This window comes from Hemicordylus capensis, chromosome 4 (assembly GCF_027244095.1).
Source record: "Hemicordylus capensis ecotype Gifberg chromosome 4, rHemCap1.1.pri, whole genome shotgun sequence".
Classification (NCBI taxonomy): domain Eukaryota; kingdom Metazoa; phylum Chordata; class Lepidosauria; order Squamata; family Cordylidae; genus Hemicordylus; species Hemicordylus capensis.
The window spans coordinates 64583472-64857820 of record NC_069660.1 but is presented as its reverse complement, the minus strand read 5'-3'; the positions used below and the strand labels follow the sequence as shown (position 1 = coordinate 64857820).

Below are 274349 nucleotides of genomic sequence, written 5' to 3'. Positions count from 1 at the left end.
GCACCTTCAAGTTTGCTATATTATAAATGTCACTTGTTAGGTAGCACAATCAATGTACAGGATAAATGAAATGTTCAATTCTGTCATGATAGATCAACATTGGCTACTAAGTGTGGCAAAGCATTGAGTCACACAGCATGTTCCCCTGAAATTAATGGAACAGTATGTGTTAGATGGCAATATCCACAGATTACGAATGAAACCAGAGACACTGGCCAAGATCCAGAGCAATGAACTGCTTGTGGAAAGATGTGGAGACTAATGTGGATCTATCACAAGTATGCTTGTGCAACCATTTGTTTTAATAGGGCCCTCTGGGCAAGAGCGTCATAGTGCAATACTGCAAATCCTCTTCTTTTTTTTAGTGCAGCTAACCTGACTTGCACTAGTGCAAAATTTCTCACTCCACCAGTGGTTCATTGCTCTAGATGTCAGCTACTGATTACCACATTTTTCCTGTAGCAATGTTTTTATTTATTTATAGTATTTGCTGAGCAGTTTTCTATTTTAACACAGACAGAATAAAACATAAAATAAGACATACCTGTTAAGTCAGTCTTTCAGTTAATTATTTAAACCCTGATTTTAAATTTATCTGTGTTAGCTGTTGTACATGTATAGATCTTTTTATTACTGTGGCAGGAAGTGCCTAAAGTTAAGCTGTTTTGAGCACTGCACCAAAGTACTAGCCTTTTAGGATGCATATAATGTGCAATAACTGTGAATCATCAGGAGCAAAGCTGAATAAGTCACTGACTGAATAAACGGCACATTCTGACACCATCCTGACATCACTGTAAGTGGCTCCCTAGTATGAGCTCCATCCACCAGCCTAAGTGTTGCAAAGCTGTGTTAAATCTCTGTTTGGAAAGCTCCCGGAGACCCATTTATAAGTGGGATAAAAATGTACAAAATAGATGTATAATACAATAGCTTAGGGTTAGCTCCACAGACTTAGGTTGTGTTGCTTGCTGACTGCACGCCAAATAAATGACCATACACTTGTTCCCAAATGGGTCTGTGCCTGGGAAAGCCGAGGTAAGACATGACTTCCACTTGGGTGTAGTGGTAAGTGGAAATGACAAGCAAGCATTTGTGGACAAAGAGCAGTAGGTAGCAATCATCAAGAGCCCAGATTAAATGATGGGGCTGGGCCATTCACTCCATATCTGTTATTCCACGGTGGACTAGCATCTGAATGTGATAGTCTTTGTTTTATTACCAAAGCACTACAAATGGCAATAATATTAAGTGCAATACAAGCTTTGTATTAAGGAGCAGTTCTTCCTCCGCCCCCCACCTTTGTGTGTGTGTGTGTACGCATTTTAATAAGTAGAAGCATGCCTTTTTGACATCAGAGCTTTTTACTTGTGGAGGAATAGAAAAGTGTGTTTGCTTATATCACTTGCTCAATGGAATATGTCATATTTCAATGTGGAACATTAAAAAAAGAGTGAGCATAGATGGGTGTGTAAAATGTGCTTTAGTAGTCAGTTCACATCAAGAATTTGCACATTCCTTTTTGAAGTAATTCTGTATTTGGTAAAATGTTCTGTGCCAGCTAGCACCTCTCTCCTGTTGATTTTCAGGAGTGTTGATGATCTATAATCCTAACTTGCTAGATATTTGAACAAATGCTTACGATTGCGGAAATATAATAAAGCATTTCATCATCAAAATTTAATTTTGCTTCCTTCTCATTACATTCCTACCACTGATTGCAAAACTAAATGTTATATAAGCAGTGTTTTATTACACCGATATTTACAGAAGGGATTAAAAATACACTTCCTGGCTATGACCAGTCCAGATAGAGAGCCATGGATAGTTCAAGAAATTCAAGCAGTTGGGCCACTCAATGAATTCAGTCCTTGCTCTCCCTTCTCTTCTGTGCTGTATCTTCTGATTGCTCAGGCACTCACATACTGTATCAGGCTTGAGTCTCAGTTCTTTTAAGAGTTTGTTTGTTATACCTTTATATAAATACTAGTATTTTTAAGCCCATTATAATAACGGGCGCTAGCTCCCCCCCCTTTTTTTCTCTATTCTTTCTGTATTGGGTGTGTTTTGGGGGGCTGTTGGGTTTGTTTTTTTTGTCTTATCCTTTTTCTCTTTTTCTATCTTTTGTTTTTCTCCCTTTGTTCTTCACTTTTTTCTCGGTTTGTCCCACTTTCTTTTGCTCTTTCATCTCCCTTATTTAGTTCTTACATACTTATGAGGCTATTTTCTTCGTGGCCGGACAAAGCAGCAAACATGGCTGCCTGGTGCCCTGGAGCCACCGCCGCTTGTGGCCCTGTTTTCCCTCTGACCCAGTCACCGGCCGGGCGGTCTCCGGCCAGGCCGCTGGCGGCTTCCACGGCCGGGCCGGGCCCTTCGCAGTCACATCCCTGCCGCCGCCGGCCTCCGCTCTGCCCCCGGTCTCTGTCTCCCTGGCCTGGTCTCTGTCTCCTCTGGCCAAGGCGGCGGCAGCCGCCGCCTCGGCCAATTTCCCCCGCCGCCTCTTCCACGGCTTCGCAGCAGCCGCTTCTGGCCTTTCTGCGGCTGGGCGAAGCAACCAAGATGGCTGCCTGGTGCCTGTGTCCGTTTTTGCCTCGGCCGTCCTGCGCATGTGCTCCGCGCATGCCCAGAGCGGTCGAGGGAGGCACGGACACACGCCTGGGTGTCCATGGATGGACACAGGCATCTTATTATAGAGGATACCTATATAAAAGTATACCTGTTATACCTCTCATATTTAGCAAGGGGAGAGCAACTGGCCCTATCCAGATCCAGCACAGCATCCCTCCAGTGACTGTTGTTGGTGTCTACCTTATGTTTCTTTTTAGATTGTGAACCTTGTGGGACAGGGAATCATCATATTTATTATTTATTTTTCTATGTAAACCACTTCGCAAACTTTTGCTGGAAAGTGGTATATAAATCGTAGGTTTAACAAAAAACACCCCAATTTTCCAACAAAACTTGGCTCTCAAAGTGGCTCACAGCAATTAATACTCAATGGAAATAACAAAAATGCTATGAACTATATTTATCCACCCAGACTTGCAAGACAACCTTGTGCTGGATGCATATCCAGCAGAAGACTGCTTTCCCCTCCAGCCTCACAATTTAATTGAATTACTGATGTCATCACCCTTTGCTACCTGCAGCCTCACTGATCCTGCGATCCTCACTGTAGCTGTTGGTGGTCAGCTGGCCTTATGATGAGGAATGGAACAGGCCCTCTCTTTGTATTTGGGTGTGTGTGTGTGTGTGTGTGTGTGTGTGTGTGTGTGTAAGAGAGAGAGAGAGAGAGAGAGAGAGAGAGAGACCCTGAATTCAGACATAACACAGAACTGAAAGTCCAGGTTATGCTTTCCCCATCCTCCTGGTGTTTATTTGTCTGAATTCAGACATAACAGCTGGCCTCTGAAGTCTGCAAGACTACAGACAGCAGTGGGAGCTGGCTGCCAGGCTTCCTCCTTTGATTGATGGGCAGCCGTGGCAGCCAATCAGGATGGAGAGAGGGAGGAGCTTCCTTCCCTCAACTCTGGTTCCAGGGAAGGCTGCCTCCAGTTCTGCATTCAGATATAACGGAGGTAGGCTGCACACTAGAGGCCTAAGCAGTGAACCTCACTTCAAACTGAGGGTTCAAATTGGAGTTTGGTAACTAAAACCTCAGTTTGTGTTAGGGTCCAACTTGTGATTTCATGCATTCAGACATGCAGTTACATGAGCCCCAAACACATGTAATTCCAGTTTTGTGCGATGTCTGAATGTGGCCAGAGAGTGTGTGTTAAAAGTTGGTCAATGTGTTGTATAACTGTACCATAGCGTCGGTTCAGATGAAACACAGAACTGCGGGTCCAGAGGGGAGAGCAGGGGGAGGTGACTTGCAGTTCCCCACCCCTCCCCCTGCTCTCCCCTTTGCAGAGGCATATCTTGCAAGTTCATTTTTTAATTAATTTTAACAATAGCAATATTGTCATTCATTACAAATACACACATAAAAGGTGGACTTCCCGCTCACATTTCTTCATGAATCATCAACTATAAAATTTACCCTTGCTATAATAATAATTCAAAACATAAGTTCAAGCCCTTACAAACATAATTAAACTAACCAACCTGCGATTTATACTAAATTTCAAACCCTGCTGTCAAGTCCATAGTAGGGAAATAATTTTTTAAATACAACAAAAATGGTTTCCAATCTTCTTTAAAACATTCCAAGTTTTGATCTCTTAATAGTGCTGTAAGTTTTGCCATCTCCGCATATTCCAAAATTTTTATCAGCCAGTCTTCTTTTGAAGGCAGTTCACTAGACTTCCATTTCTGTGCATATATAATTCTAGCTGCCGTAGAGGCATACATAAAAAATGTTAAATTGGTTGTAGAGATAGCTCCTTGTGTTATTCCCAGCAGGAAGGATTCTGGTTTCTTATGAAATGTCATTTTAAATATTTTCTTTAGTTCATTATATATCATATCCCAATAGGCTTTAGCCTTCCCACAGGTCCACCACATGTGAAAAAATGTGCCTTCAGAATGTCCACACTTCCAACATTTGTTTGAAACATTTTTATACATTAAAGCCAGTTTTTTTGGTGTCAGATACCGTCTATACATCATTTTATAATAGTTTTCTTTGATAGCATAACATGCAGTAAATTTTAAATCCTTTTTCCATAACTTTTCCCAGGCTGCCATTTCTATATTACGCCCCGCATCTTGAGCCCATTTTATCATAGTCGTTTTAACCACTTCTTCTCTTGTCTACTCCAAAAGCAACAGTTTTTACATTTTAGAAACAAATTTTTCATCATTTTGACATAATTCCTTCTCAAAATTTGAAGTCTGGTCCTCAAATCCGACTTTAAGGTCCTTCTTATACATCTCATTTAACTGATGATACTGAAACCAATCTCTAACTATATCTTGTATTTCAATTAAACTTTTTAACTTACAATCCTTTCCGTGAAAATGTATCAAATCCCTATAGGTACCCCAACCCGTTTGCATATTTACTTCTTTACGTGATAAAGCTTCAATCGGAGATACCCATAACGGAGTTTTAGGTTCAAACCAATTTTTATATTTTAACCACACCCTCATTAAACTCCTTCTCACATAATGGTTCAAAAAATCTTTATGTATTTTACTTTTTTCATACCATAAATACGCATGCCAACCAAACCTTCTGTCAAATCCTTCTAAATCAAGAATTCTAGGGTTTCTTAGCGTTATCCATTCTTTTATCCATGTCAAACAAACAGCATCAAAGTACAACCTTAAGTCTGGCAAGGTAAGACCGCCCCTTTCCTTTGCATCTGTTAGATTCTTAAAATTAATTCTTGGTCTTTTCCCCTGCCAAACAAACTTAGTTATGTCCTTCTGCCATTGCTTGAAACAAGTTAAAGTGTTAATTATGGGAATAGTCTGAAAGAGAAACAACATTTTAGGCAAAACATTCATTTTCACCACTGAAATTCTTCCCATTAAAGAGAGATTCATTTTGGACCATCTTTCTAGATCAGTTTTCACTGAATTCCATATTTTGACATAGTTATTTATAAACAACAGGGAGTTGTTATTTGATAACCAAACCCCCAGATATTTAACTTTCTTCTCCACTTTCAGCTCACTTATTTGAGAAAATCTGTCTTTAGTTTTCTGGTCCATATTTTTAGTTAAAACCTTAGTCTTGGTCTTATTTATATAAAATCCAGCCAGTTGACCAAATTGTTGTATTTTATCCAAGAGTCTTTCGATCTTATCCATTGGATTTTCTAGAAACAGCACAACATCATCTGCAAAAGCTCTCAGCTTATAATCCTGTTTCCCAATTTTGGGACCATGTAATCTGTCATCTTCTCTGATAGTTCTGCAGAGCACTTCTAGAACCAATATAAAAAGCAATGGGGAAAGTGGACATCCTTGTCTTGTCCCTTTTTGTATTACACAATTGTCTGATAATTCCCCATTTACAATAATTTTAGCATATTGCAGAGGCATATCTAGGGAAAATAGTGCCTAGGGCAAGCACTGAAATTGCGCCCCCTGTCCAAACATCTGACACTCATCTTTCAGATAACTTTACCATAATATCAGCTGAAAAATACAAGTCATGCTCGTTAATCTTTTAATCTTTCAAAAACTATTTAGCAGTGGATGTAGCCAGACCAAAAAATGCTGGGAAACTACAAATTTCAGTATGCTGGGGCTCATGAAATACCCAAATACTATGTGGAGGTGTACTTGGAAAACTAAACAGAAGTGCCTGTCTAATTCTCTACTATGCATTGTAGCATTACTATTACATAAGTTTTAAAAAACAAATGGAGAATTTGACTTTTCCCAGATACTCTGAAAATAATTAAAGGACATGCAGAGTAAACTGTGTCACTGCTTGGAATATATTCTAGTATTTAAGACAGTTAAAATGAGAGAAAGAGAGCAAGAAACTCCCAGTGGCCTTTAATACTAAGGATTTCACACTGATTCAAAGACAAACTCACCATTAATAGCCATATTATTAAGACATCACATTTAACTCACTTATCACAAGAAGCAAAGAAAGAGCAAACAAATACAATCCTAGCTCATAAGCTTCAGCTCAGTATTCACAAGTCCTGATTGTCTGTACATAGTGCCAAACTAAATATCTGTACAGTGACTTATATTAATTTTTTTTTTAAAAAAAATAAAAATTACCTGTAGCCCCTTCAAGGGGCTTTCTAAAGGCTGGGGGGGGGGGTCTGCAAAGGTTCCCCCTTCCCCACTGGCCTCTAGGGCCTCGCAGGGACCATTTGAGCATGTGTGGTGGCCATTTTTAAATTCTTTTTAATGGCCTCTGAAAATGAAATGGCTGCCATGCATGCTCAAATGGCCTCTGCGAGGTCTGGCATGGCCTAGGACTTCACAGAGGCCATTTGAGCATGTGTGGTGGCCATTTTGTTTTCAGCAGCCATTTTTTAAAAATTTAATTTTAAAAAATGGCACACACCCCCTTCAAGTGGCACCTGGAGCACGTGCCCTGCCTGCCCAACCCTAGATACGCCCCTGCCCCTTTGCGTTCAGACCTGTTGCATTCTCATTTGACCTGCAGTCAGTGAGACTGCAGAGAGGTGTGGGAGCTTGCTGTGTGGGCTTCTTTCTTTCCTGAAGGACAGCCGGAGTGAGGGAGGAGCTTCCTCTCTCAACTCCAGTTGAAGGCAAAGGCAAACTGCACTACTGAATCAGACATAATGAAGGAGTTGCTGAAATGTAGTTATCGACAGAATAACTCACTAAAACCCAAAGGTAACAAATGGAGTTGGGGGGACGAAAAGCACGGGTCCACTTTTCCTTTTAACTACAGTTCCTCAGGTTCAGATATACAGCTAGCAAAACCGGAGGTGAATGGACTTCCAGTTTCATGTTTAATCTGAATCCAACCATTAAGTTTATTGGGAGTATAAACTAGTTGGAGGCAGTATATAAAAAAAGAAGCAGGAAGTAACAATGGATTAACTTTGGCTTAAGTTGAGTTGCTCTACTGGGTTGCTGAAGTTACTTGGAACCTTGCTCTCAATAACATGTTTGTATTTTATCTTTTGCCTTCTTTTGCATACAGTAGTCGATTTCAATCAACGATTAAAAATCCTGCCAAGAAAACAGAAAGCTAAAGTTAGGCAAAAGAGAATCCAAGAGGAAATATGATGGGCTAAAGGTTGAAAGTCAGGGCCAGAGAACAGGTCAACGATCTAGAGAGAGAGAAAGTGTAATTGCTGAACAAGAGGCTGCTGGAGAAGAGAAGGTGTTTTATAACCATTTCCCTCATAAACACAAAGCAATCTTATATAGATTTAACTAAGACTTTATTCAGAAAACAACTCAATTTTCTCTTTCTCCTTTGCCTCCCTTTTCTTTCTGACTCCACTCCGCCCACCCCACCCTGCCCACTGGGACAAAGTTCTAATTAACAAAACCAAAGTTCGCTAGATAAAATACAACAGACGGCCAGCACTATAAGATCTTGGTTCAGTTAGGTTTCGTAACTAAAATAAGGAACCAGCTTTAGACAATTGAAGATGGAAGTGTTTGTCACTTGTTTTTACAACATATTGCTCAAATGAGGAGGGGCGCTTTGTGTGTGCGTAAGAGGAATTTTTATGGCAGAATTCAGACATAGCAAAGAACCGAGGACCCAATAGACCTCCATTTCCTCCACCACCACCACCACCCTTATATGTCTGGATTTGGACATAAGAGCTGGTTTTCTCTCTTGCAGTCTGCAAGACTGCAGAAAAGAGGGGGACTGCAGAAAAGAAGGGGAAGTGGCTGCCAGGCTTTCTCCTTTGACTGATGGACAGCCACAGCAGCCAATCAGGACATGGAGAGGAGGAGCTTCCTTCCCTCAACGCAGGTTCCAGGGAAGGCTGCCTCTAGTTCAGCATTTGGACATAACAGAGGCAGTTGCAAACCAGTGGCCCAAGCAGTGAACCTCACTTCAAAAAGAGGTTCACATTGGAGACTGGTGAGTGAACCCACAGTTTGAGTTAAGGTCCAAACTGTGATGTGTGGGGTGGCCATTGGCAGTAATTTGGCATTTTTCAAAATTCAATGGAGGGGAGTTTAAGAGCTGTTTTGGGTATGGTATGCTCTAAGTGATTTGCAAGTGCGGGGGGGGGGGGTGTTGTTGCAGCAGATTGGTGCTACTCTGTGGAGGGAGTCCAGAAAAGGAGAGAGAGGAAGAAATTCCTGAGCTAAATGCAAGCACAATGCTAAATGTGTGTCTTCCTATGTTTTACATAGGCTTTAGATATGCAGAATGAATGTAACCTGAGCCCTAGTAACTCACAGGCAGTAACTCACAAAGGCAAGGGTTAAGGGTCCTGCTGTTTGATCCAGCTGGTCATGCCGTTCTTTCACTCATAGCTGTCAAACTAAAAAAAAATTAAACAACTTGTGTATCTGCTGTGAAGCAGATTTGCTCTTCAGATACCCTGAAGCATGAAGCCATGTGTGAATAACTCCCAGGAGGCAACAACAGAAAGGATGGAAGTTAGAAAGATGGCTCTACTCATCTCCTCTGCCACTCATGGGGACACTACAAGCTGGCACCAGAATGTGACAGCCTGACTTGGCTTCTTAGAGACCACCATTCCCCACTGGTGCCTACTATTAGGTGATAGGCCACTGGGAAGCACGGAGGGACCTGTTGGCGAGGGATGGCAAATCACATAATCTGTATACCCTGTGTATTTTTAGAATAGCTCATTGGGCTAACACTTCATATGTACCAACTGAACATAACTAGCATGTTCATGATTTGTTGGCTTGCTTTCAGACCAACAGACAATACAACCAAGTTCTTGTAAGCTTTTTATCACTTTCATTAAATAACTACTAGAAGTCAAACCATTCCAATATCTCCTTGGACAGAAATTAATAGTCTCTCATTTTACATAAAGGTTTGTCAGACAATTGTGTCTACTTAAGGGAAGAGTTAATAATTTAACCCAAATCTATGGTATTCTTAAAGGTCTCTGACCTGAAAACCATGTTTGTCTTTATTTGTTATCTGTTTTGCTATGGTCCCAACTGCTTTTTTAAAATAAGACTATCAGTGGAAGAGACTATAACAACAACATTTGGGGTCCTGTCTCTCAGAACAGCTAGGGAAGCTGCAAACACTACAATGCAATGATCTGTGAACAATGTTATCTTGATTCTCCATCAGAGGTGCTCTTTCCCCTGGACTTTGGGGCTGAAGTCCAGGGCCTCTTTACCCCTTGAGGCCCCCCAAATCCTTTTTAGTCTGTCCTGCGTGGTGTGGTCTCTGTGCTGCATCACCAACCTGTGCTGCACCGGGCAACCAAGTGTGATTGTGACCTTGTGACCTGCACTGGGTGCTTTAGAGACATAGGGGAGACTGTGGGGAAAGAAATATGTGGGATGCAATTCCAGAGAAAAAAGGTTGCGATTCCAGAGAAAAAGGAAGTATGCTAAGTTGGGTTAGAAACACTGGAATGTTTCTGCTAATGCATGTTTGCATAAATATAGCTGTTTTATATTCTTACATTCTTGTGAGTTCAGTTGCTGTTTGTCTCTTCAAGAACCCACATGTTAAAAATACTGTGTGTGTGCATGCAGAGGGATGATGCTTAACTAGCAGTGGGCAGGGAAGCGGGGCTCAAACAACTTTTAGGTCCAGGCTCCAAAATTACCTAGGTGCACCTCTGTTCTCCATTATGAAGAAGTGTGTACAAAAGATTGAAATTCCAGAGAAAAAGGAAGTGATGTGCACCAAAGGTTGCAGTCCCAGAGAAAAGGGCTACTGTGGATGGAAACAATCAGCCTAGCTGCTCTTAAGTCTAATAAAAACTAAAAATATATCCTTAGAAAGATAGTGATGAAGTCTCTTGACTGGGATGATGGCGCTACTCATGTTTCAGTTTCCATTTAAGAAATGCCTGTCCTGCCTGATCTTCTGAAGACTTTGGGTGTCCCTTTTTGCTACCGCCATGGTGCTTCATCATCATCAATAATATATAGTAACTATTTATTGTTTGCCCCATAACAATTGTTCTCTGAGCATCTCACAAGGAGCCGCCTTTGTTGTTATGATGGTCTCTTGACATTGGCTCTCCTGCTGCTGATATCCAAATATACTGAAACAGGTCCAGCCTGCTAATGAGGGCAGGTCACCTCAGGTGGTGGATTGATGGCATTCTTCCACCTCCATCAGCCTCCCCGCCCCAATCCCCCCACCCACTAAGCAGCAGTACAGAGCTGCTGCTGCTCTTCTTCTTCCTCCTTCCACAGGGAGGGCATGAAAGAAAGTGTGGAGGAGAGGAGAGTGCTGGGCTAGAGCAGAGACATGTTTGCATCATACATCTGATGAAGTCTGCTCTGCAAAGGCCTATTTTGCTATAAAATGTGTTACTCTCCATGGTAAATAAGAAAAACAGGGAAGGTACCAAAGAAGAAGAAACAATGAAGAGGGAAATTCTCAAAATACCTCCTCCCCCACAAAAAAAACCACACACAACCCCCTTATTATGCTCATATAACAAATTATTTGTCAAGGGCTCTTACTAATATTTGCACCAAACCTGGCTAAGGCGAGAGAGAGGGGAAAGAGGAGGGAGAGAGAGATTTGGTGAAAATATTGGAGCTCTTGACAAAGATTTTGCTATCTGAAATAAAGGAGTAATAAAGGGTTTTTCAGGGACTTTGAGGAGTTTCCTTTGGAGTGGTTTCTTCTTTGCAGTGCAACAAGCAACAGCGTAGGGAGGCTGGCAGCGGCCCGTATGCAGCCGCTCTCGCGGCCCCCTGGCCCTGCACCCCGTGTCTGACATCAGATGCAGGGGCCCAGCTAGCCACGCCCCCACATCTGACATCAGATGTGAGGGATGTGGTCTCCCTTCCAAACGGGGCCGTGCTGCCCCTTTGGGAAGGGAGAGCATCCCACACTGTGTTTGGCAGCATGGGCCGAAGCAGCTCTCCCTGCCTTAAAGGCAGGGAGAGCTGTTCCAGCCACACAGTCAATGGGGTGATCTCTCTCCTAAATGGGGTGGTGTGGCCCCATTTGGGAGGGAGATCGATCAGCCCTGCTGCATTGGCAGCAAGACCAGGAGCAGCTCTCCCTGCCGTTAAAGCAGGAAAAGGCATTCTGGCCATGCTGCCAATGCAGCAAGGGCTGATTTTGGCTCCAAACGAGGCTGCGCAGCCCCGTTTGGGGCCAAAATAATGCCCCCCGCATCTGATGTCAGATGCGGGGGCCACATCTAGGTCCTTTGAACCCGTTCACTCTATGGTGGCTCCGCTCCTGGCAACAAGACCCTGTTGCAGCAAAAGCAAACATTGTTATTCCTCTGGAGTTGGTTGGCCAAAATAAGCAGGAAACCTGATCTGCAAACAAAAGGAGTGTCAGTCTAGAAATGTTTTGGGAGATTTATAGCTCTTAACAGCTTAAAAAGCTAATGCCTATTGACAAGGGAATGTGGTGATTTCTCTTCCCATTAGGTTCTCTCATCCCACCCTTTATCTGTTTTTAGGCAGAAGGCCAGAAGAAGTGCTTGCTGCCCTATTCTGCCTGCTCTTGTGAAGGTTCCAGGTGTTACTTTTTGCTGCTGCAATGGTGCCTCTTCCTTGCTGCCACATTGGACCCTTTATGATGATAACGCTGCTGCTGCTCTTCTTATCCAAAGCTGAAGGTGAGTAAGGAGCACCAGTGTAGCACTTCTAGGGACTTTGTCTTGCCTAGAAGTCATGCCATTGGGCAGTGGGCACTTTCAGTATGGTTTGTGGGTTACCCAATGCAATGGGAAAGGCACTCGGCAGAGGAATTGCCTCTTTAATATTGGTTCAAAAATCCCATGGTGGAGTCCAGGCATTAAGTGCAGACTCCTGCCCGATTGGTGATTGTGAAGAGAGTACTGTGATTTGGGGGAGAGGGGCTTGTTGGGAGATCTTGCTGGGGGTCATCTGTGTCTCCTTGTTCCTTTATCTTATATTTATTTATTTATTGTTAAATGTATATACCGCCTTTCATTAACATGATCCCAAGGCAGTTTACAGTAAAATTTAAAAACAAGATGGTAAGAAAGACAATTAAATATTAAGTGAAAAATATTAAACAAATCTGATTAAAAATTTAAAACAAAAGCATAAAAGCAATACAGAGTACAAAGAGCAGCAGCAGAGAATCACATAAATGCCTGGGCAAAAAGCCAAGATTTTATACTCTTTCTAAAAGCTGTGATGGAGACCGAGGAGCGAATAGCCACCGGGAGAGCATTCCAGAGTCTGGGGGCAGCAACAGAGAAGGCTAGGGATGTGCGGTTCGGTTCGGATCCGGACCGGTTCGTCCGAACCGGTCCGGATCCGGCGGCTCGATCCCGGACCGAATCGGGCCCTCCCGGGGACCGAGCCGGACCGAATTCGAGCCGGTTCGGTACCGAACCGGCTCGGGTTTCCCGAACCGGTTCGGGAATGAAATTGAGTCTCACTCAGTGTCTCTTTAAAGTGTGTCCTCCATTTTGTGTCTCCTTCCCGAAACTTTTGCTCCTCCTTGCATCCATTTTGTGATGCTATTTCCAGGCATTGTATTGGCTGCGCTATTGATCCTTGATTGGCCAGAATGAGTCCTTTGGTCTGGTAGGCTGCTTGGCTGTTGCACTGTTGAGAGCTGGCACCCTGTTGGCCGTGGGGGGAGTGCAAAGGTGGGGGCTCCCAAAGGAGGGAATTTCAAACCTATATAAACCCAAGCCTCTTCTCTGGAAACTTCTCTTGGCTGCAGTTGTGGGATCATCTCTGAGACCTGCTTGCCCTTTGCTGGCTGCTCTGGTGTCTCTGTGAGTCCTGACTGTGTCCTGTGTCTCTCTGTGTGTGCTCTGTCTAATCCTTTGTCCACCTGCCCTTTGTGACTCTCTGTGTGTCTCCTCTCTCTGTCTGTCTCTTGTCTGTATACTGTGTGTTACTTCACTTTACTTTCTTCTTAATTTCCCCCAATTTTCCCTGTTCCTTGTCTGTCTGCTTTTCTCCCCCCTCCCCCCCCCTTTCCCTTCTCATCCTTTGGGCCTACCCTCCCCCTCCCCCACTCCCACCCACTGCATCCTCATTGCTTTAAATCTTCTTCCATTAATTATTGCTCTTTGTCCTGCCTTGTTGTTGTCCAACTTTTTGATTTTCACATTGCATTCCATTGGTTTCAGTTATATATTGCTTGCTGGTTTTGCTTAAATTGTACCATTTTGTTTGTTTCTGCTGACTGCTGCTGCCCTGCGAGTTGGTTCCCTGAATCCCTCCCCCCCACCCCCAGAGGATTCTGTTGTTGTTTCTTGTTGTCCCATATAATCAGTTTTGGTTCCCTGCTCCAAACTTGCCCCTCCAAGTCCAACCACACCCCACCCCAACCCCACCCCATCCAGCCTTCTCCCAAGTTTGCTGCTGCCAAACCGAGTCCAGTTTTCTTTGCTTGGTTCCAATTATTCATTTGCTATTATTAATTTGCAGCAATTGTGGTTTCATTGTCTCTGTTCACTTAGTGGCCCCCCTCAGAGTCTGTGTTTGGTTCCCCCTCCCCACACCCCCACCCCCAAGTTTTTTCTGCTGGTTATAGTCTTTCTTTTAATTTTTTTTTTAAACTTCTGGCTTGTGTTCTCTTGATATATATTGCTTTATATATTTTGCTACCCTCCTCCTCCTCCTCCCCCCCCTGCCTGCCCCCCCCACCCTCCCTCCTCCCAGACCCTACCCTAGCCCAGGCCCAGCTCCTCCCCCAACCACCCCATCCAGCCTAATCGCTGCTGCTGCCCGAGTTGTTCCAGTTTCTCCTTTGCTGTTTGTTGTTGCCCCCTCCCCTTCCCCCCAACACCCCTCTGCCACACACTAGCCCCCAACCACACACACCCTCTCTGCTCCCCCCACCCCACCTCTTTTTCTCCTTGCCCCTGACTCTCTCCACTCACCCCAGGCCCCCTGCCACACACTAGCCCCCAACCACACACACCCTCTCTGCTCCCCCCACCCCACCTCTTTTCCTCCTTGCCCCTGACTCTCTCCACTTACCCCAGGCCCCCTGCCACACACTAGCCCCAACCACACACACCCTCTCTGCTCCCCCCACCCCACCTCTTTTTCTCCTTGCCCCCGACTCTCTCCACTTACCCCAGGCCCCCTGCCACACACTAGCCCCCAACCACACACAGCCTCTCTGCTCCCCCCACCCCACCTCTTTTCCTCCTTGCCCCCGACTCTCTCCACTTAACCCAGGCCCCCTGCCACACACTAGCCCCAACCACACACACCCTCTCTGCTCCCCCCACCCCACCTCTTTTTCTCCTTGCCCCCGACTCTCTCCACTTACCCCAGGCCCCCTGCCACACACTAGCCCCCAACCACACACACCCTCTCTGCTCCCCCCACCCCACCTCTTTTTCTCCTTGCCCCCGACTCTCTCCACTTACCCCAGGCCCCCTGCCACACACTAGCCCCCAACCACACACAGCCTCTCTGCTCCCCCCACCCCACCTCTTTTCCTCCTTGCCCCCGACTCTCTCCACTTACCCCAGGCCCCCTGCCACACACTAGCCCCAACCACACACACCCTCTCTGCTCCCCCCACCCCACCTCTTTTTCTCCTTGCCCCCGACTCTCTCCACTTACCCCAGGCCCCCTGCCACACACTAGCCCCCAACCACACACACCCTCTCTGCTCCCCCCACCCCACCTCTTTTTCTCCTTGCCCCCGACTCTCTCCACTTACCCCAGGCCCCCTGCCACACACTAGCCCCCAACCACACACACCCTCTCTGCTCCCCCCACCCCACCTCTTTTCCTCCTTGCCCCCGACTCTCTCCACTTACCCCAGGCCCCCTGCCACACACTAGCCCCCAACCACACACACCCTCTCTGCTCCCCCCACCTCTTTGGACCGCTGCTACTGCTGTGTCCTCCCCCCACACCTGAATCCCCCCTCCCTGCTGCGCTGCGCTTCTCCTCTCTCCTCTTTCTCTCTATCATCTCTCTTTCTCCTCTCTCTCTCTTTCTTTTCTCTCTCTCTCCTCTCTTTCTCTTTGTCCCTGCCCCCCCTCTCTTTTCTCTCTCTCTTAGTCTTTTCTCTCTCTGCTCCCCTTCACTTTCCACCTCCTCTCCCACAGCTGCAGCCGCACACAGTAGCCTACCCACCTGGCGGCTGCCATCGGTTTTTTTTTCTTTTTATAGTTTTTGGTTGATTTTGTCTCTGCTTGGGGGTGAGTTGAGCGACACAAATAGTGTTGTCTCCTCACTTCAGCCCCTCCATCGTTGTTGAACTACCCCGGTTGCCTGTGTGCCTCGTGCGGCCGCCCTGCTGTGTCTCAGCCCAGGGTGGCTGGCTGGCGGCGGCGAATCCGTGACCAGCAGTGAGTGGCAGGAGAAGGACCGGAAGAAGAGGGGTTAGTGCGTGTGCGATTGTGCACCTTTTGTTGCCCCTTTCTCTCCCTAGCTGGCGGTTTTAAATAGGGACACCCCTATTCTGAAATGCATTTGGGTGTGGGGAGGAGGGAGGGAACCTTGGAGAGGAGATGTACTGTTGTAAAACTTGTGTCTTCATGCCCATGCCCAGTAAAGAAATTGCTGCTGTGTGTTGCGTTGCATTGCATGCGTCTTGCAGGTGGTTTTTGAACAGGTGCCTTCCAGAGTGCTTCCTTGCCTCTGGGGCAGTCTGAGTGGGGTCCAGGGTTCTGATGCGATGCTGCCACTACATGCTGGGCCCATGCCATGCCAGAGTGCTTCCTTGCCTCTGGGGCAGTCTGAGTGGGGTCCTGGCTGGGCTCTGATGCTGCCACTACATGCTGGGCCCATGCCATGCCAGAGTGCTTCCTTGCCTCTGGGGCAGTCTGAGTGGGGTCCTGGCTGGGCTCTGATGCTGCCACTACATGCTGGGCCAATACACACGTATGATGATGATCATGATGTTCAATCCATGAGGCTGCCATCAAGTGTTTGCTGCTGCTTGCTTGCCATGGCATTGGGCAGGCAGAGTCACAGAGTGGGTGGGTTCAACCTCTGTGTTGGTGTGACTGGGTTCTGGTTTTGGTTGTGTGCAATTTAGAGTCACTAAATAGGCTGCATTGAGTTTGATGCTCCCCCCACAGGAGCATTACTTGAGAACCACCCCCCAGAACCCACACTTTGTGTTCCAGTTCACTAAATAAGGGTTTCCTCCTTTGATCTGCAGGTTCCCAAGCGTTAACTGCATCCCTCCCCCACCCCCGGTAGGTGCTGTGCCCTCCCCCCATCCACTCTCCCCCCCCAAAAAAGCTAAAAACTTGCCACCCACACCACAACTACTCCACCCAACTGCCCGTGCCACCCTCCCACACCGGGGTTCCACCCTTTAACCCCCTATTTTTCTAAAAAAAACCCCTCCCAGACCCATCTCCCCAATTGGCTTGGTGGTTGACTCCCAAATTCAAAAAGGACACCCTCCCCCTCACTTCGATTGGCTTCCCCCCCCATATCAAAAAGTCTTCCTTTCCCCCCAATTGGCTTCCTTTTTTGAAAACAAACTTCCCCCCCGCCGCCTCCAAATCAGCTGCCTTTTTTTTGGCCCCTAAGCCCCTCCAAATTTTTTTTTTGACCCTGTCTGGCCTTCCTCCTAAAGTCTCCCTCCTTCTGACCTAGCAGCATGTCTGAGCGCCGTGTGGCGGGCAGGGCTCGCTCAAGGCTGGCAGGCAGAGGTGGGAGAGGCCAGGTGCGGGGTGCGCCTGCGGCACGGGGAGGGAGAGGACGCGGGGAGCCTGAGGACACCCCAGTTCTCCCCATTGGAGAATTCTTTGCTCCGGCCCCATCTTTGGTGCGCAGGATTCAGTTCCCCACGCCTGCTGCCACCAATCGCGGCAGAGGCAGAGGCACTGTTAGGGCTGTGGCGGGTCCCTCCTCGCCGGCGGCACCAGGTGCTGCTGAGCTACCGCCAGTTGTTGAGGTGGAGGAGACTGTGGAGTTGGAAGAGCAGGTAGAGGGCGGTGAGGACCGTGCGGCTGGCAGCGATGCAGCCAGGTTCTCCCTCCCTCTGGGGCCCCTTCCCCCTATCCTTTCGCCGCTCAGTGGGGCCCCCCCTCGTGAAGCCCGACAGTCTGGTGGGGAGCGGTCTGGCGAGGTGGTGGAGGAGAGGCCTGCCTCTCCGATGCCAGTTGAGCCGGGCCCTTCCTCCGCTGTGGAGGGCGGAAGGGGCGGGTTGGGTGGCAGCAGTGGGCAGGCAGCGGCGGCCGCCCCCCCCCTAGGACTGCAGCCACCCTGCGAGAAACGGCCTAGGACGGCGCCCAGGGCGCAGGAGGCCAAGGGCAGTGGTGCATGGGTGCATTTTGAGGTCCCTCAAGAAGCCCCATTCCACGCCCGCTGTGTCCACTGCAGGATGCTTGTCAGCCGTGGAAGGGACCCTGCGCACCTGGGTACGACGCCTATGTGGAGACACCTAGAGCGTCACCACCCAGGTCTCAGGGGACAGGCTGGCAGCGCTAGTGCGCCTTGTGCATCTGCCACTAGGGCGGGCAGCGGCAGTGTGCCAGCCAGCAGGCAGGCTACACTGCCCGTCCAGCGGTGGACGCAGTCCTCGGGCAGCCAGCGTATTGTTCGCGTGGACCATCATCACCTCACCCGCCTCATAGGGGAGATGATTTCCACCGATGACCAGCCGTTTCAGGTGGTCGAGAACAACGGCTTCCGCCGTATTCTCCAATACCTGGCTCCCGAATACGTCATCCCCTCAAGGACGACGTTCAGCCGGAACGTGGTCCCCTCCCTGTACCGCCGGTGCAGGGAGCTCGTGTCGGCCGAGCTGCGTGCAGCTCCGGCCGGGACAAGCGTGCATTTCACGACTGACCTCTGGACCAGTGTCAGTGGGATGCACGCTTCTTTCCTGGCCCTCACTGCCCACTGGTGGGGACCGGAGAGTGAGGGGACCTCCGCGGGCGATGCTTCCGGGTCCGGCGCGGCTCCCGATGCACTACGGCACAGGTGGGCCGTCCTGCACGTGGAGACGATGGACACGAGGCACACCGCGGAGGAGGTGGCGGCCGTACTCGACCGCCAGATAGAGGAGTGGATTGGCGGGTGTCCACACCTCTCCCGCGGCTTCATTGTCACCGACAATGGAGCCAACGTTACCGCCGCTGTCGAGACAGTCATGGACTGTGTGAACATACGGTGTATGGCACACACGCTCCATCTGACCGTCAGGGACGCCCTTGGCCTTAAGGAGCTGAGGGCGTCCCAGGAGAAGGGGGCCCGCCCCATCGCAGGTGCTGTTGCTGCCACGGCTACGCTTGTGGATAAGTCCCGCAAGCTGGCCGCCCACTTTCACCGCAGCGAGAAGTCCAGGAGACTGCTTCGCCAGAAGCAGGATGACCTTGGCCTTCCTCGCCATCTCATCCCTACGGATGTGGAGACCCGGTGGAACTCCACCTTCCTCCTGTTCCAGCGCCTGTTGGAGCAGGAGAGAGCCCTTGTCGCCCTGGCGAGGGACGAGTCCTTGGATGTCTGCGACTTCTCGAACGCAGAGTGGAAGCAGATGTCCGAGGCGGTGTCGGCACTCGAGCCCTTCCAGCTTGCCACGAAGGGCTTGTGTGGCGACACCACTCCCTTGAGCCAGGCGCTGCCCACAGCTGTTGGTCTCGAGAAGCTGATGGGTGGACTCCATATCTCTCTGACCACGCCAGAGGGTCGTGCTCTGGCTGGGAGGCTGAGGTCTGGGGTTGACAAGCGGCTCGTTGATGTGCTGGGAGACAGGGAGGAGTATGTCCTCGCTTGTCTCTGTCACCCAGCCCTCAAGGGCAATGCCGTGAGTGCCGACGACTTGCCCAGGTGGAAGGGCATCCTGGTCGAGAAGGTTAGGGAGGAGGAGGCCGCTAGGGCCCGCAGAGACCAGGGTGTTGGTAGTGGTGCGGGGGCAGCCCTCGCGGCCCAACCCGCACCCAGCAGCAGCATGGGCGGCCAGCCGGCGTCAGCTTCCCCTTCCCCTCCCTCTTCCCAGTCCAGCAGCGCGGCATCCCAGGCGGCGCCATCGCAGCAGCCATTTGCTACCGACTCGAGATCCGCCCAGTGGTTTCAGCGGTTCTGCTATGGCGCCATGCCTGGTATGCGGGAGGCTCGACCTGCCAGGCCCCCCTCCAGTGCTGAGCAATGCGTTGCGCAGTACTTGGAGGAGCCTGTGGAGGGAGACGGCGTGGACTGCGCACAGTTCTGGGCGAGCCGCCGCCAAGTCTGGCCGGACCTGGCGGTGGTGGCTGTGCGCCTCCTCTCCTGCCCCCCAACCAGTGTCCAGAGCGAGCGGGTGTTTTCACGTGCCGGGGACGTGGTGACACCCTCTCGCTCCCGCTTGGACCCTGGTCTGGTGGAGCAGCTGGTCTTCCTTAAGGTGAACCTCCCCCTGTTGGGCTACCCCAAGCTGCAGTTTGAGACGGGCGAGTGATTACCGTGGGTTGCCCCATGGTTGGTCACCTGCCTGGCTCGAACTCTGTGCTTATCCCTACCCTCCCCCCTTCCACCTCTAGCTGAGCTGACGTGACAGATGCTGAGCCGTGCCAGCCAGTCGCAGCGTGTAGTGTGCCCACACAGAGATGCAGTTGTAGTAGTAGTTGTAGTGCTGCGACTGGCCAGATGTTTACAATGCCCACGCCCACCTAAAAAGAAACCCAATGCTGACCAGCACAGGCCCTTTATCTATCCACCTGTCAGCATTTGGGGACCTGGCGTGGGCACGGCACACCCCCCCAAAGTAGCACAGCCCACGGAGTACTAGACTTAGCGGCAGCGGCGGGTATACGTTCAAAAATGCAGTGTAGATATGTAAATACTGTATGTAAATAAACATGTAAATAATTTTTTCTTTAAAAACCCCATGTCAAAATCAAGCCTCAAAATTATGCAAAAGAAAGAAAAAAAGGTGACAAAGGGAGAACAAAATGATGAATGCCAAATGAATTGATTTTATTGAAAATGTCACCAGAAATCATGTGTGGGGGGCTTGGTTTACATGGAGAAGATGATTGGGTGATTTTTTGAAATGAAACGAATGAATTATTATCATCTTATGTTCATCTTGATTGTGGTCACTGTTGATGTTGGCTGATGGCAAAAAACCCAAAACCATCAGAATAGCAATGAACTGGCTGCCAACACAACATATTGATTGATAACTGTGCAGGGGGGGAATTGGGTCTGTGTGTGTGTGTGTGGTGCAGGCTCAGTCTGTCTCTTCCTGTTGTGTGTCTGTCTGTCTGTCTGTCTGTGTGAATGGATGCCTAGCACTGTCTCTGTGTGTGGATGCTTTCTGTGTGTAGTGTGGTGTGTGTCTGTCTACATGTTTTTTTTCCTCCCCCCCATGCCTCCCTCCATCCTTCCCCTCTCATCCTCTCCCCTTCCTCTTCACCACCTTCCATCCTCCCTCCCTTCCAGCCCACCACCGCCTCACCTGCCCCCAACCCCGGTCTGGCAGATGATGAGAGTCTGGTCTCTCCCACCGAAGCACACACGTGAGCACGTGTGTGCACAAATATGTGGCTGACCAACTCTGAGCCGGACCCTCCCCCCTTCAATCCCCTCTACATCCCTCTCCCCCTCCCCTTTCCTCCCCCCTGCCTCCCAGCCTCCCTCCCTGCCTCCCTCCCCCCTCCTAGCTAGCAGCGCACACATACACACACAAAACACCTGTGGTGGCAAACACCACCAGCACACATGCACTCACACTGGTGCCACCACCTCTGCCTTGGGCCTCTGTGTCCTTGAGCAGATATGTGGTGGTGGACCAGAGAAGCATTTCTTTCCAGCAAGGCAAAAGGCATGCACTCACTGCACACACACACACACACACACACACGAAGAGGTGAAGACGAGAAGAGGCAACTTCTAGAACCAGCAGCAGCAGGTGAGTGTCGTGTAATTGTGTTGCTTCCCAAGGCCACTGCCCATGCTCAATGCTCAGTCTGCTGAAACTAAAGAACTAGCTACAATCACCCTTCCTCACATGCAGCTCAGCTCAGCTCAGCTCAGCTGCACAGCACACTGACTAACTAGACACTACAGCTGGTGGTAGAAAAAACAGAAGTCTAGATTCTAGAAGATGTCCTGGTGGATTTTAAACTTTCAAATCTGTGCTAGGATTGCCTCGCCCGCCTCCTCCTCCTCCTCCTCCTGCCTGTAATTGTGCCCTCTCCCCTTGCAGTTGCGCCGTCGTGATGGGTTGGTGATGTGCGTGCGCCGTCTACTTGTTAGCTCTCTCCTCCTCATGTTGGCTGGGCTTGCCAGGCACTGGCTGGCAGCAGCTGTTGGCTGTGTGCTAGGCTCAGGCTGTGGCGCGCGTGACTGGACTGGGAATGTTATTGTAGCGGCAACACTGGTTGTGGTGGTAGCAGTAGTAGCTGTTGTTGTTGCTGGGCTGGTGGCTGCTGGCCTGTGCTGACTCTGCGCACTTGGTCTGGTCTGGTCTGGTCATTGGGATGCAGATGTAGGGTGTGTGTGCATCATCCATGGGGAGCATCAGAGCAGAGCAGAGCAGGTTGGCTGGCTTCTGTCTGTCGGGCCTAGTCAGTGGCAGGCACTGAGTGAGGCGGTGGTTCCTTTGGGCATCACGTCACCCATCATGCAGAGCGGCAGGTCTGCTGCTCTGCTGCTCCGCCTCCTGCTTCTTCTCTGTGTGTGCTGCTCTTGTGCTTAGTGTGCTGCTCCGCTGCTGCTGCTGTGCTGGCAGGCAGCACAGCAGTGGCCTTTTTGTTAGATCAGAGAGTGGGTGTTGTCTCTCTGAGTGTCCTCCTCTTACTTGCTTGGATAGGAGTGGTGGTAGTAGGTAGGCATTAAGATGGACTGACTAGGTGTTACGTGTTAGGGCGCCCAGAGAGAGGGGCCAAAAAGATGGGGTGGCAATTGTTGGGTTGCTCCTAGTATTATTGGTGAATTTCTGAAGAAAAAATTTTTTTCCATTGGCTAGAATGGGGGTTCGGGGCTGCCCCAGACCCGCCTCTGTGGGGTGGCAGCACCGCCAAAGTGGGTCCGGGGCCATGGCAAAAATGCCCTCAGTCCCTCCCAGCAATCCCCGTAGAGATAGGAGTGATGGTTCTGTTGTTTTTCTGAGGTGTTCTGAGTGAGTGTGGATTCTGTGATAGCAAAGAGAGTGGATTCATGGTGTCTCATTGGAAATCTCATAAGCTATCATAGAATCTACACTCAGAATACCTCAGAAAAACAACAGAACCATCACTCCTATCTCTACGGGGATTGCTGGGAGGGACTGAGGGCATTTTTGCCATGGCCCCGGACCCACTTTGGGGGTGCTGCCACCCCACAGAGGTGGGTCTGGGGCAGCCCCGAACCCCCATTCTAGCCAATGGGAAAAAAATTTTTCTTCAGAAATTCACCAATAATACTAGGAGCCACCAATTGCCTTGGGATTTTTGGGGTGGAGGACACCCATGGGTGGCTACCACCCACCCCAGCTTTTTTGCCCCTAAGGGCTCCACATTGTGAGTTATGGGCAAAAATTTATTTTTTGAAAAAAAATTGTAAAAAATCAGAGGAAGGTCCAATCGACTTGAAATTTGGGTGGCAGGTAGAACACAATGTCCCCTTCAAAACCAGCCACTTTTTGTGATCCGAACCAGTTCGGTTCGGATCCGAACCGGTTCGAAACCGAACCGGACCGGGGGGGTGGTCTGGCAAAACCAAAACCGAACCACCCCGGTCCGGTCCGGACCCGGTTCGGACCCGAACCGAACCGGGAGAACCGGTTTTATGCACATCCCTAGAGAAGGCCCTGTCCCACGTGCATGACAACTGAGCCTCCCTCATTGTTGGCACCCGGAGCAGAGGTCTCTCAGGTACCCCGGGCCCAAATCGTTAAGGGCTTTAAAGGTCAAAACCAGCACCTTGAATTGGACCCGGAAACAAACTGGTAGCAAGTGCAGCTCTTTCTGAATGGGTGTGATGTGCTCCCACCAGGCAGCTCCAGATAAAACCCTAGCTGCCGCATTTTGCACTAGCTGCAGTTTCCGGATATTCTTCAAGGGCAGCCCCACGTAGAGCGTGTTACAGTAATCCAGCCGTGATGTGACTAAGGCATGGATAACTGTGGCCAGATCTGCCTTCTCGAGAAAGGGACATCTTTTCAAGATGGGAAGAGCATGAAGGCTGGCAGGTTGCTTCCTACATTGTACTGCTCTAAGATCTGTACTCTGCAGAGATGGCCAGTTCAAGTGCCATGCATGATTTATGGACTGAGAGACCACCCCTTTCTCCAGTCCTCCTCATGGTGCTGGTTTTATTATAGCCAGACATGTCCGGAAAAGGGTCTGACTGATGCTTTCTTAGAAATTGGCAATTTGGTGTCTTGTCCAGATGTCCACAAAGGCCTTGTTGTTTCAATTTGCTTTATTCTTAAAATCAACTATATATTTATTTCTAGGATTTTTGTTGGTTACCTTTCTAGTAAGAAGTGGTTAGACAAGCCTGACTCTAGTTTCTTACATTATTCTTTTCTCCTCCTCCTCTCTTCTTCTTATAATTCATGTAAGGGGCTGACAATTTTATTTTGCCTTTATTTTTATTTCCCCTTCCCTAAAGCACTGGATGGGTCTGTTAAATGTTGTACATTTTAAAGCAAGACATGGCAACAGAACCCTTTGCAAATAAGATAGACACTAGCTGTTCTAGACACCGTGGAGTTAAAATTATTGGAGGTGGGTGGAATTTGCTGTTATCCCAGGAGAAGTGGATTTTGCTATATTAACACTTAACATTAATTTTGTGCAGGTGAAGTGTGCCAGGTGAAATGATCCTAGAAGTCATGGCGAGTAGTTAATTGTCTCCTGGCTTCCTTTTCTAAACTCCAGAAAAAATGTCCCTGTAGGAGGAAAGTTTCTCACAATATTCAGGCTTTGTCTCTACTCTCCGGCATCTATGGGAAACCCTGATCTGGGTAGTAGTTGGTGTAGTTGGATAGATGTATTGTGATGCTACCTCCGTTGTTCTACTTAACCATTAATGGAAAGTTCCAGGGGTTGCAGTGTGCCTGGCTGTGACAAAACAGGACTAAGAAAAGACAGCGTTCATTACCCGTCATGGTCTGTATGAATTTAATGTATTGCCATTTGGGCTTCGCAGTGCCCCAGCTACCTTCCAGAGGCTGGTCAATGAGCTACTCAGGCTTGAGTCAGTTTGCCATGGCATATCTGGATGATGTGGCAATATACTTTTCCACCTGGGGGCAGCACCTGGAGGTGGTACTCCAGCGTATCCAGGAGACTGGACTTACGATTAAGCCCAATAAGTGTCAAATTGACCTGAATTGGGTAACCTGTTGGGGCATTCGGTGAGCCAAGGTACCATTTCGCTACTGGAGGCCAAGGTTCAGGCTATCCAGGAATGGCTGGTGCCGGAAAAGAAAGGACAGGTATGATCCTTCCTTGGATTGGCAGGATATTATTGAATGTTTGTCCCAAACTACAGCAGCATCGCCACCCCATTCGCTGACCAAGAAAAACAAACCCAATGTGGTGGTTTGTTCTAGGGAGTGTCAAACTCCTGATGAAAATCAAGCCTCCTGCAATCCTATCTTCCAAGGATCTGCAGAGTCATCCTGTGAGAGCCACAGACTCCATGCTGGATTCTGCCTCTCCGCACTCGCCTCTGACTTCCTCCTTCATCCCAGAAACCCCAGTAACAGTGCTGAAGTCCCATCCACCTGGTGGACTGATTGGTCAAGACCTGGAGGTCACCAGCCTGTCATTCAAGACAGGGGTTCACTTCTGGTTAACCCTGTTGGTGGTGGGGAGGCTGGGTCACCACACTTGCAGTCTGTTATCCTCTGGAAAGAGAATCAATGCAGACTTATGGTGACTTTTTAACATTTGGTTTATGAACACAAATGTACAGGCTGAACATTAGATGAAGTTGGAAATAGCAGAACATTCCTAAAAATCAGCAATAGGCTGTATTGGAGAGCTCAACTTCTGCACCTTAATGCCTCCAATGTCTGCTTGGCTCATGCATCTTCTAGACTCTTAAAATCCTTTCTCAGTCTGGGTCTACTAGAAATTGCCTGCAGTTTCTTTCTAGGGATGTGCACGAATTTATTTTTTTTAAATATGATTTGTACCTGAATAGAATCCTCCCCCCCACCGATTTGTTTTGGGTCCAAATCTGCCCCCCTATCACCCCAGATTTGATTTTCCAAATTTTTCAAATCCAAATCAATTCAGATTTTTTAAAAGGGTCCCAGGGCCAAAAGAGTGGGGTGAGTGGTAATACCCAATGGGTGGAAGCTTGGGCAAAGGGGTGGTTTTTAAATTATTTTTGAAGTTTTTAAAGCTTTCCCCCATAGAGAATAATGGGGATTTCAGCAGCCTTAGTTATAACTCCCCTGGGGGGGCACTAGGGTTGCCCAGAGTGGGTTGTGGTGGGTGGTAGTGCCCAATGGGTGCAGGGAAGCTGCCACCCAGATTTCAAAGGAATTGGGCAAAGGGGTAGTTTTTAAATGATTTTTGTCTTTGGGGCAGAAAAGGGGTTTCAGGGGCAGAAGAGTGGGTCAGGTGGTAGTGCCCTAATGGGTGCTTGCTACCACCCAGATTTCAAAGAAATTGGTGAAAGGGGTGATTTTTAAAGAATTTCTGAAGTTTGTGCTTCTTTAAGCTTTTCCCCATAGGAAATAATGGGGATTTCAGGTGCCCCTTAACTCCACTTGGGGGGCACCAGGGTGGCCTGGAGTGAGATGGGGTGTAGTGCACATAGGGTACAAACCCACCCCCAAAACCACAAGCCCATGGGGCACTTGGTATTGTTGTTTTCAATGTCTGAGATGTTAGATTCTCTGGTAGGAAATGAGAGTAGATTCTCTGGTAGGAAATGAAAGAAGCCACTCTCAGTCATTTCCTACCAGAGAATCTAACACCTCAGTCATTGATTTAGAATTAGCCAATTATAGGCCTGTATCCAATCTTCCATGGTTCAGCAAGGTGGTTCCTTTCCTATCTCTTGGGCACATATCAGATGGTGTCACTTGGAGACTGTTCCTCTGCAAAATGGGAGTTACTGTATGGAGTTCCACAAGGCTCCTTACTGTCTCCTATGCTTTTTAACATCTACATGAAACCGCTGCAAGAGATCATCGGGGGATTTGTTGCAGGGTGTATCAATATGCTGATGACACCCAAATCTATGTCTTCATATCAGCATCATCAAGTAATGGCATAACTTTCCTAAATGCCTGCCTGGAGGTGGTAATGGGCTGGATGAGGGATAACAAACTGAAATTTAATCAAAATATGTCCAGAGGTACTGACTGTGGTGGTGGGGTCAAAACTCAAGAGATGGTTTAGATCTGCTTCATATGGATGGGGTTACACCCCCCTAGAAAGAACAAGTACGTAGCTGGGGAGTGCTCCTGGATCCAAACCTCTTGCTGGTCTCTCAGGTTGAGGCAATGGCCAGAGGCACTTTTTATCAGCTTTTTGATCAGCTTTGGCTTTCAGCTATGCCAAATATGTACAGTGGTACATATGCTGGTAACCTCCAGGCTTAACTGCTGTAATGCACTCTATGTAGAGCTACCTTTGTACGTACTTTGGAAACTACAATTGGTTCCAGAATACAGCAGCCAGTCTGGTCTCCAGGATAACCGAAAGAGGCCATATACCACCGATCTTAAAATAACTGTACTGGCTGCTGATATGTTTCTGTAATAACTAATACAAAGTGCTAGCTATTACCTATAAAGCCCTTAACAGTTTGGCTCCAGGGTATTGAAGAGAGTGTCTCCTTTGTTATGTATCCGCTCGCCTATTAAGTTCATCTGGGGGTGTCCGGTTATTAGCTCATTTGGTGGCTACTCGAGATTTGGCCTTCTTTGTGGCTGCCCTGGGGCTTTGGAATGCACTCCCTGTTAAAATCAGAGTTTCTCCATCTCTGGTTGTTTTTAAAAAGACCTTTAAAAGACCTTTAAGACTCCCCTATTTTCTCAGGCTTTTAATTTATTTTAATTGGTTTTATATCATAATTGTTTTAATTATTTTATCTTGTTTTTATGTTTATTGTATTTTAACTTATGTGCACTGCCTAGGGATGCACATGTCAGGCAGTACAGAAATGTGATACTTAGACAAATAAATAAAAATAAGCTACCTCAAAAGGTTGTTGTGAGGGTAATTGTGGCAGATAATTGAGTGGGTGGGTGAATAACAGAGAAAGTGGTGGAGAGATTGATTGGGGAAAATTCAGAATAAAAATGTTGTAATTCAGGCAATAAATCTGCAGCAGGTTGGGCATCCTTCCCCAAACTGAGGAGGATGACATAAGGCACAGAACAGTTACATTTTCGGTGATCAATTTATTTACCACAGAATTACACGTCTGCATTGGGTATATCCCTTTCTCATGTGTTTCATAATCAGATGTTCCAAATGTATTGTTGCTAGCTGTGCTTATTCTGCCCATGCAGTTGCATCTCCAGGCCTGGAGATTTCACTTTGGATATGCTCAGGAGCTTCACAGTAACATGCGCTCTCCATTTTTGGTACACATGGGGACAGGTAACTTAGTTGGTAATGGGCTAGTCGCCCCTAGATTTGGCTACAAACAAAGCAAAATGGAACAATCAAGATGCACGCCCCCCATGCTATGTGGGAGTCCCAGCTAAGTAGACTCCAGAGTTATCTACAGCGAGTTAACTGGTATCCAAGGCTACTCTGAATGCAGAGTGAACTGCCTTAACTCCCCTCATCCTCTCACAAGAGATGACGCACTAAGGAGCCGATTAAGCAGGAAGAAAAGTAGATAAGGTAGCCGAAGCAATGGCATCCGCATCACAAAGAAGATGAGTCAGTGATGTAGACCTAGAGTTGTATCTTTTGAAATTATTGATAGGAGTACTGGAAAGCCTGTCCAAGCACTGATACTCTTTTGCACACCTGCATACTCTGATTTTCATCACAATCAGCCTTGAACACAGCAGGTGATCCCCATATTGTTACACCCAGGAAAGAGCGATCAGCAACAATGCATTCAATGCAGGTCCATCCTGGCACTTCTAATCAGAAAAGTAGAACTGTAGGAATGTGCCCCCCAAGGCATATTTTGGGATATAAGTATCCCCAGTTACATGACCTAGTGTGCCCCCTTGGGTTTGCTACATGGGACTCTGATAAGTGCTCCCTTGTACTGGCAACTCGGGACTCCGACAAGCAATCTTCATGCTCTCCCATGTCTTTCACTGGAGACTCCCAACAAGGACCTCATGCTCCCTTGTGCCTCTCACTTGGGACTCCATTGGAAAATTTTTGTGCTCATTCGTATGCTATACTTGGGACTCCATTGAGCACTCCTTATGCTCTCCTGCAACCTACAAAGAGCTTGAAATCACTAGCTTCTTGGGCGAGTCACTGTTCACAGGCCACACCAGGCTGTGTCCAGTTTTTTTGTGCCACTTTCCAGATTGGTCCTTCTGCTGATCCATCCAGCTTGCCTAGCCGCCATGGGAAGCTGGCCCCACGGAGATACCCTTCTCATGGGCACCTCTCCCTCTACTAATCCCTACAACCCTCCTGCTTCCACTCACACTGTCTTGGAGGTTGAGTCTCTGCAGGCCTCCTTAGAGTCCTGAGGTCCCCATGTCCAGAACAGGTGGAGGTGGCCATTTGCCTGGCAACTAGGCTCAAACTATCTCTTTCTTCAATCCAAATGACCCCTATCTTTCTCCCAAGACTTTAAGCTAAAATGCCTCATAATAGTAGATTTATCTAGAATTATTGGGTTTTTTTGCTTTAACCACACAATTCTCTTTTCTGTATTCCCCCCTCCCTCTAATAAATATCTTATTTTTATTTTTAAACAAAACCTTGTCTCAATCCGGTCATTCTTTGAGTCCAAACGTTTGCACAAACTTTTAAACGTTTGCACAAACGTCTAAAACTTGTAGAGCTGGCCCTCTTTAAGAGCTAATTTCCCCACAACATCCAAACATTGGGGTGCTGACCAAACACCCCAGGATATTTCCATTAACAGTACTGGACTGGGGAAATCACTCATCTGACCTGGAGCATTTCCAGACAGAGGGCTTAAATGTGGGCTTAAATACGGGAGAGGGGCATCCTAGAGTGAATCTATTAGCCAGCCCCCCGCCCCCTCACCACAAGACACAAAAAGTGGATTGTTTTACCCCAGACATAAATTGGGCTAAGCTCCAATGCACAATGAAAAACCTGAATTGTGTATGGAGAGCTCCCTGATAGCTCACAGCAACTGCAATGTAAATCTAGATGGTATGTGAATGCACACTGCCCTTCCATGGGGAAGGAAAGTAAGGTTGCCATCTGGGAATGCTTCTGGAGAATATTATTTTCTGGATGCTCATGTAAATATGTTCACTACTATTTTAAAGTCACAATAACATAAGTTTTCTAGTTCTAGTTTTCTGCTTTTAAGGAAAGCAGTGTATTCTTCCAGTCTTAAATAACGGTAGTAATGTCCTCTTCTAACCACCGATTTTGTGATCAAATAACCTTTACTTGTTATAAGGGGTGAGTTATAGATCACTGCTGTAATAGCTTGTCTTTGTGTAAAACTGCTGGGCAGGGTTTGTGGTACACGCAGTCCCAAAATGTTAGCCTTAAAATATATATTAAGGACTAGTATTAAAAACCTGGTTCACATTGACTGTGTGGCTTATTATACATGAAGGATTTCCCCCCCCAGGTGTTCTGACTGTAAGGCCTTCCTGTCCACAAATACTTCTGAACACCCTCTTCTTACAGTTTCTGGAAAACTAGATTGTGGATGGTCAGTTTTACCTAGTTTCTGCCATAGGATATTAAGGGTGATACTGACCAGTGTATCATTTCCCTCCCCACCCCCCATTATTTTGGTCAGTCCTAACTCTTTAAAGAAAGTCTCTGGAATGATAATTTGTAGTTTGTAGGATGGTAGATCTTTATCTGGTGGAAGATGGTTCTCTGAACTAATATTAATATTGGCCTTATCTCACACTATATCACACTGACTTCTTAGGCTAATGAGTCTACCCCCACCCCCATCAAACATATAGTATGTTGCCATACTATAGAATTTGTTCAGTATCTGAATGATTGCCTAAAATACAATGGATATGACAAATATTTATATACCGCTTTTCAACAAAGTTCCCCAAACAGTTTTGATTGATTAAGTTATGTCGAGTCGCTGTTGACTCTTAGCAACCACATAGATAGCTTCTTTCCAGGATTGTCTGTCTTCAACTTGGCCTTTTAGGTCTCTAAATGGTGCATTCATTGCTGTTGTAATCAAGTCTACCCACCTTGCTTCTGGTCATCCTCTTCTTTTTCCTTCAACTTTCCCCAGCATTATGGACTTCTCAAGGGAGCTGGGTCTTCACATAATGTGTCCAAGGTATGATAATTTGAGCCTGGTCATTTGGGTCTTGAGTGAAAATTCTGGATTGATTTGTTTATGATTCATTTGTTTGTTTTCCTGGCTGTCAGTGGTATTCTCAAAAGTACTCTCCAGCACCAAAGACATCAATACTTTTTCTGCCCTGCTTCTTCAAAGTCCACCTTTTGCATCCATAGAGTGTCACGGGGAAAACCATTGTCCGAATGATTCTAATTTTTGTAGGTATAGACACATCATGGCATCTAAATATCCTTTCTAAGGCCTTCACTGCAGCCCTACCAAGTGCTAGTCTGCAGCTAATTTCTTGACTCCTGGATTCTTTACTGTTGATGGTTGATCCTAAAAGCTAGAAGCTATCCACCACTTCAGTGTCTTCGTTATCAGTTCTGAGGCTGGTTGCTGTACCTGTTGTCAATAGTTTAGTCTTCTTTATATTTATTTATTTTTATTTATTTATCACATTTGTACATCGCCCCAAACTTTCATCTCTGGGTGGTTAACAATAACATAAAACAAGTTAAAACATACACAGAAATCTTAAAACAATATAAACAATCTAAAAATCAAAACAGATTAAAACTTTAAAATTTCAAAAACGGAAAAAGCTTGGGTGAAGAGGTGGGTTTTCAAGTGCTTTTTAAATATTGTCAGAGATGAGGAGGATCGTATTTCAGTAGGGAGTGCATTCCACAGTCCCAGGGCAGCAATCGAGAAGACCCGTCCCCATGTGGCCACCAGCCGAGCTGGCGGCAACTGGAGACTGATCTCTCCAGATGACCTCAAAGGGCGGTTGGGCTCATAATAAAGATGTTCTCTTAAATACCCAGGGCCTAAGCCATTTAGGGCTTTAAAGGTTATAACCAGCACTTTGTATTTTGCCAGGAAACCTATTGGCAGCCGGTGTAGCTCTATCAGCAAAGGAATAATGTGGTCTCTCCGAGATGACCCAGAGACCCACTTGGTTGCTGCATTCTGTACCAACTGGAGTTTCCAGACTACGTACAAAGGCAGCCCCACATAGACCGAATTTCAGAAGTCCAGTCTGGAGGTTACCAGCATATGTACCACTGTTTTGAGGTTATTCATCTCAAGAAATGGACACAGCTAGCATATCAGCCGAAGCTGATAAAAAGCACCTCTGGCCACTGCCTCAGCCTGGGACACCAGGGAGAGGTTCGGATCCAGAAGCACCCCCAGACTGCATACCTGTTCCTTCTGGGAAAGCGTGACCCCATCCAGAACAGGCAGATCAAAATTGTCTCTGGAGTTCTGACCCTGTACAATAAGTACCTCCGTCTTATCTGGATTCACTCTCAGTTTATTCTCCCTCATCCAGACCATTACTGCTTCTAGGCAGAATTTAGTCATAGTCTCATTTTTTTCACTGTGCTTCTTGAATTTCATTATTAGAGCTTGCAGACCACCTGCATTCTCAGCTATCATAGTGTCATCAGCATAGCACAGGTTGATGTTCCTTCCTCCAACTTTAAAACCGCACTCATCTTCTTCCAATCCAGCTTCCTTCAGTATATGTTCAGCATATAAATTGAATAAATAAGGAGAAAGTATACAGCTTTGTCTTACTGCTTTGCCAGTCTGTTTCACCATGTTTTGTCTGGACTGTGGCTTCCTGTCCTGTGTATAGGTTTCTCATGAGAACAATGAGATGTTCTGGGATGCCCATTTTCCTAAGGATATCCCACAGCTTCACATGGTTGACACAATTGAAGGCTTTTCTGTAGTCAATGAAGCACATATTGACCTCGTTTTGGTATTCTTTGGCATTCTCAATAATCCAGTGTACTTTAATTAATTAATTAATTAATTAATTAATAATATTTTTATACTGCCCAAAACTTGTGTCTCTTGTTGGTTTACAATGAAAATCATTTAAAAGATCAAATCAATTAACATTTAAAACATTAAAAAAAACCTTTATAACCTTTAAAACCCAGTATTGAAATTTTAAAACTGTAAATCTAATTAAAAAGCCTGGGTGAATAAATGTGTCTTCAGCACCTTTTTAATAGTTGCCAGAGATTAGGACACTCTTATTTCAACAGGGACGGGAGCACATTCCAAAGTCCAGGCAGCAACGGAGAAGGCCGATTCCCAAGTAGCCGCCAGATGAGTTGGCAGCAGTTGCAGACAAACCTCTCCAGATGATCTTAACAGGCAGTGGGGCTCATAGCAAAGAAGACGTTCTCTTAAATACCCAGGGCCCAAGCTGTTTAGGACTTTATAGGTAATAACCAGCACTTTGTATATTGCCTGGAAACGTTTCAGCAGCCAGTGTAGTTCTTTCAACACAGGAATAATATGGTCTCTCCTAGATGACCCATAGACCAATCTGGCCACCGCATTCTGGACCAACTGCAGTTTCCAGACTACGTCCAAAGACAGCCCCACATAGAGTGCATTGCAGTAATCCGGCCTAGAGATTGCCAGCATATTCACCACTGTCAGGAGGTCTCAAGAAATGGACTCAGCTGGCATATCAGCCAAAGCCGATAAAAAGCACCTCTGGCCACTAGGAATGTGCACGGACTGGTTCGGAGGCCATTCTACTGGGTGTACCAAACCTCCTGATGACCTTACCCAGTGGTTTCATGTAGATTTTTAAAAGCATTGGTGACAGAATGGAGCCCTGAGGAATTCCATATAACAGCTCCTGTTTTGAGGAGCAACTGTCACCAAGTTCCACCATCTGGAATCTACCCGAGAGATAGGAGCGGAACCACAGCAAAGCAGTGCCTCCTATCTCCAGTTCCCCCAGGTGACCCAGAAGGATACCATGGCAGCTTTTCGATGGTATCGAAAGCTGCCGAGAGATCCAAAAGAACCATCAGAGTCACATTCCCTCTGTCGATTCCCCAGTAAAGGTCATCCATCAGGCCAACCAAGGCTGTCTCAACCCCATAGCCAGCTCTAAAGCCAGTTTGAAATGGCTCTAGATAATCAGTTTCCTCCAAAACTGCCTGGAGCTGGTTGGCCACCACCCTCGCGATCACCTTGCCGAACCAAGGGAGATTGGAGATCGGCCTATAACTATCCATCGCTGAGGGAACCAGGGAAGGTTTTTTAAGAAGGGGTCTAACTTGAGATTGAGATTACTTCTCTCACGTGTGTGTATATGCACACACACACACGGGGGTGGGTGTGAGTGGGAAGAGGAATACAGTGGCTTAAACAAGAGGTTGGTTGCTTAATCTCTCTCTCTCACACACAAACCAAACAGATAAAAGTTGGGGTTTTGTATGTTTTATTTTGCTGGGGGGGAGACAAGCCCAACAGCCAACAACTCCCTTGTCCTTGCGGCAAATTGCAGTACATTCAGAGGCGGGCCAGAGTAGGGGAGGAGCACAAGACCCCAGGAGAACAAATTAGGTTGCTGCTGCATGCTGCTGCTCCCCCTGATGGGAAAGAGCCAGAATAGCACTAGAAAGTGAATTTAACCCTTTTCAGTGAAGCTGCTACTGCCGAGGAACTGCCGATCTTGATCCAAATTCACAGGTGGTGCAACTGCACCCTTGCGTGCACACACCCCGGATCTGCCCCTACACTCCCAGCCCCCTCAGACATTCCAGAAGGATACTATGGCCAATAGAATCGAAAGCTGCCGAGAGGTCCAAAAGGACCAACAGAGTCACACTCCCTCTGTCAATTCCCAATGGAAGATCATCTATCAGGCTGACCAAGGCAGTCTCCACCCCATAGCCCGCCTGAAATCCAGTTTGAAATGGGTCTAGATCAGGGGTCCCCAACCTGCGGTCCTCCAGATGTTGCCAAACTACAATTCTCATCATCCCCAGCTACAACCTCTTGTGGCTGGGATGATGGGAATTGTAGTTCAGCAACATCTGGAGGGCCGCAGGTTGGGGACCCCTGATCTAGATTATCAGTTTCCTCCAAGACCGCCTGGAGCTGGGTGGCCACCACCTTCTCAATCACCTTGCCCAGCCATGGAAGGTTGGAGACAGGCCTGTAATTGCTTAACTCTGAGGGATCCAAGGCTGGCTTCTTCAGAAGCGGTCTAATAATTGCCTCCTTGAGACAAGGAGGCATCCTGTCCTCCCTCAGAGAAGCATTTATGATCTCTACCAGGCCCTCTACAACAGCTTCCCTGCCAAATATTATAAGCCAGGGAAGCCATGTCTGGCAAGGATCAAGGACAGGTAATAGGCTGCACCATTCCAAGCAACTTGTCCACATTCTCAGGGGTCTTGAACTGAAACTGATCCAGGGTTATCACATAAGAGGAGCTACTGGACACCTCGGCATCAGATTCCGTAACAATTGTGGAGTTTGAATCTAAGTGAGCCTGAATACGAGATATCCCCCCCCCCCAAATAATCATTAAAAAGGTCACAGAGAGTAATTGTTGGTTCCAAGTACTGATTCAAGGGAGAAAGGGTTAACATTAGCCCCTTCACAACCCTGAACTACTCCACCAGATGTGGCCTTACTGATGTGATATGGGAGGAAAAGAATTGCTTCTTTGCCGCACATATCACCTGAGCATAGATCTTCAAATGCTCTCTGTATAATATTCTGTCAGATTTGAGCTGAGTCTTTCTCCACTTGCACTCTAGTCATCTACCTCGCTGCTTCAGCCCCCGTAGTTCTTCCGTATACCAAGGGGCCAGTTTCAAAGCGGGTTGGAGAGGAAGCTTAGGAGCGATCGTGTCCACTGCCCTGGTGAGTTGATTATTCCAATTCTTCACCAGAGTGTCGACAGGAACACATCAGGAATGATGTCTCTGAAACCAGCTTGAACATCCAGCAATAAATAAATAAAATGGCTCCCTGTCCTCAAAGAGCATAAGATGGACACCACCAGCAGCCACTAGAGGGATGCTGTGCTGCAGATGGATAGGGCCAGTTGCTCTCCTCCTGCTAAATAAAGAGAATCGCCACTTTAAAAAGGTACCTCTTTGGTCAGTTAGCAGGGGAGAGGAGCTATTAACTCTCTTTAGAGTTGTCCTGTACACTGTGGGAACTCACAGAAAACAAATCTATCAGTGGATACTAGTCTTGTGGACTTTATGCTACCTCAAGGTTCAGAAGCAGTATGCCTCTGAATACCAATTGTAGGGAAGCAACAGCAGGAGAGGGGGCATGCTTTCATCTCCTATGGGCTCCCCAGAATAGGATCAATCAGGGCTCTTATATTCTGATAAATCACTTCACAAGTATTCGTTTACTTGAAGTATTGGTGACTGCCATCTGGGACTAGGGGTGGCAAGGATGCTGGTTGCAAAAACCACACAGTAAAAATTACACATGAGTAAACCCATTGTTGCCCGTGGAACTACTCACAGGCAACAGATGCTGTGTGATTTGAGCCCCTCAGATCTAGCAGCAGCCAGCACCCCTCCCTCACACACCCCAAAATAAAAGAAAGCCCATGGCTAGTAAAAGATAACTTACAGTGTCAAGCCAGCTAGGGGAGAAATGAGGCAGCCCATCTGGAACATAGGAAGCTGCCATATACTGAGTCAGACCATTGGTCTTTTAGCTCAGTATTGTCTACACAGACTGGCAGCAGCTTCTCCAAGATTTCAGTCAGGAATCTCTCTCAGCTCTATCTTGGAGAAGCCAGAGAGGGAACTTGGAACCTTCTGCTCTTCCCAGAGCGGCTCCATCCCCTGAGGGGAATATCTTGCAGTGCTCACATGTGGTCTCCCATTCAAATGCAAACCAGGGCAGACCCTGCTTAGCTAACGGGACAAGTCATGCTTGCTACCACAAGACCAGCTCTTATGTGGTCTCTTTTGCACCTGTCTCTTTTGCCCTTTCATATCTAATCCAGGGAGGTTGTGATGCAGGACGCTTAAAGCAACAAGCTGAGGAAATAGCCTTGATTAGCAGGCTAGTCTGTCTCCAGTAGCAGAGCAGGGAAGGAAGCTGCAGCAGCTGGAGGAGGAAGCAGGAAGTGCCCCGCCCCCTGCAGATCAGCTGCCTCTTTTCTCCCCTGCCTGGCTGGACACTCTTAAGTTAAAAACTCAAAACTCACAGAGTGCTTTGTTTTTTGTTGCTGTCCTTTTGTGTGTGTGGTGGAGGGGGCATAGCCCCTCCCCCTGCCCTTACTGACTGACCGCCACTGTTTACTTGTATGAATTGAATTCAAGTTTCTCTTATACGCTGGCACACGGATTTGGTTCTTATATTTGCTGAACAAATTGGTGCTACAAATTCGGGGTACTCCAAAGCATGAGATAAGACTCCTTCCTTCATCTTAGTGTTTCTATGATTGTGTATGAAGGGCCAAGAGAGAGACTGAATGGGTGTGGATTCTGCATTGCAATGGAAGCTGAGGCTGAGGCCATCAAGTGAATTTGACAGAAGCAAGAGTTTGAATCAGAATCCCCCTGCTTCAGAGATCAGTCTCTTAACCACTGGGCTAACTAGCTCACAAGAGTATCCTGAGCAACTTTCTAATACTGAGTTTGGATATCCTGATCCTGAACAACCTTTCTAATGTTGAGTTTTCCTAGTGCTCTGGAACTTGGTTATACATTGCGCTATCTGCTGAGAGAGTTCTATGCTTCAACTGTGTACTACATAGGCACAAAAATCTTGTTTTTTAATTTGTTAAAAGCTTTTCTTCATCACTTTTCAGACTGTAGACCTCACAAATCGGCTTTCAAAATTCAATTATAAAATGCAACATACCAACAAGAATACAGCTGAATAAAAACAACCTTAAAACATCATTAAAACAGCAGGAAAAAATTATTACAAGCAAGGTCAACAGGGGCCATCCAACACTCTATCACTGTGAGAGAGACCCGATCTCCCCCTGCCTTGCTGTGGATTGTCTCTGCTTCTCATTTTCAAGTGCCAGCATGCTGGCAGGCTGCTCCCTGTGGTGTGCTGCTCAAAGGTATGCACTCTACGGAGGCAGTCTGGGTATGCCCGTTTTATGCTATGTATTATTGACAGACTGGATTGGTGCTTTAAATAATAATAATAATAATAATAATAATACAGTTTTTTGCTATAGAGGTAAAGGATAGCTGTTCACGGGCAGAATGAGGCATTGTGTTTGTTTCCCTTTCTTCACCATAACAACTGCTTTAATCACAATACATGATGATCCACATTCTGTATCTTACCCTGCTCCCCCAACAATGAGACAAGGCTGGCCAGCACCTACAGTGAAGACATTGTGGCATACCTTCTACGTAAACCAGGTGTTATAAAGAAACTGAAAGGAACATTACAAAGTAGCAGCTCTATGAGAACATGTAGTTCTGCCCTTCAGATGCTTCAGACTGCACTGTGGTCAGTGATTAGAGTAAAGGTAAAGTGTGCCGATTTACCGATTTTGACTCCTGGCACCCACAGAGCCCTGTGGTTTTCTTCGGTAGAATGCAGGAGGGGTTTACCATTGCCTCCTCCTGCGCAGTGTGAGATGATGCCTTTCAGCATCTTCCTATATTGCTGCTGCCCGATATAGGTATTTCCCATAGACTGGGAAACATACCAGCGGGGATTCAAACCAGCAACCTTCTGCTTGCTAGTCAAGTATTTCCCCACTGTGCCACTTAAGGTGGCTTAGTGATTATAGTACCTAACAGTCCTAACTGAAAGTTAGGTGAAAGCAAAGGAAGTCAAAGAGGAGGGATGGTGGAGCTATGGGGTCTTGGACAGCTCTACAAGGACTGGCTTGGAGATACTGCCGCCAGTACTGAGCCCACTAGTCAATTTGGATAAGCAACATTCACTGCAATGTTTTGCAGAGAATGAGTTTTAGGTGCATTGATTTGCAGAGCCTGCTGCTTACAAATATTTACCTGGAAATGGACACATGCTGTAGACCTATGCACATTTACCTTGGTATGATGGGATTTGGGTCAATTTACTTCAGGCAAATTACAAATTTTCTTTGGATCCAGAAGCCAGACAGTAGACACTTGAAAAAGTTACAGGACTTAGTGATGGGCATTGTGGAGGGAGCGGGTAAATGGGCTTCTTTTCTTTATCACCTTTAAAAGTAATATATTTAGAAAAGAATCAGGACTGCTCGGGGCAAATAAAGATGTTGTTAAATAACTCTGTTTCTGAATATCGTAGTTTGGGTTCCATCATTCTGTTTCCGCCATGGCTCCCTAGTGCCTTGGATTTGTCAACCCCCCATTTACTTCTAACTAAACCTGTATAAGATTGGATTGTGTGTCTTCACCAAAGAAGGCTTCCTAAAAGAAAATGACTATTGTTACAAACGAGTCTCCAATTCCTAATAGTGTTACTCTGGGTCACTTGGCACTGAATTGGCTAGTCCACCTCTTAAATGTCTCATACTTTTAAACGTTGGTCAGATATTGAAGCCCTTGATTCCTTCAGCAGTTTTCTCTGCATCAACCATTTTCCTTTCCCCCCCTGCACTTGGAAATTATGTTTCTATTACTTTTTTAATGTCAAAAAAATATCATTAGTTGAGTTTATAGGAAAAGTCACACTATGAAGTTGTCTAGAAGAGACCTATGGAAGAGTGCATTTCTCTTTGGGTTAGTTGCACAGACAACCTTAATAAACTGGCACAAGCAATGTACAGCCTGAGCATGGGAGAGAAGTTAAAAACAAAACACCAAACCTCAGTGGACTTTTTGGCATCCTCCATCTCTTGTCACCTGTTGGGTACTAACCTGTTGCCATAGGGATGGTAGAGAAAACCTTGCTCTCAGCCTTGTTTCAGCTGCATCCAGCATACTAACTCCAAGAATGTATAAAACATGCTCATAAAGCCTCAATGAGTACGGTATGAAACTATATGAATTGTCCAGAGTTTGGTGCTATGATGAACCTTTTCTTACTTACACACACAAACCCCAATTTTACATTTCTGTATCTGTTATATCCAGGTGATTGTAACCGCCCAGAACTGATACCACATGCTGAACTAAGGAGTGGGGAACTAAAAGACAGCTATCCTATTGGGACTACTTTGACATACCGTTGCATCCCGGGTTATGAACTTATCCGTGGCATAATACCTCGGATTACCTGTACTGGAACTTCCACGTGGTCACCAGAAGCTCCTCAATTTTGTCAAGGTGAGTACTTTTGTCACAGTTCTGTTTTTGGCAACAGTAACTCTGTAAAATATGTGCAGAGATCCAAAACTGCTGCTACTACTGCAAATGTTTATCACTTTTCTATGAAACTTCTCAAAGGAGTTACACAGAAAGATGGTTCTCTGTCCCACAATCTAAAAAGAAATTGGTAAGATGGGTGCCAGCAACAACCACTGGCGGGATGCTATGCTGGGGTTGGATAGGGCCAGTTGCTCTCCCACTGCTAAATATAAGAAAATCACTTCTTTAAGGGTGCCTCTTGGCGTAGTTAACAGGGGTAGCTCAGTTAGCAAGTTATCAGAAAACTCTAAGAAATGTTTTTCCCCCAATATAATAATATTTTTTTAAAAAAACTTTGTTATCTGCCCTTTAACAAATTGTTCTCTGGGCAGCTCACAACAGCATTAAAGCATCAAGTAAAAACACAACATAAAATAACCACACACAGAAATACAAAACAACTGAAACTTTTTTAAAAATCAAAATTTAAAAGGCATGAGTGAACAAAAAGGACTTTACCTAACCTCTAAATGTACAAAGTGATAAAGCCAGGCGAATGTCCCACCTGGGGCAGCTGTTGCATAAACGAGGTGCAACCACTGAAAAGGCCTTCTCCCTAGCAGCCAACCACCCACTGCACCTCATTGGGAAGGGGCACTCGGAGCAGGGCCTCTGAAGAAAATCTTAAGGTCTGAGTCAGGACATATGGGGCAAGGTGCTCTCTCGGGTAACCCAGTCCCAGGCAATTTAGGGCTTTGAATTGGGCCGGAAACAGACTGGCATCCAGTGCAGCTGATGAAGCACTAGCGTAAAATTGTCAAAACATCCAGTACCAGTTAATAATCTTCCAGTCATATTGTGTACCAGCTGCAGTTTCCAGACCATTCTCAAAGACAGCCCCACGTGCAACGTGGGACATTGCAATAGGTTACCAGAGCATGAGTTACTGTGGACAAGCTTTCTCTGTCCAGGTAAGGTCACAGCTGGTGTATCTGCTGAAGCTGATAAAAGGTGCTCTGAGCCACAGAGGCCACTTGAGCCTCTAGAGACAGTGCTGGATCGATGAGCACCTCCAGACTGCGAACCTGGTCCTTCTGCAAAAAAAATGTTAAAAGCTATTAATGTGCTGTGAAATCAGTAACTTGATTGGTTTAATAATATATAAAACCGTAGAATAACCATACGAGAGACTTTTTGTTATCTCTGTATCGTTCCTCTGAAGCAGATGATTCAAACTTAGGAAAGACCTGGGGAACAACACAATAGTCTGTTTTCTTTTGGTCAGATTCTATCAGCTAAAATTGAGGAGGATGGGTTATCCTGAGCAACCTTTCTAATGCTGAGATTTCCTAGTGATCTGGAATTTGGTTTCACTATTGCCTATTACTCTCACCAATGAGAGAGTTCCATACTTGAACTGTGTACTTTGTGGGAACAAACAACCTTGTGCTTTTTCTATTGTCACAAGGTTTTCTTCATCACCTTTCAGACAGTAGACCTCACAAATCAGCTTTCAAAATACAATGATAAACTGCAACATACCAATAAGAATAAAGTCCAGTAAAAACAACCTCAAAGCAACCTCAAAGAGCAGGAAAATAGTATTACACGCAAGATCAACAGGGGCCAGCCAACACTTTCTGTCAAAATCTTGACAGAATAAAAAAGTATTTACAGTTCTCTTAAAACATGCCAACTAAGGGGTCCCAACGCACCTCCTTATGGAGGACATTCTACAGTTGTGGCACCACCACGAAGAAGGCCTGTCACTGGTCACAGCCAAATGAAGCTGAGACAACTGTGGGCTAGAGATCAGGGCTTGTGAGGCTCATCTGAAAGCCTGGTTAGGTTCATGCGGGCACAGGTGATCCTTAAGATATCCTGGTCCCTTATTAAATTAAAGTTGCTATATGTGATGCTCGTTGGATACCTTTTTAGTCCTACGATTATATGGAATAGTAAGCAGCTGTTTTTTCACTCACTGGCTGACATCCAGATGAATGTTCCGCATGCTGAAAAATATTGCAAGCCTGTAATAGAGAAAAAGTGGTTTTTGCTGACCCATCTTCTTTCTGCAGCCTTCTGTGCCTCTGCAAATGTGTTCCTTGGGATACCACATCCCTTGGGGACATATTTCCAGGAAACACAGAGGGCTATATAAAGAAATTGACAATTGGAGAAAAAAAAGATGCTTCTCCTGCCCCCACATGTGCAAAAGATTTCTCATGCAACTCTAATCTGGATGTCAGCCACTATTTTCCTAATCCATTACATGTATATATTTGATACACACACTTCAATTCATGTTCTCTGTCGGCTTAAATAGTCTTTTTTTGTTTCTGCTCAAATATTCTTTGCAGTTGAGGGTAAAACTTACAAATGCTTCTATAAGGAATAACAAATATGGAGTTTTGGAAATGATGGGCTTGTTTTGAATGACTGTTATCCCAAGTACAACAAATGCATGCTAAAATGCATCTGACTCTGCGTCACTGGCGTACCACTCTTGACATTTCACCAGTTCAGATATCACGTGGCACCAGGTTGAAACCTTGGTTTTACCTCAGAGCCTCAACACTGTTCTCCCCCGCACTTTGCACATGAAGCTTGTAAGGATTCTGGTTCTGAACCCAAGATCAATAAAAATCAGGGTATTGAGTTCAATATCTTGACATTCTCAACTCATATCATAATGCTTAAGTGCTGACTTAAGCCTAGTTTCTGTCCTTACCTCATTGCTGCATTCTGGCCCCCAGGATCTGCCAAATGTTTGAGGGTAGGTGTGTTGGCAGCTTCTCCTGCAAACCTTGTGAGTCCCATGTGGTGGAAAGAGTATCTAGGGAACCTTGGTTCATATACCTGCTCAGGTATGAAGCTTGTGGGGTACATTAGGCAGTTCACCATCTCTTAACCTAACTGACCTCACAGATGATTGTGAGGATACTTTTGTGGTATATTTTCTTAAGTTTCTTAGAAGTGTCAAATAACCAATACAGTACAATCTGCAGCAGGTTGAGTGTCTTTTCCACCTATTAACTCAGGAGGATGAAGTGAGGCCTAGAACAGCTGCATTTTCCATAGTTGACTTCTAAAAAAAGCACAGCATTACACATCTTCCTTGTACACTGTTTATCCCTATTCAAATCACCAGCAGGCCAAATGCATTGGACTTGAGAGGTCACTCATCTGAGCCAGAAGACATTGTTTTCTGGGTGCTCATGAAAAACAGGTTTGCTGCTTAAAAAATAAATAAATCTCAAAAGCATAAGATAATGCTAGTTTTAATCTTATTTTCTTTTTTAAGGAAAGCGGTGTCCTCCTCCAGATTTAGAAAATGGCAGAGTAACAACTTCGACTGACTACCGACTTGGTGCTGAAATAACCTTTACCTGTGATTTTGGGTGAGTTGTAGGTCACTGCTGTAACTGCTTAGTTTTGTGTAAATCTGCTGGACAGAATTTGTGGTGTACACAGCCCCAAAATGCTAACTTCAGAAACATATTAAGAGCTGTAAATCTGAACCACATTGACTGTATGATGTATTACAAACTAAGGATAACTTTTTTCAGGTGTCCTGTGCTATAGAGCGTTGGTGTCTTTAAATGGTTCTGAAAATCCTGGCTTACTTTTTCAGGAAAACTGGATTGTGGTCAGTTTTGCTTGGTTCCAGCCATAGGATACCAAGGCTGATACTGAGTAGTGTAGTTTTTCTTTTGACTTTATTTGGGCCAGTCCTAATTATTTACTGAAGTCATTCAAACAACTGAAAACTGGATAGGACAAGTATCCTACCCAGGTTTGGGAGCTGTGTGTGCTCCCAATTTTCAGTTGTGTGGGAGCAAACAACTAGGTAGGAGGAGGGAGAAATGACTGTGTGAAATCAAGGTAGAAGGAAAAGCTGGGCAGGACTGCTTTTCTTCCTACCTTGGTCAAATGCTGGGTATGAAAGCTGGATACTACAGTGCTGTCCTACCTAGCTTTTCCTCCTACCTCATTTCCACACAATCATTTCTCCTTCCTCCTCTCTAGTTGTTGGCTTCCCGAAACAAAACATTGGTAGAGCACACAACTCCCAAGCCTGGGTAGGGCACTTGTCCTACCCAGGTTTTGGTTGTGTGAATGACCTCAAAGTCTCTGGGATGATATTCTCGGGTGTGTGTGTGCGCCCGCGCGTCATATCTTGTCAAAAACATGGTTGCGTTCTAGTCTAATTTGGCTAACATTGTATTATCACGTACTGTGGGGGATGGTCAGTGGCTTATGACAAGAGCAGAGGTGCTTTTTGTATAAAACATTTTATGCTATACAGATTTTGAGTTAGCTAAAATGAGCTGTGGGATTTCTGTAGAGCTTTCCAGCACATTTTTGTAGAAAACAAGTGCTTTACTGCTAGGAGTGGAATTTAGAGTTTTGTATCTCTTACCATCACGTGGGGATGACTCGTGTACTTGCTGACCAAGCTGGTGCTACAGTAACTGCCACTAATACTGAGTCTCTCCAGATTGTATAGGCTCATTGACTTCTTTGTTCATCTCTGTGGTTATTTCTGAATTTCTGTGGATATGCACTAATGGGCCATTAGAGACTGAATGAGCTTTACACTAGGGATGTGCACCGAATTGCTTCAGTGCACATCCAAGGGTGGCGAGGGGTTCCCTTAAGAGGAGATGGGCAGGTCCTATCTGTACACCCTCCAAGCCTGTGCCACCCTGCTGCGGCGCTGTTCAAAAGGAAATACTTCAGTGCAAGCAGCAGCTTGTACTGCTTGCCTCTTTAAAACGCCACGTCGGCACATGCGAGGGATGCCGGGGGATGCATCCCGTCACTGTGGTGCGGCAGTTTAAAGAGGTAAGCAGCACAAGCTGTCGCTTGCACAGAAGCATTTCCTTTTGAGCAGCCACGGCGCTTGGAGGACGGGCAGGTAGAATCTGCCCACCGCCTCTTAAGGGAACTGCTTGCTGAAATGTTTTGGCTCCAGGGAGTCGAAGCGTTTCAGCGCTTCTCCAAAGAGGCGCCGAAACACTTTGGGCTTATCCCTTACTCTACACTCCATTTGTTATAGCATTGACTGACTGGACTGGAAGCCAGTGGGACTCTCCATTTTTTCCTGCCTGAACTTTCAGCACTTTTTCAAAGCCTGCTATGACCCTTTGTCTTCAGATAAGACTTGCTTAAGTCTGTCTGTTACTTGATATCTCAACACTGATATCTTGATCTGTGATTTTGTTGTTGCTGCTCCTTATAATTGACTCTCTTTCTTTCTCTTTTGCCTCATTTTACTGTATTTTGTAACCACCTAATGGCGCAGCGGGGAAACGGCCTGACTAGCAAGCCAGAGGTTGCCGGTTCAAATCCCTGTTTGTATGTTTCCCATGCTATAGGAAACACCTATATCAGGCAGCAGCGATATAGGAAAGATACTGAAAGGCATCATCTCATACTACGTGGGAGATGGCAATGGGAAACGCTTCCTGTATTGTACAAAAGACAACCACAGGGCTCTGTGGTTGCCAGGAGCTGACACCGACTTGATGGCACACTTTACCTTGACTGTATTATTTTTGTTTATATACTGTATTATTTTTGTTTATATATATACATATAAGAAAGCCTTGCAACCTGTGGCCGGGGGCTATGGCCACCATTAATAAGAGCATTTTTAATGGGGGGGGGGGTGTCCTGGTGTTGAAAAGTAGGAATAGAACAAGATGTTTGCTTGCCTCAAACTGCTATCAAAAATTAATCCAAACTTTTCATATCACACATTAACATTTAAACTTGTATTTCCATTTAGATTCCGATTAATAGGGAGAAACTCTGCCCGTTGTACTTTGGCAGACGGCGTAGTTGCTTGGGATTATCAAGGACCACTTTGCCAACGTAAGATTATTTGTTCATTCAAAGCTGTTAAGGTCTGTGTCTTGGTGTAACTCTTGTGATGCAAATTTTTAGTATAGGATTGGAATAATTACAGATCTCCATCTAGCTCTCTCATCATGCTTTGCGTGCTCTCAAAGCAATCTACAAAGCAAGTATGCGTGCCATAACTTCACTAGCCACTCAGTTGTACCCTCAGCTTCTCCAAGGGCAGGAAAATGTTGTGCTGAGGTGATACAACAGGTACCTAGGTGACTAGGTATGCCAACTGTTTCTGCAAATTCACACACAATTGGAACTGAAATGGTCTGCATCAAATGAAGGGAGGAGTTTGGGATGCTTATGCCAAGAGGCAGGGGGAACATCTTTAAACTTATTGTTTGTTTTGACACTTTCTGAAACCAATACAACGCATAAGCATAACATAAAATGAAATTGTATGTACATAATACAGCGTTGTTTTATTGTAAGAACATCTCTCCAAAACTTATAATGGCCATTTGTAATATGACCGACATCTTGGAGATTATAGGCATAACTGATCAGCGGGAACCAGCAAATGACAAAAGTGTCAGAATGAGACATTCCAGATGTGCTGAATTTTCTATAACGAGAGTGTACAAAACTGGGGAAAATGGTTCTAGGCTATGAGGCCAAAATCATTTAACGAACTCAGTGTTATGTATCCTCAACGTTATGGCTCTTTTAAAATGGACCTTTCTCTGCCATTCTCTGCAACCTAACTTGCTGCCTCTTTCCCTCTTTCTCTACAGTCCCCTCCATCTTTCTCTCCTGTTGATTAATCACCAGGTGTTGATTAATCTGCACAGTGCTTCTGGGACTGGTGGCAGGTGGAAGAGTATATTTCCAACTCCATTCTCATTCTTTTGCTTAGATGAGTGCAGAAAGGAGAGAGCTCCTTACTCATGTGAGCTCTGTGACAGACATCCTCTGAGAGAGGAAAGAATCTATTTATTACAGCATTTCTTTTAATTTTATTCTGGTGGCAGAAAGTATCCCAGGCCCTGTCTTTTCACTGGAAAGAATTGGGCCTGAATACTGCCCAAATAGCTATACTTTTGCTATTTCAGTTGCATTATAATTGGAATGTTGATACCTTTTTTTGCAGGTATTCCTTGTTTCCCTCCTCCAGAGATTGACAATGGTAGCAGTGATTATGATGGTAGTCGAGACTATGACTATGGCCAGGTGGCCACGTACACATGTCAACCCAGTTTCACTCTTATTGGAAGCAAGAATCTTGTGTGTACTACAAAAGATGGTAAAAATGGGGAGTGGGATAAACCTGCACCGGAATGCAAAGGTGAGGGAAGTTCATCTTCAGTGTTTTCCTTCCAGCATGCTAAACTACTCTTATTGTGCACGACTGCTGGAGAAGAAAATGAGCCCTACTTCCTGGATAAGCTTTCAATCCACCAAGTACTGTGCTGCACAGAAGCCTCTGCAGATTTGAGTGGGTCTTGTGCAGCAGGTTCAGTGGAGATAGCAGTGCTGGGAGAGGCTGTCCTGCTAGTTAAAAAATCATTTTGTGGGGTAGTGTATAACTCTGAGCTAAAGTTAGTCATGACTAAATTGTTCTGTTTGTAGTGAGACTTCAGACTAAACATGCATGTGATTGAGCTGTAAGTTTCACTTAGTTCAGTAGATCTAATCGTGATTGGATCACTCTCAGATATGTGTGCATAGAATTGCAGCATAAGTCCTGACTATCTTTAGCTGGTCTTGGGCTACTTCGTTTACTGGACCAAGCACAACAAAAAAAGTGGAGCAGTTTTCTTTCCTATTATGCAGCAAGTGAATCTGCTCCAAAAGCGAGGAGTTTAAACTCTCTGCTTTTGGAGCTGACTTATCCAGGGCCGGACTGGGGGCACTGAGAGGGCAGTGGCATGTATGTAGGGAGGACACTGGGTTTTGAGTAGAATGAATAATTAAGGGTGGGAGTCAGGGCGCAGGGGCACCCCGCAGGTGGGGCACACTGGGAATATGCCCTGTTGCCCTGTGGGCCAGTCCGAGCCTCAACTTATCCCATAATGCACATGGAGGATGGTGTCCTAAGCATCTATATATATAATTCTCCTAGGTGTGCCTTTCGAACGTGCGTCCCGGCAGCCCAGCTGATTGGCTGGGCTGCGGGGGCACCTGATTGGTCCTGGCGCACCCAGGAGAATTAACTGGCTGGGCAGACCCGAGGCGGCGGCGGTGGGCCCGGCCATGCAAGGCGGCGGCTGGCGGGCCCAGCTCGGCCACGGCGGGGGCACTCGGCCCGCTGGCGGCGGCCGCGGCGGGGGCACTTGGCCCCGCCGGAGATGGGGGGTGGAGAGAGAGAGAGAGGTAGCCAGCCCCAAAGAGAGCACAGATGGAGATTGGTGGAAATTGGAGATTGGTGGAAATTCTCCCCCATGTGTCCCTCCGGTTTGGAAGTGCAGCGACTACATATGTGCTTTTCATGCATGCAGCTTTAGTCAGAATGTTGTCAAATATCTGCAAATACTAAACTGTTTGTGCATCTCTCTCAGCCCTTTGGGAGATATTCCTTAGGCCAATATTTCCCAGACAGTGTGCTGCATTGACTCGCTCTGAGTCTGCTCCAAAAGGGAGGAGTTTACTCTCAGCTTTTGGAGCTTACTTACCCCATAATGCACATGGAGGGTGGTCTCTTAAGCATAAATAAAAATTTGTGCAGCGACTTTGCCACGGGATGGGGGTGGGGGGCTGTGTGTGTTGGAGGGGCAGTGTGCTGAAATAAAATTTTAATGTAAGTGTGCAAGACTGGGAAAAACTGTTCTAGGCTATGAGGCCAAAATCATTTAATGAACTCACTGTAATGTATCCTCAACGTTATGGCTCTTTTAAAATGGACCTTTCATTGCCATTCTCTGCAACCTAACTTGCTGCCTCTTTCCCTCTTTCTCTACAGTCCCCTCCATCTTTCTCTCCTGTTGTAACCTACCAGGTGTTGATTAACGTGCACAGTACTTCTGGGACTGGTGGCAGGTGGAAGAGTATATTTCCAACTCCATTCTCATTCTTTTGCTTAGATGAGTGCAGAATTTTTTAAAAAAATTAAATTTAAAAAAAACAAAGGAGATCATTGTGGATTTTAGGAAATGCAATTTGGACATTCAGCCACTCATTATTGAAGGGATTTGTGTGGAACGGGTTTCGGTGTTTAGATTTCTGGGAATGGAGTTGAGAGATGATCTGACATGGGGAGCAAACACCAAAGATTTGGTGAAAAGAGCACAGCGGAGATTATACTTCTTGAGAATTCTCAGGAAGAATAGTCTTTCAAATAATCTACTGCTGATGTTCTACCGCTGTACCATAGAGAGAGTGTTAACCTATAGGATCTGTGTGTGGTTTGGGAGTTGCACAGTCAGGGAAAGAGCACTGCTGTCCAAGGTTGTCAAGACTGCGGAGAGAATAATTGGGTGTACCCTTCCCACTTTAGACCAAATTTATGCCACCAGGAGTTTTAACAAAGCGGTAGAGATAGTGCAGGATCCCACGCACCCTGGAAATGATCTCTTTCAGCTTCTGCCTTCGAGAACGAGGTACAGGGTCATAAAGGCCAGGACCAGCCGCTTGAGAAATAGTTTCTATCCAAAAGTGGTTTTAGCTTTGAATGCAGCAAAATACAGTTTCTGACGGGGGTTTTGTTTTCAGTTTTTCAGAGTTTTTTTAGTGTTTCTTTTTAGAGTTTTTTAGGGCAATGGGTATATGGGGGGGGGGTATATTGGGATATATTTAGCTATTTCTTGTTAGGTCCTGTAGAGGTTGTTGTAGATTCTTTCAATCTCGTTGTTCTGTACAGGACAATGACAATAAAGACTTATCGTAAATAGTAAATCGTAAGGAGAGAGCACCTTACTCATGTGAGCTCTGTGACAGACATCCTCTGAGAGAGGAAAGAATCTACTTATTACAGCATTGCAGAGAGACCACAGGGACTGTTTGACTGGCCCTCAGGTATCCTGCAGCAACACAGGAGCTGGGAACTGCCTTATAGCACCATTCTATGCATGTTTTCTCAGAAATATGCTCCATGGTGTGCCCAGTGAGGTTTGCTCCTATATAAGCATGCCTAAGATTGCAGCCTGAAAGCAACAGCAATTTAGGGAGAGGAGAGGACTTAGAATTTGTTTGGGGCTGGCATGCACTCCAGGGGCCCCACTGATGAGCAGGGACAGGACCCATTTTCTGGCCACTATCCTTGTTTAAAACTATGGGTCGATTGACTGGGGGAATAGATCTACAAGTAACTAATAATATTTTTAATTTGATTGTAGTTTGCTAAAAATTGACCTTGGCCCCTGCACACCAAGTTGTTGATGGTTCCGGCCCACTAGGGCATTTGAGTTGTGCAACCCTGATATAGACCAAGCTGCACTCCATAAAGGAGTTGAGCGTGGGATTTAGCTAAATATAATTTAATCATGGCAGCAACAAAATGGCACCACCAGAAAAAGGACTGGATGGCTAATACAGACTTTTGGGCATTTTGAATATTGAAGATGTGCACTGACCAAGAGAGACATTTTAACATAATTTCTCATGCCTCCAGTGACCAAAAGAGGTTACTGGGATGCTTTAGAATCTCACTTCTAACACTTTTAAAGTCATTGCATTTCCTTTTTCTCTTCTCTCTCTTTTTGACCAGCTCTTCTCACTACTGTGTCTCCAACTGGGGGTGAGAATAATGGGACTCCAGGAGGTGAGTTATGTATTTGGACTGTTAAGAAGGTTTAGGTTTCATGATGTATTTGGCTTTGGTCATATCTGCATCCTCTAATCCTGCAATTTGTCTTTTTTTGTGTTCCATCTAACAAGAAGGCTGGGATAGAAAAAGAGCTACCTTAGGCATGGGTTTAGGGTGCCTAAAAGAATTTTTGACTTTTCCTTCCAACAGCAGATCACTGTGCCATCACAAGTGGCATTTGAAACTCCCCTCTTTTGAAAAATGTATGCAGTGTGACATGGGGAGCTGTTTGAGAAACACAAGTCCAGAGTTCCCATGTAACATAGGAACATAGGAAACTGCCATATACTGAGTCAGACCATTGGTCTATCTAGCTCAGTCTTCTCTTCACAGACTGGCAGCAGCTTCTCCAAGGTTGCAGGCAGGAATCTCTCTCAGCCCTATCTTGGAGAAGCCAGGGAGGGAACTTGAAACCTTCTGCTCTTCCCAGAGCGGCTTCATCCCCTGCGGGGAATATCTTGCAGTGCTCACACATCAAGGCTCCCATTCATATGCAACCAGGGCAGACCCTGCTTAGCTATGGGGACAAGTCATGCTTGCTACCACAAGACCAGCTCTTATGGGAGAGTTTGGGAGAGTTGCATAGTTGCACAGTTCTCTGGAGTCATAATAGTTGCACAATTCTCTGGAGTCAGGTCAGTGACTCCATGTCCTGGATCAATTCTATCATGCCCTGGATGTCAACCAGAGGTGCACCTAGGCAATTTTGGAGCCTGGACCTAAAGGCCTTTGGAGCCCCCGCCCCCTGCTGCAAGTTAAGCATCATTTTTTAACACGTACGTTCTTGAGGGCACAAACTACACCACCCAGGACAGACTAAAGATGATAGGGGGGGAAGGGTGTGTGAAGGCCCTAGACTTCAGCCCTGAAGTCCAGGGGTAAGAGTGCCTCTGATGTCAACTGCTGCACTGCCTAACAAGCTGGGCATACTGCTTCTTTAACAGCCTTGAAGGCAGCAGCAATACACTGGAAGACTGTTCACTCTAACACGGATTCCCAGATGTTGTTCACTGCAACTCCCAGCATTCCCAACTCAGTTGCCTTTGGCTGGGGATTCTGGGAGTTGTAGTCAACAACATCTGGGAATCCCTGTTAGAGGGAACACTGCACTGGAACTCTTAATAGCCCCTTGCAATGCACACTGTGCAGTATCTTCACTCTCAGCAGTGTAGGCTTAGTGGCAGTGTTTTTGTGGTGGGCCAAAGTGTGTCCAGTGTCCCAAGGACCCTAAAGATATGTATATACAAGAAACACACATGGGATGCTATTCCTAACTAAAGCTGTCAGCATGCAGTCAAAAACATGCATGTGCAGCAATAGTATCCCCACATCTGAGATGTGGGAGTTGATGCATGGGGGTGTTGCACGGGGGTGGGGAGACAATGTTTGTCAATGTCTCCTTCCCCTGGAAGTGCTCTGTGCGTCACAAAAATTTTATCTCCTCTGCACTTCAGAAGTGGGGATGTTCTCATACCTTTTTTGACTGGACTTTTGTAGTAAACTAGCCTCTGCTGAGGTGCAAGATGGCGGTGGGGTGGTGGCAGCAGCGTCAGCATGGCAGAGTGCAGAAAGGGCATGTGTTTGTGAGCCTATTTCTCTTCTGTGGTGCAGTAATATCCAATGAGGTGGGCCTGAAAGTCCTCTGGAGATCTTGGCCAAAATGAATTTAATCTTGTTCATTCCAGAAGTCAAAACAAGAGGTGACAAAGTTGTGGACAATAATAGTCAGGCCCATCAGAGTCAGAAATGGGTGCAGCTGGCACACCAACTGTAGCTGGACAAAAACACCCCTGACTACAGCTCACACCTGGACATCCAGGAGTAAGGCTCTCTCATAGTTTCCCCAAGGGCAGCTCTTCAAGGCAGTTCCCTAATAAAGCAACAGAGAAGTGCATTGACAGGGAACTGCATTTTAAAGGGCCCCCCAGGCAAAACAGAGGGAGAGGGAGAAAGTCTACTCCCACAATAGATCCTTGTTATAAGGGGGTTCTACATGGAATGCTCTCCCAGTGGCCATTTGCTCCTCGGACTCCATCACAGCTTTTAGAAAGCTTGTTAAAACTTGGCTTTTTATCCAGGCTTTTACATAATCATTTTTACTGCTGCTTCTGTGTGTTTTTACCTGTTGTATTGTTTTTATGCTTGTATTTTATAGATTTTAAATTTGGTTTGTTTTTATATTTTTTAGCTTAATATTTTTATTGTCTTTTATTGTATGTTTTAACTTTTGTAAACCGCCTTGGTGTTGTGTTTTTTAACGAAAGGCGGCATATAAATGTAACAATTAAAATAAAATAAAATAATGCACCATGCAAGTGTGCTGTGCATTATGCGTATCCCAACAGCGCTGGCTAAAAGCAGTTGGAGCTGCACATGAGCAGAGAAATGGGGTTAAGGGAGTGAGTGCTTCCTTAACCTCATTTAAGACGGTGGCTGCACAGGCGAGTTTGCCACCACGGCTTCACACATGCAGGCAAGAGCGGGCTTGGCTGCCTTAGCCTGCTCTTGGCTGCTCATGTGAACAGCCTCAATATGTGGTCTGCTCTGAAGTAACTGAATGTCATGTTCATTAATTCAGTTTACCTGTGGCAACAGAGTACTATCCTTGATTGTTTAATGGAGAAAAATAAGCAGCCATAGAGAAACCCTTGTCTCTGTCAGCTACTTTTCTATTTGGAGAGCATAGTTTGCTTTGCTGTATAGTGTGGAGCATTCAGCTATGTGTGCAATTACTGTATTGCAAATGCAACTTTGATTCCCCCTTCTCCTGAATTCACAGTCCTATCCCCTCTACCTCAGGCATGCAATAGGCACCAGTTATGCTTTCTTCTGAAACCCACTGCCTATTTGAATGTATTGCCAACCAAACAGAGTTACTGAAGGAGAAGATGTTTGGGATTTTACAAGAGAGGAAGGACACAATAAACACAACGTGTTTCTGTGTGTGTGTGTGTGTGCGTGTGTGTGTGTGTGTGTGTGCGCGCGCGCTTGAGATGCACATCAGATTGTTCTCATCAAGTGCTGTTTCTCTTTCTAACAGTGAACTCACTGAAAGAGCGCCTGGACAGCATTGATAGAAAACTGGACATACTTTTACAAACGATCGCCAAATCCTGCCACCTACAGGCCCAAGAAGAAGAGTCCCAGCAGTGATGCCCAACTATAAATTCACTATTTCTCTCTCTCTTTGCAAGCAATAATTCTTTTCTCAAAATACAAGCTTACAGAAACACACATTACATTATATTAATATAGACAAAGAAAAGGAGTAGCAAAACCATAGTATATAATTTGAATCTCACCAGCTAACATTTATTGATTCACATATCTATCATCTGTATGAGAAACCATGCTCAGAAGGGCTCCTAATACATGATAGACTTCTGGACTCCACATTTCAGAAATTACTTCATAGTTATTGAAGGTTCTTTGAGAAGCTGCCAGCTTGACCAGTTTAAATACTCCAAATTTTGTGGAGCCATATTACTTGTTTAGGCTTCCTTGTAACTTTGTATCTGCATAAGCACATATAATATATATAATGCATGTATAAGAGTAGGATACGTATGCAATCTTAAGGCAACATTAAGTTGATTTTGCTAGCTCACTATTCTTCACTGCACAGCCCCATGGGCCATTCATTGGCAGCCTGCACACACCCCAGTGGTGCCCCCTGGCTAGCCACCATGTATTCTCTCTCTCTCTCTCTCTCTCTCTCTCTCTCTCTCTCTCTCTCTCTCTCTCTCTCTCTCTCGCTCTCTCCTTTCCCCTCCTACCCCACACGCTTTCTCTCTCTGCCACGGCCAATCAACTGGCCCATGCTGTTTCCTTCTTGCTCCACTCCTCCTCCTCCTCATGTTTTCCCCCTCTCTGCCAGAGCTGCTGCAGCCACCACCGCATGCATATGCGCTCTCTCTCTTGCTCCCCTCCTCTTCCTCCTGCCCACCACATGTTGCAGCCAGGGCCACTGCTTCCTATCCTTTCCAGGTGTCAGCATGACCTGTAACAGCAAGATGCTTTTTGGTCAGGGATGTCTGAATGCTCCCTCTCTAAATCTAGTATCATGAGTGGTGTGTTTTTACCTTAAATTCAGAATGCAAAGTATATGTTTTTGTAAGCACGGGCATTTAGTTGTTAATTGTTTACACGCAATACTATGCTGATCTTGGTTCTTTCCAATAGTTACTCCTGCTCAATCCCTGAACAATAAAATAAATTATGGAATGTGTGTTGGATCATAATACACTGTCATTGATAATCATGCAGTCTCAAAATTTAGCAAGTTTCTTGGTGACCTCTGCACCCAAATAAATAGAAACACACTTATATCTTTACATATAAATAAATAAATAAATAAATAAATAAATAAATAAAATGGCTCCCTGTTCCCAAAGGGCTCACAATCTAAAAAAGAAATGTAATACAGATACCAGCAACAGCACTGGAGGGATGCTGTGCTGTGGGTGGATAGGACCAGTTGCTCTCCTGCTGCTAAATAAAGAGAATCACCACTCCCTGCATCTCATGTTGATGCAGGGAGGTGTGGTCAGTATCAGGGGCACCTCCACTCCTTTCCTGATCCTCAGCAGTCAGAGCTCTGTTCAGCGTTGACTTGGAGCTATTTTTCTCTGCCTCTTGGAGGCAGAGAAAAAAACTTCCAGTCAGTGTTGAACAAAGCACTGTCTGCCAATAATGGGGAGAGGGAGAGAGCTGCCTCTCTTCTCAATATTTGTCATGCCTCTCTGCATCTGACGTTGACAAAGGGGTTGTGGTTAGGGGATGAGTGCCAGCATGCACACCCAATTACAATGAGATAGGGGCCCTGGGGCCAGAATGGGAGCTCCAGCTCCCCCTTCCCCCAGAAAAGGTCCTGTGGATGCCCATGATACACACATACATTTTGTCTTAGCTGAAGAGTAGCTTCTTAGCTGACCTTAGAAGGAATAATGAGTATATCATTATATTGTATATCATATTAGAGCTTGGCATCGACCTGAGCTTTCTGATTGGCTCCTGATAGAGCAAGTCCAAGGCTAGACTCTTCTCTGTCAAGGGACAACTGCTAGACTGCATGGATGGAATCCTTTGTTCCTCCTGCTGCAGGAATGAAGATTCCTTCCTATTAAGCAAGGGCCCAGGCATCACCAGCTAGTTGGTTTCTGCTCCACTGTCTTGTGCCTGAGGCCTAATCTATAGGAGCCTTCTCACTTATGTTAGAAGGACAGTGTTCCTTGATGTAGAGAGGGTACTCTGAAAATCCTTTCAAAGCAGACTTAGAAATACATATGACAATATTTATCTATGTAGCACTATATATGATTTGAATGCAGCCAGCTTACATATATACCTTCAACTTGGGTTATGATGTCACTGGTAGGCAACACAACCCAAATGATTGATTAAGTGCCGTCAAGTCGGTGTCAGCTATTAGCAACCACATAGATAGATTCTTTCCAGGATTATCGGTCTTCAACTTGGCCTTTAACATGACAATTCTTCAAGTCTATGCCCCATCAACTGATGCAGAAGAAGAGGAAGCTGATGAGTTTTATGCTCAAGTTCAGACTGAAACTGACAGAACATACAAGCAAGATGTGATGCTGGTGGTTGGAGACTGGAATGCCAAAGTTGGAAAAGGTAAGGAGGAGAACATAGTCAGCCTATATGGCCTAGGAAACAGAAATGAAGCAGGAGAATGACTTATTAGTTTCTGCCAAGCCAATGATCTTTTCATTCCTAACACATTCATCAAACAACCAAAGTGGCGCCTATATACATGGACATCACCAGATGGAATACACATAACCCAAATACAGGATAATAATTGAAATATTCAATTCTGTCATGATTAATCAGCATTGGTAAATAAGAATAAGGCATTAAATAATTCAGGATGTTCCCCTGAAAGTAATGCAACTGTGTTTTAGATAGTGATACTATCATTATTATTAGTTAGCATTTTCCTCTGTGGCAATGTCTTTATTTTATTTTGAGTATCCATAGAGCAATCATCTAGGCCTCTGCAATACTGGATTTTGGACATCATTACCAGAATATCAGAATTAATTCTAACTAGCCGACCCGCACAGAGCATCTGTGTGCTATTTGGGGACGGCTGTTCCCCCCTACCTCCTGCCCCACTCTCCCTCCCCCTCCCTCCCCCTGCCCCACTCTTGCCCCCTCCCCTCCCTCCTGCCCCACTCTCTTGCCTCCTCTCCCCTCCCTCCTGCCCCACTCTCTTGCCCCCTTCCCTCTCCCACCCTCTCTCTCATCTCACCCTCCTCCCTCCTCCTGCCCCACTCTCCTGCCCCCTCCCCCCTCTTGCTCCCCCTCCTGCTCCACTCTCTCTTGCTCCCACCCTCCTGCCCCATTCTCTCTTGCCCCCACCCTCCTGTCCCACTCTCTCTTGCCCCCTCCCTCTCCCACACCTCTCTCTTATCTCACCCTCCTTCGCCCTCCTGCCCCCTTCCCCCCTGCCCCACTGTCTCCTGCCCCCTCCCCCATGCCCCATTCTCTCCTGCCCCCTTCCCCCTTTCTCTCCCTCCCACCCCTCTCTCTCATCTCACCCTCCTTCCCCTCTCCTTCCCCTCTCCCTCCCCCCTGCCACACTCTCTCTTTCCCACTCACCCCCTTTCCAGTCTCTCCACTGCTTCCCCGCCACTTTCTTGTCTCGCGGGCTGGCCAGCCCGCTGCCACCTCCCACCCCCAGTCTGGGCTTTGCTGCCTCTTCTTTACCTGGGATGGCTTGGCCTGCTGTTCCGCTGCTGCCTTCTGCCCCCGGCGGTCAGACTGGGCTTTGCCGCCACCGCTGCCACCTCCCCCTTACCTGGGACAGCCCGGCCTGGCCAGGCCAGGACGTCCCGCTGCCGCCTCCTGTTTTGCAGCCTGCCACCGCCACCATCCTCCACCATTTTTTTGGCCCCGAACTCTCTCACCCCAATGCCAGGAACTCTCACAAGAGTTCCGCTGCCAAATCCTGGGTACGCATGCCGGCTAAGAGAATTAAATATATAGATATATATAATGTGCCCCTATTGTATCTAAATTAAGGATCTGTTATCAGATATAGTCCATAATTCTGGAATGGCAAGGCAGAGAGTCTTGGAAATAGACGACAGAGAGCTGACGTCAAAACATACTCAGGTTTATTTAGGGTAATGGGTACAGAAAGGAAAAATTGATTAATAAGCAACACAATATTAACTGGTAAAACTAATATGACTAACGATACCAATAATACTAGATTGAAGCTAATGAAGAGGTGTTTTAGCTGGAGATCCAAATTAAAATCAACTCAAGGCTGGCCAGAAAAATGGGCCTTTAGAAAATAGCTTAAGACTTTAAAGAGAACAAGGAGAGAGAGAGAGGAGCAAAAGAGTTTGAAGCATAAGTTGGTTAGTATACCTGTATCCTTCTGATGGTGTGTTGGACACTTGTTGCTCATCAGGCACTGAGAGACCTCTCTCCAGGGACAAGCAGTGAAATGGGATGCAAGAGTAGAGACTCATGTGCCACTCGTGAATCCAGAAGCAAGTAAGAGTCTAATGGTGGTCTCATCCCAGGATGAGTCTTTGATGCAGTCAAGCGTGCTGTGCAGACTGGGCCTGGAGACAGGGCCAAACTGGAGGTTAAAAGCAGGATGGGCACAAGGGCCAAGGCACAACCAGATGGAATAGCTGATGCCCAAAAGCACATACACGCAGCGGGTGAATCTGGAGAAGAAGCACACAGCCTGATGGGGTTTCTGGTACAAATAGGCATAAGTCTGCTTCGGGGCCAAATGCTGACCACACCTTTTTGCTGAAAAGGGTGGCATCCATGGTGGACAAAAGAATACATTTTGACCTTTTCAGTCCTAGGTGAGTGTGGTCTAGAGTACAATGAAGTGACAAGCTTTAGGCAACCTGTATGTAAAAACACTGAATAGGCGGACTCAGAGCATATCTCATATCAGGAAGACCTTCTGGCTAGAAGATAAATTATTTCTTTAACATGATAAGCGCTTTCCCTGTGCTTCATGCCAACCATTAATACATATGTTAAAGGGAAGAGCCTGCTGCAATCTTAACCCCTGCTAACTTGGCAAAGAGGCACCTTTTAATGTGGTGATTCTCTTTATTTAGCAGGGGGAGAGTAACTGGCCCAATCCATCCATCCCCAGCACAGGACCTCCAGTGACTGTTGCTGGTGTCTATCTTGTGTTTCTTTTTAGATTGTGAGCCCTTTGGGGACAGGGATCCATCTTATTTATTTATTATTTCTCTGTGTAAACTGCCTTGAACCATTTTTGGAAGGGTGGTATAGAAATTGAATAAATAAATAATAATAATAAATTATCTGCTCTTCCTGTTAAGGTGATTAGCTTAGATGGCTACTCTTTTGTGCCAACACTGAGAAGAGTTTTGGCTCTTCCTTTAGAGAAATAGCTTCTCCTTAACACAGGTCTACTCAGCAAACTCTTCTGTGTATGAACAGAGAGGGAGCATGGGGGAAAGTCCACTTTCCCCAATAGACCAAATGGGAAATAAAGAAAGAACAAGAGCAACACAAGCACCTGGCAAGGGTGGAGCCACCATTGTGCAGACGGATCCAAAGAACCCAGCCACCATTCCCCGCATCCAACCTAGCCATGCCCCCTGCGCCTGACATCCAGCACAGTGAATGTGATGATTTGTGGAAATGGGGCTGAGTGGCCCCGTTCGCAAGGTGCTTCAGCCATCACTGGATTTTCAGTCATGCTGGGAGAGTCTTTCCTTGCCTCGAAAGGCGGAGAGATTCCCGGCCAGACTGGGAACCCAGCACTGGCTGAAGTGCTTGTGAAAGGGGCTGCACAGCCCCATTTCCGCATATGGCCATGCCCCCTTTGCTGGATGTCAGACTCAGGAGGCATGGTTAGGGTGCCTATGGGCTGCTAGCGGCAGGTTGCACACACGCTGCCACTGGCTTCCTATGCACCTGCCACCAAGTTGCAAAAAGTGGGTTTTTTAATCCCGGACATAAATCGGGCTCTACTCCAATGTGCAATGAAAAACCTGAATCGTGTGTGAAGTACTCCTCAATAGCTCGCAGGGACTTTGGGGTGAATCTGGAAAAAAATGTGAATGCACACCCTCCATTTTGGAGGAGAAGTGAGCTAAAAGGCCCGTCTGGAAATGTTCCGGGAGAGGGATATGTCCAGGATGAGGTGCAGCTTCCTCAGTCGCTTACTAGAGATGCCGTGATGAATTTCTGCTTGATGCATCTCCACAGGGCATCTCCCGAACTGGATCAGGGTCCCTGTATGTACTATTTACAATGTGGGAAAGTAAGCATCAGCAAAAAACAAAAAAGATCCCACCACCAAACTGAATGGAGAACAAACACAACTTAGTCCAATAAATCTATTGTGAAAAATATATGCAATCTATAACATGAGAAATGGTAAACAAAACCATGAGAAATCACATTAGAGAAACACATAAAGGCCAATGGTGCAGTTTAAGTCACTACTAGTTTGGTCTTTAGCTGGATAGCTATGACAGTTCTGTTTACTTCTGACTTCTTTTTCCACTGTGGGTGTGCAAATTATTATATCAGAATGAGTGGCTGATTTAATTGAGCATGTTGTTTTTCTGTTTCACAGTTTGGCAGAGATGAGATTCTATTTTCAAAGTGTGTTTCTGTTTGCTTTAATTTTTAACCTACTTTCCAGTAGGCTTATGAGATCACCCGGCATTCCGTATGTGTGTCCATCCGTGTGTGTCCCCATCAACTTCGCAACGCCTAGACCAATTTGAACCAAATAGGGTACAGTTGTAGGGAAACATAGGGAGACCTCAACAGCGTAGTTAGTGATAATATCATCCACCCTGATCCAAGATGGTGGACGCATAAACTTTTGAGGTGCAAGTGGGCTAACTTGTGAACAGTTCAAGTTGGTGGCTGCATGAACATCTGAGGCGCAAGCAGGCTAATTTGTGCACTGTCTAACCAATTTGAACTAAATTGGGTACAGTTGCAGTGAATGACATACACAGACACCTCAGTGACATAGCTTGTGATGATGTCATCCATGCCGATTCAAGATGGTGGACGCATGAACGTTTGAGGTGCAAGTGGGCTAACTTGTGGACTAACTAATTTGAACCAAATTACGTACAGTTCTAGTGAGTGACAACAGGGGCACCTCAATGGTGTAGTTTGTGATGATGTCATCCACCTTGATTCAAGATGGTGGAAGCATAAACCTTTGAGGTGCAAGTGGGCTAACTTGTGAACCACTTAACCAATTTGAACCAAATTTGCTGCAGTTGTAGGGACACATAGGGACACCTCAATGGCAAAGATTGTGATGATGTCATCAACCCCAATTCAAGATGATGGACACATAAACTTTTGAGGCACAAGTGCACTAACATGTGGACAGTCCAACCAATTTGAACCAAATATACTACAGCCGAATGGACACATAGGAATGCCCCAATGGTGTAGTTTGTGGTCATGTCACCCACCCCGATCCAAGATGGTGGATGCATAAACCTTTGAGGTGCACATGCACTAACTTGAGGACTGTCTAACCGATCTGAACCAAATTTGGAACAGCTGTAGTGAGTGACACACAGGGACACCTCAATGGTGCAGTTTGTAATGATGACATCCATCCCAATCCACGATGGTGAACACATGAACATTTGAATTGCAAGAGATCTAATTTGTGGACCTCGATTTGCACCAAATTTAGTCCAGATGTAGAGACAGTGAAAGGAAAGTAGACTGATTAGTTCTTACTAGAACAACTTGTTATTCCTTTGCCAGTTATCTGGCCTGGTTCTCTTCTACAGAGTGACTCCCTCATGAGTTATATCCCTGTTCAGCAAGGGAGTTTTGACATGAGATTAAACTAGCTGTTCTCAATGCTTGGAATGTACACCATGGTGCTATCTGAGGCTTCCAGATGTAGTTGAACTCAGGGCGGAGCTTGTATGCCTACAGCAAGTGGAACTAACTTCTTAATCTTGATCCACAACTGTAAACGCCACACACTTTAATGATAGCATGCAGCATTAAGGGTAAGATTTTCTATAGACTGGCCAGTGTGATCATTTTTACAATTGTAACGGTAATGCCTCAAGGTGGATAAAATTTGTTCCTAGCTTCCAGTTCCTTATTCAAGAGACACAAAGCTGCATGATCACACTGAATAAGGAACAGAAGTTTGTGGGTGTGTGATATGGTATGGCCCAAGGCTTCATCTGATTTGTAAACTCCCGCCACCCCATCCCAATTCCTTATTCCTAAACGTTGCCTGGGGGCATCAAGTATTAAAGCTTGTCAAAGGCAATGCCTTGGGCCCAACTGAATGTTTGTGCATCTCAAAGTGGACAGTCTTCTGATGGTGGAGATGTATGATAAGGAGCGAGGCTACTTTGGGTCTCATGGGGATTAAAATTTCAATTCCTTATTCAGACTGTTCATGAAGCTCTGTGCAGGGAATCAGGAAACAATTTCAGCCTTGTCAGAGATTTGCTACATTAATATGGCAGAGAGGTATTTGAGAGTTCATCTTATCCCAGCAGCATTAGCTCAGACTTCAGAAGGGAGGGATCTCAGTGGTAGGAATGCAGCATTTTCAGTGAGTTTTAAGGGTTATTCTTAGAGCCAAACCAGATGTGAGGAGACAGCTACATTCGTTTATTCATGTGCCTTCATCAAAAGGCTTGTGTGGATGAGATTTTGTTTTTACATTTATATCCCACTGCCTCCTAGGAGCCCAGTGGGATGGTGTACATGGTTATATTTATCCTCACAGTAACCCTGTGAGGTAGGTTAGGCTGAAAGATAAGCAATTGATTGACCCAGAGAGGTTCATAGCTGAATGGAAAGTTGAAATTGGGGTTTCCCAGTCCTAGTCAAACCACTACATCAAAATGGCTGAACCCAGGGTCAGCCATAGGGATGGGTGAGCCAGGCGGTCACCCAGGGCACCTTCCTGAGCTGAGTTTGGTAGTGTGCTGCTTGTTTAATGTACTATAGTAACCATTGGGTGGGTTTACTACAAATGACCTATTTATCCTAGGGTCAGTCCTGGCTGACCCCTCTCTCTCCCAGTGTTCAATTACTTCAGGTACTTTTCTGCAGCCTGGCTCTGTTACTGCATATGAGCTGAGCCCTATGTATACAGTATATTACTTTCCCCACCTTCCTTCGACACATGGAAGGGGAAAGGGAACCATCCTTTCCAGCATTTTATGAGTGAAAACAGGGATGCCTGTGATGCTGTGCACCGCTGGGGTCACCTCTGCACTCTGTGTATGCTCACAAGATATACACTGGAGTGAGAAAGAAACCAGCAACACTGCCACCCTGTGGCTCAAGTTCTTTTGGCAGTCCCCATGAGCAGACTGATGAGAGAGGGAGAGAGAGCACAAGCGAGCACCAGACTCACAACTCAGACCAAGTTCAAAGTTTTGTGAAACAATTGAATCATGATGGGAGTGATTATGTAGTGATAAAAAGCATTTCTAAGCAGTCTATGATATGTGTGGGATGCATGTCAGCTCAGTGTTAATCTAAGCATAAAAAACCAAGTGCAGGAGAGGGGAATGGGGAAAACAAACAAAGAACAATGGGAAGGAGGAAGCAGGCTGCTCAGGCAAGCCATGGCAGTGTGCCGGAGGTAGGAGGCATGGAGACTCCAGGGAGGCAGCAGGAGGCATATTACCAAATCAGGACGTGGATTTGGGGCATGAGCAATGCTGGTGTTCAATGCTGGAGAGCGCAACTTGGCAATCAGACAGGCAGGCTAGCAAGGCAGAATCTCAGAGCTAGCCCGGATAGGGATGCCCAGTGAGAGCTTGTCCTTCATCTAGCTATACAGAGAAATGCACTGACAAGACTCCTTTTGGGGTGGCTTCTGTCTATGCTCAGCAGCTAGACACAGGGGCATAGCCACCGTTGGGCTACTGGGTTCATAGAACCTGAGTCACCACCCCGACATGCCCCCAGTGTCTGACATCAGACACGGGGAGTGCTGGTTTAGATCCTGAAAGGGGCCGTGCAGCACTGGCACTGCATTCACAGCGTGGCCAGGAGCAGCTCTTCCCTGCCTTAAAGGCAGGGAGAGGCACTTCTGGCCGTGCTGCGAATACAGCGCTGGACCAGATCTAACTCCCAAATGGGGCTGTGTGGCCCTGTTCAGTAGTTGGATGGCCAGCGCTGCATTCGCAGTGTGACCAGAAGCAGGTCTCCTTGCCTTTAAGGCAGGGAAGAGCCGCTCCTGGCCACACTGCGAACGCAGCACTGGCTGGGATCCAACTCCAAAATGGACCTGTGCGGCCCCGCTCAGGAGCCAGACCACGCTCCCCGTGTCTGACATCAGTCGCGGGGGCATATGATGTCAGACATAGGGGCTGGGGTGAGCGGGGCCACTGCAGTAGCCGGACATGCCCTCCCCCGTGGTCTGGCTCTGCTAGTGGCTAGACAGACAGGTTGAGCAAGAACTTGCTGAAGCCATGTCTGAAAGCTGCCTTTCTTATAGTCCCCAGATCCTTAGATCTGGACATAAAGTTCTTTGACTCCAGGCAGCATCCGTCATGAATCTCAGCACATGTCAATTGATGTCCCAAAAAGAATCTCTCTCATGAAAGAAACACATTCCTCTTCTCAAGGATAGGTGGTAGCAAGCATGACTTGTCCCCATAGCTAAGCAGGGTCTGCCCTGGTTGCATATGAATGGGAAACTTGATGTGTGAGCACTGCAAGATATTCCCCTCAGGGGATGAAGCCGCTCTGGGAAGAGCAGAAGGTTTCAAGTTCCCTCCCTGGCTTCTCCAAGATAGGGCTGAGAGAAATAACTGCCTGCAACCTTGGAGAAGCCTCTGCCAGTCTGTGTGGACAATACTGAGCAAGATGGACCAATGGTCTGACTCAGTAGAGGCAGCCTCCTATGTTCCTATGACACAGATTGCCCATGTCTCCCACATATGTGAACCTCTTATTAGAGAGGAACAGTCTTGGGGAACTTGTAAATAATCTACATAGCAAGGCCTTGTGGTGTGCAAATTGCTTCCTCACAGGCTTTGCACCTCTTGCCAGGGTCAAGTGTGAAGGGTCAGGAAGGGGAGGGGGAGAAGGAGAACATAAAATGGTATATATAGGAGATAATAGTCAAAGTATGGATGTTCATTCTATCTTGCGTTGCAATTTAAAGCTATTCTACTAATATATATGTGCATCTCAGGAAACCCCTATATAGATAAAGCAAGTAATTTGAGGTTACATTGGAACTGTAAATCAGAGCAGGAAAACCACAGTAATGCAATTATTTATTTATAGCCTATTCTTCCTCCATGCAGCCCAGAATAGTGTACATGGTTTTGTTTATCCTCACAACAACCTTGTGAGGTAGGTCAGGCTGAGAGATGTGTTACTGGCCCAGAGTCACCCAGTGAGTTTCATGGCTGAGTGGGGATTTGAACTCAGCTTCCCCCGGTCCTAGTCCAACACTCTAACCCCTACACTACAGTTCTCAAGGCAATAGCAATTAAATCAAGGAAGGGACCATTTGGTCTTGTTCTCCCAAAGTGGATGATTCATTCAGAGGTCAGCATACTTCTGACCAAAGAATCCCTTACAGGGAAACTTGGGACAGATGCAGGCCTTAGTTTGGCTAAGTGGGCTTTTGGTTCTGCTACAGGGCAGGTCACTTGGACTATAAGAATGAATACATAGGGCATATTGCCAAACAACCTGGGAGGTGTAGCATCAGTTCTGACTCCAAGCATGCAGCAAGTGGAAAACGGGTAATAAAGTGCATGCGGAGCACCTTATTCCAGATCACCATCAGGACACACTTGTAACCACCAATTCTCATATCACTATCCAAGTCTCCCACCCTCTATTACCTACTACTGAAGAGTATTCACATGCAAGCGCATGAGAGAAATGATGCATCCACCCAATCACTGGATGATTTAATTTCTAGACACTCTGGGGAGAGAGCTGAATCCTGAAGAATGACAACTCTAGCAACCCACACGAAAAAGCATGCCCAATCGGCAAAAATAGGGACAATGTTTTACCAGGGACAGATTCCAGAAAATCCCTGGTAAACAGGGACAGTTGGATCCTGTGGAAGCACACTGGGTAATCATGCCCCTCCTACCAACACATCTGCTGGCCATACGGCACCCACCCACCCACCCCCACAACAGGGTGTCTCTGCGTTCAGTGCTTGGCTGCAAAGAGCAGCACTGAATAAGGTTGCAGTCCTGAACACTTAATCATTCTTTAGGAGACACAATTTGAGTTGGAACCCTGAACATCTTACACTATGAAACATACAGAAAGGAGGTGATGGGTAAATTCTCTCTCGCTCTTGCTCTCTCTGTCACACACGCACCCACACCCAAATATGCAGAAGCCCTATTCACCCGATTTGTGTAACACTCATATGAGTATACAGTGTACACAGGTACAGATCTCTACATGGCTACAGTTATTCACACGTTATGCTGAACACAGGCACAACAATACACTGCTATCTGTACCAAGTATTTAGAGGTCTGTACCCAAGTTCACTTTTAAAATGAGCACAGGTACACTCCACACAGAAACGTATGAGTGTACAGACATCTGTACACTCGTACAACATAATTTCTAAACAAGACTACACAGCACATGTGCACACACTTTTATTAGGGTCAAAGTATACAGTTGCAGTACAGTATGAAGTCATTCTGGCAGTCAGCATACAACTTCTTCTACAACCCTCTCCAGTTCAGAGGCCTGGCTATAATAGGGGAGCAGAGACGCTCTTACCTTTGGACTTCTGGGCCAAAGTCCAGGGCCTCCACACCCCCTGGGGGCCCCCAAATACTCTTTAGTCTGTCCTGGGTGGTGTGGTTGCACAGCTGAGCATGATGATGCTTAATTTGCAGGGGAGAGGGGGGCCCTCCAAAGGCCTTTAGGTCCAGGCTCCAAAATTACCTAGGTGCACCTCTGTAGGGGAGGTGGGCGAGGGCATAAATGTCCCTGGGCCCTTGAGAGAGGGGGTTAATGCCTGGGAAACAGACTGCTTTTCACTTCCCCCTCCCACTTCCCTGATTCATTCACAAGCTACTGGCCTCTGATCGGAGTGTGGTGAGTGTGTGATATTATGCAAGAGAAAGGGCATGCTAAGAAAGTTTTTGTTTTTCTCCCTGTATGTAGTTCTTCTGCAGCAAAGATAGGGGATTGGGGAGAAAGAAAAGATGATGACAGGGGTCACTTCTTGACACAAAGAGTACAAGAATTGCTCTATGCCAGGGGTAATCAATCTTGGCTCTCTAGCTTCTTTTGAGCTACAACACCATCCCAAGTCACAATTTATTGTTTGTGGATAATAGGAGTTGTAGTTCAACAGCAGATCAAAAGCCAAGGTTGCCTAACCCTACCCTGAACAGTGTCTCTGGTACTCTATTACCCTTTCATCATTTCCTTTTCTGCTTCCTTCCCTTTTTCATTACTAATTCACCACAAGGGAAATAGGGAGGTGCATGCCCGACCAGGAGGAGTGGGGTGTTCACATGCTTCTTTGTGTACAGGTTTAATGAAACACCAGGGTAAGCAAAAAAGGGTGTGCAGGGGGCAGATGCAGCATTTGCCAACCTGCCTCAGGTGGGCTGTAGTCTTGAGCTGCTACTCCTTTAAAGCCCTGTAAAGCTTAGGGCCAAGAGCAGTGTGGTGTAGTGGTTAGAGTGCTGGACTAGGACCGGGGAGACCCAAGTTCAAATCCCCATTCAGCCATACTTGCTGGGTGACTCTGGGCCAGTCACCTCTCTCTCAGCCTAACCTACTTCACAGGGTTGTTGTGAGGAGAAACTTAAGTATGTAGTGCACCGCTCTGGGCTCCTTGGAGGAAGAGCGGGATATAAAATGTAGAAAAAAATTAATAATAAGATACCCAAAAGACTGCTTTCTTTTGCTTGAACTTGCCTGCTCCCTTCAGATATTCCAAGTTACAATCCTGTGTTCTGCTACCATCTGGAGCTCATCTGGCAGTAACGTGTGAGCGGGCTTTCTTGGTGGTTGCCCCCTCTCTCTGGAACTTCTTTTTTAAAAAACTGTTTGTTTGTTTTTCAAATTTGTTGCACCCCTCACAGGGTTTTAACCAGAAAGCTGGGAAGTAAATATTTTCATTAAATACATTCATTTCAACACTTCTATGCGTCAGGGGTTGGATTAGCTTGTCCAAATGGCAACTTTCTTCATGGTCAGTCTAGTGCTCTACAGTGCTAAACAGAAGTGGAGGTAAAGGTACTGTATTCTGAGAACAAGGCACATATTAGGTTTTCCTTTTTGTTATTTACACACACACACACACACACACACACACACACACACACACACACACACCATCAAATGTTTTTGTTTAGGGCTGTGTTACTTGTGTTGATCCTGTGAGTCTCCCACCTGCTGTTTTGGTTTGCGCACACAGAGAGGGTACTTGGATCTCATCTAAGCCATTTGTGTAAAGAACAGCAGAAACATCATTCCACTCTTGTTAAATCAGCTGATTTAGTACATACTTGGCACTCAAAAAAGTCTGCCTAGAAACGCCCTTAAGATACTTCTGTGGAAATGAGTCCTTCATGCATCACCAGACAGTAAACAGCACTGTTATTTTATTGCCATGGTTTCAGCTTTTCTATCAATAACTCAGCACTATTAGGAGCCAAATTAAACATTACATTATGTGTATTATTAGAGCTGAAGTGCCCCCCCCCAAAAAAAGAGCTGTAGGGGATGATTCGGGTCAGGATTCAGGACTGCAGTGTGGAGAGAAGAGGCTTTAATGCTTTATCCCCATCATGGTTCCATCTGGATCTGGCCCTTCTTGTGACTATTACTTGCCCCAGGTGGTAAGTTTATTTGTTATTGATTGATTGATTGATTGATTGAATTTATTTACCGCCTAGTATAAAAATCTCTAGGCGGTGTATAGAATTAAAATATAAAACATAACACATTTAAAATTCATAAAAAGATAAAACTCATAGATAAAAACACATTAAAAACACATTAAAATTTAAAAATCGAATCTCAGTTGAAGGCCTGGGAAAACAGGTAGGTCTTCAGGGTTCTCCTAAAAGCAAACAGAGAAGGAGATGCTCTTATTTCAGCAAGGAACGTGTTCCAAAGCCCTGGGGCAGCCACAGAAAAGGCCTGGTTCTGAGTTGCCCCCAAACGAGTTTGCATCACCCATAGTCAGACCTCTCCAGATGATCTTAATAGGTGACAGAGCTCACGACAGAGAAGGCGCTCTCTTAAATACCCTAGACCTAAGCCATTAACGACATTATAGGTAATAACTAGCACTTTGTATTTTGTTTGGAAACCCATTGGCAGCCAGTGAAGTTCTTTTAGAATCAGTGTTATAGGGTCCCTTCGGGTAAACCCAGAGACCAGTCTGGCTGCCGCATTCTGTACCAATTGTACTACGTAGAAAGGCAACCCCATGTAGAGTGCATTACAGTAGTCAAGCCTAGAGGTTACCAGCACATGTACCACCGATTTAAGGTCACTAGTCTCCAAGATGGATGTATCTGGAGTATCAGCTGAAGCTGATAAAAAGCACTCCTGGCCACTGCCTCAGCCTGAGAAACCAGGGAGAGTTTGGGATCCAGGAGCTCATTGGTGCTGCTCAGAACCCTGGAAGGTGCAAGAGGTTGAAGGCCCCCTTCTTCCCATGCTGCAGTCCTGATCTAGTTGCCCCCCTCCATGCATGGTACCTATTTAAAAAGAAAGAAAAAACTTATCAACTCCAGTGGCAGGCTTAGGTAGACCAGGGGCGTAGCAAGGTCGGAGTGGGCCCAGAGACAAGATTTTAAAATGGCCCCCCACTCACTGAAATAGTGGTAACAAAAAACATAGCAAAATGTAGTGCGGTGCTATTTTGGGTGTTCTAGACCTATCAAGTTTTTTGCTACTTCCTCCTGAAGTTGTATGTCCAGACTAGCTCCAGCTTGTCAGGGTAAAATCTTGTGGATTATTGATCAATCTAGTTGAATCTTGCAGATCATGAGTAGAACCAGGCTAACCTTGAATAAATTTTTGCAAATCCCAGTACTGGTTAATAAGCAGAACATGATCCTCTTAGTCTACCTCAGGGGCATAACTATAATAGGACAAGGGGAGACAGTAGTCTGGGGCCCAAAGCCTGGCGGGGGGGCACCCAGAGGTAAGTCACACGACTGACTCCCCCAGCTGCGCACTTGCCCAGGCTTCCTTCAGTTGAATTCATCCTCCAAAATTTATGTGAGTGTTAAGACCTGGAGCTACCAGAACAGCATGTCTTTCTCTAGTACCCTTAAATGACTTGCATCATCCACAATTTACAAAACCTTTTAAAAATAATTTAGGATGATGTTCTATTGTGGCACATAGGTGTGTGTGTGTGTATGCTTTTTGTGACCACTATTCAGCCTCATTTAAGATTTCTTTACTTCATGAGCTGAGCTCCAGTGAAGCGGGTGTGTGTGTGTGTTAAAATCTTGTCTCTGGGCCCACCCCAACCTTGCTACATCCCTGTGCTCCAGGCCTCTAATCACTTTGGCTGCCCTCTTCTGCACCCTTTCCAGTTCTACTACAATATCCTTCTTAAGATATGGTGACCAAAGCTGTATGTAGTACTCCAGATGTGGCCGCACCATAGATTTGTATAAAGGTATTATAATATTAACATTTTTATTTTCACACACCCCTCCTAATGATTCAAAGCATGGAATTAGCTTTTTTCACAGCTGCCACACACTGAGACAGCACTTTCAATGAGCTGTCCACCACGACTCCAAGATCTCTCTCCTGATCAGTCACCAACAGCTCAGATCCCATCAGCATATATGCGTTGGTGGTTTTTGCCCCAATGTGCATCACTTTACACTTGCTTACATTTAACCGCATTCGCCATTTTGTTGCCCAGTCCCCCAGTTTAGAGAGATCTTTTTGGAGTTCCTCACAATCCGTTGTGGATTTCACTACCCTAAATAGTTTAGCGTCATCTGCAAATTTGGCCACTTCACTGGTCACCCCAACTTCTAGATCGTTTATGAACAAGTTAAAGAGCACTGGTCCCAGTACGGATCCCTGGGGGACCCCACTTCCTACCTACCGCCATTGTGAAAACTGTCCATTTATTCCATTCTCTGTTTCCTGTCCTTCAACCAGTTACCGATCCACACATGAAACTGTCCCCTTATTCTATGACTGCTAAGTTTACTCAAGAGCCTTTGGTGAGGAACTTTATCAGAAGCTTTTTGGAAGCCCAAGTATACTATGTCAACTGGATCACCTTTATCCACATGACACTCTCAAAGAACTTCAAAAGCTTAGCGAGGCAAGACTTTCTCTTGCAGAAGCCATGCTGGTCCTCTTTCAACAAGACCTTCAAAAGACCTCTGCATGAAACCCAAGACTGCCACTGCAGGTCACTGTTGACAATACAGAGCCAACCCCTTCTAACTTGGCAAAGAGGCACCTTTTAACGTGGTGATTCTCTTTATTTAGAAGGGGGAGAGTAACTGGCCCTATCCACCCCCAGCACAGTACCTCCATTGACTGTTGCTGGTGTCTATCTTGTGTTTCTTTTTAGCTTGTGAGCCCTTTGGGGACAGGGATCCATCTTATTTATTTATTTATTATTTCTCTATGTAAATCACTTTGGAAACTTTAGTTGAAAAGCAGTATATAAATATGGATTGTTTCGTTGCTGGTTAGTTATGGAACTACAGAGCTAGATAGGTCTGACTCAGTATAAGGCAATTTCATGTTTATATTCACACAGTTTTTCCCTTTAATTGCCAGGCTCCTCCAGATTCTACACCTGACACTGACTGACACATACTCACCCATCCCGGATTTGGCCCTTCTCTCGGAGTTCCGCCCTCCCAGTATTCCACCCCATGGCTCTGCCAGGCGAGAGGCGTCCAGTGATTTTGCGATTAACCCTTAGGAAGTCTAGAGTCCCTTTCCCCCATCCTCGCTCTCTTCCACTGCCTCATGCAAATTGTAACTGACCTTAAAGTATTGCTTTGCTTACTTCGGTCTCTCTACAGTACCTACACAGTACGGGCACTAAATAAATTAACGTTCATTGAGAGTGTGCGTCTTTGCACAAGGTTCCTTGGTGACTGGTCCACCGACCGTTTGCCAAAACACTACCTCCACTCTCTAACGTTCCTACGGGTTAGGTAGGTATAGCTAGTTTTTTGAGCGAGAGTGTCTAGTCTTGGGTGTGGCTAGCATGAGTGGGCCTCCGAATTCCTGAAAGAGAGAAGATCCGCCTTTCTTTTTATCCTGTGTAAGCTTGCGCAACAATCGCATCTCGGCAATGAAACCACAAACATACAGTTCCTAGCTTTCAGAGTGTGATGCAGAAAAAGAGAACCACAGGAAACCAGAAGGGGAAAAAAAGATAAGGAAATGCAACACCACTGCAAACGCCCACACTTCTTTTAGCCAAAGAGTCTGACGGACAGCAATCCTAGCGTGCTTCCCTTAACAACGCCCCGAAGGGCACTGAGCGCAACTTTTCCGGATCTCTTGCTCTCCCAATCCTTTTCCCACGAAGCACGCAAAGCGATTTTCCCTTCGCGGCCCCGCCCCTTCCTTTCCATGCGGTGCCCCGTCGCTCGCGAAACTCGCTTGGAAGCATTCGTTGTTTGAAAAAGTGGCGTTATGCTGGAGTTCTCGCTGACTAGTGTTGCTCGGAGGTTCTTGGTGTTTTTTGCGCTGCTTTCTGGAATTCAGGGTGAGTACACTAGTGGGGGATAGGTGGTGCCATTCGACACAGGAGTTATTCTGTGGCTCTGATCATGCTATCCCTCAAATGTTGTTCTTTATAGGCAAGGGTTGGGTTGAGGAGGTGCTCCTCAGTCATTCCCAACGAGTGCTTAATTGTCCCGTGTATAAACAAAGCTTTGAGCTAAAATTTGTTTTCCTCTTATTATCTCTTTGTTTTCAGTCTCCTTTTTGGGGGGGGGGGTTTGTTTACAATATTTAGTGAGTGCATCCTTCCAGGATCCAGAGTCTCCAGACAAGCCTGTTAAGTTGCTTTTCATCCTGTGTATATATAATATATATACACATACATATTGTCACCTGCCCTGGAACTCTTAACACAGCATTCTCCACTGCCATCTTGTGAGCCGTATGTGGTGTTTTGTTTTTAAAATAAAATCCATCTTTTGCTGATAAAGGGATAAGCTGGAATATTCAACTAAAATTTGATTTCTCTGTTGTCAATCATTTTTTGTTCTTTCAAACTCTCTCTCTCTGTGTGTGTGTGTGTAATTACCATGCAGTTCATCAAAATGTTAGTAAGATGTGTTTAATCTAAAAATGTGTATTTTTAGTTATTAATAACTGTTATTAATAACAAGTGCTCTGGGGAAACAAGCCATCCCTATTGCTGTCAAAGCTGTTTCTACCTTGGCTTTGATCTCCTTGGCTTTGATCTTTTAGTTATTAATACCTTGGCTTTGATCTTTTAGTTATTAATAACTGTTATTAATAACAAGGGCTCTGGGGAAACAAGCCATCCCTATTGCTGTCAAAGCTGTTTCTACCTTGGCTTTGATCTTCTCCAAGATTTCTTGTCCTTGCTTTTAGTTGATGTACAGTGACTTACCCTCTCCTATGCACACATATAGGACTTATCCAGTCCTATGCACACTGGAGACATGAACACACAAAATCCTTTATCAAATATTCAATTCAATTTATTGCGGCCATAGGCCATACAGAAAACATACAAAATAAGAAAGATTAAAAACAAAACATACCAACAATAGCATAGTACATAGTAGTAAACAGTGGCTCCTAAAATTTGGATCTTAAGCAGGATCTTAATCTAATAGCAACATAGAAGAATTTAGCCACCACCTTAGTAATCTTATCATCTCGGTCCTCGAGACAGAAATTCAGATAAAAGGGGTCAGCTCTTCCTGGGAGATGCTCTAATAGGGGGAATATGAACTCTTTCCTGGTGTCAGAGTACAGGGAACAATAAAGCAGCACGTGCAGAACTGTTTCAGGGAGGCCTGCACCACAGGGGCATAGGCCATAATCTGACGATCCATTGTTAAATCTTTTTTCCAGAAGGGCTGAAGGCAAAACATTCATGCGAGCCCTAGTGAAAGCTATCCTAAACTTTGGGAAGTGTAGGAGAGCTAAATATTTAGCACCGCTATTTCCCAAAGGGGGCATGATACCAAAAAATAAGGGGGAACAGATCCTATTTCCCCTAGAAACTAGATTCTGGTGCTCAATGTCATGAAGGCGTTGTATGAGTGTAACCTTCGCCTTCTCATTTCCCATGAGTAGGATTTCAGAGGGAAATAAACCCATTTGCATTATTTTGTTGTTAACACATGACAGCCAAGGACTGGGAAAGGAGTCTCTCCATAGATACAGAAAATAGGAGGGTTCTGAATATCCAAGCAGAGTTTGATCCATCTGGTAAAAGTAAGTTCCTATGCTTTAGAGAGAATAGTAAAAAGTCCAGATTCCAAACATAATGCAGAGTAGGAAACACACCTGGGTACCCCAAAGATAGCCCTAAGAAATAGTGACTGAACCGTTTCGATCTCTGGTGTTATTCCCTGGATCCAAAGTGGGACACCATAGAGTAACTGGGCTACAATCTTTGCTCGGAAAACTTGGAGGGCCATAGGCCCATACTGGCCTCCTTTAGAATAGTAAAATCGCAAAAAAGTGTTAAGGGTTTTACGGGCAATAGAGATAGAATACAATCTTTGGGATTTCCAGTTTAGATTATGTTGGAAATGTATACCAAGATATTTAAATTTGTAAACCTGCTCGATATTTTCCTTATTTATCGCCCACTTGTAAAGTTTCCTAGCTTTAGTAAAGACCAGGACCTTAGATTTCTCGAAGTTAATAGATAAATTGTTATCGTTGCAGTATTGGGCAAAAGCTGTCAGCAATCTAAGCAGACCAAGTCGAGTCTGGGACAATAGCACCGCATCATCCGCGTACAGCAACACTGGCACACGAATGTCAGCCAATTTTGGGGCGTGTGAATCTATCTTTTCTAGGCACTGCGCTAAATCATTGATAAAAAGATTAAACAAGGTAGGGGCCAGAACACAACCCTGCCTGACCCCGCAAGTGACGGAAATTGGATCAGTTAATGCCCCATTAGGAGCATATCTGACTTGGATAGAGGAATCAACATGAAGCTGCATAATCAAAAACAACAGTCTTTTGTCCATTGAGGACTTCCCAAGCTTAGACCATAATAATTCCCTAGAAATAAGGTCAAAAGCAGCTTTTAAATCCATGAAAGCTGCAAAAAGTCAACCCTTGGGAGCACTAGAATATTTACATGCAAGATGGTTCAAAATCATGCAGTGGTCAAGTGTGGAACGACTAGCTCTGAAGCCTGCCTGTTCGATCCCTAGGATCTGCTGGTCAGAAATCCATGTTTCAAGTTTGGATAACAGGTAGAGGGCATATACTTTGCCCACTACCGAAAGCAGGCTAATGGGTCTGTAGTTGAATGGGTCAAGGTGAGAACCCCGTTTAAAGATCGGAACCACTATTGCTATTCTCCACTTAGCAGGGAAGATACCGGTACTGTTTATTGAAGTAAACAGATTAGCTAAAACGGGGGCCCACCATTCCACATTGGCTAGCAAAACCTCAGGAAGAATAGCGTCAGGACCTGGGGCTTTACCAGTTTTGAGACGGTTAAGCAAATCTACTATTTTATCTGACCCAACCGGAGGCCATAAAGGTAACACCTCAAATGGAGGTGACGCAGAAAGCTGCGTGGGTTGAGCATCATTATAAAGAGCATAAAAGTGGGATTCCCATGTTTTAGCTGGAATCCTGCACAACATATTGGGATGATTTGTCACCGAAACAATTTTCCAAAAAGCACGACTGTCTTTTTGGTTTGTAGCCAATATTAACTTACCCCAGGTATTTTTTAATGCCTGAGTCTTGGCAGATCTAAGGCTCCTTTTGTAGGCCTTCTTTATCAAAAAAATATGTTGGTGGAAGATTGTGATCTGAACTCGATCTATAACCTCTATATATGCCTTTCAACTGATCACGCAGCCTCCTGCAATGCGGGTCATACCAGTTATTAGGTCGTTTCCCATTATGCACACAAGAAGGGTGTGGGTAGCTAGAGGGCGAAATCTTTTGAGTCAACATACCTTCTAGGTCCTCATATGCAATAATTGCTTGTGGACCCGGTTGATCTAGTACAATTAAGTTATACAAATTACTTCCCTCAGGGGAATCATATAAGGTATTCAGTTCATTTTCAACTTTCTTTGACCACTTGATTTTACAGCCCAACTTAGCTGATCTTTGCTCATACAGACAAGGGAAAGGGGTATCCCCCCTCACCCTTTATCAAATAATATTTAACTAGCTGAACCCTCACGGAGCTTCTGTGCGATAGTTTACTTACTTTTTGGAATATGTTGTGAGAATTTGGTTGGTTGTTCAGTTGTTTCTTTATTTTCCAATGTGTCTTCATTGTCTTTTTGCAGTTTTTTCTGTGCATCAGTGCACTTTGTTTTTGATGGTTGGAGTGGTGGTGGTGGTGGTGTTTCAAGTATTCCAGTGTCTCGCCTGCCATCCCCCTGCCTTCCGCCCCAGTGTCTCGCCTGCCATCTTCCTCACCTCTTTCCCTAGTGTTGTCTCTAAAAGCCCCCAGGTTTTTTTGTTTGTTTCTTTGAATGTTTTTGTGAAATCTTTCCCCTCCCTACCTCTTACCCCAGTGTTTGTCTTAGAAGTCCTTCAGGTGTTTTGTTTTTGTTTTTAGTGTTGAGTGTGGCTACTGTTGGACCTATGTTTTTCCAGTCAATACTTGTAGGGGGAGTAGGGGGGAATCTGGTGTTTGTTTCTCCTCACAGTCTGGCTTTCCGTAGCTCCCCCCCGCCCGCAGCCCTTCAGTTTTCTCCCCTGCCACTTATTCTGCCCTCTTTTTTTTTTTTTAAACTATACCATGGTCCCCCTGCAATCTTTGGCCTCCCGGCCATGCCCACCGATGCCGCCTCTTGTCTGCTTGGCCGCCAGCCAGGCCCGCCACCGCCGCCTGGCTCCACGGCCTCCGGGCTCGCCTGCTCCCTCTGGCTTCCTTGGCCATGCCTGCGCCGCCACCAGCCACCGCCGCTTGCCCCCGCGGCCAGGCCCGCCTGCTGCTTGTCTCCCCGGCCATGGCCGCTGCCGCCTCTGGTGGTCTCCTGGGTGTGCCGCCCGGCGCCCAGCCAATCAGATGGCTTGCCGGGATGCACATTCTAAAGGCACAACCAGGATAGATAGATAGATAGATAGATAGATAGATAGATAGATAGATAGATAAAAAAGTTACATTGAATAATATTAGAGTCGACTGCTGAAATAACCATTCAGCATTGACAGCTATTTCAAATGCAATGGGCAGAATGATCCAAGCTAAAGTTAGTCACATGACTAAGTACCATTAAAAGCAATTGAATGGGGCAAGCTGGAGTCTTGAGAGTAAATCCATTAATGGGATTTACTTCTGAGTAAACATGCCTAGGATTGCAAGTAATTAGTAGTTGAATTCCCATTGAGTTCTATTAACTTTTAACTCTTAACTCTATTTAACTAACTCAAATTAACTTTTGCTGGCTGGCTTGTGCACCTTAAAAAAATTTCAGCTTCTACCACAGGATCAGTTCTAAAATTGAAAATCTTCTTGCTGAGGAACAAGCGGGCTTCAGGGAAGGGCGCTCCACTATCGATCAGTGCCTAGTTCTACAGCACCTTATCAGGAAACACTCCTCCTGCAGGGTGACCTCTCTTTATGCCTCCTTCATTGATCTCAAGGCAGCATTCGATTCCATCTTACATGTCAAATTATGGGAGAAGTTGGAAGCCTCCTCCATTGATCAGCGCCTGCTATACCTTCTTTGCACCCCATATATCGACACATCACTCAAGGTGAGATGTAGCCCACAAGGCCACCTCACAAGAGCTGTTGCAATCCAGAAGGGTGTCAAACAAGGATGCATTTTGGCCCCCACTCCTCTTCAATTTCTACATTAACTCTATGGTGGGCCAGCTCAGCAACCCAGATTTCCACCCTCCAAAGCTTGCTGGGAGACACATTGCCATCCTGTTATATGCAGATGATGCAGCCATCAACTCAAGGATCCCCATTGGCCTTAGAAGAGCAAGCACTGCAGGCCCTGATGCTGCACTGCAGGGAGGACTGCCTGGAAATCAACTATCACAAAACAAATTATGGCCTTCGCCAGGAGGCGCAAAATCCATTCTTGGTGGATTGAGGGGCATAAGATTGAGCAAGTTGCACATTTCAAATACTTGGGGGTAGTTTTTCATTCTGGTGGCTCTTGGAAAGCTCATGGAGAACACATGGCTTTAAATGCCCAGGGAAGCTCCTCTGCCATTTCAAATTCCTGCAGACGAGAGGAGGCCATTATGTACTCTTGAACTGTTCACAGCCAAGTTGCTAGCTCAGCTTCTCTATGGTGCTCATTGGGCCCCTTCTCCAACATTGCAACTCTCGAACATGTACAATCTAAATTCCTGCGGGCAGCGCTCCAAGTATCGAGATGTGTCTCCAGTGCCACTCTGCGCCTGGAGACAGGCCTGATCAAGCTGGAGGCTAGGGTGTGGGCAGCCATTCTCTGTTATTGGCTCAGACTAGCCTTTTGCCCAATTGTTCTTGCCCCGCTAACCCTACATGATGATTACCAATCTATCAGGATTCAGACAATTGAGACAAAAATAGCTACTCTGGGTCTTCCCCCCTTGACCTTGCTCAGCATAGGCTACGATCAGGCAAAAGCAACCATCAAGCAGCGCATTATAGACATTGAGCGCCAAACTGATCTCAGCAGTGTCCCAAAATTTTATATCACTGACGGGCTTAGATATTCTGCTTCTCCAGCAGCATACCTCACCCAGCTGGAGGTTCCAAAGCACAGAAGGGTCTTCACTTTGGCTCACTGTCATGGCCTCCCTTCAGCAGTGCTAGAAGGCCATTATAGAAGGACCCCATTTGCAGAGCGACTATGCCCCTGTGGCCTAGGGCAGATCGAAACTACTGAGCATGTTCTCCTCTACTGCTTGTTCTATAGAGACATTTGCGCCTCCCTCATCCTTCCATTGCTAAGCAAGTACCCAGGTTGTCCAAGCCAATTCTACAGCTCTTTGCTACTCTCTGACTCTAAGCTTGCCATCACATATAGCGTCGCCAGGTACTGTGCAGTTGCAATCAGTATTCGTTGGAGGATGACATGCAGCGAGTCCTATCAGCCTTAATTTGACTCTTAGTGACTCTGGGCAGGCCCTGCAATTGCTCACGTGCCTCCCTTTAATCTGGCTGTTTTCTAGTTTTATCACTCAGGCTTTTATATATTTCTGTCTTCTCATGTCCTTTAACTTTATTACATCCATTTTAATGCCTGCCCCCTTTTATGCCTTTCATGCATTTTTATGACTTTTACTATTTCTCTGGCTTTTAGGCCCTCATGTTTTTGGTGTACTATCTATTATTTTTAGTCCTTTTAGTATTAATATGTACCATTTTATATGTAATCGCTTTTTATCTACTCTCACTTTTAACATGTAATCACCCTTATACTTTATGCTGGTCTGTGACCATAATAAAGATTGAGTTCAAAAATTAAAATTTAAAAATCCTTTGATTTTGAACTAAATAATCAATGTTTTACATCAGTTTGTATGGACTGACTTTAAAGTATAGAAATTGAATAAATATATAAATAAAAGTAAATAAAATGTTTGGAAGCCAGTTCAGAAGTATGGGGAAGAAATGTGCAAAAAAATCTTTGAATCTGTAGTCCAGATGTTGCACTACAACTCCCATCATCCCCAGCCACAATGATCTTGAAGCAAGTCTTTCTTGAGCATAGTTCTGGTTTCTAGAATGAGAGGTGCTGGGCCCCAATAACTACTGGATGTCATGACCTCTGAAAATGGACAGGTCTGCTGTCCTTCCTCCAACACTAGGTGGTCAGTAATGAAAAGGCATTCTGTGCATGCTCAAAAGTAGTCTTATTTCATATACCCAATGGAGGTCTGACTGTCTTGGCTCAAAATCAAAACATCCCTTAGTTTCCAGAGTAAATTCTACACAGGTTAGTTAGCATCAGATCTTGGCCAAGCCCTGAGACAGATTGTAGTGAGGAAAGTCTGTTTGGCTGAGAACCGAAGGTGTTCAGTATGGCCAAGGACAGGCCAGGATCAGATATCACACCAAACAGACAAGGAGTAGAGGGCCAGAGGCAGGAGGTGTGCTGAAGCTCGGCTCTTGGTCAAATGCTGGGAGAGGAAGAGACGCAAGATTACTTGCTGCAACCAATTGGTCGGATTTAGTTATTTAGCACACTGTCAAATAAATCATGGAGATGATTTGACAAATCTTAAGATGGTTAACAAAAATCAACAATTATTTTTTTTAAAAGAACACCACAATTATAATGATTAAAACAGTTAAAACCCATTAAAACCATTTAAAATTTAACTAAAAGCCTGGTTAAATAGGTGTGTTTTCAGAGCCTTCTTGAAAGCTGTCAGCAATATAGTACCTCTTTACTCCAACCGGGAATGCATTCCAGAGGCCAGGGGTGGCTGACTCCGAGCTGGCACCAGATGAGCCTGTGACAACTGCAGACGGGCCTCCCCAGATGATCTTAATAAGCTCATGAAGAAGAAGGCAATGTCTTAAAACCCCCAGGCCTAAGCCATTTTGGGCTTTATTGATAATTATCAACACTTTCTCTTTCCCCTGGAAACATATTGGCAGCTAGTGTAATGCTTTTAAAACAGAAGTCATGTGGTCTCTCTGAGTTACTCCGGAGATCAAACTGGCTGCCAAACGTTTCACTAACGGAAGTTTCCAGACTAGATAAAAAGGCAACTCTCTGGAGAGCACATTGCAGTAGTCGAGCCTGGAGGTTTCACTACACCAATATACGCCATTGTCTTAAGGGTGTTCTCTTCCAGAAACAGATGCATCTGACATATCAGCCAAACCTGATAAAAAGTACTCCAGGGTGTTTTCCAGACTCCAAGATGTGCAGTGGTTAATGCCTTGCAGACTGTGATGGAATAGTGCAATGGTTTCAAAACAAGGGTAAAGGGTTGTTTAATGCTTCATTGTAAGCTGGTGGCCATTCATACTTTCTGTCCACTGAAATGTATTTTCCAGGCAGGAGTGCTCATATTCTCGTTGAAATGCATTTATCTGCTCCTCCTCTTGCTCCATTTGGGCCAATGGAGTTGTGAGCCAAAAGGAATCCTGTGGCAAGCCTGGCAAGGGGCGGGGTGGGGGGGGGAGAGGAACTGGTGTGCCCGGGTGGGCGATCTCTTCTATGGTGGTGGTGGCCAGCAGCCCCTCAGCTCCCCTGCAGCAGCCTCCGCCACTCCTCCTCAGTCGGTGCCCCAGACAGAGCCTTGCTAATGCCAGGGAGCCTTGCGGCTGTCATGGGGCGCCCTTCTCCTCCTTGGCATTGCCCTTGCTGCTTCCCTCCTGCAGGGCCCTCTCTTGAGGAGGGAAGATGGCGAAGGCGGTGCGTCTCCAGAGAAATAAATAAATAGGAGGGAAGGGGAAGAGGCGAGGCGAGCGTTCCTCCGGTGAGGGATTGCTATGGGATTGCACAGAAGTAAATGAATCATGATTCAGTTCAATGGGCTTCCTTTTAAGTAAGTGATTGTTCTCTCTCTCCCTGCCCTTTGCCTTGTAGTATTTATTTATTTAACATATTTGTATATACCACCCAAAATGCAAGTCTCTGGGTGGTTTACAACAAAATAATAAAAATAACAAATAAAAAGGTTAAAACTTTACAACAATTCAGAATTCAAAATGTTAAAACTATTAAAAACCATTGAACCTTTAAAACAGTATCTAATTAAAAGCTTCGGTGAACAAATGTGTCTTGACTGCCTTTTTAAAAGTTGTAAGGGATGGGGAGGCTGTTAAGCAAGTGGGATTGCACAGAAGTAAATGATTTAGTTCAATGGGCTTCTTCTTCAGTAAAAAGTGTACGAGAAAGGGTTGAACAAATGTGTCTTGACTGCTTTTTTAAAAGTTGTAAGAGATGGGGAGGCTATTAAGCAAATGGTATTGCACAGAAGTAAATGATTTAGTTCAATGGGCTTCTTCTTCAGTAAAAAGTGTACGAGAAAGGGTTGGATTCAGAAATCTGCTCAGTTGCTCTCCCCTCTCCTGTGTTGACAAGCTCAAGTTATGTTGGAAGCAAGCGGAGGAGGAGGGAGATCGGTGGTTTGGGATCTGTGCGGAGGAAAGGAGGGGGAAGCTGAGATTTCTCCCTATCTGTTTCTCTCCGCACGGCAGAGGAAGCAAGAACTGTCCATACTTCAAAAAGCTACAGTGCATAAAATGCGGGGAAAGGCTCCCTTCAATGGCAAAATACAGCTACTTGCCTGCAGCACATTTATAATGTAGGGCAAAAACACATCATTACAATTTTGAACTAAGGCATAGGAAATGTGAACAGCACCTTGCTGTCAACGCAGCAACACCGATGTGGAAACACAGGCAATCCGGAGGGGCACTTCGAGGATATGCTGCGGTGTGTAATCTGGAAAACGCCCTGGACACTGCCTCAATCTGAAATACCAGAAAGAGGTTTGAGTCTATAAAATGGATGCTCAACTCAAATGCCTCGGTGGGCAGAAACCAACTGTGAGACTTGGCATACGGGGGCAGAAGTCAATTTTAAAACAATTTTTTAAAACAAAACAAAACAATAATTTACAATTTAAAACAATATTTTTTATTTTTTTAAATTAGCCACATTTTAGATAGTGTACCACCTAGAGACTTGCATGTAGGATGGTATAGAAAAGTGCTAGCTAAATAAATAAATAATTTCAAATTTTAATTGGCATTTTTAATAACTAGGGGAGGGTGGGCCTGTGTAAGCTGGTCCTGGCGAGCTGGCTGGGGGAAAAGGCAGGAGGAGCAGTGGTGATGGGACAGGGCTGTGGGACCGGGGGCATGGGCACTTCTGCCGCACTCTGCCAACCACCTTGCTTCTGAGCCCCTCTGCTGCCGTCAGGGCCAGGAACTGGCCTTGGCAAGCAGGAAGTTGCTAATGAGTACCTTTGTCTTGTTTGGATTCAGCTTCAATTTGTTTTCCCTCATCCAGCCCATTACCACCTGCAGGCAGGTATTGGAGGACCTTATGCTATTTCCTGATGAAGTTGTTATGAAGAAATAAATTTGGGTGTCATCTGCATATTAATAGCACCATGCACCAAAGCTCCTGATAATCTCCTGAGCCGTTTCATGTAGATGGTAAAAAAAACATTGGTGACAGAATGTTCTGTAGGACTCCACACAAAAGCTCTTTTCCCAGACAATCCCAGCTCCTCCAGACAATCCAGGAGGATACCATGATCAATGGTATGGAAAGCTGCTGCGGGATCCAAAAGTACCAACACAGTCATACTCTCTCTGTCAATTCCTAACTGAAGATCATCAGATCAGCTTAGAGGCAGTGGTTTTATAGGAACTGATGCCTGCTTATTGGAGTTAGGATCAACTGATCACTTTCAAGCAGCGGTAATACAGGGGAGAAGATGGTAGAGACTGATGGACGTTTTGGGTTGACACTTGGCTAAGGATAAGGATAAGGACTTGTCCCACAGAGTTGGTGTGTGGATGAATGAGATACTAGTTAGAGAACTTTCAATACTAAAAGTGTTTTATTAATAATAGTCATTGCAATATCCTGCTAAAGTTGAATATAGCATTTCCCATTGCTTTCACTGAAGTTCAGTTTCATGTGATTATGATGTGTTTTGCTGCTGATGTTAAATGAAAATTCATAAAATGAATATTTAGGGGGGGAAACCAGCAACGTTCAGTGATTAAAGTCTATATTTTCTTCATAGGTGATTGTGGAGCACCACCAAAACTCATAAACGCCATCCCTAAAGTTGACATTCATGGGAAAAGCTTCCCTCCTGGTACAACAGTAATCTACAAGTGTCTGGATAATTTTTATAATATCCATGCAAAATCAGATGTTGTAACGTGTCTTGCAGAGTCAAAGTGGACAAACATAGAAGAGTTTTGTGAACGTAAGTTATTATATTTTGCTGTGCCCATTCTTGTCATATCACCTTTTGTTAATTAAAAAAAATGTTTTCTACTTGTTAGATGTATTCAGGGATTGGGTCCCCAGATATTATTGGATTACAATGTGCATCATCCTCTGCCACAATGGAAGGTTATTTTGGCTGGGGGTGATGGAGTTGTAGTCCAACAATGTCTGGAGACCCAATCCCAGGCCTAATAAATGATAAGTTTCAAGTTCAGTGATGGTATGCAATTTACTCCTATTTGTAACTTCAAGATAATATTGTTTTCTAAGAAGAGTCTTGACTGTTCCCTAATAAACTGAAAAATTCCCCAAACACTGAGGACCTATTGATGAAAAATAAGATGAGACAATTAGCTAGAAATGATGTTGTGAATGAGTGCCAACAAAAGGAAATCTAAGGACATATGTCTATTCAAGGCTTATTGGCTGCTTCCACCCATTCCACTAGCACATCTATTGTGATCATCAGTGGAACATGGTGGAGTGAATTTTGTGGGTTGCTACAGGATAATGCCAGTGATCTCATTAGTGAGGAGACAACCTTGTTCCCATCACCATACATATTGTGTACTTTAAAACAATTTAAAGTATGGGTTATTGAAGCTGGTGTGCCTGACTCCTGTTCTGACAATAAACAGCCCATTTCCCCTACAAAACAGATTCTGATCAGTGAGGATATCTTGGATTTCCACATTGTTTTCTGATAAGGAAGTTGCCCTTCTCTCTTTGATGGGAGAAGGAATGCTGCTATTTTGGGCTGCTATTTTGGTCTTGTGTATTTTAATAATTATTTTGCTATTATATTAATCTCAGAATTAATATTTTCTAAGGCTTACGGAAACAAAGGACATGTTAGGGAGAGCAGACTGGTGGACTATAACAAAGGGTGTGTGTTTGGGAAGTATTCTATGTATGCATGTGATTGGGTCATAATCTGAGCATACACTGTTAGGAAGTGCTGCTGTGCCAGGTGTCGTCTTATGACTAGCTTGCAGGTAGAAGTTAGCATGAGGTTCTTCCCCATACCTGGTTAGCCACATTACTCTCTCAGGGATGTCCCACTAAACTACGGTCATTCTGTGATGTCGGGTAGTATGCAACACAATGAGATCAGGCCATAAGAAGAAATGCTTTCTGATTCAGTAGTTTCCAGACTATGTACAAAGGCAGCCCCATGTAGAGTGCATTAGAGAGTCAAGCCTGGAGGTTACCAGCATATGTACCACTGTTTTAAGGCCATTCACCTCTAGAAATGGACGTAGCTGACACATCAGCCAAAGCTGGTAAAAAGCGCTCCTGGCCACTTCCTCAACCTGAAAAACCAGGGAGAGCTTTATGTCCAGGAGCACTCCCAAGCTACATACCTGATCTTTCAGGGGGAGTGTAATCCCATTCAGAACAGGCAGATCAAAAACATCTCTCAAGTTCCGACCACCCACAGTCAATACCTCCGTCTTATTTGGATTGAATTTCAGTTTATTATCCCTCATCCAGCCCATTACCATCTCCAGGCAGACATTTAGGGAAAATATGCCATTTCCTGATGAGGTCGACATGGAGAAGTATATCTGGGTGCCATCAGCATATTGATAACACCCAGCACCAAACCTCTTGATGATCTCTCCCAGTGGTTTCATGTAGATGTTAAAGAGCATTGGAGACAGTATGGAGCCTTGTGGAACTCCACACTTTAGTTCTCGCTTTGCAGAACAACAGTCTGAGTGACACCATCTGGAATCTACCAGAGAGGTAGGAATGGAACCACTGTAAAACAGTGCCAGCCAATCCTACCTCCCTCAGGTGGTCCAGCAGGATACTGTGGTCAATGATATCGAAAGCTGCAGAGAGATCCAAAAGGATCAGCAGAGTCACACTCCCTCTGTCAGTAGGTAGTTGGAGATCATCCATCAGGCCAACCAAGGCAGTCTCCACCCCATAGCCCACACAAAAGCCAGTTTAAAATGGTCTAGACACTCTGCATCATCCAAAACTGCTTGGAGCTGAGAGACTACCACCCACTCAATCACCCTGCCCAACCATAGAAGATTAGAAATAGGTCTGTAATTAGCTAACTCTGAGGGATCCAGTGCAGCTTTCTTCAAAAAATGTCTAATAGCCTCCTTAAGACAAGGAGGCATCCTGCCAGATGGTCTGGATTCTATAGCTAGAACATTTGGTTCCCGGTTCTGTAGCTGCCACACACTGCTTGGATATTTCCATGTTAATTATAGTCATGGCCTGTTTTTCATCAACCTGCGCTGTGCTGGTTCTCTTTTCTCCTACATGCTCCTCTTGTTTGGATGCAGCACTGGAATTTGTTCAGTTGTGCTTCTATTCCTTGCAAGTGTGTCCAGTGCCAGCAACAGGTTGCTAGGGATCATGGGGCAAAGTCCTGCACTGGGCTCCCCATGCCACAATGCACATCATGCTTCCCCAACTTACCAATGGTAGCGGTAGGCAGAAGGCTTCTCCCACGCTCCCTCTTGGCTTTGGCAACAGGAGCTCCTCCTCATCTCACCTGCAGATGATGAGGAAGAGGCACTACCACCACATCATGCCTCCATTTGTTAATGTGAATAGACAGTGTGAAAGAGGCGGATGAGGAGCTGCTGCTGCTGCCACCACCATGAAATCCCTTAGTGGCATCTCTTTCTCCTTCCACCTGTCCTGCCATGTTCTGGTCTCCAGCAAGACAACATAAAACAAGGCTATTCTGCAGGACCTAGAGACTTCTGAGAGAGCTAGCTAGCTATTTGTGTGTGTGTGTGTGTGCGCGTGTGCGCGTGCGTGCGTGTGTGTGTGTTTACCGCCTAGTATAAAAATATCTAGGTGGTGTATAGAATTGAAAACATAACACATTTAATATTCATAAAAATAAAACCATAATCGATAAAAACACATTAATAACACATTAAAATTGTCAAAAATTGAGTCTCAGTTGAAGGCTTGGGGAAACAGGTACGTCTTCAGGGTCTTTCTAAAAGCAAACAGAGAAGCAGGTGCTCTTAGTTCAGCAGGGGCAAAGCCCCGGGGCAGCCACGGAAAAGGCCTGGTCCCAAGTCGCCACCAAATGAGTTTGGAGCAACTGTAACTGGATCTCTCCAGATCATCTTAATAAGCGACAGGGTTCACAACAGAGAAAGCACTCTCTTAAATACCCTGGACCTAAGCCTTTAAAGGCTTTATAGGTAATAACTAGCACTTTGTATTTCATTTGGAAACATATCGGCAACTAGTGCAGTTCTTCTAGAATTGGTGTTATAAGGTCCCTTCGGGTAAACCCAAAGACCAGTGTGGCTGCCACATTCTGTATCAATTGTAGTTTCCAAACTACGTACAAAGGCAGCCCCATGTAGAGTGCATTACAGTAATCAAGCCTAGAGGTTACCAGCATATGTACCACCATTTTAAGGTCACTAGTCTCCAAGATGGATGTATCTGGCGTATCAGCCAAAGCTGATAAAAAGCAATCCTGGCCACAGCCTGATCTTGAGAGACCAAGGGGAGTTTGGGATCCAGGAGCACTACCAGACTATGACCCTGGTCTTTTAGAGGGAGTGTAATTCCCTCCAGAACAGGCAGATCTGAACCATCTCTTGGATCCCGACCCCCTACAGACAGTACTTCCATCTGGTTTGGATTCAACTTCAGACTGTTATCCCTCATCCAGCCCAATATCGCCTCCAGGCAGGCATTTAGGGGGGCCATGCCATTTCCTGAAAAGTTGGTATAAAAAAATAATCCAACAGAGTCCCAGCTACAACTGAACCCTTTTATATCACATGGCCCTGACTACCTACCTCAGGCTCCACCCTTCTGTTGCAGACTGTAGATCCCTAAGAGGCCAATCTCTGGGTCTGGAGCTGATCCCTCCACCTTCTCTCTGCCATTTCTCACCTGATGTGTTCCCTGTGTTGGTGAGAGGGCAACTGAAGAGCAACCAGTTCCTGGTATGTCCGGGTCTGACCTTTCTGGTTGGTCCAGCTCAGAGTGGACCTTCTCTGGGGGTCTGGGTTCAAGTTTTTGGGTCTCAATTCATCCCCACTACTGGGATCTGGGTACTGTATCTCAGCAGCTGGTGTTGCTGATGGGTTTGTGCCTGAGTCCTCTTCCTGGAATCTAAGACCTAGCTGTTTCTTGAGGTACAGGCCATGATGCCACTCTCCATTAGCCAATGGGCTTTCTTTCAAGGCCACTGCAAGGAGGAGACTCGCCTGGCAGCTCCTAAGGAGAGCTGGTCTTGTGGTAGCACGCATGATTTGTCCCTTTAGCTAAGCAGGGTCCATCATGGTTGCATATGAATGGGAGACTAGAAGTGTGAGCACTGTAAGGTATTCCCCTTAGGTGATGGAGCCGCTCTAGGAAGAGCAGAAGGTTTCAAGTTCCCTCCCTGGCATCTCCAGGATAGGGCTGAGAGAGATTCCTGCCGGCAACCTTGGAGAAGCTGCTGCCAGTCTGTGAAGACAATACTGAGCTAGATGGACCAGTGGTCTGACTCAGTATATGGCAGCTTCCTATGTTCTCCCACTTTCTCCACTGACCAATGTACTCTGTCCCAAAGAAGAGGACTCATAGGCCTGTGGGGAAGGTAGGAGGTGAAGCTTCCATGTGTGTCTTTTGTGTCATGACCCCTGCCTTGAGAGGTGGCTAAGAGTCCAACCCTGAGGAGTGGGAAATGGTCAGGCAAGAAAAGCCAGTTTCCAGACTTAGCCCCAGATCCTGACGCTAGGCTGGAGCCTGGGCCTACCAACCAGGAGATCCCAGAGCCAGAAACCCCCAAACTGGAGACTCCAGAGTCAGTATTCACTGAGTCTGAGCCCAAGCCAGTCTCTTGTATCCCAGTATCTTTTGCTCCCTGAAACAGCTGTGCCAACAGCACCAGGAGGAACATGATGGAGCGGAGGAGGAGTGCTAGAGGTCAGAGGGTGGCCCATTTAAATCTCTCTGCTCTTCAGGAATCTCTGGGAGGGCCAGTCTGAACCTGGAGGTATTTAAAGACCTCATTCCACCTCTGGTCCTTGTTAGAGCAAGCTGTTCATTTAGAACTGTCTTACCTGGCCTTATGCACCTTGAGGATTCCTGCTGCAAGATGAGATACAACAGCCAACAGACTCACATGGCAGTTCCTTCTCCTGCTTCCCCACTGGCTAATGGGAGCATCCTCTACCCTAGAAGCTCTCTGATTGCATGGGGATGCTCGTGTTGCAGATAGGCATGCTAGCTGCAGTGACAGCAGACGTTCCTTGGGCAGCCATTGCTAATGGTACTGACGGTGTGTACGGTGGTTCACTCAACCAGTTGGGCCCTCTCATGAACATGGATCCTCAGCTGGTGCCCAGACTGACCAACCCATCCTGCTGTCCCTGTCAAATAAAGCTATGTCATGGTTAAGAGTCAAGTGTTTTTAATAGTTCTCCCTAGCACAGTCCAAATCTTCTCTCTGCTTTTGTTGCCAGGCAGCTGCCTTGACCCACCAAGGGTCCAATTTGCTAATATGAGGGAAGAGGACAAACAGAGTTACTATACCGCTGGCACCACTGTGACCTATATATGCCGTAACACTCACAGCATCATCCCTGGAATTGATTCTGTCATTACTTGTCTTGATAATTACACCTGGACTGCAGTCCCAGTTTTTTGTAAAGGTCAGTATCTTATTGCTGCAGGAGCTAACTTCAAGACTTACACAACACAACTGTTGTTTTGGCCCACAATTTTTCTTGTCAGCAAGCATATAAGAGTAAGAATTTCAGTAGACACTTGGTTTTAATTACGTGCTTAGAGATCCGCTCAGTGGTGCATAAGTTCACAGGGAGTGGTGCTTTGGTTAATTGGTGACTATGGTTTTGAGGAAATTAAGGGATGGATAGCACAGAGACAACATGTATTGTTGTCTCAACATGTAGAAACAACAACTAATACCTCTAAAATATTGAATCAGATACCTTAGAAGTGAAGAAGATATTGTGTCAATATCTACAGAAATATTTTTTTAAGGCCACAAACTGTTTTGCTGTGTTTTAACTGATTGGCTGGAGATGTAGTGGGATATAAATCTTATAATTAAATAAATAGAACAGAATTAAGCATATTTAATACTATTAATGTCAATGGAGTGAAATGCACTTAATTCAGTGTTGTATTATGACCAAGGGCTTGTGCGCAGATGTGTGTGCATATGCAGGCTGGGAGGGTTTATTTGCTACCCCAAGCCCACTTCAGCAGCAGCGGTTTGTCCTGCTTCTGAAATTCCTTCTCACGTATTAAACGCAACTTGTTGGATGGTGTAGGAGTTTGTTTCCAGAAAGCGGAGGCAAACCAGAAGCTTTCTTTGTGGCCAGTTCTAACTAGGGCCAGGAGATTGAACATGTTAAATTATTTAGCTTATTAATATTTATTATTATATCCTTACAATCCTAGTGTGCTAATTCTCAACCTTGTTTTCTACTAGGAAAATCGTGTGGTGACCCAGGAAGCCCCCCAAATGGCAAAGCTATTATTCTAACTGATCTCCTGTATTTGGCAAGAGTGAATTTCACTTGTGATGATGGGTGTGTGTTGAGCTGACCTACTGATTTGTCTGCAGACTTAGATCAGACTTACAGGCAGATGCATATCTAGGGAAAATAGCGGAGATGGCAAGCACTGAAATTGCGCCCCCTGTCCAAGCATCTGACACCCATCTTTCAGATAACTTTACCATAATATCAGCTGAAAAATACAAGTCAAGCTCGTTAATCTTTTAATATTTCAAAAACTATTTAGCAGTGGACGTAGCAGACCAAAAAATGCTGGAAAACTACAAATTTCAGTATGCTGGGGCTCATGAAATACCCAAATACTATATGGAGGTATACTTGGAAAACTAAACAGAAGTGCCTGTCTAATTCTCTACTATGCATTGTAGCATCACTATTACATAAGTTTTAAAAATAAATGGAGAATTTGACTTTTCCCAGATACTCTGAAAATACTTAAAGGATATGCAGAGTAAACTGTGTCACTGCTTGGAATATATTCTAGTATTTCAGAAAGACAGTTAAAATGAGATAAAGAGAGCAAGAAACTCCCAGTGGGCCTTAATACTAAGGATTTCACAATGATTCAGAGATAAACTCACCATTAATAGCCATATTATTAAGACATCACATTTAACTCACTTATCACAAGAAGCAAAGTAAGAGCAAATGAATACAATCCTATCTCATAAGCTTCAGCTCAGTATTCACAAGCCCTGATTCTCTGTACATAGTGCCAAACTGAATATGTGTACAGTGACTTATATTAAATTTTAAAATTATTTTTTAATCTGTAGCCCCTTCGGAGAGCTTCCTAAAGGCCATAGGGGGTGTCTCCAAAGGTTTCCCCTACCCCCGCTGGCCTCTAGGGCCTTGCAGGGACCATTTGAGCATGTGCGGTGGCCATTAAAAAAAAAAAATTAAATGGCAGCTAAAAAACAAAATGGCCACCGTGCATGCTCAAATGGCTTCTGTGAGGCCTGGCATGGCCTAGGACCTCACAGAGGCCATTTGAGCATGCACGGTGGCCATTTTGTTTTCAGTGGCCATTTTAAAAATATTTTTAATTTTAAAAAATGGCGGCCCCTTCAAGTGGCACCCGGGGCACGTGCCCTACCTGCCCTACCCTAGATACACCTCTGCCTATGGGGAAAACTGAAGGGTGGAACAAACACGTGGCCTTCCTGCAATTATAAATCCAATATTTAGAGAAGAGGTATATAATCATGCCATTGGTGCCTGATCATAACAGAACCTTCAGGAAAACCTAGCATAGGTCCTTCCTTGGACAAGGACCAAGAAAACCATACTAAAAATATCTTGTATATTCCTTTACATTTTCTAGCTTCCCCTCACCCCTCAAACTGAAAATTTAAGAATGTATGTGGCTTGATTTTCAGTTACTTATTATGAACAACTTTTCAAGCCATTTCAATAATAGAAAAAGATTGTGCTGCTTGCAGTAAAAAGGGGGAGTGAAAGCCTCTGTTCATTTTGCAAAGATTATTCTTCTGTGGAGGAAAAATGTTATGGCCCTACATCCCCATTTATCCCTAAGACTTGATTTCTTAGGAAACTGGTGTGAGTAGAGAGCAGATTACAAAGTAATCTGATTCTTTGAACTTCCTTGTCAAACCTTTACAAAGTAGCTCCAGATAAGGGACCAAAAGCCCCTCAAGTGCTAAACAATATTATGCATGTTGCAGAATAATGCAACTCCGTTAATTTTAACATTCACACGCATTTGCAGAGCTTAGACCACAGATTGTACAAAGGCTCTACAACCCAACAAGAGGTTAAGTAACTTAATAGTCTAAATCTGCATTGGACTGTGGTCAAATGAATTCTACAGATCTGTAGTTGCATGCTTTACATTAAATTATGGAATATTTAGTATGTGGTGTTCCATGACAGGGCTGACACCAACTTTTGTGGTGGGGGAGCCTTCAGACAACTTTACCTAAGAGGATCTCATTACTGCCCAGAAATGGCAGAGGGGAGCAGGCTGTGTGTGAACAAAGAAGACTTCCCAAAGGCTTTTGCTCTGTTATTAGAGATTCTGGGATGAACCCCACACAAAGTCGAGTTACACAGTGTTTTTCCCCCTCTCCTTTTCTTTAGGTACACATTAATTGGGTCACCTTCTACCCGGTGTTTACGAAAGGGAGATGGAGTCAAGTGGCAGAATAAGCCTCCAGTTTGTGAGCGTAAGAGTTTCTAAGTGCTTTTAGATAGTGTAGGCCTGGTACTCACATTACTCTAGCACATTAGCACTCTAGCCTGGGAGTGGGATGTCTCTATCATGTTCCTGTGGGTCTCACACACTTATTTCTCTGCCTCCCTGAGCTTCTCCAGGTAGCCACCTTAGCTTCGAGGGAAAGAACTTGTTCCCTGAGAGCCAGGAGCTCTTTGCACCAAGCGCACACCCACAAGTTCTTCCCATCAGGTAGATAGTCATACATTCAACACCTATGCAATACACTGGGAAGCACACCCTCCCCTGCTAGCATTCTGCCTTCATAACTGGTTTTATTGGCTATTTAGAATATATAGAGCTTGTTTGCTTGAAGCTAGGACTAGCTGCAGTTGTCTACTACCTAAAGATTTTAAGCTCTGTCTTCTATGAAAATTACTAAAGTGAAGCAGCACTCACCTTCTCCTTGTGCCAAGTGTTACCTTTGTGATAAATGGGGACAGATTTTGTGCCTTCCCACACACTTCCCCGCTAAACTCTATGTAATCTGCATTCTGCCAATACTTTCCCCTTGGTTAAACTCCGGTTACCTTCTCTATTTCATGCTTCTGCACCTTTTATTTTGCTATTTACTCTTTTTGCTGGAATTCATAGCATCCTGACATCCATCCTTTCCCTTCCTTGAAATTGTTTAAATCGCTATTGAAAACATACCCTTTTCTCTCAGGCCATCAACCTCTGATCTTTGTTCAGCTTTTTCTTTCCCTTTCCCTTTTGTGCCCCTTTCTTGTGGTATTTGACTGTTTGTTGTCTTTTTAGAATGCAATCAATTGGATGCTTTTAATACAAAAATACCAGTTGGATAGGTTCTATGTGGTGAAACACAATCATACACATGTTTACTTGGAAATAAGTACCACATTTCAATGGGGCTTATCAATTTCTAGGAATATTCAATTACTATCAATTATGAAACTATTTTTAATGTCATTTATATTGTAGGCATTATTGCATCTACGATGACGGCGACATTTTCTAGTGGACAAACGAAGACAGATGTCATATCCATAGGTAAGTTGAGAGAAAAGTCTGCCTTGAGAGCCCACAGTTCTAGTAATACTTCATTTCAGTTTTTAGAGATAAATGTGGCTGGTAACATTGAAGTGCATGGGAGAGGTTTTTATTTTATTTTCGGAACAAGAGCACTTCTGCTTTACTATGGAAAGACTGTCCCTCTCTGAGGGGGTGGTGAATGGACAACTCTGGAAGGGAAATGCACAAAAATACAGGAGGATCTCATTACTCACAGATCCAGTATCCACAATTTTGCATATCCACATTCGGGTAATTAGCATGTGACCTCAGTATACATGAGGAAAAACTGGCAAAACACAGGTGTATCTGTGGCTGGGAGGCAGCCAGAAATGACCACGGAGAAATGACCACTATTTTGTGAACTGGAGCCATTTTGTGGCTTGTTTTCGTAAAAAAAAATTTTTAAGGTCTAAAAATATTTTTCATGAGAAAAAATGGTTTTTGTTGCTTGGGGTGGCATTGCTGGAGTCCTGGAGGCCCATGGACCATGGTAGGGCACTTTATTTCATGTCCCCTTCCCCATTTTGGCCTGTTTCCACCACGGTTTCCCAGCCTCCAGGAACCTAATCCCCACAATTACATTGACTTGAATGATCCCAGTATTCACAGTTTCTTTATCTGCAGCAATGTCAGGGAACGCCACCCCCGTGAATCCCGAGGTTTTCTTGTATGTTCAGAAATATCACATAGTCTAGCTCTTCCTGGACTGTACCACTTCAAACTGTGGAATTGCTTGAATGCATGCCATATTAAAAACAAAAAAACCTCCTGCATATAGATCGGGGGAATTGTAAGCTAGGACTTAGCTGGCTTATTTTCTACAGATAGAGAACATTGATTGTGTCTTGTGCCTCAATATGTGCATCTCACAGTAAAAACCAATAGAACCATCTGCATAATTTCGAGTTCTAAATAATACACATTGTTTAGGCAGAAGATCTTATTAACATTGACAGCCTGATCATTCACCAGCATAGGTTGCCCTTATTACTTGTTTGATCCAGTATATAAGGGAGTAAAAACTAGAAAGTGTTCATTGCATCACTCACTTGTGTTTAATACACCGTGGAAGCTGGTGGCATTCTATTGTTATGCCAGGCTAATGAACAGTATGGGCTTTGAATTGTGAAGTTTTATAGGAGCTGCAATTGAACACATTTGTATATGTGCCAACTACAGGGCCAACAGTGAAACTATCAGGAGATGCCACTACACATATTCCAGGTAAAAAACACACACCAAGCATTTGTTTTGTAGTAGCTTCTTATTGTGGTGGTCAGTGCTGAGCTTTTATTAGAATTTTAATACAATGCTTTTTGTCTTTTAATACAATGCTTTTGTCTTCTATACTAAAATGTTTCATTTGTGACATAATTAATCTGTGGAAATCACTGCCACAGGAAGTGGCAATCGACACTAGCTTACATGGCTTTAAAAGGGTATTAGACAGATTCATAAAGGACTTCTGTCAGTAGCTATTAGCAGACTGTGTGCATGTGGGAGAGGAGAGCTGGTCTTGTGGTAGCAAGCATGACTTGTTCCCTTTGCTAAGCAGGGTCTGCCCTGGTTGCATATGAATGGGAGACTTGATGTGTGAGCACTGCAAGATATTCCCCTTAGGGGATGGAGCCGCTCTGGGAAGAGCAGAAGGCTCCAAGTTCCCTCCCTGGCATCTCCAAGATAGGGCTGAGACTGTATACCTGCCTGCAACCTTGGAGAACCTTGAAGATTCCTTCCTGCAGCCTTGGAGAAGTCGCTGCCAGTCTATGAAGACAATACTGAGCTAGATAGACCAATGGTCTGACTCAGCACATGGCACCTTCCTATGTTCCTATGTGTGTGTGCTACTAGCCGCCAGGGTAACAGCTGTGTGCTGGAGGGACATGATACACATTTAAAGTGAATAAATATTAATCATAATGGTCGTATGATACCTCCAGCTTCAGAAGCAGTATACTTCTGAATACCAGTTGCTTGGAGTAGCAGTGGGAGATGACTGTTTGTCTAAATGGCTCACTTATGGTCTTCCCAGAGACATCTGGTTGGCCACTGTTGAAGAAAAGATGCTAAACTAGACCAGACCTTCAGTCTGTTCCCACAGGGTCCTTCTTATGTTCTTATAGCCCATATTCTTCCATTCAGCTTGGATTCTGCTCTCAGTGTTACTGAAATTAATTAGCTGAAGACTGACTATTGAACATTTGCTCAGATGGAAGCTTCCAAGTGGGGTTTGCTTCATGTGTATGTTGTTTAATGAGTAATTAAAACAAGTGGTACTAAAATACAAACTATCGTAAGGAGCATCCATTTTCTCATTCTCTTTTGGTTATAATCCATAGAATACTTTTGATTTTAAATACCAGTTGGATCAATTCTGTGTGGTGAAACACAATCATATGCATGTTTACTTGGGGGGAGAAGTACCATATTTCAGGGGAGGTTATTACTCTCCAGGAATGTGTTCAGAATTACAACCTCATACATTTGATGGTCTTAATTTGCCCTGATGTTCAGGAAGATTCCATTAACATTATATAATCATTATAAAATTATAAAACGATTTTTAATGTCATTTATATTGTAGCCACTACTGCACTTATCACACCCACAGCTTTCGCTAGTGGACAAACAGAGAAAGATGACAAATCCTTAGGTGAGTTGATGGGAAAGACTGCCTGGAGAGCCCACAGGTCCAGTAAATACAGCATGTCGATTTTTACAGATGAATGAATGCATGGATTGTTTCAGTGTGAGGATCTGTGACCTTGCCAACAAGATGCAATGATGCTGAGGTCATTCTTATCATAGCCTTGTCCAGAAATAGGCATGATAACATCAGAGTGCATGGAAGAGGCTGCTGTTTTATTCTGAACAAGCTCACCCCTGCTTTATTGTGGAAAGACTGTCCCTCTCTGGGGTAGTGGTGAATGGACAACTCTGGAAGGGAAATGCAAAAACAAAACAATACGTTCAGAGAGATCTCATAGTATAGCTCTTCCTGGACTGTACCACTTCAAACTGCATGCGTGGAATTGCTTGAATGTGTGTCATGTTAAAAACAAAAACCCTGCATGTAGATAATGCACATGGAGAGAATTCTGAGCTATAACATTTGTAGTTGACATGCTTATTTTCTGCTGATAGAGAACATTGTGTATTGTGCCTCAATATGTTCATCTGACAGTAAAACCGGTGGAACCATCTACATAATTCCAAGTTCTAAATAATACGAATCATTTAAGCAAAAAATCTTATTAACACTGGCAATCTGATCATTCACCAACATAGGTTGCCCTTATTATTTGTCTGATCCACTAGATAAGGAAGTAATGTTACTGGGTTTGCTCTGAAGTGTGGTAGTAACACTCCTTCGTGACTATGCTTTGTTCAAAGTGGGCAAAATTAGCTTCAAATGGATGCAGACTGGTATACAGCTATGTTCACTTTGAAATACTCAGGAAAGTTGATTGTAATATGGGTGCACTGGTAGGTAGGATAGATTGAAGCAAGGAAACACAGACTTGTGCTTTGAAAACAAAGAGTGCTTTATTGAAGGGTAGTATGGTTATGACAAAATGTAGCACCTAGCAGGCTCTGGCAATGGCTTAGGTTGCCCCTAATACAGTATGAATTTACCAAGTCTTAGCACTGAGGAAAGGGGATGGAGATTTGGGGGTGAAAGGGTTTCAGAGAAAGAGAAGGAGCAAAGACGTTTTTGGTAGCTGCCTGGTCTGGGTGGGGTTCTTCTCTTCAAAGATGGCTCAAGCACAAGGCAAAAAGGTGAGGGTGAGGGAGAGTGCAGGAATGCAAGGGTGCAAGCAAGAGAGTGATGTCCTGGTGGGAGAGAGAGTTTTATAGTCAGAGTAGCCTGAAGGCATGACTTGAGTGAGAGTTTTTTGTTTGCATAATCTAAAGTCATGATCTTGGAAAGCTAAAGGATTTTAGAATACTTGTTCCATATAAGGTATGATTTTGTATTGACCAGACTGTATCCAGGGTGTTATCTCTTGGGTACTTTGTAAACAAAGGAATCCTTCCACAGGTGAATTGCTAGAAGTGCCACTCTGATTAGAAACAGGAGGGGGAATGGATCTCTCTCTGGCATTACTCACTGAATCTTGTTAAGAATGGAAAAGAGGGAGTGAAAAAGAGGACTTCGTAACTTGTCATTGAAATCAGTGAAGTCTCCTTATGAAGGAAGGAAGCCAGCATACCATTGCCTTTTGCCTCTTTTGTAACTCTGAGTCGATCTGCCCCGAATCTCTGCATATGCTCAGACACAATCAGAGGAACATATCTGTGGTCTATTCTCATGGTTTACTGATCTGAAGGCACCAGGAAAAGGCCTTATCAGAACAATCTGTAATCTCAGGAATGCAGCAGACTAAAGTTTTGCTTTCAAATAGGCATAGAAAATGGCTGTGTTTCTGGTCTGGGGTGCAAAGAAGCACACACAAATGACAAACTGAGTAACAATATCCTGGTAACAATAGCTCCCCATTGTAAGGGATTTTGGGAAGACTCCAAGTGCCACACACATACTAAGGCAAGCAAATCAAGAGAAGAGATATCCCTTGACATTAGGCAATGAATTCCAGTTAACACACCTAAGTTTAATCAAGGCATCGAAGCACTTCATTCTGCTAAAAATGTAAAGAAAACCTGTGATTTGGCTGTATATGGGGAATTGAGTTAGGAGCAGAAAGGTTTGTGGAAGGGCATAGGAGCAAACACATTCTAAGTAATTTTAATGGGCAAAAAAGCATAATGAACCTAAGCAAGTTTAAACTTTCCAAGTATAAAGAAATGTGGATGACGTACTAAAAGGAAAAGAAATATCAATCAAATTTCTAGACTAAACAATGCTTAAATTTCTACAATAACCCAACGTATGTGGCAATGCAGGCTTCAAACTTAGCAATATAGTTAACTCTAAGGCAATTCAAATGTGAGTAAAACGAAAAGAAAAAGAGAGAGAGAGACAACTTTAAGGCGGTATAGTATACAAGGAATGCAGGCAAAATTAAGGTGAGGCTTTCTAAAATAATGCAAGGCTAATACAAGAAAAAATAAATGTGGGCAGAAATGAAACAAGTTCTAGTAAGAATTAATTTCCTTTCACTATTCCTACAACTGGACTAAATTTGGTTAAAATTGGTTAGGCAGCTCACAAGTTAGCCCACTTGTGCCTCAAACGTTCATTTGTCTGCCATCTTGAACTGTACTCGATTTGGTTCATATTGGTCCAGGCATTGTGAAGTGGATAGGGACACACACACACACACACACACACACACACACGCGAGTGATCTCATAAGCTACTGGAAAGTAGGCTAAAAAGGGTCTTTAAGAGAAGAGTAAGGTCCATTTTTGGGAGAGAAAGCCTAAGAAAATTTCAAAGCACAGGAAATAACTCTAGCAGCTGTGGGCAAGATACAAAAATTATAAACAGTAATTCTAATTACAAAATGGTTTAGCATAAAAAGGCAATACCAGGCTATAAAAGATAACAAGCATAATCAATGATAAGAGGTAGATGTCAACAATACTGATTGGTAGTACACAATTTTCTGCATAGTGAGAAAAATTGAAGCACTGGCAGGTAACTTTGGATTCTGGAGGTGGCTCAAGCATGTGAGTCAATCTGGATTCAGATGAGTAGCAATGTATGGGTTCAAATTTGAGGCTATTAGCCTTAGTTCATCAACCCTTGGAGGTAGTTTAAACACTATACTTGAGTGGCTGTAACATGATTTGTGGTTGCAGGCGCGTTCCAGAGACAAAGCAGATTTCACTTGTTGCCCCTGGCTGTGCAGCAGCAGAAGAAGCAAATGGGAACGGAAGCTTTCTCCCCTTTCGTGGCTTGTTATCCAAGATGGAGGAGTAAGCCAGTCTGCCCTTCTCCAAAACGGCGATGTAGGCACACCTGTCTGCTCTGTGCTTCAGGAACGGGCAAACTGCAACCAAGAGTGGGTGAAATAGCTTCCACGGGGTGGAGACGGATCTCTCACTGGCGAGGACGGTGGTAGCTTGCACCCTGGACTTATGATGTCATCAGGCTGTTTTCTAACTTGTCAGGCTCACATCTGGTCTTCGGATTGCTACAAATAATGTTGTGCCTTGTCCACTCCCACTCTACCCCTGTGCATAGCACAATTGGAGGGAGGGCTTGGGCTGCTTAGCGGTTTACTCTTGAGAGAGCACAGTCAACGGGCTGGCTCAAACCTAAAGCAGGCAGAAGCAACCAGTAAAGTCACTTTGCTTTTGAGACTCTGAACTTGGAGCTGACATGCAAACTGGAGAGAACTTTTACCTTTCAAAACAGAGACTATGGACTACAAACTTTGATTTTAGAGAGAGGAATCGAACTCCTAGGGATCAAGACTGACGATATCTGAAAGAGGTGCCTGTTCTTCTACATACTTGTACAATGATGGGGATAGGTCCACAATCACCATCTTCTATGGCAATGGTTCCAGTCCAAATTTAACATAGGCAAGAGGCCTGAGTCTCATCTGCCAGCAAGCCCATCCATCACTGTGGACCGTGATTCTAGTTTCCCTGATTGGACCTCTATGACTCCTAAAAGAAATTCTGTACTAGCTCAAGAGGTGCCACAAATCTATAGGACTATAAGAATGTGTTTGTTGGGGGTTGTAATTTTTATCCCCCAGTTAATTAGCAGAGCACTAAAGAAGCTACCCACTCCAGTTACAGAGCAGTTTGCGCAGTTTAGTTGTTGCAGCTAGTTAGAGAAGACACATGGAGATTCTTGTAGAATAAAATACTAAGTAGATTTATTGGTGAAGCACACTTTGGATAGGAAAGACCTAATCCTAATCTATAGAACTACATAATAAATAGGTAGGGAGAGAGAGAGATGTTTCCATCTGCTCCCTAAGAGGAAAGGAAGGGATTCTGACTTAGGAAATACCAGTCCAATCAGGGGTCATAGAGTAGAGACAGGTAGAACAGCTAGGGAGACTCTTACTCACTATCTCTACTCGCAATGCCCCTAGTTGGTGCAAATGGTCAATGACCCGGAATTCCAACAGTATTTGGTAAGTGCTAGGCTCCAAAGTTCTGTACAGCATCTGGATATACTCCAATACTGTATGCATCCTGCATTGCTGGGGACTGTACAAAGTCCTTCTGAGAACTTTCCTGGTTCTGTCCATGATCTGCTCTTTAAAAGAAGTACAGAATGGGTATGTGCAAATGGGTTTGGTGTCAAAAAGATTCAAGATCGAACCTATTCAGTTTGACGGTTCGATATTGAACCGACCCTTCCCCCCGGAGGTTTGGGGGTTTGTGGTGTTGGGTTTTTTAATGTACTCATCCCCTCTGGGGGCTTCTCCAAGGTTGTGTGGGGGAGGTTCCCCCTCCCCCCATCGGCATGACCCAGCTATGCAGAGGCCCATTGGGCATGTGCAGCGGCCTCCAAAATGGCCACTGCTATGGGGGTGAGGCCTGAACTGGGTGATTTGACTCATAATGGAGGCTGGCAGTGGAGGGAGAACCTCTGGAGATGACCCTGCCCCGTGCAGCCTCAGAGAAGCTCCCTGGAGGTGGTAAGTACCAAAAAAATTTTTTTTAATCACAAAACACGCCCCTCCCCCCCCCCCCCGACTGGGGTGGCAAAATGAACATGTCGGGTTCGAGTAAGGTCCTGGCTCACACAAAACCAGGTAACCCAGTTTTGTGCACACCGCTAGTACAGAAGGACCTGTCAGCATATATGGGTTGGTAAACGTATTGGCAATTTTAAAAACAACTTTCCTTGATACAAGATCACAAATGTGAGCAAAACAAGGGGTGGCTCCCAGTTTCTCTTGGGAGTCAACACTGTGGCAGTGTTTTTCTGCATCCTCCATAAGAGAGAAAGGCATGCAAGCAAAATGTATCAATTTGATCAGTTCCAGGCTTTTAGAGAGAGAGCTTGTGAGAAAATCAGGCTTCATTGCCCATCTGGTGGTTCCAGAGGGGGCCGGTTATGAGCTTCTGTGCACCAGACTTTGAGTGGGGAATAACTGAATCATTTTCTCCAGGGAGTTCCATTCATGTCCTTGGGAAATTCTTTTTGGTATGACTTGTTCTTGTCTTGGGACACGAGGCAGGAAAAAAGGACAGTCTAGGATGGCTGGGTGGCTTCCGGGGGTGGGGTCAGGCAGCATGCTAGATGCAGGCCCGCTCCGGCTGCCATTAAGCAGCATGCAGGATGGAAGGTAAGCAGCATGCAGGATGGAAGTCCTGTACGTTGCTCCAGCCGAGAAGGCCTAGCAGAGGCAGTTGGTGGCCAGTGGCGGTGGCTGCAGCTGCAATGCCAATGAGAATTGCAACAGAGGAGCAACACAGCTCTTGGCTTGAAAGGCTGAGTGGGGACCCCAGGGGCTTGGCAGTGGATGGTGGGCTGAAAGCAGGGCAGCCATTCTCACCAGCGTTCTCCTAGACAGGTGATAGTGTACCCTAGCCTCTCCATGCCTTCCCTGCTATCCAGTGAGCTCTGCAGCAGGTTGCTTTTTCGTACACATCCTTGAGTATGAGGCTGTGAGGACCTGGAGGTGAATTATTGTTTGCATATGCCAGTGGGGCCCCACTAACTCAGTATCAGTGCTGGCAGTCATGAAGAAGGCAGTCAGGAGATTGGGCCTGTCACCTACTCATTCTGGTATGCATTGATTCCACAGCAGAGCCATGACTGTTGCACACTGGATTCTCTGAAGGAGAAATTCAGGGTGCCAGTCACTGGCTTTCCAAGGTTTACGGACCTTATGTCTGATGAGGTTTGGATTTTTGTCAGTTGCTGTTTCTTCCCCAGGAGCATTTCCAGACAGCAGACTTTACCACAGGTTTACTGCGCGTTTGAATTTGCCCAGAAAAACAGACACAAGAAGTAGATTTTTTACTCTGGACATAAATTGGCCTATGCTGTAACATGCAATGAAAAACCTGGATTGTGTCCAGAGTGCTCCCCAATAGCTCACAGGGACTTCAGGATAAATCTGGCTGATATGTGTATACATACCCTCCATTCCGGAGGAGAAGTGGGCTAAAAGCCCGATCTGGAAATGCTCCAGGTAATGCTCCTGGAAATGCTTCGATGCCAGTCAGGGTTTTAATTTGTGGCCGCTCCATTGTGTTCTGGGCCTACAAGTGTATGAGGGAATCTGGTTTTGGAACTCAACTCAGCCTAGGCGTCCTTGCCACAATCTCATGGATCGGTAGGCGGGGAATGCTATGGAACCAGTTGATGCTAGCCATTTGGGAGATCTTGGAACCAAATCCTGCACCTGGTGTTATTGTTGTACCTTTGAAGGAGAGTGAATTGGTAGATAATCCAGGACTTGCCATTCCTTGTAGGATCTCACTGTAATCAAAACTCGCCTACTAGATGTGGTCGTCATTTGGCCTGACCTGAGGGAAGAGTAGTGAGGGGCAAGGCAGCCCAGTTGCATTGACAGGGTGCACTGGTGCCTCGGCTACAAGTTGTCAGCCTGCGGCAGTGGATACACTTCACCCGCCCTGAGCTGTTCATGTCTGATGGGATACACCTGACTCCTTTGCACTGACATCTTCCTTAGGGACCTTGGTCAGGGATTGGCAAATGGCTTGTGTAGGCATGAGTGGGGTTAGGGCCCCCTTTGGTAGGTGCAGCATGGATCTGTGAATACCTGGGCTAGATTATTCGTGAGCACCCCCTAGCTATGTAATACATGTAGGAGGAGCGCCAAGCCGTCCATAGAGGCTTTGTGACTTAGTGAGGCAGGGCTGGGGCTTCTCCTGTTGGGAGGCATCACCAACCCCTTGGGTGCGGTGATGTTCCCTGCACATACCTTGACCATCTTGCGGTTGACCTTTCAGCTGTAACTTTGCCTTAGCTTAGATCCCTACCACCAGGGGGTGGAGTGCCCATCCCCATGCTTGTTAATTGGAAAACAATAAAGTTAGGCCCTTTTCTTCCAACTTCCTGCCTCGTGTCCTTTTGGGGGGTGAGCGGGAGCAGTGGACTTTGAATTGTGAAGTTTTATAAAAGCTGCAACTGAAAACATTTGTATTTTGCAATTGCACAGGACCTACTGTGAAACTAACAGGAGATGCCACTGCAAGTATTCCAGGTGTTTTTTTTAGTTTTGTTTTTTTTAAACAAGCCCTTTCTTTGAAATAGTTAAGATAGCCGTGATCAGTGCTGAGTTTATATTAGGATTTAAGTGCAATGCTTTTTGCCTCTTTTGTGAAATCTCATTACTATTACTATTACTATTACTAGGTTCTTAGCTTGGTATTTTGTTAGTGGATCTTAACTATACAACTTATCTCAAATATCCTTTGGAGTATTTATTTATACTTTCCTCTGTGTTGTGCTGTACTTCAGTGCTTCATTTGTGATGTAATTTGTGGAATTCACTGCCACAAAAAGTGGTGATGGTCACTAGTTTAGATGGCTTTAAAAGGGGATTAGGCAAATTCCTCAAGGACCTCTATCAATAGCTACTAGCCAGCTCTCTCCCTCTCTCCCCTGTGACCAGGGCCGTCCCTAGGGGGGCAAGGGGTGAATCAGCATGTGTGGGGCCCCTTAACATTTTGATCTAGTATATATCATATATAAAACAAGCACACAAACATAGTAGCAGTAGTATCTCCATATTTTCAGATGGGGAGGAGTTTGCTGAGAGTTGGTAGCTATCCAGGAAATTTATGTTGGAGCTGACATTTCAATACCCTTTCCTTATACCTTTAACTTTCCAAACACTAAATTTAAGCACTTTTCAGTCTGACTTTATGCATATTTATTTGGAAGTAACTCCCACCTAATTGAATGAGACTTGCTCACAAGTAAGTGTGCCCAGAAGATTGTGGCTTGTAATTCCAATGTATTTCAGTTGGAGGAATTTAAGCACATACTTCACTTTCCCACTAAAATCAATGAGACTTGATCCTTAACTTTAGGTAGATTATGCCCAGAATGACTGAGAAAGTATTTTCAAGGGTTGTAAGCCAGGGGAATTAGTTCAGATAATAATAGTGAGTATATATATTCTTGGTTGGTTCTATATTGCAGAACGGTTTGTGGGATTCTCATGTGGTATTGAGCACTAGGACCCAGCAGGAAGATTCTCCCCTTTCTCTGGTTAACAGTACCTCTGATACAAGGATAACTCTTGTGCATGGAGTCTGGGCTACCTACGGCTATATTCTGTGGGGGGATCATTCCAAACCCAACGAAGAGACCAAAATGAAGAGGTTAACTGTATGAATATAATAAAAACTCTGCAAAGGCAACGAATGCAGGAACAGCAAGGGGCGGGGGAGCCCCACCAAAGAGAGATTAAAAGGAAACTAAAATGGTTCTCATTTCCTGTCTTTTAATATTTGGCTCAGGGTTTAGCATTGTAATTAGAAGTTTCTAAAACATTAAGGTGGTTGCATTTGATTTGTGCACACTTGGATTTTGGAGTTCTATGTTGGGGCAGTCTGTTTTCTTGACATCCGCTTGGTTTTTAATCTGACAACTACATGCGTCTCATTCTCCAGTGATTGCTGAGGCAGCATTAATCTCATTCCAGTCAGTAAATTGCAGTTCTTTTTAAAAACACAAGCAAAACATTTCATGGGGCACCTCCTCCCTTGCGGCTGTTTGATTTGTTCTAGGAAAGCCTAATTTGACAACTTTTGCCTTTGAAAAGTGTGTTACTCCCCCCCCCTTTGGGGGGGGGGATGATGGGTTGATTTTTACCAGATTTGTGAAGGAAGATTCTTGAGGGCACAAACAGCAACTGAACTCACAAGAATTTAAGACTATAAAGACAAGTATATAGAGCTCGTCCCTCCACCATCTCTTCCCTCCCTCCCTGGACATTGGACAGCCCCATGTCAATTAACAGCCCCAAGTTGTTTGCAATCTGGGTAGCTCTCATGTTGTTGCAGGAGTCTGGTGGAGACGTGGAGGCCCCAGCACTGGCTGCATTTGACCTGGCTGGCTGAGAAGTCTGGGAGAGGCTGGAGACAGGTGCCCACTCAGCTGCCTCCCCGCACACACGGTGACTGGCTGCTACGACTGCTGGGAGCCCGAGGCAGCAGCTCAAGGCTGCAGAGCCAGCGGAGAGACCAGGCTGCTTGCCGCTCATTCAGCCGCCGCCCCCTCCCCACATACATGGCGACTGGCTCAGGCACATAGCACAAGGCTGCCAAGCTAGTGCTCGCGGTGGCGCAGCTGCTGCCAGCGGGGCCCATCCAAGCACGGGGCCTGGAGCGATCGCACCGGTCGCCCCGCCCTGAAGACGGGCCTGCCTGTGATTACTATATTTTAAATAAATAAATACTAATCGTAATAGTCATATGCTACCTCCAGCTTCAGAGGTAGTATACCTCTGAATACCAGTTGCTGGGAGTAGCAGTGGGAGAGGGCTATTCGCTCACTGCTGGTCTTCCCAGAGACACTTGGTTGGCCACTGCTGAAGAAAAGATGCTAAATTAGACAAAAACAATCTGTTCCCACAGGGTCCTCCTTATGTTCTTATAGCCCATATTCTTCCATTCAGCTTGTTTTCTAGTCTCAGTGTTACTGAAATTAATTAGCTGGAGATTGACTCAATTTAGATGGAAGCTTCCACGTGGGGTTCAGCAGTTCCATGTGTATGTTTTAATGAGCAGAAAAAACAGCTGGTCCTTAGACTATAGTAAGGAGTGTCCATATCCAATTTCTTCAGGTTTCCCAAATTTGCAGTTTTGCCCATGTGGTTGTGCAATTGCTGATTGGTTGGCAATGTAGAATGTTTGAAAAGCAGATTCAATAATATGCATTGATGTTTGTTTTGTTTCATTTGTTTCATTTATACTGAATACTCGATATATGTGGATTCAAGTTATGCTTTAATGTAACACATGAAATACATGAAGATATATTTTCATTGGACTGAATGATGCAATGTTAGAGCCTTTGAAGACATCATCTCTATATTTTTAAGTTTATCCCAGTTGCTATGAGGCCTAGAAACTTGGTAAATAAAGACTGAAATTCACACTTGATAACTGCAGTTGCTAACATGCACTAAACTACTATTTCTGTACATAATTATTACTTTTCTATACAGGAACTACTTACAACAACACACTAGTAGCCAGCACTGTAAAAAAACAAGGTAAAGCTGATAATGCTGAGGAAACAGAAGCATTCTTGCTAGCTGAATATTTAGCAATGTTTGTGGCCAGTGAGCAAATTGTAAGAAGAGAGACCCATGACATATTGGCAAATGTTTTGTTTTAACTTGCACTTTATAAAATGTGCCATGAGTGTACGGTCTTGGCCTCTGAACAAACTGATCACACTAAGAATAGATCTGAACTGATACGCTGTGGGACTGTTCACACAATTATCAAAATCAGGGTAGGAGACATTCTATCCTGGTTGGCATGATTCTGGGAACTCACAAAAATCTCTCCAAACTAGGTTGCTTAAAGCAGGGTAGTGCCCTAACCAGGCTACTTTAACCAAAGTAGGAGAGGATACCTTGCTGTTCTAATCATATTGATCCACTTACCTTTTGTATGCAACCATTGGGACCCAGCAGGCATGGAAGCAATAGAGAGCCATGGCTTCAGGGAGTGCTGACCATGGATGTGGCACTGCAGTGCAAAACACATTCTATGCTTCTGTAACTGCAGCTGTTTCAGCAGGGCTGAGTACGCCTCTTGCTCCTTCATGGCCTATCAGAGGGCAGCTGATGATGTAATGGGGCTTTCCAGCCTGCTGGCAGTGCAAAGCATGCTGGGAAGGTCTGCTAGGCCTTGGAGGAATTGCCACACTTGCAGCTCCTGGTTTCAACAGTGCCTGGCTGAATCATGTGTTTCATTGGGTTTGCTGCCCCAGACAGAGATTCTGATTGTCTACTGTCCTGAGCTAGGAGCTCTTTAAACCTTCAACCCACCCCCAAATGATTGTGTGAACAGGCCTTCTGGGTCTACTTTCATTCTGCCCTCCCCTATACTATAGGACTGTTTACTCACCTTTCCCCACATAGCTTCCACACTTTGAGTGAACATGGCGGCGGCGGGGGGGGGGGGCATTCCCTGATGATGACATGCCTGCTGGCCACACCCCTGACATCCACACATTTTATACGTGTGTGTGCAAGACAGAGCCACTTACACGTCAGTGCTCAATGTGTGGATCTGGCCATGTTGACATCTGGAGCATTGCCAGTGGGCATGTTCCTACTTCCCCTTGGTCCCTTTAGTATACACATGGGAGAAATGTCTGTACAGGTCTTATATTTAGTACTTACCATTAAAGAAAAAATAAATAGAATTAACATTGACTCTGCATCAGTAAACAGTCCCTCCAAAATGATCCCCTAATCCATCCATTGTGTACTCCACAGTGTACACAGTTGAGAAGCACCACTACAAAAGAGGAACATAGGAAACTCTTTTATAGTGAGTCATAATATTGGTCCATCTAGCTGGGTATTGTTTACACTGATTGGCAATGGCTCTCCAAGGTTTCAGACAGGAGTCTTTCCCAGCCCTACCTGGAGATGCCAGGGATTGAACCTAGGACCTTCTGCATGCAAAACAGATGCTCCACCACTGAGCTACAGCCCCATCCCAATAGAAGTGTAAGCAAATAGTTATTCCTTAATTGAGAATAAGGAATTAATTTGGACTGCACCATGTACAGTCCCATTTGTAAGCTCGCTGACGTAAGTTACTTTCATTTATTGGAGCCTTCTGCACTTCTCCCACTGTACCTTCAGATTTGAAGAACCCCTGTCCCTTATAAATTCCCCTCACTTTTTAATGATGATAAACTTCATTGGTGTATACTCCTTTTGAAAAATTAAGCTGGCTGTGTCACTGCTTCTCTTCATTATACCAGAATCAACTTACAGCAGGAGAGTTAGTCCACTAACTAGTGGCTGACATCTGGACTAATGTACCACTGGTGCTCTAACGTTGTGTGAGCATTACATAAGAGCAGTGATTTTTGACTGTCTCTCCTTCCCTCTGAAGCTCCTGTACCTCTTGAAAATATGGCTGTTAGGGCTGCATGATCCTCAGGGACATATTTTCAGGAGGCACAGTGAGTTTCTGGGGGAAGGAGAGAAGTGACTAAAATCGCTCCTCCCACATGATGCACATGCTGTGTTTGTCTGGCTGTCAGCTATTAGTTCCTTAAGTAATGTCTATCTACATTATAAAAGTCCATGCATATGCATCCCTTTCAAAAACATATTGTCTTCAATTTTAGTTCTTATGTTTGTTTTAAGGGCTACACCTTGGAATCCCGATTGGTATTTGTAAGTAACCTGGAACCAAGCGAACTGAATTATTATTATTATTATTATTATTATTATTAATCAACTCCTCTTTTAACCATGTTTAAAGCCATTAATGACTGACACCTGCTTCAAGTTCCTTCTGTTTTCCTCTGATAGTTATAGCATCATTGCAACAGTTGGGGAAAATTTTAATTCTGAGCTGAACAAATTCTTACAGGAAAAACATTTAGTTCTTACAACCGTGGGATGGCCATTAACTCCAAACTATTTGGATGTTGTCCCATATGAAGAATATCAAGCAAATTAGATCCAAAATATGTAATTCAACAAATTTTTAAATAACAGGCACTAAAGAGACAAAATACTATGTAAACGATTGTGAGCGAACTAAATCCACAAATGTATCTTTATTCACCCCCAATTCAGTCTTCTAGTGTGTATTATTTCAGTCCACAATGATGACCTTAATTTCATTATCCATATTTTTCAAGTGGATGAACATTGAAATGATGGTTTTATTGTTCTTGTAGAGGGACTTGTTACAGATTCTAGAAGAATGCTTACGAACAATCGATTTTCCACAGCACATAAACACAGCAAACTTTACTACTATTACTACTACTTAGATCAAGAAAACACTGTGCCCTTTCTCACGAGCAGTAAGAAGGGGCAAGAGGGTTAGCGGGGAGGAAACCTTAAAAAGCTTACCTCCCTGCAGACGATCCTGGGCTCCCTCTTCGGCGAGCGGAGCACTCACTCAGAAAGTTACCGGCTGCTGCTGGTAGGTTTTTTTTTTGTTTTTTTTTGAGGGGGGGGTCAGGGTGCTGGGATGCGGCATAATGTACTACACACATACCATATGGGGACCCCTCTCCAGAACTGGCCGGGATCCCCGCCGTCTGCCAGCTGGAGCTGCAAGCAGCCACGGCTGGCAGACGATCACAAAAATGGGGTTAGGAGAGCACTCGCTCTCCTAACCTCGTTTTAGGTGGTGGCTGCCTAGGCGGGTTTGCTGCCGAGATGCCACCGGGATTGGGCCTGATTCCAGCAGTGCACATGCCCAGTCAGAACCAGGCTGGGCTTCCTTAGCCCGGTTTTGCCTCGTGTGTGAATAGCTTCAGTGTATCTCATGCTCCACTACAGGCATATCATTTGCTGAACCATCGATATATAACCAAACTGTATTTCCAAGTTCAGACTGTTATTACACTCAGTATGAACTTGGTCAAAATGATCAAAGCGGTTAATAGTAGTAATTTTTTCAATGGTTTGTAAGGAGCATTAAGATATTGAGCAGATCATTGTTAATTGAATTTAGCCAATTTGGTTGCATATATGTTTGTTGTTTAATATAACCATATTTATATGTATGTATTATAGGAGGTTATATAATAATGACTCTGGGCCAGTCACTTAACTCTCAGTCTAACCTACTTCACAGGGTTATTATGAGGATAAAAATACATGTACACTGCTCTGGGCTCCCTGGGGGAAGAGCGGAGCATACATGTAAAAATAAATAAATAAATAAATAAAAATCATTTCAATGTTCGCCCTCTTGAAAAGGATGTCTTTTCAAAATAAGGTCAACAGGTCATTTCTGTGGACTACAGATTTGCAACATGCCATAGTGAAAATCTGAAGTTCACTGTGGTGGATGCCTACACACAAATGTCTCAATTGCCAGGCAATGCTCAAAAATGTTCAAACTTAATACAGTGTGAACATAAGCGTTTGGTTAGCAAGAAACCCTCTGTATCATCTTGCCAAGTGGCAAAGAAATTCTCATCCCTTTTTTGCATCTGATCCAAAATCCAGGGAAACAGAGGAGTTTCCCTAGATTTTCTTTGCTACTTGACAGGACAATATAGATCACCAGCTTATAACGTGATTACATACATATTATAGTAAGTTTCCACTTGGTAAATAGTTATTTATAGTTAGTCGTTTTCTCAGTTAGAACTGACATTTTGGTTGCTTTCTTTTTAAATATTATTGGCTGTTTTCTATAGAGCAGGGATAGGCAGTCACTGTTCATGTCATCAACTTTTCTATTTGGTCTACATGGATATAAACCACCTGACCTAAATTTGGTGACAATCCCTTCCTTTGAGGTACATGGCAACATTGCATAATATTTTCAAACAAGTAATGGAGAGCTCTGGTCATTTTAGAAAATACTGCCCAGTAAGCTGTTCAGCCCTATCCTTACTCTGTGTATATTTTGTCTGTCTATCTATCTATCTATCTATCTATCTATCTATCTATCTATCTATCTATCTATCTATCCATCCTATTTTTATTTTATATCGCCTGATATGTACATCCCTAGGAGGTTAGGGATGACTGGTTGACATCCAGACTAACAAAGAGTCAGAGCTACGAGAGAAGCAGTGGTGCTGCCACTGAGTTTGATTAACCCATCACTTGCCCGGGGTGGGGGCCAGATTTGAATGGCTGCCTCTTCCCCTGGAAGCATTCTGCGCCACATGTAGATATGATGATGGACTACAATTCCCATCATAATAGGAGTTATAGTCCAACAATGTCTGGGGACCCAAATAGAATTAGAAAAATATATATTGGGTAATCTGATACAATCCAAATATATACTACTTTATTTGGAAAGTAATGCAACTTATTTGGCGATTTGTAGAATTAAGGAAAGATATTCAGATTAACAAAAAATCTGTAGAGCTAGCCTGATTTCTGCCTACACTTGATGAATTGTTTTTTCCATGATTAGAATACAGCCACTGCATTTTATTAATCAGAGAATCATTTTTCTAACTATGAGTGATAGTGAGTTCAAAGTAAAAGTAAAGTGTGCCATTGAGTTGGTGTCAACTCCTGGTGACCAGAGAGCCCTGTGGTTGCCTTTGGTAGAATACAGGAGGGGTCTACCATTGCCATCTCCCACGCAGTATGAGATGATGCCTTTCAGCATCTTCCTATATTACTGCTGCCCGATATAGGTGTTTCCCATAGTCTGGGGAACATACCAGCGGGGATTCAAACCGGCAACCTCTGGCTTGCTAGTCAAGTCATTTCCCCGCTGAGCCATTAGGTGGCTGATAGGGAGTTGAGCAGCCCTTTAAGACATGAAGTACAAGCTCCTAAGTTATTAGACACACACCGTGCTTTAGTCTCTTCTACATTAAGTAGGCACTACCTTCAGTGGCACAGCGGGGAAATGCTTGACTAACAAGTAGAAGGTTGCCAGTTTGAATCCCCGCTGGAAATATATCAGGTAGCAGTGATATAGGAAGATGCTGAAAGGCATCATCTCATACTGTGAGGGCGGAGGCAATGGTAAACGCCTCCTGTATTCTATCAAAAGAAAACCACAGGGCTCTGTGGGCGCCAGGAGTCGAAATCGACTTGTCGGCACACTTTACTTTACATTAAGTAAGCACAAAAATGGGTCATTGGGCACTTGGCACTCAGTAACTTGGCACTCTCTTGAGTTACCGCCTCTAAATTTTAAATTATGTTGCATTTCCATCACATATTCCCCTGCTAACTGAGCAAAGGGGCACCTTTTTAGTGGTGATTCTCTTTATTGAGCAGGGGGAGAGCAACTGGCCCTCTCCATCCCCAGCACAGCATCCCTCCAGTGCCTGTTACTGGGGTCTATCTTGTATTTCTTTTTTAGATTGTGAGCCTTTGGGGGACAGGGAGCCATTTTATTTATGTATTTACTTTATTTCTATGTAAACCGCTTTGGGAAACTTTCTGAAAAGCAATATATAAATATTTGTTGTATTTGGATATGGAAATATGTCCCTCACTCCACCACAACATTTCCAGCATCTAATATATGTACTTTCACTAACATAGTGAAACATGGGAGGATTCATTATTATTATTATTTAAACAAGGTTTTTGTTATAACTGAAAGTATTGCCATTCCAGCTTTCCAGATTTTGTCCCACAGTATTTGGTCTTCCTGCATCCCAAAATTAGCACACCAAGTCTAAGTATAGTCTGGTCAAATTTGCCAACTATTACCCTCCAGTAATTTGTAGATATGTGAGTTTGTGGCGTCAAGCCTTTTGCTGACAAATAACAGGAACAAATGAGTTGTTCAAACACGATTAGATCTCTGGTAATTTGATATTTGGTCACTTTATCAGATTGTACATATTTCTTACATATGAGATCCAGTGCTCCATCATAGGCTTATCCTTTTGTGTGTAATAGTTCTGCAAAACAATCAAAGCCATTCCAAATAGCATTTGCTTTGTGATGAAGTATTTATAGCTTTAATCACCAAGTCTTCTCTTCCTACCCGCTCCAGCAGTAACTCTGGTTTTGATTGGTCTTGCTATATCTCCAATAATCAAAACTCAACAAAAGAAAAAACGGTAAGCTGGCCATAAATTTTATTCTCGGATTCAGTCCGTTATCCATTTCTTCTTTGTAGCACCTCTGTTAACATATTCATTGGTCCCCACCCCCCTGCATGTTTAGAGGTCCTAAGGCTTCTTACCAGCTTGTGATGGCATTCTTAAACTCCACTTCAACATACTGTATAGTGTGTTCCAAATTAAATCTGAAACTTAACCCTTTTGCACGTGTAGAACATTCCCTGATCTATAGATGAGAATAGGCAGGCTCCTGCATGTGTAAACACTATCTATGCATGAGAACTTTTGAGTTTATGCTGCACAGTGGAGTTGCTGGAATCTGGCAAATATATTTTGTCTTGCTGCTTTTTCTAGGATTGTATCTTTATTCTCAATTGCCTCTTCTCTTATTTCTGGCTGTTCAGCTCTTATAATTTGAACAAAAAGCCCTCAAACATATCATCTCATCCAATATGATCTCCTGCAGAAAAAACTACTGGATTTGGACCTTGAAAGGTATATGATGTTTTAAAGTCATTTAACATTAAGCAGCTCATCAAAGTCTCCATCAGTGTCAGCTTGCCTGTTAAAGTGCATGCTTCCCATTTGATGTTTGAAAGAGCGCAAGAGTGAGCAAAGTAGTCATTACTTCTGTCCTCCTGACTCCAGAATTGTGCATGTTTCTGTATGTCTCCTCAGCATGGCTATGAGGGGGCAGAGGAAAGTGTGCATGCTGCTATCCTGTGGGTGAATCTCTTACCCTATTGCTGGCAATTGGGCTGATTTCCATGTGGTGCTTCATAAAAGACATATGAGTGATCAGTATGCATAACAATCTGTGCAGGTTGTTCATTCTTTTTCTTGCACGGCAGTGCTTTTTGTAACATTTGAAACTGTCCTGAAGTAATAGCAATAGCAATAGCACTTACATTTATATACCGCTCTATAGCCAAAGCTCTCTAAGCGGTTTACAATGATTTAGCATATTGCCCCCCAACATTCTGGGTACTCATTTTACCGACCTTGGAAGGATGGAAGGCTGAGTCAACCTTGAGCCCCTGGTCAGGATCGAACTTGTAACCTTCTGGTTACAGGGCGGCAGTTTTTTACCACTGCGCCACCAGGGGCTCTAAGTAAGAGGGATTCATAGCACAAAAGCTAAACTGGTTTTTGTCTATAAGTGACGCATGTTATCTTTGGCTAACCATGCTGTATCTAAAACCTCAAGCTCTTATTAAAGTAGTTTTTAGAGGTGAAGTGGCCCTGGCAATCTATTCCAGCAGCCAAGGAAACCTTAAAGGGGCCTGGACTTTTGTAGAGCTGAGTCTGCTGCATTGTAGACACTAAAGATTATTGCATCTGATTTCAGCAGGTGCAGGTTATTCTTTTTAAGTGCTGCTTTCTTTCTTTTCTTTCTTTCTTTCTTTATATTTTTTACATTTATATCCCACTCTTCCTCCGAGGAGCTCAGAGTACATGGTTATTTTTATCCTCACAACAACCCTGTGAGGAAGGTTAGGCTGAGAGTAGGGTTCCCAACTGCCCTTCATTATGCAGGATGTCCCTCATTTCAGGGATGAAATGTTGGTCCCTATAGGGACAGCATTTGTCTCTCATTTATTCAATAGCATATAATTCAATTACATATATGTCAATGATAGGCTCTTGATTGCCACTGCATACACCTCCCAGCCAGCCCCCACAAACTTATGACACTCATTCTGGCAAGGAAATGTTGACAACCCTAGCTGCGAGATACATGACTGGCCCAGAGTCACCCAGTGAGTTTCATGGTTGCATGAGGATTCGAACTCAGTTCTTACCAATCCTAGTCCAGCACTCTAACCACTACACTATGCTAGCTCTAAACTACAATTTTAGGTGTAGAGGGCTTTACAACAAGTTCAAGTGCAAACATATTCTTCCCAAAAGCACTTTGTACATGTTTAATTGTTTTTCCCCAAAGGAACAGTCAATATTCCAAACTTTGCTTTCGGCATTAAAAGTGAAAATTTAATTAGATTTGTAGCTTTTTAAACAGTTGTTACAGTTTAACATTGTGTTAATTTTTTAAACATTTTACTGTTTTAATTTTGTGTTAATTTGTATTGTCTGGATAGTAAACTGCCCAGAGACATACGTTTTGGGCAGTATATAAATATGTTAAAATTAAACAAATAAACAAATAAAAAGTGATGGACATACTGCAGTCCATCACTAGGGAGATGAATACAGTAAAACTCTAGAATATGCTCCTATCACACATAAGTGTTGTTGTTTTTTAAAAAGCCATTGCTAATAAACCTCCACATAGTGCCATTTAAAAAAATCTGAGGGTGGTATTTGAGTAGGCAAGCTTGTCATGTAGCTTTTCTAATGTTTAACGTTGGCCACCTCCTTTCTTTCTCCATTGCTTATTCCTATCATGTCTAATGCTTCAAATATTAACCCTTTTAACATACTGAATTGCTTCTATCAGCCTGTGTCAGTTAGGAAACCTGGTATCTTCTGCTTCAGTTACTTGGTGGGGGGAGGTGGAGGGAGCTGTAGCTCAGTGGTAGAAGATATGCTTTGCCTGCAGTATGTCCTAAGTTCAGTCCCTAGCATCTCCAGGAAAGACCCCTGCCCGAAATTCCAGAGAGCTGCCACCAGCCAGTATAGGCGGTGGTACTGCTTTGTATACTTTAAAGCATCCTATTTCAGCAAAGGTACTATGTATATACTTGCTAAAGCACAAGCTAGAGTTTATCTTCACCAGCTGTGATCCAAACTAGCATCCAGATATGTATCCTCTTGCTGATTTTGCCTCTCAAGTACCTTCACAAGCTCCCTCTAACAGGTGTTGTTTGCTTTTTAAAGCCAGCCTTTCCAGTTTTTAAAAATGTTTAGAATGTATCATGAGAGCTGTATAAAGAAGAATACTGTGCCTACACTCACAGCCGTTTTCTCTTAACTCGCTCTCATGCTGGTGGGTAGAATGGTGTGTGGTCTTGCTCCAGAAAAGCTATCCTGCAGTGTGTGTCTTTCCTGCCCCTGCAGCCTTTGAACATCTGGCTCTAGTGTAGGAGGGAGAGAGCACACCATCTCCAAAGAATTAAAAGTAAACAAAACAAAACTAAAACTTGTATGAAATGGCAGAGTAGGTCTGTCAGTAGTTAGCCTTGTCATTGTTTACTAGTTGTCGTATGGCTATATTAGCACACTTGCCTGGCTGCACAACGGAGAAGCATTCAGCTTCCCAAGAAGCTCCCCAGTGAAGGTTCACAAAATGAGGCTGGCATGTTTTGCACTCATCTTCTTATTTTATTTTTGCAGGAGAAATGCCTGGTTTTACCTGTCGTCTATGCATTTCCAATAAACTGACAAAATAGAAGAAAAACAGGAGATCAGCATATATTTGCACATGCTTTCTGTAGTGAAAATTGCCCTGCTTGGGAGATAGATACTACACAATATCGTCTTTCTCTTGATAAATGGTACAGGAACAGGTGTCTGTTGAACCTGGGTGGAGGAAATTAGAGTAGCAACAGATTACCCCATTTATCAGTTGGTTTCTAAGCCAAATGTGCGTATTCACTACACAGAAATATTTACTTAAACTTGAAACACATTTTTGATAAGGCCTCATCAAAGTGTTGAACATTATTTGAATGTATCATAATTTTTCATTATGAACTGAGGCAGAAGCAATTCATTTACAGAACTCATTTTTTGTAAGACCTCTTGGCAGTATTAAATGTTGTATTTAGAGAAGATAGAGAGCAAATAGAGACAATCTGTTCAGAACTTGTTTGCACAGTCTAGGCTATTCAAAGTATTTCCAGGCATTGTTGGTTCAAGTTTCTTATCTTGAATCTACAAAACATCTTTACGTGGTGAAGGAATCCCAGAATAGCACTAGTCACAAAGTCCTGATTCTCTCTGTTGGGTGTTGGAGCTATAGCTCAGTGGCAGAACACGTGCTTTGTACATTGAGAGCCCCCAATTCAGTTCCCCTGCATCTCTAGATAAGACAGGGAAAGACTCCATCTGAAATGCTAGTCAATGTAGACAAAACTGAGCTAGATGAATCAGTGGTCTGACTGGTTCAGTCCTTATGAATAAATCAGCTCCCTATGTTCAAATGATTCTTGGATTTGTATATTCTTGCAAAAATGGCTAGTAGCCATGTTGGATCGTTATGGAGGGGTGCAGCAGAAAGAGTAGTGGAATATCTTTTTATTAGCACCAACGGAAACATTACAAAATAGTGGACATGCTTTCAAATTGCCCACAACTCTACTTCAGGTTAGATGTGCAGTGAGAAAAACAAAAAGGGAGAGAGTGTGCCTATGGGCTCATGTTCTACAACACCTCTCTCTCTCTCTCTCTCTCTCCTCGCCTTCACCTTTTGTATCTTTATTTATAATACACACTGATACACCGCCATTCATCAAAATATCTTATTAGTTTTCAAATAGCTCAGTGAATTGTGAGGATGCTGTGGATGTAATTTAACTTGATTTTAGCAAAGCATTTGATACAAGTCCCTATTATCTTGTGGTTAACAAACTGGATAGATGATAACATTGAATTCACAACTGGTTGGAAAATCATACCCAAAGAGCTCCTCATCAATGGCTCCTCATCCAACACGAGGGAGGTTTTGAGTGGGGCACTCCCGGACACTGTCCTCAACTTGACACATTTCAGCATTTCCCCCCCAATGACTTAGATGAAGCAGTGGAGGGAATATTCATCAAATGTGCATGTGAACAAAACAGGAAGGGATAGCTAAACACCTCGAGAGTGTCTAATGCAAAATGGCTTTATTCAGATGTAGACAAATTGGAGGAGGGCAATGGAGATGGTTGGGAATCTGGAAAACAAGCCCTTTGAGTAAAGACCTTGGGTATGCTTGTCTTGGAAAAGAGAAGACTGACATGATGGCACCATTCAAATACCTGAAGGACTATCACAAAGACAAAGATTTGGTTTCTGTTACCCCAAAACTCATGATTACATCTAATGGGCAGAAGTTACAGGAAGGTAGATGTCAGCTCAATGTTAGGAGAAATTTCATAACCAAAAGAGCAGTTCAGTAAAGGAACCAATTCCCAGGGTGGGAGGATGCTCTCACGCTGGAGGTCTTCTTGCAACCTTCTGGAGACTTGATGTGCGAGCACAATGATGTGTCTTCTGGAGACTTGATGTGTGAGCACTGCAAGATATCCCCCTCAGGCGGATGAAGCCGCTCTGGGAAGAGCAGAAGGTTTCAAGTTCCCTCCCTGGCTTCTTCAAGATAGGGCTGAGAGAGATTCCTGCCTGCAACCTTGGAGAAGCTGCTGCCAGTCTGTGAAGACAATACTGAGCTAGATAGACCAATGGTCTGACTCAGTATATGGCAGTTTCCTATGTTCCTATGCTTCCTATTTTCCTAATCATCTGTGAATGGTGTGCTAACACTGGATTTCCTGAATCAAGCAGGGGTTGGCTTACAAGACCAACTCTATGTTCCTAGATAGAAATGCAGTCAAATGGAGTAAAGGAGGAGCAGTAATACAATAGTAGATGAACACCGAGGCCAGTGTGTCAAACTGCTGCCCTTTTGAGGTTTTTGTCCTACAAGACCCATCATCTCCAGTCATAGTGGCTAGTAGCCAACGGTGATGGGCCTTGTTGGCCAAAATCAGCTGGAGGGCCACAGTTTGGCACCCCTGACCTAGATTAAAGAATAGTTCTGGGAAACTTGAAAGCTTGCTCTCTCTATTTTTGTTCAGGAAATTGGCATACTACCACTCTCTCTATACCCCAGATAGCATTTGCATGGTACATTTTTGAAAGAGAAACCAAGAAGTGATGACTATCCAGGCTCGGTTTTTCTCATTGTTTATTTGCTGTGCTTTTTGAAAAAACAGTGATTGTGTAAGCAAGCTCTCAGATTTCTACTTCTGTTTTGTTAAACTACTGCATTACTTCTCCTTATGCAGAGGTTCATAAATCCACAGATCTTCCTGATTAGAATTCTCTTAGAAATATCTCCTTTGAGACAGTTGCGGAAAAGGTTCTATATCTGCACAACAGGTCTTTTGATGTTAACTAGCTATTACACATATTGAAACCATGTATTAAAAATGGTGACACCAGAAAACAAAAAACACTGAGTATGGCACAGAAGGGGCAAAATGCATTTCTAGATGGGCAGGTTGTATCCCATCTGTTAGATATCCGAAACAGAAATGGGGGACAGCTTGGGGCAAACTACTTGTCTGAGAGGGTGCTTCCCCCACTCCCAGCCACCCTTGCGTATAAACTGCCAAACAAAACCCTCAAATTATTTTTAGTGTTTAATATTGTTAAAAGTCTGTTTCAGTAGAATTGAAAAGAGACACTGTTTTACACCCAGGTGCTTGGAGCTGTAATGAATTGTTAATCTCTACTGAATATACCCTTCTAGACTTGGAACGAATTTCTCAGGGAGAGGATATAAAGGGGCAAACTTCTGATGAATTCCTACTCAACTATCCTAAATTCTCTGAAATCCTCATGAGGACCTATCTGCATAGCAGATAGCTTTCCAGAATGACTTACTTTGCAATTTTATGATGTTCCAAGCACCTGAAACAGTCATTTTGAATAACAAGATGAATCAACAGTGGTTGCCTATCATGTGTCCCTTCAATTACTGAATTGATGCCTCTGCAATACTGTTCACTGATCATTGCTGCGAGCCTAGAGAACATCCAGTCTGCTTTTAATGATGCCATGTGTGTGCTGATGTTGCACGGTGGTTATTGGGATGTGGACCGTGACATCAGGAAGCTGAATGGGGTGACGCTCCTTTTTCTTAAAGTTCGCTTTTCAGTTTCCCAAAATGTGCTCAAACTGCAGATCATGCACATCCTTACCATAGTCCCCCTTCTTATTAATCAGCTCAGTAAGGGCACACACACCCACACACACACCCAAGAATAATGTGGTGCTTTTAAAATGCCTCTCTTCTTATAGAACAGTGCACTATGTATTCAGTTTGTGACTCCTGAGGATGTGGACGAGCTGCTTCTGACTATGCTCTAGCACCTGTTCTCTTGACTTGGCTTCTTTCACCTGGTAATGGTACTATCAGAGACGGTCTGGCAAATATTATAAATGCTTCTCTGAGTGAGGGCAGGATGTCCCCTTGCCTTAAGGAGGTTATAATTAGGCCTTACTTTAAGAAACCTGCATTGGATCCCAGGTAATTGAACAGGTGGTCGCCTCTCAGCTCCAGGCAGTCTTGGAAGTGACAGATAATCTAAACCCATTTCAAGCTGCCTTTCAGGTGGGTTATGTGGTTGAGACTGCCTTGTTTTCCTGTTGGGTGTTCTCCAATTAGGTATTGACAGAGAGAGTGAGAAATCCTTCTGGATTTCTCAGCAGCTTTTGATACCATTGACCATGGTATCCTTCTGAGTTGCCTGAGGGAGCTGGGATTGCGTGGCATTGTTTTACATTATTTCCATTCCTACCTCTCAGGTGGATTCCAGGTGTTGTTGTTGTTTGTTTATTTGTTTAACATAGTTTTATACCGTCCAAAACAAATTCTCTGGGAGGTTTACAAAACAATAAAAACAACCAATAAAAAGATTAACACATTTCAACAATTAAAATTTAAAAAGGTTAAAACTATTAAAACACAATTAAAACAATATCTAATTAAAAGCCTGGGTGAACAAATGCATCTTGACTGCCCTTTTAAAAGTTGTAAGAGATGAAGAGGCTCTTATTTCTGCAAGAAGTGTGTTCCAAAGCCTCGGGGCAGCAATGGAGAAGGCCCATCCCTGAGTAGCCACTAGATGAGCTGGTGGCAACTGCAGATGGATCCCTCCAGATTATCTCAATGGGTCATATAGTTCATAGCAAAGAAGACATTCTCTTAAATACCCAGGGCCCAAGCTGTTTAGGGCTTTATAGGTTATAACCAGCACCTTGTTCTTTGCCCAGAAACTTATCGGCAGCCAGTGCAGATCTTTTAAGATAGGAGTGATATAGTCTCTCCAAGATGACCCAGAGATCAATCTGGCTGCCACATTCTGGACTAACTGTAGTTTCTGGACTATGTACAAAGGCAGCCCCACATAGAGCGAATTGCTGTAGTCAAGTCTGGAGGTAACCAGCGGATGTACTACTGTTCTGAGGTCATTAATCTCAAGAAACGGACGCAGCTGGCGTATCAGCTGAAGCTGATAAAAGGCACTTCTGGCCACTGCCTCAACCTGGGACACCAGGGAGAGTTTTGTGTCCAGAAGCACCCCCAGACTGCGTACCTGTTCCTTCTGGGGAAGTGTGACCCCATCCAGAACAGGCAGATCAAAATCATCTCCCGACCCTGCACAATAAGTACCTCCGTCTTATTCAGTCTCAGTTTGTTACCTCTCATCCAGCCCATCACTGCCTCCTGGCAGGCTTTTAGGGAGGTTATGCATTCTCCCAATGATGTTGACATGGAAAAATAGATTTGGGCATCATCAGCATACTGATAGCACCCTGCACCAAATCTGATTATCTCTCCCAGCGGTTTCATGTAGATGTTAACATCGGAGATAATACGGAGCCCTGATGGACTTCATATCGAAGTTCAATTTTTGAAGAACAACAGTACCCGAGAGTCATCATCTGGAATCTGCCTGAGAGGTAAGAATGGAACCACTGCAAAGCAGTGCCACCCCCCGCCCCGCCCCGCCAGACGCTCCAGAAGGATACTATGGTTGATAGTGTTGAAAGCCATCAAGAGGTCCAAAAGGACTAACAGTGTCACACTTCCTCTGTCAATTTCCAATTGGAGATCATCCATCAGGCTGACCAAGGCAGTCCCCACCTCATAGCCCACCCGAAAGCCAGTCTGAAATGGGTCTAGATAATCAGTTTCATCCTAGACTGCCTGGAGGTGGGAGACCACCACCCTCTCAGTTACCTTGCCCAACCACAGAAGGTTGGAGAAAGGCCTATCGTTGCTCAACTCTGAGGAATCCAGAGCAGGCTTCTTAAGAAGTGGTCTAATAATTGCCTCCTTAAGGCAAGGTGGCATCCTGCCCTCCCTCAGAGAAGCATTTATGATCTGTACTAGCCTTCTACAACAACCTCCCTGCCAGATAGTATTAGCCATGTCAGGCAACAGTCAAGAGAACAGGTAGTAGGCCACATCGCTCCAAGCAGCTTGTCCACATCCTCACGTGTCACAAACTGAAACTGATACAGCCTAACCACATAAGAAGAGTTGCTGGACACCTCCGATTCAGACACTACAGTAATTGTGGAGTCTCCATCTAGGTCGGCCCAAATACAAGAGATTTTATCCACAAAGAAATAATTAAACACATCACAGCGCGTAATAGATGGTTCCAAATTCAGATTCAAGGGAGGGGGGGCACTCACTAGCCCTCGCACAACCCTGGACAACTCCACCGGACGTGAACTTGCAGACACAATACAGGCCCCAAAGAATTGCTTCTTTGCTGCCCATATTGCCAGAGCATAGATCTTCAAATGTGCTCTTATGTTGTAATCTGTTGGATTCAAGTCAAGTCTTCCTCCACTTGCTCTCCAGTCGTCTACCTCGCCGCTTCAGCCCCCGTGGTTCTTCCAGATACCAAGGGGCCAATTTTGAAGTGGGCCGGAGAGGATGCTTAGGTGTGATCTACTGCTCTGGTGGGCTTGCTGTTCTAGTTCTCCACCAGGGCATCAACAGGATCACCAGCAGAGCCAACACTAAATCCCTCCAAGGCTTCTTGGAACCCTATTGGATCCAATAACCTTCTCGGGTGGACCATGTGAATCCAACCTTAACCAGATGGTGGTCCGTCCATGACAATGGGGAAATCACAGGAGTCCCCACCCACAGAACACCACCCTGATCAGAGTGAAAGACCAGATCAAGCGTGTGACCTGCAGTGTGCGTGACCCTTTGGGATACGCTCATAGTTCTCATGGCTGCTATGAACTCCTGAGCCGCCCCAGACAAATCGGTCCCAAAGTGGACATTGAAGTCCCCCAGCACCACAAGCCTGGGAGACTCCCAACGCCAAACCTGAAACCAAGTCCGTCAGCTCAGTTAGGGGACTCCATTGGGCAGCGGGGCAATCGGTATACCAAGAGAAGTCCTAGTCTATCCCCAGTCTATCCATGATCCCCAAGCCTAGGTACACACATTCAATATGGTCAGACACTTCCACAGGGATCCTGGTCAGGGAGAGGTTATTATTATAGACCAGAGCCACTTCACCTCCCATGTCCCCACACCTGCTCCTCAACAGAGTACCCTAGAGGGAGAAGCTGGGACCAGACTGGGCCACCAGCCTCCCCCAATCAAATCTCTGTAATACATACCACGTCTGCCACTTCATCCAGAATCAGATCATGGATGGTTTCTGACTTATTTTGGACAGACCTGGCATTACAGAGGAGCAAGGTGAGAGTCTGTGGGAGGTTGGCACTCCTCCCCAAGGTCAAAGAGCTGGCAGGGCAGCTGGAAGAGGAAACAGCTAATAGATTTTTGACTTCTCTTCCCCTGTAACAATGCGCTAACCTGCCAACTTTACTTCCTCTATTCCCCACCACCACCCGAATAGCTACCCCACAGTCTGTGGACACACACCCTGTCTCCCCATCCCCAGACAAACCAAGACACATCTGGAACACCAAGGATCTGAAAACAACAGTAGCCAAAGAATGTCACCAGGCCCTCCCCCTCATTGCCCCCCTGCAAAGGGGCAACCCCCTTTGGTGTCACGCCTTCTGTGGTGATCCTGCCGGTGGCAGGCCCGCCGCCACAGGGCAGCCACCCTTTTATAAGGCCAGAAAGATTGCTAATCTGAGCAGTTGACCCACAGAAAATGCTGACTAACCCCCCTCTGGCCCCGATCCCTCACAGACTCACCTGCAGGGCAGCCACAGCCCCACACGCTAGAGTGCACACAGGCTGGCAAGCTGATAACAGCATACAGCAACCACACAGGTTCTCACCACTGGGCAGCCACTATCTCTCAGAAGCAGATGTTAAAGCCTTCTCCTCCCTACAAGGCTTCTGGCAACTGTTGCTTGGAAACTTTTGCTCTGTAGAGTGAGAGTTATTATATGGAGTTCCATAAGGTTCCACACTGTATTTTTATTTTAAACATTTACATGAAACCCCTGGGAGAGATCATCAGGAGATTTGGTGCAGGGTGTTATCATTTATGCCAATGATACCCAAATCTATTTCTCCATATCATCCTCATCAGGAAATGGCATATCTTCCCAAAATGCCTGGCTGAAGGCGGTAATGGGCTGGATGAGGAATAACAAACTAAAGCTGAATCCAAATGAGACGCAGGTACTAGTTGCAGGGGGTGGAGTTTGGAACTTGAGAGATGTTTTTGATCTGCCTCTTCTGGATGGGGTTATACTCCCTCAGAAAGAATAAGTATATAGCTTGGGAGTGCTTCTGGATCCAAAACTTGCTGCGTTTTCTCAGGTTGAGGCAGTGTCCAGGAGTGCTTTTTATCTGCTTTGGCTGATACATCAGCTACAACCATTTCTGGAAGGAAATGACCTAAAAATAGTGGTACATATGCTGGTAACCTCCAGGCTTGACTACTGTAATGGGCTCTGTGGGGGGCTGCCCTTGTGAGTAGTTCAGAAACTACAGCTGGTACAGAATGCCACAGTCAGACTAGTATCTGGAACAATCTGAGTCCATATAATGCTGATTTTAAAAGAACTGCACTACCAATATGTTTGCGACCAAAATGCAAAGTTCTGGTTATTACCTATACATTATACACACAGCATGAGTCCATTTAAGAGACCATCTCCTTTGTCATGAACCCTAAGATCATCTGAGGGGGGTACAATTACAGTTGCCACTGGCTTGTTTGGTGGTGACTCAGGACTGAGCCTTCTCTGTGGCTGCCTTGGGGCTTTGGAATGCGCTCCCTGTCAAAATAAGAGCTTTTCCATTTCTGGCTGCCTTTAAAATACCCTCAAGATCAGGCCTGCTCAACTTGGGCCCCCCATCTATTTTTGGACTACAGCTCCCATAATCCCCAGTCACAGCTGTCAATAGCTGGGGATTATGGGAGTTTTAGTCCAACATCTGCAGGAGGGCAGAAGTTGAGCAGCCCTGCTTAAGATGCACCTGTTTTCTTAGGCTTTTATTTAAATTCTTTAAACTATTTTAATTTTTCTTATCCTGTTATTATGGTAATTGGATTTTAAACTATGTACACCACCTAGAGATACACATATCAGGCAGTATATAAATATGAATGATTGAATTAAATATCCCACTTGGAAGTATGCCCCATTGTGTTCAATGTGATCTGTTCCAAGGAAAGTGAATATAAGATTCTAGCATCAGTTATCAAGGCAATGAAATAAATGATATTAAATTTGAATTGGCAGAAATAGTGGCCCTGCAGCAATGCCACAGCTAAAAGGGGGATCTGAATTCCCTTTTTCTTTTACAGTCAATATCCCGTTCAACGGAACACTTGAGAGGCAGTGTGGAATAATGTTAGAGTATTGGAATTGGATTGGATCCCAAACTCTTACTGGCAGTGGCCAGGAGAGCTTTTTATCAGCTTCAGCTGATATGTCAGCTACACCCATTTCTGGAGGCAAATGACCTTAAAACAGTGATGCATAGTGCACTCTACATGGGGCTCTTTGTAGGTAGTCTGGAAACTATAATTAGCACAGAATATGGCAGCCAGAGTGGTCTCCACAACAACCTAAAGGGACCGTATAACACTGATTTTAAAATAACTGCACTGACTGCCAATATGTTTCAGAGTGAAATACATAGTGCTGGTTATTATGTATAAAGCCCTCAATGCTTGGGTCTAGGGTACTTAAGGGGGTGCCTTCATTGTCATGAATCCTATTGCTTATTAAGATCACCTGGAGAGATCCAGTTATGGTTGTCACTGGCTCATTTGGTGGTGACTTGGGACCGGGCCTTCTCTGTAGCTGCCCCATGGCTCCCTGTCAAAATAAGAGCATCTCCTTCTCTGATTGCTTTTAGAAAGACCCTCAAGACGCACCTGTTTTCTCAGGCTTTTAACTGAAATTAATTTTAAACTGTTTGCTTTTATCCTATGATGATATTGTTTTAATTTTTTATTCTCAGAAATTGTTTTAATTATTTTTACTCTGTTTTTTATTTGTTGTGTTTTACATTGTGTACACCAGGGGTTCTCAACGTTGGGTCTCCAGATGTTATTGGACTTCAACTCCCATAATCCCCTGCCCCAGTGGCCTTTGGTTGGGAATTATGGGAGTTGGAGTCCAATTACATCTGGGGACCCACACGTTGAGAATCCCTGGTGTACACCACCTAGAGTTTATTTGTTTGTTTATTTATTTGATTTCTATATCACCCTTCCTGAAGTGACTCAGGGTGGTTTACACTAAAATCCTTTTTAGTGTAGGTAAATCTGTGCTGCAATGCGCACATCAGGCAGTATATAAATAAGATAAATAAATAAAAAAAACAGCTGTTCATTTTTTTTATTTTTGCATTTATATCATTCTTAAAATACCAAAATACCAAAGCCATTCACTGTGACACTACAACTCTATAAATATGTCCCTGCTAACTGAGAATTTGTCCAATCCCCTTTTAAAGCCATCCAAGCTAGTGACCATCATCACATCTTGTGGCAGAGAATTCCATGCGCTGTGTGAAAAGGTACATCTTTTTGTCTGTCCTAAATTTCCTGGCCATCAGTTTCATGGGATGACCCCTGGTTCTAGTGTTGTGAGAGAGGGAGAAAAAGATCTAGAGTTCTGCATACCAGCAGCAGATGTGTAGAGGAACAGAGCAGAGGCACCACAACTATAGCTGTGCTCAGTCCCTTTGAGCACACAAAGGTGCAAGTGTGTCCATAGACTCTTTCAGTCACTGATATATTCCAACATCAACTCAGATTACTACAAAAAATAAAACTGGGAATCCACACTAGAAAGAAGGAGGTCACATTATATTCTTAGAGCCACCTGTGGCAATAAGTGAAACAACTTCTTTTTTCCACACACCTTGTATTCTAACCTGGAAAAGGGCAGTTGTTTCATGGCTGTTTCACTAGTCAGTTCAGATTGCCAGCAGATGGTGCTAAAAATATAATGTGACCTTCCTCATGTGAGTTCCCTGTTTTACTTTTCATAGTAATTCGAGGTGATGTTGGAATATATCAGCATCTGGAAGAGTACTATAGGCAATAACCCGACAAACCTACAAGTTACAGTGTTGTATGCAGTAGAGCCGCCATGTATTAGTCCCAGCTCCTGCCAAATCTAATAAAATAGAAGGCAAGGCAAGTCTGGACCAAGGAGCAAAGTATTATGGATGTGCACAAATCACGATTCATGCACCGATTTGAAGGGCAGTTGGGACAGCTTTAAGAGGAGGAGAGCAGGTCCCGACCTACTTCTCCACGGCTTGCCGCAGCTTCCTGCCGTGGTATCGCACTCCTCAGCACCTCTTGCACAGCACCAGTGGCAGCACGGTGGCACGCACATGGTCTCCTCACCTGTGTGGTGGCCATCTGCGACCGAGACGTCGCAGCAGGAGGCTGCAGCAAGCAACAGAGAAGCAGGTATGGATTTGCTCTCCTTGTTCTTAAAAGTGCCCCAACTGCCCTTCAAATCTGTGCACATATGATTTGTGCACATCACTACAAAGTACCCCTGCTGGCCTTGGAAGCTTTTGTAATGGTCTAGGGTGTCCACGACCTGCTATCCCCCATTGCTGTTCAGGAAGCTTCTTTGCTAGCCTAGCTGGTTACCCCATAGTTCCCTTCTTTGGCTAGAGCTTGGTGCTAGGACACAGGCTCAAGTCTTGCTTCACATTAGGGATGTGCACAAACCTGTTTGGAGGCCAATGGAGGAGAGGTGCCTCTTTAAGGGCGGGGAAGGTGCACTTACCCCTCCCACTGCTTTCCCCCCGCCAGCGCTCATTACTGTTAAAAGCCTTTGGGGCAGCAGCGTACTTCCCTGCTGCCCCGTTGCCCTCCTTGGCCGGAAGTGGCCGGAAGTACCGGGCTCACGTGTGCAGCAGATGGGCACACACATGTGCCTGGTACTTCCGGCCAAGGAGGGCAATGGGGCGGCAGGGAGGTACGCTTCTGCCCCGAAGGCTTTTAACAGTAATGAGTGCTGGCGGGGGGAAGCGGTGGGAGGGGTAAGTGCACCCTCCCCCGCCCTTAAAGAGGCACCCCCACCACCTTTGAACCACCCGGACATGGTTCCATGCACAACCCTACTTCACATTCCTCAGGCCCCAGCATCGGAATCTATGTGGGTTGCTATCCTGAGATTACATTTGCCTTCGATGATGAGGTGTGAAATTGGTGAGTGGATTCCTTTTGCAGAACTAGCTGGATCTGGTTAAAACTATTGCTACTTTGTGCTAACAAACCAACCAACCAAAAACCAAAACAAAACACTGTTCAAATAAAAGGTTTCAGTTTTAGAAAAAACACCCTCAGCATCTGGTTGTAGTCCTTAAAGTACTGTATTGTGTACAGTCAGCTATGTTTCTGCAGTTATAATCATCTGGCCGGCCACCCCAAATATTTTGTTTAGGGCAGCAGCAGTAAGAGGAAGTAATGAGGGCTTCCATTAACAAAGTTTGAGGAAGGGCAGAAAGCAGTCAAAAATGCTGGAGCCCTCTTTTACTAAAATGAAATAATAGTTGGCCTTTATATAAGATTATCTAATGTCCAAAGCACTTCACATATATTCTCAGTAATCCCCACAACAATCTTATGTAGGCCTATACAATTATCCTACAGTACACAGGCAAAGGAAAAAAGAGGTTGTTTGCTGAGGCTTAAAGTATTACAGTGAATATTATTTTTTAAATAAACACAAAAGTATTCTCTAGCCCTTTCATGCTACTTGTGCTGTTAGATTATTATTATTTATTTATTTATTTATTTATTTTACTATGTCCAGATATTATTGGCATATTGCCTTGACATCTGCATGGCCAGAACCCTCATGTGAATCTCTGGCCAACTTCCTTCCCCCCCCCCACTTTTGCTTTTCTTTATCAAATGCAGAGGAGTTAGCAAGCAGCAGGGGGGACATCATTTAGTTGGCTCTTTATCAGAGCTATTTATCTGGCCTGTGTATGGTGAAGCAGCTTGTACAAGTTGTTTCAGAATGCATGTGCCCAAGTAGCAAGTTTTTAAATGTGTGAAGACACTTTATTGTGCCATTGCAAAGCTTAAAATAACAACAGGGATTGAGTCTTAGGGAAAGGATCTTAGGAAAGTATTCTGATGTTCATTTCTTACAACGGACTTGTAACCCTGAGGAAGATTTTGTAAAAGCTTTTTACACTTTTATTTATTGCGCTTTTGACAGTTCTTCAGGGGTAAATCTTAGGTATGTGCCCCAACCACAGTCTAAAGCGCAGTTTGGACACTTTTAGGGAAATTAAAAAAGGGACTTTAAGAAAAAGGAGAGCAGGTGTGCCATCCCTTCCAGCTTCCTGCTGGGGCTGTGCTGGTCTCAAAAAGCCACATGCACCATCAGCATGCACGTGGTGTCTGCACATGCGTGAGCACCATTTGCTCAGTCAGCAACACCTCGCCAGGATGCCATGTGCATGCTGACAGCAGATGGGGCTTTGGGGGACCAGCGCCACCCCAGCAGGAAGCTAGAAGAAAGCTGGCAGGGGCAAGCAGATAAGCACCTGCTCTCCTTTTTCTTAAATTCAGCTTTTTAATTTCCCTAAAAGTGCCCAAACTGTTCTCGAACCATGGTTCGGGCACATCTACTCACAATAGCCTGAAACTCACATCTCTCTTTGTGTTTTTCATTATATGCATTGAGATATTGGGATTTGGGCATGGGTTGAACTAAAACTGCAGCCCGTAATGGCCCTAGAAGAGGATGAAGACTCAGGAAAGCAGGACCTCAGTGAACATTGTGAAGAGTCTAGGGCAGGGCTGTTCAACTTCAGCCCTCCAGCTGTTTTTGAACTACAACTCCCATAATCCTCACAGTGCCAATAGCCAGAGATTATGCTAATTGTAGGTCAAAATCTGCAGGAAGGCTGAAGTAGAGCAGCCCTGATCTAGAGGAAGAAATGCTAGAGACTTAATGTGTGTTTTTTTAAATGGTTTTAAAGGATGTTCAGCTGCTAAAGAAGCATAGCTATACATTAGATAGGTTGCTGTTGGGGAAAGAAAGCAGTAGGTTTTGTCATTTGGGAACAGCTGTGAGGCTGTTGGGCAGAAGTCAGCTGCAAGCTGACAGGAAAAGGTTTGTTGTAGCTTTTTTTTTTTAAAGAGGCACGTTAAAGTGGTGATGGGTGGGGAGAACCTGAATGTCCAGACAGATAGATGGGGGAACAACTGTCATCAAGAAAATTCTTGGCGGCTTTCATTATCATTGACCATTGTATCCTTCTGGGTCACCTGAGGGAGGTGGGATTAGGTGGCATTGTTCTACAATGGTTCCATTCCTACCTCTCAGGTAGATTCCAGATGGTGTTACTTGGGAACTGTTGCTCTGCAAAGCAAGATTTACTCTATGGAGTTTCACAAAGCTCCATACTGTCTCCAATGCACTTTAACATCTACATGATACCACTGGGAGAGATCATCAGGAAGATATGGTGGAGGGTGTTATCAATATGCTGATGACACCCAAATCTATTTGAGGATAACAAACTGAAGTTGAATCCAAATAAGTTGGAGGTACTGATTGTGGGGGGTCAAGACCCAAGAGATGGTTTAGATTTGCCTGTTCTTGATGGGGTGACATTCCCCCCCCCCCCCCGAAAGATCAGGTACGTAGCTTGGGAGTGCTCCTGGATCCAAAACTCTGTCTGGTTTCTCCGGTTGAGGCAGTGGTCATGAATGCTTTTTATCAGCTTCAACTGATATGTCAGCTACACCAATTCCTAGAGGTAAATGACCTTTAAACAGTAGTTCATATGCTGGTGATCTCCAGGCTTGACTACTGTAAGGCACACTGTGTGGGCTGCCTGTGTTCATAGTTTGGAAACTACAACTGGTACAGAATGTGGCAGCCAGGTTGGTCTCTGGGACAACACGAAGGGACCATATAACACTGATTCTGAAAGAATTAACAACAGCAAACTTTATTTGTTAGCTGGCGGTGGCTCCCCGGTGGCAGCGGCCCCTATCAGCCCTGCTGGCGCTCCGCCCCACTGCACCATGGGCTGAGAGCTGGTAAGGTGCCCTCTTGCCTGCTCTCAGCCCCTTTTTTTGATACAGAATCCCTCCCCATCCCCCTTTGCTTGTAAAGAGGAATCCTTACCGGATTTCCTTTTACAAGCAGGGCCATCGAAGCAGTTCACTCTAAAGCGGGCCCAGTTTGGTTTGAACTCGGACTGGCACTGCCCCCCATTTTGTGGGCCGGTTTGGTTCAAACTTGAACTGATTCTTACACCCCTACTTTGGAATGCACTCTGTCAAAATAAGAGCTTATCCATCTCTGATTGCTTTTAAAATACTCTTAAGACACACTTGTTTTCTCAGGCTTTTAATCTATTATATTAATTCTCCTGGGTGTGCCTTGGAGTGTGCGTCCCGGCGCCCAGCTGATTGGCTGGGCTGCGGAGGCGCCTGATTGGCAGAGGCACACCCAGGAGAATTGGCCGGCCAGGTGGCCGCTGTGGTAAAGCTGCGGTGGTGTTGGTCCCGGCCGCAGAGGCGAGGTGGCAGCAGCGGTGGGCCCGGCCGCGGAGGGGAGGTGGCAGCAGTGGGCCCGGATGTGGCGGTGGTGACACTCAGCCCTGCAGCCTGGGCCCGGCACTCGGCCCAGCCTGAGACTGGGGGAGAGAGGTAGCCGGCCACAAAGAGCGCACAGATGCTTTGTGTGGGTGTCGGCTAGTTAAAATTAATTTTAAACTGTGTTAATGGAACTGCTCTGGGGTGATTGGCTAATACCCCTAAATGCATTTGAGCTTGTTTGGGGGGAATTGGCAAACTAGAGTTGAGCTGTCCAACATCAGAATAGATTTGTGCAAACTTCTGGTCCCGGGAAAATGAACTGACAGAGAGGCAGGAATTCAAAATAAAGTAAGGTTTTATTTGAGGTTTTGGTGGTACAGAAAGAGTTGATTAAGAGCAATATTACTGTCATGGGCATGCTATCGGACTCTGAGGAGGAGGAGGAGACAGGCAGTGTGACAGCGGAGGAGGGAGTGCAGCAACTTCAAAGGCAAGAAGTTGCAGAGGCAAGCGGGGCCAACTCATGGTACATTGAAAAAGTAGCAGAGCCTAGTATGACAGCTCCTGTGGAGGAGGCGCAGCCGATCTCAGCTGTAGAGAGGCGTCAGTCGAAGAAACAGGAGGAGATAAGGAGACGCACGTGCAGAACCACTCGACTAACAAGAAGAGCTGCTGAGTCAGGGACCCATGATTGAGAGCACAGGGCTTCAGTCTATTTAAGGTGGCTTCGCCTCAGCTGCATTGCTGGTAGCAACATCGTACTTTGGTGAGCTACCCAGCTGAATTCCTGCTTGTTTTGACTGTGCTTTGTTTGCAATCTGTTTGTGAAATTTGAGTTGGACTTGGTTTGACCGACTGGATATTGTAACAACTCAGACTGGCTGTGGTTTGGAAATTCCTTACTGCTTGGTTCTGACATTCTCCTTTTGACCCTTTGCCTACTTCACACTCCGTCTGCTGATATATAGCTCTTGATTAGCCTGGTTTCTGACAATTACTACTTAAATACTTTACAAAGATTAACCAGATAACTTGCAAAGAGGCAATTTAGCTTGGTGTTCAAATTAGATGAATTCCAGGCTGGCTAGAGAAAGAAGGCTTCAAAGAAACAGGTTTTTTTATTTAAGAAAGAGCAGGGATAGGAAGAACCCAGAGAGCCGCAGTGGATTTCATGCAACCTCGTCTTTCCATTTAGTGACGAATGGACACTCATGGCTCTGGCACAACTGAAGGACCTTTTTCCTCAGGAACGGAATCTGGCAGCAGCGGAAAACCAAACACAGTTTGGGGGTTTGTCAGCAAGGGTAAATCCAAAAGGTGTCTGTTCTCATGTAGCCAGCTTCTTGTGGCAGCGAGGTGTGCTGGGCAGAGTGGGCCAGTGAGGAAGGCCAATCTGGAGACTGAAAGCGTGAATGGCGTGAAGAGCAAGACACGGCCTGGTGTTATGGCTGGTGTCAGGTCAGTTGCCCAAACAGTGGGTTAATCCAAGGTACAGAGATGAAATGAAGCACACTGGTTCATGAAGCCAGAGCCAGTTAAAGCCCAAAGTGTGCCCTAAGGCAAAATACTGGCTGCTCCTTCTTCCTGAGGTGGGAAATTCCGGTGGATCCCAAAAGAATCCATTGTCTTTGTTGGGTGTGCTAGCTTCAGCACAATGGTGTGAATAAGTCAAGAACAACCTGTTATGTAAATGGACTGGATGGACATGCAAGGACAGTATCTGTCCGGTCGGAAGGATCTAGTAAACTAATCTGTATTTTTAATGGGTGCGTCTCCTGAGTTCCTGTGACTCATCAAATGTTTTTGTTAGGGAGGAGAGTAGCATTCACAGTGCCTTATCTGCTTTCCTGCTGAGGTTATTAGTGTTAGCTTGTCTGAGGCAACCACAGAGGAGGGAGGTCAATCTTTGGACAGAGAGACCTTGAAGTGGAGTTAAGTCAAAAGCTAACTCTGGGTCTGCTTAGACATTCTGAACATAGGGAAAGGCACAAGGCTAATCTTTCAGTTTGCTTGGTAGCTAGTGAACCTGGGGGCGATCATCTCGCTGCCTGCTTAGTGACCTGTTCCCATATGCCAACAAACAGGGAGCCCATGATCCTATGAGGCTCCTGAGCGTGTTAAGAGTGGGAACTACAAACCTGTAGTCCCAGACATAAGCGGAGAGGTTTCTGGGAGCCCACAGAATGGCAATGCTGGCAACAACTGTTTAATCATTTTTATCCTGTTAAATTATCTATATATATAATTCTCTAAGACGTACCCGTCACTAATCCCATGCATGGCAGCTCTCATGAGAGTTCATGAGCAAGCTGCAGGGAGTGGGAGGAAAGCGGCAGTGGACGGGCGGGGGGGGGGGAGAAAACAGCAGTGGGGGGAGAAATCAGCGGCTGGGAAGAAAACAGCGGTGGGGGGAGAAAATGGCCTGCTAGTTTTAATTGTTTCACTCAGTGAAGTGTTTTGAATTGTTCTTATTCTGTGAAAGTGTTTTGTTTGTTTTTGTTTTTATATTGTAACTTGGATTATGTACACCGCCCAGAGCTGTATATATCAGCCAGTGCATAAATATGATAAATAAAGAGGAGGAGGAAGAAAAGAGAGGAAGTCTCTATCATGTAAAGTAACTTCCAGTGAGAGACAGTCAGAGATGCAACTAGGTAATTTTGGAGCCTGGATCTAAAGGCCTTTGGAGACACACACACACACACACACACACACACACACACACACACACACACACTGCAAGTTAAACATCAGCCCCTTACACACACACACACACACACACACACACACACACACACACACACACACCGTGACACAGGCAGTATTTTTAACACATGGGTTCTTGGGGGCACAAACCAGGCCTGTAACCAGGCTCATAATTTTGCGGGGGGTGGCGAGGTTTGCAGAAGTCAGGGGAGGCAGGTTATAAAATGTTCAGTGAGAACAGTCAGTGAGGCTGGGGAGGAAAGAGAATTTTTTGGTGTGGCAGGTACACACCATGCCACCAGCTGGCACAAACAGGAACTAAACTCACAAGAATGTACTGATATAAATCAATTATGCATTAGCAGAAAAATTTCAACACATAACTTAACATATGCCCATCACACATATCCTCCCTCCTCTTTCTCCAACACAGAGGTCATTATTGGTGCCTGGCACAGCTCACAGTCACACCTGGCCTCCCAGCACAGTGTGACCCGGTGGCATGGTGACCACACCACCCAGGATAGACGAAAGAGGATTTGGGGATCTTCAGGGGTGTGTGGAGACCTTGGACTTTGGCCTGGAAGTCCAGGAGTAAGAGTGCCTCTGGACTCGGAGACAGTCACTTCAGAGCATCTGAGCTTGCTTCAGCAATACATAATAACTCATGCTGTTTTGCACCCAAGTCTACAATACAACTAACCATGGAAAAGATTACCAGAAGAAAAAGCAACAATTAGATATTTAATTAAGGAAGTAACTAAGTTCAGAGCCATTGCTGTGACCTTTGAGTAACTAAACATACAGTATATCCACATGCTGGGAAGCAACATCTCCATTTTGGAGAGTTCTCAGCCCTCCCGCCCTTATTGCGCAAGGGGTAAGATTTTCGCTGATCTCTCTTTCCCCTGGAAATGCCTGAATCAGCTGAGAATATGTCCCTGAGGGACATATATTTTTGTGATGCGTTGCATTTTCAGGGGAAGAAGAGATCAGTGAAAATTGCCCCACTTTTGAGCGATAAGTGCTGCAGAGCCCAGGAAGCTCTCCACAGTGGGGACTCTTCTTCCTGGCATGCGGGTGTGTACATTTCATCATTGAAAAGAGAACAATAATCAATAATTAAATCTAAGCTACAAATAGTTACACTCTAAGTATGGAACTAAAACATTCTTTTTGAATATAAACTCTGAATCTTCTAGTTCTACTCATGGCCTTCTGAGTGGGTTTCTTTCATGTCTATCACCATACCCAGCTATTGAGTAAGTCTTGCAAAGGGCAGCATTTAAACTAAAGGATAAAAGTAAGGGTGTGCACAAAGCAAACCGTGGTTCAAGCACTGGTTCATGCACTATGACCAAATTCCCCTGCCCTTCCCCATGTTCTTAAAAAATGATTAGGTTTCAAATGTGGTAAAATATATGGTACTATTATACTGATGACTTTGTAGTTGTGTGGCCATCCCTGACTTCATGTTTGCATAAGAACTGGGTTTTGTGATCACATGCAGAACTGTTAGCAATGACCAATAAGTGCATTTAAGAAAATAGGTAAACAGGTTTGCACAATCAATGTACGATTGTCATGGTGAGTGCCTGAGCAATCAATGCAGACTGTTCTGAAACAGAGCATGAACTGTTTCTGCACTCCAGTAAGGGCATTTTTCATAAACATTTCCTCAAGTATGGGAATATAAGAAAGCCACTGTTGTTGTTGGCATGGAGACAACTTTCCATGAAAGACTAATGGGAGTACTTTAATTCCCACTGCAAGGCAGTAGAAAATATAATTTTAAGTACTTTACTCTTGAAGAGTAAAGGGTAAACAGTTACTGGTAGGCACGCTGACTAAATTTGCTTGAGGAAGTCCCAGTGAATGAAATTAAAGGACACATTAGGCATGCTTTAATGCAAATAAATTTAGTCACGTCAGTCACTGAAAAAGCAGGTGTGAACACAGCTATTTGCATTCTTTTTCCACTGCACACACACCCTGATCTTCAGTAGAACACTGAAAAGCGGTTGCTGAATACAACACTGAAATTGAATTCAGCAAGCACAAACACTTCTCTCCTCCCCCACCCCCGCCCCGTCCACTTTAAAACAGCCAGGAAGTCTGAATCTGAAAGTTACAAGCAGCAGGGTGTGGTGCTGAACATTTCCATGACATCAGAACTATGCTTATCCCTGCCCTATTTTTTAAAAAATGAACATCATTTATAAACACAGAACAAACAGATGAACAGAATATGAGTTTTCATTGTATAATGCTTGAGAGGAAATCACATCATCTGTACATCATGCTACAATCAGTTTCCGCAAAGTCCAAGAGTCAGCACTGGATCATGAGCTATATTTACCTTAACAATTGTCATGCTCTGGATTATTCAGAAGAAGATTAGAGTCACTGAGAGGTTTGACTGGTCATCAGTGTTCCATGAACAACTGAGCTGTTAACAATTGTGACTTCTCACTGCAAACTATTAGTACACCCTTTCCTTAAAGATTACCCTGGTGACACATGATTTTGAATACATCAGTTTTTCTGCTCTAATGCTGATTCCAGCATTAGATGGGAATACACAGGGCTTCTTTAGCCATAACTGCAGCCTTCCCTTGGTTAATGCAGGCGAACACTGGGGGGGAAGTATATAAAGAACTTGTTGTGGGACCACATCTACTCAGCAATCTGTGTCTAACCATGAGTGGGGAGGCTACAGTGTTGCAGAGAAAGACTTGGAACTTGCTCAGGCATCAGTGGACCTTTTCGGCCACATTTGTTTGTTCGTGACTCATTCTGGTTTCATTCTGCATCAGGTGTGGAGCTAGCCGAACGGCAGCTTGGCTCCGGCCCCACACAGCGGCCCTTCTAGCGACGTCCCATGCATATGATGTCACACGCACGGGGATGTGGCTTGGGCTCCAGAAGAGCCCCGAGCGAACTCCCCCCACCTGAGAGCCCTGAGCGAGCTTTCCCCATCTGGGCTCCGGGGGCCAGGAACGCTTTTTATCAGTTTTGGCTGATACGTCAGCTACATCCATTTCTAGAGGCGAATGACTTTATAACAGTGGTACATATGCTAGTAATCTCCAGGCTTGACTGCTGTAATAGTCAAGCTCTACGCGGGGCTGCCTTTGTACTTAGTTCAGAAACTACAATTGGTACAGAATATGGCAACTAGATTGATCTCTGGGACAACACAAAGGGACCACATAACACCGGTTTTGAAAGAACTGCACTGGCTGCTGATATGTTTCCAGGTGAAATACAAAGTGTTTCCTATCTATCTATATATTTCTCCTGGGTGTGCCCAGGAAAAATGCGTCCCGGCAGCCCAGCTGATTGGCTGGGCTGCGGGGGCGCCTGATTGGTCCTGGCGCACCCAGGAGAACAGCGGCAGCGGGCCAGGCTGTGGGCGGCCATGGTGTCTGGCTGCAGAGGCAAGGCAGCGGGCCAGGCGGCGGCGGGCCAGGCAGCGGCGGCGGCGGGCCCCAGCCCGGCCGCAGCACGGAGTTGGTGGTGGCGGGACTTGGCCCGGCCGCGCAGATGTTCTGCGCCCGGGCCCACTAGTTACCTATAAAGCCCTTAACGGCTTAGATCCATGCTATTTAAGAGAGCGCCTCCTTTGTCATAAACCCTGCCACCTGTTACGATCTTCTGGAGAGGTCTGGTTACGGATGCCACTCACTCATTTGGTGGTGACCCATGACTGGACTTTCTCTGTGGCTGCCCCAGGGCTTTGGAATATGCTCCCTATTGAAATAAGAGCATCTCCTTCTCTGTTTGTTTTCAGGAAGAACCTTAAGACTTTCCTGTTTTTGCAGACTTTTAATTAGAATTATTTTTTAATAATTTTAAAAACTTGTTTTAATAACTATTTTATTATTTTTTTTAATATTGTCATCTGTAATTTTTAAATATTTTAAATTTTGTTCACCACCTAGAGATGTATATATCAGGCAGTATAGAAACATGGTAGGTAGGTAGGTAGGTAGAAACTCAGAACAAGCAAGTCATGATTAGATCAGAGGTGGAAAATCATGTTAGTAGCCATGGGGTTCTGTTAGTTTTAGCAAAATCCCGGCTCAGAATCCCCATAAAATCCTGGAATAGCTTCAGAATGTACAGCATTACCCCTCCCCTTTCTCTTGTACCATGAGAACCTGATGTTTGAACAAAGGTTTAAAATCTAGAAAGGTGCACAGTTATAGGGTCATGCAGTTGAAATCTTCACTTTTGACAAGCAAGATGAAAGCGTGACATTTCTGAGGGACAGTGTGCTGACATTCTCCACAGTTTTATGAGGGCAGAACAAGAGCTCCATGTTCACAGTGAGTCAGGAGGCTAGCTACTCTGAAGGCTTGCTGTGTAGCCCAGAACACTGGGAGAGCATGGCATAGTGGTTAGAGTGGTAGACTAGGACTGGGAAGACCTGGGTTCAAATCCCCATTCAACCATGAAACACACTGGGTGACTCTGGGCCAGTTGCTTATCTCTCAGCCTAACCTACCTCACAGGGTTGTTCTAAGGATAAACAACCATGTACACTGCTCTGGGCTCATTGGAGGGAGACCAGAATATAAATATGCATACATAAATAAATATAATAAATACATACATAAAATGGGGATCTTTCCCCTCCCTGCAAAAGCCCCTTTCTCTGCCACAAATATGTTACTGGGTTGCATAGCCACCTTACTCTGCCCTCATAAAACTTCAGAGAATGTCAGCCAGTCACTTCCCTAAGGGAACCCAGTTAGCAGCATGCTGAGTGCGGATTTAAACCCTGGCCTCTCAGGACCGGAATACTGCAGGGAAAAGAGGATGTACTTATTTCAGTTTCTACCACTGTAAAAGAAGAATGATGTGACTGACAAAGCTTTTTATGATCTTCTGAATTAAAAGGAAACTAGCTGGGCCTCTAGTTCTCCCCGCCGCTGCCACTGTTTTCTTTCCCACCCGCCACCACTGCCATTTTCTTCCCCGCCCGCCACCGCCTTCCCCTGCCTGCCACCACCACCATTTTCCCCACCTCCTCTGCCATTTTGTTTCCCACCTTGCCTCCGCCGGCGCTTTCCTCTCCCCCTGCCGGCAGCTCACTCGCAAACTCTCGCGAGAGCTGCCACACGTGGGATTAGCAACGAGTACACCTTGGAGAAATATAGATAGATTGACCATTTCTCCCTTTAATGTAAATGCATAAAAAGAGAAGGTAGTTGCTAATAAAATGTGAAACACTAAATCAGTAGTAAAATCTCTAGTCTAAATTCATAGTGAGAACTGGCGAATTTCCTAGGTAACTAAAAAGCATTATATCTCTAAAAATACAGGTATGTGTTTTGCTTTTCAAAAAGTTTTAATCAAAGCTTCTGTAAACTGTTGAATGTAGTGACCTTAGAAGAAGACATGGACATAATCCTTTAAGTAAGGTCCATGATGTTGTAATGGTGAACTGATAAAGGTTTCTGTAGATTCTGTTCTCTTTAGTTGATATACAGCATGTTATTTTAGAGAGCTAAATCTGCCCTTACCTGATTGTTCTCATGTTATGAAATAAAAGAATATTTTATTTATTTATTAAGAGGTTTAATATAACGCCCAATCCACAGACTCATGGTGGCATACAAACAAGAACAGCATCTGAGATTTTAAAAACAAACAAAAATTAAATAGCAAATGCCTGGTGAAAAAGAAATATCTTCAATAAGGTCTTAAAGGCTGAAAGGGAGGAGGCAGACCAAATCTGGGGCGGGGGGAGGGGCGGAGAGAATTCCAAAATGAAGGAGCAGCAACAGAGAAAGCCCTTCCACGGGCCCTAGTACTATGGACCTCTCAGAGACCAGGGACCGAAAGAAGGGCAACCTGAGAAGATCTCACAGGACGGGACGGGACTGGCTGGGAGAGGCAGTCCTGCAGGTAAGCAGATGCTAAGCCCTGAAGGGTTTTTAAGGTGAGAACCAGCACTTTGAATCTGACCTGGAAGCAAGTAGGTAACCAGTGCAGCGACTGCAAGAGAGGTGTCACACTGTCATATCTCCTAGTGCCCATAAGCAGGCGGGCTGTCGCATTCTGGACCAACTGAAGCTTCCGGGTCAAAGGCAACCCCAGGTAGAGCACATTACAGTAATCCAGCTGAGAGATGACAAGGGCATGAGTTACCTTTGCAGAGCCTGCCGGTCGAGATAGGGCTGCAATTGGCAGACCAGTCGAAGCTGGGCAAAGGCACATCTGGCCACAGCCTCCACCTGCTGCTCGAGCAGGAGCCGCAAGTCTAAGAGGACCCCCAAGTCACAGACCAGCTCCTTCAGCGGCAGCACAACCCTGTCCAGGGAGAGACTCAGACTCAGCAATTGGCCAGATCGAGGAGTAAACAAAAGCAACTCAGTCTTGGTGGGATTAAGTCTGAGCTTGCTTTGGCCCATCCAGACCCTGACAGCCTCCAGAAACTGGGCTAGCACAGAAACGGCATCTCCATAATGTCCTGGGTTGGCAATATACAGTCATTGGCATATTCATAGAATCTCACCTCAAACTGACAGATGACCTGCCCCAGCAGTTTCATGTAGATGTTAAATAGAATGGGTGTGAGAACCGAGCCCTGAGGCACCCCACAAAGGAACTAGTTCCTGTGGCCACAGGACAGAGCACTTGCCACCAATGCACACCGACTGAAAGTGCACACTAAGGAAGGAATGGAACCACTGCAAAACAGTGCCCCCAATATCCAACCCACTCAGGCGCTACAGAAGGATACCATGGTCGATGGTATCAAAAGCCACTGAGAGATCTAAAAGGACCAAGAGAGGGGCACTACCCCCATCAAGGTCATGATACAAGTCATCAGCCAGAACAACCAATGCCATTTCCGTGCCATGCCGTGGCCTGAAACCCAACTGACAAGGATCTAGAAAATCAGCTTCATCGAGAGCTCTCTCAAGCTGGGCACATACAACCTTCCCCAAAACCTTCGCAAGGAAAGGAAGGTTGGAGACTGGTCTATAATTATCAAGGACCTCAGGATCGAGAGAAGTCTTCTTCAAAAGAGGGTGCACCACAGCTTCTTTTAAGGCTGCCAGCACAGACCCCCCATGAAGAGAAGAATTCACCAACTCCTGAAGCGAGGATCTTACATTCCCACCAGCTGTTCTGATAAGCCAAGAGGGGCAAGAGTCCAAGCTACAGGTCACAGCACCCATACCAGAGAAAATCCAGTCCATGTCCTCGGCCTGAGCAGGCTCAAAAATATCCCAGATGGCATCACAAGACAAAGTCTCCATCATGTCATCGGATCCTGTACAATTGGAGTCCAACTCCCGCCGAAGGCAAGCGACTTTATCAGCGAAGAATCTAGCAAACATCACAGCAGCTGGATGGAACCTCCATTAGACCCGCATCCCCAAGCAGGGAATGGGTAATCCAGAATAAGGCCGCTGTACGAGAGTCAGCTGACACAATAAGCTGTGAGCAGACTTCGCCGCCCTTATCGCCACAGAATACTCCCAAAGATAAGAGAGTAACTGTGCTCGGTCAACTGCGGCATTAGTTTTCCTTCAACAGCGCTCCAAGCGTCTCTTAAGGTGCTTTATCTCCCTAAGCTCCTGAGTAAACCAAGGAAGCCGGGATCCACGAATCTTTAGAGGCTGCTTAAGGCAATCTCATCCAGAGCCCTCGTGGCCTTGTTGTTCCAGGCCTCAATGAGCTGCACTCAAGAGGTGCCCACCAGATTGCTGGGAATATCCCCAAGAGCCCTTTGAAAACCATCAGGACCCATAAGGCGCCTGGGGCGGACCATCAAAGTAGGTCCACTGCCCCTGCAGAGGCAAGGAGCAGCGGTAATCTGCATACAGATCAGGGAGTGATCAGACCATGGCAAGGGAGAGATGGCTATATCCCCCATATTCAAATCACATCGCCACTGCTATGAGACAAAGACCAGGTCTAAAGTGTGTCTGCCCACATGAGCCAGGCCCAAGACCACCTGTGACAAGCCCATGGTTGCCATGGAGACCATGAATTCCTGAGCATACACCGAGGCCCTGCAAAAGGCCAGAAGGTTGAAGTTCCCCAAGACCATAAGTCTAGGGGTCTCAACCACCAGCCCTGCCACGAGGTCATGGAGCTCGGAGAGGGCAGGAGCGGAGGCCGGTACATCAGCAAAAGCCCACAATATCCCCGGTACATCAGCCCCATTACATCAGCAGAAGCCCACAGAATATCCACAATGCAGAAATGAATGTGGCTATGAGATAAATCAAAAGCAATTTTCACATCTTACACTTGCTTTTGGTGACGCAAAGCAAGCAACATTTTCCTAGGAAGGGAATAAAGAATTGCTTTGGCATGCAAGACATACCAAGAATGTGTCTCTACATCAAGCTTTGACCTCAATACTCCACTATCAGTCCAGAGTAGATAAATCCAGTTAATCATACATTAAAAGCAAGTCAGTTAAATTTAAAAAAAAACCTAAATGTGTCTTGGTGTAGCCGATATTCTGAGGATATTTTTGAAGGTAATTGTTTCTCATGATGAAACAGTACAGGTGAATCATTTTATTACTGGGAAGTTTGTTTTAAATAAAAATAAATTGTTTATATCAATCTCATGAGGATTATATCAATCTCAGACTGAATCCCACTAAGATTGAACTACTTTTACTCAGCCCTCGTGCCAGCCAACAGCTGGATGTGCACCTTGTTTTAGATAGGGTGGCGCTTGCCTCCACAGGAGCTTGTTCGGGATTTGGGGGTCCTTTTTGGACTCGTGCCTCCTGCTTGAACAGCAGGTGGAGGCTGCAACCAGAAGTGCTTTTGCCCAGCTTCATCTGGTTCCCCAATTATGCCCTTACCTTGACTGGCAGGCATTAACAACAATGACCCATGCCCATGTCTCCCGCTTAGATTATTGTAACGCTCTCTATCTAGGGTTACCTTTGAGGACGATCAGGAAGCTACAACGGGTCCAGAATGCAGCGGCTTGCCTCCTCATGGGTGCCAGAAAATATGACAGGGTAACACCTCTCTTGCAGTCATTACACTGGTTGCCTATTGTCTACCTACAGACTCACCTCTCCCATCCAGTTACATCCCGTTCGTTTAGATAATCTCAGATGGCCCTCTTGTCGGTCCCTGATTTCTAAGAATTTCGGGGCTCTTGGACCTGCAAAAGGGCCTTTTTGGTTGCTGCCCCACTTGTTTGGAAATCTCTTCGCCTCCAGATTCGTTTAGCCCCTTCCTTACTGATCTTCAAATTTCTATTGAAGACTTTTCTTTTTCGCCAGGCTTTTGCGCTGTAGTTTACCTATTTGTTTTTTGTTAGTAACTTTAGTTTTTAATTTAGAATGTAATGTTGCCTTGTTTGCATGTTTTTGTGCACCGCCCAGAGTGTTCAGAGTGGGTGGTATTTTAAATGTTTCTAATAAAATAAAAACATTTTGAGAGAGAATAATTCCTGTTAATACATTGGCCCTGTCCCAGCTACTGTGCACATGAGGAGGCTCTGAGGCTCCCAATTTATGTTCAAGTCTGAGACAGCTCAGCATGCACATTTGTTCTGTACACATGGGGTAACAGTTAAGTGAATGGCCCCTGGGACCTTTACACACAGCAGGCTTTACCACGAGTTTACTGGAAGGCTTTACTACGAACTCAAAGTTGTCTCTCCCCCCCCCCCCCCACAAATGACACAAATAATGGATTTTTTAACCCCAGATATAAATCGGGCTACACTCTAACACACTATTTTTAAAAAAACCCGAATTGTGTGTGAACTGCTCCCCAATAACTCGCAGGGACTAAGGGAGAAATCTGGCCGATATGTGAACACACACCCTCCATTCCGGAGGTGATGCAAGTTCAAGGGCTTTAAAAACCCTGTGTGAAATACTTCCTGGGGAACTCCTGTGTGAACAATTCATGTCCCAAAGAACTTTGGATTAGGTTATGAATGTTTCACTGAGATTAATGAATTTCAGTCACCTTCTACTTGGGTAAATACAGTAGTCCTTTCTTGGGTAATGCACAGTCAAACCTTTTCCTATTTACTCAGAAGTAAGTCCCACTATGTTCAATGGGACTTACTCCCTTATAAGTGTGCTTAGGATTGCAGGTTTAAATGCTGAGTTTCCTGGGGAAAGGAAAATGAAATTAAAAAGAGCAGGGTTGAACTGATCACTTTCTGTAGTTTAACATGCCTCCAGTGCTGTACCTTAAGTGCCGATAGGAATGTGCTCCCTCCCTTTCCAAGATTAGGCAACATAAGCAAACATGAAGACCCAGATTATATTGCATTTATATGTTCTGCTTCCTTCCCACTGTGACAAGGTACCTTCTGCTATCCTAATGTTTCAGATTGGATTAAAGAAGTCAGCAGCTGCAATATACTAGAAAAGGGAAACCTACAAGGAAAGGTTTGAGTCTTTTAGAAAAAGGTGATGGGGTGGGGCATGCTTTTAAAATTATGAACAGGGTTGAAAGAATTGATAATTTTCTCTCATACACACAGTTGTTGGCAGGACAAACGAAAGGAAATTATGCTGAAGCTGGTTCCTCATTCCTGATTTGTCACAGAGACAAAGAGCTATAGGAGCAGCCTGAATCCTTGTGCATCTTACAGTCTCCCAGTGATAGGGGTGTATGATACATGAAATGAAAAACAAAAAGGAGAAAATACTTCCTCAAAGTCTCTTTATTGTTCTGCCCAATGTGTTTTGGAAGACCCCATCAGGGGCTATCTTGACAGTTCAGAAACTCTGCTTCTGACAGTATTGCACTGTCATGGTATATGGTGTGTGTACAATGTGTGGTAACCTAAAGTTAAATTTGCAGTGCAATGGCATGACAACATAGTTGTTTATACAAGCAGCTCTTTGTTTTTGTGATTAATTAGGAACCAACTTCAGCATTGTGTTGACAGTCTTCTACTTTAAATAATTAGAGCCCAAATGTAAATATCAATCAAACTTTATTCAGAACAAACACAACTCCAAGTCCAGCACTTGCTAACCACACCAAACTTAGATAGATCTTCCAAGGGCCCTCCTACTCATAGATGTGTTTCTTAAAGGGACCATAAATGAAATAGTTGGTTGTACAAGATGGTTGTACATTTGCTCCAACAAGAATTACCCTAACACTAAGAGGTACCCAGAGAAGACAACTGGTGCTATCTGTTGTGCTCTCAGTCCAATATTAATGCAAGAACAATGGCTCAGGGACAATATCTCCTTTGGAGAGTTTCTGCATCTTTTAGTGTTTGTGTATCAGTCTACTTGCTTGTGTGTGCCGTGCCTGAGGATGACAGAATTGGGCAATTTTGTTTTTTAGCTACAAAACCAATGGAGATAATAAAGGCATGAGATGTATGAATAGCTGTGTCTGAAAGTAGAGTCCTGCTTTGGAAATTATTCTAGGGCTTCAGTCCTGTACACTAACTATGTCCATTGAAATCAGAAATGAGATCTGAGTAGTATTTAGCTGTAAATGGTAGAATCCATTCCTCCCTATAAAGTGCAACACAATCCAAAGCAGGTTTATTTGAGAGCTCCTAAATAACTCAGCATACCAGATTGCATCAATTAGAGTCAATAAACTACAACAACAAACACGTGGTGCAAAGCTATTTATTGTTGCAATTATTGTTGGTGCAAATGCATATATTATATAATAATAATAAATAAATAAATATTAGTCCCTAGACATTCAAGGAATCGCCTCTTCTTCAGAGGATATTCCTTTTCCTTCAAAAGCACAAAACTTTCTCTTTTCCCAATGACTGTCACTGGTAGTGCAAGGCCCCCTTCCAGTTAATTTTAATGGAGATTAGAAGAGCAGAGCTCAGGGCAATCACCTTGCCCTAAGGACAGCCCTGGCAACAGCCTCGTGGAGGCCCTTTCCCAATTGGGACTGCAACATGAAGGACAGGTGTTCCTATAGCTCAGTGGTTCCCAACAAGTGGTACACGAACCCTTGGGGTAGGAACGGATGATGATGTGCTGAGGCCCTAAACTATGTCTTACTTAAAAGGCACCATAGCATTACAAAAATATATATTATCCTAACAAAAAGGGCAATGAAAACAGAAATAATAAAGCTTTATTTTTACCTGGCAATGATGTGATGAAAAACTAATGATCTAACAAAAAAAAATAATTGCAATGTTTGTTTGCATTAAAAAATACTTTTAAATGAAAATATATTATGTAAAACTTGAAATGTAGTCGTTTTTTGTACTGAGACCCCTCAAAGAGTGAGGCTGTAAGCCGTAGTTTACTTAGTTTGCACCTAAATCTGGTACTGCCCTGCGAGTAGTTTTGTAAGGAGTAATCAGAGCCCTCCCACCTCCGACTAGTGATTAGGCAGCTCCCTTCCCTCCTGATCAGAAGACCTGGCTATTACATTGGCTTACATCCAAATTAAGTTACTCATGTGTAGTGCTATTGAAATTAGTGGGACAATTAGAGTTCACATGATCTGGATGTAAGCCAGTGATTGTAGTAGTGTGTCTCGCAACTGAAACATTTAAGAGTTTGTGCGCAATCATATATAGCAGGCAGGGGTACGCTCAAGCTATACGTCACAGTTGAAGTTTTCAGAGAGAAAGAGCATACACAGTAGAGTGCATACATTTGCAGATGATATATCCAAAAGGTTCGTGCTTTGCTCACAGCTACAACTCCATCCCTTCCGTCACAAAACACACCATTCATTCATCCGACTGATCGGGATGAAGTTCTTTACCACAGTTCACGAAATTTATTCGTGACTTGGTCCCATCGAACTCAGTGGGACTTGCTCTGTAGGGGAATAAACATGCCCCTAAAATCAGGCTGCAATTTGCTTGTGTGTGAAGCCCCTGCCAACTCCTGCAGAACAAGCTCTGAGAAAATTTCGCCCGCTGTGCGATTTACGATCTCAACACGCATGCGCTTGAGTGACGTAACCTGCCCCGCCCGCTGGCGTGTACGTCAGCTCTATTCGGCTGAGCCTGGTCGTTTAGGGGCGTAACGGTTTCTGGAAATAGCGCGTCACGCCCATTGACCGGAAAGGCGGCTTCTCTTCCTTCCCGTCAGGTTCTCTCTCTTGTAAGGCTGTAATTCCTCTGAGGTTGAAGAAGTGTGTGGTCGCCTGTTCTGCGGTGTCCTTTTTTTTGTTGTCACCATGATTTCTTGCTGTCGCGGGAGGCTCCTTGCCCTGACTGTGCTGCTGCTCTGGTCTGAAGTTCTAAGTGAGTGAGGAGGGTTTGGGTGGCTTTTAGTGCTGAGTCTCTATTGGCGCTATCTAGCCCGGAAGCGGAGCCTTCGGACACCCTGGTTACTGGTTGCGGGCTAGTTTGAGGTTCCCTCTGAGGGACATGAAAGGCGCTCTGCTCATCCTCAGAAGCACTGCTCACAAACTGCATGGGGGCAGTTCTGCTATCAAGAGCGGACTCTGGCCTAAAGATCTAGCGCTTATGAACAGCGCGTTGTGATTCTGGGGAGACCCGATCTCCCCCGCCTTGCTGTGGATTGTCTCTGTTTCTCGTTTTCAAGTGCCAGCATGCTGGCAGGCTGCTCCCTGTGGTGTGCTGCTCAAAGGTATGCACTCTGCGGAGGCAGCCTGGGTATACCCACTTTATGCCATGTATTATTGATGGACTGGCTTGGTGCTTTAAAAAATAATAATAATACACTTTTTTGCTATAGAGGTAAGAGGTAGCTGTTTGCGGGCAGAATGAGGCATTGCATTTGTTTCCCTTTCTTCACCATAACAACTGCTTTAATCACAATACATGATGATCCGTCTTCTGTATGTTACCCTGCTCCCCCAACAATGAGACAAGACTGGTCAGCACCCACAGTGAAGACATTGTGGCATACCTTCTACATAAACCAGGTGTTATAAAGAAACTCAAAGAAACATTACAAAGTAGCAGCTTTATGAGAACATGTAGTTTTGCCTTTCAGATGCTTCCAGTCTGCCCCTGATTTGAGTAAAGGTAAAGTGTGCTGTCAAGTCGATTTCAACTCCTGGTGCCCACAGAGCCCTGTGGTTTTCTTCGGTAGAATACAGGAGGAGTTTACCATTGCCTTTTCCTGCGTGGTATGAGATGATACCTTGCAGCATCTTCCTATATCGCTGTTGCACGATATAGGTGTTTTCCCATAGACTGGGAAACATACCAGCGGGGATTCAAACCAGCAACCTTCTGCTTGCTAGTGAAGCATTTCCCTACTGTGCCACTTAAGGTGGTTTAGTGATTATAGTACCTAAGTGAAATAAGTCAGAGGAGGGATGGTGGAGTCATGGGATTTTGGACAGCTCTACAGGAACTGGCTTGGAGATACTGCTGCCAGTGCTGAGCCCACTAGTCAGTTTGGATAAGCAACATTCACTGCAACTTTTTGCAGATAATGAGTTTTAGGTGCATTGATTTGCAGAGCCTGCTGCTTACAAATATTCACCTGGAAATGGACAAATGCTGAAGACTTATGCACATTTACCTTAGTATAAGTCTGATGAGATTTGGGTCAATTTACTTCAGGCAAATTACAAATTTTCTTTGGATCCAGGAGCCAGACGGTAGACACTTGAAAAAGTTACAGGACTTAGTGATGGGCATTGTGGAGGCAGTGGGTAAATGGGCTTCTCTTTATCACCTTTAAAAGTAATATATTTGGGAAAGAATCAGGACTGCTTTGGGCAAATAAAGATGTTGTTAAATAACTCTGTTTCTGAATATCGTAGTTTGGGTTCCATGGTTCTATTTCTGCCATGGCTCTCTGGTGCCTTGGATTTGTCAAGCCCCCATTTACTTCTAACTTAACCTGTATAATATTGGATTGTATGTATTCACAAAAGAAGGCTTCCTAAAGGAACATTAGAACAGCTCTGTTGGATCAGGCCCAAGGCCAATCTAGTCCAGCATCCCGTTTCGCACACTGGCCCACCAGATGTCGCTGGAAGCCACAGGCAGGAGTTGAGGGCATCCCCTCTCTTCTGCTGTTACTCCCCCGCAACTGGTACCCAGAGGCACCCCGCCTCCGAAGCTTTAGGTGGCCTACAGCCCTCCGACTAGCAGCTGTCAATAGACCTCTCCTCCATGAAGTTATCCAAACCCCTCTTCAAGCCATCCAGGTTGTTGGCTGTCACCACATCTTGTGGCAGAGAATTCCACAAGCTGATTATGTGTTGTGTGAAAAAGTACTTCTGTTTGCTGGTCCTAGATTTCCTGGCAATCAATTTCATGAGATGACCCCTAGTTCTAATGTTGTGGGAGAGGGAGAAGAATTTCTCTCTATCCACTTTCTCCACACCATGCATGATTTTATAGACCTCTATCGTGTCTCCCTGCAGTAGTATTTTTTTCTAAACTAAATAGCCCCAGGTGTCTTGCCTCATTAAAAAAGTGCTCTAGGCCCCTGATCATCTTGGTTGCCCTCTTCTGCACCTTCTCCAGTTCTGTGATGTTCTTTTTTAGATGTGGTTACCAGAATTGTACACAGTACTCCAGATGTGGCCCCACCATAGTTTTGTATAAGGGCATTATAATATTAGCCGTTTTATTTTCAACCCCCTTCCTAATGACCTGTAGCATGGAATTGGCCTTTTGTACAGCTGCCGCACATTGAGTTGTCACTTTCAACGAGCTGTCCACCACGACCCCAAGATCCCTCTCCTGGTCAGTCACTGACAGCTCAGATCCCATCAGCATATACTTGAAGTTGGGATTCAAGGAAAACGACTGCTGTAACAAATGAGTCCTCTGATTCCTTCTCTGGGACACTTGGCACTGAATTGGCTAGTCCACCTCTTAAATTTCTCAAACTTTTAAACATTGGTCAGATATTGAAGCCCTTGATTCCTTCAGCAGTTTTCTCTGCATCAACCATTTTCCTTTTTTCCCTGCACTTGGAAATTATGTTTCTATTACTTTTTAAATGTCCAAGTTGAAAAACTGTCATTAGTTGACTTTATAGGAGAGGTCACACTATGAAGTTGTCTAGAAGAGAACTATGAAAGAGTGCATTTCTCTTTGGGTTCGTTGCACAGACAACCTTAATAAACTGGCTCAAGCAATGTACAGCCTGGGCATGGGAGAGAAGTTAAAAACAAAACACAGAACCTCAGTGGACTCTTTGGCATCCTCCATCTCTTGTCACCTGTTGGGTACTAACCTGTTGCCATAGAGATGGTAGAGAAAACCTTGCTCTCAGTCTTGTTTCAGCTGTATCCAGCATTCTAACTCCAAGAATGTATAAAACATGCTCATAAAGCCTCAATGAGTACGGTGTGAAACTTTATGAATTGTCCAGAGTTTGGTGCTATGATGAACCTTTTCTTACTTACACACACACCCTAATTTTACATTTCTGTATCTGTTATATCCAGGTGATTGTAACCGCCCAGAACGGATACCACATGCTGAACTAAGGAGTGGGGAACTAAAAGACACCTATCCTGTTGGGACTACTTTGACATACCGTTGCATCCCGGGTTATGAACTTATCCGTGGCATAATACCTCGGATTACCTGTACTGGAACTTCCACATGGTCACCAGAAGCTCCTGAATTTTGTCAAGGTGAGTACTTTTGTCACAGTTCTGTTTTTGGCAACAGTGACTCTCATAAAATACGTGCAGAGATCCAAAACTGCTGCTACTACTGCAAATGTTTGCCACCTTTCAATGAAAGTTCTCAAAGGGGTTACACAGAAAGATGGTTCTCTGTCCCAGAAAGATGGTTCTCTGTCCCAAAAGGGCTCACAGTCTAAAACGAAATTGGTAAGATGGGTGCCAGCAACAACCAGATAGGGCTAGTTGCTCTCCCCCTGCTAAATATAAGAGAATCACTTCTTTAAAGGGTGCCTCTTGGCACAGTTAACTAGGGATGTGCACAGAACCGTGGCGGGGGTGCTGCTTTAAGAGTGGGGGAGGATGCACTTAACCCTCCCGCCGCTTTTCCCCCACTGGCACCCATTTATGGAAAAGCTCATCGGGGCAGCAGCGTACTTCCCTGCCGCCCTGTTGTCTGGATATAACTGGAAGTCTCCGATGCGCTTGCTGGCACATGCCCATCCCTACAGTTCCATGCCCATCCCTACAGTTAACAGGGGTAACTCAGTTAGCAAGTGATCAGAAAACTTCAAGAAATGTTTTCCCTCCCATTATAATATCTTTTTTTAAAAAAACCCTTTTTGTTAGCTGCCCCATAACTAATTGTTCTCTGGGCAGCTCACAACACAGCATTAAAACATCAAGTAAAAACACATAACACATAAAATCACCACACACAAAAATACAAAACAACTGAAACCTTTTAAAAAATCGATTTTAAAAATCAAAATTTAAAAGGCCCTTACCTAACATCTAAAAGAACAAAGTGATAAAGCCAGGCGAATGTCCCACCTGGGGCAGCTGTTGCATAAACGAGGTGCAACCACTGAAAAGGCCTTCTCCCTAGCAGCCAACCACCCACTGCACCTCATTGGGAAGGGGCACTCGGAGCAGGGCCTCTGAAGAAAATCTTAAGGTCTGAGTCAGGACATATGGGGCAAGGTGCTCTCTCGGGTAACCCAGTCCCAGGCAATTTAGGGCTTTGAATTGGGCCGGAAACAGACTGGCATCCAGTGCAGCTGATGAAGCACTAGCGTAAAATTGTCAAAACATCCAGTACCAGTTAATAATTTTCCAGTCATGTTTTGTACCGGCTGCAGTTTCCAGATCGTTTTCAAAGGCAGCCCCAAGTACAACATGGGACATTGCAATAGGTTACCAGAACATGAGTTACTGTGGGCCAACTTTCTCTGTTCAAGTAAGGTTGTAGCTGGTGTATCTGCCGAAGCTGATAAAAGGTGCTCTGAGCCACAGAGGCCACTTGAGCCTCTAGAGACAGTGCTGGATCGATGAGCACCCCCCCACCCGACTGTGAACCTGGTCCTTCTGCATATATTCTGCAAAGAAGTTTTAAAAGCTATTAATGTGCTGCGAAATTGGTAACTTCATTGGTTTAATATATAAAACCGTAGAATAACCATACAGACCTGAGAGCAGACCTGTTATCTCGATATCGTTCCTCTAGATTGAAGCAGATGCTTCAGACTTAGGAAAGGCCTGGGGAACAACACAATAGTCTGTTTTCTTTTGGCCAGATTCTATCAGCTAAAATTGAGGAGGATGGGTTATCCTTTGCAACCTTTCTAATGCTGAGATTTCCTAGTGATCTGGAATTTGGTTTCACTATTGCCTATTACTCTCACCAATGAGAGAGTTCCATACTTGAACTGTGTACTTTGTGGGGACAAACAAACCTTGTGTTTTTTAATTTGTTAAAAGCTTTCCTTTGTCACCTTTTAGACACTAGACCTCACAAATCGGCTTTCAAAATACAATGATAAACTGCAACATACCAATAAGAATAAAGTCCAGTAAAAACAACCTCAAAGCATCTTTAAAAGAGCAGGAAAATAATATTACACGCAAGATCAACAGGGGCCAGCCAACACTTTCTGTCAAAATCTTGACAGAATAAAAAAGTATTTACAGTTCTCTTAAAACATGCCAACTAAGGGGTCCCAACGCACCTCCTTATGGAGGACATTCTACAGTTGTGGCACCACCACGAAGAAGGCCTGTCACTGCTCACAGCCAAATGAAGCTGAGACAACTGTGGGCTAGAGATCAGGGCTTGTGAGGCGCATCTGAAAGCCTGGTTAGGTTCATGCGGGCACAGGTGATCCTTAAGATATCCTGGTCCCTTATTAAATTAAAGTTGCTATATGTGATGCTCGTTGGATACCTTTTTAGTCCTACGATTATATGGAATAGTAAGCAGCTGTTTTTTCACTCACTGGCTGACATCCAGATGAATGTTCCGCATGCTGAAAAATATTGCAAGCCTGTAATAGAGAAAAAGTGGTTTTTGCTGACCCACCTTCTTTCTGCAGCCTTCTGTGCCTCTGCAAATGTGTTCCTTGGGATACCACATCCCTTGGGGACATATTTCCAGGAAACACAGAGGGCTATATAAAGAAATTGACAATTGGAGAAAAAAAAGATGCTTCTCCTGCCCCCACATGTGCAAAAGATTTCTCATGCAACTCTAATCTGGATGTCAGCCACTATTTTCCTAATCCATTACATGTATATATTTGATACACACACTTCAATTCATGTTCTCTGTTGGCTTAAATAGTCTTTTTTTGTTTCTGCTCAAATATTCTTTGCAGTTGAGGGTAAAACTTACAAATGCTTCTATAAGGAATAACAAATATGGAGTTTTGGAAATGATGGGCTTGTTTTGAATGACTGTTATCCCAAGTACAACAAATGTATGCTAAAATGCATCTGACTCTGCATCACTGGCGTACCACTCTTGACATTTCACCAGTTCAGATATCACGTGGCACCAGGTTGAAACCTTGGTTTTACCTCAGAGCCTCAACACTGTTCTCCCCCGCACTTTGCACATGAAGCTTGTAAGGATTCTGCTTCTGAACCCAAGATCAATAAAAATCAGGGTATTGAGTTCAATATCTTGACATTCTCAACTCATATCATAATGCTTAAGTGCTGCCTTAAGCCTAGTTTCTGTCCTTACCTCATTGCTGCATTCTGGCCCCCAGTATCTGCCAAATGTTTGAGGGTAGGTGTGTTGGCAGCTTCTCCTGCAAACCTTGTGAGTCCCATGTGGTGGAAAGAGTATCTAGGGAACCTTGGTTCATATACCTGCTCAGGTATGAAGCTTGTGGGGTACATTAGGCAGTTCACCATCTCTTAACCTAACTGACCTCACAGATGATTGTGAGGATACTTTTGTGGTATATTTTCTTAAGTTTCTTAGAAGTGTCAAATAACCAATACAGTACAATCTGCAGCAGGTTGAGTGTCTTTTCCACCTATTAACTCAGGAGGATGAAGTGAGGCCTAGAACAGCTGCATTTTCCATAGTTGACTTCTAAAAAAAGCACAGCATTACACATCTTCCTTGTACACTGTTTATCCCTATTCAAATCACCAGCAGGCCAAATGCATTGGACTGGAGAGGTCACTCATCTGAGCCAGAAGACATTGTTTTCTGGGTGCTCATGAAAAACAGGTTTGCTGCTTAAAAAAATAAATAAATCTCAAAAGCATAAGATAATGCTAGTTTTAATTTTATTTTCTTTTTTAAGGAAAGCGGTGTGCTCCTCCAGATTTAGAAAATGGCAGAGTAACAACTTCGACTGACTACCGACTTGGTGCTGAAATAACCTTTACCTGTGATTTTGGGTGAGTTGCAGGTCACTGCTGTAACTGCTTAGCTTTGTGTAAATCTGCTGGACAGAATTTGTGGTGTACACAGCCCCAAAATGCTAACTTCAGAAACATTAAGAGCTGTAAATCTGAACCACATTGACTGTATGATGTATTACAAACTAAGGATAACTTTTTTCAGGTGTCCTGTGCTATAGAGCATTTGTGTCTTTAAATGGTTCTGAAAATCCTGGCTTACTTTTTCAGGAAAACTGGATTGTGGTCAGTTTTGCTTGGTTCCAGCCATAGGATACCAAGGCTGATACTGAGTAGTGTAGTTTTTCTTTTGACTTTATTTGGGCCAGTCCTAATTATTTACTGAAGTCATTCATACAACTGAAAACTGGATAGGACAAGTATCCTACCCAGGTTTGGGAGCTGTGTGTGCTCCCAATTTTCAGTTGTGTGGGAGCAAACAACTAGGTAGGAGGAGGGAGAAGTGACTGTGTGAAATCAAGGTAGAAGGAAAAGCTGGGCAGGACTGCTTTTCTTCCTACCTTGGTCAAATGCTGGGTATGAAAGCTGGATACTACAGTGCTGTCCTACCTAGCTTTTCCTCCTACCTCATTTCCACACAATCATTTCTCCTTCCTCCTCTCTAGTTGTTGGCTTCCCGAAACAAAACATTGGTAGAGCACACAACTCCCAAGCCTGGGTAGGGCACTTGTCCTACCCAGGTTTTGGTTGTGTGAATGACCTCAAAGTCTCTGGGATGATACTCTCGGGTGTGTGTGTGCGCCCGCGCGTCATATCTTGTCAAAAACATGGTTGTGTTCTAGTCTAATTTGGCTAACATTGTATTATCACGTACTGTGGGGGATGGTCAGTGGCTTATGACAAGAGCAGAGGTGCTTTTTGTATAAAACATTTTATGCTATACAGATTTTGAGTTAGCTAAAATGAGCTGTGGGATTTCTGTAGAGCTTTCCAGCACATTTTTGTAGAAAACAAGTGCTTTACTGCTAGGAGTGGAATTTAGAGTTTTGTATCTCTTACCATCACGTGGGGATGACTCGTGTACTTGCTGACCAAGCTGGTGCTACAGTAACTGCCCCTAATACTGAGTCTCTCCAGATTGTATAGGCTCATTGACTTCTTTGTTCATCTCAGTATTTCTGTGGTTATGTATTAATGGGCCATTAGAGACTGAATGAGCTTTACACTAGGGATGTGCACCGAATTGCTTCAGTGCACATCCAAGGGTGGCGAGGGGTTCCCTTAAGAGGAGACAGGCAGGTCCTACCTGTCCACCCTCCAAGCCTGTGCCACCCTGCTGCAGCGCTGTTCAAAAGGAAATACTTCTGTGCAAGCGACAGCTTGTACTGCTTGCCTCTTTAAAACGCCGCGTCGGCACATGCGAGGGATGCCGGGGGACGCATCCCGTTGCTGTGGTGCGGCATTTTAAAGAGGTAAGCAGCACAAGCTGTCGCTTGCACAGAAGCATTTCCTTTTGAGCAGCCACGGCGCTTGGAGGACGGGCAGGTAGAACCTGCCCACCGCCTCTTAAGGGAACCGCTTGCTGAAATGTTTCGGCTCCAGAGAGTCGAAGCATTTCAGTGCCTCTCCAAAGAGGCGCCGAAACACTTTGGGCTTATCCCTTACTCTACACTCCATTTGTTATAGCATTGACTGACTGGACTGGAAGCCAGTGGGACTCTCCTTTTTTTCCCCTGCCGGAACCTTCCTTTTAGCACTTTTTCAAAGCCTGCTATGACCCTTTGTCTTCAGATAAGACTTGCTTAAGTGTGTCTGTTACTTGATATCTCAACACTGATATCTTGATCTGTGATTTTGTTGTTGCTGCTCCTTATAATTGACTCTTTTTCTTTCTCTTTTGCCTCATTTTGCTGTATTTTGTAACCACCTAATGGTGCAGCGGGGAAACGGCCTGACTAGCAAGCCAGAGGTTGCCGGTTCAAATCCCTGTTTGTATGTTTCCCATGCTATAGGAAACACCTATATCAGGCAGCAGCGATATAGGAAAGATACTGAAAGGCATCATCTCATACTACGTGGGAGATGGCAATGGGAAACGCTTCCTGTATTGTACAAAAGACAACCACAGGGCTCTGTGGTTGCCAGGAGCTGACACCGACTTGATGGCACACTTTACCTTGACTGTATTATTTTTGTTTATATACTGCTTTTTAATGTTGTACACCCCCTTGGGACTGTGTAGGAAAAGGCAATTTTAATATAAATCTTTTTTATAAACACTGTGAGACAGTGATCTTTACTATTTTTCAAGTGGGGGCGAATCTGGCAAAACAACCCCAAAAAGCCCTTCAACCTGAGAGCCATTTCCCACTCTGCTGACCTCTATACTGCACCTTTCTCAATACTGGAAGGGCGATGGAACAGAAATGGAGCCCTCTCTTATGAAAGAAATGGAGTTTGCCACAAGCTCACTAGGTAGTGTCAGCCTACCAACTGGAATATGGAAATATCATCATCTCAGTTACAACATCTCAGGCTGCATGCAACCCAAACGCACACAGAGTTGGTTGCCCAGGGGAATCCCTGAATGCACTGTGCTGTTTGTGTGGTGCATTAAGGGAATCCTGGAGGCTGGGACTTATTTTCCCAGCTGCCATGCTTCCAGGAGCAGTGGGAATAGCATGGGTGCATGGTGGCACCCTGAAAATGAGCTCCATCGGTTGTGGGGGGGAGGTAGGTTAAACCATGCCTCCCACCCGCCACCCTCCTCATCCATGGTTTGGTTCTGTGCACATCCTTTTTGTGTCACAACCTTCATGTTGATTTCCAGTACTGAAGAAACAAGGAGTAAACACATACAGGTGAAACTCGAAAAATTAGAATATCGTGCAAAAATTCATTAATTTCAGTAATGCAAATTAAAAGGTGAAACTGATATATGAGATAGACGCATTACATGCAAAGCGAGATAAGTCAAGCCTTAATTTGTTATAATTGTGATGATCATGGCATACAGCTCATGAGAACCCCAAATCCACAATCCCAGAAAATTAGAATATTGTGAAAAGCTTCAACAGTCTAGGCTCCAGGTGTCCCACTCCAATCAGCTAATCAATCCATAACACCTGCAAAGGGTTCCTGAGCCTTTAAATGGTCTCTCAGTCTGGTTCATTAGGAATCACAATCATGGGAAAGACTGCTGACTTGACAGTTGTGCAGAAAACCATCATCGACACCCTCCATAAGGAGGGAAAGCCTCAAAGGTAATTGCAAAAGAAGTTGGATGTTCCCAAAGTGCTGTATCAAAGCACATTAATAGAAAGTTATGTGGAAGGGGAAAGTGTGGAAGAAAAAGGTGCACAAGCAGCAGGGATGACCGAAGCCTGGAAAGGATTGTCAGGAAAAGGCCATTCAAAAGTGTTGGGGACTTTCACAAGGAGTGGACTGAGGCTGGAGTTAGTGCATCAAGAGCAACCACACACAGACGGATCCTGGACATGGGCTTCAAATGTCGTATTCCTCTTGTCAAGCCGCTCCTGAACAACAAACAACGTCAGAAGCGTCTTACCTGGGCTCAAGAAAAAAAGAACTGGTCTGTTGCTCAGTGGTCCAAAGTCCTCTTTTCTGATGAGAGCAACTTTTGCATCTCATTTGGAAACCAAGGACCCAGAGTCTGGAGGAAGAATGGAGAGGCACACAATGCAAGATGCTTGAAGTCCAGTGTGAAGTTTCCACAGTCTGTGTTGATTTGGGGAGCCATGTCATCTGCTGGTGTTGGTCCACTGTGCTTCATTAAGTCCAGGGTCAACGCAGCCATCTATCAGGAGATTTTGGAGCACTTCATGCTTCCTTCCGCAGACAAGCTGTATGGGGATGCTGACTTCATTTTCCAGCAGGACTTGGCACTTGCCCACACTGCCAAAAGTACCAAAACCTGGTTCAATGACCATGGGATTACTGTGCTTGATTGGCCAGCAAACTCGCCTGACCTGAACCTCATAGAGAATCTATGTGGCATTGCCAAGAGAAGGATGAGAGACATGAGACCAAACAATGCAGAAGAGCTGAAGGCCGCTATTGAAGCATCCTGGTCTTCCATAACACCTCAGCAGTGCCACAGGCTGATAGCATCCATGCCACGCCGCATTGAGGCAGTAATTGCTGCAAAAGGGGCCCAAACCAAGTAATGAATACATATGCATGCTTATACTTTTCAGAGGTCCGATATTGTTCTATTTTCAATCCTTGTTTTATTGGTTTCATGTAATATTCTAATTTTCTGGGATTGTGGATTTGGGGTTCTCATGAGCTGTACGCCATGATCATCACAATTATAACAAATTAAGGCTTGACTTATCTCGCTTTGCATGTAATGCGTCTATCTCATATATCAGTTTCACCTTTTAATTTGCATTACTGAAATTAATGAACTTTTGCACGATATTCTAATTTTTTGAGTTTCACCTGTATATAGAAAAGACATTTCAAGGCCTCTTGACTCTGCTCTTCTTCTGATTTTGTACTTTTTAAACCAAGGAGTGAAGCACATATTGCCAGATTAGTCCATGTAACTAACCTTGAAAGCCAAATCTTTAATATAAGAAAGCCTTGCAACCTGTGGCCGGGGGCTATGGCCACCATTAATAAGAGCATTTTTAATGGGGGGGGGTGTCCTGGTGTTTTTTTGAAAAGTAGGAATAGAACAAGATGTTTGCTTGCCTCAAACTGCTATCAAAAATTAATCCAAACTTTTCATATCACACATTAACATTTAAACTTGTATTTCCATTTAGATTCCGATTAATAGGGAGAAACTCTGCCCGTTGTACTTTGGCAGGCGGCGTAGTTGCTTGGGATTATCAAGGACCACTTTGCCAACGTAAGATTATTTGTTCATTTAAAGCTGTTAAGGTCTGTGTCTTGGTGTAACTCTTGTGATGCAAATTTTTAGTATAGGATTGGAATAATTACAGATCTCCATCTAGCTCTCTCATCATGCTTTGCGTGCTCTCAAAGCAATCTACAAAGCAAGTATGCGTGCCATAACATCACTAGCCACTCAGTTGTACCCTCAGCTTCTCCAAGGTCAGGAAAATGTTGTGCTGAGGTGATACAACAGGTACCTAGGTGACTAGGTATGCCAACTGTTTCTGCAAATTCACACACAATTGGAACTGAAATGGTCTGCATCAAATGAAGGGAGGAGTTTGGGATGCTTATGCCAAGAGGCAGGGGGAACATCTTTAAACTTATTGTTTGTTTTGACACTTTCTGAAACCAATACAACTCATAAGCATAACATAAAATGAAATTGTATGTACATAATACAGCGTTGTTTTATTGTAAGAACATCTCTCCAAAACTTATAATGGCCATTTGTAATATGACCGACATCTTGGAGATTATAGGCATAACTGATCAGCGGGAACCAGCAAATGACAAGTGTCAGAATGAGACATTCCAGAAGAGATTTCTATGTTAATTTGTCCATTAATGCTAATCTCCAAAGTCTAGTATACCAGCAGTCAAGAGCGCCTCACTTTTCCAATGGGATGCAATTTCCATCTTTGCTGCTACAAAGTCTTTGTAGACTTTGTGGATCTCTTAATTTTATACCTAGCAATGCCAACACTGGTTCAGGTTGTCATTGATTGCCAATCATTGATCCAGGTTCTGTACAAAATTTTGCCCAATGAAGTTGAATTTTACAACCCCACCGTGTATGAAACAAAGTCCTGCAGGGGAAACTTTTGAGATGGGGGGGGGGCGGATAGCTGAAGTCTTTTTTTCTTGGAATTGATCTTTTTCCTCACAAACCCTCCACAGCACCTTCCTAAGTCATTTATATCAGGTCTGTAGAACTTTGGCCCTCCTGTAGAAGTTTGGATTACAACTCCTATCATCCCTGAGAATTGGCCATTGTGGTTGGGATTTATGGGAGTTGTAGTCCTTTGGAGGGCCAAAGTCGTGCAGCCCTGTTTTAAATGAAATATGCCTCCTGCATGACCCTTAGGGACATATTTTCAGGTTGCATGGAGCTCTTCTGGAAGAATTCGGAGATTGGTGGAAATTCTCCCCCATGAGTCCCTGCGGTTTGGAAGTGCAGCGACTACATGCATGCAGTTTTCATGCATGCAGCTTTGGTCAGAATGTTGTCAAATATCTGCAAATACTAAACTGTTTGTGCACCCCTATCAGCCCTTTGGGAGATATTTCTTAGGCCAGTATTCCCAGATATTCCCCTTAGAAGATGGAGCCGCTCTGGGAAGAGCATCTAAGTTCCAAGTTCCCTGCCTGGCTTCTCCAAGATAGGGCTGAGAGAGATTCCTGCCTGCAACCTTGGAGAAGCTGCTGACAGTCTGTGAAGACAATACTGAGCTAGATAGACCAATGATCTGACTCAGTATGTGGCAGCTTCCTATGTTCCCAGACAATGTGCTGCGTTGACTTGCTCTGAGTCTTCTCTAAAAGCAAGGATTTTAAACTCTCTGCTTTTGGAGCTGACTTAACCCATAATGCATATGGAAGGTGGTGTCCTAAGCATAAATAAAAATTGGTGCAGCAACTTTGCCACATGATATAGGGTGGGGGGCTGTGTGTGTTGGAGGGGCAGTGTGCTGAATTTTCTATAATGAGAGTGTACAAAACTGGGGGAAATGGTTCTAGGCTATGAGGCCAAAATCATTTAATGAACTCAGTGTTATGCATCCTCAACGTTATGGCTCTTTTAAAATGGACCTTTCTCTGCCATTCTCTGCAACCTAACTTGCTGCCTCTTTCCCTCTTTCTCTACAGTCCCCTCCATCTTTCTCTCCTGTTGATTAATCACCAGGTGTTGATTAATCTTCACAGTGCTTCTGGGACTGGTGGCAGGTGGAAGAGTATATTTCCAACTCCATTCTCATTCTTTTGCTTAGATGAGTGCAGAAAGGACAGAGCTCCTTACTCATGTGAGCTCTGTGACAGACATCCTCTGAGAGAGGAAAGAATCTATTTATTACAGCATTTCTTTTAATTTTATTCTGGTGGCAGAAAGTATCCCAGGCCCTGTCTTTTCACTGGAAAGAATTGGGCCTGAATACTGCCCAAATAGCTATACTTTTGCTATTTCAGTTGCATTATAATTGGAATGTTGATACCTTTTTTTGCAGGTATTCCTTGTTTCCCTCCTCCAGAGATTGACAATGGTAGCAGTGATTATGATGGTAGTCGAGACTATGACTATGGCCAGGTGGCCACGTACACATGTCAACCCAGTTTCACTCTTATTGGAAGCAAGAATCTTGTGTGTACTACAAAAGATGGAAAAAATGGGGAGTGGGATAAACCTGCACCGGAATGCAAAGGTGAGGGAAGTTCATCTTCAGTGTTTTCCTTCCAGCATGCTAAACTACTCTTATTGTGCACGACTGCTAGAGAAGAAAATGATCCCTACTTCCTGGATAAGCTTTCAATCCACCAAGTACTGTGCTGCACACAAGCCTCCGCAGATTTGCGTGGGTCTTGTGCAGCAGGTTCAGTGGAGATAGCAGTGCTGGGAGAGGCTGTCCTGCTAGTTAAAAAATCATTTTGTGGAGGAGCATATAACTCTGAGCTTAAGATAGTCGTGACTAAATTGTTCTGTTTGTAGTGAGACTTCAGATTAAACGTGCATAGGATTGTGCTGTAAACTTTACTTAGTTCAGTGGACTTACTCTCAGATAAGTGTGCATAGAATTGCAGCATTAGTCATGACTATCTTTAGCTGGACTTGGGCTACTCCACTTAGTGGACCAGGCACAACAAAAACAGTGGAGCTCTTTTCTTTCCTGTTATGCAGCAAAGAGGAATATTAATTGTCTGCACATAATAAATGTGCAGATCTAACTTTTTTGGCTTGCCCCATTCTGAGAGCATAGGGGTGACAAATTCAGCTCAATCTAGTAACTCCTATCATTACTAAAAGGCAAAATGACCTAAATTTATCCTTTACTGGCTTGCTGATAGGAGTTGCATATGTACATTGTGCAAGCTTTTCTAGCAATAATACTGTCAGGTCCAACAATCAGTAGTAGAAAACTTAGAATTCTCAAGTCAGTAGAATGAGATTACTTAGGGGAAATAGCTTTTTATAATTTGGGGCGAATGTTTTCAGGTGTAGCACTTTGATTCCTACCTGGATTCAAATGTTGGGAATGAATTCCCAACATTCCTACCTGGAATGAATTCCCATTAATTTCAGTGGACCTAGCATCTGTGTAAATGGACTCAGGATCACATTCTATCATATCTGTCATATTTGTGCCTCTTATCACATGTGCCATTTATCACCACCCCTAGTAGAGAGAACTATCAATTGTGCTTTGGTGAAATACCTTCAGCAGATGACTCTTTCCCTTGAATATCAGAACTTTGGGTATAGATTATATCTTATATTGAAGCAATGAGTTATTTGAAGCTGTATAAAATGGACCTGATTCTTGGCTTCTGCAGGTTTGGCCAGCAAAAGGTAGGCCTGGATTCTAGCTATATTTCCTTTTGGCCCAAAGTTGCGCGATTCCTTTTGGCTTCAAAATTGGGCTCCAGTTTCTTATTTGGTGCAAATTTTATTATTTAGTGCTATTCTTCTCTTTCCAGTGGTTAGCTGTCGTAGACCAGAAATCGCAAATGGAAACGTCTTAAGTCCATTTCAGGCTTCATACCCTTATGATCATTCCTTAACGTTGAATTGTAATGAAGGATATACTTTGACTGGGAGTAACATTATTAAATGTGGGGCTGACAGTCAGTGGAAACCTTCTGTCCCAACATGTCTCTTTGGTAAGTATTTTGTTGCAATTAAATGTTTCATGACTTTAACACTGTCATGCCTCTCATGAAGTAAACCTCTTTTAAAGCCATTGTCGGAGATGATATTGCACAATTTCTGTTATTAGAAGCATAATAGCAATAGCTATTGACAAGGAGAACTTTGACTTGACCAAACTTTCATTTGCTTGGATAGAAATGTAGGCCTCTGGTCCTTAAATGTGACCTTACAATAACTTGTGAGTTTGCAGCTGTCTCACTTAGTTCAGTGGACTAAGTGCTGGGAAACTTCATAAGTAAGGCAAATGGGTAGTTAAGTAACATGAGCTAATAGCTATTGACACAAAGACAGGAGACCACGGGTGACACATAGCTGATGTAAAGGAAACCAACATGTATTGGGTTCGTGATCAGGAGGGAATGACCAATCAGGGTACATGAAATTGGGGAATAAGTGATGAACAAGCTATGACATACTGGAACAAGACAATTGGGAGGAACCAGATTTTAGAACACATGAAATTAGAAGTGAAAAACTGTCAACAGGGAAATGTTAAAAAGTGATTGTGTGAGATTTATACTGGAAACCTGAGCACCTTCAATCAGCTGAATTACCTTGGTTTCTGTTGCATCCTTTCCTTGATTTGTGGTGAGACCTAATAAACTCTTGGGAGAGGAACAGTTAAGGGTGTGATCATTTTCTTGGGAGTCTTCAGAGTAAATATCTGGGGAGGCCTTGTCTTCTGAACCAAAGTGTCTCTGGGCCACAGAGAGAAAGACTTCAGTCATTTCAGTAAAATCTCATACCATTGTATTCTCTTTTTCTTCCTTTCTTTCTTTTTTACCAGGTACCACCATCACTACCACTACCACCACCACCACCACCACCACCTCAAGTGAGGGTGAGACTCCATCAGGTGAGTTAGATCATTGGACTGTTAAGAGGGCTTGTGTTTTGGGATGTATTTGACTTTGGTCCTATCTGCATCCCATAGTTCTGTAGTTTCTCTTATGTTCCAACTAACATAATGGGATACAAAAAGAGCTACTTCAGGCATGTGTATGCATTTAGTGGAATTCTTGACTCTTCCTTACAACATCAGACCATCATGTTACAACACAAGGAGGCGGGTCTCACGATCCGTGAGACCCGCTTTTGCTAAAACTGCAGGGAGAGCGGGCAGGGAGCCCTGGGTGGCCGGATCAGCCGCCCACACGATGGCTGGCTCCGTGACGGAGCCGGTGGGGGGAGCGGGGGCCATGTGGCCGCCGCAAGCCCCAGTATGCCCTGCGTGAGCATGCAGGGCACACTGGGGAGACCCCCGAGCCAGGAGGCGGCTTTTCGTCTCCCGGCCGGGGGTCTACTCATGAGTAGGCACAGTGCGAAGCCGCGCCTGGGCTAATCACGAGCCTAAAAAGCAGGTTTGCTGGAGCGCTTGCTCTGCAAACCTGCTTTTTAAAAGGGGTTCTAGAGCGCGTTACCCGCTCAAGAACCACCGGGCTTGGCTGCGAGCCCGGTGGTTCTTACGACCAACAAAATCGGGCTAGGCTCTCCTAGCCCAATTTTTGTTGGTCGTGAGAATCACCCCAAGCAGTATTTGAGATTTCCCTCCTCTGAAAAAGAGATGCTCTGTGATATGGGTTGCTATTTGGAAAAAAATTCCTTTGGACATATGGAACTAGTTGCATAGTTCTTTAGGTCACTCTATATTCCTTTATGATGAGTTATCCTTGATTACTCTGTAACCTCATCTACAGTACATGTCACAAAGTTGTTGCAGTGGATTTTTCCTCCCCAGACCCTCACCCCTCAATGTGTGCCTACTTAAGGTGAAGTGAGTTCTGTCTGTGATATGAGTAAGAAACCCTCTTCTAGATTAATGCATAAAATGTTCTCTTTATGTAGCACCATAGTGTGTATGATGCTTGACTTTTGTTCCCAAGCTAGCAAAGCTAGCATGTATGGAGGGAGAGAAAGGGAAATAAAGGCTGTTCAGGAAGCAAGCGGCTGCCTGAAATGCGAGGGGGAAGAGGAGCTCGCTGGGCTTCGGAGGCGGAGCCCGAGCATGCAGGGTAACGCATGATACAGTTACTGGAGGGCAGTGGGGACAGAGGTCAGGCCACCACCGCTCCTGGCATCATTTTAAATGGTACACTAAAAGGAGGCACTCTTCCCTCCTCGCCCCCCCTGCAGCCAGCTGCGGCAACGGCGATGTTTTTAAAGAGTGAAAAGGGAGAGATCCCCCCCCACTCCATTGGCACAATCATCTCTGCCTATGGGCGGCAAAGAGGTTAATCCGCCCCTGCCTAGGAGCAGCCAGTTGGCTTCCGTGGAAAACAGGATGCTGGAACAAATGAGCTTTTGGTCTGAGCCAGCAGGGCTGTGTTCTCGGCTACTCTGGAGAACCAAAAGGCTTATGAATTTCTGTACAACTTATTTGCTTTTGCAAATTGGCTTAGCCCACATTCCAGCTACTTCATTTGATCCTAATTTGTTATTATCCATTTGTAAACCCAGGGGCTATAGCAAGGTAAACTTGGCTTAATAAAAGTTATGGAGCAATGATCTATTTGTATACAGTTCTTACGAGGTTACACTTGTCCTGTGCATGCACGCACACACGCACGCACACAGTCAACCAAGGTAACACATGCTGCAGAATTTGTGTTAGGGACATTGAACTTAAGTGCATATCTTTAATTCATAAAAGTTATGTTACTTCTCAAAGTCATGGGAAGGTGCCAACTGTTATGGCATTATAGGACCCCCTCCCTCACCTTCAGCCCCTCGTCTCCACCAAAACCTCTCAGACGTCCATCCCACTTCTGAGATTTCACCAGGCATTACCCACACACTTCCAAATCTGTTCACGCTACTTTAAGTGCTAGAAACATACTTTCTTTAAAAAGTGCCTGCATAAATAACTGTGAGAAGATGGCATTTGCACGATTTCCCCTCGTGCCCCCCCTGCAGCTACCACCGCCCCCAAAAAGGCACAGCAAAATTTGAGGAGCAGCAAAAGTTGCCGCTCCTCTAGTTTCGCTGCTGTAGGCAGATGCCTCTTCTGCCTCTGCTGTAATCCACCATTGCTCCTAGGGAGCCCATAAACAGGGCTTGAAGGCAATCGTCTTTGCTGCTGCTGCTTCCCAGCACAACTGTTGTTCATAAACATACTTGTACAACTGGAGGTGGCTTGTCATTGTAACTAGCAGCCACTGATATTTATTCTTTTTTAATTTATATACTGCCTGGCTCCAAAGGCGGTTTACAAAAATAAACACAATCAAAACAGAATAGAATGAACTATTAAACAATTAAAATTTAAAACATTCAGAGACTACTAAAAGCCTGGCTAAAAAAGTCTGACTTAAGGGCTCTTTTAAAGGCTGGTAAAGATGTTAAGCCACAAACTTCTCTAGCAGGCCCGCTCAATTTAGGCCCTCCAGCAGTTTTTGGACTACAATTCACATAATCCCCAGTCACAATGGCCAGTAGTTGGGGATTATGTGAATTGTAGGCCAGCATCTGTAGGAGGGCCGGATCAACCCTGGTTTAGGGATGTGCACAGAACCGGCTGGCCCGGTTCGGTTCAAGTCTGGACCTGAATCAAACCTGACTGGGCCAGTTCGGTCTGGCACCGACTTGGACCCCCGGTTCGGTTCAGTCCGGGAGGGGGGGTCTTGAATGTGGTTTGTTTTTAAATTGTTTTACTCCCTTGTGGGGGAGTTCATTGAGATGGCGGTAGGGATCCACTGAGCCCCACGCCAGCCTCTGTTCTCACTGCCAGCAGCCCATTTGGCCGGTTTTTCGGCCCTTCGAACTTCGGCACGCTGGCCATTTTGGATGCCACCGTACCTGTGCAATTGGCCTCTGCAAGGTCTGTGTCATGCCAGGCCTCTCAAAGGTCAATTAAGCAGGCATAGCAGCATCCAAAATGGCCACCACGCCGAAGTTCAAAGGGCCAAAAAAACCGACCGAATGGGCCGCTGGCAGTGAGAACAGAAGCCAGCGTGGGGGAGGGGAACCTCAGTGGATCCCTCCACCATCTCAATGAACTCCCCCCAAGCGAGTAAAGGTAAAAAAAATTTTTAGAAAACCCTTGCGTGAACCCCCCGAACAGTTGGGGGGTGTTCGGTCCGGGGTTGAACCGGAGGGTGGTTTGGTTTGACCCTGGACCGGCGAACTGAACCGGCTCGACGTTGAACCTGTCGAACGTTGAGCCGGTTTATACAACCCTACCCTGGTCTATAGGGAGTGCATTTCACAACCCAGGAGCTACTATTGAGAAGGCCTGCTTCTGAGTCACTGCCAGATGAGCTGGTGGTATACAGAGACGGACCTCTCTTTATGATCTTAATGTACAGTGGGAATCATGCAGAAGAAAGCACTCTCCCAGGTAACCCAGTCCTAAGCCATTTAGGGCTCTAAATTTAAATTTAAATTTGTTTTTAATGTGCTTTTATCTATGATTTTTAAATCTTTTTTATGAATTTTAAATGTGTTATATTTTGTTTTAATTCTGTACACCTCCTAGACATCTTTATACTAGGCAGCATATAAATTCAATGAATGAATGAATGTAATTACCAGCACTTCCTATTTTGCCCGGAAACCTATTGCCAGCCAGTGCAGTTGTTTTAAAATCAGCATAATATGTTATCTCTGAGAAACCCCAGAGACCAATCCAGCCACTATATTTTGAACCAACTGAAGTTTCCTAACTATATACACAGGTAGCCCCACGTAGAATGCATTGCAGTAGTCAAGCCTAGAGATTACTAAAGAGTGCACCACAGTTTTGAGATCCTTATCTTCAAGGAACGAACATAATGTCTTATCAACTGGCGTTGATAGAAAGCACTCCTGGCCATGGCCTCAACCTGAGAAAACCAGAATGTGGCCTGGGTCTAGAAGTGCTTCCAAGCTACATACATGTTCCTTCAGGAGGGCGTGCAGCCCCCATCCAGAACAGGAAGACCTATCATATCCCTCAAAGTTTGCCCCCTTACCTCCGTCTTCCTTGGATTCAGATTCAATTTATTATTTCTCATCCATTCCCTTGCTGTGAGTAGGCAGGCATTTGTGGGACTATGCCACTTCCTGATGATGATGTCATGGAGAAATAGATTTGGGTGTCATCAGCATATTAATAACACCCTGCTCCAGATTTTCTGATCTCACCCAGCATTTTCATGTAGATGTTTAAAAAGCATCAGAGATGGGATGGAGCCCTGAGACACACCATACAATAGCTATTGTTCCAGAGAGCAACTATCTCTGAGCAACACCATCTGGAATCTACCAGATAGGCTGTGAATGGCTACTAGTAATGATTGCAAGGACAGTGTCATGAAAGAAAACTGTTTGTGAACTTTCCATTAATGGCACCCTGTTTCTACTCTTCTGACTCTTGTATTTTGAACATATTATTGTAGCAGCAGCCATCACTTGAAAGTCTATACCTGTTTCTTGTTATGTAGGGCCAGCCACTGTACCAACTGTAAGCCCAACTGAATCAAGAGAAGAAACCACTAAACATGAAATTGGTAAACAGTTGCTTTGAACTTTTTCTAGATTGTAGAGTTTGCTCGTGCTGCTTAATGTTGAAGATGCATGGCTGTGTTGTGAAGGGATGAAGTTCCCTTATATCAATCGAGGCAATTGGTCCATCTTGTCTAGTACTGCCTGTTCTGACTGGCAACAACTTTCCAAGTTCCTGAGCAAAGGTTTTTCCCAACCTGGATACTGGGAATCCTTTAAAATGGTATGGGAAGATGCCTTAGTTCAATGGTAGAACACGTGCTGTTGTATACAGAAGCCTTGGAGAGCAAGTGCCAGTCAGCATCGGCAGTACAGAGATAGGTGGGGCATTGGTATGAGTCAATATAAGACAGCGGCATCTTGGAGTTATGATGGAACAAAACAAGCAAAATTGCAGGCTTAGATGCTACAGGTTGTGTCTCTGATGCTTAGGTTGACTACCAAAGACTGATGTCCTGACCAGTCTATGTCCATGTGGAGCAAAAACAATTTGACGTGCAGCTAGCAATCCTGCTGCTGAAGCATGGAGTCTCATGGCAGTGGGGGAGATTACTTTATCTGATTTTCCCCTCCCTTGGAAATGTTTAACATGACCCGGAAGTAGATCCTTGAGAGCCATGCAGCCCTCAGTGACCTAGTTCCAGGTTGTGTGGAGTGCTTCTAGACAAAGGGGGTATTTCGTAAATATTGTTCCCTGCATGAGCCTCAGTACTTCAGAGGGGTGTGTGTGCACACACGCACACTCCATGCACACAGTCAGTCAAGATGTCAGTCAAAATGTGAGATGTTTGGGAAGAAATTTGGCAAGTTGAGAGGGATTATAGATTAAATGTGAATTGAGAGAGTCACCAGAGAGGTGTAAGGTGTAAAGTGGCAATGGAGTGAGCTTGTGGAAGCTCTAGGATAAAACAAAGGTGAGAGAAACTGACTGTTAAGACTGATACAAATGACCAAAGAGAGAGGATTTAGTGAATTAGGAAGAAATTGTGAGAAAACTTGGCTAGGGAAAAGCTACAAGAGAATGCAATAGTATTGGGGTATTGGCATTATAGAGAAAAAGTGAAACGCATGACAAAAATGTTGCATCAGATCTGAAATCCCATGTTAAATTAGTGTGGAAAGGACAGAATAGGCCATTGATCAGCCACAGGAAGGTGAGATATAGGGTCGGGAGATCTTTGTAGTATATTGCTTTCATGAGTGTTTTCCCCCCTTTAAGGTTTAAGAAACACTTGTAGCTGGATGTATCATGATCGCATGACAGTCATAAACAATGGGTTCTGCCCCTGCGCAGACCAACTTTGGGTAAAAAATTTTAACTCGCCGAGATGCCTCTCGCCTCCTGCACGTGCTGTGCAGTATCTTCTACTGGCGGTTAGGTGTCCCTCTTTCTGACCACCTTAGCAATAACTTCTTCAGATTTATAAAGCTCCTCAAAAATAAACCTTGGGGAGGTGGGGGCCGTTTCAGCAGCTTGAATATGGAACGGAACAGCTACTCTAAGGACTACTCCACAGATTTTGTTATGTTTTGGGGAATTTCACGGTGCATTGATTACGGAACACTAAATGGACTACAAGAATGTTTGTCGATTTTGACTCGGTCTTTAGTGGGATTTATTGGCTTGACCTGGGACTAGAATTGATTACTCTATTGGGCAAAGCCCCTATTATGCCTCCCATGAATGTGAAGGGTCCTAGGGAGAGAACCACCTTTAAAAGTGTGGACACTGCAAGGGCAAACTCTCTTCAACAGACAGCCACCAACTCTGTTTGCTGTGTGTGGGGGAGGGCCACAGTGCCGCAGCCTGCTTAGTCTGCACTTCATCTTCGAAGCAGACTTTGAAAAACCGGGCAGCCTGGCTTAAAGTTGCATTGCTGGAGAATGTGTTACGTCCAAAGGAAACCATGCCCCACATTCCTGTGGCTTGGGGCTCAACCTCGAAATCAGCATCAAGGACTGCAGCACAAATGCAGTCTAAATCCTCCGTGTCTGGGGCAGTAGCCTTAACCTCGAGGGATGAAACGCCCTTCAAAAGACAAGCTACCATACGAGCCTGTCCAAAATGGAACAAATCAAAGAGAAAGGGAGAGACTCTGGCAGGCATACTGCCACTAAAGAAACATGGAGACAAGTCACACAAGAAGCACCATGGCAGAACACCCAAGACAACCCCCTTTCTGATGGGGTTGCAGCAGGTGAAGGACCTATCAACATTGGGGCGGCATCGGACTAAGACACTGATGCCGGAACCACAACATCGAGCAGCTTCGCTTTCACCGGTGCCAACCCCACAACAATCCCTGTCAACGCCGAGACAGCTGCGTTTGATGGCGACATCCTCAGCATCGAAGCCAAGTGAATGAACACCTGTCGGCTTTGACATCGTGCACAATATCGAGCCCAAGGAGGAGTTGGACCCAACATAGTTTGTAGATATCATAAAGCTCATTGAGTCTAGAGAGAGTAGCCCATCAACTACAATGTTCAAAGGCTTCTTTAGCCATGAACTGGATGTCAAGGAGGAGGAATCAGAGCAACATCTTTCGGTGCAGAGGGCACCATCAGATTCGAATATAAGCCCATATAGAACCACCCCAGTGCTTGGGTTGCTACCACATAGGAGTTTCGGGGGATACCTCCATCACCCTATCGCTGGAAGAGTATTCTAAATTGAAACAGTGGCCAATACAAAAAACTACACAACTAACCCAGATGGCGACACAAGTAACACCTAACAGACATAATTATCGGGACACGTCAGTGCACACAATCACACAACAAAGACCAATTTCCCAAATAAGAGATGTTTCCATTCAAACAAACTTTCCAGCCCTACCGATAGTTCCAACAACTATCTAGTCAAAAACAAAGGGACCAATATTGGGACCTGCTATGGCTACACAGACTATGCTGGTGCCACAGAGCACTGCAACACAAACGATCCAGGCAAGAGACACTGAAAGGATGGACAAAAGGAATCCTCCTGCAGAGAAAAGCGTGACATGGGCCATGCTCGAAAGGGCCACATCTTCGGCTGAAAGCACCGCAGACACATGGGAGACTTCAAGTGTCAGTACGGCTGAGCAGCAAGACTCTTTGGATGAGGGGTAAAGTTATGCATCAGACTCCTTGGGGTAAGTCAGAGGAACACATCCCTGAACGTAGCCAGAATGTATCGACAACTCCGTCTGTATCTCCAACAGATGAGATGAAAACCTATCACCAGCAGATAGCAGAAGTGGCTGAGGACTACAACCTGTATACTTACCAATGTTACCTGTCATTACTAAGGCTGCAAAGTCAGCTTGGGAAGTTGTCCAGACGTCCACATCAACACCAAAGGGCCTGGAAACGCTGTATAGGATACAAGAAGAGGAGAATGAGTATCTTATGAAATGTCCTGTACCTAACTCACTGGTAATAGATTGTGTGTCAACTTCCAAAGGAGGAAAGTGCCACACAACTCCTGCAGACACAGAGGGGCAGAAGCTAGATGTTCTAGGCAGAAAGACTTACTCAACAGCATGCCTTACTATTAAGATCGCCAACTACATAGCTTGTTAATCAAAATACACATTCTTTTTGGGAAATGATGTTTGAAGAGCGCTCCAATCTGACTCCAGGGGAATTTCAGAAGATTTGAAAATACCTTTATTAAGACAACTACGGTAACACGCCAGCAATTGAGTAATGCAAAGCATCTTGCAGAGTCGGAATCCTGCACTTTAACATCTGCAATAAAGCCAAGACGACATGCCTGGTTGCGTGCAACTATGCTACAACAGGACATGCAGGATCACATAGAGGCACTCTCATTCAGTGGCAAGAGGTGGTTCTGTGACAAGACAGTCACCACAATGGAACAATGGGAAAGGTCGAACACAGCAAACTATTCACTATCCCAACATTTACTAATTCAAGATATTGGCGTTCTCAAAGGAGGCAGAACACGTATTGGCAGAATGAGCGAAAAGACTATAGAAAGCCGTACCAGACATACAATCGGAAACCATATGCTACTAGAAATAAGACAAACCAGCAGAACCGTAACAAGACCGCACAGCAGGCCAAGCAACACTTTTGCTTGCTCTCAAAATTCATAATTCTGCCGGAGTATTCAGGAATAAAGTATACTCCCAAGACAAAAACCTTGAAGGAAGAGGTCAAAGAATTGTTGGAGAAACAGATGATTGTGCCAGTGCAATGGGCTCACAGTCAAATGGGATTTTACTCCTGATACTTTCAAATCCCAAAATGGGATGGAGGCATATGCCCAATAATGAACTTATGTTGGTTGATCCTGTATGTTGAGGTACAGAAGTTTTGCATAACGCTGCAAGCAATCCTTCTACTTCTACATGAAGAAAGGTGCATCACAACGTTGGATTTGAAAGACACATACTTTCACATCAGCATACAGGAAATACCTACGCTTCATGGTGGGCACAGAAATTTACCAGTACACTGTGCTACCCTTAGGCCTTGCGACAGCCCCAAGGGTGTTTACAAAATGTATGGCAGCAATTATAGCCTATCTTTGGATGCAGGGCCTCTCCATCTTACCATAACTTGATGACTGGCTCCTCACTGCAAAAACAAGGGTAGAATTAATTTCCCAAGTACAGTGTGTGACATCTCTATTGCACGACATGGGGGTGCAGATCAATTGGAATAAGTCACATCTACAGCCTGCCAAATGACTCCGGTACATTGGCACAGTACTATATATGGAATAACAGAGGGCATATTTACCAGAGGACAGGTACAAATGCATATGACAAATGGTGAGAACATTCTAAACAGCACCACAACAGAAAGCAAAAGCTATCCAGGTGCTTACGGCCTGATGGCTTCTTGCATGTTTACAGTACGATATGCGAGACAGACTGAGGGGCCTACAGACATGGTACTTGTCGGAGTTTCGTCCCAATGTCTATCCACAGAGCAAGATCCTGTTCCTACCAAAGAGGATGTTGGCTTCTCTGCAGTGCTGGACCAATGGAGCAAATCTCCTATAGGGAATACCACTCAAAACCCTAGTTCCCACACTGACGGTAGCAACAGATGCCTCTATGCTAGGCTGGGGGGCTCATCTGTCAGAGCTGAGGCTTCAGGGCCTTTGGTCTGCTTGAGAAACGCAGTTGCATATAAACTTCCTGGAGCACCTGACTGCCTTCAAGGCACTAAAGTCTTTTCAAAAAACCATCACGAACCAAGTGACTCAGATACAAATGGACAACACCACTGTGATTGCTTACAAAAACAATCTTGTGACTCCTGAGGATGTGGACAAGCTGCTTGGGGCGGTGAAGTCCACCACTTGTTCTCTTGACCCTTGTCCAACATAGCTTGTTCTGCCTAGCAAGGAGATGGTTGTAGGAGGTTTGGTGGAAATTATAAATGCCTCTCTGAGGGAGGGCAGGATGCCTCCTTGTCTTGAGGAGGCAATTATTAGACCTCTTTTAAAGAAACTGCATTAGATCCCTCGGAGTTGAGCAACTATAGGCCTGTCTCTAAACTCCCATGGCTGGGCAAGGTAATTGAGAGGGTGGTGGCCTCTCAGCTCCAGATGGTCTTGGATCAAACTCATTATTTAGACCCATTTCAAACTGATTTTTGGGCGGGCTATGGGGTGGAGACTGCCTTGGGCGGCCTGATGGATGATCTCCAATTGGGAATTGACAGAGGAAGTGTGACTCTGTTGGTCCTTTTGGACCTCTTGGCGGCTTTCGATACTATCAACCATAGTATCCTTCTGGAACGTCTAAGAGTGGTGGTGGTGGTGGTGGTGGGAGGCACTGTTTTACAGTGGTTCCACTCCTACCTCTCAGATAGGTTCCAGATGGTGTCAATTGCAGATTGTTGCTCTTCTAAATCTCAGCTTAAATATGATGATGCTCAAGGCTCCATACTCTCTCCAATGCTCTTTAACATCTGCATGAAACTGCTGGGAGAGATCATCGGGATTTGGAGCGGAGTGCTATCAGTATGCTGATGACATCCAGATCTACTTCTCCATGTCAACTTCTTCAGGAGATGGCATATCCTCCCTAAATGCCTGCTTGGGAGCAGTAATGGGCTGGATGAGGGAGTATAAGCTGAGGCTGAATCTAGATAAGATGGAAGTACTTATTGTGCAGGGTCAGAACTCCAGTTACGATTTTGATCTACCTGTTCTAGAGGGGTCACACTTCCCCAAAGGGAACAGGTTCGCAGCTTGGGAGTACTCCCGGATACACACCTCTCCCTGCTTTCTCAGGTTGAGGCAGTGGCCAGAGGTGCTTTCTATCAACCTCAGTTGATACACCAACTGCATCTGTTTCTGAAGATAAATGATCTCAAAACAGTGGTACATACCTTGGTAATCTCCAGACTTGACTTCTGTAATGCGTTTTCCATGGGGCTGCCTTTGTACGTAGTCCGGAAACTTCAGTTGGTTCATAAGCCAGGCTGGTCTCTGGATCATCTCAGAGAGAACGCATTACACCTCTGCTGATGGAGTTACACTGGCTTCCTGTAGGTTTCCGGGCAAAATACAAAGTGCTAATTATAAAGCCCTAAATGGCTTAGGCCTGGGGTATTTGACATAACGTCTTCTTCATTATGAGCCCCACCGTCCATTGCAGTTGTCTGTGGAGGTCTGACTCCAGTTGCCGCCAGTTCGTCTGGTGGCCACACGGAGACAGGCCTTCTCGGTTGCTGCCCCAGGACTGTGGAATACGCTCCCTATTGGCATTCCCCACTGCCAGGCCGCTCCTTCTGCCTGGCTCTATGGAAGCTCAGGCTGCCAGTGTGGTGGTGAAGTAGGAAGGAGCACATCCTCCTATCTTACTATTAGCCCAGGTATGAAACCCAGGCTACCCGGTGGAGGAGTGCCAGGATCGAACCAATCCCATTGGTTCTCATGGCTAGCCTTACCCGGGCTACAGCTCTCCTACCCAGGTAGGACTGGTTGTGAGAATGACCTCGAGGTGGAGTGGAGTAAGTGAATTTCTGTGAGGTTCCTCAGGGTTGGAGGGCTCTGTTCTATCCAGCAGTTGCGCCCAGCTGTTTAATGAGATAGGAGAAAAAGCCCTTCTATCCAGTGGGGCCTCAGACAATCGCTTCCCACATTCTGCCTTGTTCTTTAAAAATGCACAATCGCAAAACAGGAGCATGCACAGCTCTCCCGACCTTAGGTAGGACACTTGTCCTGCCTTATTAAGGATCATGTGACCAACCTACTACGTTGGCGGGGGGGGGAGTCTGTTGTGTAGAGAGCTGTGAGAAGATAGCTTCTGAAAGTGTGGGGGAGAAATGGGAGCATTTTACCGTGATATGGTGGCAGTTGTAAATGTAGGGAGTATACTTGCTCCTTAAACACCTAGTACATGTTGACTGCTTGGTTTAATTTAACTCTCTAAACCAGGGCTACAAAACTTCAGCCCTCTTGCAGATGTTGGACTATGATTGCTATCATGCCAGACTATTGGCCACTGTGGCTGCAAATGATGGGAGTCATAATCTAAAAACAGCTGGAGGGCTTGAGCTGTGTAGCCCTGCTCTAGGTTGACTGCTGTGTCTAGATTTACAGTCTAAGAAATCTGTTTCTTTAGTCCTGAATTGCTCTTTCCCTTGAATAACCTCAACAGCAAAAAATCTGAGTTGTTTGGATAAATGTTTAGGTTTTCTTTCCATCTTGGTAGTTTGCTGGGGCTTTTGCTTTCATAGACCGTAGTTGGTCCAGTCCAACTTCGTGTTTATGGTATGGTGTTCTTTATGTGGCTAGCATCTCTTCTGTTCTTTGAGAAATACAGGCAATTTGTTTTGCATTTTTTTATTGTAAGGCTGCAAGTTGTTAAAATGCATGGATACGTTTTAGAGAAGTGAGAATGATGCACACAGTTGCATGTTTTGAAATTTTACGCTTCTGAAATTAAAATAAAGGTTTATATTAACTTGATTATGAATAGGTCTTCTTCAGGTCTTCCATAGTTTTCATCTGTAATGGTTTTTGTTCATATCTGGGCAAACGAATCTGTTATAGATGGAGAGAAAATTCTCTATTTTCAGAATTTCTTTACTACTACTACTATTTTTAAAAATGTAATGTGGCATTTACCTCCCTCCTTCATACAGGAACTACACTGTCTCCTGTATCAGATGTCCCTAAAGATGATTCAGGTAAAACTAAAAGGTGGTGATGGTGAATGAGCAATCTACTTTTTAGATTGGATGTTGTATTTCTAATAGCAAATGAATTTTTTAGTACTAAGTAGTTTTGTGATGCGAATACAAGGATACCACCGGACACTGTAAGAAGGAAATTAGAGGCAGGGATGATTCCCATGGCTTGCCACTGGTGATTAATGCAGAAATGACCCTCTTTCCCCCTTTGCTAATTGGTTAGTGAGGAAGGGAGGGGTCTACAAGCTAGACTTCTAGGATTTGGCCCTGTGGAAATCTTTGTAGTTCAGAAAGTGGAGGAGTGAAGGGGTGTTCACAGTAGTTGCTAATTATCTGAGGAGCACAATATGGCAAAGGAGGTCTCCAAGTTTCCCTGCCACTCATCTAAGTATGCAGTGGAGAAAACTAAGCTGGAAGAAGCTGTTAAATATTTTCTGAGGCTCAGTACTTCTACTGAGATTGCTGCATACCATAAATGAGCTTGCATATAGGATTCATGTGATATATAGCCATGGTTAGCTTGCTGCCAAGTTTAGCATTGTGCTAATAATTGAATGGATTAATTGAGCCACTGGTGGTGCAGTGGTCAAACTGCCACCCTGTAACCAGAAGGTTACAAGTTCGATCCTGACCAGGGGCTCAAGGTTGACTCACCCTTCCATCCTTCCGAGGTCGGTAAAATGAGTACCCAGAATGTTGGGGGGCAATATGCTAAATCATTGTAAACCGCTTAGAGAGCTTCCAGCTATAGAGCGGTATATAAATGTAAGTGCTATTGCTATTGCTATTAAGCTTGGATTCTATGAAACTGGTTCTTCAGATACACATGTTAATAGTGTTGTAGTCACAAGTTTTAGAAGTGCTGACGATCTCCATGCTTTTGAGCGGGCTATGGGGTGGAGATTGCCTTGGTCGGCCTGGATGATCTCCAATTGGGAATTGACAGAGGAAGTGTGACTCTGGTCCTTTTGGATCTCTCAGCAGCTTTTGATACTATTGACCATAGTATCCTTCTGGGACATCTTAGGGGATTGGGGGTGGGAAGCATTGCTTTGCTGTGGTTCCACTCCTACCTCATGGACAGATTCCTGATGGTGTCTCTTGGAAACGGTTGTTCTCTTCATAATCTGAACTTTACTATGGTGTCCCTCAGGGCTCCGTATTGTCTCCGAAGTTGTTTATCATCAACATGAAACTGTTGGGAGAGATCGTCAGATTTAGTGCAGGGTGCTATTAGTAAGCTGATGACACCCAAATCAACTTCTCCATGTCAGCACCGTTGGGAGAAGGCATAACCTCCCTAAATGCCTGCTGGGACATCATCAGGAGATTTGGTGCAGTATGTTATCAGTATGCTGACACCCAAATCTATTTATTTGTGTCAACATCAGGAGAAGGTATAAACTCCATAAGTGCTTGCCTGGAGGCAGTAATGGGCTGGATGAGGGATAACAAACTGAGGCTGAATCCATATAAGACAGAGGTACTTATTGTGCAGGGTCAGAACCCGGGAGATGATTTTGATCTGCCGGTTCTGGATCGGGTCACGCTCTCCTGGAAGGAACAGATACGCAGTCTGGGCGTGATTCTAGATACAAACCTCTCCCTGGTGTCCCAGGTTAAGGCAGTGGCCAGAGGTGCTTACTATCAGCTTCAGCTGATTTCTTGAGATGAACAACCTCAAAACAGTGGTACATATGCTGGCAATCTCTAGGCTGGATTTTTGTGATTTCGCTCTATGTGGGGCTGCCTTTATACATAGTCTGGAAACTGCAGCTGGTCCAGAATGCAGCAGCAAAGTTGGTCTTTGGGTCATCTAGGAGAGACCATATTACTCCTGTGTTGAAGGAGTACACTGGCTGCCAATACGTTTCCGGGCAAAATACAGGGTTCTGGTTATTACCTATAGAGCCTGAACAGCTTAGGCCCTGGTTATTTAAGAGAATGTCTTTTTGGCCATGAGCCCCACCACCTGTAAAGATCATCTGGAGAGGTTCGTCTCTGGTTGCCGCCAACTTGCTTGGCGGCTACTCGGGAATGGGCCTTCTGCGTTGTTGCCCCTGTACTTTGGAATGCACTCCCTAATGAAATAAGAGCCTCCCCATCTCTGGAAACTTTTTAACAGGCACAGAAGACACATTCACATTTATTCAACATTATTTATTAATGTTTTTAATGTTTTTAATTGTAAACCACCCATAGACGCAAGTTTTGGGTGGTATAGAAATATTTTAAATGTTAATGTGCATTTCAGTCCAGTATTGTCTCAAGTTAGACAGGTTTCAGGGGTCCTTCTAGTCTTCCACTGAACCAGAAAATGCCTCTCCAGTCAAGCATCTATTTCCAAAGCTATGCATGCTCACCTCATAAAGCAGCTTCAGTATGTTATGCCAACTGACTCCTTCCCATTATCAAGGAAGGTTTTTTGAAATGATTGGAAATATTCAAGAAATGTGATATAGAAGAATAGTCACTTGGAGGAGGACGTATATGAAGAATAAACTTGGCCACCTAAAACTGTCAAATCTTGAAGCATGTCTTAATTATTGTGATTTCTTTTCAACAGTGAGAAACCCATTCCTAGATAGCTAAGAAAAGTAAATCTGTCCACGTACTTTATACTATTCAGCATTCCATGCAAATTGCTTGGTTTCAGTCTGCATTGATCTTGGAGCAGGTTATTTACAATATTTACTTCAAAGTTTTGTAATATATTATACTGTTTATTTTTCAGCGTGAGTCACTACCTTGCGTAGATCTATATTTGCACAGAGCAGGGCTGCCCAACTTTGGCCCTCTCATCATCCCTGACAACTCCCATCATCCCTGACTACTGGCCTCTGTGGCTTGGGATGATGGGAGTTGTCGTTCATCAACAGCTGGAGGGCCAGTGATATGCAGCCTTGGCATAGAGACACATGTGTATCATTCTTAGCACTCCTGTGAACTTTAGCTAACTTTATTCTCTCATTCCATTCTAGGGTCTGTCAACTATATTGCAATTTCTGTTGGTAAGTAATTGTAGAATTAGCAGCTACTCCTGATGTACTCAAATGGAAATGTGAAGTGGAATGCTTAATCCTCTGTCCTTTCCCCCCTACTCCATGGTTTGACTGCTCAAAATGCTTACTTTGAGGATATTTGAATATCTTGACAAGGATTCTTGGGCTGTATAGAAACATGTGTACATATATGGGTGATATGGGTTTTTTCCCCTGCTGTGGCATCAGCCACAGCCTTCACCCTGCCTTTAATCCTGGAACTCATTTTATTCTAGCTAGCTAGCTATGTTTATGTATTATACATAATACACCTGCCCTACTGAATCCAGCAAGAGCTTCCCCCCATGCTTCAGCAGGTTTTTTAAACTATTCAACTAGATCAACATGGCCTGGCTCCCAAATATTGAGGTTTTTAGTTAGTGTTTTTTTAAAAAAACAAAAGTGATCTGTTTGTATTAAACTTGAAGCATTGCTTTGGCTGGGTGGGGTGAATGGCTTTGTGTCTGTCACAAGAGCCAGCCAATCAGCACACTGTACAGTGTCTCTCTCTACTAGGATAGAAAGAACTGGTTGGTTCTGATCTCAACTCTTTCTCAGTGTCCATCTACCTTAAAAGGAGATAATAGACTTAGCACAGGCACATATCTGAAAACCTATTTATATATTTATCATATTTTTATACCACCTGATATGTAAATCTCTAGGCGGTGTAGAAAATTTAAAACAATATTTAAAAATCAGCACAGATTAAAATACAAAACAATTAAAACAGCATAAAACGAGTAACATAAAACAATTATTAAAATTCTAACTAAAAGCCTGTGAGAACAGGTGAGTCTTGCGGTTCTTTCTGGAAACAGAGAAGGAGATGCTCTTATTTCAATAGGAAGCATATTCCAAAACCCCAGGGCAGCCACAGAGAAAGCCCAGTCCTAGGTTGCCACTAAACAAGCTGGTGGCAACCGTAACCGGACCTTTCCACAAGGTCATAACAGTCAGCAGGGTTCATGACAAAGCAGGCTCTCCTGGGCCCAAGCCGTTAAGGGCTTTATAGGTAATAATCAGCACTTTGTATTTCACCCGGAAACATATCAGCAGCCAGTGAAGTTCCCTTAAAACCGGTGTTATGTGGCCCCTTCAAGTTGTCCCAGAGACTAATCTGGCTGCCGCATTCTGTACCAACTGTAGCTTCCAGACTACATACAAAGGCAGCCCACTTAGAGTGCATTACACTAGTCAAGCCTGGAGATTACCAGCATACGTACCACTGTTTTAAGGTCATTTATCTCCAGAAATGGATGTAGCTGTCTATCAGCCAAAGCTGATAAAAAGTGCTCCTGGCCATTGCCTCAACCTGAGAAATCAGGGAGAGCTTTGGGTCCAGGAGCACTCCCAAGCTATGTACCTGATCTTTCAAGGGGGAGTGTTACCCCATCCAGAACAGGCAGACCTAACTATTCTTCAGGCCCTGATCCCATACAGACAGTACCTCCATCTTGTTTGGATTCAACTTCGGCTTGTTATCCCTCATCCAGCCCATTATCCCTTCCAGGCAGGCATTTAGGGGGTCATGCCACTTCCTGATGAAGCTGATAATACCCTAGACCATACCTCCTGATGATCTTTCCCAGCAGTTTCATGTAGATGTTAAAAAGTATTGGCGACAGTATGGAGCCTTGTGGTACTCCACATCTTCGTTCTCACTTTGCAGAACAGCAGTCTCCAAGCGACACCATCTAGAAGCTTCCAGATAGGTAGGAACAGGACAGGTATAACAGTGCCACCCTATCCCACCTCCCTCAGGTGGTCCAGAAGGATACCATGGTTGATGGTATCAAAAGCCTCAGAGAAATCCAAAAGGATCAGCAAAGTCACACTCGCTCATGGCTGCTATGAACTCTTGAGCTGCTCCTGACAACCCGGTCCCTTTATTACTGATCAACATTTCAGTAATATTTCAGTGTCCCCTGCTAACTGGGCAAAGTGGCACCTTTTACCATGGTGATTCTCTTTATTTATCAGGGGGAGAGTAACTGGCCCTATCCACCCACAGCACAGTACTTCCAGTGACTGTTGCTGGTGTCTATCTTTCATTTGGTTTTAGAATGTGAGCCCTTCGGGGACAGGGAGCCATCTTATTTATTTATTATTTCTCTATGTAAACCGCCCTGAGCCAGTTTTGGAAGGGTGGTATAGAAATCGAAATAATAATAATAATAATGAAAAAGTAAGCCACTGCATGGTCAATATTTGCACAATATAACTGGAAAATCAAACATCACCAAGACCTGGCAATGGCTTAAGAATGGCAACTTGAAGAAAGAAACAGAGGGTTTAATACTGGCTGCACAAGAACAGGCCCTTAGAACAAATGCAATCAGAGCAAATGTAGAAAAGTCAACAACAAACAGCAAGTGCTGCCTTTGTAAAGAAGCAGATGAAACAGTGGACCACCTAATCAGCTATTGTAAAAAGATTGCACAGATTGACTACAAACAAAGGCATGACAAGGTAGCAGGGATGATACACTGGAACATCTGCAAAAAATACAAGCTACCTGTAGCCAAAAATTGGTGGGACCATAAAATTGAAAAAGTTGTCGAAAACAAAGATGCAAAAATATTATGGGACTTCTGACTACAAACAGACAAACATCTGCCACACAATACACCAGATATAACTGTAGTCAAGAAGAAAGAAAAACAAGTCAAAATAATCAACATAGCAATACCAGGGGATAGCAGAATAGAAGAAAAAGAAATAGAAAAAATCACAAAATACCAAGTTCTACAAATTGAAATTGAAAGGCTGTGGCAGAAAAAGACCAAAATAATCCCAGGGGTAATTGGCACTCTAGGTGCAATTCCAAAACAACTTGAATAGCACCTCAACACCATAGGGGCCACAGAAATCACCATCAGCTAATTACAAAAAGCAACTTTACTGGGAACAGCCTATATTTTGCGATGATGTCTATAATAACCAACAGTATTGATGATAAAATTCAGCCGTCCCAGGTCCTTGGGAAGGACTCGATGTCTGGATAAAACAAACCAGTCAATAACACCTGTCTGACTGTGTAAACAAGAAATAATAATAATAATTTCATTTGTAATGATTGTACACATTACTTGAAAATTGAGCTAACAAAAACTTTGCAGTCACTCAAAGATATCCAATTTGACTTTAACTTTAGAATGCATCTTCTCTACGTAAATGATAATGTTACCAAAAGGTGCAAAGAAGCTTTTATCCCTGCCATCTCCTTCATCTTAGTTCTGACCCCCACAATTCTCAATTAGTGGATATTTCATATGAGTTGTCAGCTTTGATGTAACAACATTGCCAGCAGTTTGTAGACATATTGAGGTAGATTCTTTTAAATCTCCAAAAATTCAAGTACCATCTAACAAAGACCCTAATTTTCCATTAGGCTAAAGCCCAATCAGGCATTATGTTATAAATGTGTAAAGATACCTACATGTACATATGTTTGTGTGAATGACTGTACATGCGTTCATTTTAAAAGTGAATCTGGGTACAGAACCCCTCAGAGAAGACTCACAGTAAGTGTACTACTGTAGAAGCAGCCATTATTCATCCTAACAGATCAGTATAAAAAGATTCCAATGGGAAGATCTTTGGCTCAGATTCCCCCCCCCCCTTGATTCCATACAGATTATTGAATTTTCTGTTGCTGCTGTTTTTTCTGTTGCTACTGCAAGCTTATGGTATATATTTTAAAGGAATATAACCCTTCTGTTTCTGCACCAAACATGTAGTAGTAACAAATCAGGCTTGGAAAGTCCAAATCTTCTTCATTCTTTATTTTTATCAAAGTTGTACTCCATGCATGTTAGCTTGCATCCAGACTAATGGAATGCTTGTGCAGTGAGACTGCACACATGCTTAACTATTTGGAATGAAAAAATAGCATTACTCCTAATTTGTGTTTTAACCAAACCAGTTTTCACCAGACCTGGATAACTCATGAGTAGAACTAAATTCCTCTTAGCCAGTGATTTGTACTAGTAAACAGGGTGCTTGAATAGCTTGCTCCATTTGCAGTTAAATACCCTCTGAACAGTAAGGAGGTATTGGTTTGTTTAAAGAGCATGAAGACTGAATCCAGTAAACTTTGGGCTGTATTCAAAGGAAGTTTAGGATGATTTAGCACGTTGAAATCAATAAGGCAAGTTAGTCGTAACTAATTCACTACTTTCGATGACTTTGTCATGATTAACTTTCTCTGGTATTCATAATTTTTTTTAATATTCTGGTTTTGTTTAATGTTGTAGCCAGAGACTTCAACTCTTGGGTAATATTTTAACCTGTTTCAAGGACTATACAGGATGCACCAAGCTTTCTATGCATTCAAGAGAGTATTCTAAGTTGTTGGAAGTTTCCCCGTGTATATTAAATGTTGAGTTCTTCTAGTATTGCTTTTTAATAGCCTTCCTCTTCATAAAACCAGCTTGAGCTTTACAAATATATTTATGTAAACTATATTTAATCTTTTTGCAGTAATGTCGTAGTTCTAAAATCTTGCTTAAGTGTAATGTGGGGCAGGATTTAACATTCAAGGGCTGACATCTAAACTAATGCTGCACTGGCGCTACAGGGGAGGGACAATTTTCACCAATCTCTTTGTCCCTCTGAAGCCTACTTTTCTTCCTGAAAATATGTTCTTGAGGGTCATGAGACTTTGGGGAAGCATAGTGGGCTTCAGAGAGAAGAGGGGATTGACCAAAAATGTGACTCCCTGTAGCGCCAGCATGGCAATAGTCTGAATGGCAGCCAAGGAGTCCATGCCTTTTACCGGGGAAGGAAGGGATCAAAATTATTATTGTGCATTTCAGAGATTCAGATATGCTTTACTATTGTACATCCTATCTATTAATATAGTTAATATTTCCAGAGGATTGCTTTAGTTTGATAAAATTCTGCTGGCAACCCTTCTCTTCCTGAGCTTATTTCATTTTTTTCCAAGCAAGTCAAGGATTTATCCAATTCAGCTATTTCTAATTACTTCAGATTTATCGAGACAATTTTAATTGCTTGAATATCTTTTCTTTGGTTTGCTTTTTGTGCTTCTAATTCTTTCTTTTGCAGAATCTTTCATACGACTTAAAGCATTCAGAATCTGTCATGGTGTAGTCTTTTTTGTTTTTTTACAGCAATGTCGATGTTCACATCTGGTGTGATCGCTAAGAATTGTTACATCTCTTTACTTAATTTATGCATTGGTTTTTTATTTACTAAAACAAGCTGATTTAATCTTGTATTCTGTCACTTTTCCCCGTTAACTTTATTTTCATATTTAGTGGTACATGCTCAGATATATTCTCAATCTTTCATGTTCCTTCATGGCTTTTAATTGCAATTATTAAAATATAGCAACCGTAGTTTAAATCTGCAGAGCTTAACAAATGCAGAAAAGGCAATGTTTTCATAAGCTGCATATATTAGCTTATTTTTGCATGAGGGGACAGCCTGTCTCCACTGTTAAGGCAATGTGTATCTGTTATTAAATGTGAAACAGGAAAAGGAGTTGGTTATCTATTTGGTTTTTGGTGTTTTGGCTCCAATACAAGTGGAATCTTGGCTTGGATTTGGGCGTCGATTGGAAGCCTTGCGTTAACTCCATCTAGAAACTATTGTTGGGAATACATTTCAGTCTGTATTGATACACAGACTGGGAAAGTCTTCTCCTAAACAGAAAAACTATTTGCTTCACCTTGCTAAACATTTTATTTTGCCAGACCACTGAGTGCTTTCCCCTCTCCCTGACTCCATCAAGAACCAGTCAGTCTGCAGCTTAGCAAAGGCAAATGAGCGATGCTCTTCTAATAGTTTGCTTGGCCCAGCTACCATCCAGCCCCTCACTCCTTGGATCCCAGTCACTCTTTGGGAGGGAGGGAGGAACCATTCTTCTGGTCTGTTTGAATTACTTGTTTAACATATTTCTCTTTGTAAGACACTTTGCATTTTTCTGTTGGAAAAGAAACTATACGAGTGTAATCAACAAGGTGTATCACAGTTTCATTCTTTTTCCCCCTTAAAGGAGCTGTTGTTGGTGTTCTAGTACTGATTGCAATTGTAGTCATTGCTCTAAAATACAGAGCCCGTCATAACGAGAAGGGGTGAGTCAGCCCGAGATACGCTATCTCTGATTCCCTATAGCCTTTTTGTGGCTGTGTAAGCAAGCATGTGTTTCTGGGCCTTATATGTGTTTCCATATATATATATGTGTGTGTGTGCTTGCTATCTGGAAAATGCTTGTGTATTGTGTTCTGAACAACTGCACTAACTTGCAGCACAGAACAAATGGTAACTACTAAAATATGGTCTTGCCTGTATTTTATTCAGTTATTAGGACTTGTTTTCTGGAGTGACAGAAATAGTCTGTTACCTCTCTTACACTTGTCCATTCTAATACTGGCTTTAGCCCTACTCAGACATTGTTGCACTTATATTCAGATGTCTGTATACACACACATTAAGTGAATGACTGTACCTACATTTATCTAGAGAGAACCTGGGTACAGACTCTCTGAAATGCAGACTACAGGTAGCAAGTGTACTGTTATACCTGCATTCAACATACCATGTGAATAGCTATCTGAATAGAGATCCATATCTGTGTGTGCTGTACAGGTGTTGAACATAGCATGTGAATAGGACCAATGTGACAGTTCTGGCACTGAAATTGCTAGAATCTGTAAGAATTAAAACCTCTGTCAAAAAAGCTACAAAACTGTGTGCCACAATATACAGATGTTAGTGGCATTCAAAAGTAATTTGTTCCGACTCTGACACCGTAATTTTTTTAACAATCTCATCTGAAGGCAGTGATGTGTTATAGCAAATGATATGCAAACTGCAGTGTTAGAACAATTTGCAACTATAACCTAGGCAGATTAAAATTGAATTCTTCAGAGACCTCTTTTCTGCGTCACTCACTGCTTTCTCTCTTGCTGCTGCTTCTTGCTGCTTCTGTAAAATGTGAGTTTCTCTGTGTAGTTCTGTCAATTTCTGATATTATATTGCATACATTGTATTTTTCCCCTTGATGTACTTTTGAGTACTTATTTTATTTCTAGGTTGCAGAGCTGTTACCAAAGCATGCTGATATAATCCCAAGAGTATGGGTGTGGCTTCCAATAGAACTTATTTGTCCTTACAAATTGCACTTTAATGTGTACTTAAAAGCTGCGGTGCACAAATATTTTCCATGGGATTGAAACAGCATAGGAGACGTTGGTCTGTCTCTGAGGTTTGACTTTTGGGTAGATCTTTAAGATTGTCTTGTTTTGAAAGCACTTAAATCTGTTAAAAGTTTGAAACCGAGAACATCAAATGGTTCATATTTATAGTTTAAATTTCTCTCCAGCATAGGAGCTCATCCTAAATAGTGGGTTGTGCAGTGAACATGCTTGGGACATGACTGGATTTTGAAATGAGGCTAGTTCCAGGTGCCGGGAAGTTCCAAACCCCAATTCCGGTCCTGTTTCACTTGAGCTCACTAGTCTAGGAAACAGCTCTTCAGCATTTGGATACCTTCTGGCTAGTTCCTTGGTTTTTTTTTCTTGGCTATTTTCACCTCCTGACTCCCCACCCCACCCCACCCTTCCCCATCATTAGACTGTGCAAGTGTGGGAAGGGAGCCACATCATTTTTCATCCATTTCCCAAAAATTCCAGACTTGTTCCTTAATTTGGACAATTGGGAGTTTTGATTTTTGTGTTTGCCTCAACACAGTGCTCCAGTTAGGGAGTTAGCTCACACTGGTTAGTAACTGCAGGGCTCCCTTTCTGAAGGTCCCCATTCTGAAGTTGGAGGCAAGCTTGGGTCTCAGGTTCCCCCCGACAGTGGGTGTGGGCAACATTTAATCTCTTCGGTCTGCCTAGCCATAGCCTCCTCCACATCCACAGAGCTCTCCCCAGTGTTTTCATCGGCGGGGGGGAGCCTCCAAAAAAAAAGCACCTAAAAGAGGGGTCAGCTGGGCACCACAAATTAAAAAAAAAAAAAAAAAGCTGAGAAGTTGCCTTTGGTGCTGCTTGGCGAAAGGCTCTTCATACAGGCAGTTTACAAACAGCGCCAACTGCGGCACCTCCCGGTGACTCAAATAAGGGCAGCAACGGAGGCTGGATGCCATCCTTTTGGCACCAAACTACAAGCACCTCCCTCTCAGTTGGCTGCTGTACAGGTGGAGAGGGAACTGGCTGGTCTGAGCATTCCTCCTGCTTCCTGTGAAGCTACCTCCACTGGGGATGTTCCTACTTGCCCACCAGCACAGCCAACACAGCCCATCAAGTCACTTTCTCCAGCAGAGCCTGTAGGGCCCACACTGCTGATACCAACCATCCTTGGGAAGGAGACTCGTGCTCCGTCAGTGAGTTCCTTCCCAGATGACAGAAGTCAACCGGCTCTTCCAAAGGGCGGAATTTCACCTAGCATCTGTAACTTCCGAACATTTCAGCGGCATAGCCAACCAACAAGCAGACTGGTTCAGCCGATAGACCAGGCTGGATGGAGGCTTCACCCAGAAGTTTTCTGAACCATGACTGCCTGCTTGGTGATTTCCAGGGTAGATCTGTTTGTCTCGTCAACTAACCATCAGTTCACTCGCTTTTTCAGCAGATTATTCTGCCCTCAGGTGGAAGCAGTGGATGCTCTCATGATGCCCTGGCCACATGCACCCCACCCACAGAGGTCATCATGAAAGTTCTCCACAAAATGGCAGCAGAACAGACAACTTCTCATAGCCTCTCATTGGCTGCTGTGGTTCTCTGAACTGGTGGCTCTATTAGTTCTTCCTCTGTGGCACCTTCTCATCCGTAGGTGCCTCCTTGCTCAAGGACCCATACACTGTCCATACCCCGTGTGTCTCCATCTCTGTGCCTGGAGATTGAGCGCTTGTTGTTAGCCAGCAAAGGCTACTCCACAGCAGTACAAAATACCATCTTAGCTGCCAAATGTCCATCAACTACCAGAATCTACCAGACAAAGTGGGCTGCCTTCTCATGCTGGGTTTGCAGGAAACACCTAAATCCCAGGTCGGTGGGCGTTCCATAGGTCCTAGTCTTCCCCCAATTGGGCTTGGATCTCCACCTCCACCTCGCAACTCTGAAATGCCTCAATCCTACAAGGTTCTGATATGGTCACAATCGTCTCCACTCGTATAATGTCTGAACATAGTGCCCTTTCTGTTCGTAAAGAGCTATGCATTTTCCAGCCGGATGTGGTGGTTCTTAAGTTAGACCCTACATTTCTACCCAAGGTTAGTTCCACCTTCCACCGTTGGCAGGACGTGGTACTGTCTTTCTTTTGCACCCTAACGAAAAGCTATGGCATACTCCTTGATGTGCATAGGGCCCTCAAAGTATACCTTCGGCATACCGAGGAATTGCATCAGTTTCACTCATTATTTGTGTCTCCTCCTCCTTTTTCCCTGGGAAGGAAGGTAGGTCTTGATCATGTTAGCTTCATGGATCCAGGCTTGCATTGTCCTGTCCTATGGGGACAAGTTCATGTGTGAATTGGTAACTGGTTGAAGGAAAGGAAACGGGGTATGTATAAATGGACGGTTCTCTAAATGGAGGGAACCCCTGCTAACTTGGCAAAGGGGCACCGTTTAACGTGGTGATTCTCTTTATTTAGCAGGGGGAGAGTAACTGGCCCTATCCACCCCCAGTGCAGTACCTCCAGTGACTGTTGCTGATATCTGTCTTGTGTTTCTGTTTAGACTGTGAGCCCTTTGGGGACAGGGATCCATCGTATTTATTTGTTATTTTTCTGTGTAAACCACCCTGAGCCATTTTTGGAAGGGCGGTATAGAAATCAGATAGATAGATAGATAGATAGATAGTGAGAATTGGGGGTCCCCCAGGGATCTGTACTGGAACTAGTGCTTTTTAAATTATTCATAAATGATCTAGCAGTTGGGGTAAGCAGCAAGGTGTCCAAATTGGCAGATGACACCAAACTATCTAGGGTAGTGAAATCCCCCCCCCAAAAGGGGGGGAAGCTGTGAAAAGGGCCAATTCCATGCTAGGGATCATTAGGAAGGAGATTGGAAATAAAACTGCTAATATTATAATGCCCTTATGCAAATATATGGTGTGGCTACACTTGGAGTACTGTGTACAGTTTTAATCGCCATACCTTAAGGACATTGTAGAAATTGAAAAGGTGCAGAAGAGGGCAACCAAAATGATCAGGGGCTTAGAGCACCTTCCTTATGAGGCAAGGCAACAACACCTGGGGCTTTTTACTTTAGAAAAAAGACGACTGTGCGGAGACATGATAGAGGTCTATAAAATCATGCATGTTGTGGGGAAAGGTGTTAGAGATAAATTTTTCTCCCTCTTGCATAGTACAAGAACTAGGGGTCATCCCATGAAACTGCCAAGAAATTTAGGACCAACAAAAGGAAGTACCTTTTCACACAGTGCTTAATCGACTTGTGGAATTCTCTGCCACAAGATGTGGGGTTTGGATAACTTGATGGAGGAAAGGTTTTTCAATGGCTATTGCCTGTGGGCTTCCCAGTGGGCCCACAGGCAAGAACAGGATGCTGGATTACATGGGCCTTGGGCCTGATCCAGCAGGGATGTTCTTATGGAGAGGAGAGCTGGTCTTGTGGTAGCAAGCATGACTTGTCCCCATAGCTAAGCAGGGTCTGCCCTGGTTGCATCTGAATGGGAGACTTGATGTGTGAGCACTGCAAGATCTTCCCCTCAGGGGATGAAGCTGCTCTGGGAAGAGCAGAAGGTTTCAAGTTCCCTCCCTGACTTCTCCAAGATAGGGCTGAGAGAGATTCCTGCCTGCAACTTTGGAGAAGCTGCTGCCAGTCTGTGAAGACAATACTGAGCTAGATAGACCAATGGTCTGACTCAGTATTTGGCAGTTTGCTATGTTCCTATGTTATGGAAACCCTGGGACTTCCTCATCCAGGGGCATCGCGGCCCACTCCACCCACAATGCATTCACTTGGGCCGCCTTCTCAGCTGATACCCCTCTTTTCAAGATTTGCAGGGCCACCACATGGATCTCTGTTACTCCATTTATCAAACAGCATAAGGTTTCATCCTTCCACTCCTCGCAGGCGGTCATTGGCCGAACTATCCTCCAACAGTTTGTTCCCACCCGAGGTTCACCTCTTGGGCATGTCCCACTATTTAGGATGACCTTCTATGCTGGAGAAAAAGAAACATTGGTTTTACCACGAAGGTGGTCTTTTTCCAGCGGAGGAGGTCATCCAGGCCACCCTTGGATGTATATAGTTTTCTATAGTGGGCTCTGTGTTTTTGGGCAGAGGTGGCTTCCAGGGCACTTTATATGCCCTGTGTTTATGTGCCCTGTGGTCCTATGTTTTGCTCCGGTTTCTGTCATTTGTTCCTTCCAATATCCTGAGCTTCTGCTTCTCAGCTGTCCCGGGACTGGGGTTTGGTGACTCCCAGCACCCAGAACTAGTCTCATTACAAAATCCAGTCCTGTCTTGAGCATGCTCACTGCACAACCCACTATCTAGGGTGACCACCTCTGCTGGAAAAAAGAACCCTTCACAGTAAGAGCAATGTCTCTTTCTCTCCAACCTTTTTCCAAGGGTACAGAACCAGTTACAATCTATTCATCTCACTGTATCTTCTACATAATCTACTTTTGATGTTAGGCAGCAGGCCAGAAGACTGTCCTCTGAATAGCCTGATTTGTGTCTGCAGATTGGTTTGGGGTATGATCTCATTAACTCAGAGAAATGAGTTCACTTCCTGGTCCTCATGGCTGTAAATTTTGAAATGTGTGAGCAGAGTCGGGTTACAGCATAGAAATAAAAGTGGACCCTTTGAATCTTGTTGGGTCTCTCCTTTCCCTCTCCTCCCTCTAGTCTGTATTTCTTCTTGGTCTTTGCTTTGCAAACATCCACATTTTAGGGTTGGAATATCAGTAAACTGACTTGTCAAACTCAGTATCTATTTCTAAAAGAGCTGAAATGTTATGATTCTAATGGATGCATAACTGGAGCACCCGTGGGTGAGAGGGAGGTACTGGCATACTCAGAGTAACATTCTGATACATGTACATCAGGGTGGTTGTGGGGCCATACTTGTATTAACTATTGCCTGACTTAAATCCAATAATGTTTTTCTGTAGGTGGCAACCTACTTTTAAAATTTAATCATAATGCCATCTCATTATGGTCTGTATTCCCCAGCCCTGCAGCAATCAGTGCCCTACCAGACTGGGTTCAGACCAGTACTCTTATTGGTCGAGAAGGCGACAATACCCTAGGCCTGTGCAGTCGCTTACCACATTCACTCTGGTGCAGAACTCTGACGTCGACATCTTGATTAGTTTAAACAGCACAATAGATCATCTATACTTAGAGTTGTATTAACTTACATCTTATAAACCACAGTTAAACAGCTCTGGCTTTGGACAGTGTGCAGTTCAATTCTACCTCAAATCTATTTGGGTTTAATCAGGGGTAGTTTGCAAATTCGACCCTGAATTGAAATGGCTTCAAAATAGAGGGCCCAATTCGGGGCCGAAGATAATTGCCCCCAATTTGACCCGAATCAATTCAGGTGACTTGAATGCCATTTTGAGGCCCTTCCCCCCCCCCCCCCGGAAAAATGGGCCTCCCTCAAAATGGCACTTTTTCCTAAACAATTGGAACTTGTCTACCAATTGTGGTAGGTGGGTAGACCAGCTCTCTGCTCCAGACTTTGCATTTCAGCCTGCCTCTGAGGACTGGTCTACCCAGGTAGACCAGCTCTCCCCTGGGGAAAGCGCCATTTTGAGGCCTCCCCCCCCCCAGCAAAACTGCCTCGAAATGGTGCTTGAATCACCCAAATTGATTTGATTCGTCAAGCCAGCCAGCCAAGCTGCCTTGACCCGAATTGAATAGCAGACTCTTTCATGCAAACCTTTAATCCAGAGGAACTCTAGCATTAGTGGAAATCACTTCTGCTGACACAAAGCAGAGGTTTAGGATTTCTGCTGACCACCCACCCTTCAACTGCAGCCCCCTTTGCCACATCCCATGGCATTTCCAAGACTCTTCAGGAGCAACTTATGTAGTTTAAGGGTGCAGTGGAGAGGTGAAGGAAGGTCCAGTTTTGTAAGAATTCAACTCAGCTGTTAATTTTTGAAACCGTGGGTTGGATGTTAACTGGGGTTCTTATAGTTGGCATGCTCTTTCTTTTAGTCTTGTTGTATTAATGAATTACGTGTTTGGTCAGGTAACCAAGCCAAACTACTTGCATTATTCTGCTCATAGGCCTTGTGTCTTGTCTGGGACTGTGGCCAGACCTGCTTATGCCATTTCACTCTTGAGCCGTCTTATATATGCTTTGCCCTATTATATTTACAAAGCAACATGGTACTTAAAGCAAGTTTGCATTTGGGATAAGAGGAATGTTGCTCTTCTGTTGCTCCACCCTCCCAATTTTCGTTGAACAATCCATCTTGGAAAGATGGAAACAATTTAGTGGGAAACTTTTATCATTGAAGAAATGTTCTCAGAGGCAGTGTTTTTTGTAGACCGCTGTATTCCTATTAGTTAGTTTTGAGCATTAAAGTTTAAGAATATAATTATATTTAGATTTAACTAATTTTTTCTCCTTCCTGCTGCTCAGCGCTTATAGTTCAAATGAGCACATCAGCAACAGAGATCTTGTAAATGCTTCCAACTGAAAGAGTCTGACTTCTATAAGGTATTTGCTTAGAGATGTCTTCTTGACCCCAAGATCTGGAGAGCTAAACTGCTCATCTATGAACATGCAATAATTTGTACTGCCTTATAGATTAGAGGGATTTCCTTATTCTTTCCTGGCATAAAGATTTGCATTTTAGTACAGCATCTTATATATATGCTTTGCCCTTTTATATTTGCAATGGAATAAATGTTGATCTTTTTTTCAAAACAGATTAATCCTCCAGAGTCTTCTAACCCTGACACAAAAGATAGACATGTACCTTGCTAAGTAAAATATTCTAAAGTTGTTCCAGTTATTTATTAGTGGGCTCTGTGCATGAATGCACAGAGATGGCAATTAGCAGATTCCATTAGGGAGGTTTCTTGGCAGGAGTGGGATTTTGGTGGGAAAACAATGTCAGGGGAAGGTATTCACCTCTTCCTTCCTAGCTCCCGATCAGGATTGTCCTTCCCACCATGACTGTTTGTTTCTGTCTTTTAAGGTGCTTCTGATAAGCATGTCTCCTAGAAACAAATTTCCACAAATGACTAGTTTGATGGCTGACCTCACAACAAACAACCTTGTGAGGGAAGGTAGTATAAGAAGTATTCACTTGCCCAAGGCCATCTACAGGTGAAACTCGGAAAATTAGAATATCGTGCAAAAGTCCATTAATTTCAGTAATGCAAATTAAAAGGTGAAACTGATATATGAGACAGATGCATTACATGCAAAGCGAGATAAGTCAAGCCTTAATTTGTTATAATTGTGATGATCATGGCGTACAGCTCATGAAAACCCCAAATCCACAATCTCAGAAAATTAGAATATTACATGGAACCAAGAAGACAAGGATTGTAGAATAGAACAATATCGGACCTCTGAAAAGTATAAGCATGCATATGTATTCAGTACTTGGTTTGGGCCCCTTTTGCAGCAATTACTGCCTCAATGCGGCGTGGCATGGATGCGATCAGCCTGTGGCACTGCTGAGGTGTTATGGAAGACCAAGATGCTTCATTAGCGGCCTTCAGCTCTTCTGCATTGTTTGGTCTCATGTCTCTCATCCTTCTCTTGGCAATGCCCCATAGATTCTCTATGGGGTCAGGTCAGGCAAGTTTGCTGGCCAATCAAGCACAGTACACTGTATACTTTTCAGAGGTCCGATATTGTTCTATTCTACAATCCTTGTCTTCTTGGTTCCATGTAATATTCTAATTTTCTGGGATTGTGGATTTGGGGTTTTCATGAGCTGTATGCCATGATCATCACAATTATAACAAATTAAGGCTTGACTTATCTCGCTTTGCATGTAATGTGTCTTTCTCATATATCAGTTTCACCTTTTAATTTGCATTACTGAAATTAATGGACTTTTGCACGATATTCTAATTTTCCGAGTTTCACCTGTAGTTCACTTCATAGCTGAACCATGATTGACCATAAACTGCCCACATATCAACTGAACCCGCTATCCATTGTTGTGCCAACTCTCCTTATTAAATAGTGAAATGCATTTTGAAAATCTGTTTAGTTCCCCACTAAAATGCTATCTAAATACATATTTTTTGTTTACTATGTTGCTTTCTGAGTTCCAGATCCTCCTAAATGTATGCATATGTTTAGGAAACCTGTGTAGCAATCTTCCTTTAAGGAAGTGTTGGAATCATTACTTGCTACTTGATGTAATGTTAATAGTTTAGAACCTGCCTGTTCTCCACCGTCTCCAGTTCTAAACGTCACATACAGGGACTAATTTACCCTGCCAGAAGTTAAATGCTTTGCTCTGCCATTTGCAAAATGGTGCACACTATGATTGAAGGCATTTCCTCAATAGCATTTTCATGGGTTACATGACATCTACTTGCCAAAGGCCTGTGGTGGCAGCTGGGCAAATGCTGTTTCATCTCTTTCAGTAGACAAGAGGCAACAGCTTGGTCTTGCAGTGCCCCTGCATGTGGGAGCTTGAATACAGACACTTCCACATACAAGTGCTTTTTGATACACATCAGGACACAGGGAAATCCCTTGAATGGACACACAGGAGTGCCTGGTGAACTTTGGTTCCAGAGCAAAAAGTCTGAGCAGAATGTACTGGAAGTTAATATTTTCAATATTTGCACCATTTATCTTTCAGAGTTATTTCTGTTGTGTCTAGGATCATACAGTCATCAACTTTGTCTGTTTTACTTATGTCCAACAGTCACTAAAACTTAATAGATTACTTTTGCTGCTTTAGCTTCCATGATTGGATTTTCCTGCCAGAGAAGCAATACGATCGCCACCTCTTCAATGTAAATGTTACTAACATTCTTTCAAAAAGTCAGTAACATATTATGGAGTGGAATGTATGTCTGTGTTTGCGGGTTTTTTTGACAGGAAAAACTGAACACAGAGAAGGAATTGTTCTAACGACCTTAAGGGAAATGTGTAGATAATAATTTAAAAATTGTGTTGTATTTTTCAGGAAAATTAACACTAGTGGCCCTACTAAGCCTTATGATGTAGTACCACAGAATCCAGATATTGCATTGGAAGAAAAAAGTACTCAAAACGTCTGATCTGATTGCACTAAATTTCATCATTAAAACTATGCTCCAGTCACTTTCTAGTTGGTGATTTACTCCCAAGAGTTCTCCTTGTGAAAATTGGAATTGGGTGCCGAGTAAAAAATCTGAGATGAAGGCGACTTCCATAGTTATAGAACTGGCCGGATGGACGATTGAGCCTTTTGGAGCAAGACAGCATATTCAGCTGCGCACAAATTCTGTCGATTTGTGAATGTTGCTTCTGCATAGAACTGGACAGCACTTCTACCCGTCCAGAGCACCTTTAGCTTCTTGAATCAAGTACAGAGCTGCAGAATATATCTCCTCTGGAAGTGATGCATTCTCCTATCTCAATGAAAACTTGAACTGATGATTTCTTTCTAGAACGCTTGAAAGCGTTGTCTTAACAGCATCCCAGATATTGCAAGACCATGCATTTTCTCCTGAAAGCATTACCCCACAGGATTCTCTCACACAGAGCCATAACTAATGCTATCTTGCCTTTCTCTTGCGACATAAACATATGCTAAAAACATGTGCCTAAAAGTTCTGTGTGTTTAAGCAGACCAGAGCTTTCTGTACTTAACCAAAATATCAAGAGACACTTCTATGTCACATTTGGTTTTGATGGGAATGAGTTCATTAACCCTCCCATTAAAATCAGTAGGGCCAAGAAGCAGTGTGCTGTGGCTGAATTTAGCCTGAGCTTGTTACATTCAGGAAAGTATTATCTGTGGTGTAATATTTTATTGTATTTGTAGTGGCTTGTACACAATTTTTATTTGGTTAAATGAAGGAAATATTGTCTTTGTAAAGAATAAAACCTGTTTACCAGAGTATGTAAATAAACCTTGAATAAGACTCCTAGGTGTCATGGGTGTATGGGTTTTTTCCATACCTATCTAAACCACTTTGGGAACTCTTGTGGAAAAGCAGTATATAAATATTTGATGTATTTGTATGTTCTACTCTTAAGAGGTGTGAGGGGCTGGTGTTCCAGAGTATCTGTTCTGGAAATTCCCTGGAGAGATGAGGTTCTGGCTGTGCATTTGGGCAGTCCTATAGTGATCTGTCTCATGTACCATATTCTTCTTAGCCACATGCACCACTCTGCTTTTGCCTTAGAGGGCCCTTGTGCACCTAACAGCACAATGGAGACTTAATACTGTATTCTCAATATTTCAACCAAGTCAAGCTACTCTGTGTAGGCTATGGGTGCATACACTTGCTTGTTTGTCACATACAAATCTCCCTTTCCAGCATGAACCATGGTTTAGTGTTAAGATTTGTACTAATATTAATCAGGGTTTGCAATTGATTTGTAAGTCTGATGAAAGCTAGTTGTAGTTTAGGGCTATGTGGAACCGACTCTTCACCATGGCTAATGCTAGGAAGGCCACCTAATGGCTCAGTGGGGAAATTCTTGACTAAACAAGCAGAAGGTTGCAGGTTCAAATTCCTGCTGGCGCTATATTGGGCAGCAGCGATATAGGAAGATGCTGAAAAGGCATCTCATACTGTGTGTGAGGAGGCAATGGTAACTCCTCCTGTATTCCACCAAAAGAAAACCACAGGGTTCCGGGCTCCAGGAGTCAAAATCGACTTGACGGCACACTTTACCTTTAATGCTAGGAAAGGAAGGGTGGAGTTTGTACACAAGGAGGGAGTGGGAAAACACAAACCTGCAGCCTGCCTCACACTTCTAAGATATGGCTAATAGGTTTACACTGAACCCAGTACAAATGTAACATCATCGATGTTTTTTCTCTGCCTGCAATTTGAAATCTGCCATGATTACCTATGTATGGTCTGTAGTTGCTGCTGGTGCAGCAACACGTTTATTTTTACCGTTTTTTAAAAACAATCATTCTGTATTGAAAGTAGAACAGGAGAGGACAGTATAGCACAAAGATAACTGTTCTGCTGCCAACTCTGCAGCTAGTAGTCACATGCAAAATCAGTATGATGCGCTAACTGTGTATGTACATACAAGATTCTCCTAAATAGCTGCTTATTTTTTGCCAGAGAGTGGAGTTAGTACTTCAGTCTATACATCTGTTCCATCATCATTAGATCTCCACCTGTTTTTCTGTGGTGTTCTTTGCTAAACATTGTATACTATATGCCCTATGATATCGTAAAATTATTACGAGGACTGAGCCTGTTTGTAGAACAAATAGGATACTGAAAGAAACAAATCAGCCTTCAGCTAACTTTATGACAGCGTTGCTCTCTGCATGGATGCACAATGTAATAGAAATAAACATTTGTGGGCATGCAGCTGCACAGCAACTTCTCATCAGTCATGTCTCACCCTACCCCACCCCTTAGTTGCCTTTTTTCTAAACTTAAAGCCCAAAATATTGTTGCTTTTTGAAGTAAGGAAAATGTTTCATTTCTCCTCTGCTCTGACTGTTTTGGTTACCCTCTTCTCTACTTTTTCCAGCTCTACAGTATCCCTTTTGAGATGCATCAACCAGAACTCTACACAGTATTCTAAATATGACTACACCATAGATTTTTATAAGGTTATAATAGCAATTTTATTTTTCATTGTTTTTCCTAATCATTCCTACAATGCAGTTTGTCTTTTCGCAGCTGCTGCACACTGAGTCAACATGTTCAGTGAACGATCCACCACAACCCCAGCATCTCTCTTTTGTTTAGATCTCAACAGCTCAGATCCCATCATTGTACATGTGAAGCTGGGAATTTCCCCCGCCCCCCGGGCAATCACTTCACACTTATTTATATTGAACCATCTTTGCCACTTGATTGCCCATCCACTATTCAGAGAGATCCTTTTGGATTGCTTTGTGATCCATTTTAGTTTACACCATCCTGAATAATTCAGTATCGTCTGTAAATGGGGTTACCATGCTGCTTACTCCTAACTGCAGATCATTTTATGAACAAGTTGAAAAGCACCAGTCCCAATACAGATACTTGCAGGACCCCACTTCTTTCTTTCCTCATTGTGCATATTGTCCATTTATTCCTGCTCTGTTTCCTGTTCTTTAATATGTTGCCAGTTCATAAAAGAACCTGCCCTGTTATCCCATGACTACTAAGTTTATTCAAGAGGTTGTGGTGCGGGCAGAGTTAAATTCGATTAGAGGAGGACACACTTTTAAAAGCTTTTGTTTCTGAAATAATGAAAAGCAGCAAAGATAACTTTTTCCTGACAATAAGGACTAGCTTTTATTTGTAATTGCAAACTGTCATATTACTTTCACTGCTGGAAAATGATTATATATTGGTCATATGCACAGTTGTTTAAGTTTAATTTGTAGATTAATAATTATATGATGTTTGTAATGAAGTTGAAAGGCCTGCTGGAAAATATCTAGGAATTAGATTTTTTTTTTAAAGAAAAGTGTGATAAAGCCCTCAATTTCACATCTTTATTGATGACATCTTCAGTTTGCGCAAATGTATGCTTTAACTTGAGATAATGTTGCCCACATGTATAATAATGCCAGTATCTTTATGGACCCCTAGTCAGTCATAGCTTTTTTGTAGTTAGCCAGAGGCCACCACAGTATCAAAATTATAGTAACCCTATACACTAGTCAACCACCAATAATAATAAAATAGCTCCTGTCCACATCTTAGCCCTTAAGCACGACCACCAGCAACACCACAGTTAACAAGATTTTTGATGTAAGAAGCCTGTAGGTTTTCTTCAGCCAGAGCAAATAAGTGATCATATAGGTAATGGTTGGCTGTCATCTAACAGGCCCGTATATCCTTAAGGACTTGTCCAGACATCTCAGGGGAAAAGCAACAAATTTCCTCCTTGGATTGGCATAGAGAGGACAAACCAATAAATAATTTGCAAACCTTCCACTCAGTTGCAGGCATAAATACATTTCCATTCTGCCTGAAGGATACCTGTTCATGATAGGCAGTTGGTACCACCTGAAGGCCCTGCATATTGGGGTGGGTTAGGGTTTGGAAATAAGATGCCATTGAATGAGTCTTCTTAATTTTAGAATGGCAGACTGAGAAATACAAGTTGTTAGTTACTGCTATGTCTTCACCAGCATCTTAATTGAAAACCCAGTTCCTCTCAGCATCACAGTGGTCAATAGACACACATTCTTCCATAGATAAATCATATATCTGGATCATGATCTGTTGCACTCATAAGGAATGGATTCTGTGCCTGTGCAGGGATCTTCCAGGTAGATTAACTAGCTCCTCATGACATCCACTCTGCGTCCTCTGGGCTTCTGTTGAAGTTGGAGTGTCATTTTTCTAGTTTCTGTTTGACCTCCAAAGTGTCAACACCTCATTGCTGACTCCTCTGTTCATCTAGATTCAAGAGAGAGAAAAGAAACTCATATTTCCCCTGCTTAGTCCCCTGCTAACTTGGCAAAGAGACACCTTTTAACGTGGTGATTCTCTTTATTTAGCAGAGAGAGAGAGCAACTGGCCCTATCCACCCCCAGCACAGTACCTCCAGTGACTATTGCTGGTGTTTCTTATGTTTCTTTTTAGATTGTGAGCCCTTTAGGGACAGGGATCCATCTTATTTGTTTATTTCTCTGTGTAAACCGCCCTGAGCCATTTTTGGAAGGGCGGTATAGAAATTGAATGAATGAATGAATGAATATTTATCCATATTGAACTTGGACTGTTTTTCAACAATTCTAATGTTTAATGGACTGGCTACATGGATCAGGATTGTATGTTTCTTGGGGCTGTAGCCTCAGGGTGCCTTTAACAGTGATGGAAGAAAACATTCAAGCATTGTGTTAACTGTCGGGCTAAGTTACTGTCAATAGACTACCATGATACATGCCTCCTGTGCTTAGGAGGCACAGGCTCCTGTGCATCACAATCCGACAGCATGCAAAATATGCTGTTCTTTCTCCAAACAAACTTTGAAGAATTGGGCATTGTGTCTGCATGCGGACGAGGCGCTTCATCCACCGACTCTGTGGCCAAATTACCCCTCGACACCAGGGAGCGGATCAATGCTGGGCTCGGCATTGAACATGCAAGGGTTTGCTGATATGCAGTCTGAAACCACTGCAAAAAGCACAGAGCCAGTATTCAAGAGACTGAAAGAGATCCCTATAGCAACTCATTGACATAAAGACAAAAAAAGAAACACTCCTTGGATGAGGAGAAGGATTCTCTGCCATGAAAGAAGCATCAGAGCAAGTTGAAACTGAATGACAGCACGCCTTCTCCAACTACGCTACAGAGCTATAGCCTGCCTTCAGTGTCAGCAGCTGCTCCAGCAACATCGAGAGGACATCCTTCGACATTGGAAATTCTGCTGCCAGCATCAACCATGAACTTGCCTATGGTGTCAATGGAGCAGGGCACCCTTTTCACAGACTCAGTGTTGACATCGACTGTGCCTTCGGTACCAGCTACAATGCCAGCAGGTTTACCATGCTCACCATTTGCCACAGTGCAACCCGGAGAGTACTTCAACTGTCTCCAGCACAAACACCGGTGCAATCCCCTTCAACACCAACACAACAGCATTACGTAGGGAGAGGAGACTTCATTGACTTCAGTTTGGATGATGCCGCACCTTTGGATCCAAATACAGCAAATACTTTACTGGCTATGCTGGATTCAACAAACAGTACCCCTTGGGGATAGACTTTTCAAGGCTTTCTGAGCAGTGGCCTTGATATCAAACCAGAGGAGGTACCAGTGTCAATACTGAAGACACCATCAGTGTTGCCACAGCATATTGCTACATCGGGGACTACAATGCCTGTGCAGCTGATATTTCCTTTACATGTTCCAGACCCTGTGGTACCAAGGTTGTTTACATGTACATCAGGGCCAGCTGCAATGACAACATTGCCATCTATGACTTGGAAGTTGTCTGTACAGTATGTGAGCTCTCAGGGACTCTGGCAACAGGGAGTGCCTAGCCACCAGGGTCACAGGGAAATTACACACTTTTGTGATTTTTTCCATACTCCTACTGCTGCATTGCCAGATAACTATGCTGAATATCAGCTGTGGGAGGCTCAACAGGCTTTGCAGCACCCTTTGTGGGTTGTCCCAGAAAAGCAGATACCGCAACTTACTACTACAGTACTGCTACTACTGTGTTGATGGTCTGCCAGACACAAACTGTTATGCCTGATCACCCAAAACAACCTGTGCAGCTTCCTATGCAGAAGATGAAAGAAGACAGTGCCCGCGGAGGCACCGCCTCCGGCTGGAGATTATACTGGTGATAGGTATTCTACAGAGTCCACTGACACGGATTCTGATGGGGCAAGCCATCCTACAGATCCATCCCCACATATGCTGCCAAAGACATCTACTTCCCTGTTGGAAGAATTAAAGGCCTACCATGCCTTAATAAGAGAGATAACAGAGGCTTTGGGAATGGTCATGAAGCTGCCAGAGACAGATCTAAAATATCCTGTTTATAATATGATGGCAGTGGCTAAGACCTTGCATCCAGTCACCCTACCTATTCTGCTGGTGATCACTAAGGTGGCTCAGACAGCTTGGGACGTGCTACGGACCTCAATACCAACATCCAAGTATTTGGAGGAATTATATAGGATACAAGAGGAAGAAAATGCATACTTTGTCATCCTGTCCCGAATTTGATGGTGATTGACTGTGCTTCTTCATCGAAGGCTGGATGCCTTCTGATAAAGAAGGGAGGAAGCTGGATGTTTTGGAGGGAAAGAGTTATATGACTTCAAGTTTGGCTGTCCGAATTGCCAATTATGTGGCCTGCATGGCTTGATATAATCATTTTCTGTAGGACACTTTACTGTAGAATTCTACTTTGCAAGCTCCAGAGGAGTTTCAAGATTGATTTGCAGAAATTTATGAGAAAACTGCTGTCACTAGGCAACAGCTTAGTGCATTCAAGCACCTAGCAGAAACAGAGTTGTGAGCCATGGTGACTATACACTGCCACGCGTGGCTGAGGACCTACAACAGGACATGTGTGGACATGTAGAGAACCTGATGGTTAATTGGAAAGGCTTCTTCAGTGAGAGCACGGATTCCACAATAGAATTGTTAAAGAAGTCAAAGTTCACTGCCAAAACATTTATGTTCACTGCCACATCAACTACAGCGACATCTTCCCACTACCACCCTTGTGGTCGCCAGTGACCTGTATACAGACAGCAGGATAGACGGGATTTCCGGCATTGGTACCGACTATACAAAAAATAATAATAAATTTCAACAAAGGCCAAAAGGTGTGTCCACACCTCTTATGTGTATAGCTAGAGGGTACACTCCATGGCAGATGCACCATTCCCAAATCTGTATACTCAAGGCGCAGAGTTTTCTCTGTGGGGGGAACGGCACTCCAGAATGCATGGAGTTTAATTAAAGCCACAATTCTAGAAGCCCAGTTAGAATGTATACTCAAAAAGAATGGTACCACTAAGTCCAGGAGGATGCCAGCATGGCTAACAGGGAAAGTCAAGGAAGCCATAAAGGAGAAGACTTCCTTCTGAAATGGGAAGGCCTGCCCAAATGAAGAGAACAGAAAGGAACACAAACTCTGGCAAAATAAATGCAAGGTTATCACCTTGAGAGGCGAAAAGAGAATAAGAGAGGCGAAAAGAGAGTTCGAGGAACATTTAGCTAAAAGCATCAAGGGAGTTTGAGGAACATTTAGCTAAAAGCATCAAACAAAAACTTCTTTAAATACATCAGAACTAGGAAACCTGCCAGGGAGGCGGCTGGACTGTTAGAAAATGAGGGAGTGAAAGGGATTATTAAGGAGGATGTAGAGGTTGCAGAGAAGCTAAATGAGTTCTTTGCATCTGTCTTCATGGCAGAGGATACTGAGCATATACCTGTTCCTGAACCAGGCTTTTAGGGGATGGAGGCTAAAGAACTGAGTCAGAAGTGACAAGAAATTATCTAAACTGGAAAAATGAAAAACTAGCAAATTGTCAGGGCCAGATGGCATCCATCCAAGAGTCCCTAAAGAACTCAAATGTGAAATTGCTAATTTCCTTGCTAAAATATATAACTTATCCGTGCAACCAGGCTCTGTACCGGAGAACTGGAAAGTAGCAAATGTAACACCAATTTTCAAAAAGGGATCCGGGGCAATCTGGGAAATTAACAGACTGGTTAGCTTAACATCCATTCCAGGCAAATTGATGGAAAGCATTCTTAAGGATAAAATTGTAAAGCACATAGAAGAAAAGGCCCTGCTGGGAGAGAACCAGTATGGCTTCTGCAAAGGTAAATCTTGCCTCATGAACCTTTTAGAGTTCTTTGAGAGTGTCAACAAGCGTGTGGATCAAGGTGATCCAGTTGACATAATATACAGTGGTCCCTCGACTTCTCGACATCCAAAGTTTTCGACTTACGAACGACAAAAATGACCGGAAGTCGTTGCCGGTTTAGATGCGGCTTCCTCGACTTACGAATTTTTAGATGCGGTTTCCTCGACTTACGAATGTTTCCAGACCTCCGTGGGTGCGCTTTTCGACTTACGAAAATTTCGACCTACGAACGTGCGTTCGGAACGGATTAACTTCGTAAGTCGAGGGACCACTGTACTTGGACTTGCAAAATGCTTTCGACAAAGTTCTTCATCAAAAACTCTTTTAAAAATTCAGATGTCATGGGATAAGGGGACAAGTAATTGTGTGTTTTGCTAACTGGTTGAAGGACAGGAAACAGAGGGTAGGTATAAATGGAGAGTTCTCACAATGGAGGGAAGTAAGAAGTCGGGTCCCCCAAGGATCTGTACTGGGACCGGTGCTCTTTAACTTGTTGATAAATGCTCTGGAAGTTGAGGTAAGAAGCAAGGTGGTCAAATCTGCAGATGACACCAAACTATTTAGGGCAGTGAAATCCAAAACTGATTGTGAAGAGCTCCAAAAGGATCTTTCCAAACTGGCGGAGTGGGCAACAAAATGGCAAATGTGGTTCAGTGTTGGCAAGTGTAAAGTGATGCACATTGGGATAAAAAACCCCAACTTCAAGTATACGCTGATGGGATCTGAGTGACTAACCAGGAGAGGATTCTTCTTCGTGGTGGACAGCTCATTGAAAGCATTGACTCAATGTGCAACAGCTGTGAAAAAGGTCAATTCCATGCTAAGGATCATTAGAAAGGGGATTGAAAATAAAACTGCTAATCTTGTCCTTATATAAAACTATGGTGCGGCCACACCTGGAGTACTGCGTACAATTCTGGTCACCACATCTACAGAAGGACATTGTAGAACTGGAAAAGGTACAGAAGAGGGCCAAGATGACCAGGGGCCTAGAGCACCTTTCTTATGAAGCAGGGCTACACCTGGGGCTATTTGGTTTAGAAAAAAGATGACTGCAGGGAGACAAGATAGAGATCTATAAAATCATGCATGGTGTGGAGAAAGTGAATAGAAATTTTCCTCCCTCTCACATCACTAGAACCAGGGGTCATCCCGTGAAATTGATTGCCTGGAAATTTTGGACCAACAAAGGGAAGTACTTTTTCACACAACACACAATCAACTTGTGGAATTATCTGCCACAAGATGTGGTGACAGCCAACAACCTGGATGGCTTTAAGAGGGGTTTGGATCACTTCATGGAGGAGAGGTCTACCAATGGCTGTTAGTTTGAGGGCTATAGGCCACCTCCAGCCTAAGCGGCAAGATGCCTCTGAATAGCAGTTTCAGGGGAGAACAGCAGGAGAGAGGGCATGCCCTCAACTCCTGCCTGTAGGCTTCCAGTGGTATCTGGTGGGTCACTGTGTGAAATAGGATGCTGGACTAGAAGGGCCGTGGGCCTGATCCAGCAGGACTGTTCTTATGTTCTTACTTGTCCAAGCCCATGATCAAGCTGTGCTTTTATTCTTTAATTATAACTAGCAGCCAACTAGCTCTCACATATTTTCAGTGGCTTCTGTCTGTTGGCATGGCTTTGTAGATATCTGATCTTCTCTATTTTCTGCAAGCCAAGCATCTCACTTGCTCAGGGAATAAATTAAATCCCATGCTTAGAATCTACAACACAAAACAAATGCTTGTACTTACAGAACAGACAGTCTATGATAGCTTGCAAGAAACAATGTTCACAGATAACAGCGTACTTTCTCCTATGAGCTAGGAGCACTCCTGGCATCCCACCTACAATGGGCAGGCTGGCTCTAAACTCTGCTGGGGTCTTCTTCTCTCAGCCCTCAGTTGCTTGTCCTTCCTAATTGCTCTAACACCCCAGCAGCTGGGCCAATTTGCCCCTACTGGCTGTGTTAGCGACAGCTGACTGGGCTGTTTCAACCCTTTGGCCCTTAAAAGAAGAAATGCTGCGCTGGAGTTGCAGCCTTTGTGCAGATTGCCGGTAGGCAGCTACCAAAGGGGGCCACCCTTTGGTGGTGGTGGCGGCGGAGGCCTTCAGGAGTAGGTTTGAGTGGTGGGGCCAACTCATTGCTTTGGACTCCTAGAAGGGAGCCTCCTGCTAAGTACACTGTTGCTTCCCTGCAGGGGTACGTAGCAAGGTTGGAATGGGCCCAGAGACGAGATTTTAAAATGCCCCCCCCACTCAAAGTCCAGGGCCTCCGCACACCCCAGGCCCCCAAGGATTTAAGTCTGATATTCCAAAATAAGTATGCTGCCTGGAAATACATTGCACTGAATACACACACGCACACGTCACAATATATAGTGATATACATTGAGTACTATACATTTGTTTTACTTTTAATGCCTAGAACACACTAGAAAGATGAATTATTAAAATGGGCCCCTCGCTGCAGATTAGCAAAGGAGACTTTCAGCCATGCAGGGTGAGCCTATGTTTGTTTTCTCAGAATTCTGAACAAATTCAGTCAAGTTCGATTCCAGGAGTCTTTTCACACGAGGCTTTTAAAGCCCTTTAACACACATCTCCTCTGGAATATAGGTGCTGCATTCACATGTTGGCCAGATGTTGGCAGTTCACACACAAGAAAAATAAAATAAAATAAAAGCACAAGACATGCTTCACAGTTCTCACTCAGACCTTCTGGGTTGCAAAACAACTTGAACATAAGTGCATTTATAAATGAATGAATGAATGATTAAAATAAATATAATACTGTTTCTTCCAGAAGTTTTTGTAATTTTCTGCCATGAAACAAGCCACTTATAGGACTTTTTAGATAGTTTTTTTTAAGCTAGCAAATTTTCCAAGCTGTTTAAAAATAAATATTCAGAGACTTCTCAGTCCCTCCCCCCATATCAAAGCCCTATGGCAAGCAGATGCCTATATATGGGGGGGGGCGGGAAAGGTAACCACAAAAAGGAGTTCACACTCTACCTGGCAAATGCTGGGTTCGGCAGGGCAGCAGGGGGTCTTCTGCTGCAGAGAGCAGTGGTGGCCACTCTGGCTGCCTCCTCCTTCCTGGCTGGCTTGGGCCCTACTGGAGTTCAGGCTTCACAGAGGCCTACACGAGGCCTCTGTGGAAGACCCGCCCACCCGCCGATCAGCTGAGAGGCGGGAGAAAAGGAGCTCTTTGCAGCTTGCCTGCTGCCTGGATTGCCGGCCAGGAGAACAAGCTGGAGAGACAGCGAACAGGGCAAGTGGCTGAGGGGCTATGGGGCTGGGCAGGGGGCAATGGGGAGTCACGTGAGGTGCCTCTGGGGGGCCCCTCCAGGCAGTGGGGCCCCCAGACAACTGTCTCCCCTTGCCTGATCGTTGTTACGCGCCTGCTTCCCTGTACTTAGTTGAGCCTAGTACACATGTGTGTCTTGAGTTATGCAGAGATGGGTGGGTAGGGGTCATCTCTCGGGAAGCCATTACAGAGGTGGTGGGGAATTGATGAAGATCTGGTGCTGGTAGGTCAGCAGGCCATTATTGGGCAAAGGAAGTCAAAAACTTAATTGCTGTTTTGCCTTCCAGCAGGCCTACCACCTCTTTGACTTTGGAGAGCAGTGGCTAAAACCCACAGAACTTCACATTATTCTATAATGCCAGGTCAGTCCAAAATAAGTCTGAGATCATCCATGACTTGATCATGGATGAAGGAGCCAACCTGGTGTCCATAATGGAGACTTGGTTGGGAGAGGCTATGGCCCAGTTTGGTCCCAGTTTCTCCCAGTGGGTTACTCTGTGGTGGAGCAGGTGAGAGGATGTGGGCGTGTGGGAGTGGAGTGGTTGTGGTCTATAAGAGCACCATTTCCCTTATCCAGATCCCTATCAGGGAATTGGCTTTTATTGAATATGTGTACCTAAGTCTAAGGACCAAAGATAGACTGGGACTTCTGTTGGTGTACTGATCATTCTGCTGCCCAACAGAGTCTCTGAGCTGACGGACCCGGTTGCAGAGTTGGCATTGGAGTGGCCCAGGTTGCTGGTGGTGGGGGACTTCCATGTCCATTTTGGGACTGGGTTGTCAGGAGTGATTCAGGAATTCATAGCAGCCATGACTATGGGACTATCCCAAATGGTAACTGGACTGACACATGATGCTGCTCACATGCTTGATTTGGTCTTTTGCTCTGATCAGGGTGGTGTTCCATGGGTGGGGATTCCTGTCATTACCCACTGTCATGGATGGGTCATCATCTGGTTAAGGTAGAACTTGCAGCCACATTTCCTCCTCTGCAGGAGTGAGGGATCCATTAGGTTGGCCTGCCCAAGAAGGTTATTGGATCCAATAGGATTCCAAGAAGCTTTGGAAGGGTTTAGGGTTGGCTCTGCTAGTGATTCTGTCGATGCTCTAATACAAATATGGAATAATGAACTCACTCCTTGGATTGGATACAATCACTCCTGAGCATAGTAGCCAGCGTGGTGTAGCTGTTAGAGTGCTAGGACTAGGACTAGGGAGACCTGAGTTCAGATTCCCCATTCAGCCATGATACTTGCTGGGTGATTCTGGGCAAGCAGCTGCATGGTGCCAGAAGGGCTTGCCACCCTTTATACTGCTGAAGAGTGCACTGGGTATTGCCCACACCTGTGGCAGCATGCTGTTTTGCAGATAGCAAGCATCCGCCTGACGCCTAGCTCATGGGAGCCATGCCAGTTTGCTGTGCTGTGTTAAAAGTGAAACCTTTCGTTTTCAAAGATCTCTGTGTTACTTTCCAGTTGAAATGCACAGTTTCCCCACTCACACCTGGCCAGTGGCAGGGAGAGGTGCGAAGAACTTCTGGGTGGGGGACAGAGAAAAAGAGACATTGGGCATACCATTGAGGGTTTCAGAAAGGCTTATGGGGCTGGGTGCTGCTGGGAATGCATATACATGATCCTCCTGTAGCGAAAAGGTGAGGGCAGTGGATGTAGGGGTGTTGCTTGATGGGGAGGAAAGGCACATGGAGTCCCCCTAACATGCATGGCATAGGGGCAATTAGCACTTTGGGGGTGGTGTGTGCTGCTGAGATCACTATAAGGGCCCTCCCTGGGAGTGACAGGGAGTATTGAGGGAAGGGACATGTTGCTTGGTTGGTGGGTGTGTGACTGTGAACGGCACCAGTTTACCCCTTTCCGAACATCCATGGAGGGGTGGGAGGGAAGCGGCACCAATTTTGGTAACCAAACCTGGGGGGTGCTCTCATGCCATGCCATGCCATGCCCTCCAGTGGAGCTTTAAAAGCAGCAGTGCTCCCACTCCTAACCAGAAACCCACCCACCCCCAATGTGGATGTGTCTCCCTCCATTGCCAAGTATTAGCCCTCCAAGTCACATATCTGCTGCAAGTTTATTGAGACAACATAGCTGGGAATGTGGAGTGGAAAGGGGTTAAGCTGTCAACGGCATGAGGAGGCCGGGCAGCAAAGCCAGAACTAGCTGAGCGTGGAGAACACACACGCACGGAGATCATGGCTGACGCGATGACGCTTTGCCCGCATTCTGGCCATTTAGTTTGCCGGAATATGCCTCAGAGCCAGAGCAGCTGGGAGGGGCTTCCCAATCCTGCAAATGGAGTTTGGATGGCTGCGGTTTGGTGAATGTCTGCAGCGCGAATTGGAGTTAAGAATTGGAACCTCAGCCACCTTTAACTGCCACAGTTAGTCATTAACTGTGGTTAGCGGTTACAGTCTGAATGTGGCCATAGTTCATCGACTAAGCCCTGCCCAAAGGTCACATGATATTTAACCACCAAGACTAAGATGCTAAGAAGCATTTTAAGTTCCTTTCAATTCCTTTGGGGTTTTTCTCAAAAAGCCCTTAATTTACATGCTTCTTCCTCTTCTGCATTTGTATATCTCTGCCAGGTTCTGCAGTCCTGTGTTAATTGCTGCAACCAGAACATGAGCTATGACTCCTGCCTGCACACTTAGCCTGCTATGGGGCTCAGCTGCAGTCCTAGCTGTTGCTTTGGGGGACCAAGGTGAGACAGTGGAATTCTCGATATGCTTTCTGTTGCAGCTTCTTCCCTCCTTCTGCTTCCTCCTCTCCTGTTCCCCAACCCCACTATTTTTAAAATTAATTTTTTATTTTTTGTTATCTTTTCCCCTCCTCTCCATGCCCAGATTGGCAATACATTCTGCTCCAGTTCTGGTGGTGTTGTATACTGCAGATTAACTCTCCAGGGACAAAAGTACTTGGGGAGAGAAGCTGTACAAAAAACAGCAGCAGGCAAATGGGAGGGTTCTATTCTCACTAATGTCATCCTTTAAAAAAATAAATAAATGATACTTTACCCCCTGCCTTGTTATTGGCATCGTCTTATTTAAACAAATGATTTTTCTGCTATGTCTACTTTCTCTTTCTGTACTCACTCAAGCGAGAATGTACTTAAGTTTTACATAATGATTCTAACAGCGATTTTTCTAGTTACACCTGGTACTAAAACAAAGCTTGAAAATCTCACTTCTTCCTCCAAAGGATCCGGAAAGCAGCTCAATAGTCAAATTTTTGCCTTACAAAAATGTATTCATAGCCCTCATAAAGAAAAGCAAATTAACTTGTTCTGATTTCCACTACATCAGAAAAACGATTTAAATTTAAACATTAATTGTATCAGCCTGTATGAGCCACCCCACCTATGAAGATCTTCTATGGAGGCCTTTCACCGTGTCCCACCAACATCTGAGCCGCATTTGGGTGGGATGTGGGAAAGGGTCTTCTCTGCGATTGCATCTCAACCATAGAGCTCCCTACCAAGGGAGGACTCCCTTCTCTGTTGGCCTTCCACTATCAGGTGAAGTGAACCCTTTCCTTTTAAACAGGCTTTTGTCCTACAGGGTTCTTGGTCTTTCTTTGTAGCTGGCTGTTTAATACTGGAATTTTCTGTTATTCTTTACCTGCTACTTCTGCCTCTAGCTTTGTTTATATTGTATTATTGCTGTTGTATTGTTTTAACTGATGGTTTTGTCTTTAAGCGGCCATGAACATTTTTTAATAGGAAGATGGATTGTCAAATTTTAAACTAAAAAAAATGGCCTGGTAAATAATGTTTCAACAAATAAATTGTTCCAGTTCCTCATTGGTAGGAAGAGGCCTCCCCTCATCTTCATTGCCACCTTCTTCCCTGCCCTATCACCACATCTGGTCACCAAAAGTTGATTATGCGTTGTGTGAAAAAGTACTTCCGTTTGTTGGTCCTAGATTTCCTGGCAATCTATTATTATTATTATTATTATTATTATTATTATTATTATTATTATTATTAATAATAATTCAATTTCTATACCGCCCTTCCAAAAATGGCTCAAGGCGGTTTACACAGAGAAATAATAAATAAATAAGATGGCTCACTGTTCCAAAAGGGCTCACATTCTAAAAAGAAACACAAGATAGACACCAGCAACAGTCATTGGAGGTACTGTGCTGGAGGTGAATAGGGCCAGTTTTTCATGGGATGACACCTGGTTCTAGTGTTCTGTGAAAGGGAGAAGAATTTCTCTCTGCTTTCTCCACACCATGCATGATTTTATAGACCTCTATCATGCCTCCCCACAGTAGTCTTTTTTTCTAAACTCAACAGCCCCAGGTGTTGTAGCTTTGCCTCATAAGAAAGGTGCTCTAGGCCCCTGGTCATCTTGGTTGCCCTCTTCTGCACCTTTTCCTGTTCTACAATGTCCTTCTTTAGATGTGGTGACCAGGATCGTACACAGTACTCCAGGTGTGGCCTCACCATAGTTTTGTTTAAGGGCATTATAATATTAGCAGTTTTATTTTCAATCCCCTCCCTAATGATCCCTAGCATGGAATCGGCCTTTTTCACAGCTGTCGCACATTGAGTCAACACTTTTAATGAGCTGGCCACCACGATCCCATGATTCCTCTCCTGGTTAGTCACTGACAGCTCAGATCCCATTAGTGTATATTTGAAGTTGGGGGTTTTCGTCCCAATGTGCATCACTTTACACCTGCCAACATTGAACCGCATTTGCCATTTTGTCACCCACTCCCTCAGTTTGGAGAAATCTTTTTGGAGCTCCTCACAATCAGTTTTGGATTTCACTACCCTAAATAGTTTGATGTCATCTGCAGATTTGGCCACCTAGCGGCTTACCTCAACTTCTAGAGCATTTATCAACAAGTTAAAGAGCACTGGTCCCAGTACAGATCCTTGGGGGACCCGACTTCTTACTTCCCTCCATTGTGAGAACTCTCCATTTATACCTACCCTCTGTTTCCTATCCTTCAACCAGTTAGCAATCCACACAATTACTTGTCCCCTTATCCCATGACTGCTAAGTTTTCTCAGGAGTCTTTGATGAGGAACTTCGTCAAAAGCTTTTTTGAAGTCTAGGTGTACTATGTCAACTGGATCACCTTGATCCACACACTTGTTGACACTCTGAAAGAACTCCAAAAATGTTTGTGAGGCAAGATTTACCTTTGCAGAAGCCATGCTGGTTCTCTCCCAGCAGGGCCTGTTGTTCTATGTTCTCTACAATTTTATCCTTGAGGATGCTTTCCATCAATTTGCCTGGAACTGACATTATGCTAACCAGCCTGTAGTTTCCCGGATTGCCCCTGGATCTCTTTCTGAAAATCAGTGTTACATTTGCTACTTTCCAGTTTTCCAGTACAAAGCCTGATTGCAGGAATAAGTTATATATTTTAGCAAGGAGGTTAGCAATTTCACATTTGAGTTCTTTGAGGACTCTTGGATGGATGCCATCTGTCCCTAGTGATTTGCTAGTTTTCAGTTTTTCCAGACAGTTTAGAACATCATCTCGTCACTTCTATCTGACTCAGTTCTTTAGCCTCCATTCCCGAAAAGCCTGGTTCAGGAACAGGCATATGTTCAGTATCCTCTGCAGTGAAGATGGATGCAAAGAACTCATTTAGCTTCCCTGTAACCTCCATATCCTCCTTAATAATCCTTTTCACTCCCTCATTGTATAGTGGTCCAACTGCCTCCCTGGCAGGTTTCCTGCATCTGATGTATTTAAACAAGTTTTTGTTATTCTCCTAGATGCTTTTAGCTAAATGTTCCTCAAACTCTCTTTTCGCCTCCCTTATTGTCACCTTGCATTTATTTTGCCAGAGTTTGTGTTCCATTCTGTTCTCCTCATTTGGGCAGGCCTTCCAGTTTTGGAAGGCAGTCTTCTCCCTTTTTTTGCTTCCTTGGTGTTACCTTTTAGCCATGCTTGCATCCTCCTGGACTTAGTGGTACCTTTCCTCTTTTTGAGTATACAATCTAACTGGGCTTCTAGTATTGTGGCTTTGACTAAACTCCATGCATTCTGGAGCACCGTGACTCTGCTGATTTTCCCTTTCAGCTTTCTTTTCACCATACCCCTCATTTTGGATAAGTTTCCTCTTCTGAAATTCAAAGTGTCTGTGTTAGACTTCCTTGGTGATTCTCTCCCCACATATATGCTGATTTTGATTGCACTATGGTCACTTCCCAAAAGGGTTGATGACACTGACATCATGCACCAGGTCCTGGGTGCCACTCAGGATTAAGTCTAAGGTCGTCTTCTCTCTGGTTGGTTCGAAGACCAACTGTTCTAGGGCACAGTCATTCAGTGTATCTAGAAATTTGACCTCTTTGTCATTAGCTGATTGTGAATTTACCTAGTCTATGTGCGGGTGATTGAAGTCACCCATTATTACTGCCCTGCCTCTCTTTGACGCCTCCTTGATTTCCTCCTGCAACTCCCGGTCACTGTCAGCATTTTGATCTGGAGGGCGATAACACATCCCCAGTATCACATTTCCTTTCAGGCCTTGTATTATCACCCACAGAGTTTCTGTAGAAGACGCTTGTCCTTCTAGGTTTTCTAGCTTGTTAGATTCTATCCCTTCTTTAACATACAGTGCTACTCCACTTCCAAGGCACCCCTCCTTGTCCTTTCTATAGAGTGTATATCAGGAGATAACAGTGTCCCACTGGTACCATGTTTCTGTTATGCCTACTATATCTATTTCTGCATTAGCAACTAAGCACTCCAGCTCATCCATCTTGGCTTGGAGGCTTCTGGCATTGGCATATAAGCACCTACACGCGAAATCTCTTACCTGGTGTATGTTATCTTTCTTTTGACTCTTTGTCCAGCTGGCACAGCCTACTTTCTGCTCTTTATGTGGTTCTGCTGTGTCCCTTCTGTTTTATCTTAATCCTTTGCCCCCTCGCACTTTAAAGGATGGCATTTGCCAAACCAGATACTGTCCAGCTCCTATCAGCTATTCCCCAGGCATCATTTTAAAAGCTGCTCTGCAACTTTTTTTATTTTAAGTGCCAGCAGTCTGGTTCCATCTTGGCTCAAATGCAGCCCGTCCCTTTTGTACAAGCCTTGCTTTCCCCAAAATGTATCCCAGTGCCTAACAAATCTAAATCCCTCCTTCCGGCACCATCTCATTCACGCATTGAAAGCCCTCAGCTCTGCCTGTCTCACAGTATCTGCATGTGGAACAGGTAGCATTTCTGAGAATGCTACCTTGGGGGTCCTGGACTTCAATACACTACCTATCAGCCTAAATTTGGCTTCCAGGACCTCCTGACTACATTTCCCCACATTGTTGGTGCCGACATGCAACACGACACCTGTCTCCTTCCCATCACTGCCTAACAGTCTATCTTGATGCTGTGCGATGTCTGCAACCTTCACACTAGGCAGGCAAGTCTCCGTGCAGTCAACATGCGCATCACAAACCCATCTCTCTATACCTCTAATGATTGAATCACCAGTTACAAGGAGGCCCACGCCCCAGAGGAGTATCCTTTGTGCGAGAGGATATGGGCTCATCTTCCATGGAAGGGGTCCCTTCTAAAGGAGCATTTCTCTCTTCCTCAAACCAATGTCCTCCTTCCCCGAGACCTTCAGTCTCCCTGACAGCAGAGGAGATATCAGCCCTGGAGTAGGATGCCTCTACCACGTCCTTGAAGTTCTCGTCCACATGCCTTTCTATATCTCTGAGCTTCTCCAGATCTGCCACTTTGGTCTTGAGGGAACAAACTTGTTCCCTGAGAGCCAGGAGCTCCTTGCACCAAGCACACACCCATGATTTCTGCCCATGGAGCAAACAGTCATACATGTGACACTCTGTGCAATACACTGTGGAGTGCCCCCTCACCTGCTGACTTTCTGTCTTCTTAACTGATTTATGTAAGATAAACCCCAGCAACAGCCACTGCAGGGGTGCTGTGCTAGGGATGAATAGGGCCAATTGCTCTCCCCCTGCTCAATAAAGAGAATCACCACTTTAAAAGGTGCCTCTTAGCTCAGTTAGCAGGGGAATTATCGTACCGTGTGTTAAGTACACGGTATAATAAGTACAATTCATATTGTGTGTTCAAGACCATTACTAGCACTGAATGTCAAGCAGTCATGACCACAGTACCTGATTTGTAGTTGGAATGTACATAAACGTTGCCTTACAGCTCTTCTTGCCCTAGGGCTGATTGAAAGGACTCCACTCTGTATAAAGACTGCCAAAAACTATTTCTGTGTGGCCACAACTCCACAAAAGGGGCAATGTTTGCAAATTGGTTCCCATGCCAGCCCAAGCAGGCACCAGTCCACCAGATCATGGTCTCTTATGGAATTTTTGCTCTATGCTTTGGGGAACCTTTATATGGGACTGCAGCATTTGAATTAGCCTTCAGAGTTAACTGTTCTCGATGTTACAGTTTACGATTTGCAGTTGTTATAGTTAAGTGTTAGTTAAGTGTTAACAAGTTTAGTGAGATCTGGTTTTTTTAATGCCCTAATAAATATTATGAGCTTTTCAGCACCCCATGAGAGAAGGGGCAGTCATTTATGTTTTACAACTGAAGTCAAACTGCAGGATTTTGCACATCATTGAACTTCATAGTAACACATAGAATTCATTTTTCTCCTCTCTTTTTTTCTTTATCAGTAAGTAGCTGTGGTGCCCCAACTAGGTTAAGCTTTGCTGAGCTGGGCGATGAGTATAAAGAAAAACCTTCCTTTCCTGTTGGCTCGACTGTGAACTATGTGTGCAGACCTGGCTATTATAAGATTCGTGGATTGAAGGCCTCGATCACATGCCTTAGCAGCCTGGAATGGTCAGAAGTTCAGGAGTTCTGCAAAAGTGAGTCCCATGACATTTTTGTCCCAGGTAAAAAAGAGAGAGAAAGAATGGAACAGTATTTGAATCAAGGATATTGGGTGCAACTCAAACTATCTCAATCCTATCATGCAATTCAGCCACTGTAAATGTCATTGTGTTTGTTTGCTCGTTTGCTCCCTTTATATCTTTTTGATATAAAAAGGAAAATTAACATTTGCCTTATTTTTCTGCTAGGAAAATCATGTGGTAATCCACGTGAACCAGAAAATGGCCGGTTGGTTATACCAAAAGATCTCCTCTTTGGTTCTACCATAAATTATACCTGTGAGCAAGGGTAAGTATCAGGTAAACCAATAATGGTCCCAACATTTTTTCTCTTTGGGCTGTCTTGTCTCTGACAGGTTAAGTAGGAAATGGGGCCATTCACATGACCAGCCCTCCCTGGACTTGCACAGCCCTACACGGGCCTGCACAGTCCCGAACCCGGCGCTGCCCCAATGGGAAGCCCAGTTTCTTAACCTGGGCTAAAAGTGAGGTAGGAGGATGCAGGCATGCCTCCAAGCCCACTGCCCAGTCATGTGGGTGAGCAGGCTGCCACAGTTCAAGCATAGAGCCAGGATAAAGGAGCATCCCAGCAGCCGGCATTCCCCAAATCTACTGTGCAAGTAATGCAGGATTCTTGGAGGCCGGAACCTGCTCCTGCCAGCTCTGGATCACCATGCTACTCACTGCAGCACTGATCGTGTGAGTGAACAGCGCAACAAAATCAAGCAACACAAGTGACACAAAATGGAGGGTAGCACCTAAAATGGAGCTTGAGCCTTTGAACGAGTCTGAACCAGTTCAAACCAAACCGGGTTTGATTGGTTCGAACAATGCCAGGTTTGGTTTGAATTCGAACCTCCAAACCGTTTCAAATTCAAACCTGTTTGCACATCCCTAATCTGAATGTGCACAGGGGATCATGCAGATGGAGGTGCTCTCCCAGGTAAACTGGTCCTAGGCCATTTAGTCTTGCAGACTTATCCATTAAAGAGAGTTCAACGGGATTAATTCCTGCCCGACTAAATATGAATGGAATTGCACTGTAGTGTGAAATTACACAGTAAGTGACTTATTCCTTCCCTTCTATGACCCATAGATGGAGGTTATTTTACCTTATTGTTCAAGTGATAGGAATGATAGTGGGTGGAGCTGTACTACTTGGCACAGGACTTGTAAAATTACATCTACATAGTCCCAAAAAAGCTGACTTGCTTGCCCAGAGAATATCAGCTAAATGGGACATGAAGAATCTTGGCACCAAGAACTGGATATTGGAACTGAAAGTTTATATGCCGGCCTGTGTTAGTCCCTCAGAATACAGTTTTGTTAGCCCTGTCCAGCTGCTATCTAAACTGGGTACAGTGGGAAGACCTCCAGACTTTGTCATGACTAACTAAACCCTATTGATTTAGGATTAATAGGACTTAAGTTAGTCCAGATGACTAACATCTTATTTATTTCAATGGTGCTTAGTAATGACTAAGTAGTCTGTATGGTGCCCAGTGTTTCATATATTTGCTAGGAAAACAGCCTCCCAGCTCATGGGGAGAAATTGTCCCCAGGTGTTAGTGCTCATCTCTGCGGATAAATATATCCAGGACCAGCAGGGGGCACAGCTAAGGAGCATACAATTGGTTCACACTGTACCCAGAAACACTATACCAGTGTCCCCTCAAACAGGGATTTCAAGATGTTGACTATAACTCCCAGAATCCCCAGCTAAAGGCCACTGCAGCTGGGGATGCTGGGAGTTGTAGTCAACAACTTCTGGGAATCCCTGTTAGAAGGAACAGTGCACTATACCCTGTTTTGATAATGCTTAAAGAGGAGTCTTGTTTACTGTGGACAGAATCTTTTTTTAAAATGTACATTCAGTTTCCTAACTTCTCAGTACTGCTTATCTGAGTAAATGAAGGCAAGAAGGTGACAATCCATAATTACTTCCTTCTCCATACAGTCACAAGCTAATTGGTCAGTCTTACCGACAATGTGTGATATTGGACCGAAGAGTAGGTTGGAGTGGTGACATTCCCCTTTGTCAGCGTAAGTAGGACACATCTTTAACTATAAGTATCTAGACATGGTTTCAGTATGGCTCCTGGCCAGTGCAACTGCAGTGTACTACGAACACTGCACAATGAATCTGGTAAAGACAAGAACGAATTAATAATTGGGTCTAGTCCAGCAGCATCATAGAACAGAGTCACATGAAGTTTTTGGCAAAATATGGAACTGGACTAAAAATAATAACCTTGGGTGGTGGTTGTATGGGTTTGCTTAACCTACATGCAGTTAACATCATTTCTGCAAACTTTACCTGAATACGAGGCAATGCCTAGTGAGCATGTTGTCCTTTTCCTGCAATACCCCATTTGCCTTTTACATCCTATGTAGCATTTTATATTCAGAGAATGATGCCCAGGGGCTGACATATGGAGCAAAGATACAGCAGTGCAGTGAGAGAGCACACTCACAGTACTTCCCAACTAACTGCGGGAAGCAGCCATGGGTAATGCCTTCCCCAGGAAGTCCTTTGTGTCACCCAAAATTGGTTGGCATCCCTCAGGGACATTTTTGGGGAAGGGCATCAAAAATGATCACTTCCCTGCGGCAGCAGTGCAATTGGCTGGGAAGTTCTGTTAGGCTGCGCTTTTGCTACGCCAGTGCTTTCTTCCTCTGTGGGTTAGCCACTCCGTTGGGCAGACGTCTCTTATCAGCTGAGTCAGTTAATAAGAAGTGCCCACATCATTGAAATAATGAACTAACTCCTCAAAATCACTGAGTGATTGTATAATTAAAGAGATATGGACACTCAGATACATCTGAGAATTATTTCATTTGCCCTGGTATTTTGTAACCTTTTGAGTAAGTTGGTATCAGCTTATCATTGGGATTTTATCTGCAACCTGGAAGAACTGTAATGTGTTCTTCTTAATAATAATATAATAGACATTCACAGTTTCTGGTAGGTCGAAGTATCCCTTTATTGAAAACAGGGTAATTCTGACAATTGTGGTGAGTAGGCACTCACAGACCTATTTTCCAAAATCTGTCAGTCAAATCACATGGTTTAAGAGGATGTGATTCAGAATGATCCATTAATGGCAGACATCTAATGACAGTTTTAATTTAACAAGGCAACCATTTGTGCAGTACAATTTGGTACATGGCTTGTTACCACAACCCAAGTTTTGCTTTTTATTCTAATAAGATCATTTTTTTCTAATAAGGTCATTTTTTACAAAAATGGGGTATAAATATTATATTAATTAATTATCAGGTGGGAAGATATACTGTCTTTGAATTAAGTTTTGTATAAGATGTATTCCAAGAATCTAGAAGCAAAATAGTGAGATGTTTTTGTATTGTCTAATTTGATATATGTTATTTTTTTAAAAATAATGATTAAATAAAATGCATGCTGATGATATAATAACAAATAAATAAATAATGGCGGGCATACATAAATCTCCAGACAAAAAGTGCCTCTCCCATAAACATTATGGTGAGATGTAACTTTAATAAATCGATACCAGATCGGTCGTTGCCAAGGCCAACAAGGACCGCGCCAGGTGCTGGAGTCCCTGGACATCTGGTGGCAAGTGGGCAGCAGGACTCAGGATCTTCAGTTGAGCAACCAGGGCTGAAGACAGCAAAGTTACTGGAAGAAACGTCGCTTAACCGGAAAAAATATATGAAAAACGCCAACAAGGAAATAATGATCTGCTTTTACAAGTCTAGTCCAACTAGAAGAGGTTATTTAAAAAGAATGTACCAAATTTGGAAAAAGAAGCATCCAGATACAGAAATAACAGAACAATGGCTAGCAGACCAGAGAAGATTCATAATAAGAAATAAAGTATTCACAAAAGTTGATCTGGAAGAACTGCAAAGAGCAACACAGGCTCAAGATATGGAAGAAGAATTACCACCAACTGAAGAAGTTGCTCAGGCGGAGGAGGTGTCAGAAATAGAGGATGCCACTGTTGCTGAACTGTTTAAAAACCAAAACCAGGCAACCTCCCCTTTGCCTTCACCTCAAAAACCTGAATGTCATTTAACATAAAAGCAACAAGAACTAAAGCAAAAAAAAAACAACCAAAAAAACCAACAACCCTGAGCACATGAACCACCCACCCACCAGGGTTCGACTTCCAGCTCTAAAAACAGTTGCCAAAAAACAACTTGCTCAGGCATTAAAAGATGCAAAAAACAAGGAAGGCACAGGGAACCCAGCAAAAAACAAAGGCTAATAAGCCAGAAACCGTGTAATGAGTCTATTAAACATGTAATATATACTATTGAACATACTCAATTGATGGATCGTAGTACATATGTGCCCATTGATCATGACCCTACTTTAAAAATACAGAAACTTATTAATATTGTGGTTCAGGAAGCCCAAATGATGGGCCTGATTTCTGAGAAGTTAGCAGAATTTTGGGGCAACAAATACCCTAGGGTGCCGATTTTTTACACTTTACCTAAGATCCATAAAAATCTATACAATCCACCGGGTCGTCCCATAGTTTCTGGCTCCAACTCTGTCTTTGAACCTATATCTTCTTATATTGAACATTTTTTTAAATCTGCGGTTCTTAAAATACCAACTTATATTAAGGACACTCGGGATTTCATTACTAAGGTGGAAGGCATGTTGATTCCTAAGAATTCTGTATTAGTCACTTTGGATGTAAATTCTAGGGATGTGCATGGTCCGGAGCAGTCCAGACCAGCACCGAAGGGGGGCCTTTCGTTTAGGGCGGGGAGGGCTTGCTTATCCCTCCCACCTCTTTGCCCCCGCCAGAGGCCATATAGTCTCTAATAAATGGGGCGCTGGAAACCAGCCCCCCCCGCCGCCCCCCCGCGAGCGGATTAGGGGCAAAAATTAGTAAGGTACTGCCGCTGTCCCTGCCGCCGTCCCACCGTCCCGCCCCCCTCCCCCCAAGTGCTCACCGCATTGTTTCTTAGAAAAGAGAGGAGCCTGCCGAACAGAGCTCCTCTCTTGGCAAAGTCTGTGAAGCAACTGAGGCCTGGGGCGCGCGCGCTACGACGTCTAAACTTCCGCCGGAGGCCCGGTCTACCCAGCCTCGTCCCGCCGGGTAGACCGGGCTTCCAATCGCCGGAGGTACTCTTCACGTCCTTGTGATTTTGAAGCAGCGGCAGAAAAATTAAGTTCCCAACTTAAAGTTAGAGGTTATCCCAGTCAGGTCATTTATAAAGCCAGATGTAGGACACTATCTCGAGATAGATCCTCTTTATTATGGACAGTTTCATATAATGACAGAAAATCATCTCGGATCACTTGGTCTATGCAATATTCTTCTTTAAGTTATAAAATTAAGAATATAATTCGAAGACATTGGAGATTAATATCAGACCTGCCAGGTTGTGCTAAGTTTCCTCTAATAGCATTTCGAAAAAGCTCTAGCTTTAAAGACCTTTTGGTTAAAGCAGATTGTCCATCTCAGCGAGAGACTATGGAATCAAAGGGCTTTTTTAAAGTGTGGCCACTGTGCCGCATGCCCCATGGCGATACAAATCACAGAATATAGTGATCACAATGGCAAAAAGTACAGATTAAATTTTTTTGCCAATTGTTCCTCTAGGAATATAATTTATATAGTACAATGTCCTTGTTTGAAACGCTATGTTGGCATGTCTACCAGAACAATTCGAGCCCGGATTTTAGAACATCGTTCCCGCATAAAAAATCAGAATTTGGAATGCCCCTTGGTGGAGCATTTTCTGCAGGCAGGTCATTCACCCAATGATCTTCAGTTTTTTGTAATTTATAAGCATACACACAAGGAATTTTCTTATGAAAATATCAAAACCATCCTTTTACAAAAAGAGGCTTTTTATATACATCATCTCCATACTCTGGAGCCCTGGGGTCTTAATCAGATGAACGATCTTTCTTGTTATTTATAAATACACTTATGTGTCATCCTACTCTCCACTCTTTTATAGTTTACCTCATTGGGAGGTTTTCCACTTAACTTTGTGAGTATCTATTTAAATAAAGAGCGGTTGTTATGATTACTCAAAGCTGGAGCACCAGCTCTCTTTCTCTTTTTGCCTGAATATATGGCTACAGTTTTAGTTCTAATTTCATGGTCCCACAGTATAGAATTTGTTTACTTGAATATATGGCTCAATGGAATGGGTTAAATATAACACCACTCCCTTTTTGACCTAAGAATGACAACACCTGTGGTGTATTGTTAGGTAAAAAGACTCTGCCATCGCTTTGGGGGCAATATGAGTCAGCTAATTAAGAAGCAATGAGCTAATTACAGCACTACTCCCTTGTTCTGAGTAATCACTCCTCTTTTGACTAATGAGCTATAACACAGTGTTGTAATCCACATGATATAAAAAGTCCCTGTTTGGCACCACAGGGATCATATGAGTTGGTATTCGGTAGGATCTTTTGAATTCAAAAACCACCGTACAGTGTAATGACACTATTGAAGAATACGAATGTGAGTAAATGTGTTTTTGATTTCTGTCATTGCCCAGGTTGATATATACTGATGACAAATGTTGTATATTAACAAAAAAAATTTTATTGAATATTTAGCTTCTTCTCTCCTGACGAAGCCCTGCCATAGCGGGAAGAAACAGGTCTACAACCTAGGACACCTGTTGAGAATACGAACAGGAATGCATGAGAACACGAATAGGAATGCATACTGAGAAAACAAATACAATTGAATACTTGTGAAAATAATGAATGAAAATAAGAGCAAATACATGTAGATTTACATATCACCTTTTATGGGATACCATCTTGGATATCACCTTTGGATTATACGCGCCTATTTATCCTCTGGGTTCTGACTCTTCAGACAGGAAATCACTCATCCTGGAGCAATGATTCAAATTGACTATTGCTTTATATTGGTGCATGCACCTATGTTCATTTAGGAAATTGTGGTGGATTCTTCCATTGTTTGACCTACTCAGTGTTATTGTCTTTCTCAGACTATGTATATATTGTATGTTCAATAGTATATATTACATGTTTAATAGACTCATTACACGGTTTCTGGCTTATTAGCCTTTGTTTTTTGCCAGGCATTAAAAGATATCAATGCTGCACTTGCAGAAATAACAACCAATAATTTGCAAGAAACAAACCAACTAATGTACAGTGCAGCAACAATAACAACACAAGAGCTCAGATATAAAATCAGTGGACTTGTCAAAAAAGAAAGTAGTACATCACCTAAATGGAAGATTAGATTAGAAAATAAAATCTCCAGGCTTAGATCAGATGCTAGTAAATTGAAAGATATGAAAGACAAGAAGCTGAAGAATGAAAACACCAAACAGTATCTGATCCAAAAATACCATCTAGATTCAAGGAAAATTAGAGAAGTCATGGAAATAATAAAACAGCAAATAACAGAGAAGATTAGCAGATACAAAGCCAGAATTACACTATATAGGCAGAATCTCCAATTCCAGTCGAATCAGAGACGTTTCTACCAAAGCATAGAAGGAGAAACTGCAAGAAACATAGAAACACCAAATAAAGAAGAAACAGTGCAATTCTGGGGGAAATTATGGGACACTCCAATAGATTATAATAAAAAAGAAGGCTGGGTGAAAGAGGTTGAAAAATGTAACCAACAAATGCAAGATCTAATAATAACACCAGAATTAATAAGTGAAAGAACAAAGAAAATTAAAAATTGGACAGCACCAGGCGACGATGAACTGCATGGCTTTTGGCTTAAACACTTAACAAGCCTTCATAAACAACTATCAAAACAGTTCAATCACATTTTGCAAGGAGGGTGATATTGAACAATGGCTAACAAATGGGAAAACTCATCTCAAAATGAAACATCCAGCAAAAGGTGCAGTTCCAAGTAATTATAGACCGATAACCTGCCTGCCAACCATGTTCAAATTATTAACTGGAATAATAGCAGATGAAGTCATGAAACACTTATTAACTAATAAGCAGCTTCCAGTTGAACAGAAAAGAAATTGCCTGAACACCAGAGGCACAAAAGACCAACTGCTGATTGACAAAATGATTTTAGAAAACTGCAAGAGAAGAAAAACCAATCTAAGTGTTGCATGGATTGACTACAAGAAAGCCTTCGACTCATTGCCTCACAAATGGATACTAAAATGTTTAGAAACAACTGGTGTCAGCAAAAACATCCAGATATTTATTTTAAAAAAGCAATGAGCATGTGGAGTGCACAGTTAACAATCAATGGCGAGACACTTGGACAGGTTAGCATTAGAAGAGTTATTTTCCAAGGGGACTCACTATCCCCTCTGTTGTTTGTAATTGCCATGACTCCACTTTCACAAATACTAAACAAACAGGCCTCGGATACCAAACATCTAAAACATCAAGTAAAATAAACCATCTGCTGTACATGGACGATCTGAAGTTGTATGGAAAGTCGCAGTCAGAAATCGAATCACTGCTAAACACTGTCCATATATTCAGTAGTGATATAGCAATGGAGTTTGGACTAGACAAGTGTGCTGCATTAATAGTGAACAGAGGGAAAATAACAAGAGCAGAACTGCCCAATGGAAGCAAAATCAAGAACCTGGAAGAGAAAAAACATTACAAATACTTGGGCATTCTCCAGGCGGATAACATTGCACACACTGAAGTTAAAAGAAAAATTGTAAGTGAATACATCAGGAGAGTTAGAAAAATCATAAAGTCCAAACTCAATGGCGGGAACACCATACACGCCATAAACACCTGGGCTATACCTGTTATCAGATACACTGCAGGAATAATAGACTGGACCCAGGCAGAGCTAGAGACGCTAGATCGTAAGACCAGGAAAATAATGACCATCAATCATGCTCTGCACTCCTGCAGTGATGTAGATAGGCTATACCTCCCTCGCAGCTCAGGTGGAAGAGGAATGCTGCAAATCCATCATACAGTAGAGGAGAAACGATGCCTTGAAGAATATATAAAGGACAGTGAAGAAGATGCACTTCAAATGGTCAATAACGAGAAACTATTCAACACCAATGAAAGAAAGCAGGCCTACAAAAAAGAACAAGTCAAGAACCGAGCAGAAAAATGGAGAAATAAGCCACTGCATGGTCAATATTTGCACAATATAAGTGGAAAATCAGACATCACCAAGACCTGGCAATGGCTTAAGAATGGCAACTTGAAGAAAGAAACAGAGGGTTTAATACTGGCTGCACAAGAACAGACACTAAGAACCAATGCAATAAAAGCAAAAGTAGAAAAGTCAACAACAAACAGCAAGTGCCGCCTTTGTAAAGAAGCAGATGAAACCGTGGACCACCTAATCAGCTGTTGTAAAAAGATCGCACAGACTGACTACAAACAAAGGCATGACAAGGTAGCAGGGATGATACACTGGAACATCTGCAAAAAATACAAGCTACCTGTAGCCAAAAATTGGTGGGACCATAAAATTGAAAAAGTGGTAGAAAATGAAGATGCAAAAATGTTATGGGACTTCCGACTACAAACAGACAAACATCTGCCACACAATACACAAGTAGTCAAGAAGAAAGAAAAACAAGTCAAAATAATCAACATAGCAATGCCAGGGGATAGCAGAATAGAAGAAAAAGAAATAGAAAAAATCACAAAATACAAAGATCTACAAATTGAAATTGAAAGGCTGTGGCAGAAAAAGACCAAAATAATCCCAGTAGTAATTGGCGCCCTAGGTGCAATTCCAAAAGATCTTGAAGAGCACCTCAACACCATAGGGGCCACAGAAATCACCATCAGCCAATTACAAAAAGCAGCTTTACTGGGAACAGCCTATATTCTGTGACGATATCTATAATAACAACAAGAACAATATTGATAATACAATTCAGCCATCCCAGGTCCTTGGGAAGGACTTGATGTCTGGATAAAACAAACCAGTCAATAACACCTGTCTGACTGTGTAAACAAGAAATAAAATAATAAATAATGGCAGGCTTTGACCTAGCAAGTCATACCACAGTCATGGAGCAATATCCCATGGGATAATAGATAAGTGATTATATATTTCAATGCACCTTCTCCAAAAGGTAGAGAAGAAACAGCTAAGAAAATGGCACTTGCAGGATAAAGGATAGCCAATGTTGGTTTTTTAAAAGATCCTGAATTGCTTGGTATGAAGTCACTAGTGAAACCTTTAAAAACATGAAGCTTATTTCATCCATTGTAATGCTTGTGTAAGATTATATACTCGGTAGAGCAGCTTGTGGGGATCCAGGAATCAGGTTTTCTTACATTCTATGTGTTGTGGTTGTTACATTCGTACTCCTTTGGTTTCATCTTTTAGTTCCAGGAGTTGTCATTAGAGTCACTCAAATATACATAAATAATAAATATCTCTTTTCTCTCTCCAGGTATCCCATGTTTCTCACCACCAGATATCCCCCATAGCAGGCGCACCGGGACACACATAGTTGCCTTCACGTATGGGGATTCTGTGACTTACACCTGTGAAAAAGGCTTCCCCCTTGTTGGAAATGCCTCCATTCACTGTACTACAAAGGATGGGATCAATGGAGTGTGGAGTGGCCGTGCATATTGCGGAGGTGTGGCTTTCACATATTCTTAGTTCTTCTTGTAGAGGTAGCCCACAAGTATGGACATTCATTACAGTCTTGGCAAGCAACTATTTGGCATTGCCCAACAGGAAGAACCATTAGCTATTTGTACTATCAAGGGAGTGTGGACTGGCCGTGCATATTGTGGTGGTATAACTTTCACCTGTTCATCTTAGGTTGCTAGCCCACAAGCCTGTGTATTTTTCAGAATCTTGCTGAGAACCTATCTAATATTGCCTAACAGGAAGAGCCATCAGCTATCTGTACTCCCAAACTACCAAACCCTATGCCAGCTAACAGCACAAATACACAGAAAACAGCCATATTTCATTTCTTCATTCCTTTGCTTCCCTGTGGGTATTAAAATTTATCTTCTTTCAGTGGCTCAGTGTCCACCTCCTGAAGTTGAGAATGGAAGAATAGTGGCCGGTGATTCTGGCTCCTACAAATATAACCATAGAGTGACTTTTGGCTGCAGTGCTGGCCACGTACTAGCTGGCTCAAGAGAGATCGATTGCCAAGTGGATGGCACGTGGGACCCTCCTCCACCTCACTGTGAACAGGGCAAGTACCAAAATGAAGCCTCCATATTCATTATTATTATTATTATTATTATTATTATTTTACATTTATATCCCACTCTTCCTCCAAGGAGCCCAGAGCGGTGTACTACATACTTGAGTTTCTCTTTCACAACAACTCTGTGAAGTAGGTAAGGCTGAGAGAGAAGTGACTGGCCCAGAGTCACCCAGCTAGTTTCATGGCTGAATGGGGATTTGAACTCGAGTCTCCCCGGTCCTAGTCCAGCACTCTAACCACTACACCATGCTGGCTCCATATATATGAGATTCTTCACTTGCAAACAGTGTTCCCTTTCAGAGTACAGCCCTTCTTGACTCATAAAACTGTTCCAAGACTACAGTAGCAATCCTGTTATTGGATATTGGAAGACTAATTTATTAACGGTGTTATACTTTCTATATATTTTGGCTCTATAAAACAGAAAAGGAATATTTAAAAAATGTAACTTAAATGGCAGTTCCTGTACTATGGAACTAGGTGTTAGTAGATTATAAAGTTAAATATAGAAATGTGTTTTCAGGGAGTGTATTTTAGAATTATGATTTATTTCAATTCCAGTTGTATACCTTTTGATCATGATAGGAATAAATATTCCTTTTAGGATATATTTATTTAGGATATATTTTAGTATATATTGATCCTAAGGATGTTTTTATGTATTTATTTAACCAATGTATACTGTATGCCTGCTTTTCAATCAAAAGGAACCCCAGGGTGGCTTACCAGGATTATTCAATTCAATACAACTCAATGGTAGTGGGACAGTTAAGGGAGGTGCTGGGGGCATATCATGTTAGAGCCTCTTCCCATCTCTCTGATGTTCCTCCACCACCTCCTCCTCCTCCTCCTGCTGCTGCTATGCTTACTGTATTGCTGTTGTGAGGGCTTATAACGGTAGGCAAGAGATTGGGTTCTTTCTTTGACATGGCCAAAAAGTTTTTCACTCCCAGCTTTTAGTTCGCATCTCCTCTGGAATGGAGGTGTGCATGCTCATATCGGCCAAATTTACCCCAAAGTCCCTGCAAGCTATCAGGGAGTGCTTCACACACAATTCATCACATTTTAGAGTGTAACCTGATTTATATCCAGGGTTAAAAAATCCACTTTTTGTGTCGGTTTTGGGGTGCCACTTCAAACTCGCAGTAAAGCCTCGCGGAAAATCTGCTGTCTGTGAAAGCTCCAACAGATTCCCAAGAAGTATCCTCCTTGTTTCTGTTCCTCCTAAAGTATATCATGTATATTCTGGTAATAAAAGTTTCTCTCCTAGCGTTGCAGTCCATAAACCACTAAAGACGGGTTGCTTATAATCAAGTTTTGCTTACGATAAAATGTAGCCTTGCAGAGTTGCGTGCTTGGTCTTCGCAAATCATACCTGTGATGAATAAGTGCTATGAAGAAAGTGTATACTCCAATGCATAAGTAGTATGGAGCTTTTTGCAAAGGAATAAGGGCACTGGAACTCATTTGGAAGTGCTGGGAATTCTCACATCTTATATAAATGGGCATCCATTTGCAGCAGTGTTGGCTCATTGCATTCACAACAAATGACAACAATCCAGCCTGCCTCTGTCACAGGGCCTATCCCTGGGTGGGACCCTGTTCTGACCTCAGTCCACCTCTTGCTGGCTCCATCCCTGCTGCCCATGCCCAGGTATCATAATCTCTTCCTTCGTGCTGCCAACCTCAGTGGCTGGGGCGTAGCCTGTGGGTGGCATCATGCAGCATGCCTTCAGCAGCAGTGGCAGCTCCTTGAGCTTTCCATTGCTGCTGCTGTCAGCAGTAGCAAGAGCAGCTCTGTCCTTCTCTTGCTGTCTCCACTTGCCTCCTGCATGGTGCTGGAGGGACAGGGAGACAGTGGCCAAATTTGGACATAACAGGAAACCGGAGGCCCCTTCACCTCCAGTTCCCTTAGCCATCTGAACGTGGGCAACTGGAATTTACGGCAGAAAGGGACCCGCAGTTTCCCTCCCTGGACTCCAATCTGAAGCTTTGGTTCAGAGTGGAGTTTCACCACTGTAATCTCCATTTCTGTGGCGCCAGTGTTACATCTGAATGCTCTCACCGCAGCTTTGCCCTCATGGAACTGGAGTTGAGGGAGAAAGCTGCTCCCTCACTCCAGCTGCCATTGGCTGCCAGGGCTGCCCTTCATTAAAGAAGGAAGCCCCAGCAGCCAGTTTGCCCTCCTCTTCAGTCAGCGTGACTGCAGAGAGGCAGCTCTCCATTTCATCTGAATGCAGGTGGGGGGGGGCACGGAACTGCAGGTCCATCGGACCCACAGTTTAGCATGACATCCAGAGGTGGTGGGTGAGGGAGGGAGGGAGGGAGGGAGGGAAGGAATTGCTGCTCCTGACTTGGCAGCAGCATCAGAGAAACCAGCAGCAGCTGCTGCTCAAGGCGGGTTCGTGGTGCGTCCTGCAGGGCATGACCCAGCTGCCAGTGAGGAGGAAGAGGGCAGTGCCGGGCATAGGAGGCAGTGGCAGGCCAGCGAGCCTCTGCTAGGGGAGCAACAGGGCGCCAAAAGTACTGCCTGAGGTGATTGCCTCAGTTTGCTTCATGGGGGAGCCAAACCTGATGTCCAGCCATTTCACCTGGCTGGTGGCTGCAGAGGGAGAGGTCACACAGCCCGCCCCTCTTATCTGCCTGGGTAGGTGGAATGTCATTTGGCTCCTCACCCTCCCAGAACTGGCTCCTGCAATGACAATAGGTTTCTGTATACACTATATTTACTTTCTAAACATACTCCAATCTAAGTGGATTATGAGCACAGTTTTAATAGGAAGTGCATGTCTGTCCATGGAGCACCTTGTGCAAACTCAGGAAAATCTTGGCAATGTCCGCTTGCCAGCACGTGAAACCGACATGGCGCCGAGATTGGTGAGCCAAGTTCAAATCTAAGATCACCAATCTTGGCTTCATTTTGGTTTCACATGCTGGCAAGTTGACATAGTTGAGATTTTCTCGAGTTCCCATAACACACTCAGTGGGAGGTAAACTGACATTAAAATGATTGTGTGAACCTATCCAAAGGAGTCTAATGTTGACTTTATCCTTTGATTTGCAGTTTGTGTAAGCCCAGAAATTCAGAATGGAAGAATAGCAAGATCTCAAGCACCGATTAAACTTGGGGACAGAATTACATTTGAATGTGACCATGGCTACATCCTGAAAGGCAACCATACAATCCAGTGCCAACCTGACAGCACATTGAACCCTCTTGTACCCATCTGTGTCAGGGGTATGTATCCAAAGGACCTTGGTTGGATTTTATTCCATTGTGCTGAGCAGAGATTCTTGTTATATGTGCTTGGAATTTCCTTGGAGAGTTTCAGATATGAGTCAGTGTTTGCCACAGGTAATAAGCTTCTAGGTTTGTCATCAATTGAAATAAATCTTAAAATTGTCTATCGTTATTTGGTTGGATTGCTATTGCACATCAGAGGCAGGTTTGCAATGGCATGCACTGTTTTTGAACTTTGATTCAAATTAATTTAATTTGAATTAATTTGAATTTTAGAACCCAGCCCTTATCTTGGCTGCATGTCAATTTTGCTTGCTGGCAAACCTCATCGAATTTGTAGTTACTTTGGACACGCTGGATGGAGATGGCAACCACAACATACTTGTCAATTAATGCAAAGCCTGAAGGGGTTCCATATTTGTAACATTTCACTCAAGATTAGGGGAATATTTGGAACTGATTTGATTGGCAGTCTGTGTATTTTTCTGAGTTTTTCCAAACTCAGAAGATGTATCTCTTAGTATGCACAAAGTGGCCAACATCGTGCCTAATGCATCACACGTGCACCAAAGGAAGGGTATGTGCAGCTGCTGCATTCCTGTCTAAAGCCCTGTCCAGAATGGAACATGGGAGAGGGGTGGATTTTTGCCTACCTCCCATTTCCCCTGAAGCGCCCTGTGGGCCAGGGTTCTACAGAGCACTCCAGGAAGAAGAGAAAGTCATTGAAAATAGTCATTGTCTCCCCTGTGCACAGGAACCTCTGCTGCTTTAGTCTGGACCACAGCAGCTGCACACATGCTTCCTTTGCTGCGTGTGTCCTGCATGAGTTCAGAAGGGGCTGGGATTTGTTGCTCTCTCATTTATGTATCCATAGCAAGCTTCTCTCTTCTTCTTTCAGTGGTTCAATGCCAGGCACCACCATACCTCCAAAATGGGACTCGCAGCCACCAGGAAACAGCCGTGTTTACTGATGGAATGTCTGTGAACTACACTTGTGAGCCGGGCTACACCCTTATTGGCCAGGCAACGATCTATTGCGCAGCATCTGGCACATGGTCATCCCCAGCCCCTCACTGTGAATGTAAATTACTGGTCCATTCTGGCTTTAAAAATGCAAGCTACAAAACAGACAAAAATATCCACACTGGTGCCTCTCTCACCCAGGGGCATTGCAAGGTTGCAGTAGGCTTTGGGATAGGAAGTGGGCCTTCTGCCATCTCATTTCTCCCCATCCCCACCCTGTGTCTTTGTTGCAGAAGAACTATATGGTGAAAAATAAAACAGGTTCACCATGCTCTTTCTCTCTCCCCTATGCAAATGGCATTACAGACTCTCTACATAGTGATCGGAAGCTATTCCTCCTGTCTCTAAAGGATCCAATTTTTAAGCAATTTAATTTGCAAGAATGTAAGGCAAGACTCCTTATGCAGATATGCATTAGCAGTACCAGCTGCTGCCAACCCACCCTCCCCAACACACACACAGAAAACAGATTTAACAGCTGAAGCACCAGATTCCTCTTGGAGTCCCAAGTTACCCAATTTAGAAAGATAACCCACAGAAGTTTCTCCCTTCTCCATTGAAAACTATCCTTCCAGGCAAGTTAAGAATGCTTCAGATAGTAGACTTCCTACACTGGAATAAGATACTTATGAAACATTTTCCTATAGAATACACTCCTACGTGGTATAATTGAACATTGGAAGTGTCCCTAAGGAGATACAAGATCAAATGGGAACCAGTGAAGAGCGTGTATCTCTAGCACCATAACCAACGGTGAATAACTCCTCAAGGCAGTTATCTTTTAAGGGTTTTTTGGTATCCTAGAGAGAAAAGCTGAAATTCAAACTTTACATTATGATTTTGGTTTAAGAAAATGATTCTGCACCAAAATCCTCTCCCCCTGTGACCTACATTATGCAGTTTAAAGCTGTTTGTATACATTCATTTGCAATTGCTGTTCAATCCCTGTTTAAGTACAAATATTCATTTTGTACTTCATTTTATGATTCATTTGCAATCACAGTTTATGTACAAAAATTCAGAAAGGAAGAACAAGGTCTAAAGTGATAATTACATTTGAACGTGTAACTTGGAGCTTACTAGTTCTGGTTACTAAGTCCCCTCTTACGAATGGGGTCAGTGGAGTGCGGAGTGGCCGTGCATATTGTGGTGTGGCTTTCACCTCTTCTTCTTGGTTCTGCTTGTAGAAGTAGTCCACAAGCATGAGAGTTCATTATAAACTTGGCAGGAACCTACCAAATATATCCCAAAAGGAAGAACCATTAGCCATCTGTACACCCAAACTATAAAATCCTAAGCTATCTGTCAATAAAAAGAGTGACAGCTAAAAGCACAAACACTAAAGCAGCTAAAAGCACAGAAGCACAGAGAGCAGCCATATTTCTTTTCTTCCTCCCTTCACTTCCCTGTGAGTACTAAAATTTATCTTCTTTCAGTGACTCAGTGTCCCTCTCCTGAAGTTGAGAATGGAAGGATAGTGGCAGGTGATTCTGGAAACTACACAAATAACCACAGAGTGACTTTTGGCTGCAGTGCTGGCCACATACTAACTGGCTCGAAATCGAGCGTTTGTCAAGTGGATGGCACATGGTTCCCACCTCCACCTTGCTGTGAACGGGGCAAGTATCAAAATGAAGCCTCCATATATATGATTCTTCACCTGCAAACACAGTGACCTTTCGGAGTGTAGCCCTTCTTGACTCAGAAACAAGATGAGCAATCCTGTTCCCTACTATATAGTGCAAGACAAATTTTTGAATGTTGTTGGTTGGTTGGCTGATTGATTAAGTGCCGTCAAGTTGGTGTGGACCCGTAGTGATCACATAGATAGATTCTCTCCAGGATGATCTGTCTTCAACTTGGCCTTTAAGGTCTATCAGTGGTGCATTCATTGCTGCTGATTGTCCTCTTCTTCTCTTTCCTTCAACCTTTCCCAGCATTATAGATTTCTCAAGGGAGCTGGGTCTTCGCATAATGTGTCTGAAGTACGATAGTTTGAGCCTGGTCATTTGTGCCTCAAGTGAAAATTCTGGATTGATTTGTTCTATGATCCATTTGTTTGTTTTCCTGTCCATGGTACCCTCAAAAGTCTTCTCCAGCACCAAAATTCAAAAGCTTCAATACTCTTTCTATCTTGCTTCTTCAAAGTCCAGCTTTCACATCCATAGAATGCCACGGGGAAAACCATTGTCTGGATGATTCTAATCTTTAGGTGTAGACATGTCATGGCATCAAAATATCCTTTCCAAGGCCTTCATTGCAACCCTACCAAGTGCTAGCCTGCAGTGTATTTCTTGGCTTCTGGATCCTTTACTGTTGACAGTCGATCCTAAAAAGCAGAAGCTATCCACCACTTCAATGTCTTCATTGTATAAATTCTGAGGCTGGTTGCTGTACCTGTGGTCATTAGTTTAGTCTTCTTGACATTTAGTCGTAGTCTCATTTTTTCACTGTGCTGACTTTCATTACTAGAGCTTGCAGATCATCTACATTTTCAGCTATCAGAGTGGTGTTATCAGCGTAGCGCAGGTTCTTGATCTTTCTTCCTCCAGCTTTCCAACCACGCTCATCTTCTTCCAATCCAGCTTCTCTCAGTATATGTTCAGCATACAAATTGAAAAAAGAAGGAGAAAGTATACAGCCTTGTCTTACTCCTTTGCTGATCTGGAACCAGTCTGTTTCACCATGTTGCGTCTGGACTGTGGCTTCCTTTCCTGTGTATAGGTTTCTCATGAGAACAATGAGATGTTCTGGGATGCCCATTTTCTGAAGGATATTCCACAACTTGACATGGTCGATGCAATCGAAGGCTTTTCTGTAATCAATAGAGCACATATTGACTTCTTTCTGGTATTCTTTGGCTTTCTCGATTATCCAGCTTGCATCAGCAATGATGTCTCTTGTTCCTCAGCCTTTTCTGAAACCAGCTTGAACATCTGGCATTTCCCTCTCCACGTAAGGTTCTAATCTGCGTTGGATGATCCTGAGCATTATTTTGCTAGCATGTGAAATTAAGGATATTGTGTGATGGTTTGCGCAATCTGTTCAGTCTCCTTTCTTTGGTATGGGTATGTAGACTGACCTCTTCCAGTCTGTTGGCCACTGTGTTGTTCTCCAAATTTGCTGGGCACAGTTTGGTTAGAGCCTTGACTGTTTTGTCTTCTGTTGCCTGCTGTATTTCTATAGCTATTCCATCAATTCCTGTAGCCTTCTGACTTGGCAATGACCAGAGTCCTGATCTAACTTCATCTTCCCATACTAGAGGTTCTTGCATGTAGGAAATATCTTCTAGGGTATCTTGGATGTTGACATCCCTGTTGTACAGATTTTCAGCATACTCCTTCCATCTCTATTTGATCTTCCCTGAATCAGTTATTATCTGTCCTTTGGCATCCCTTAACATACAATGCAAGGTTGGAACCTCCCTCTGAGTTCAGAGATCTTTTGGAAAACTTGTCTTGTTTTTCCGTGTCTAGGTCTTTACAGATGTCATTGTAGTATTGCTCCTTGTCTCTTCTAACAGCTTTCTGAAATTCCCTATTAAAGTTCCTTCCTGAGATCTTTATCTTTCTTGACTTTGGCTTCTCTCCTCTTCTGGGCAATTTCCACCGTCTGTTCTGACATCCATTTTGCTTTCTTCTGTTTCTTGGTCTTTGGCAGTCTCTTTTCACATTCATCCTTAACAACTTCTTTGTTTTCATTCCACAGTTCCTCTGGTTCCCTATCACTGAGATTCAGAACTTCAAAGTGATTCCTGATGTTATTCTTTAAGATGGTGGGTACATTCTCAAGATCATATTGTGGAAGCTGGATAGCTTTGTTTTTCCACTTTAGCTTGACTTGGAACTTGCACATGAGCAGTTTGTGATTGGTTCCACAATCAGTCCCCGACCATATCTTTGCTGTTATAACCGCGCTCTTCCACCTCCTTGCACCAGTAAAACAAAGAATACAAAGAATATTTATATACCACTTTTCAACAAAAGGTTTCCAAAGCGGTTTACATAGATATAAATCGATAATTAAAAATGGCTCCCTGTACCCAAAGTGCTGACAATCTAAAAAGAAGAATAAGGCAAACACCAGCAACAGCCACTGGAAGGATGCTGTGCTGGGGATGGATAGGGCCAGTTGCTTTCCCCCTGCTAAATAAAGAGAATCACCACTTTTTAAAGGTGCCTCTTTGATCAATTAGTAGGGGGACAATCAATAAGCAATCAATAATAGTACAATCAATAATGTAATCAATTTGATTTCTCTGTACTCCAACTGGTGATGTCCATGTGTATAGGTGCTGCTTTGGTTGTTTGAAGAATGTGTTAGCAATGAAGAGATCGTTGAAGACAATACTGAGCTAGATAGACCAATGGTCTGACTCAGTATATAGCAGTATCCTATGTTCCAGAAACTACTAAGTCATTCTCCTGCTTCGTTTCTGTTTCCTAGGCCATATAGGCAGGCTGTGTTTTCCTCCTTACCTTTTCCAACTTTGGCATTCCAGTCTCCAACCACCAGCATTACATCTTGCTTGCATGTTCTGTCAATTTCAGACTGGACTTGAGCATAAAACTCATCAACTTCCTCTTCTGCATCAGTTGCTGGGGCATAGACTTGAAGAACTGACATGTTAAAGGGTTGTCCATGAAATCTAACTGACCACATTATACCCAAGTACTGTCATTGCTATATCCTTCTGGACTATGAAAGCAACAACATTTCTCCTTTGGTTTTCGTGTCCCAAGTAGTAAACGTTATGATTTTCTGACTGAAAGTGTCCCATTCCAGTCCATTTTAATTCACTGATGTCCAAGATGTCAATCTGTAGTCGATTCATTTCATCGTTCACTGTGTCAAGCTTTCCCATATTCATGCTTCTTACGTTCCACATTCGCATTGTAATTATATCTTTGCGACTTCGGATTTTCTTTTCCTGCAAGGCAACACCAGCTGTTAGACGTCCAAAAGGCTTTAGTCTAACTGTGTCATAAACACCATCGGTACTCTGAAAGATCCTCAGTAGCATGTTGAGTACCATCCGATCTGAGGGGCCCATCATCCAGCACTACATCGATAATCATTCCATTTTGTCTATCCATGTGGTTTTCTTGGTAAAATACAGGAGTGGTTTACCTTTGCCTTCTCCCACGCAGTAGGGATGTGCGAACAGATTTGACGTTTGATAAGTTCGAGGTCAAACCTGTTTGGTTCGACAGTCTGGGGTCAAACTGAACCATCCCCTGTTCAGTCCAACCCTGGACCAAACACCCCCCAACTGTTCGGGAGGTTTGTGAACGTTTTCGGTTTAATTTCTTTTTTTAACCTTACTCCCTTTTGGGGAGTTGTTGGAGGTGGCCGGGGGGGGGGTGTCCATGGATGTTCCCCCTCCCCAGCTCTTCTGCCAGCTTTCGGCCTTCCCTGCTCAGTGGCCATTTTGGAGGCCATGTGCCTGTGTGAGTGGCCTCTGCAGGGCCACGCAGATGCCAATCACACAGGTGCACGGCCTCCAAAATAGTTGCCGCACCGAGCAGGGAAGGCTGAAAACTGGCCGAAGAGCAGCCAAACTGTCCCGAGGGGGGCATAAAGAAAACCGGGGCAGAGGGGGAACCTCCATGGACTCTCTCCCCCACCGCCTCCAGCAACTCCCCCAAAGGGAGTAAGGTTAAAAAAAAATTATTTTAACCAAAAACATTCGTGAACACCCCACGGACTGGACCAGGGGCGGTGGGGTTCCAAGGGTGTGCCAGACCAAACTGGCCTGGTTGGGTTCGAGTGTGGTCTGGTCTCAAACCAAACCGGGCCAGCTAATTCCATGCACACCCCTACCATGCAGTATGAGATGATGCCTTTGTTGTTGTCACTGAAGTGATTGATCATCTGCCTCCCGCACCTTCCTATATTGCTGCTACCCAATATAGGTGTCTGCTTGCTTTAGCTGGGCAGCTGGGATGGCTTTCATGCTTTGGGTGACCCTACTGGAAGTATATCTCCTGGTGTACTTTGCTCATCCCTCCCAAGAACACCCCACCCCTGCCACGATGAGGCAGCATAGCAGGACTTGGGTGTGTGTGTGTTGTTACACCTTATATGTTGTTACCCCTTATAAATTGGGTAAAACAGAAAAGCAACAACAAAATTAAGGGATGCCCTTCTATTATTAGGCTTAGAGTTGGAGGAAGAAGATTAAAAATTCCCTGTGGTTACTAAATTTTATCTTCTTTCAGTGGCTCAGTGTCCACCTCCTGCAGTTGAGAATGGAAGAATAGTGGCAGGTGGTTCTGGCTCCTACACAAATAATGACAGAGTGACTTTTGACTGCAGTGCTGGCCACGTACTAGCTGGCTCGAGAGAGATCCACTGCCAAGTGGATGGCACATGGAACCCACCTCCACCTCACTGTGATCAGGGCAAGTATCAAAATGAAACCTCCATATATATGAGATTTTTCTTAACTTGCAGACCAAGTTCCCTTTGAAAGTGAAGCCCTTTTTGACTCAAGAAACTGTTCCAAGACTAGCAATCCTGTTTGCTACTGGTCAGAGAAGCCCCCAAACAGGCTTTCTTTGTAACAGAAGACGTATATGAAGAATAACTTTAGTCACATAAAATTGTCAGATCTTGAAGCATATCTAAATTATTGTGATTCCTTTTCAACAGTTAGAAACCCATTCCTTGGTTCCAGATGGATGGATAAGAAAAGTAAATCTGCCCACATACTTTATACTCTCCAGCATTCCATGCAAATTGCTTGGTTTCAGTCTGATTTTGAAGCAGGTTATTTACAATGGTTACTTCAAAGTTTTGTAATATATTGTACTTAAAGTAAAGTAAAGTGTGCCATCAAGTCGATTTTGACTCCTGGTGCCCACAAAGCCCTGTGGTTTTCTTTGGTAGAATACAGGAGGGGTTTACCATAGCCTCCTCCCGTGCAGTATGAGATGATGCCTTTCAGCATCTCCCTATATCACTCCTGCCTGATAAAGATGTTTCCCATAGTCCCCGGAACATACTAGCAGGGATTCAAACTGGCAACCTTCTGCTTGTATTAATTTTATTTTACTTTCTTTCTTTCTTTCTTTCTTTCTTTCTTTCTTTATTTATTTATTTATTTATTTATTTAAATATTTCTGTACCACCCAAAACTTGCTTCTCTGGGCAGTTCACAAATAAAAACATTTAAAACCCAGTTTATTTAATTTTTTAAGCCTATGAATCTAATTAAAAGCCTGGGTGATAAATGTGTCTTCAGTGCCTTTTAAAAAGTTTCCAGAGATGTGGAGGCTCTTATTTCAACAGGGAGCTCATTCCAAAGTCCAGGGGCAGCAACAGAGAAGGCTCATTCCGGAGCAGCCACCCTATTTGGCGGCAACCTCAGACAAATCTCTCCAAATGATCTTAATGGGCAGTGGGGCTCATGGTGAAGATGACGTTCTCTTAAATACCCAGGGCCTAAGCTGTTCAGGGCTTTATGGGTAATAACCAGCACCTTGTATTTTGCCTGGAAGCATATCAGCAGCCAGTGTAGCTCCTTCAGCACAGGAGTAATATGGTCTCTCCTAGATGATCCAGAGACCAACCTGACCACCACATTCTGAACCAGCTGCAGCTTCTGGACGACATACAAAGGCAGCCCCACACACAGCATATTGCAGTAATCCAGCCTAGAGGTTACCAGCATATGTAACACCATTTTGAGGTCGTTCATCTCAAGAAACAGATGAAGCTGGCATATAAGACGAAGCCGATAAAAAGCACCTCTGGCCACTGCCTCAACCTGGGACACCAGGGAGAGGTTCGGATCCAGAAGTACCCTGGGACTTCGTATCTGTTCCTTCTGGGGGAGTGTGACTCCATCCAGAACTGGCAGATCAAAATCATCTCCCGAGTTCCGACCCCGCATGATAAGTACCTCCGTCTTATCTGGATTTAACCTCAGTTTCTTATCCCTCATCCAGCCCATTACTGCCTCCAGGCAAACATTTAGGGAGGTTATGCCTTCTCCCAATGATGTTGACATGGAGAAGTTGATTTGGGTGTCATCAGCATACTGATTACACCCTGCACCAAATCTCCTTATGATCTCTCCCAACAGTTTCATGTAGATGTTAAACAACATTGGAGACAATATAGAGGCCTGAGGGACACTGTACGAAAGTTCAGATTTTGAAGAACAACAGTCTCCAAGAGACACCATCTGGAATCTGCCCGTGAGGTAGGAGAGGAACCACTGGAAAGCAATGCCTCTCACCCCCAAACCCCTCCGACGTTCCAGAAGGATACTATGGTCAATAGTATCGAAAGCCACTGAGAGATCCAAAAGGACCAACAGAGTCACACTCCCTCTGTCAATTCCCAATTGGAGATCATCCATCAGGCCAACCAAGGCAGTCTCCACCCCATAGCCCACTCGAAAGCCAGTTTGAAATGGGTCTAGATGATCAGTTTCCTCCAAGACCACCTGGAGTTGGGAGGCCACCACCTACTCAGTCACCTTGCCCAGCCATGGAAGATTGGAGACAGGCCTGTAATTGCTTAACTCTGAAGGATCCAAGGCAGGCTTCTTCAGACGTGGTCTAATGATTACCTCCTTAAGACAAGGCGGCATCCTGCCCTCTCTCAGAGAAGCATTTATGATCCCTACCAGGCCCTCTACCACAGCCTCCCTGCCAGATATTATAAGCCATGTCGGGTCAGGATCAAGAGGGCAGGTGCTACGCTGCAACATTCCAAGCAGCTTGTCCACATCTCATGGGTCACAAACTGAAACTGATCCAGGGTCATCACATAAGAGGAGCTGCTGGACACCTCAGCATCAGAATCTGTAATATTTGTGGAGTTTGAATCTAAGTCAGCCCGAATATGAGAGATTTTGTCCAGAAAAAACTTACTAAATAGGTCACAGCGAGTAATTGTTGGTTCCAAGTACTGATTCAAGGGGGAAGGGGCACACATTAGCCCCCTCATGACCCTGAATAACTCCTCACAATGTGAACTTGCAGATGCAATACGGGAGGAAAAGAATTGCCTCTTTGCTGCATGTATCGCCTGAGCATAAATCTTAAAATTCTCTCTATGTAAATAATCTGTTGGATTTGAGTCAAGTCTTTCTCCACTTGCACTCTTGTGATCTACCTCGCTGCTTCAGCCCCCATAGTTCTTCCGTATACCAAGAGGCCAGTTTCGAAGTGGGTCAAAGAGGACTCTTAGTAGCAATTGTGTCCACTGCCCTGGTGAGTTGATTATTCAAATTCTCCACCAGAGTGTTGACAGGATCACCAGCAGAGCCAACACTAAATCCCTCCAAGGCTTCCTGGAATCCTATTGGATCCAGTAACCTTCTTGGCTGTACCATCCTAATGGGCCCTCAGTGGAACATGGTCTTGAGTCCAACCTTAATCAGTTAGTGGTCCATCCATGACAATGGAGAAATCACCGGAGTCCCCACCCACAGAACACCACGCTGTTCAGAGTGAAAGACCAGATCAAGCATGTGACCAGCAACGTGTGTCGGTCCCAAGACCCCTTGGGATAGGCCCATAGTTGTCATGGCTGCTATGAACTCCTGAGCCTCTCCAGACAGATTGGTCCTAAAGTCAATATTGAATTCTCCGAGCACCACAAGCCTGGGGGACTCCAACGCCAAGCCCGAGACCAAGTTCGCCAGCTCAGTTAGGGCCTCCATTCAGCGGAGTGATGGATACACCAACAGAAGTCCCAGTCTATCCCTGGTCCCCAAACTTAGGTAGACACATTCATTATGGCCAGACACTTCAACAGGGATCCTGGCAAGGGAGAATGTTCTTATAGACCACAGCCACTCCACCTCCCTGCCCACGTTCCCTCCCCTGCTCAACAGAGTACCCTGGAGGGATAAGCCGGGACCAGACCAGGCCACCAGCCTCCCCTAATCAAGTCTCTGTAATACACACCAGATCAGCCCCTTCATCTAGAATCAGACCATGAATGATTTCAGGCTTATTCTGGGCCGACCTGGCATTACAAAGGAACATGACAAGGCTCTGTGGGTGGTTGGGATTGCTTTCCATGGTCAAATTCCTGGCAAGACAGCCAGAAGGGGAAACAGCAATTAAGTTTCTGATCTCCCTTCCCCTGCAACAGCCTGCTGACCTGTCAACGTTACTACTTCTATTCCTCACCACAACTGGAATAATCAGACCCAGACACATTAAAACTCAACTATCCCAGGATTTCAAAAAGAAGCCCAATTAAAATACCCACCCTCCTTTACACACCCACGAGGGATCTTGAGCCAAACAGCCTAGCCCTCACCCCCATTATCCCCCAAAGGGGCAACTTCCTTTGGTGTCTCCCCTTCGGTGGTGACCCCGCTGCCACAGGAAGAGTTCCTATAAAGCCCAAAGCTGGGCAGGTGACCCCAGGAACTGCTGAGTCACTCAGGCGCTGGTCCCAGTCCTGCACACACTCCCTACAGATGTTACACAGAGGCAGCAGGCAGCAACCCCACAGGGGAAGCAGGAGCAGGCAGGTAGCAGCAGAAGAAGCCATCAGCACCCACCTGGTCCCTCACCCCAGGCAGCACTGGATGGGAAGCAGATGAACTCTTCCTCTCTTCTGCTAGGCTGTTAGTCAATCATTTTCCCACTGCGCCACTTAAGGTGTTTAATATATTGTACTTAGGGTTGCCAAATTCAAGCTTCCCAAATCTGGGTGGCCTAATTTGCATACTATGCAAATTATGTGGCAAGTAATTTGCATTTCATTTATTTGACAGATTTGTATACTTTTCCCTCCTTCTCTGCCCTCCCATGTTATCAGCTCCAGAGTAAAATCTGGGCAATTTGGGCAGCTCATTTGAAATCCATGTACATCCTGTTGGAATTTAGCAGCCGGGTGGAGGAGCCAAAATCCGGGGGCTACCCTAAATTCTGGGGGACATGGCAACCCTATTAATTGTACTGTATATTTTTCAGTGGGAGTCACTATCTTGTGTCAGGCTGCACTACTTTGGTCCTCTCATCATCCATCATCCCTGACTACTGGCCACTATAACTTGGGATGATGGGAGTTGTAGTGCATTGACAGCTGGAGGGTCAATGTTGTGCAACCTTGGCATAGAGACAGACACACGTATCATTGCTAGCATTCCTGTGAAACTTTAGCTAACTTTTTTCTCTTATTCCATTTTAGAGTCTGTCAATTATATTGCAATTTCTGTTGGTAAGTAATTGTAGAATAAGTAGTTACTCACAATGTACCCTAATACCTAATGGGAATGTGATGTGCAACTCTTAATCCTCTGTCCTTTCCTCCCTACTCCATGGTTTGACTGCTCAAGACCCTTACTTGGAGGATATTTGAATATCTTGACAAGGATTCTTGGGCTGTATGGAAACATACTTAGATATATAGATGATAGGGGATTTTTTTTCCTGCTATGGCATGAGCCACAGCCTTCACCCTGCCTTTAATCCTGGAACTCATTTTATTCTATCTATCTATCTATCTATCTATCTATCTATCTATCTATCTATCTATCTATCTATCTTTATGTATTATACATAATAACACACCTGCCCTGCTGAATCCAACAAGAGCTTCACTGCATGCTTCAGCAGGTTTTGGGGTTTAAAAAAAATCTATTTATTCATTCATTCATTCATTCATTCATTCATTCTACTTATATACCACCCTTCCAAAATGGCTCAGGGTGGTTTACAACAGAATAAAATTAAAACAGAATTAAAACCAGTTAACCATTAAAATCAAAACTATAAAAACAGAATAAAACCAATTAAACATTCAAACAGCTAAAAACCCTGGAAAACCAGGGCAAACATTTAAAACAACTTAAAACAGTTTACAGTAGTTTAAAAACCCTAGAAGGCCAAGCCAAACAGATAGGTTGTAAGGGCTCTCCTGAAAGACAGTAATGAACTCAAATTACAGATTTCTGCCAGGAGTGCATTCCACAGTCCAGGAGCAGCTACAGAGAAGGCCCGCCTCTGAGTCTCCACCAGACTAACCAGTGGTAACTGGAGACGGACCTCCTCATATTACCTTAACGTATGGTGGGGATCATGCAGAAGAAAGAATCTCTCTAAGATAACTCAGACCTAAGCCGTCCAGGGCTTTAAAGGTAATAACCAGCACTTTGTATTTTGCCCGGAAACATATTGGCAGCCAGTGTAACTGTTTCAAGACAGGCATAATATGATCTCTCCAGGTTGCCCCAGAGACCACTCTGGCTGCCGCATTTTGAACTAACTGTAGTTTCCCAACTACATACAAAGGCAGCCCCACATAGAGCGCATTGAACTAGTCAAGTCTGGACGTTACCAGCTGATGCACCACTGTTTTGAGGTCATTCTCTTCGAGGAATGGGCACAGCTGTCAAATCAGCCAGAGCTGATAGAAAGCACTCCTGGCCACGGCCTCCACCTGAGATACCAGGGTGAGGCCTGGGTCCAGGAGTACTCCCAAGCTGTGCACCTGCTGGGGGAGTGTAACCCAATCGAGCACAGGGAGATCTAACTCACCCCTCAGATTCTGAGCCCCTACAATGAGCACCTCCATCCTGCTTGGATTCAGCTTCAATTTGTTATCCCTCATCCAGCCCATTACTGCCTGTAGGTAGGCATTTAGGGAATGAACACCATTTCCTGATGATACAGATGAAAAGGAGAAGTAGATTTGGGTGTCATCAGCATACTGATAATACCCAGCACCAAATCTCCTGATGACATCACCCAGAGGTTTCATGTAGATTTTGAAAAACATTGGTGACAGAATGGAGCCATGGGGGACTCCATATAACAGCTCCCGTTTTGAGGAGCAACTGTCACCAAGCTCCACCATCTGAAATGCACCCAAGAGATAGGAGCGGTACCACTGCAAAGCAGTGCCCCCTATCCCCAACTCCTCCAGGTGATCCAGAAGGATGCCATTGTCGATGGTATCGAATGCTGCAGAGAGATCCAGAACAACCAGCAGAGTCATCCTCCCTCTGTCGATTCCCCGGTAAAGGTCATCCATCAGGCCAACCAAGGCTGTCTCAACCCCATAGCCAGCTCTAAAGCTGGTTTGAAATGAGTCTAGATAATCAGTTTCTTCCAAAACTGCCTGGAGCTGGTTGGCTTCCACCCTTTCAATTAGGGAATGTGCAAACATATTCAGGAGTTCACAGTTCACAGTTTTGGTTCAGGGGTTCAATGGTTTGACCCCCGAATAAACCCCCCCGGTTCGGTCCAGACCCGGACCAAATCTCCCCTGAAGTTTGGGGGTTTGTGAATGTCCGGGCCACGCAGAGGCCTATTGTGCAGGCGCACAGCCCCCAATATGGTCGCCGTGTGAAGGCCGAACTGCGGCCCAAGAGCACCCAAGCCAGGCAAGGGGGGCATTTAGAAGGCTGGCGGGGAAGGGGGAACCTCCACACAAACACCCGCTGCCTCCAGGAACTCCCCCGAGGGGAGTAGAGGGTTAAAAAAATTTAAAAAACAACAATTTTTTGGTTCGTGAACCCCTGAACCTGAACCAAACTGGGGGCAGGGTTCGAGGGGGTGCCAGACCAAACTGGCCCAGTTGTGTTCGAGGCTGGTTCGGCCTCAAACCTAACTGGGCCAGCTGGTTTTGTGCACATCCCTACTCTCAGTCACCTTGCCCAACCAATGGAGATTGGAAAGTGGCCTGTAACTATCCAACACTAAGGGGTCCAGGGAAGGCTTCTTAAGGAGTGGTCTAACCATTGCCTCCTTCAGACAAGGAGGCACTCTACCCTCCATCAGCGATGCATTTATGATATTAACTAAGCCACCTCCAACAATCTCCCTGCTAAATAGAAGTAGCCAAGTTGGGCAAGGATCCAGAGAACAGGTGGTAGGCCACACCACCCCAAGCACCACCCCACACTGCCCAACACATCACGGGCTGATCTCCTTTCTAAACGGGGCCACATGGCCCCATTTGGAAGGGAGACCATGCCCCTGTGTCAGATGTGGGGGCATGGCTAGCCAGGCCCCACATCTGACATCAGATGCACAGGGTGGGGCCAGGGGGCCACAGCGGCCACCGCATACGGGCCGCCACCAGCCTCGCTCACTCCTGAATGCAGAATAGGCAACATTTTCATAAGCTCCATATATTAGCTTATTTTTGCATGAGGGGACAGCCTCCCTCCACTGTTAAAGCAATGTGTATCTGTTATTGCATCTGAAACAGGAAAGCCAGTGAAAGTTAACAACATAGATATTTGTTGGAGTTGGTTATCTATTTGGTTTTTAGTGTTTTGGCTCCAGAACAAGTGAAATCTTGGCTTGGATTTGGGCGTTGGTTGGAAGTCTTGCGTTAACTCCATCTAGAAACTATTGTTGTGAATACATTTCAGTCTGTATTGATACACAGACTGGGAAAGTCTTCTCCTAAACAGAAAAACTGTTTGTTGCTTCACTTTGTATGTAAATGGGATTTGTTCTCCTTCTGATTATTACTATTGTTATTTTATGTATTCTTTTGTATCTGTACTTTTCTGTAAAGTTTTATATTGTATTGCTGATCTTTGATCATTGATAGTAATTAAACTAAACTAAACTAAACTGCTTCACCTTGCTAAATAGAGCGATGCTCTTCTTTTGGTTTGCTTGGCCCAGCTGCCATTTGGCCCCTCCCTCCTTGGATCCCAGCCACTCTTTGGGAGGGAGGGAGAAACCATTCTACTGGTCTGTTTGACTTACTTGTATAACAAATTTCTCTTTGTTAGCCACGTTGCATTTTTCTGTTGGAAAAGAAACTATACGAGTGTAATCAACAAAGTGTATCACATAGTTTCATTCTTTTTTTTCCCCTTAAAGGAGCCGTTGCTGGTGTTCTAGTACTGATTGCAATTTTAGTCATTGCTCTAAAATTCAGAGCCTGTCATAACAAGAAGTGGTGAATCAGCCCGAGATATGCTATCTCTGATTCCCTATAGCCTTTTTGTGTCTGTGTAAGCAAGCCTCTGTTTCTTTCTGGGCTTCTCTGTGCCTTTTATGCAGCCGGCCATCTTTTTCCATATAAATGTGCTTGCTGTCTGGAAAATGCTTGTGTATTGTGTTCTGAACTAACTTGCATGGTTCCTTTACACGGGCACACAGGAGTGCCTGTGGAGCTTTGCTTCCAGAACAAAAAGTCTGAGCAGAACTTATTGGAAGTTAATATTTTCTATATTGGGACAATTTGTCTTGCAGAGTTATTTCTATTGTGTCTAGGATCATACAATTGTCAACTTTGTCTGTTTTACTTATGTCCAACAGCCACTAGCACTCAATAGATTATTTCTGCTGCTTTAGCTTCCATGATTGGATTTTCCTGCCTGAGAAGCAACGGTGTGGCTACCTCCTCAGTGTAAATGTTACTAACATTCGTTCAAAAAGTCAGTACAGTAGCATGTTATCGAGTAGAATGTATGTCTGTGTTTGCTTTTCTTGTTTTTGACAGGGAAAACTGAACAAAGAGAAGGAATTGTTCTGATGACCTTAAGGAAAATGTATAGATATGCATTTTTAAAATTGTGTTGTATTTTTCAGGAAAATGGACACTCATTCTGGCCCTACTGAGCCAGACTACTACTCATTCTTGCCCTACAGTGTAGTGACAATTAATCCAGATACTGCATTGAAAGGAAAAAAATAGTCCCAAGGTCTGATTTGATTGCACTAAACTTCTGCAGTAAAACTATGCTCCAGTCACTTTCAAGTTGGTGATCAACTCCCATGAGTTCTCCTTCTGAGAACTGGAATTGGGTGCCAAGTGAAAATCTGAGACGAAGGCAACTTTCATAGCCATACGGAACCTTTTAACTGGCCATATGGATGATTGAGCCTTTTGGAGTAAGACAGTAAGTTCAGCTGCACAAAAAATCTGTTGATTTGAAATGTTGCTTCTGCATAGAACTGGTCTGCACTTCTACCCATCCAAAACACCTTTGGCCTCTTGAATTAAGTACAGAGCTGTGGAATATATCTCCTCTGGAAGTGATGCATTATCCTGTCTTAATAAAATATACACTTGAACTGCTGATTTCTTGCTAGAACCCTTGAATGTTGCCATTTGTCTTAACAGCATCCCAGATATTGCAAGACTATGCATTTTTCCTGAATGCATTGCCCCACACATATCTCTTGAAGTGAAGTGAAACGAGTATAGCTGATAAATTCTACCACACACTCAGATTCGTCTGGATTTTCTTGTCTTCCTCTTGCGGTGTAAACAAATGCTAAAGAAACAAAGTACTGTGTTTATCTTCTAGCAGGCAGACCAGAGCTTTCTATACTTAACCAAAATATCAAGAAACACTTCCATGTCACGTTTCCTTTTGATGGGAATGAGTTCATTAACCCTCCCATTAAAATCAGTGGGGCCAAGAAGCAGTATGCTATGGCTGAATTTAGCCTGAGCTTGTTACATTCAGGAAAATATTATCTGTGGTGTAATATTTTGTTTTATTTGTAGTGGATTGTACACAATTTTTATTCAGCTAAATGAAGGAAATATTGTCTGTGTAGAGAATAAAACCTGTTTACCGGAGAGAGTATGTAAATAAACCTTGAATAAGACTCCTAGGTGTCATGGGTGTATGGGGTTTTTTTCATACCTATCTAAACCGCTTTGGGAATTCTTGTGGAAAAGCAGTACAGTGGTCCCTCGACTTGCGAAGTTAATCCGTTCCGAATGCACGTTCGTAGGTTGAAATTTTCGTAAGTCGAAAAGCGCACCACGGAGGTCTGGAAACATTCATAAGTCGAGGAAACCGCATCTAAAAATTCGTAAGTTGAGGAAGCCGCATCTAATCCGGCAACTACTTCCGGTCATTTTTGTCGTTCGTAAGTCGAAAACTTCGGATGTCGAGTAGTTCGTAAGTCGAGGGACCACTGTATATAAATATTTGGTGTATTCATATATTCTACTCTTAAGAAGTGTGAGGGGCTGGTGTTCCAGAGTATCTGTTCTGAAAATTCCCTGCAGAGATGAGGTTCTGGCTGTGCATATGAGCAGTCCTATAGTGATCTGTCTCACGTACCATATTCTTCTTAGCCACATGTACCACTCTGCTTTTGCCTTAGAGGGCCCTTGTGTACCTAACAGCACAATGGAGACAATACTGTATTCAATATTTCAACCAAGTTAAGCTACTCTGTGTAGGCTATGGGTGCATACACTTGCTTGTCTATCACATAAAAAACGCCCTTTCCAGCATGAACCATGGTGTAGAGTGTGTTAAGATTTGTACTAATATTAATCAGGGTTTGAGATTGATTTGTAAATCTGATGAAAGCTAGTTGTAGTTAAGGGCTATGTGAAATTGATATTTCCTAGGAACATAGGAAGCTGCCATATACTGAGTCAGACCATTGGTCTATCTGGCTCAGTAGTGGCTTCTCCAAGGTTTCAGGCAGGAATCTCTCTCAGCCCTATCTTGGAGAAGCCAGGGAGGGAACTTGGAACCTTCTGCTCTTCCCAGGGAGGCTCCATCCCCTGACAGGAATATCTTACAGTGCTCACATGTGGTCTCTCATTCAAATGCTATCAGGGCAGATCCTGCTTAGCTAAGGGAGCAAGTCATGCTTGCTACCACAAGACCAGCTCTCCACGGCTAATGCTAGGAAAGGAAGGGTGGAGTTTGTGCAGGAGGAGGGAGTGGGAAAACAAAAACCTGCAGCCCCTCCCACTTCTTAGATATAGCAAATAGGTTAGGGTGTGTTCTCTGCCTGCATCTGAAATCTGCCATGGGCAACTATTTATGGTCTGTAATTGCTGCTGCAGCTGGCAACATGTTTATTTGTACTGTTTTTAAAAACAATCATTCTGTATAGAAAGTAGAACAGGAGAGGACAGTAAGTATAGTACAAAGGTAACAGTTCTGCTGCCAACTCTGCAGCTAGTAACCGCATGCAAAAATCAGTATGATGCACAAACTGTGTATGTACATACAAGATTCTCCTAGATGGCTGCTTATTTTTTCCTGGAGAGTGGAGTTAGTACTTTAGTCTACACATCTGTTCCATCATCATTAGATTCTCCACCTGTTTTTCTGTGTTGGCTTTTGCTAATCATTACATAATATATGTCCAATAATCTCATAAGGTTATTACTTATGAGAAGTAAGCCTGTCTATAGAACGAATGGGAGACTAAAGGAAACACAAAGCAGCCTTCAGCTTGTTCATTTCATTAGTTATTTTATGTATGTATTTAACTAACATATTTGTATACTGCCCAAAACACAAGTCTCTGGGCGGTTTTCAAAAATACAATAAAAAGAACAAATAAAAAGGTAAAAACATTACAACAATTTAAAATTTAAAACAACGTTAAAACTATTAAAAACCATCAAGCCATTAAAACAGTATCTAATTAAAAACCTGGGTGAACAAAAGAGTCTTGACTGCCTTTTTAAAAGTTGTAAGAGGTGGGGAGGCTCTAAGTTATTTCAGCAGGAAGTGTGTTCCAGAGCCTCGGGGCAGCAATGGAGAAGGCCCGTCCCCATGGAGCCACTAGAAGAGCCAGTGGCAATTGCAGACTAACCTCTCCTGATGATCTCAATGGGCAGTGTGGTTCATAGCAAAGAAGACATTGAGGCGGGTCTCACGATCAAAGAGACCCGCTTGGGGAGGGTGAGCGAGGAGAGCGGGCTTAGCTCACTCTCCCTGCAGACGACCAACCAGTCTGCTCTGGGTGGCCACAGCAGCCCCCCACACGACTGCCAGCTCCGTCAGGGAGCTGGCTGGGGAGTTCGGGGGGGCACGGCCCCTGGAAGCTCCAGGATGCCCTGCGCAAGCATGCAGGGCATGCTGGAGGACCCCCGAGCTGGGAGGCTGCTTTTAAGCCTCCCATCTGGGGGTCTACTCATGAGTAGCTGCTTTGCGAAGCTGTGCCACAGCAACTCACAAGCAAAAAAAAAAAAAACGGGTTTGCAGAGCACTCGCTCCGCAAACCTAGTTTAAGGGGAGGGTTACTTGAGTGGGTTACCTGCTCAGGAACCACCGGGCTCACAGCTGAGCCTGGTGGTTCACACGGTTGTAGAAAATCGGGCTAGTGGAGGCTAGCCCAATTTTCTACAATCATGTGAATATCCTTTTTATCTTAAATACCCAAGGCCCAAGCTGTCTAGGGCTTTATAGGCTATAACCAAGACCTTGTATTTTGCCCGGAAACTTATCGGCAACCAGTGTAGATCTTTTAAGATAGGAGTGATACGGTCTCTCTGAAATGACCCAGAGACCAACCTGGCTATCACATTCTGGACCAACTGCAGTTTCCGGCAAACTGCTTAAAGCAGTTTGTCCACATCCTCATGGGGAACTGGAACTGATCCAGCCTGACTACATAAGAGGTCACTGGACACCTCCAATTCACATACTGCAATAATTGTGGGGTCTAAATGCAAGTTGGCCCAAATATGAGATATTTTATCCACAAAAAATGGTGGTTTTTTGGTTCCAGATGGTTCCAAGTTCTGATTCAAGGGAGGAAGGAAGGACACTTACTAGCCCTCTCGCAAACCTGAACAACTCCGCTGGACATGAACCTGTGGACACAATACGGGCTGAAAAGAATCTCTTCTCTGCTGCCCATATTGCCGGGGCATAGATCTTCAAATGTGCTCTATCTTGTAATCTTTCAGATTAGAATCTAGTCTTCCTCCATTTGTGCTCCAGACATCTACTTTGCTGCTTCAGCCCCCATAGTTCTTCCATATACCAATTTTGAAGGGGGTCGGAGAGGACAATTAGGTGTGATCATGTCTACTGCCCCGGTGACCTTACTGTTCCAATTCTCCACCACATAACAGGGCATCAACAGGATCACCTGCAGAGCCAACACTATATCCCTCCAAGGCTTCTTGGAACCCTACTGGATCCAATAACCTTCTCGGGTGGACCATTCTCATGGGCCTCTTGCCCCTGCGAAGGTGGGGTATGACTGTGAGTCCAACCTTAACCAGATGGTGGTCCATGCATGACAATGGGGAAATTGTCAGGAGTCCCCACCCACGGAACACCACCCTGATCAAAGTGAAAGATCAGACCAAGCGTGTGACCAGCAACGTGTGTTGGTCCCGAGACCCCTTGGGCTAAGCCCAATGTTATGGCCGCTATGAACTCCTGAGCCACCCCGGACAAATTGGTCTCAAAGTAGACATTGCAGTCCCCAGCACCACAAGCCTGGAGGACTCCAACACCAAACTCAAGACCAAGTCCGTCAGCTCAGTGAGGGACTCCATTGGGCAGTGGGGTGATCAGTACACCAACAGAAGCCCCAGTCTATCCTTGGTAATCAAACTTAGGTACACACATTCAATATGGTCAGACACTTCAACAGGGATCCTGGTCAGGGAGAGGTTATTCTTAAAGACCACTCCACCTCCTTGCCCATGCCCCCGCACCTGCTCTTCAAAAGAGTACCCTGGAGGGAGAAGCTGGGACCAGACTGGGCCACCAACCTCCCCCAACCAAGTCTCTGTAATACATACTAGGTCTGCCCCTTCATCCAGAATCAAATCATGGATGGTTTCAGACTTACTCTGAACAGACCTGGCATTTCAGAGGAGCAAGATGGGGGTTTGTGGGAGGTTGGCACTGCTCCCCAAGGTCAAAGAGCTGGCAGGACAGCTGGAAGAGAAAACAGCTAATAGATTTTGGACTTCCCTTCCCCTGTAACAACTCACTGACCTGCCAACTTTATTTTTTCTATTCCCCACCGCCACCAGAATAGCTACCCTATAGTCAGTGAGGTGTCATTTTGTGATAATGTTGCTCTCTGCATGGATGCACAATGTAATAAAAATAAACATTTGTGGGCATACAGCTACACAGCAACTTCTCCTTTGCAGTGCCTAATAATGCATTTCTCTCACACATCTTTTTTTAAACTAAGCAAAACCCATGTGTTGTCAAAATGACCCCTACAGCCTTCAATGCCTTCTGTTTTTATTCATTCATTCATTCATTCATTCGATTTCTATACCGCCCTTCCAAAAATGGCTCAGGGTGGTTTACACAGAGAAATAATATATAAATATAAGATGGATCCCTGTCCCCAAAGGGCTCACAATCTAAAAAGAAATATAAGATAAGACACCAGCAACAGTCACTGGAGGTACTGTGCTGGGGGTGGATAGGGCCAGTTACTCTCCCCCTGCTAAATAAAGAGAATCACCACATTAAAAGGTACCCATTTTTCCACACTTTGCATCATGTTATAAATCTCAGCCATATTCCCCCCACCCCACCTTTTTTCTAAACTGAAAATACTAAGTTTCTAAATTTTGTAGCTTTTTGATGTAAGGAAAGTGTTTCACTCCTCCTCTGCTCCAGACTGTGTTGGTTACCCTCTTCTGTACTTTTCCCAGCTCTACAGCACCCCTTTTGAGATGCATCAACTAGAACTGTACACAGTATTCTAAATGGGGCTACACTGTAGATTTTTATAAGGGGGTTGGGACTTATAATAGCAATTTTATTTCCCCCCTAATGATTCCTACAGTGCAGTTTACCTTTTCACAGCTGCTGCACACTGAGTCAACACATTCACTGAACTAGCCACCATGACCCCAATGTATCTCTTTTGTTTGGACCCCAACAGCTCAGGTCCCATCAGTGTACATATGAAGCTGGGAATTTTTGCCCTGGCAATCCCTTCACACTTATTTATATTGAATCATACTTGCCACTTTATTGCCCATTCACTGTTCACAGAGATACCTTTGGAGCTTTTTGAAATTCATTTTAGTTTCACCATCCTGAAAAGTTCAGTATCACCTGTAAATTGGGCTACCATGCTGCTTACCCCTAACTGCAGATCATTTTATGAACAAGTTGAAAAGCACCAATCCCAATACAGATATTTGCAGCCAGGGCCGACAAGGGGTGGGGGAGCCAGTACAAATTACCAGGGCCCTGCGGTCTGGAAGGGGGCCTGGGGCCCAACTATGTGACATGTGTTTTGGTCTTGCCCCCTGCCACCCCCACCACTGCCATAAGGCTGAACCACCAATCTTTAAAATAATTCTAGCTGCCATGTGCACGGCTGGGGGATGGGGGGGGTGAGCTGAACACCCCCTGTGGCAGCAGCGGCAGGTGGAGCGGCGAATGAGCCTGACCGTCCAGCCCAGCAGCCCTTGAGAATTGCAAGGCACTCCAGAGCACCTGCACAGTTTGAACAGAGCGGCACTGGAGCACCTCGCAGTTCTCAAGGGCTGCTGTGCTGGATGGTCAGGCTCAGCGGCCGCTCCTGCTCTGCCCACCACCGCCATGGGTGTGTGTGTGCTCAGTTCACTCTCCACCCCCTGGCTGTGCACTTTAATTAATTTATTTATTTTATTACATTTATACACCACCCATCCAAAGCAAGGGCAAGGGGAGACAGTTGTCTTGGGGGGCCCTCCAGAGGCAAGTCACATGACTGACTCCCCCAGCCACACACCTGCCGGGGCTTCCTTCAGTTGTATTCAGCCTCCGAAATTGATGGGAGTGTTAAGACCTGGAGCTACCAGAACAGCTTGTCTTTCTCTAGTACCATGAAATGACTTGCATCATCCACAATTGACAAAACCTTTAACAAAATAATTTAGGATGATGTTCTATTGTGGCACATAGGAGATATACATATACATATACGTGTGTGTGTGTGTGTATATATATATACTGTATATATATATATATATATATATATATAGAGAGAGAGAGAGAGAGAGAGAGAGAGAGAGAGAGAGAGAGAAATTTTCACTGTGCTTTTTGTTACCACTATTCAGCCTCATTTAAGATTTCTTGTCTCTGGGCTCACTGCAACCTTGCTACGGCCCAATCCAAAGGCTCTAGGCAGTGTACAACAAATTTAAAAAGACATAAAAACACACCATTTAAAACACAGTGCTAAAAATAATATTTTAAAAATTCAAAAACAATTTAAAAACATTTAAAATGACTTAAAATACTGCCACCCACCAGGGCCCTAACCTGCTCTCTGCAGCCCTGCTTGCAGGATCCCAGATCTTACTTCCCTTATTGTGAGTATTGTCCATTTATTCTTGTTTTCTGTTTCCTGTTCTTTAATCTTTTACCAGTTCATAAAAGAGCCTGCCCTTTTATCCCATGACTTAAGTTTATTCATAAGGTTTTGGTGTGGGCTAGTTTAAATTAGCTGAGAGAGGACGACATACTTTTAAAAAGATTTTGTTTCTGAAACAGAGAATGAAAAACACCAAATATGGCTCTCTTTTTTTACAGTGAGGACTAGCTTTTATTTTTAATTGTAAATGCTCACATTTTCTTTTACTACTGAAAAATGATTACATATTAGCCATATGCACATGTGTTTTTAATTGGTAGATTAACAAATATATAATGTCTGTAAAGATGTTGAAAGACCTACTAGGAAAATATCTAGGAATTAGTTTTTAAAGAGGACACAAGAAAGGAGGTTTGATACCTTTGATTTCACATCATCTTTATTGATGACATCTTCACTGTGCACAAATGTATGCTCTGACTTGGGATTATGTTGCTGCCCTCATGTATAATAAGGTCAGTGTCCTTATGGGCCCCTAGTCAGTCAGTCAGTCAGTCATAACTTTATTATAGTTAGCCAGAGCCCATCACAATATCAAATTACAGTAACAACCTTATATACAAGTCATCTAGCAATAATAATAAAATAGCTTCTAGTCCAGATCTTTGTCCTTAAACACCACCAACAGCAACACCATGGATGCTTTTTTGTGTGTTTTCTCTGCAGCCAGAGCAAATAAGGTAACACATAGGTAATATATGGTTGGTTGTCATCTAGCAGGCCCGGTACAATATCCTGAAGGTCTTGTCCAGACATTTCAGGAGGAAGACAACAAATTTCTTCCTTGGACTGGCATACAGAGGGCAAACCAACAAATAATTTACAAGCCTTCCACTCAGTTGCAGGCATAAGTACATTTCCATTCTGCCTGAAGGATGCCTGTTCATGATAGGCAGTTGGTACCACCTGAAACCTGAAAGCCCTGCATATTGGGGTGGGTTAGGGTTTGGAAATAAGATGCCATTGAATGAGTCTTCTTAATTTTAGTATGATAGACTGAGAAATGTAAGTTGTTAATTACTTCTATGTCCTCACTAGGATCTTAACTGAAAACACAGTTCCTCAGAGCATCAAAATGGTGAATAGATACACATTCTTCCAAAGATAAGTTATATTTCTTCACTGGTCCTGGCACTGCTGAGCCCAGCCTTCTCTTAGTTGTCCCAGCCAGCACCATTTAGTGAGACTGGCATTTTCCATGCTATTTGGCTCATGCTAATAATGAAAATAATACAGGTCCATCCTGCCTCTGATGGATGGCAACCAAGTTCTGCACTAATTAAGGCAGATAGTATTTCTGGGGGAAGCCCTGGTCAGCTCTGCTATTAGAATAAAAACAGGTTTCCTAGTTCAATTACCCATTGTACTCACTGAAGTGCCCCATATAGGGTCCTGACCCTTTTGCAGAGTTCCCTTTCTAGGGATGTGCTGAGAACTGGTTTGGTGCTCCTTTTCTGGACTGCCGGAATGGTTCGAAATGCCGGTGTTCAAGCTGGTTTGGAGATGGGGGTGGGGTTACTTTAAGGGAGTGGGAGGGTGCCTCCTATCTGCTCATCCTTGCCCCACCGCTTTCTCCCCATCGGCATTCTTCCAAAAAGCATGGGCACGGGGCTGCAGCCACACAAATGGCCGACGCATGTGTGTACTGTGCGCAAGTGTGTTGGCCATTTGTGTGGTGATGCTGAACAGGTGGGGCAGGGATGGACAGGTAGGAGGCACCCTCTCTGTCCCTTAAAGTAACCCCCCTGCACCTTCTCTGGAGTGTCCCAAACCAGTTTCAGTGCACATCCCTACCCCTTTCCCAAGAGATGCAATCAGTTGATTGAAGTTTCATAAACAATAGGGGTGTGCACGAACCGATTCTTTGTGATTCAATTTGTACCCGAATTGAAACACCCCTGTTTCGATTTGTGTCCGAATCTGACCCATCCGAGTAAGCCCAGATTCGATTTGGATCCAAATTTATCTGAATTGATTTGGAGTGGAAAAATGGGTTGTGGGATCAAAAGAGTGGGGTGGGGTGGTAGTGCCTAATGGGTGGAGGCTACCACCCCAATTTCCAAAAAAAAAAAAAAAAGGGCAAAGGGTTGATTTAATTTTTTTTGAAGTTTATGTGTCTTTAAGTTTTTTGTTTTGTTTTTTTTGCTATTAGCAGTAGCAAATGAGAGTGGATTCATGGTTTCTCATTGAAAATCTCATATACAACCAGAGAATCTACACTCAGAACACTTCCAAAACAACAGAACCCAGTACACCATGGGTTATCAAGCCATGGGGGTGGTTGGCACCCTATGTTCACTATGCCACCACTCTCTCTGGGCCACCCAAGTACCCCACATGTGCAATTCTGGGGCTGCTGAAACCTCCATTCTTCACTATGGGGGGAAAGAGTAAAATTCACTTCAAAAATCAAATAATATTGAGCCCTTTGCCCAATCACTCTGAAACCTAGGTGGTAGCAGGCACCCATTGGGGCACTACCACCCAACCCACTCTTCCCCCTCCAAAATAACATCAACATCACACATCTACAACACCCGCAGAGCTTTGCAAAGAACAAGTTTTGGTCATGCACATTCACACCCCCCCCCGAAATGCAATTTATCCACACACAAGAGTGTGAAACAACAACTAACAACAAACACCACACATACATTTTTAAATTCAATTGCTGCAACCCCAAAGCCCATGCTCCACTGCTGCAACCCCAAAGCCCATGCTCCCCTGCTGCAACCCCAGACCCCGTGCTCCCCTGCTGCAACCCCAAAGCCCCGCGCTCCCCTGCTGCAACCCCAAAGCCCCACGCTCCCCTGCTGCAACCCCAAAGCCCATGCTCCCCTGCTGCCACCCCAGGCCCTGTGCTCCCCTGCTGCAACCCCAAAGCCCCGCGCTCCCCTGCTGCCACCCCAAAGCCCCGCGCTCCCCTGCTGCCACCCCAGACCCTGCGCTGTGCTGCTGCCACCCCAGACCCCGCGTTGCGCTCCCCAACCCCAGACCCCGCGCTCCCCTGCTGGCCAATCTGCAGGCTGGAAGGGCCGGAAATTCAAACAGATGTCAAAACTCAAAATCAAGACTGAAGGAGAAAGATTTTTTGTGATTGCAAAATGGAGTTCCAAAACAGCCGAAACAACAAAACGTTTTGTATCCGAAACAGGGATGTTTTGTTTTGGCTACAAAATTTTCTGTTTTAAGCATTGGGTCTTTTGTTTTGGCTACAAAACAGCCGAAACGGCCTGTTTTGTGCACAAAATGTTTTGTATCCGAAACGAAACGCACATCCCTAATAAACAAGGACTGGCCCTTCATATCCCTACTGTAGTGTGTATTTCATACATGGAGAACAGTAAAATAAAGGAAAGAATGTGGAAAGTACATATCACTGGGATGCTCCATGATATTTTGATGCCTGAGGTACATCTGTAGATGGGTGCTCAGCATTCTTAGGTCATCTTGCTAAGGCAGTGACTCTCAGCACACTCAGATGATGCCACTAAGCTAGGAAGTGGCATCAGGGACATTCCTACTAGCTCACATCGGAGAGAAAAGGCATGCCCCAGGGGGGTGGTGACAAGGGGGGAAAGAACAGCATGCCCAGGTGGGCTAAAGGAGAGTAGTAGCAGCAGGTGGCAGGGAGCCCTGTGGGGTGGTGTCTACAGTGATTGGGGGGCAGCACTCACTACACTCTGTGTCCCTCCTCATGCCTGTGCATGAGGCAGTCATGTCATCTTGTCTCATGGAAGGGTCACTCCTGATGGTTGCATTGGATTACCGAACATTCACGCATTGCAATGCATGGCAGATTTGGGACAACTACACTTGATGACACCTTCCAAAGCTCTAATGTAGGCAAAACAGATTAGTGGCTCAAAGAAAGGAAAAAGACTTGTCCAAACCCACGATCAAGCTGTGCTTTTATTCATCTTGCACCAAAGTTGCTTATGAAAGAACAAAGATGAGCAATGGTAGTGGATTCTAAGTCAGTTCCTCATTTTGCACAAAAGATGATGAATGGACATCTTTGTTAATTCATCATCTTTGGTGCAAAATGAGGAATGAACTTAGAATCCATTTTCATTTCCTACCAGAGAATCTACTCTCAGAACACCACAGACATTGAAAACAACAAAGCCCAGTACCCTATGGGTTTGTGGTTCTGTGGTTGGTTGGCACCCTATGTGCACTACACCACAACCCACTCTGAGCCACCCTGATGACCCCCAAGTGGAGTTATGGGGCTGCTGAAATTCCCATTATTCCCTATGAGGAAAAAGCTTAAAGACACATGAACTTCAACAATTTTTTTTTAAATCACCCCTTTGCACAATTTTTTTTGAAATCTGGGTGGTAGCTTCCTTCAACCCATTGGGCAGTGGCAGTACCACCCACCCCACTCTTTTGCCCAAAGAACTGCTTTTTTGCCCCAAATCTGCCCCAAAGACACGCCAACTGTGAGAAATAGTTAAAAATCACCCCTTTGCCCAATTTCTTTGAAATATGGGTGGTAGCAGGCACACATTGGGGCACTACCACCCAGCCAACTGCACTCCTAGGAGGCATCCACAAGTGGAAATGGACATAATCTGTCCCCATTGTCCCCTATGGGTGGATGCAGCACACTTCAACAATAAATATTATATACCACTTTACAAAGAAGGTTTGGAGAGGAGAGCTTGTCTTGTGGTAGTAAATATGACTTGTCCCTTTAGCTAAGCATGTTCCATCCTGGTTGCATATGAATGGGAGACTTGAATTGTGAGCACTATGAGGTATTCCCCTTAGGGGATGTAGCCGTTTTGGGAAGAGCACCTACATGCCTTCAGGCAGAAGGTTTCAAGTTCCCTCTCTGGGTTCTCCAAGATAGGGCTGAGAGAGATTCCTGCTTGCAACCTTGGAGAAGCCGCTGCCAGTCTGGATAGACAATACTGAGCTAGATGGACCAATGGTCTGACTCAGTATATGGCAGGTTCCTATGTTCCTATGGTTTCCAAAGACCACATGCACCACATCCACTATGTCCTGGCACCCCGCCCCACAACAGAAATACAATGCATATACGCAACATTATGAAACAATGGAATGCACTGTGTGCACACGCACACACACACGCAAATGCAGGATAATAGCAGCAGCCAGCAAGCAGCAACAAGCAAGTGTGATATCGCAAATGCAGACTACCAAGGCCAACATCAAATGCCCTCCCTCCAAGCATTTCATCAAGAGGCAACTAACACAGCCGCATTGGCGGCACCTAGCCATATGTGGATTAAGTAAGTTCAGAATAATGCAAAACAGGGCTGGCAGTGGCAGTGGCACAGTGATGAGTGTGATTAAGTGTGATGAGCATAGATTTAAGCCTTTATTGAAAGGTGGCAGTCTGCAACTGAAAACAGATGTATTTATAAACCACCAACAAACACATACTTAGACTAGTTTATACAGAGGCATAGTTCATAGACTTAGTTCTGCCCAGAAGCCACATAGAATTTAACCACCAAGACTACAAATGCTTTATGTTCCTTTCAATTCCTTGGGGGGTTTTCTCAAAAAGCCCCTGCTTTACTTGCTTGTTGATTCTTCCTCTTCTGCATTTGTATATCTCTGCCAGGTTCTGCAGTCCTGTGTTAATTGCTGCAACCAGAACATGAGCTATGACTCCTGCCTGCACACTCAGCCTGCTATGGGGCTCAGCTGCAGTCCTAGCTGTTGCTTTTGGGGACCAAGGTGAGACAGTGGAATTCTCGATACGCTTTCTGTTGCAGCTTCTTCCCTCCTTCTGCTTCCTCCTCTCCTGTTCCCCAACCCCACTATTTTTTAAATTTATTTTTATGTTTTGTTATCTTTTTTTCTCCTCCCCATGGAAAGTGGGCGATACTGTCCAGACTGGCAATACATTCTGCTCCAGTTCTGGTGGTGTTGTATACTCCAGGGACAAAAGTACTTGGGGAGAGAAGCTGTACAAAAAACAGCAGCAGGCAAATGGGAGGGTTCTGTTCTCCTCATCTTAAAAAAACCCACAAAACTTTACCCCATGCCTTGTTATTGGCATCGTCTTGTTTAAACAAATGATTTTTCGGCTATGTCTAATTTCTCTTTCTGTACTCACTCAAGCGAGAATGTACTTAAGTTTTACATAATGATTCTAACAGTGATTTTTCTAGTTACACCTGGTACTAAAACAAAGCTTGAAAATCCCACTTCTTCCTCCAAAGGATCCGGAAAGCAGCTCAATAGTCTAATTTTTGCCTTACAAAAATGTATTCATAGCCCTCATAAAGAAAAGCAAATTAACTTGTTCTGATTTCCACTACATCAGAAAAACAATTTAAATTTAAACATTAATTGTATCAGCCTGTATGAGCCACCCCACCTATGAAGATCTTCTATGGAGGCCTTTCACCGTGTCCCACCAACATCTGAGCCGCATTTGGGTGGGATGTGGGAAAGGGTCTTCTCTGTGATTGCATCTCAACCATAGAACTCCCTACCAAGGGAAGACTCCCTTCTCTGTTGGCCTTCCACTATCAGGTGAAGTGAACCCTTTCCTTTTAAACAGGCTTTTGTCCTACAGGGTTCTTGGTCTTTCTTTGTAGCTGGCTGTTTAATACTGGAATTTTCTGTTATTCTTTACCTGCTACTTCTGCCTCTAGCTTTGTTTATATTGCATTATTGCTGTTGTATTGTTTTAACTGATGGTTTTGTCTTTAAGCTGCCATGAGCATTTTTTAATAGAAAGATGGATTGTCTTCCCCCATCTCCCCTGAGTGTTGGTGATGGTGGTGATAGCTGCTGTTGCCCTCTATTCCTGCTCTCAGCCCCTCCTTGCCTTTCGAAAGGCAAAGGGCACAGAATGGAGTGACAGGAAGTTGTCCAAAGCTATTTCCTCCTGCTCTACACTGCCCTTTCCTTTTGAAAAGGTAGGGCAGGAAGAGTGGGAGGAAGAAGGGGGCAGCAGCGGCTGGTGTGTGCTGCTGGGTGAAGTTTGGGGGAGGCTGTTGGGTGGCAGCCAGCAGGCAAACTGCCATCTCCACAAATTTAATCATCAGGCCAGCCATACCTTTAGTATGCCCTTGGTTTCCATGTAAGCTGAGGCACAAAAGACTCTTTAGCCCCATCTTCCCCAGTGTGGACAGCAACAGCATCTCTGGCTGAGGCCTTTGCTTACTTTGCAGTTCCGCTATGCACTCTAAGACACAGGCAATGGACTTTAACCCCCACCACTTCCATTACCACCAGTTTGGAAAGCAGCAAAAACATTATTAGAGTTCTCTGTGAAACTCAGCTATTTATTCCCATTGCAGTTGTCGACCCAGATGGAAGTGAACAGCTGAGGAGCACTAAAGTGAAAGCTTTGTCCCAGTCTCTGTTGCAGTCCACCCTGGTGGTGGAGAGGAAGGCTCCAAAGAGCCATGAAACAGAATTGTCCATGAGTTAGTGGGTCAATCCAATGTTGGTGGCTCTTTGGCCAGCATATGGCCCCTGTTAGAAATTAATTGCCAGCCTAAGTAATAAAGGACAGGATCCTGGCCTCATGGATTTAGCATTCATGATTAAGCATTCTCATACTCCATCAGCTCCCACTGCTGTAAATCCACACCAAATTTGGGATACATACAGCAGTTTGTGCTTTACTGAGATTGTAATATTAAGGGGAATAGGTTGTCAAGATTCAACACTGACTCAACGGCACACTTTATCTTTTATCAGCTCCTTAATTTTCATCTCATCCCAGTCTACTAATTTACAAATATGGACTGGGAGAGAAGCAAACAATTTCTTGTCTCTATTAGAAACAGAGTTCATCTTCACTGTCTAAAACTTTGCAAATAAATATATTAAGTAGACATTGTTTCATTAGCCTCGGAGCCAACCTCCATTGTTATGGCCATAATATAAAGGCTGTGCAACTGAAAGCACCTTTTAAAAAAATGTAGAACATATCTATATTAGTTATCAGAAACATTCACAAATCTAATTTTTGCTCCAAATGAGTCAATTGGAGGGATTGATCATTAGTTAGTTCCCATATTGTATATTGAATTATGAATTGCTGATCAATGAATTGTTTTTAGCTTAAGAACTTTGGGGAATTAACTGCATCAGTTTTTATTGCTGTTCCTTTTTTAAGGTTCTATGTGTGATTTCAAATGTCTGCCACCTGTAAGTCTACTAGCAACAAATGGATATAAAATTAAAATTTTATATTCTGCAAAAATTGACATGTCACATATTTCAGGAATTGACATATTTCACATATTTTGAATAAATAGTGATGGATCTAGACTTGGTCCCCACTTCCCTTCCTTCCCAGTAAGCCTATTGAGAGGAAGTGCCAAGCCAGCACTTTGTCTCCATTGCTGAAGCTTGGCCCAGGTGTTGTGTCTGAACCTGGCATCCTGGGGGGTGATGGAGGAGGTCCTAGAGATGGGACAGGAGTTCTGATGCAGGGGGCACCAAATTACCAGAGTTCCAGGAGGAGGGGCTCTGGCTGCTCAAGGATCTGGAGGGCTTTCATCAGGGCCGGGGTTGGGTCTGCTTGGTCTTGCTTCTCCTCTTCCTCTGATTGGGTTTCATCTGTGTCTGAATCCAGGTGAGTTCTGACATGATTGGTGCAAAAATGTCAATTTTCTTCCCAGAGCAAATGCCAGTTTGGTAGAGAGATTTTCAATGGGACTGCAGTGTGTGGGGAAAGGGTTTAAAAAACACTTCCCTTGTCTTGACCCGATCCTATCCACATGATGGCTATTAGAGAAAAAAGATGAACAAATAGGAGACCAAACGGCACATTAATGTGACACATAGTCAGGCGCAGAGATGCTACTGAGTTTTCTCTCAATATCAACGCAATGAAAACTACCATGTTTTCATAGAAAGAAAACTCCACATTTTGATAGATAAGATCCTTTTTGCACTTTTACATCTAGCTTTTATGTTACTTATCTGTGTTTGCCAAGGAGAGGTAATAAAGTTTAGACAGAATCTTTTTCCCAGATAAAGTTATTAGTTTCTGAAAATTTTGAGGTTTTCTGGACAGATTAAATCTTATTTTCTGCATATTCACAGCATTTCTTATATGAATATATTTAAAAAGGTTTGTTTGGTCTTGCGGAGAGTGTATAATCTTTGCATATGATCTAACTATACTACCAAATATATGTATTTTATATTTATAAATATTATGATTTCCCCAAACTTTGTAATTTCTAAATTGACTGATGTTGAAATTTGATTTCAGATTACTGAGGTGAAGGATGATCTGTTTGGAGCTAACTTTACATAATATTGGTTCGATGTTGCTAATACTGATGAGACATAATTCAGCCCTGTGAAAGCTACTTTAATTTGAACCATTCCACTCAAGACAATATTCTTGTTCTTCAGTGGTCTGGTTCAGATGATACTTAGTCCACTGGCCCCAGCACATTAATTATTTATTATTATTATTATTATTATTATTATTATACATTTTATATCCCGCTCTTCCTCCAAGGAGCCCAGAGTGGTGTACTACATACTTAGGTTTCTCCTCACAACAAGCCTGTGAAGTAGGTTAGGCTGAGAGAGAAGTGACTGGCCCAGAGTCACCCAGCTAGTATCATGGCTGAATGAGAATTTGAACTCGGGTCTCCCCGGTCCTAGTCCAACACTCTAGCCACTACACCATGCTGGCTGCAAATGTGCACATCCTTCCCCACTCGTGACACATGAGGTGTCTTTTCCTAACCATATTGGAGGGGCTCATCTAAATCAGTCCTCTACATGCACTACAAATATTAGTTGAAATTAATAGTTTAAACAGCATGCACTCATCCTTATCACATGTGCTTGGGCTAGCAGTGTTCTCCAAATTGGCTCTTTGTTACATATATCCCACCTTTCTTCTATCATGGAATTCAAGGTGGTTTATATGGGTTTCCCAGGTGGCACTGAGCTGATCTAGACTTACTTAGGTTCAGCAAGTTGGCTGTGTCATGTGTCCTCAAAATATGGTGTGATACAATGAGCCTTTTAGCATGGATACAAGCATACAACAGCAAGGGGAAAAACGTTGGTAAAATTTCTGAAGGAAGTCATTGTGAATTTCCTGACTTCCCAGGTGGATTCCTGAAATAAACATCTCTTTAAAAACCCATGTGGTTACAGATTTACTGCTGGTTACAGATTTACTGCTTGAAACAATACAAAGAGTACTGGTAGGAAATCATTCTTAATGTATAAAAGGAAACTTATTCAGGAGACATAGCTTCCTAATTAACCATAAATATTTCCTGTTTTATACAATTACTGTACTTTGTGTCTGGGATCCCCACTGTCTGTATTGAGGAAGTCACACTGTCTGAGGTATAGCTGGAATATACAGAGAAGTCTCAGTGGTTTGGTTTTCTAGCTGCCATTATATTGTTTTGTTTTTATGTACAGTTAGAGCAGTTTCTGTTCATTGTCTTTTTTCTATGGGTTATTTTGGTCATTATTCCCCTTTCATTCTTATTTTCCACAACTTTTAGGAAGTTGCAAAAACACAGATAAGTATATCCTTGACCCATAGGAACTAAATGATAGTGGTAGGTCACACACCCATAGATGTAAATAATTAGTCCACATTTATTTATTATTTATCATATTTATATACCAAGCAATTTGTGCATCTCTAGGAGGTGTATGCAACCCAAAACACAACAAATTATAAAACAGAGCAAAAACAATTAAAACAATTTCACAGAATAAAAAGTTAAAACAATTTCATGGAATAAAAACAAACAGTTTAAAATTAATTTCAGTTAAAAGCCTGAGAAAACAGCTGTGTCTTGAGGGTCTTCCTAAAAATAAACAGAGATGGAGATTTATGTCATACAAATGAATAATCATCATGTTTGCCTTTGGGACAACTAAAATGTCTCATCTCCTTTAGAGCAATTGCTAAAAATCCCTTCAGTGGGGCAAAAGCTCCATATAGGGTTTGCAGCTCTTGTAAATTTCTTCCTCATCTGGATAATCTTGATCATACCTCCACCATACGAGCCCTGAGAACCATCATCTTATAAAGTTAAGGCACCAAACTATTGCTACATCCTCTTAGAAGACTTCATGAGGGGGTTATACTGTTAGAATTGGCCCCTAATTTAACTACTTTGGATACCATGGTACATCATTTGCCATTATTATAGTAAAATGTTAACTAGATAAGTGGGACCTAGATGTTTATTAGACCCATATCGAGAAATGTTTTGGGGAGGAAGCCTAAGGGGGCCGAGAATTATTGCAGAACCGCTGCAATATAAATACAGGTAGCTTAGTGTGTCTAAGTTATTTAATTGTATTGCTTCTTAGTGAGCAATTGGGTAGAATAGTGCCTCTATAATTTTCCGTATGTATCCACTAATTACATGGTCAGATACCCTTTTTCAATTATATGTGGATAACTGGCCCTTTTCACCCACAGCACAGTACCTCCAGTGGCTGTTGCTGGTGTCTGTCTTGTGTTTCTTTTTAGATTGTGAGCCCTTTGGGGACAGGGATCCATCTTATTTATTTATTATTTCTCTGTGTAAACTGCCCTGAGCTGTTTTTGGAAGAGCGGGATAGAAATCAAATAAATAAATCAATAAATAAATAAATAAATAATCTTATTTATTTACCACATTTTTATATTGCCCCATATACAAATCTATGGGCATTTTACAATTTTAACACACAAACAATTAAAACATTAAATCCATTAAAACAGTTTTAAAAATAGACACATATAGCTTTAAAACCTGAAACTTTTAAAACTATGGACTAAAAACTCCATATGGACTGATTAAACAGGTATGTTTTCAGGTTTTTCTTAAAAACATCCAGAGTTGGGGAGGCTCTAATTTTGTTTGAGAGTGCATTCCAAAGTCCTGGGCCAATCCTAGAAAAGGCCCAATTTTGGGTCACCACCAATCTGGTAGCAAATGCAACACCCTGATTATCTTAATAGGAGGCAGGGTTCATGAAGAAGGAGGCATTTTCTTAAATACTTTGAACCCAAGCTGTTCAGGACTTGATCAGTAATAACCAGCACTTTTTATATTTTGCCCGGAAATTATTGGCAGTGTAGTTATTTTTAAATTGGAGTAATGTGATCTCTTCGGCTCTCCCAGAGACCAACCTGGATGCTGCATTCTGCACCGATTGCAGTTTCCGGACTACATACAAGGGCAGCCCAACGTAGAGCACATTGCATTAGTCAAGCCTGGATATTACCACCACTGTCTTTAAGGTTGTTTATCTCCAGAACTGGACATAGCTTGCATATCATTCCAAGTTGATAAAAGCACTCCTGGCATTGCATCAACCTGAGAAACCAGGGAGAGATTTGGGCCCAGAAGTACTCCTAGACTACATACCTACTCTTTTGCAGGGAGTGTAACCCAATCCAGAACAGGAAAATCTAAACAATTTTCTAAGTTCAACCTCCCACAATAAGTACATCTGTCTTGCTTGGCTTCAGCTTCAGTTTGTTCTCTCTTATCCAGCCCATTATTGACTCCAGGCATTTAGGGACTTTAGGCCATTTCCTGATGAAGCTGACATGGAGAAATAGATTTGGATGTTATCAGCATATTGATGACACCGTGCACCAAATCCCCTGATTAACTCTTCCGGTGGCTTCATGAAGATATTAAAAAGCACTGGAGAGAGAGTAGAGCCCTGGAGGACCCCATGCTATAGCTCTCGTTTTGAAGACTAACCATCTCCAAATACCATATGGAATCTACCCAAGAGACAGGAGTGGAAACACTGCAGAACAGTGGCTCCCATTCCCAATCCCCCCAGGTGCTCTGGAAAGATACATTGGTTGATGATATTGAAAGCTGCTGAAAGATCCAAGAGGACCAACAGAGTCTCACTCCCCTTGTTGAGTCCTAGTTGGAGATCATCCCAGGGGTGTGCATGGAACTGTTCTTGGAGTTTCAGTTCAAATTCGAACTGAATTGCCGGTCTGCGAACCAATTTGTTAGAATGGGCAGATGGTTTGGTTCATGCGGTCAAACAAGGTCAAACCGATTCAAGTGGCTATGCTTGTAATGGGGAATCCAGCAAGGATTCCCCTTTACAAGTAAAAGGTATTCCTAACTCTAGAAGGGTTCAAAGGGTGGGTGGGGGAGGGCAAGAGGGCACCTTACTGCCGGCAGTGCAGTAGCAGTGGCTCCTTGGCAGTGGGGGCTCCTCTAGGCCTTGCCAGCATTCCCCCCCAGTTGGCAATGGCCCAGTTACAGCCTCTGCACATGTGTGGAGGCTAGAACTGAGCTGCCAGCAGCCTGTAATTTCAGTGGGGGGAGCACTAACAGGGCCTAGAGGAGCTGCCCCTGCTGCAGCTGAAAACCCTACCTACTCTATAAAAAAAACCCCAAATGAATTAAGAAATACTTATTTAATACTTCAAATAAAAAAGTCATCATTGTAAAATATAACATAGTGGGATTCTAAAATAGCATGTAACAATTGTTCCACATATAAGTACTCTCTTATGCAAGAAAAAAATTTAAATGAAATCTTAAAGGTCCCAAATGGTAAAATCTTTCACAGTTCTTCTAGAACCCAAATAGTTAAATATTTCACAATTCTTATAGAAGTCCAGTGAGCCAGTTCTTCAAGACACAAGATACAAGATGACTGTGTAATATAATCCTTATATATAGAGAAGAAGATTCAGTGTTTGATTCCGATTTTCAAATACATATTCTTTTCAAATTCCTATCAGCCATACAAGTTTCACCCCTCCTGGATCTTCCTCTGTAGCACACTGTGCAGACTTCAACTATTTGTAGATAGTCTACAATAAAACCACACCTTAATAGTCTATATATAACCTGTACTTTGGATGGACAAAGTACATCCTGTATAAATATAACCTGTAGAACCATATCCAATCCAATAATAGCTGCCCATATTAGAAGGAAACAATTACATTCCCTTAAAAGCATGTTGACCAATTAACTTGATAATAGATACTATGAAAACCCCAGGGGAAGCAAAACCCAAACAACCTCATAATCAAATTAGATATAAGGTAAACTCTTCATGGTATGTTTTAACATTATATTAACCCCTTAGTACAAAATAATATGCAATCCCAGGGGCACTTTGGACTCCTATTAAAATTTATCTAAAACAACCAGTATATCACCAAACTTTAAAAACATAGAGTCCTTGGGGTTTAAATGAATATATAAACTGGCTTGTAGGCTAATCTCAGCTACCTACAAGCCAGTTTGTATCTTCATTTAAACCCCCAAGGACTCTGTGAGGCTATTCACACGATGGGAGAAAATCGTGCTAGCGGAGGCTAGCCCAATTTTCTCCCATCGTGCGAAGCACTGGGCTCGGCTGCGAGCCTGGTGGTTTGCAAGCAGGTCACCCACTTCTGTAGCCCGGTGCTTAAAGCCGGTTTGTGGAGCGAGCACTCTGCAAATATGGGTTAAGCAATCATGAGTAGCCGTAGTGCTGAAAAGCAGCGTCCTGGCTCGGGGGTCTCTTAAGTATGCCCTGTGCATTTGCATAGGGCATACTGGAGCTTTCGGGGGCCGCATGGCCCCCGATCCTCCCAGACCCCACCGGCTCCATCATGGAGCCGGCAGTCATGCGGGCGGTCGATCTGGCCGCCCAGGGTTGCCGCCTTGCTCATCTGCAGGGAGAGCGGGCTTAGCCCGCTCTCCCCGCAAACCCGGACAAGGCAGGTCTCCTTGATCGTGAGACCTGCCTCTGTGTTTTTAAAGTATACATCCAGAATAGTTCTCTATATAACAGAAAGTTATTCATGTTTCCATACTTGTTTCTGTCCTTCTCTAAGCAGAAAAGGCATATCTTCTGTGCTTTATGGTTGCATTCTAATAAGTGTTTCACCAAAGGTGCCTGGATCTTACCCTTTCTAATGCAGCTCCTATACTCAACAATTCTAGTTTCGACAGCTGTAGTGGTCATTCCAATATACAATAAGGAACAAGGACATATAATGACATATATTACACCTTGGGTGTTATATGTGAATAAATCTTTTAACTGATATTCTTTTAGGTCCAAGGGTTTTATAAATTGCTTCTGTTTAATGCAGTTACTGCAAACAGAATAGTTGGCACATGGGAGCTGTCCCAGTGGAAGCTGTCCATCCAAAGTACTCATTTGGATATTATATTATTTCTTGTTCACAGGGTCAGACAGGTGTTATTGACTGGTTTGTTTTATCCAGACATTGAGTCCTTCCCAAGGACCTGGGATGGCTGAATTTTATTGTCAATTGTTATAGATATCGTCGCAGAATATAGGCTGTTCCCAGTAAAGCTGCTTTTTGTAATTGGCTGATGGTGATTTCTGTGGCCCCTATGGTGTTGAGGTGCTCTTCAAGGTCTTTTGGAACTGCACCCAGGGCGCCAATTACCACTGGGATTATTTTGGTCTTTTTCTGCCACAGCCTTTCAATTTCAATTTGTAGATCTTTGTATTTTGTGATTTTTTTAAATTTCTTTTTCTTCTATTCTGCTATCCCCTGGTATTGCTATGTCATTATTATTATTATTATTTCGATTTCTATACCACCCTTCCAAAAATGGCTCAGGGCAGTTTACACAGAGAAATAACAAACAAATAAGATGGAACCCTCTCCCCAAAGGGCTCAAATTCTAAAGAGAAACATAAGATAGACACCAGCAACAGTCACTGGAAGTACTGTGCTGGGGGTGGATAGGGTCAGTTACTCTCCCCTTGCTATATAAAGCTATGTTGGCTACTCCTCATATTACTATGAGCCAAAAGATCCTTAATATTGGAACTACGCTTCCATGCAAACAATGGTTGTCTCCAACACCTAGGTATGTAGTATAGTAAATGCCAATGTTTCTTAACGATGCATTAAATACTGCCTGAATAAGTATCATAGGTTATAGGGATAATCATTCTATACGGTATGCTTCTGGAGCTCAGTTTTTGGAGCTGAGAAGCCACCACCCTCTCAATCACCTTCACTTCTCAATTAAAGCTTAACATTTACAGAGGGGTCCTGGAATATCCCTGAGGGGGCCAGTGTGTAGCCTCCAAGATAAGAGAAGTTTGTTTCCATATTGCAGTTGGAGGAACTGAGGATTAAATCTGAACTACAAGTTTGCACACTGTAGAATTTCACATTAACCAGTGCTCGACTTTTCCCTCTTACTTTCCTTTATCAGTAGGTAATTGCAGCCCCCCAATTAGGCTATATTTTGCTGAACTAGCCGATGAGTATAAAGAAACCCACTCCTTCCCTGTTGACTCGACTGTGAAGTATACGTGCCGACCAGGCTACGCTCGAGTTCCTGGATTGAAAAATTCAATCACGTGCCTTAGAAGCCAAGAGTGGTCCAAAGTTCAGGAGTTCTGTAAAAGTGAGTCCCTTAACATTTTGTACTAGGAATAAGAGAGAGAAAAAACTGAATGGTACTTGAACCAGGAATATTAGCTCCACACCCAAATTATCTCAAATACTTTATTATAGGTGGTCAATCAAGTCATACAATGAATTCAGCTCTTGTGAATGTACTTGTTTTAAGTGAAACATAGACACCAGATTGATGCTTGGTATATAAATCCAATGAATGAAATGAGATGAATGAATTAATGGATCATTTTTGCTTTTTAGAACATCTGGAGATTAAAAAAAGAAAACTAAAGTTTGTCTTATTTTCTGTTAGAAAAGGCATGTGCATATCCAGGAGAACCAGCAGATGGCCAGTTGATTGTACCAAAAGATCTTCTCCTTGGTTCTACTATAAACTACACATGTGATGAAGGGTAAGTGTCAGGAAACCATTAAGGGTGCAAAAAAAAATTTTTCCCTGCTAGGGTTGCTATATTTCTAGGTGCAGAAGTACATATATCTGATAAAGCTTTCCCCATACGTAAACTCCCAGGCATGAAAAGCTTCACCAACTGATTCTTGCTTGTTAATTATGCAGTGGTGCAGGACTTTCATCAAAAAGAGTTAGCAACTGTAGGGACTAACTAGTCTTACAGTCTAATCCTTGTCATCTTTACTCAGAAGGTAACCACAAGACTTAAGTGGTATTTATTCCCAAGTATGAATACAATGAATATTTATATACTGCTTTTCAACAAAAGTTTCCAGTGGTTTACATAGATATTAATTAATTAATTAATTGAAAAGGTAAGCGTAAATAGGATTGCACTGTAATTAATTGAAAGGGTAAGCGTAAATAGGATTGCACTGTAATATGAAGCAGTATACTATGCTATTTATACCTTCCTTTCTGTGGTTGATAAAAGAAGTTTATTTTTCCTTATTATATAAGTGATAAAAATGATGGAAGGGGCCTTTTATTTTTTTGCAAGTGGCTTATAAAGCCACACCTGTATAGCCAAGAAAGAGGCCTCGCTTGCTTGCCCAAGGGTTATCGGTTGAGATGCTAACTAGGCACCAAAGACTGCATTGTTTAAAAGAAACCTTGGGATGCTGACAGATGACTTTCTTTTGGTAATAGTCCTCAAAATACAGCTTCATTGTTTGCTGTTAACAGGTAAAAAGTATGTACATTAGACTTCCAGACATCTAAATTCTGTTCACCTGAGGATAATTAAAACACAAATGTAACAACTCATCATTGCTTCTTTCCCAATACAGTCACAAACTAATTGGTCAGTCATCCAGACAGTGTGTGATATTCAGTGGAAAGGTACGATGGACTGGTGATATTCCCCTTTGTCAGCGTAAGTAGACACATCTTTACATCAAATACTCTTCATGGACCTGACCCTGTCTGCTACTGCTCAAGCCTATGACATTACTGCATCAGTGTCTCACTGAGAGATCTAAACTGGATGGCTGACATCCTAAATAATGCTGCAGGCCTACAACCAAAGGATACACACCCACAGCGGTTCTGCGCCACTTCTGAATTGTGGATTGAGCTCATGCATGGAACGGGTGTGATTTTTACTTATCTCTCCCCTTCCCTTGGAGCACTCCATATCATGCACAATTCTGTTTCTGAAGACTGCACAGTCCTCTTCTGGGAGAAGAGATGGGTGCAAAATTGCCACACACACTTTCAGTCACAAACTGAAAATGATGCAATGTAATCCCATAAAAGGAGTTGCTGGGCATCTCCACAGTAGACTCTGCATTAACTGTGGAATCCAGCACAGCCTGAATATGAGAATTTCCCCCCACAAAAAAGTCCTTAAAAATGTTGCTGATGGTTCCAAGTTTAAATTCAAGAGGGAGGGGGTAATACTAGCCCCCTCACAATCCAAGACAACTCAGCTGGACATGAGTTTGCGGAAGCAATGCGGACAGAAAAGAACTGCTTCTTTGCCACCCGCACTGCCAGAGCATATGTCTTTAAATGTGCTCTGTGTTGTACCCGATCAGACTCGAGCCGAGTCTTCCTTCACTTGTGCTCTATTCATCAACCTTGCCACTTCAGCTCCCAAAACTCATCCAAATGCCATGGGGCTGTCTTTAAAGCAGGTCGGAGAGGACGCTTAGGAGTGATTGTGTCTACTGCTCTAGTGAATTCATTATTCCATGTTTGCACCAGAGTGTCAACAGAATCACTAGCAGAACCAACCCTAAACCCTTCCAAGGCTTCTTGCAATCCTGTTGGATCCAATAACCTCCTCAGGCAGACCAACCTAATAGGTCCTTCACCCCTACAGAGGTGGGCCGAGGCTGTAAGTTCTACCTTAACCAGATGTTAAGGGAGATCTGACAAAGAGGAGATGACAGGAGTCCCCACCCATGGAACACCACCCTGATCAGAGCAAAAGACTAAATCAAGCATGTGACCAGCATCATGTGTTGGTCCAGAGACC

General features: G+C 44.2%; 3 protein-coding genes and 2 long non-coding RNA genes across 22 annotated transcripts; 4 read left to right on the top strand and 1 right to left on the bottom strand.

Annotated features, from left to right (window-relative positions):
- The first annotated feature begins 8416 nt into the window (after positions 1–8416).
- Positions 8417–54844, top strand: LOC128322003 (complement component receptor 1-like protein). Of its 2 annotated transcripts, XM_053242670.1 has the most exons (8): positions 8417–8497; positions 12024–12182; positions 39747–39938; positions 43264–43360; positions 45754–45839; positions 46966–47160; positions 50518–50571; positions 53657–54844. In XM_053242670.1, exons 2-8 carry the CDS (start codon positions 12104–12106, stop codon positions 53767–53769), a joined length of 816 nt encoding a protein of 271 aa, XP_053098645.1. In that variant the 5' UTR covers positions 8417–8497; positions 12024–12103; the 3' UTR covers positions 53770–54844. The 2 variants fall into 2 exon arrangements, with proteins under 2 accessions (XP_053098645.1, XP_053098646.1); XM_053242671.1 differs by lacking the exon at positions 8417–8497 and having other exon boundaries at positions 11902–12182; positions 46966–47118.
- Positions 33608–37722, top strand: LOC128322005 (uncharacterized). The gene is made up of 3 exons (XR_008305467.1): positions 33608–33655; positions 35472–35577; positions 37502–37722. It is a non-coding gene; the product is annotated as an uncharacterized LOC128322005 (long non-coding RNA).
- Positions 54845–71991: 17147 nt separating the features above from the next.
- Positions 71992–197435, top strand: LOC128321999 (complement decay-accelerating factor transmembrane isoform-like). Of its 16 annotated transcripts, XM_053242652.1 has the most exons (20): positions 71992–72382; positions 83554–83742; positions 89222–89410; positions 90217–90316; positions 92405–92490; positions 93480–93548; positions 94752–94796; positions 96157–96225; positions 150983–151174; positions 154765–154861; positions 159616–159701; positions 161974–162168; positions 163439–163621; positions 164458–164526; positions 169091–169156; positions 177273–177317; positions 180302–180331; positions 186387–186465; positions 193966–194043; positions 196493–197435. In XM_053242652.1, the coding sequence occupies exons 1-19, from the start codon at positions 72310–72312 to the stop codon at positions 194021–194023; spliced, it is 1920 nt and encodes a 639-aa protein (XP_053098627.1). In that variant the 5' UTR covers positions 71992–72309; the 3' UTR covers positions 194024–194043; positions 196493–197435. The 16 variants fall into 16 exon arrangements, with proteins under 16 accessions (XP_053098627.1, XP_053098631.1, XP_053098635.1 ...); XM_053242656.1 differs by lacking the exon at positions 177273–177317; XM_053242651.1 differs by lacking the exon at positions 193966–194043 and having other exon boundaries at positions 71995–72382.
- Positions 197436–199110: 1675 nt separating this feature from the next.
- Positions 199111–208024, bottom strand: LOC128322004 (uncharacterized). The gene is made up of 3 exons (XR_008305466.1): positions 207843–208024; positions 201992–202128; positions 199111–200891 (listed from the first exon to the last, which is right to left on the bottom strand). It is a non-coding gene; the product is annotated as an uncharacterized LOC128322004 (long non-coding RNA).
- On the top strand, positions 206286–249018 carry LOC128322002 (complement receptor type 2-like). 2 transcript variants are annotated; one of them, XM_053242668.1, is made up of 14 exons: positions 206286–208101; positions 210740–210855; positions 216789–216983; positions 217197–217296; positions 218965–219050; positions 227397–227588; positions 227982–228164; positions 231244–231417; positions 232319–232501; positions 233880–234062; positions 238665–238847; positions 243610–243639; positions 247266–247344; positions 247980–249018. In XM_053242668.1, the coding sequence occupies exons 2-14, from the start codon at positions 210783–210785 to the stop codon at positions 248083–248085; spliced, it is 1767 nt and encodes a 588-aa protein (XP_053098643.1). In that variant the 5' UTR covers positions 206286–208101; positions 210740–210782; the 3' UTR covers positions 248086–249018. The 2 variants fall into 2 exon arrangements, with proteins under 2 accessions (XP_053098643.1, XP_053098644.1); XM_053242669.1 differs by lacking the exon at positions 247266–247344.
- Positions 249019–274349: the final 25331 nt, after the last annotated feature.

Bases quoted from the DNA above. Each gene is read 5' to 3' on its own strand.
- LOC128322003 (XM_053242670.1), top strand. From the start codon at position 12,104: ATGGTGCCTCTTCCTTGCTGCCACATTGGACCCTTTATGATGATAACG. The intron at 39,939-43,263 runs GTGAGTACTTTT...TTCTTTTTTAAG, and splicing joins AGCTCCTCAATTTTGTCAAG to GAAAGCGGTGTCCTCCTCCA. The intron at 45,840-46,965 runs GTAAGATTATTT...CTTTTTTTGCAG, and splicing joins TCAAGGACCACTTTGCCAAC to GTATTCCTTGTTTCCCTCCT.
- LOC128321999 (XM_053242651.1), top strand. From the start codon at position 72,310: ATGCTGGAGTTCTCGCTGACTAGTGTTGCTCGGAGGTTCTTGGTGTTT. The intron at 154,862-159,615 runs GTGAGTTGCAGG...ATTTCCATTTAG, and splicing joins ACCTTTACCTGTGATTTTGG to ATTCCGATTAATAGGGAGAA. The intron at 177,318-180,301 runs GTAAAACTAAAA...ATTCCATTCTAG, and splicing joins TGTCCCTAAAGATGATTCAG to GGTCTGTCAACTATATTGCA.
- LOC128322002 (XM_053242668.1), top strand. From the start codon at position 210,783: ATGACTCCTGCCTGCACACTTAGCCTGCTATGGGGCTCAGCTGCAGTC. The intron at 219,051-227,396 runs GTAAGTAGGACA...TTCTCTCTCCAG, and splicing joins TGACATTCCCCTTTGTCAGC to GTATCCCATGTTTCTCACCA. The intron at 232,502-233,879 runs GTAAATTACTGG...ATCTTCTTTCAG, and splicing joins CCCAGCCCCTCACTGTGAAT to TGACTCAGTGTCCCTCTCCT.